General features: G+C 43.4%; 2 protein-coding genes and 1 long non-coding RNA gene across 5 annotated transcripts; 2 read left to right on the top strand and 1 right to left on the bottom strand.

The window, feature by feature from the left end:
* Nucleotides 1–8,935: 8,935 nt before the first annotated feature.
* Nucleotides 8,936–143,718, top strand: BRWD1 (bromodomain and WD repeat domain containing 1). 3 transcript variants are annotated; one of them, XR_012898106.2, is made up of 43 exons: nt 8,936–8,992; nt 14,911–14,969; nt 15,170–15,199; nt 15,361–15,420; nt 18,840–18,990; nt 21,895–21,993; nt 22,632–22,792; nt 25,418–25,639; nt 29,626–29,726; nt 31,373–31,443; nt 34,740–34,840; nt 40,528–40,568; nt 42,417–42,515; nt 43,524–43,674; nt 44,574–44,708; nt 45,513–45,641; nt 46,902–47,127; nt 47,970–48,155; nt 48,950–49,133; nt 50,221–50,314; nt 57,055–57,195; nt 60,616–60,701; nt 67,638–67,830; nt 69,780–69,905; nt 70,042–70,149; nt 70,579–70,703; nt 70,833–70,915; nt 72,429–72,540; nt 76,045–76,106; nt 83,140–83,295; nt 83,580–83,700; nt 95,056–95,181; nt 98,426–98,504; nt 100,441–100,482; nt 111,713–111,859; nt 114,850–115,002; nt 115,599–115,768; nt 118,364–118,596; nt 118,858–119,052; nt 121,449–122,414; nt 129,452–130,429; nt 137,910–140,816; nt 142,185–143,713. XR_012898106.2 is itself a non-coding variant. In XM_075911992.2 (42 exons), the coding sequence occupies exons 1-42, from the start codon at nt 14,699–14,701 to the stop codon at nt 139,112–139,114; spliced, it is 7,971 nt and encodes a 2,656-aa protein (XP_075768107.1). In that variant the 5' UTR covers nt 14,550–14,698; the 3' UTR covers nt 139,115–143,718. The 3 variants fall into 3 exon arrangements, 1 of the variants encoding a protein (XP_075768107.1); XR_012898105.2 differs by lacking the exon at nt 8,936–8,992 and adding an exon at nt 14,550–14,762; XM_075911992.2 differs by lacking the exon at nt 8,936–8,992 and adding an exon at nt 14,550–14,762 and having other exon boundaries at nt 137,910–143,718.
* Nucleotides 143,719–151,912: 8,194 nt separating this feature from the next.
* LOC142821202 (uncharacterized) lies at nt 151,913–161,620 on the bottom strand. The gene is made up of 3 exons (XR_012898122.2): nt 159,846–161,620; nt 158,992–159,208; nt 151,913–152,608 (listed from the first exon to the last, which is right to left on the bottom strand). It is a non-coding gene; the product is annotated as an uncharacterized LOC142821202 (long non-coding RNA).
* A 114-nt stretch (nt 161,621–161,734) lies between these two features.
* PSMG1 (proteasome assembly chaperone 1) lies at nt 161,735–189,122 on the top strand. The gene is made up of 7 exons (XM_075912015.2): nt 161,735–162,068; nt 165,110–165,219; nt 170,618–170,769; nt 171,618–171,680; nt 181,310–181,508; nt 183,817–183,953; nt 186,785–189,122. Exons 1-7 carry the CDS (start codon nt 161,926–161,928, stop codon nt 186,857–186,859), a joined length of 879 nt encoding a protein of 292 aa, XP_075768130.2. The 5' UTR covers nt 161,735–161,925; the 3' UTR covers nt 186,860–189,122.
* The last annotated feature ends 61,912 nt before the right edge of the window (nt 189,123–251,034 follow it).

Here is a 251,034-nt window from a genome sequence, read left to right as displayed (position 1 = left end):
TAGATTTGCAGAATATATTATGCTTAATTTTGATTATAGGAACTAAAACCAAAAGAAGCTCATTTTAGTTCTGTGCTATTGCCTATGCTATCACAAATAGAAACTGACAGTTTGGAATTTTAGAATTCCTGTTTAGCTATAAAAATTGCATGTTAGTTCAGCAAACAAAGGGATTTTTTAGATAGAAGTTGGTTAATTTGGTAGTTCACCTAAAAAAAAAACAAACATGCCTAGTTCATTACACTGTCTCTTGATCTGGCTGGCTGGAGTTCAAGTGAACTGAGTTAGGACAGTGACTTTAAATCAAAATGTTTCAGTATGAGCAAAAATGGAGGACTACTTGACTCATAACTATTTTGAGACAATTCAGAGACAATTCATGAAGTTAGCAAAGATAGTCTTAGCTATAGAAATTGCAAAAAAAAAGTGAATAGGAAGGGAGACTGAGGAAACAGACATCAGAACTACTAAACTTTGCTAAATGTATGCAAGCTTAGAATTGGACTCTAATGAAGATACGGATAATACTATATTGCCATTGCCAAGTCATTTGGGGATATACAGAGTTGTGATTCTCTGTTACCTCTCCACCTCAATGAGTTTTGCTGATGAGTAGACTGTCAGACCTCTGCCGTACCCAGGAAAATTCAAAAGATCTTCCCCGCTCAAACTTTGCCTTTCCGGTAGCAGTGAATTCCAGTGTCTAAGCTCCTAAAAAATGTTTTGATTCTGTGCACAACTATTATTTCTGCATTCACAGAGGATAACAAGTTTGCTGTTCTCACAGCTTATTTGCTGGTCTAAATACACCCTTCCCTTTAAAACAGAACTGCATGAATTTATAGTAGAGGTAAAATAAATTTATTAATAGAAGAACATGGCTCATGTAATACAGAATAGAAGGGAGAGTAAGTTGCAAGCTAATAAAAGTGAAAATGCATCTAAAACTTAAATTGTCTTGTTGGATTGAGAGGTTTATCATCCACAAACTACTTTCCACCTTTTTGCTGGTCAATGGGGCCATGATCCATCAGAGATCAAATCAGCTGATTCTTCTTTGAAGTTGTTTTTAAAAAGTCACATCCACCTTTACTTCCTGAGCAGATCTTCCTAAGACACTACCCTGTGGGGAAAGGGGATTTTGCCCCTTTTATCTTTATGTTGAAACTTTCAACGAGTCATATTTGTATCTCAACCTCACTCCAAGTGCCTATACCTTTGATACACAAGGCAACACTCCCCTCCCTATCACCTGCCTCATGGTTTTTCTTCCAGGACAAGCTGTACCCCTCACTATAACTAGTTATGTATTATCTTACGAAGTGCTAGTTAAATCTGATGGATGTGGCTTATCTCCAACAGTAGTGAGGTGAGAGTACCTGAATGGGAAATTACCTATCATAATATGATATCTACTACATGGCTACGTCTACACTGGCACCTTTTTCCGGAAATGCTTAAAACGGAATATTATTCCGTTTTCAGTTTTTCCGGAAAAGGAGCGTCTACATTGGCAGGCTGCTTTTCCGGAAATGTGGCCAATGTAGACGCGCTTTTCTGGAAAAGAGCCCCGAGCGTCATTTTCGCGATCGGGGCTTTTTTCCGGAAAAGATTACTGGGCTGTCTATACTGGCCCTTTTTCCGGAACAGTGTTCCGGAATAAGGACTTGTGCCCGAGCGGGAGCAGAATAGATTTTCCGGAATAGTGGCTGATTTTGTACAGTAGGTCGTCGTTGCTTTTCCGGAAAAGCAAGCGGCCAGTGTAGACAGCTCGCAGCTTATTCCGGAAAAGCGGCTGCTTTTCCGGAATAAGTGGCCCAGTGTAGACACAGCCCATGTGTTTATTTAGACCTTGGTTCAAATGACAAAGGATTAATATAAACACAAGCAGGCAAGGAAGAGAGAGGATGGGATAGGCCTGTTATTCAGTGAGGTGAAAGAGGCAATAACAGGAAATGTGAAAATGGTGGAACTGGTAAGTGACTTTTTCACCCAAAAGTTTAGTAGCGGTTGGACGTCTAACATAGTGAACATCAGTAAAAAGAGGTAGATTCTGAGGTTTAAAATAGGGCAAGAACAAGTAACAAATAATTTTTTGTTCTACACAGTGCCTCTGCAAACTCTTAAAGCAACCTGTACTGCTTTGAATCAATTTTCTGTGTATTTCACTAAAAACTCTTGTGTTTAGTAAGGTAAGTGTTGAATCAAGTTGCATCACTGGACTCTGCATTATTTTGTTGACATTTGAGATTTTAATAAGAATGTCATACCAGACTACAACAATTGTTAGAAACTAGAAGCTAAGTATTTCAGAGGCCAATGACTATGCTTCACTTTTTTAAAGTTTTTGGATCTCCTGGCTTCTAAAATAGAAATCAGTGCTTCATAAGCTTCCAGGGATTGCTCTCTCAACATTTTTACACTTTCTACCCTGTTTTCCCAGCATGTCAGAGAATTAATGGTAATACCACTAACGTGCTTTGAATATTTGCCATCGAGTGGATGCTGAAAAGAGCACATAAATGCCTTGCAGCAAACCAAAAAACAGTAGCTTCTGCAGAAGACTTGGCCATATCTCTCAAAATCAGATTAAGATCCTGGCATGCACAGCTCCCCTGTTATTTTTCCAACTGCTTGTCCTCTGTCCTCTAAGGCTGAGCTTTTATAATGTCAGGCCAGTGGGTCCTCAGCATAGTAGCAAGGCGATGTATCTTTATTTCTATATATCCTTCCCACCTTCTCTTCCTCATCCCTCTTCAGGGACATTTTTCACAAGCATGCTCATTCAGGAAGTGCAAAGCTGCCTGAGTGGGAACCCTGTAGGAAGTCTCATGGCACCACAGGGTTTATTCCTGCTATTTTTTGGTCCAAAAGGCCAACGGATGGCCTACACCCCAGTCCTCGACTTGTGGAACATGAACAAATATCTCTAGAAGTTTGAATTTCTGCATAGTCTCCCTGGCCTTCATCATTCCTTCCCTAGATCCAGGAGATTGGTATGCCAGCCTCGACTTGAAGAATGCTGTAAATCCAAAATATCTGTCCTCTCCAGTATGTGATTCCTTACCAAGTTGCTGTGCTCACTTTGACTAGCAACTACACCCAGGGGGTTACTAAGCCCATGGGAGTACTTGCAGCCTTCCTCAGATGTCAGAGTAGCCTGATTTACCAAAATCTCACTGACTGGCTCATAAAGATCTACTCAAGAGTCCTAGTGCTTGATCAAAGAATAGGGTTTTTCTTAGTGGAGTTGTCCTCCGCTCCACTCATGCTAGAGCCTTCCAATGCCTGGCATAGTCTACTCCCTGGCCTGGCATGACCTGGAGAAGCTCCTTGTGATCCTATCCTGAGTGCTTACTTCCCTGCTATGGTGGTCAGAGTTGGTACTGGTGTTAGGTGTGTCATTTGTGAGCCTGCAATTCATGGTCTCCCTGATATTGAATGCTTTGACCTTGGGTAGGGAATGTGCATTTCAGTACACTGCAAACACAGGGGCTACAAATGAGACAGGAGTTCATGCTTCATATAAACATCAGGAAGCTCCCAGTGATCTGTCTAGTTTGTAGTGCTCCTTCCCCATCTAATCTGGTGGGGTAGTGCAGGTGTTGACAGACAGAGGGCCTCCATATTCTAGGTCAACAGGCAGGGGCAAGCTTGTTCATTGGCTCTGTGCCAGGAAGCCCTTTGCTTGTGGGATTTCTACATGTGATATGTAATCTACCTGATCCCTTGCATCTTCCCAGGGTCTGGAACACCGTAGTGGATCATCTCAGTAGATCTATCACTAGCTCCATGCCGCTGCCAACACATTTCTGTGGCCCCTAGTGGTGGTGGTGAGGGGATGTCTCTATGCACTGCCACTGAGGCCAATGGCAGCAGAGACCCCTGGTTCCCTCTTCAATCCTCCAGATAAGAGTCACACCTGCCACCCTCTTTCCCCCACACACCCCACTTCCACCCAGAGCCTGTACATTCTCCCCTCATCCCCTTCTACCTCCATACTGCGTCTGTACCACCCCTCATCCCTCCCTCCCCCAAATTCCCTCCCAGATCCTGCACCCCTCATGCACTACCCCATCCCAGACCCTGCACTCCAGACCCTCTCTTGCACCCATATTAACTCCCAGGGCCTGATCTCTCACCCCTTCTGCATCCAAACTCGGTCCCAGAGCCTGCACCACAGATCTCGTTCTCCTGCATTCCAATCCCTTACCCCAGACCAGAACCTGCATCCAAACTGTATCCCTGAGCCTACACCACAGATCTTGTTCTGTACCCAAATACCCTCTCAGAACCTGAATACTCTAGTAGTTTACTGAAGATATATCTGAACCATTAGCAGTTGTCTTTCAAAAGTTATGAAAAAAGGGAGAGATTCCAGAAGAGTAGAAAAGTGCACATATATTACCTGTCTATAAAAAGTGAATACTCTGCATGACCGTGACATGTAGGAACCAGAATCCAGATGACCTTGCCTGTCAGAGGCTATGTCTACACTCACAGCTTCTTGCGTGAGTAATATGCAAATAAGGCTAAGCGTGGAATATCACCGAGCCTCATTTGCATACCTAATGAGCCACCATTTTTTTCAGAAGAGGCTCTTGTGCAAGAAAGAGCGTCTACACTGCCCCTTCTTGTGCAAGAAAAACCCTCTTGCTCAACGCCGTTCTTCCTGAAAAGTAATAGGTGTAACGGCATTGCACAAGAGGGTTTTTCTTGTGCAAGAAGGGGTAGTGTAGACGCTCCTCCTTGCGCAAGAGCCTCTTCGGGGAAAAAAAAAGTGGCTCATTAGGTATGCAAACGAGGCTCGGCAATATTCCATGCTTAGCCTCATTTGCATATTACTCACGCAAGAAACTGCGCTTGTAGACATAGCCTAACAGGGAAAATTTGCCTACCTGATCAGGCTTTGTGAGCGTGACGTTGTATGCTAAGCTTGTGTATTCTGCTTGCTTGGTAATTGTTAATAGAGAGAAAGGATATTGCAGTGTAAGGCTGTTTCACAAGTAAAATGTCCTACACACCCAGAGAAAGTTTTGCCTTGAGCCCTAAGAATTGAAAAAGGGTATTTAAATTAATAAGGTCATACTTTGAGCCCTAGGAATTTGGTAAAGATATGGGCCCCTAGAGGGTGGGAGTGATAGAGAATTTTGTGTGGGTAACACATTTGGTGATCTCCATGACAGAGGAGCTAGGGCCATGGTCACAAACCAGTAGATCAAGATCGACTGGTTGATCGTGTTTCCAGTCCCTCCCCCCTTGTTCACCCCAACCCTTAACACTGCTCCGCACTGGTGCTTCAACCACCTGCTTCCAGCAAAAAGTGAGCTAGCTCCAGCTTCCTGCAGCTGGGGGGGAGAAAAATCTCACGATTCCACACCAGATTCAGCTTCTCAGGAAGCGCATGTACTGTTGTGGGGAGGGGAGGAGAGGATCAGCGTGCACTTCCTGAGAAGCTGGATCTGGTGCAGAGCCTCAGGACTCTCCCCCCCCCCCCCCCCCCCATGCTGCAGGAAAGAAGGAAGGCAGGCAGCATAGGGAAGGAAGGGGAGACCAAAAAACCCACACACACTCCTCCCCTGCCCACAACACTGCGAGTGCTTTCTTGTCTTCCCTTCTTTCCCTGTGCTCCAGGAAGGTGGGGCAGGGCAGGGGTTAAGATGGCAGCAGAGGATCTGGAACAGCTGGATTTTGTAAAGGGGCTGCATATGCACTTCTTCCAGAGCTGCGCATAGATCCTGCCCCAGAAATCCTTGTTCCTGGAGACCCCCAGGTACTGGCCGAGCTGCCCCTGCCCCCTCTCCCCTGGCCAGACTTGCCATCAGAAACCTGCTCCTGCCCTCTTCCCTGGCCAGACTCCCACTAGCACCTTCTCCCCTGGCCAGACCCCGGCCCCTGCTCCCTCCCTCCTGGCCAGATACCTACCCGCACCTTGCTCCTGTACCCTACTTTCCACCCAGATTCTGCAATTCCAACTCTATCCCTATCCCACTCACTGGCAGCTCTGTTCCACACACTTGACCTCTCATTTTGGCCCTACCTCAGAGTGTAGAGGGTACGGTTGCCAGATGGTTTAACCAAAATACCAACACCCTCCCCCCCCCGTCAAAAAACAAATAAACAAACCAACCTGGGGAAAAAAGGGGAGACTAAAGTTGAGCAAAAAAAAAGGAGGGGGCCCCGACAGCAGTTAAGCAAAAATAAATAAATACATAAATTAAAAAAAAAAAATCAGCATGGTCCCTTTTAAGAAGAGGCTTTTTTGCTGGTGGCCATTTTGGTTTTCTGTTTTAACCACAAGACAAGCCCCTGCAGAACCAGGTAAGCAGGGAGGGGTGGGCGGCGCGTCAGGGAGGGCTGGGTCCAGTTGCCGAGTGTGTTGTAGAGTTGCCAGGTGTCTGGTATTTTTGCCTCCTAGCAGGGGGAAAAAAAACAGAAAATACAGGACATTTTTGGTGTCTGGTTTTTCTGAATTTTTTTTACCCGACAAGAGGCGAAAATAACGGACACCTGGCAACCCTAGTAGAGGGGCCCACAAATTTCACTAAAGCTGGAACCCCAAAAGAGTTAATCTGGCTTATGGCCTTGGACCTCAGTCCTACCTTTCCTCCCCGCCACGTGGGGCTGGAGTGCTGGGGAGTGAGGTGTCTCCGTAGGGACAACATTAGTGAGGCTTGGGGTTTTTTGCATCTCACTTGTGTGGTCCCCGACTGATTTTTCTGTGCGTCAGTGGCCCCGGACCCAAAAAAATGTTCCCCACCCTACCCATAAATAAAGACAATGTTGAAATGTTTTGTGTTGGACATATTTTATTTAAAAATGAAACCTGGCCAACAGGCCTCCAATTGGGGCCAAGCCCCCATCTGGCTGCAGCATCATAACACTCCTGTACCTCCCATAAACCCCAACCCTGAGCCCCTTACATCCCCAAACTCCTGCACCTCCACATCCCCAGTCTTCTGTCACAATACTCCTGCACCATCCACACACTGTGCCTTGAGTCCCTCATACACTCCAACGTAATCTCCTGCACGCCCACAAGCCTGTGGCTTGCTCAGCACCCCAATCCTCCACCTCACCCCCAACACTTTCCAGCCTGGAGCTCCCTCCCAGAGCTAGCATCTCCTTCTTCATCTCCTCTTGCACTTCTCACCCCTTCCCACACCCAAATCAAATCCCTCATTCCCACCCCAGAGCCCACACCTCCTGTCTGAACCCAGTGAGCGTGAGTAAGGGCTGGGGACAGCAAATGGAGACGGCAGGGCCTCAAGGAAGGAGTGGGGTAGATCTTGGCTTGCCCTGACATTCAAAAAGTGATTTTGGATGTAAAAAGGTTGGAGACCACTGAGAGGCCAAACCTGAATGAGTGTTGCCCGTAGCCTGGTGCTTTGCTCCCTACCTCTTCCATAAACCCCAAATCATCAACCCTCCCCCACAAAGTCTGACACAGCCCAATGATTGAGAACCTCAGGAGGGGGGTAGGAAGAAGGTGGAAAAGTGAAGTTGTGTTTAGAGTAGTAGGTTTTCTTGAGAAGCCTCTGACTAGACCTCTGTTTTAACTATGGGTACATCTACACTTCGGGCTTAACTCAAAATAAGCTACGCAAATTGAGTTATGTCAATTGCATAGCTTATTTTGAAATAGCTTATTTCAAAATAGGGAGTATCTACACAGCACTTATTTTGAAATATATCACTCTTCCTCTGACTTCCCTTATTCCTGATACAATGAAGGTTCCAGGAGTTGAAGTAAGAAGTTCGCCAGCTTGACAGTATTTTGACACTATTTTGAAATAACTGCTGTGTAGACACGGACTAAATTATTTTGGAATAGCGCTAGTTATTTCAAAATAATTTTGCTGTAGATGTACCCTATGAGACTACAACAAGGCTATGTCTACACTGGCATGATCTTGCGCAAGAACTCTTTTGCAGAAGAGTTCTTGTGTAAAAACTCTTCCAGAAGAGAGCATCTACACTGGCATGTGCTTGCGCAAGATATGTGCTTTTGCTCAAGAGCATCCATGTCAGTGTAGATGCTCTCTTCCGCATGAAAGCTCTGATGGCCATTTTAACCATAGGGCTTTCTTGTGCAATAAATTAATGTTGCCTGTCTACACTGGTCTCTTGTGCAAGAACAGTTGTGCAAGAGGGTTTATTCCCGAGCGGGAGCATCAGAGTTCTTGTGCAAGAAGCACTGATTTCATACATTAGAACATCAGTGTACTTACGCAAGAACTTGAGGCCAGTGTAGATAGGCAGCAAGTTCTTGTGCAAGATCGCACCAATGTAGACACAGCTCAAAAGTGAAAATAAAGCAAGAGCAGTTAAGAGATGAGTAGAAAGAGAGAATTTAAATGGACAGGTAGGCCATGAAGTACAATGACTGGAACAAAGGAATACAACTTAGAAGGATCTTGAATTCTAATTTGGACTGACCCCTTCACTAACTCGATTGCCTGGTGCCTGTTAGCCTAGCTGGAATTGGGTGATAAAAACTTTTATTATAGTCTTGCAATAGTGGTACCATAGGTAAGGTCAGAATTTTCTGTTTTACAGGATCTGTATCTCAGTTGGCTCACTTTTTATTAACCCTTTTTTGCATCTGTGTCCTGGGTAATTTGAATCAAATTTCAGCCACTAATGTCTGTGGTGAATGATCTCCCATATATATTTATTGTCTGTATGTGGTTTTCCCATACAATTTAAGAAAATCAGAACACTGGAAAAGCCAGGGTGTCTCCCCCACCCACCAGAGTATGCACACTTGCTGCTGCCTCCCTGAGCAGTAACATTGTGACATCAGAGATAACTAGCCAGTCAGCACTCCCTCTCTTCGGTTAATTTGCATACTTGTCACTATTACCCTGGTTGCCTAGGCAAGAGCTTTCTTTTGTAACTGATTTCCCTCAGACTTCCACTGATCACAGGAGGAGCTGTAATGAAAGCAGATTGTGTTTTGGTAAACTCCTGCTGTGCTATCTGAACTGTGGTAAGTTATACTCCCCTCTCACCCCCAAAAGTATTATCTATTACTTCTTCAAATAATGTCCCTGTGGATGGTCCCAGTGAGGTTTTGGTGCATCCTGACACTGTTAATCAAAGATTTCCATTAGCAGCATCTGTCTAAGTTGCTCATGTGCAGTGATCATCTTGTGGCATGGTCGGCACTTCCTCTAGCATGCACGTAACCAAACTAAGTTAGTTCCTTCTCTACCATCCTCAGTCTGAGATGGAGATCCATAGCAGAGTCCCAATGACTTTCTCTAAACCAGTGGTCCCCAACCTTTTTGGGTGGCGGGCGCTGCGAAGGGCTGGCAGGTGCCTGGGGGCGGCGCATGCCCCAGGCGCCCGAGGGCCGTGCATGCGCCTCGCGCTCGGGGGTGGTGCAGTGGCCGTGCATGCGCTGGGTTCCTGGGGGCAGGGCCGCACATGTGCGGGGCAGCGCTAGGCGGGTGCACATAAATGCCCCGGTGGGCACCACGTTGGGGACCCCTGCTCTAAACCATAACAAATTAAATTAGTTGTTAGTAGAGTTGGTCATAGAGTACCTTGTTAGCTCTTAGGCCTTAAAGAAAACAACCTTTTTCTATCTCAGAGGGGGTAGCCATGTTTATCTGTAACTATACAAAAAAGAAGGTAGTCCTGTAGCAAAGCTCATGGGCAAAACCCACCGCTTTTCCTGTTAGCTTTCCTAAGGCAGGAAATAGGGATGTTAAGTATCGATTAATTTAGTAGTCGAATAGTCGATGGTCGATAAGGAAGGGCGCTTAAAGCACCACTTCCAGCTCAGGGCACAACTCCTGGCTGCCGCTGTGCACTCTTAAACGGACAGAGAGGAGCCAGTGCGCAAAGATGCCCATTCATTCTCTGGTCCCCTGCTGGCTTTCAGACAACCCTCACACTGCCACTCTGCATTTTTAAGTGGCAGCCGCTGGTGCACTTCTCTATTTCAGCACAAGAGCCCTCTCCACTCCCCCTCTCCTCCCGCTGCCACTCTGCATTTCTAAAGATGTAGAGTGGTGGGGGCGGAGGGGGCTCTTGTGCAGAGACAGAGAAGTGGGACCAATGGCTGCTGCTGCTGCTGCTATATCCCTTTAAAAATGCAGTGTGGCAGCGGGGCAGGAGGGCTCTTGTGCTGAAATAGAGAAGCAGACGGGCGGCCACTTAAAAATGCAGAGTGGCAGCATGAGGGTTGTCTGAAAGCCCACGGGGGACCAGAGAATGAACCTATCTTTGTGCGCTGGCTCCTCTCTGTCCCTTTAAGACTCTGTGTGTGAGGATGATCAAGTAGTTGATAGTGCTACAGGATAAGCTCCTGCTTATCGGGTAGTCGACTACTTCACATCCCTAGCAAGAAACCTAGTACAAACTGCCTGATTCCCCAGCATTTAAGAAATGTGTTTCTTTCCATGAGACTATATCCATCTTTGACAGTCACTCTCTCTCTGTCCATTGTCACAATGAATCGCACACCCCTCAGAAGTGTGCTCACTGTAGCAACCTAGCCAAGCATGACAAATTCCTATGCCTAAAGCTGACCCTGAGGGGAGAAAAAGTAATCATTTGAGCCGGCCTCCAACGCAGGACAGGAAACCTGCCCTTCAGGTGACTCCTTGGGCAGATCCATGTTATCCAAAGAGAGCATCCGATCCTCCAAAATGCAAGGAAAAAAGCCATTACTTCCACTACAAAGAGAACCACATAAGTGGTCTCCTACCAGGTTACTGTCCTCCATATGGGTGAGCACCCCCTTGAGGTACCTCTGGCACCATCCACATGAGAACCTTTGCTGTGCCCCACCAAAAGGAAAAGGAGTCCAAGCACAAGTCCAGGCAAGTCTCCTCCTCTATATCACTGACAACTCTGGTGAGAGAGACAGTGCTGAAGCACTCACCATTGGCCATGTACTCACAACAGTCTCCAGCAGCTACATTGGCACCAATTAATAAAACCATGATGGCACGGACCACTCTGAGCAAGATGACACAAGTCATCTATATAGACACTAGTATCATCTAAATCAGTGCCATCAACATCAACAGTGCCGAAACTGCAACAATTCTTACAACATATAGGCTCCTCGGTGCCGGTCACCCCTGTTTGGCACTGATGGCTCTCCCAAGCACACTAGCATTGCCCATCTTATAAGAACAGCCATACTGGGTAAGATCAAAGGTCCATCTAGGTCAATATCCTGTCTACTAACAGTGGCCAATACTAGATTTCCTGGAGGGAGAGAACAGAAAAGGTAATCACGTGATTCCTCCCTTGTCATCCATTTCCAGCTGCTGACAGAGGCTAGAGACACCATTCCGGATAATAAGTATTTGATGGACCTAACCTCCATGAATTTATCTAGTTCTTTTTTGAATCCTGTTAAAGTCCTGGTCTTCACAACATCCTCTGGCAAGGAGTTTCATACTGTGTGAAGAAAAACTTCCTTTTGTTTGTTTTAAATCTGCTACCTATTAATTTCATTTGGTGACACTTAATTCTTATGTTATGGGAACAAGTAAATAACTTTTCCTTATTCATTTTTTCCACACCAGTCGTCATTTTATAGACCTCCATCATAGTCCTCCCTCCCATCCCCACACACTTTAGTCTCCTCTTTCCTAAGCTGGAAAGTCCTAGCCTTTTTAATTTCTCTTCATATGGGATCCATAGCTAAATTAGTACTCAATTTTGTATGTATAGTTGGGATTATTTTGTCTAATGTGCATTACTTTACATTTATCAACATTAAATTTCATTTGCCATTTTGCAGCCCAATCACTTAGGGTGTATCTACACTGCACCGTAACTGGAAATAAGATATGCAATTTGAGCTATGTAAATTGTGTGTCTTATTTCAGTGCTATTTCAAAATAGTTTATTTCATCATTTGGTGCTGTCTATACAGTGCCAAATTTCAAAATAAAGTGCTATTCCGAAATGTTCCTTACTCGTAGAGTGAGGTTTACAGGGACATCAGAAGAGTGAACTTGAAATAATGGGCTTGCTGTGAAGACATGGGATAGCTATTTTGGGATACTCTTGTATCCCGAATCTTGAGCAGTTTACTATTATTATTGTATTAGGCAAAAAGACCAGTGAACAGGAAAGTCACTTTTTTGTCTCAAAACTCTTCTCTCAGAAGAAAGTCATTTTTTGTGTCCCAGCCCCAGCACAATCTTGTTGGCCGATCAATGGGAGCTGCTAGGGCTGTGCTTGAAGCACAGGCAGTGTGAGGAGGCCCCCTCTCCAAGGTATGCACGGCACACAGAGAATATATGGCCCCTGCAGCTGGCTGCTTTGAGTGGCGTGCAGGAGGCAGGGAGCCTGCCTGAGGGTCCCATTGAGATGCTGGCCAAGAGCTGCCTAAAGTAAGTGCCTCTTGGCCAGAGTCTGCACTCGACAACCCATCCTCTCCTGCACCCCACCTACTTGCCCCAGGTCACAAACCAAACCCTCTGCACCCCTGTCCCAGGTCACAACTCCCTCCCAGACCATCCATTCCCTCCTATATACCCCTTCGCCAGGTCAGAATCCTCTCCTACACCTATACTGCTCCTTGACCCTCCACTCCAATCACCTGCCCCAGGTCACAACTCCTTCCTGACTTGTGTCACCCAAACTCTATATCCCCTCCTACACCCTTGTATCAGGTTTCAGCCCCTGAACCACCTCCTACCCTCCTCCAGTTTAGAATTCTCTCCTGCACCCATATCCCCTCTTAGGCCCAGTACCCTCTCCTGCACCCCAATCCCTTGCCTCAGGTCACAATCCCCTCCTTCATCCAAACTCCCTCTCAGACGCTACACTCCTTCCTGCCTCCCAGTCTTTACCCCAAGCTCCCTTCTGCACCCAACCTCCATCCCAGATCCCACACCTCCATTAATATAATGGAAGAGTTCGGCCCTTGACCACTTAAATTGGAGTGACCCCACATCAAACATTTTTGCCCACCTCGATGTACATGACGGAGTATCATCTATTTGAAGATATAACAAGAAAGTGCAACTTGATTGATGAAAATTTCTTTGTGTGTTGTATCCTGTAAATAATTTAACCTCATACTTAACTTTGCTTCATTTATTGTTGCTGTTTGGTTCCAGTTAATATGTTATTCAGTACAAGTTACTCCTGTAGGAAACCTGCAACAGTATTATGTCCCCAAATGCAACAACTGCAGAATTGAAACAGGAATAACAAGTTTATGTTGTATAATTCTTCTGGAACCCATTTTGTTAGCAACAACTAGTGTGAGAAACATTAAAACAAGAATATTACTAATAATAACCCAAGGTCCAGTTTAATTATTGCTTGAATCCTTTGTAGATCTCTAAACTGCACTGTCAAATTGACTTCCTATTTCTGAGGCAGGCCAAAGGTGATTTTATCCTGATGCTTAGATCTATAAGAAACAGAAGGGAAGATCTGTCTGTGGCTAACAGGTGAATTTCTCCTTTCAATATCTGAATGAAATAACACCATGGTGGATGGAGTGGTAGCAGCCTCATGGAAATGCAAATCGTGTTTTGTTAGTCTTTCAGGTGCTACTAAACTATTTGTTGTTTAAGTTTTTCCTGTTACAGACTAACTCTGCTACCCCTCTGAAGCTTTGGAAAATATTTTTGACACTTCTGGGGAATTGCCTGCTGTTGGTAACCCCCACTGGCAAAGCACAGCACCACCTATAGCCCTTAAATAGTCCTTAAAACATCACCAGCTTTCCTGATCCGAACCTTATTTGTAAGTTCTCATAGCCAAGCTGAAGGCAGCGTTAAGGGGAAAGGTGCTAAGCAGGAAGAGAGAGTGACCTGAGCATCTATGCAAGACAGAATGTCGGGGGGGGGGCGATTACAAACCCTCTGGGCTCTTAGCTAGAAGCCCAGCCTAGGGCGGCGCTTGGCCCACCTTGAGCTCTCGGAACCGTCAAGCCAGAATCACCCTGGAAACAACACGGGGCCCGAAGGGGTCCGAGCAAGGCGGGGTCCTTCCTGCAGCCGCCCGAGGCGCTAGTTCAGCGTCGGCGGCTCCTGCGCGGTGTCTTGGGGGCGGAGGGGAGGCTCGGGGCCCCACAATGGGCTGCCGGACTCCACATGGCGGAGGGGAGCTGCCGCCACAAGCGGGCGCCTCCTGCCTCAGGGCCCCGCAGATGGAGGCGAGGGGGGAGCAGGACGGGCCCCGCCGCCGCGGTGCAGCTGCCGCAGGATCCGGCCACACGCGCCCCTCCAGACTCCAGCTCCCCCCCCCCCCATTTCGCCAACGTAAGGACGTTCTCTCGGTGACTCATCACGCCCTCCCTCCATCCGCCTCCACGGCCGGACCTCGTTTTCTCCTGCGACCACAGCAGCGACGTCCCTTGCGCCGCATTAGATCCAGCACCGATAGGCCGCCCGCGGGCTGTTTTTTTCCCTTTGGTGCGATCAAAGAATACAAACATCCCCGTCCGCCGTCAATCCCAGTCTCCCCAGCGAGGGACTATTTTTTTTCGTCCGCCTCCTTCCCCCGCCCCCCGCGGAGGACAGCCTCGGTGCCGAGGCGAGTCGCTCCGCGGCAATGGCGGCGGGGCCGAGGCTGAGCTAGCGCGAGGAGGGGCGGGGGAGACGGGCGCTCGGTGGGGGAGGAGGCGCTGAGAGGATTATGCCGAACCGGGCCCTGCCCGCGCCACACGCTGCCTGAGCCCGACTCCCGCTGCGCCGCCCCCGACATGGCCGAGCCCTCGGCCGCCTCCTGCTCCCCCGGCGGCTCGTCCCTGCCGCTCATTGAATCAGGTAACAGCGGGGCGCGGGAGGGAGCCGGCCGGGCGCCGCCGGTTCCTGCTGCTCCCCCGCCGCCATCTTCCTGATCATGATTATGAATTATAGTCGCTGAGGGGCTCCCCCGCCCCGAGCTCATCGCTCTCTCCGTCTCTCCCCGCAGAGCTCTACTTCCTCGTCGCCCGCTTCCTCACCACCGGGCCCTGCCGGCGCGCGGCGGAGGTGAGTAGAGCCCGGCAGTGCCCGCCCGCCTGCCGCCGCGGCGGCTGCTGCTGCCACCCAGGGCTCCGGTGCCTGCCTGGCCCAGAGCCCTGTGCAGCTGCGGCAGCAGCAGCAGTAGCAGCCGCGGAAGAGTCGGCGAGTTTGGTGGTTTCCTCCCCCTCCCCTAACTCGTGTGCATCTGTTTCTTCCTTCCCCTGCAGGTGCTGGTTCAGGAGTTGGAGCAGCACCAGGTGCGTGCGTGTGAGACGCTCTGATGCCTTCTCTTCTCGCCCTTTCCCCTTTTTTAAAGCCACCTATTAAAAACAAATGAAAAACAAAACAACACACATTGTTTTGATGTTGATCTTTCCACTCTTTTAATCACACTTTTTTTTTTTCTTTCTCAATCTAGTTACTTCCTAAAAGGTTGGATTGGGAAGGAAATGAGCATTGTAGAAGTTATGAAGATTTGGTGAGATTTAAAAAAAAAAAAAAAACTTTTGAATTAGAATAACAATGTTAGATGCTTCAGTTAATAAAAGAAAACCTGCAACAATTATTTTATCCTGAGTCTGGCTTGATACAGGAGGCTGATTTTTAGAAGGGGTATTTGATTTATTTACCTTAAATTACCAAACAAAAACATAAGAGGTTAGAGGTGTTTTTAATTGGAGGATATTGTTATGTAGCATAGGCGGGACTTGTGACTGCCACTAGACCTTTTTCCTGCCTACCTATGGGGAAGAGCCAATCTGTTAAGAGGCTTCATTTCTGTGTTTCACTAGGAGACTTGTTAAAGAGGCTTTGATTGGACAGTGTTTATTTTCTTACTGGTTTCCTTCATCTGCTGATTTCAACAGATTAAGAGAAAACAAAATCACTAGTACAGAAATTGGCATGTGGGTTTGTAGTAGTCTGTTTTACTGGCTATAGTTTGTTGTTGTTGTTAATCAAAATATTCCAAAAGATGCCCTTTGGTTCAGGGCTGCACAACTTGTGCCAAATTAATTGCAATAAATGTATTTACAACAAATTCAGCATATAGATTAACTGTTTTTGGTGTTCTGTCTTACTATTTCTAAAATACTGCATGATGTGTGGCTACGTGAATACGAATTAAAGGGAGGACAACATTTATAGTTTACTTATATTTTTTTAAAAGATATATATAGTTCCAAGTAATAAACCTGCCTCAGAATTCCTCAGCTAATCTTTGGAGTTTTACAATAAAATTCTGTTTTTCTTATGCTTTTCCATACTTTGACAAAGTACAGTGGTATATAGCAGAAGGTATAGGGGAAGGCATGAAACTACGTACACAGAATTAAAAATGGAAAAATATAGGTTAAAAGTGAAAAGATAGCTACAAATGTAATTTTGAATTTGGCAGTTCCCTTAATTGAGCAAATTTATATAGTGCTGCTTTAAATCAGGATAGGTCCTGCTCCCTTTATTTGCATGAAGTCAGCAAGGTTACTTTCCAAGATCTGGCCTAAATTTAGGTAAGCACAGTAAGTTTTCTTCTAAAGGATGTTAAGCCCAATTCTTCTGCAAAAGCTTTGATGCTGGCAAACTCCTATGCTGAGTCCCATTGACTTTGGTTGGGCTGTATTATGTGTGTGTCTCCCTCCTCCCCAACAACAAAATCCCCATCTGTGCTGCTAATATTTTAAGTAATAAAGCTTTCTATTTTTAAAAAAATATTTGCCATTTATGCTGTTTAGGTACTTAAAATAGGCTAATCAGTTGCATGCTGTTTGGGTTCCAGGAACAGCTGGCCAGTGTTAAGGCTCAAATCCTGCAATGTTGACCATTTCGGTGTATCCCTTCTTATATGTGAAGTGCTTATTACAGAACTGCTCTCTCAAAAACTCAAAGCCGACAATTAAAAAAAAATATCATTAGGCTTCTTAAAACTTCCTTTAACAAAACTTATGGTAGATATAAATTACATGAAGGTACAAGTATTTCTTATAAACTGAGTTTTGTAAATGTATTTGAAGGTGAAAATTAAGCTTTCTGCTTTGAAGAAAGTTTGCCACATCTTAATATAAACAGATACAAGAGTACTGACCAAGATGCTTCAATCACTGATGAAAAAGATGTAAATGTACTTATTGGCGTACCAAATACTGTTTAGGAATCAGTAACATAATTATCTTATATATTCAGACGTTTGTGTGCAGTAACACTGACTCTTTTCAGTGAATTCATTTCTCAAGACTTCAGACACAAAGTAATTCATAGACTTTATTTCAGTGTTTGATTATTCATACTTTCTTTTCAGGCCAAAAAACAATATAAATGTTAAGTTTTAGAATTTTAAAATGACACTAACTTAAAAATCCAGTACTGCAAGTCATTTAATTAATGCCACTTACTGTCACTAATAATAAACATTCTATATAAATGTCCTGTTTATTACTTTTTATTTATGTCTGTTAAGTCAGTTCCACTATCAGGTACTTAGTGCTTCAGTATTTGGGCTTTAAACACTGCAGGGGATTTCTTAAAATTTCAGTGTTAAAAGTCATTTTTATGTTTAAATTAAAGTGAATTTTCTCTTCTAAATTTTATATATTTTTAAAATAAAACTTTAAGCTAATTTAAGTTGAGCTTTGTACATAAATATAACCTTAGATCTAAAGAAGTCAAGCCAGTGGTTTTGGTTATCACAGCTATAATTCATCCCCCATGTATGCAAATATATATGTAGACAAAACTTTGGCAAGTTAGGGTTCCCACAGCCTACACAGACTTGTAATATCTGACTGTAACTCAAATAGGTTGTCAATCATGAAGTTTGTATACATGGTGGGGTTTTTTGCAGTGAACTTTGGAAAAACAATAATATGGGAAATAAAATGAACAGGCATTTTTGCTTGCAGGATGCTGAGCTTGTGTACACTTGGATTCTAAATTAATCATATCTGAGAATCTTTCCTGAGTGAGTAAATGTCTCATTCCCCTAAGATGTATGTGGAAGCTTTGAAAGTTTTACCGTTGAGTTTAGCATAAGATTGGCTGCTGCATTTCATAGTTTCCTTGAAGAAACTAGAGCTCTTTACAGAGGAACAGGGTAGATGACATATGCCTTAAGTGATGTCAGTAGACCACATCTTTTCAGTGGTTCAGTAATGCCAATTATATTCATTTCCCTCACACTTCACCATCACATAACTTTTTCTGACATTCAGTAGATACAAAATGAGTCAAGGAGCCTTAGAAATTTTGTTGCATATTGGTTAAATCAGACCAAAAAAGTGAGCATAAGACATGGTCATATGTAGAAACAGTAAAATTTGGATCAAATTGGTGTTGCTTATCCTAACTCTTCACTTCACTGAGAAAATATATTTTGTGGAAAATACTGAATATGAGGTAGTGCTCCTTTTTGAGTTACTTGTGTGAAGTCTGTGCTTTCCATAGTAAGATGCTGATGTATAGTAGGTCTCGCTACAAAAGCTTTCTCATTCTTCAGTAATTCATTCCTGTAAAAATCAAAATTTATCTAGCTGATTCTGCTATATGAATTATTTAATATAAATAAGATGCAGGACAATGTAGCACTTTAAAACTAACAAGATGGTTTATTAGATGATGAGCTTTCGTGGGCCAGACCCACTTCCTCAGATCAAATAGTGGAAGAAGCTATTTGATCTGAGGAAGTGGGTCTGGCCCACGAAAGCTCATCATCTAATAAACCATCTTGTTAGTCTTTAAAGTGCTACATTGTCCTGCATTTTGCTTCAACTACCCCAGACTAACACGGCTACATTTCTATCATTAATATAAATAGGCACTTCTAAATGTTAATGTAAATACTGGCGTTCATAGAATCATCTGTTTTAGATATACCCTATATATGTTTTAAACTTGAGTTCTCATTAGGTCTTATCCAACAAACATGTGGCTCCAGATCATTTGTTGCAAATTTGCAAGCGTATTGGCCCCATACTGGATAAAGAGATTCCACCCAGCATTTCGAGAGTGAATTCCTTACTTGGTGCAGGAAGGCAGTCACTGTTACGTACAGCAAAAGGTATTGTTTTACTTTTTAATTATTTAAATTTTTGCAATACAGTAGAGTATTGCAATACAGTGGAGTATATGTAGAACCTTATCCTGGGGTTTGTGCTGTTGCCATGTATTATAAGCAAATCCAGTAAGTTTTCCAAGACTGTTAGGAGAAACTAAATAACGCTGGCCAGTAATATTAGCTGTCAGTCTCCATCAGTTTACGCCTTCTTTTCCAAAATCCTGTGAAAATGAGATGGAATTTACAGCCTGCTCTGAAGATCAACAGCTTTGGCTATTTTGGACTAAGAATGGGGACAAGGAAGTGCAAAGTTCAGGCCTCAGATAGTGCTGTACTCTGAGAAGCTCCCTTGTTTAATTTAGACTAAAAATGCTCTTGTTTGAGCACCTTCTTGTTTGACCATAGTTGTAGGGAATATCTTTGAGAAAAGGATATTCTTGATTTTATAAAGGGCTCAAGAGAGGGTTTTACTGGTCAAAACCAAGAGACTGACTTTGCTTGGAATCCAACAGAGGGGGAATGTTTTGTTCACCTAGTACTTTCCAAATACTTTGCCTAGTGCTTGGAGAGAGCACAGATGAGGGCTTACTTGCTGATGTTCAGTCTAGATAAAGTGGAAGTCATGTTGGTAGGATACTGGGAGGTAACTGGAAAATGAGGCACTGATTGCGAGCCTACCTTGTGGGTATGTAGCTGCTGCTTGTTACGAACATTTGGAGTTTGAATACTGTTGGCTTCTCAGCTGCTCTTAGTGACATCAGTAACTGCACAACTTCATTTGCACTTTACTAGGAGTTGACAGGTTTTTTTGACACAATCTTTGTTAATTTGACCCATGTTCATGTTGCAACAATTTAATCTTGGAAGTGTGCTGTGCATGGACATTCATATGAAACTGTGGCTTCTTCACTTTGGGTAGATATAAAGTATAGTTCTATCTTGAAAAATGTTAAAATAGTTTCTTGGTGATTATTGCTAGATTATGAATGTCAGGTTATGACTAAAATTTCTGAACAATGGTTGTAAAATTACTGTTTTTATAGAAGCTGGCAACTTATTGGAAAGGCATGAGAACCTCTCTTTCAGAGATGGACTTCTATCTGCCATCCAGTGAAGGTAGCCAGAATTAATGAAGCTCACTATGACTGAACAAATCCACTGATTGAAAAATTGAGGGGGTTATGGAAGAGGCAGAGAAACACTTTTCTCATAGTCATGACAAGATGTTTTAAAAAACACAACCTTTTGCTGAGCTTACTGCTATTAGTGCTCTACCTGTCTTTAATTGTATTTCACTTGTGATGGGTCGTTGCTAAACATCGTGACCTGTGAGAATGAAGAGTGGGGGAAGAGAATGCCTAAAAGCCAAGTTCTGAATATTTGAGGGCATACTATAAAATCCAACCCAAACTCTTCTTAGAGTAGTTTTTAATTGGAATAATATTCTGCCTTAGAGCCTTTTGGAAATACTCTGGTTTCATTAGCCTATGTATACTATCAAGAGGCTCATGGCTTCAGCTGAGATCTATTTCAACCTCAATTTATGGAGATACCTCTGAGTATCTGTGTCAGATTATGATGAGGGCATTGCAGTATATCATGGCACTCTGTACACAAATGCCAGTTCTATTTTGACTATCTCAAGAGAGATATTGGGGTATTGATCTATTTTTGGAGACAGAAAGTTCCTGCATTTTGTGTTAGTTAGAAATGGCATGCTATAACACCACTAATTGTTCCAGAACCAGTCCAGTAGTGTCTTCTCATTCATGTGTGAAATCAGGCGTCTCATTCCTCATCATGAATGGTTTACAGTAATGCTAAGCTTGTGATTACTTAATCAATAAGACCTTAAGGTTTTTCCAGTGTATTTGTTTGAATTTCTCTGGGGTGTCTGTTTTTTAACTGAAGAAGCATTTTATGATGTGGAACTATTTTAGTGGATGCCACTGCATTTCCCAGATATCTCTCTTCTGCCCTTTACTAGCTCCACAGTAAATGAGCCAATTGGTGTGCATTTTTGGGGAATCAAATTTGCAACCATTTCATCGCTAGACCTGTTAAAATAAATAACTTTTAATATTGGGGAAAGCGTTCTCTTTCCCTATAGTCAAGTGGCTGACCTGTTGGCACAAACTTAAAAATAAACAAAAGCTGCCTTTGGACAGAGAAAATTCCTACAAAATTGCAGCCTAGAAGAGGCAAAAATTTTGGAAAAATATAGAATGGAAATGTTTATATAACCCAATATGTAGTACTAGCTACTTACATATCATATGTAAAAGATGTTTCTTATGATGATGATGGATGGACAGTATGCAATTCTTTGAGGGGGAATAAATAAATCGGTAACTGCTTTCCATAATATTTTTCCAGAATACCCTTGGATATATGTTACTTTATTTTTATTCTCTGCAAACTGCTGTGAGGAGAGCTGGTGCTAAAAATATATTTTGCAAGAAACTTTATAGAGAGTGACTTTGAATACCCAGAGTTATTTTGTTACTTTATCACATCCATAATGTAAATAACAATTAATAATTTACTATCTACATTTAGTGTTTATATTATTTTGCAGAAATGAGTATGTTGTTACTTCACAAATAAGTAGTCCTTTGAGCTTTTTGAGCAAGTGATTGTGTGTCATTATCTAAACTTCCTTGCCAGGACAGTTACAGTATCTTTACCTATCTTAAGGCCATGTTTTCAAACTTATTGGAAAATTTTAGGTTGTGAGATTCTAAGCCTTTAGTGCTTATTAAATTTAAAATTGTGATATAAGACATTTTGGAAGCTTATTCATTACTCTTTTTGCTAAATTTTATAATGGATTTTTGAACAGTAACATTTGGTTTGCTTTTCTGAAATGTGCTCTTCATGGGTACTCAGCTAACACTGATGTTAAAGATTGCAGGAATACTGTTTGGAAGGGCTCCACTTTAGCTGCTCTTCGTAGAGGAAGACCTCCTGAAATTCCTGTAAACTATGGCACTCTACCAAACCTTGGTATGTAGATGATAAAATCACTTCTAATTTCACTGTACTATGTATTTCTTGACACTTATAATCTCCACTTTTCATATAAAGAGTAATTGAAATTGCATTTAAAAACCAGTTATAAAATTCTGTAGGCGAACTTCTTGATTACTCGGGCTCCGCATGAGCACAGGGGTTACTCGCATAGAATTTATTGCAGATGCACGATGTTACTCTAGATGAGTCTTTCTGCTTTCAAGTATCCAGAATATAAGTAAATAAAGATGTTTAACGGTATCTGAATGTCAGTGGTTGGTAAAAAGGATTCTGGTGACGTAATTTATGAAAGTAAATGGCAAAATACAAGGTAGAAGATGCTGTTTATCTTTTGGGGAAAAAACCCTACTTTATTTGGGACAAGATTAAAAAGCTGCCCTGCTTCTATGTAACATAAACCCACAAACTCAGAGTTCTGTGCACAAGCTGAAGAATCGTTTTACTAAATCCAGTAATATACTGGTTATGGAAGCAAGGCAGTGGCTATATACAAGAGACCTGGTTTACTATAATCATCTATGACATCTAGAAATATCCTTTCAATATATATAATTTTCACAGGATAATATTTTTTGCTTACATTCATTAATTTATTTGTATTTCTGTTTTAGTGGAAGTATATCGTGCAAAACAATTAACTGGATATGCAACATATAATACATCATTTCCAGGAAGTATGTATCAGCACATAAGGATGCATAGGCGGATTCTTGGCCATCTCTCTGCAGTCTACTGTGTTGCATTTGATAGGACTGGACATAGAATATTTACTGTGAGTTGATGTTGTTAATGTTGAGTTTTCTAGCGCTATTTCTATTTAGATATTGGAAAAATAGATTTAAAATGTTCAGTGGTTATACCTGAAATATTAAGACTTCAAAATGTAAAGTTCAGAAATGAAGCTAATTAGCTCATTGACTTCATTTATTGTGTACGGATGGGACATTTTTGAACTATTAGCCATTATTGCTTATTAGCTACTAATCTCTACATACAAGCTTCTGTCACTGACACATTGCAATATTTAGGGTGTTGCATGCTTGTCAGCAGAGAAGTTGTCTGGTTTTATGGGATAAAGATTTAGTTTAACTGCCATTATTATGGGGATTTGGCAGTGAAAGTTAACAAAAATGAGATTATTTTGATGTCATTTTAGATCTCTTCTGTTTGTGTTTGATATCAGAAACTAGGGATGTAAGCGATTACTCGACTAGTTGACTACCCGATAAGCTTAAGCTTATCGGGTAGTCAAGTCACTACTCACTCCTCCTCCCCTTGCTGCCTCTGTATCAGAGGTTGCGGGGGTGGTGGAAGCGGGAGCCAGCTTAAAAGCTGGTCTCTTTCCTCCCCCTTTCCCCGTCTCCCCCCAAAAGCACTGTCTCTGCTCAGAGTGGGGGCAGGGGAGGTAGTCCTGGAGCTGGCTCTGAGAGCTCCCCATGCTATGGCTCTGCCTTTTAAATATAGTAAGAGCTGCCAGGCTTTTTCATCTACGTTTAAAAAGCAGAGTCGCAGCAGTCACGAACCTGGCGTGAGCTGCAACTGCTGAGTCCTGCCCCCCACACCTACCCTCACTGCTGCTCTGCAGTTTAAATGTAGTAGGAGCTGGGCTGCCTGCGCACCCAAATCCTACTACATTTAAACTGCAGAGCCGCAGCTTATCGGCTAATTGTGTACTCAATATAATTTGTATCTATTACACAATTAGTCACCCGATTCTTAACATCCTTATCAGAAACTATTATCTATTTGGGTGAAACTAGGTACTGTGAATTTCAGAGTAAGTCAGAATAGCAAATGATCACTTTTTTTGTGTTATCAAACAAGCTGAAACTTTTTTCCATTTAGGGCTAAATTAACAAAATAATGTAAGTAACTAAAAGGGATGTTACAGACCTAAATTCAGTATTTAGGCACCATTGAGATTATCAAAACCTCTCCTCAACTGATACCTAAATTTCCTCAGGGTCTGAGTTTCTACTAGTAGTGTCCTCTAGATGTGAAGGTTTCAGTTTGATGCACACTGTCCACATGCCTGACTCATGTCGGAATGTAAATAGCCATTAAAAAAGTTAACCAGTTAAACATAGAATTGTAATAATTTAAGTGGTTAACCATGTGGCTGGGGGGCTTCTGCTGGTCAGGACCCTGCCAGGGGTAGCAGGTGACAAGGAGACGTGCTCCAGTTGGCCCTCCCGTTTACCAGTTACTTGGTAAGCATGCTGGTAAAGCTAATGCTTACTGGATAATTGGCTAACCTTTTACTTTTCTAATCTCTTGTCTATGCCTCTGCTTAATCTTCAGACTGAGTGTTTCCTCACCTATGGGGCCTGTTCCAGTAATCGTTCTCGAAGCATGTCAGAACTTTCTCAGTTCTGGGATAGAGTAGTGAGGCCGGGAGAAGGAGACTGAGCCTGCCTTCCTTATCTTGATTCTGGTGACCAGGGCTCTCAATTGCAAGTGGGAGTTCATTTCTCTCCTATACCTAATGTGGAGAAGAGATCTGAACTTGGATTTCCTACCTAGTCCTTGGACTATAGTAACTTTTTTCTCTTTGGCTCAAAGAATATTTAATCATTTATACACAGGAGAGTAGCTTCAACAGGAGAGATTGAGTTCCACACCAGATATTCTATATTTCAGTGGCTTGGTCTCTCACTTGAGGTGGAAATCCAAGTTCAGATTCCTACGCCACATTAGGCAGAGGGAAATTGAGCCTGTCTTTCACATCATAGGTGAGTGCTCTAATAGTTAGTCTGAGGGTGAGTCCATCTTTCTTCCCTTGGCTGTTTCTTGGGGAAAAAAATTAACAGTTTAGGCACTTAACTCCAGGTGAAGGTTCATGAGTCAGAATCCCAACCAGAGATAGAAGCCAAATTTGGTGAAAGAGGTGGGACTAAGTTCACATCCTTCTTAGTATTTCCTGTTGGCTAATTTTAAGATGCTTTCCAGTTTGTCTTTCTCGTTTGTCAACAACTTTTAAAAATGAGTAGTCCTGTGGCACCTTCGAGACGTGTGTAAGCATCATGAGCTTTCGTGGGCAAAACCCCCTTCTTCAGATGAGATGATCTTGAGTGTGTATATCTAAGTGCTTAATTCTCCATATATTTTATATAAGCAGCTAGGTGCCCAACTCAGAGTTGTGGATTTCAATGGATGGTAAAGTGTGTGTGTGTGTGTGTGTGTGTGTGTGTAACTAGCCACTATGCAATATAAGTTTTAAGTTCCATAAGCACCAATAGCATAAGCAGGGTTTAATAGAAAATCTTTATTTTCCAGCCTTTGAATGGATTTTATTATCTTTAAAGAGAAAACTGAAGGAAATGGTATCTTGAGTATTTTATATAAACTCGAACGTATACCAGATTCAGTAACCCTGTTTGTTTTTTGTTTTTTTTAGGGGTCAGATGATTGCTTGGTGAAAATTTGGTCTACACACAATGGCCGGTTGCTTGCCACTTTACGAGGTCATTCAGCTGAGATTTCTGATATGGCTGTGAATTATGAAAACACTATGATTGCAGCTGGAAGTTGTGATAAAATGATCAGAGTATGGTGTCTGAGGACTTGTGCACCAGTTGCTGTGCTCCAGGGACACACAGGATCCATTACATCTTTACAGGTATATTTTTAATTAGTGGGCATGACTGTCATTCGTGTAGTAGCTTTGAGGTGTTTACATATTAATACCATAATTATCTTTAGTTTTATGCCTTCAAATTCAGTGTGAAAATCGTTGACCATGTTAATGTAAAACAGAAGGTAACATGTTTTTGTTGATCTTGTTATTTTATTTCGCTGTTAGTAAGAATTGTTGTATTGGATAAAATTCCAGTATCGAACTTTGAGAAATGTGTGTAAGTGAAAAGCATTGACCAAATAGAAACAAACTTAGTGCTTCTGAGCTAACACTGTAAAAGGCAGCATTCAGGAATCAATTTATTTTGCTGTTCTCTTGCCTCCGCTTCAGTAAGCATCCTGCCTAAGCTTCTAACTAACTAGAGTTTGAGCTCAGTGTACTGTTTTAAAAAGAATTATGCAGTGCTTAAGTACTGTGATGGTCTTGACTTGAGGAATATACATGTGATTTTTTTCTAAGTGTTCCAACATTGAACTGTAAAATATGTTCAAAAAAGCGCAAAAAGTATGTTCAGGTGTTGTGAAGCGGGGAAGTCAGTCAGCCCAATGTGGCTCTCAAATCACAGAATTCCACTTATTTAAAAATAAACAAACTTGAAAGAAGGCACTAGTTTAGCTAAACATATAAACAAAATATTAGATAAATTGGACAAAAACCATAAGCCTGATCTCAGAACTTAGATCAACCAAGCTACAGTGCTCAAAGGTGTGGAAAAATTTCTGCTGAGCACCATACATATACCAACGTAATCTATCATGTAGACACAGGTAGGTCTACAAAAATTTTTTTTTACATTGATCCCCGTGGGCTACTGCTTTGGAAGGTGGAGTACTTCCAGTGATAGGAAAAACCCATTCTACCACTGTAGTCTGTATTTGTGCTGTGGGGTATAGCTTCCGCTGTAGCTCTGCTGTTGTTGTGCCTCCAGTGTAGACACATGACCAGGATTGTTTTTGTTATGAATCATGAAAGCTAAAGTAATAGGATGCACTAAGGCCACATTTCCACTGACTGGAGTATTGACAGTGTTACAGTTGATCCTCAGGGTCCAATTTATCGGGTCTAGTAATGACCCGCTAAATCGAATGCTGAGAGCACCCTTGTCAGCACAAGTACTTGCTGTTATGAGGAGTAAGCAAAGTCGATGGGAGCGTTTCCGCCATCGACTTCCCACTGGGGGACTACCCCTGAAAATTGGTGCAAGGTACGTTGACTCCAGCTATACAATTCACGTAGCTGGAGTTCCATATCTTGTATGTATTTTGTCTGGCAACGTAGATGTGGCTTAAGATTAGCTAATGTGTAAGTAGGACGACAGGTACCTGACTCTTAGTTGGTGATCAGAGTCCGGGGAAATTCTGCTACCCATGTGATAAGAGCCTAGACTTCATGGCTCTGTTAATGTTAATCCCATCTGACAGTGAAAGTTAGTTATTTCTTTTGTATTTTGAGACTACTTAATTTAACGGTAACATTATAACTAAGGTGGTTAACTCCAGACTTGTCCAGTGATAATTTTATAGGAAATTGTTCTGATAGGTTGGAAGGGGAGTGGCAGTTAGAGTGGCTACTAAGTGGCAAGTTATTTTATTCTTTGTGGCTTTGACATGACTGAATTTTCTTTCAAAGTGTATGTAGGGTATTGACATTTAGTAAGTTCAGTTTTTTTGATTCTAGATGCTTGAACTTAGGCTTCTAAATCCATAGGTGGGCACCTAATGAAAATTACTGTGATATTCTGACCTAACTCCTCCTCCTGCTTAAGTCAATGGAAGAACATTTTTGGTTCTTTATTAATTGAAGGATAATATTATGGTAAAATTACGTTTTATTGCAGAGAAAATACATTTATACTGTAACAACAAATACAAAACAAAAATAAAATTTAATATTTAGGGAAAACACATCTTAACTGTCTTACATCAACATGCATTTTTAAATCAGAACTTTGATATTTAATTCTTGTCACATGGTTTGAATTTTCTCAATATAGAGATAAAAATAGACAAATTTCACATTCCACTTATGTGTTAGGATGTTGTGAACATCATAGGGAAATATTTCTTTCAAATAACTATTTCTCAGGTTTAATATCAATTTACTTATCAAAATGTACCAGTATAAAGTACAAAGTATTCTAAAAATTTATATTTCAGAATTAAATTGGTCTGACAGTCTATTAAGAAAAATACCTTGTGTGCTTGAGAAACAGCAATCCACAGTTTTTGGCTTTTAAAATACCCAACCATAGGACTCATATTTTAGGAATAAACAATACACAAGTGTATTCTGTAGTAGGTAATCCACACTGTACTTTCAATATTTAATGTATTTTACTGTGAATGCAATATATTAATCATAGTCTTTAAAATTTTGCACATTTTAGGACCGAGTAATTCCACTTTTATTAAATCATAGAGCAGGTTTTAGAAAAAGTATTCAGTTTCCCACCAGGTCTGACTAGTTTGAGAGAGAAGTAGAAGGTTGTCATCCTTACCACCCACTTGTTTTACAGAAATCAGTAGACGATAAGCTCTCTTCTACCCAATTCTGTTTTTCTCCAGCACTCTGGAGTTGTGTGGGGATGTTCAGAGTAATTTGTTAATCATGTAGTCAACAAACGTTTTGTTGACTACATGATTAATCGATAAGGGTTAGCAGTGAAAGCACTGTCCCAGCTTATGCTGGGTCCCAGCATCAGCCCCTGCTGCGGGTCTACATTATTAAGAGAACGGGATGCAGGCAAGTTGGCTCAGTCCTGGCATCAACCCACAGTGGAGGTTGATGATGGGTCCCAGCGTGATCCAGGATTGAGCCAACCTGCCTGCACGGCGGCTTCCCAGTTGCCTAATAATGCAGAGCCGCAGTGAGGTTGATGCTTGGACCCGGCACAAGCCAGGACTGAGCCAACCTGCCTGCATGCTGACTCCCTGTCCCCTAATAATGCAGAGCGACAGCAGGGGCTGGAGCCTGGGACCAAGCCAGCCTGTCGGCCAGTCCACTAAATAATGTACTTGCAGACCCGGCGGGAATGAAACCGGGGTTGTGTGTAGCTGATAGCGTTAACTGATAAGCACCTTCTGATTGTTAATCGTTTAATCGACTACACTATTACATTCCTAGAGATGAGGTTCTTTTTTATTCCTGCAGAATTTGTGGTGCTTGTTAGTATTGCTTTGTCTCAGCTCTCCTTATACGTTACTTTTAAAATGCATAATGTGAGCAGGCTGGTGGATTTGTTGAGCATTTATCTTAAAATTGTGTTGAATTTTCTTGTTGGCTCTAGCTAAGCTTTGTGATTTTAATACTGCTTTTACAAAATTGCATAAGGCTTTTTGTGATGGGAAGAGTTGAAAAAGTTAACCACTATTTACGTTGCTTTTCACATCTCACGTATAGCTCTTTTTAAAGAGAGAGCCACCTGTTCAGCTTTGAATCAGTATTCTTAAAAGCATCAGTATGTAAACCTACATGTATGGAGCAAGTACCTAAAAATGGTTAGGTGATACTAGTTTGTGTATGACCTAGTTAAAACAGAATTTATAACAAATATCTGCTTAATGCAGTTTTCCTGCACTGTCTCTAGACTGCTGTTTGCTACATAGAATGAGTCACTGTCATTTTCAGTGAACTGCAGCAGTCAATAGAGATTTGTTTTTAAAAATGAGTAAACATCTCTTGTACTTGCCTTTTCTTTTCCTTTTAAATATAGTTATATCTAGAATACACAAAAACCCAACTTAAAAAAGAAATTGAAGACTCAAAACTCTGTTTTCAGGACTTACAATTTGGTTGTATTTATTAACAATTGAATTTCAACTCTTCCTGTAATTAATAATTAAAAGATTAACTAAATTATTAACAAATTCTTATCCTTACCTGTGAAATCAGGGAACATTCCAATTTAAGAAAAAAAAAGGCTAAAAACCTTGTAAACTAACATTTATTGTGTATGGTTTTAATTTTAGTTTAGTCCAATTGTCAAAGGCTCCATGCGATACATGGTTTCTACTGGTGCAGATGGAACAGTTTGCTTTTGGCAATGGGATGTAGATTCCATGAAATTCAGGTATGTCATTGGGTTGTGATTATTTTTTCAGCTGTCTTCCCTTTCTTGATAGGTGGGTAGTTTTTTGTAATGTAAATTAACTTGTTAAATATAAATAATCTTTTGATGTTTACACACAGTAAAGCTTAAAACATTTCACCACAGCTTACATAATATATTTAAGTGCCATTCGACACTGCATTCATTACAAAATTATGGTTGAGTCATTCTCGCAGAATGAATAATCCAATTTGTTAGCTTCTTACAACATCAGATATACAGCTGAAAAGGTAAAAATTGAAAGTCTTAATTCAGTATGTTAGATTTGGGTGTTTCTGCTGTAGTTTTGGACAGTCCTGTTCTGGGCGCCCTTGTTTTTGATCATCTCATGAAACTTGTGTGTGTGTGTGTGTGTGTGTGTGTGTGTGTGTTTAAAAAGAAGCTGCTATCATGTTCAATTAAGAATTGCCACAATTTACAGTTTTGATATGCAATTTTTTTACTAAATTAGTAATTGGGCTATTCCTAGTTCTGAGTAGGAATACCTGATCAGAATAAATCTAACATTATTCTGTGGAAGTGTTCATAATATCTAATGCAAACTCAGTTCTCAAACTTTGGGTTGTGACCCACTATGGGTCCCAACACCATTTTAATAGGATCATTAGGGCTGGTATTAGACTTGCTGGGGCCTGGGCCTCGTGGCCAAAGTCCACAACCTAAGGGCTTTGGCCTTGGTTTTGGGACTCAGGTTACAGGTCATCTGCCTGGGGCTAAAGCTGTTGGACTATGGCTTTGCCTTTCATTCTCACAACTGGGGCTTGGGCAGGTTCTGGCTTTGGTTCTGCCTCCTGGGATCATGTAGTAATTTTTGCTGTCAAAAGCAGGTCGTGGATGATGAACAAACAAGATACAATTCTTGTCTTGAGAGGTTTTTGTAAACAAAGTACACATGTTCTAAATTCATTAAGGTAATTAACATGGAAACATACAGTGCCATTTTTACAGTTATTTTTTGGGGTAGAACAGCATTTCATTTGCAGGATTATTTTTCTTAATAAACAAAGTTGCACATATAACTGACTTAAAATTTTACCTTTCCATCTCTCCCAAGTCCATGTTTCAATGTCTGTTTCATGACCATTCCAGTAAATGCTTTTCTGGTGATATGACATCACAGAATGTGAAACCACGCTTTTTAAATAGCTGTTGCGTAACTTTGGACAACTTCAATTTTTGAGTCTTTTATGTGAAGCTTTAGTATCCTGTGAAATATCATACTCCATAGGCTGAGCTTTACTCGTGGTGCAATGTCACCAACCTACTACTTGTTGGAATGTCATGGATGTGTAAATCAGATTTGCAAAGGCGAGAAAAACCAAACTATGGCGTATTCCATATAATCTCTGGTATTTGAGGTTGTGTATTCATAAATTCATTAATATATTTTTTTTTAAATCAAATGTACAGTAATTTGCCCCTGGAGAGAAACTGAGTTTACTATAATTCTGACTTCTCACAAAGAAAATATACATCGCTTTAGATCCTTGACCCTGGTAATCGTGCACGTGTTTGTGGCAATATGAACTCAGATTTCGGAAAACTGTGTTAACTTTTCATATTTACATTGCATGTCCTGATTTTTCAGCAACTTTTTTCTTTTAAAGTAATCGACCAGTGAAGTTCACAGAGAAACCCAGACCTGGAGTTCAGATGCTTTGTTCTTCTTTTAGTGTTGGTAAGTTGTATGCATGTTGAAGTTGTCCATTTTTTTTTCCCACTGATTTTACAGAAACATTGTCATTTTCAACTGTCCTACCCTTGTAATTAAACTAAACTTATGACTTCTTTCCTTACACTACAGAATCAGTTGTAAGGGTCTTCCATTCTTCTTACAAAATCTTGTTTTATAGAATCACAGAAATATTGGGCTAGAATAGATCTAGGAGTTATCTATTCCAGCCCTTCTTCCCCCCCCTCCCCCCCTCCCGCTCTGAGGCATGCCCAGACCATCCCTGACAAGCTTTTCCATTCACTTCTTAAAAACCTCCAATGACAGAGATTTCACATCCACTTTCTCTTATATTTGGGTTTTCCATAATATGTAACCTAAGTCTGCACACCTGAGTCCTTCACTTTTGTTCCCAGATCCCTGTAGTCATTGCTGTTCTGATTAGGGTTATACCTGGCAGTATTATAAATGTCAACGTGGATTAATAGCATGGGGTCACAGACAAATGCAGGCTCCAGGGAGATAGGGCATCTTCTGGGACGGCTGATCAGACCAGCAAGTAGGTAAAATTCATCTGGGAAAGAAGGGAGAAGACTTTTTTACGGAACTTGTTACAACTGGGCTTTTCAAATCAATTGGCCCCTTCCTATACTGAGCACATCAACTACTTCTGGAGCATTCCTTGTAATTAGGCAACAAGAGTTGCAATGCAGTGTAGGACTCTTACATGACATTAAAGAACGTAACTGATAAGTTGAATTGATATTTCCATGATCTCTTGCATTTTCTGTGTGTGTGTATGTGTATGCAAATGTTATATGGTATCAGTAATACTCTGAAACGTCGTTGCAGAGACAATAGGTTGGAAGAAAGTATTGTGATGGCTCTGCTGCTGCTTTTCTGTATTATGCCTGGAGTGTGATAGTTCAGCAAGGAAGGGAAGGTTCTGTAGCTGTTAAGAGGACCTGGTTGGAGAGTGCTAAAGGTAGCTGTTCAAGGGGGGGTGACTGAGCTGTGATTACTGGAGTTTGGCCCATCTTCTGGTAAGAGAAATTGGACACATGTAAATAAAATACATGGTGTTGACTTCCTATCATCTTTTCTCCAGTAACCAAAGCTGGCCCACTAGAATGCCCTGAAACACATGAACATTCTAAAGGGGCAACAGAATACAGACCGCCGTCGCTTTAAGTCCAAGATACGTTCCAAAAAACTTGGACTTATAGCGAAACAACTTAAAGCGGGGGAATTTTTGCCTGTGGCTGACTTCCATTTGTACAAATTGGTTGTTTTTTTCCTCACAATTTAAGAGCAGAGAATGGGAGGACTTATAATGCATCAGTTCTTACAAGCATCAACGACCTTAGTGTGGAACGGATGTATACTGGGGCGATTTATAATGGGGGCGCCCTGAATCTAGAATGTGTAATGTGAGTGTACTGGCTTTGTATGCACTTTGCACATAGCTTACTGTCTATATCAGTGTTTCTCAAACTGTGGGTCGCAACTTTCAGGGGGGGTCTCAGCTGGATCCGTTCCCCCCTCTTCCCCCCCCCCCCCCCCCCCGCTTGCATTTATGTCTCCCTGGCATCTCGGGACAGTCTGGTCAATTTTCCCCTGCCACATCTGGCGGGGGTGGGGGAGAGAGGAGCGCCACAGAGTCTAGTGAAGAGGGGGCAATTGCCAGGTGCCATGCTAGGGGGGAGCCGGGCTGGGTGGGAGCGGAGCGCACACTGCTCTGGCCCACATTACCAGCAGAGACTGGGAGCTGGCCACGTGATGCGTCCCCTACAAGCTGCAAGCTGAGGCAGCTGGGGCCAGGCAGCAGAAGCAGCCACTTTAAAAGTAAGATTGCTTCTCCGTGTCTGGCTCTGCTGGGGGCTGAGGATGCCTGCCTCAGGGAGGAGAGAGTGCACGGGGATGGGGGGATGCTAGGGGGACCTGGGTCTGAGGCAAAGAGGAGTGAACTGGGATGGGGGGTGGTTAGCATATTTCAGTGACCTATTCAACAAGCTGAACACTTAATACTTCACTGCAAGATGGTAATAATACTATTCTTGAACTCTATGATAAATTGAAAGCATTTATTAGGAAAGTTGAACTGTGGCAGAGCAAAATGGAAATGTTTCCTACTTTAAAACAATTTATTGAAAGCAATAACACACACTAGTGAAGATGTGAATTTTTTTATTTTAAATCACCTTTCTTCTTTAAAATTTCACTTTAAGAACTATTTCTGAGATATGGATATTGAAAAATTTGATTGGATAAGGAACCCATTCAATGCTTAAACTAATAGCTGGTACACTCTCTACTACCGAGGGGGAGCAAATCATTGATATCTCTTCTGACACTGTTGAGAATTTTATTTTTAAAGCAATGTGTGTCTGAATTTTGGATCAGTGTGCAAAATAGTACAAAGAATTAAGCGAGAAGGCTATGAACGTACTGATCCTGTTTGCAACATCTTATTTGTGCAAGGCAGGGTTTTCTGCAGTTGCTGCTATAAAAAGCAAATATCGATCAAAAGTAAATGTGGAACGAGAACTGAGTGTGGCTATCTCGACAATTAAACCCAGATTTAAAAAATTATGCAACAACAAACAAGCCATCCTTCACATTAAAACAGTGATTCCAAATTTGATATTTTTTATCTTTCCAATAAAAATTTAGTTTGTCTAAAGTTATTGGCATGTTTATTTCTTGTCCAAGCCTAATCCCAGCTTTACTCATGGAGCAGTGAGGGTGGGGGGGCTCTCACAAATTCATTTAGAAGTTTAGGTGGTCGCGGTATCACAAAGTTTCAGAACCCCTGTCTTACATGCTTTGACTATGGTTATTTCGGTTCCTGCTGATTTGGTGAATTCTTTTTATAACAAAAGCAGGAGGAGGAAAAAATGTGGTGTCACTGGAATTTCCCCCCCCTTTACTCTTTGCTATAAAAACTCTGTTTAGTAGGTATTTACAGTGAAAAATATACAGTGTAATGTTCTTGTGAAGTATGGAGAAGTCTTTCTAATCTAAAAATGTAGATAATTTTAGGTGCTACTTTGTTTTAGAAAGTTTCCATTCTTATAGTTTTCTTTAATCTTTCATGCTAAAATTTAGTGATTTATACTTTTTCTTATTTAGGGATAAAAAGTATATCTTAAGAAAAATAGTTTTACCCCATATTTGCATAGTGATGGGAAAACAGTGAAGAACTTTATTTGTTAGAATTATAATTCTATCATGTTCTACCTGATATTGTAACAAATGAAAATTCTTATGTGTCACTTTTTAATTATTGTTTGAATTTTTAGGTGGTACGTTTCTAGCAACGGGCAGTACAGATCATGTTATCAGGATGTATTTTTTTGGCTCCGAAACACCTGAAAAAATAGCCGAACTGGAAAGCCATGCTGTAAGTAAGATTGTTAAATCTGCAGGTCATCTACTTAAAGTATTTTAAGAACTGTGTTGGGGCTTCTGGCAGCATTCCTCCCCACAGATACGTCTTTAAGAGTTTACTGGCTAAAATTTTGCATACTGGTCTGAAAATCTAAGTGACAGTAACTTGAAATACTTTCATGGATTTAATAAATTGAGGGAGCATATCACAGTGTTATTTGCTTAAGTAGGTTTTACTTTTAAGTATGTTTTATACACCAAGGCCACCTTATACAGTTTTGTAAGTGTGAAATAAGGGTAAATGTTGTTTGTTCTTGTAATACTTCCAGAGCAGTATGAATGCAATTTACTAATGCACCATAAATCCAAGTACATACTTATGTCTTGTATGCTTAACATTAGAACCTAATATAAGACATAAGTGTGTACTTAATTTGTGGTGCATTAATAAATATAAGCTATATGTGCTACAATGATTATATTAATCACTTTACAGATTTAAGTTTGCAATATTGTATTCTATAATTTGAAATGTAGTGACAATTTTAAATAATCATAAATACAAATAATGGTTATTTTCAATAAATATTTCATCTTATAATGTAAATAAGGCCACTTGAGTTGCATTAGTCTGATTCCTTGTACAGTAAAAGCTCTGTTATCTTGACCTGTATCAGCTGGAAAATCCTATAAACCGGCATTTCTGGTCTTCATTGAATGTCAGATTTATAGTCCAGTTATTGAGGGGTTGGCAGTCTACCTAGCTGGCTGTGTGGCTCCCTAGAAGCAACAACATGTCACTGCTGTGCTTAGGAAGAAGAACAGTCACAGAAACTCTGTGCTACCCCAGGCCTGCCCCAAGAGCTGGTTCTGCAGTTCCCGTTGTCTGGGAATCGTGGCCAGTGGGAGCTGTGGGGGTAGCCAGTGTGCATAGCTGCCTAGCCGCACCTTCGTCTAGGAGCAGCAGGGACATGTTACGAGTTGCAGGGAATTGCAAGAGGTGAGCGCTGCCTGGATCTAGAATTTGAAACCCCTCCAGCATCCCAACCCCATGCCTTGATCCCTCACACCCATACTCCCTCCTATTCCTTCCACGTGCCTGGATAACAAAGATTTTACTGTATTTGACAGCACTGCTCCCAATGAGGCTTCCCTAGTTACTTACAACTTACTGTCTATAGCAGTATTTCTCAAAGTGGGCTGTAGGCCCACTTTGAGAGAGCTGGTAATGGGCTGCTCTGATTCATTTATATACCAGCTCCACAGCCATAGAGCCTTGCAGTTCTCCTTGGCTGCAAATGGTGGACTGCAGCCAATGGGAGCCATGAGGCTCTCTAGCTGTGGAGCTGGTAAGTAACAAACCAGAGCGGCCTGTTAGCAGCTTTATGGGCCCACTTTGAGAAACACTAGTCTATAGTGATGTTTCCCAGTTTTCTCTGTCCAATTGCTTTCACAGGTAATAACTTCCTTAATTGCTAGCTTAAGTATTTTTTAACATCTTCCATGTTTTTAAGAAATAAAAATATTTCATTTATAGACATTCTCTGGGGCTAGATTCACATTTATATTGCTTTTGAAGTGTAGAGGAGCCTTAAAGCAAGAATAAATTATATGTGCCCTTACTTCATACTTGCAGAACTGTATAAGGAGGCCTTAGTGCAGTAGTCACCAACCAGTCGACCCCCCCCCCCCCCCCCACTGCAACGAGGAGCCCGTGCTGCTGCTATAGCCTCCTGCCCCTCGCAAGCTTGGAGCCAAAGCTGGTTTCCTGTGGTGGAGGTGGGGGAGAAGTCCCGCGGCTCTGCATCAGATCCAGCTTCTCAGGAAGCGCGCATACTTTCTTGCCTTCCTTCCCCTGTGCATTGTGGAGGTGGGGGAGGGGACGGTTAAGATAGCAGTGGAGGATCTGGAGCGGCTAGATTTCTTACAGGAGCCGCACGTGTGCTTCTTCTAGCGCTGCCTGCAGATACTTCTTGAGAGATACTCATCCCTGGAGACCCACAGGTACCGGCCGACCGCTCCTGCCCCCTGGCCAGACCCCCACCACACCTTGCTCCTACCCTCTGCCCCTTGACCAGACAGTCACCAGCACCCTGCCCCCTGGCCAGAAACCTACCCCCAGCTTGCTCCTCTACCCTACTTCCCACCCAGATTCTGCACCTGCATCTGTATCCTACTCACTGGCAACTCTGTCCCACACACTGGACCCCTCATTTTTTTGCCCCACCCAAAAGCCTTAGGGCGCCCACAAAATCCTCTAACCCTGGAACTTCAGAAGAGTTAATCTGGCCTGAGGCCTTGAACTTCAGACCTATCTACCTACCCTTTCTCCCTCCCTTCTCCTCCTCTTCCCCCCCCCCCCCCCCCCCCAGGGCTGGAGTGCCAAGGAAGTGAGCTATCTCAGTTTGAACCATATCAGTGAGCCTTGGGGTTTTTTGAAGGGGTTGGGTTTTTTTCATCTTACTTGTGTGGTCCCCAACTGATTTTTTCTGTGCATCGGTGTCCCCCTACCCAAAATAATGTTCCCCGCCCTACCCATAAATAAAGACAATGTTGAAACATTTTGTTGGACATATTTTATTTAAAAATAAAGCCTGGCCGCCAAGCCCCCATCTGGCTGCAGCATCATAACACCCCTACACCTCCCACACACCCCATCCTTGAGCCCATCATACACCTGAACCCCTTGCCCTAAACCCCTCACATCCCCAAACTCCTGCACCCCCCACATCCCCAGTATTCTGCCACTACACTCCTGCACCATCCACACACTGCAAACCTGTGCCTTGAGCCCATCCTCACTGCCCTGAGCCTCTCACACACTCCAACCCAAACCTCTGCACACTCTTCTCCTCCCCCCCCCCACAAGCCTGTGGCTTGCTTAGCACTTGACTTCAGTACCTGACCCCAGCACTCTCCAGCCTGGAGCCCCTCTCCCCGGGCCAGCTTCTCCTCCATCTCTTCCTGAATCCAAATTCCCTCCCAGAACTTGCACCTCTCATCCTTTCCCACGCCCAAATCCCTCATTCCCATCCCAGAACCCGCACCTCCTGTCTCAACCCAGTGAGAGTGAGTAAGGGCCGGGGACAGCAAGCGATGGAGAAGAGGGGAATGGAGATGGCGGGGCCTCAAGTAAGGGTTGGGGTCTTGGGGAAGAGATGGGGGTAGATTTTGGCTTGTCCTGATATTTAAAAAGTGATCTTGGGTGTAAAAAGGTTTGAGAACACTGCCTTAGTGTATGAGAATTTGGCCTCTTGTTTTTATAGACATTGTGATCTTGGGCTCTCCCATAACACAAAAAATTAGCTTCTCTCCTTTAGTTCTTGTAGATGTTTTTGCTACTTCATTTGGTAAATTGATTTAGTAGGCCTCCCCTCATCTTCTTGTAAGAACCAGATATCCACTCTGTTACAGGTACAAAAGGATTAGAGGAATGTAGACCTGCAAGTGAATGTAGACCAATTCTTATTTCTCTAATTTGTATAGTATCACTTTTTTTTATGCAAGTGTATATATGTCTGTTTGGGTAAAAGCACACAAAAGACCAGATTCCATGGGGGGAAAGACCAGTGTTTCTCAAACTGGGGCTCCTGACCCAAAAGGCAGCTGCAGCAGAGAAGTAAGGGTGGTAATATCATACCATGCCATCCTTCTATGCCATGCTGCTGGCTGGCGTTGGCAGTGCCTTCAGAGCTGGGCTCCCGGTTCAAAGCTGCCACTGGCTGCCCAGCTATGAAGGTCTCTTCGCCCCCCCCCTGCCCCCCCCAGCCAAAGTAACTTTGCAATCCCCCCACAACTCCTTGTTGAGTCAGGATCCCTTGGAAATCATTACATTAACTATTCTAAAAATCCATTTTGGTCCATTTCATAGGACCATGTATTTGGTAGGGCTCAGTACATAGGACAAAGATATTTGGGGATGGATATGTTGTGTCCTAATAGATCTTAAGACATGAAGGTGTGGCGTATATAATGTATATCACGTGATTCATAAAATAGGTTTTGAGTTTGTGGAATTTTTTTTGTCGTTCTCCTATGAAGGGTAAGGCACCTTTAACACAATGAATCCAGCTATACAGGGCATTGAGAGAAAACTGTCAAATGCGACACCTCTGCATGTTGCCTTTAAAAGCAGTTACTTTGAAGAGAAGAGAACACTTTTTTTGCCAAGTTAATCTTTGAAATGAATGTTTGAAATTGCTTAAAAATTTGGAATGTTAAAATGTGTGTCAATGTGATGCACAAGTGGTCAGAGTATAAGTGAGGACATCAAAGAAGTATGCAAATTATATTTTACCTATAGATCTGAGGTCTAAATTTGGTTATTTTTTTCTAAGACTTATTAATTACTTTTTAAATACAATCTATCTTCATCCCTTTTAGTTTTTTCAAACTAAACTTTAACTTAACTTTCTCATTTTAATTATGTGTTTTAGGAGATGATAAAAGTTGATGAATGTTAGCCAGTAGAGAAGACTTCTAAAATTCAACACATTTTTTAGCTTGGGTACAAAATCTGTTTCATCATTCATTAATAAAAATGAATAGCTATCTGTATTTCATGTGTCTGACCGGGCAAAGGGGACGGGACGGGAACTTCCTTACTACGTGCAAGATTTTGCTCTAGAAACTAGTTCCTCTCTAGAATCTAGTGCAGTGGTTTTCAAACTATTGGTCACAGCCCAGTACTGGGTTATGGAATATCAGGCACTGGGTCTCATTACTGCTAGGGGATCAAGTGACCACTAAGAGTGCCAAGACAGGAACCTGCTTGTTCTGGCATTGTAGATTGCACAGCAGACCCGGCTTCTAGGTGGGGAACAAGAGGCTGGGAGAGAATGCATAGGGCTCCACACACTGCCCCTGCCCCAAGCACTAGCTACACACTCCTATTGATTATGAACCTGCTTCTGACTGCTTCTGGGGTGCAGCATGGTCTGTGGTGCCAAGAGAGGCAGGAAGCCTGCCTTAGCACCCCTGCGGCACCACTGACTGGGAGCCCCACTCAAGGTAAGCCCTGCCTGCCCCAGCCCTGTCACACTCACCCAAAGCTGGAGTCCCCTCCTACATCCCAAAGCTCTTATCCTCAGCCCCATCCTGGAGCCCACAGTGGTCAAATTGTTGGGTTGTGAGCATCAATAATTTTCTTCAACTGGGTTAGGACAAAAAAGTTTGAAAATCACTGATCTAGAGTCCATATTTGAACTTTAACAGGATAGTGGATGTCCAAATTCAGATTCGAGTTAAATGCAGCTAGGGTTGCTAATGGGAAGTTACTTGTTGATGGATCTCTTAACATTTCAAAAGTTCATTACAAGTATGCTAGCAAGATGAGTTTAAAAATTGGACCATTCCTTTGAAAGTTGTAATTTAATATCCAAGTATTAGAAAATTCTACTAAGACCATTGTGTAGGGGATCTGCTGATCCTGAAATTATATGAACCAACCAGGATAAAAAAAATTCTGCACTGTGAAACTGTTTAATCAAAATTGTTCTGAAATGGGACAGTTTTGTGCAGTGTGTTGCAAAAAAAGAGATCATTTTCTAGGACTTGGCTGATACTTTTTTCTAATCTTGTATTATAATCTTTATAAAATGAGTTGTTAGATTTTTTTTTTTTTTTTTTTTTTTAAGAAAAATACATTTTTTAAATCAGGAACTTCACTTTTTTAACCTGTCCAACTTTTTTCTTTTGTAGGACAAAGTTGACAGCATTCAATTTTCAAACAGTGGTGACAGGTATGTTGTATGACTTTAGATGTAAATATATTCTTTAAATGTTTTGGCATTAAATACCTACTGTCACATTCATCTGGAGTGCTTAAGTAAGAAAATCTGGGATAGCTAAAATTTGAAAGATGGACTATATTTTGCTAGAATTCAGTGTTCATTTTAGTTTAAGCTCTGTGCTTTTGTTCCCTTAACTGTTTTAACATATCTTCCATTTGGATAAACTGATTTTTTTAATTATATGGGTAAATCTTATATTTCTAATAAGAATTACAGGCGGTCTTTTCAAAAGAACTAAACATTCACCTAACTCTGCTGCTTGCATTTCAGGCAGTGGTAAAATCCCCATTATCTTAAATGGTAACAGAGTTAACTAATGCTAATCAATTTTAAAAACCATACCCATAAATCATACAAAGCTACTGACTGTACATATATTTAAGCAAAGGACCCCATCTGGATTGTCCAGTTTGAATTAAATATTACTGGAAAGACAGACCAATATTTTAAGATTTCTGTAAGATTTTTGTTGGGGGTTTTTTGGGTGCTTTTTGTTTGCTTGTTTAAATAGCTCTCTGGTGGTTTTTTGGAGAGAGCTCCTGAACAGTGGAGGGCAAGGTGTTTGAGTTGCTAGCTTCTGCTAGTGGGGTTCCCCACAGGAGATGGCTCGTGCTTTACTGCTGCCAGAATCACCCCCTTCTTCCACCTCTCCCATACCTCCTTACTACACACATTCTTCTGTACCTGCTTCTTTTCTTCCCCCAGCTAGAAATGTGCTATATTCTACTAATGTCCTGATACATCACCCTTTCTCCTCATCTAAGCATCAGTTTCTCTGCATAATCCAGTCTTGCTGGGCATGCTTTCCATTTAGCTTGTTTATCAGCTCCACTGTTTCCTCCCCGACTCCCGGCCTTTCCATGTCAGATGCTAGGAACTCTATACTTCTGCACCCACTTGAAGAAGCCTCTCTTACTTGGATCTGAGGCTTCAGGGGAAGTAAATAGTAGGAAAAAATGTATTTAATATTATCATAACACCTTCAGGGTTCTCTAAGTGTTGGGACTGTGCAGAGACAGACAGACGTGTAGTTCCTGCTCTAGGAATTTACAGTTTTAAGAAATAAACCTATTTGGTCAAGTATGCCAGGTATTGCTGTGATACTGCACTGCTGTCTGCTCGGCTATTTTTTCCCCTAATGGCTTCAGCAAGCCACCTTAATTTCACAATATGTATTGATCAATAAGTAAAAGCAGGGTCTGGAAATAGTGATTTCTTTCATAACATTTTTGTGCCTCGTATTGTTTATTTAAAAAATATTACAAAAAAGCGGGGCTAGATGAAAAACACATTAACTGCTATTATTATAAAATGAATGGGTATGATCTTATTATTTTAAGTGCATAAGAGAGACCAGGCTATGACTGACATACTGCTAAATGAAAAAGCTAGTATTTAAGTGTCCTGCAGTTCTCCTGATATATTTGCAACTGTAACCATAAATTGCAAACTTGGTTTTCACTAGAGGCCTGGGTATCAGTGACTAAGAATGCTTTCATAATTTATACCTTACCTGGAGGTTGCAGTTTTTCTTTCTAAATGTGGTTCTTTCAACAGTAATCCTGCCAGTTTTTAAATTTGACCTTAGGTTTTTTCTGGGGAAAGAAGTCTGAGTAGGGGTGGTTGTGGGTTTAAACATGGATTGGAAAGATAATTTGTTATGGTTATTTCATTGTGTAGGTTTTAGTTAACCTTATATTTATGTCCACAGAGCTCTGGTTGGGTGTATTTTTAAGTAGAAATACTGTAAATATCTATTTTTGTGCATTACATAACCTCTTTTACAATCATTTCAAGGTTCATAAGTGGCAGCAGAGATGGAACAGCTCATATCTGGCGTTTCCAGCAAACAGAATGGAGGAGCATCTTGTTGGATATGGCTGATAGATTACCGGGGTAGGCTCAGTGTCTTCTATTTGTGTGTTCATAGAGAGTCAGGTACTTTTAAAAATTCATTATATCTACTGGGAATCTAATCTAAAATCTGCACCTTTTAATGTATATGAGAATGTGTGATATTTTTTGATTAGTGTAGTACAGAAATTTCTCTTGTGTGTATGCCTTTTTTTTTCCAGAAGAAAAATGCCCATTCTTTATTGAAGGCAGCTGCAGCAGCAGCATCTGATTTCTTTCTAGCAATCCATGTTCCTGTCATAACTTGATTTGGTTTTAATTAGCATGGCAGTTTGATTTTTTTCCCCCAAAAAAGTATTCTCTATAGTTTTCACCAGCATATAAAGGTATCACAAATTGTTTTCAGAGTTTCAGAATGAAAATTCTGAAAATATAAATGTGCTTCTAATTTGAGAACGTCAGTTTCATATGGACTTTATTTAAAAGGAGGTAATTTGTGCACCCTATGAAAGAAATGCACTAAATTTTAGCAGTTTTAGCTTTCCCATTCCTTCTTCAGAGGCCTACATTTAGTGAATTGAAATTGCTTTATTTTATGTCTCTCCTTCTCCCCCCCCCCCCCAAATCCTTTTGATGTGTACATATAGAGACTGTGAATTAAGACACATAGCGAGAAGAGTAATTTAGAAAGAGACCTCAGGACAGATTGAGACTGAGAACCTTGGTTTCTGGTATCCCTATAGCTCATTCTGATTCTTAACTTAGTCTAATAGATTTGTTATTGAATTGTTCTGTAACAACTTATAGAAACATCCTGTTCTCAAGAAGTTTACCTGATTTAAAAAAATGAAATAGAATATCTGAGCTTCATTGAATAGTGTGGGTTTTTTTTAAATATAAATTCTTCCATGGATTGACTTTAGTGTTAATTTGTTTTGGACTCAAGAGTTTAATCCTTAGCTGAACATGTCATTTTCTTAATATTTTATATATAAATAAATGAACATTTTTCAAAGTTCATCTGATACTGATGCTGTTCTCTTTAAATAGTGACTCTTGTTCAGAAGAAGACAAATTTATGAAGCCCAAAGTAACAATGATAGCTTGGAATCAAAATGATAATTTTGTTGTTACTGCTGTGAATAATCATCTACTAAAAGTTTGGAACTCTTATACTGGACAGTTGCTTCATGATATGGTGGTATGTAATCTTATTTGCTTTTTTAAATATGCAGCATTTTACTTTGTCAGTATTAAAGGGGCATTTGCATGTTGAATTGGTCATTACATTTGATTTGTCTTTGAAGCTTGCCTCGGAATATAATGCCTGCATAGTGCTTGTTTAAAAATAAACCAAACCAAAAGCCCCATAGTTTCCCTCTCCCTGAAAAACCCCGCTCACCAAACCTGCAAAACAAAATACATCTCTGTGTGTACAAAACAATATGAAACCTGCTTTCTCTGTGAAATAGGCAAAAGCTTGAGATTTTCTTCCAATCAATATTAAATCCTATTTTTTAAATTAAGTAGGTATTTTGCCATCTTTGTTTGAATCCAGACAATGATGTGGTTCAAGAACTGTCTGTCACAAGGTGCCCTGACTAGGGATGCAAAATCCTGGATAATTAGTCAACCAGTAAAATGTTAGGTAACTAACCGTTAACCTAACGTTTAACTGGTTGACAGATTAGCGGGATCTCATGGCTCCAATCCCTCAGACGGCGGGGCTCCTGCCCCCATCCCTTATGCTGGGGCTGGAGCAGCAGCCCTCTGCCTACATCAGGCTGCTCCTTGGGGAAACTAGTTAACCATTATCCAGTAAGCATTATCCGATAAGGATGATCCTTATCGGTGACCCATTCACCTCCCTAACACTGTCTCTTGCCCCCATCTACTTGTTGATTGTCACTTTCAAAACTGCATGAATGTGGTGTTCTGTTAAAATTTCTCAGATTTGTAGAGGCATTTCTAAGGGTCTGAGAGACCTTAGAAGTCTAAGATTTAGTAGAATTAGTGATTGATGCATGAATTCTGAACTTTCTAACATTAATTATAAACTTGTAATTTTTTTTGTATGCTTATATTTCCATATTAAAATAGGGTCATACAGATGAAGTATTTGTGTTGGAAACGCACCCTTTTGATTCAAGAATTATGTTATCTGCAGGCCATGATGGAAATATCTTTATATGGGATGTTACAAAAGGCATCAAAACTAAGCATTATTTTAACATGGTAAGATCAAATTGTACATTCCTCCTCCTTTGTCAGCATATGCAGTATGTTTGAGCAATTGTGATCAGTCTTACCCTTTCTATTTTTTTGTGCTTCTCAAATGGTAGTGTGACTTGATTTTGGTCTGCTGTTCTTGAGAGCCCTTATCTTTTGTAGTTCCTTGTTAAATTTAGACAGCACCACAAGGTTTAGTCTGAAAAGTAATTGGATTGTCAGTTGTGTCTAAGAATGCTACTCTTATTTAAGTAAGCTGTTGTAGTTCAAATTACAGTACATCCACAACCATAAGTAAGTCTCTTAAAATTATATTTAGATTGCAAAATCAAGAGTCAGCTATTAAATTACCTGTTAGACAGGTCCACATTTTATGTTCCTTTTTACTGATACTGAGAATAGTTTACTTATGGAAGAGACCTAGGGTGAATCTCTAAATTTCCCATACTCTCCTCTCAGCAGTGAAAAATGCACTGTTTGTAGGGGTTCATTGCTGGATAGGGCCTAAGCCTGTAATCAGATCTGCATGCTGCCTTTTTAAAGTCTGACTGACTTCAGAGAGTTTCTGTAGGAGTTAAGGGTCTTTTAGTGCATACCCAATTGCAGGATCATAGTCCTAACTATCATGTCAAGGGGAGCATTTTAAAAAAAACAAACACAATTTTCACTAACATACAGTAGGAGAAACTTGACGTTCTTTTAAAATAACGGAGTCTCTGGTAGTTTAAGTTTGGATAAGGCTGCACAATGTTGCTTGTTCCAAAAAAAAATACAATAAAACCTACCTTGAGTCTCATTTCTTCAACCTAGATTGAAGGGCAAGGACATGGTGCTGTTTTTGATTGCAAGTTTTCATCAGATGGACAACATTTTGCCTGCACAGATTCTCATGGGCATCTGTTGATATTTGGTTTTGGGTGTAGCAAGCTGTATGAAAAGGTAAGATCAGCTTTCTGTTGACAGTAGGTTTTCATAATGATGATTAGAGTAGTAAATGCATTCATATGAAAAATATACTGTATTCTTGGATATATCCGTTTCCTATCTTGACTTTTTTTTGGCTTAACCAGTTCTTTTTGTTACTAGAATGTCTGAAATGCTAGCCTATTCTAAAAAAAAGTAAACACAAATTCTGTGTTTAAAAAAAAAAAAAAAAAGACAACTCTAGTTCCACATTTATCATTAGAGTTTTTTCCAAAATATACTACGTATTGAATGTGGGAACAAAAAGTAAAAATTATTTACTTCTAGGGATGTTAGTGGGTAATAGTCGACGAACCGCATAAATTCTTAGCGGTTAGTGGACTATTCTGTCATTTCTGAGGGCGGTGCTGGCAGCCAGTCTGCTCCAGCCCCACTCCCAGGGAGCCCTCTGCCATTCCGCGAGGCAACAGCGTGGGGTGCCAGGTAGTAGCTGGTTTGAGGGGAGCCAGTTTAAAGAACAGCTCCCCTCACGGACTTGGTGCCCTAAACAGAGTTCGAACATAATCCATCTCTCTCTCTTCCCTTCCCCTTCCTCTTCCTCTTCCTCTTCCTCTTCCTCTTCCTCTTCCCCTCCCCTCCCCCCCCCCCCCCCCCCCCCCCCCCCCCCCGGACAGGAGCTGTTGCTGGAGCAGCCTTTATTCACTGCCAACAGAGTCTGCTTCGTGGCAGCCTCCATTGCTCCTTCCCCATCCCAGCAGCCTCTGTCCACGGGGGGAGATTGGACTCCCTATGGACAGAGGCTGCTGCCACCCCGCACTACTGCCTATATATCAGAGGCAGCAGGTTAGCAGTTAGAGAACCATATGTTTGATGGAAACATAGCAAATGTTTGCTAAATGGTAAATTAAAAATGGAAATTTGAAATGCTGTTTTAAAGTAGAGTAGAACAGCAATTTTACTTAATATAGGATTGCAGATCTTTTAATTTATTATCCTCTCAATGCTGCACTGAATATTTTTAACTGCTTGCCAATCAAAGTTCCTTCGTTTTGTATACAAAGGAATCTGATATAGTCAAAGCAACACAAATCTAGGATATCATAAGATATTTGTGTGGCTTTTTTACTTTTGACAAAAGGTCAAAAGGTCCTTTTGGTCTCTCCTATATCAATTGTTGCAATAGAAGGTAAACTTTGTATAATTGTGTTGTACGTTCAGTTTCTTTAACTTATCCTTTTTTCAAGTTGACAATGTGCAAGCTTTGTTTCTTTCCAGATTCCTGATCAGATGTTCTTCCACACTGACTATCGACCATTGATTAGAGACTCTAACAATTATGTCCTAGATGAGCAAACTCAACAGGCACCTCATCTCATGCCACCTCCATTCTTAGTAGATGTGGATGGAAACCCTCATCCAACAAAATACCAGAGATTAGTACCAGGAAGAGAGAACTGTGCAGATGAACATTTGATTCCTCAACTGGGATATATAGCAACAAGTAAGAATAGTAATTTTAACTAGGAGATCTGTCTGTCTGACCAGGCTTGAGAACCATTACAGTTTTAGAAAAAGATCGTTAGGTAAAACATAAGATTTATGTAGTGGGATTTTAATACAACTGTTATATATTGTCTTCTACCATAAATATCTACTAGATATAATATTGTCTGTCTGCTCAATCATATTTACTATAGATAAACTTTCTGATTCTGATTTACAAAGAGGATATAATCTCAGCTACTGCAAGCAGTGGTTTAGCTCAAACTGGAAAGGAATGAGTTTTTTGGAACAAAAGATTTCGTCTTTCAAGTTTCTATATTGATTATTAGTTTCCTGGTTATAGCAGCCTCAGCATGGGTAATCAAGAATAAGTAAAGAATTTTAAGGAGTGCATCATGCTTGTGGCATGTATAAAATTTTAGAATTATTGAAGCAGAATTTCTTCATCTAATTTGCTTTTATGATGTTTATACCAGGAAATGCAAATAGTAAGAAATGAAAATAGTCTTTCACACTTTTATGGTTTGTTTTTTTCATTTTCTGATTCCTGTGTGAGAGAGCAGCCCTTCTATATTTGGTTTGATGCTTCTACAGCGCATAAGGCTTTTTAAAAATCCTTAATCATAAATTATTTCTGTTCATTTTGTTTGATAACATCTTTTTTTAAAGTATAAATAATCACTATTTATATTACTTAATGTTATGTTTCAGAATTGTCCTCAAGCATTCAATTTTAGAAAAGTTTAATTTTTAAGCTATGCTGTGAAGGTGAACAGCACAGCAAACTTCAGTTCTGTAGCAGTTAACCATTTTACTTGTGGTTTGCATTAAATTTGCCAGGTGATGGGGAGGTTGTTGAACAAGTGATAGGTCAGCAAACTGTTGACCAGGATGAACAAAGTCTGGAACCCAGCATTCTTGATGGCATAATAAGACAGTTACAGCAACAGCAAGACCAAAGAACTGGATCAGATCAAGAAGTTGCCCCAAATGGACTACAGAATGGAGAAGGAACACCCAGAAGAGGTCAGTAACTATTGGTAAAAATTTGCTTAAATTTGGGAAGGGGGACAATCCCTTTTCCTGAAGAGTTTTGAGCTACTTTTGAGTATTAAACAGTCCACATGACTTTTAGTCTGTCTGTCTTACCGTTTTGGATCAAGATGTCCGATAAAACTCGGATTTTGGGCTGTGCCTAAAATACCTGCAGATACCTCTGTAAATGTTTCCAAAAATGTTGAATCTCCAGTTTTATGGTACATATAATTTTAAATACAGAAAGCATTGTTTTTATTACATAAATCCTTAAATATGTAGCTACCTGGAGAGTGCTGTAATATTTCGCAATTATTTGAAACAGTCTTTTTTACTTGTATTTTTCTAAAGTTTGCCAAAATGTCTTTTCCTTAAGTAATGGTCTCTTCTCCCTTTCTTTACCTTGTGGACTTTAAGTGGATTAAAAATTAACATAATTCAGTTCTACGTGTTGTATTGCTCATGGTACTTAGCTAGCTGTTGATGCAAAGTCAGCAGGAAAATCTCCACAAACATCTCGCTTTCATATTGTGCTGCCTGCCTGTCACAGGGTTTGAAATAGCAGTAGAGATAATGGAGTTTTCTAAAACAGCTTGAAATCTGATGTGTATTTATCACCAGAGAAGATAATCCATTCTCAAAATTTGATTATTCAACACGTTTCTGGGGAGCTTTCTTTTTTTGGAGAATGTTAATATCTGATTTATTGTCAAATAGGTGGGGGAAAACTAGACCCCAAATTTGTCTGGTAGCAGAAGATTTTCTACTCTACCATATTTTTTTAGGTTTTAGAAGGCCAAGTTTAGATATCCAGTCTCCCCCCAATATTGGTCTACGTCGCAGTGGGCAAGTGGAAGGTGTACGTCAAATGCATCAGAATGCTCCCCGAAGTCAAATTGCCACGGAGCGGGACCTTCAAGCTTGGAAACGAAGAGTGGTTGTACCAGAAATACCACTGTATTTATTCAGGTGTGTGAAAATCTAGCTAGCTCCTATGAAGGGCACCTTTTTTTTTTTAATAAATGAGATTGCTGTCTGTATTATTCCACATTTAATACCTTAATCTCCTTAATTCATCACTATTAGGCCAGCACTAAAATGATCCTCTAGTGCAAACTGAAATTAAATGTTTTCAGTTTTGTTTAAAACTGAGTTGAGAGAAGTCTTTAAAATGAGGATGCAGGGAGAACTAATTAGTTAGAAAATAACTTGTGCAATTTAAGGATTTGCTTCAAACAATGAAGTATGTTCCAAAAGAATTGAAAGGGTAGTTTGGTTCACTGAATTCTCCTAATCTTCCAGAAAAGTGAGGATTATAGGGTTCCATTCACTAATTTAGAAGAAATAAAAAAATATTTTGGGGACTCCTGAGAGACTCCTTTCCTGATACCGCAGACCTGCCAGATCATAGATGTTCTTGGACCAGAGAGCTCCGGGAAAGGGGGACTGGTAGAGGCAGGCCAGAAGGAGGCAGTAGCAGGGAGGGACAGCAGTCTGGGAGGCCAGTGGCAGGGAGCTTCCCTTGATCTGGCAAATTCCCTCATTCGGGACTAGTCAGGTCCTAAGGGTGATGGATCAAGTAGGTCCAATCTGTATTCCTTTTTTTATCATTATTGTGGCTTTTGAAGAATTATGCTGGAAATCTGAGGTGTCTTCTAAGACATACACAGTTGTTAGCTTTAGATTCCCAAACCCCCACTCCTGCAGTTTCCATTGGGAGAATGTATAATAAGAACTGACATCTGTGCTAATTAGAGAAGGAACTAAATACGAAATTTTGTCATTCTACAAAATGTGATGGGGTGTTTCTTGTATTTTTTCTAGTATACTAATTCACCTCAAAGAAATTGTATACAAAAATAACCCTAAGTATTTAGAAATCATAGAATTTCTCTGTCACATTATAACCATTCCAAGAGCGGTTAAAATATGGACATTTAAACTGTCCAATTTGCTAGGTCCAGTGCTGGAATATAAATTATTTTAAAACAAAACCTTTTACTACTCAGTTTACTTTCAGAATTGAGATTGTTTTTGTTTCAAAACTCTCTTCTAGAAAACAGAAGGAGTACCGGATTGCAAAAGGAGAGGAGGAAAGAGTGATCTATGCAACAGAGAAGAAAAGGAAGACATTTCAGTTCTCAGAAAAGGTATGGAACAGGTATAGTGAATGATGAGTTCTTAACTTCTGCATGAAAAAGCCACAAATTAAAGTACCTACAAATGTCTCTGAAGATACCATCTTTCAGGGTTCTCAGTGACCCCTCTGCACACTTTTTCTGTGGTACATTTTTATTTTATGGCTACTTCCTTGAATTGGCATTTATTCTGGGAGCTTCATCTTCCACCATCCTGGAACTGAGTGGATTTCCTTTGGCAGTTTGACAGTCGAGAGGGCCTGGGTTAGACTTCAGGTTGTTGCCATTGTATTTCAAGGATTTAAGATTTTATTAATAGTGCAGTTTTCCCAGTCATGTATAGTACTAAAGAGTGTAAACACAGTGTGAATCCAACAAGATGGTATCTTCAGAGGTAATTTCTATAAACTCAGTTATAAGATCGTGTCACTTGTCCCTTTTGCAGCTTACTTTCTGGATTTTACAGTATTTTGTATACAATCCATTTCAGGATTGTCAGTTTTTTCCATTTCTTTTCATGGCCCAACACAATATAGAATGGTTTAAATTGAAAAACACAATTGTAAAATTAACCCAAAATTGGCAGGGGGATTTGGTGATAGCAGTAACTACATATAATACCTAACTTTTTAAGTAGACCTTCAAATTGTTACGCTAATAAATGAAATGGTGAATTTGCAACAAATTCTGTTAGGCTGTAAAATATCAACTATTAATTGATATCAGCTTCTTTAAAAATACTTCAGTGGCCTGCCTTTCTCTCAAATTCAGAAGAATTGTATTTTTGTTTTAATCTGTTTTACTGTCAAAATAACAGCTTATTTTTATATTTATAACAAGCCTTGTTTTTACTTTTCTTTCTTTATAGCTCTAATGATTTTATCTTTTCATATGACTAGGGGTGTTAATGTGTCCTCTTGTACACAGTTAACTGATAAACCTGGGCTCATTGATTAACCAACACAGTTACATTCCCCTTCCCCCCCAGTGTCCCCACTGCCTCTGTATCAGAGGCAGAAGGGAGGGGAGGTGGGAGCTGGTGCTGGCTCTTTGTTTGTTCTAGCTCTCACAGAGCCGCCTGCCCTGCCATCTCCCCTCCCACTGCCTTTGAGAGAGAGATAGTAATGGTGGGGAGGTGGGGAACAGGGGAGAGCTGGAATGGGAAACTGACTTTCAAGCTAGCTCCCCTCACGTGTTGGCTGGCGCAGAGCCGCTTGTTCTGCTGTCTCTGTATCAGAGGCAGCAGTGCGGAGAGGTCGGGGGACAGTGCTTGTGGGGAGCTGGCTTAAAAGCCAGCTCCTGTCTGCCCCCCTATGTGTAAACACTGAAGATTTCAGTTGTTATACTTTTACAAAAATAAACATTTGTTAACATCCCTACATATGACATACAAATTTTACTTTAATTTCATAAACTGGTTCTTAGTTCCACAGCAGATAATTGAACTACAGAGTAAAGTAGGAGTCTTATTTATGTAAAAAACCATAGCTTCACTACACAGCTATGATTACTGTTTAAATCTTTTTTTAAATGTACGATGATAGGAATTATGATCTTGATGCTACTGTAAGGTGTACCACATTTTAGCAAAATACAGTAAATTTCCAATAATCCGGCACCTTTAGGACCCAGAGGGTGCCGGATTATTAGATATGCCGGACTATCAGAAGGGGGAGCTATGAGGGGTCTAGGGTGGTGTGGGGGGGATGCCACCCCAGATCCCTCATAACCCCCCCTTCCGATAGTCCGGTTCTGCCCCAGGCATCCCTGATTCAGCCGCTGCTGGTCAGTTTCAGCAGCGGCTGAATCGGGGAAGCTGGGGGCAGAGCAGCTCTAATGGTCCGGCTGCCCGGAGCACTTCCGGGTTCCTGATGGTGCCGGACCATCAGATACCGGACCAATGGAGTTTTACTGTAGTGGGAACTCGGAGGAGCTTTTAAAACTCTGCAGTTTCATATGTTTATAATATTTGTTATAAGTCAATAAAATGTTTACTTTCATATTGTAAAGCTGTATTTAATTTTTATCTATTTAAGATGTTTTAACAGGGTTTACAAATCTTTGACGTGTAAATATCAGAGACAAAATATAGCCACGTTTGTTCTTGCTTTAGTCTAGATTTTACTGGAGCTTTTCATTAGGCCAGCATGGTTTTAATGGATTCATTTGTGAAACATAAGTTGCATTGGATGTTGTTAATTGTGGGATTGCTCTCCTTGAGAAACTATATTAACCGTTGGGATAAGGGATTCAGATGGATTATGTACATGAAAGTCTATGAATAATAGCAATTTCTTCTTTGAGTGATTGCTTATGTCCATTCCATGTAGGTGTGCACGCGTTATCAGAAGATTTTTCCCTTTGCAGTATCCATTGGGCCAGCGGGGAAGCCCCCTGGAGTGGCGCTGCTATATCGGCTAATATATAGCCCTGCTTGGCTCTCTACCCCTTCAGTTCCTTCATACCGTTCATGACAGTCATTGTAACTTGCTTTTGCTCTGCAAGTGCCTCTTAGCAGTTTTACGTAGTGTTCTAGTTCTTAGTTTTAGCAGTTCATTGTTCTTATCTAGTTCTTAAGTAGTTGGGGGAGGGGTGTCACGGTATCATAGAGTTTGAGAACCCTTGAGTTAAGTGTTTTACTTTGGACCGAACAATCAAGTGCAGAGACGAGGCTTGGGCTGTGCCCCCAGTGCATTTGGCAGGGCATGCCTAGGCCCCAAGGCTTCAAGCCCTATGCGGAGTGCCAGATGCCTGAGCCCTATGGAGATACTCAGCCTGCCTTAAGTCCCTTGGGGAGGCTCATTTGTCTGAGGCTTGTAAAATCTGTAAGGCCTTCAAGCCGTGCACCAAGTAGGAAAGAGTATCTCATTTGGAGATTATACTTATGGAGGTGGCTTTGCGCCTGGCACCGGCCTCCAACCCAGCTCTGGTAACCTAAAGCACACCAGCCTTGATGCAGGGAGCATCCAGCCACTTGCACGCCTCCCTGGCACTTCGTAGGCATTGGCACCGGTCTCAGCCCTAGAAGAAGAGGGGTCTGAGCATGGGCAGGTCTCCTTCAAGGCACTCGCCCTCAAGTGGGGCACACAGCACCGTCAAGTGCTGCACCTGGACCATCGCAGTCGGGCCAGCACCACTCTAACCCATGATGAGTTTCCAGCCCGCCAGGGGACTTCCCAGAGCCTGTCACTCCAGAGACCTACGAGGCAGCAAGAGACTTGATCACGCTGTCTTCTTCCCTGACCTTGGCACCGGGTCTAGCCAAGGAGTGCGAGCTGGGATGGTACCGACTCTTGGCCCTGGAATCTAGTGCCATGGGCCTGGAAGCGAGGGAACATCACCCCTCTGTCCCAGCGCCTGTAGCTTCAACCCCAGCACCGGGCGTGGGACCACCCTCAGCTTTGGCACCAGCTGCAGCTTCCACTCCTGTCCATGCACTGGAGCCAGCACCGGTACAGGGTCCTCAGGTGGTACCGGCAGTGGCACCAAGTCCGGCACCAGCTGTCCCCTCCCCACCAGGCATAGTGACGCTGGCACTGGTTATGCCCCTTTCTCCTTCCCAGCACCAGGGAAAGCCAGAGCTAATGACCCAGCATACTCCAACTGGGAGATCACTGGCTGTGACCACCACCACATCACTGTGGTCGACCTCGGAGTACACGACCAAATCAGAGACAGAGTAGGTATGATCATCCGGCGGCTCCAGGTCATAGCACCGCAGCACCTCCACGCAACATCATCAGCTGCAACAATGGCCCCAGCCAATCCCGATGCCGATGGTACAGCAGTGCTGGCCCTCACAAATGCAGTCCCCAGCTCAGTGGCCCTTTTGGACTCCCTGGGCTTACCACTAGAGCCAGGGTGCAGGCTTTTCTAAATCAGAGTCAGCCTTTCTGTCCCCACTGAGTCAATCCCTGATATTGGGACAGTCCCTTCTACTTGGCCAGGCCTCCCTGAGATCCCCCTTAGAGAGAGGAGCCCCTGCTGCTCACCCCTCCACTGTGGTCTCATCTGTGGCCTCTCAGGCCACCTCACAATTCCGTAACCCTGAGGGGACATGTATGAAAGGGTCCTTGTCCTCCTCACCAGATGACACACTCGATGAGTCTGTCCCTTCCATGCCTTCCATGGACTCAAGGTCCCACTAGGAACTCCTTTGTCGCCTGGCCCAGAGTCTGGGGGTTAAAGTGCAGACAGTATCAGAGGATTCAGACCCCATGGTTGATAACTTACAACCCAGCTCTCTTATCAGAGTAGCATTACCGATCAACAAGACCGTGGCCAAAATCAAGAAGACCCTCTGGCAAACTCTGGCCTCTGTCCCACCTACGGACAAGAAGGTTGAGCAGAGGTACTTTGTGTCACAGGAGGGGAATGGGTCTCTGGTCGTCCAGACGGTGAACCCAGAGGGAGATGCGGGGCCAGCCGGGCATCACCCCTAAAAGTTAGGGATGCTAAAAAAATGGATCTCTTGGGCAGAAAGGCCTATGCATCTGGGGTCTTCGGCTCCATACAGGAAACTAGCAGGTCCTGCTGAGTCACTATGTGTATAACAGTTTGGCGACCATGGACAAGTTTGCCGAACTGCTCCCAAGGGACTCTCAATCTGAGTTGAGAGCCCTCATGAAGGAGGGCAGGATAGTTTCTCAGGCTGCCCTCCAGGCCACCCTGGACAAGCGTTCTTTGATAGGATTTCAAAGCTTGTGGATAAGGGAGAAGAGGTGGACGTGGTATACCCAGATGAGGGCTACTCAACTTTGAAATCCCCGGGGGCCACAAAGATACAGTGCATGCTGAGGGCCGCAACTTAAGTGTGGTTGCATATACATGCAAATAGTTTTTCACACTGATGGGCATGAATACAAAGCACTTCCCACAATGCCCCAGCACCTCCTCCCTGGGGGCTAGAAATGCCGACACGCTGTACCCATCTGTTGCAGCCAGCCTTTCCACTATGTCTTTCAATAATTACCCTACCTGGGAGATTCCTCACCGTTGTGGAACGTGTTCCCAGTGGAGGTCATGTTCAAAGGATCTTACTCATAGGCCGCGTGTTGAGCCCCGTGTAAACCCAAACTGCATCGTGGGCCGCAAACAAATGGGCTGTGGGCTGCACGCGGCCCACGGGCTGCTTGTTGAGTAACCCTAACCTAGACTATAGTATTTGACATGGTCTCACACGACCTTACCAATAAATTAGGGAAAAGCAACCTAGATGGGGCTACTATAAGGTGGGTGCATAACTGGCTAAATAACCGTTCTCAAAAAGTAGTTAAGGGTTCACAATCATGCTGGAAGGGCATAACAAGTAGAGTTCTGCAGGGATCTTTTTTGGGACCAGTTCTGTTCAATATAATCAGTTATTTAGATGATGGCATAGAGAGTAGGATTATTAAGTTTGCAGATATCACCAAGTTGGGAGGGGTTGCAATTGCTTTGGGGGATAGGGTCATAATTCAAAATGATCTGGACAAATTGGAGAAATGGTCTGAGATAAACAGGATGAAGTTTAATAAGGACAAATGCAAAGTACTCTACTTCAGAAGGAACAATTAGTCTCACCCATGCAGAATGGGAAGTGACTGTCTTGGAAGGAGTTCTGCTGATAGTGATTTAGGGGTCATAGTGGATGACCAGCTAAATATGGGTCAACAGTATGACATGTTGCAAAAAAGCAAACATGATTCTGGGATGCATTAACAGAAGTCATTCTTCCAATCTGCTCTACACTGATTAGGCTTCAATTAGAGTATTGTTTCTGGTTCTGGGCACCACATTTCAAGAAAGATGTGGAGAAATTGGAGAAAGTCCAGAGAAGAGCACCAAAAATGATTAAAGGCCTAGAAAACATGACCTGTGAGGGAATACTGAAAGAATTGGGCTTGTTTAGTTTAAAAAAGAGAAGACTGAGAGGGAACATGATAGCGGTTTTCAAGTATCTAAATGGGTGTTACAAGGAGGAGGGAGAAAAATTATTCTCTTTGGCTTTGGCCTCTGATGATAGGACAAGAAGCAATGGACTTAAATTGCAGCAAGAGGTTTTGGTTGGACATTAGGAAAAACTTTCTAATTGCCAGGATGGTTAAATACTGGAATAAATTGCCTAGGGGGGTTGTGGGATTTCTGTCACTGGAGAGATTTAAGAGCAGATTAGACAGACACCTGTCAGGGATGATCTAGACAGTTCTTGGTCCTGCTATGAGGGCAGAGGGTTAGACTTGATGACTTCTTGAGGTCCCTTCCAGTTCTATGATTCTATGTGTTGCTCATGTGCATTCCAAATTCCGTCCACTTCCCGTTCTTATGAGTGGTCTGATAAAAAGGAACCAAGAGGGTGTATATTAGCTGATTCAGCAGTGCCACACCAGGGGGCTCCACTTTTGGCCCAACAGATACTGCTAAGGGAAAAGCCTCAGACGATGCAAGCACACGGTGTGCATACACCTACATGGAATGGACAGGAGCAACACATCTTGAACAAGTTACGAAGGTAAGTAACTGTCTTTTCTTAAAACCAATATTGTATCTTAATTTAAGGCATCAAAATCTCCTGGATTAATTTTTTACAGATTTCTGTTTAACTGAAGCCATTTCTTTCAGTAAATGCCTACAGTACGATGGAAATACTGGTGCTGCAAAGTCATTTTTAAAAATTCAGTAATGTTCTTTTTATCTTTAAGCAAAAAAAAAAATTCATTAATTTAGCATTGTACCTTTATTTGTAACTCTGTTTTTACTTCTGTATAAATTAGAGTGATTCTGAAGCTTCGCTGATACAATCAAAGCGTAGACTACATAGGCGTAAATATGCAAGTTATCGAACGTGGAATAACACAGAACAACTTAATTCATCTGATGAGGAAAGGGATGACTGTTTTGGCTTCATAAACCGGGTGAGTGCTTTTCCAAATTCTCTAATAACTGGAGTTAGTGGAAAGTATCCTGACAGTTTCATTAATATATATATAGCAGATCTATATTTTGAGTTTGTGAGTCTGTCTGGTTTTTTTTAGAATTCCTCCTAAATGGTAAGAGCTATGACCACCAAATTTGGTGTACAACTTTCTTTTATCATAACTTAAAGCAAAGTAAGGATTTCGTTATGTCAGGAAAATGGGATGTTCCCAGGATGGGATTGCTTCTCATAAAATCATACAAAAAAAAGACAATCACTAGGCAATAATTTTTAATGGGAGACCACAACAAGATTTTGAAAAGTGCTCAAGGGTCGCACTCTTTCATATTCATGGAGGAGCCATGGGGTCTGGGATGGAGGTTGGGTGAAGGAGGTAGTTGTGACCTAGGTTATGGGACTAAGGTGCAAAGGTTTGGGTTGTGACCTTGGGCAAGAGTAGGTTATGACTGGGGAAGAAGGGATTGGGTACAGGATCTGGGAGAGGATATGGGGGCAGAAGATCTGGGAGGGGATATGTGGGATAGAGGGTGCAAAGGGTTGGGGTGCCAGAAACAGGCTCTGGCTGGGAGACTTACCTGCCTGACTCCCAGCTAGCACCCTTCTTAAGCAGACCCCCTGCTTGTCCCGGGGGCTTTGAGTTCTGAACAACTAGGAGCCTGAGGGAACCGTGGGGAGGGTGCTTCCCAAGCTGCCTGTTGATAACAGGCAACTCCCATTGGCTGAAACCAGCCAGTGGAATAATGCTGGGGGTTGGGGACCAGTGTGTGAAGGCTCACAGCAGATCAAACAGAACCTGGCAGCAGCTTGTCTTAGCAGCATGTGGTGGGCAGGCAGGAAATCTGTCTGAGACTCCTGCTGCATGCATGAGCTGGAGGGTATTTTGCTCAGACCTGCTTTAGCCCATGGCTGTAGGGCATGAACAGAAATTTCCCTGTAAGTGCTGCTCCTGGTTGTTGTGATAGTGAGCACAGCAATGAGAGTCTTGCACCTTTCAGCATTTCCCCTCAAATGCAGACAGGACAAGAGCCAGCTATGGGAGATTGAAGAACTGGGGCTGGGAAATAGTGGCATTGAAGCTAGGAATGTGAACGACTAGTCAATATGCTAGTCAACTAGTCATTCCCCCTCTCCCGCCGCTGCCTTTATTAAAAAGAGGCAGTAAGTGGCAGGGAGAGGAAGGGGTGCTTCAAAGTGGCAGTACCACGTGGCGTCTGGGGCTAGCTAGGAGTCTCCAGCTGGCCCCGGGCTGTAAGCAGTGTTTCAAAGCTGTAGCACCGCATGGAGCCCTGGGTCAATTGGGGACTCAGAGTCCCTGGCTAACTCCAGGCTCCATGCGGTGCTGCTGCTTTGAAACACCATGGAGAGCATGGGGCCAGTGCAGGACTGCTTGAGTCTCCCCCTGGCCCTGAGCTTCCTGCAGAGCTTTCGCCTTGCCCTGGGTTGCCTTTATCACCCTTATTGACTATTTGATTAGACAACTAATTTAAATTTTACATCCCTAGTTGAAGCCAGGGGAAGAGGCATGCTATAGGATTGAATCAGGATCATATACTGAAGATACTATACCATAGGAACCCTGCTTCATCTGTTGCACAGGCTGAAAAGTGTGTAGTGAATGAGGCAGGAGCAGGGGTGGGCAATAATTTTTAATGGGGGGCGCCACTCCCAAGATTTTGTGAAATGGTCAAGGGCCCTGTGGAGAGGGGGTATGTGCTCTGGGACAGCAGGAGTTGAAGAGAGCTTGGGATAGGGGACTGGGGTGCAGGAGGGAGTTTGGATGAAGGAAGGGGTTATAATTTGAGGCAGGGATTTGGAGTGCAGGGTCCAGGAGGGGTTATGGGTGCAGGAGAGGATTCTGGCCTGGAGGAGGGGTGCAGAAAGGGGTGCAAGGTCTGGGAGAGAGTTGTGACCTGGAGGAGGTGGGCAGAGGGATACAGAGGGTTTCGGTGGTGGCCTGGGGCAGGTAGTTAAGGGGCGAGATGGGGTGGAGGTGCCAGAGACAGCCTCTGGCTGGGAGGCACTTACCGAAGTGGCTCCCAACCAGTAGCTCTGTAGACTCCATTCCTGTGGGCTGTTCCACCTGGCTCTGCTCTAGCACAGGGAGGGAGGGGAAGTGAGGAGACTTCATTCACTTCCCCTGCCTTTAGCAAAATTTCTCAGCTCCTATTGGCCCGAAACTGGCCAGTGGGAGCTTAGGGATTTTGCTACGGGGTGGGGATAGCGCACACAGCTTTTCCTCCCTACCCAGCTTGCAGAGCAATTAGCAGTCTGCTGTTTAAAGTGGGTGCTCCTACTCTGCAGTAAGGGTGCTAGCGAGGTGGCTGGGGGCCATATCTGGTGGCTTTGCAGGCTGGATCTTGCCCACCCTTGGGCAGGAGGATGCAGGAGTAAAGGACAGCATCGTGCCTAAGCAGTTGAGTGCTCAGACAACCTTTAATTCTGACATTTCCTTATCCTGAGTGCTTAACACTGCAACCTTAACAATTTTCTTCAACATATGTTATGTGTAGTATACTATAGAATATAACCTGAATCATTACTTGTTCTGATGGCCCTCAGGTTGATATCCAGTTACTAGGTCCTTCTTTTTTTTATTTAAGGCAGTCCTTCACAAATTCACAGTGAATCTGCTAGGAATGTGAAATTCACAGGAGCAAAATTTGGCAAAAATTGCAGGAAATTTTGAAACTTCTGCAGTATATTGGAGGATATTTCACATACTTTGTAATCCATTATATATTTAAATATACACTGTTTTACTTTACAAAGTTATTGAATACAAGGCCAGTCAATATGTTGAAAATCTGTACAAAATATTTAAGGGAAACATCTATAGAAATTAGAAATCTTCTGTTTTTATGGGGAAGAGGGAGCATGATAGTCTTTTTTTAATCTTACACCCCATCTTCTGCTACTTTAAATTCTTCTTTTGCATGCTAAGTGAGCCAGGTTCCATCATACATTGACTTCATGAAAATATCAAGATTCTAAGATGATGCAGACTTGAGTATTAAAATCTTGCAAAAGTGTGTGCAAAGAATGCTAAGGTATTTCACAGGCAAAACAGTGCAGCTACCATTGGGTGCGGGCTGTAGTAGCCTTGGAATGTTGTGACAGTTCTTGTAGTGCCTTTGTTTATGTACAATCAACCCACACTGAATAATTTAATATGCAGTGCTAGTTTGTGTAAGTGTTGAAGTCAGCTCAATTAGAAACTAAAGAACTTTACTTCATTATTTTAATAAATCTTTTTAATATAGTGAGATCTTCTTTTCTAACTTGCTACCTTTCCTTCCCCTTCTAAGATGCTACCTTAGAGTTCAACCATATAAAACTTCTTATATGCACTGCACAAAAAAATCATGATTGATAATCAATTACACTCTTTTTAATCCAGGAAGCTGAAGAAAGTGAAGGCTTAAGTTCTACTGATGAGGAGGAAGAATGGAAAAGTGACAAGAAGAGCAATAACAACAGTTCTAGGTAAAAAAAAAAATCCATTTTCTCACTTAAGTCTCCAGAATGTTTCAGACTTTGTTTTTGAATGTCTACACAAACATAGATAATGTCCAATATAAAATGGTAGGCGATTTGAAGAAACCCATTCTCTGGAAGTGCTTTGTTTTAGTTGACCTAAATCCTAAATAACCATCTGTTGCTGTTTTATCAAATCACTAGACAAACAGATATTAGCGAAATCATAACTGTTCTTTCAGAATTTGTATATATGACATCGTCAAAACTTGCCTATGCTTTAAGTGGCTTAACGCTCTGGGATTTTTACCCACAAAGAAGGAAGATGGTTAGTTAAGGGACCCAAAGGTATATGCAGAGGGAGAGCTAAGTAAAAAAACCTTGCCAATATTCACTGTTAACTCTTACTGCAATGATTGTTTTTAAAAAGTGAAGCAACATTAAATGCAAATATCTTCAGGCAATATAAAGTTAAAAAGTTTGAATTACCATGTGACTTCTGTGATCAGTCATAGAAATGTAGAGGTGAAAGGGACCTTAAGATGTCATGTCCAGCCCCCAGCACTGAGGTAGGACCTAGTAAACCTTGATCATCCCTGACAGGTGTTTGTCCAGTCTTGTTTCCAAAACTCCAGTGATAGGGGATTCAACAGTAACCTTTGGAAATCTATTCCAGAGTTTAATAACCCTACTAGTTAGAAAATGGTTCCTAAAATCTAACCTAAATCTCACTTGCTATAGATTAAGTCCATTACTTTATTCCTAATTTCACTGCTCATAGGGAATAGTTGATCAGTTCTCTGTATTAAAGCCATTAAATATTTAAAGACTGTCATTAGGTCCCACCACCGATCATCTTTTCTCAGAACTAAACATGGCCAGTTTTTTAAGCTTTTCCCATAACTCAGGTTTTCTAAATTTCTTATTTTTGTTGCTGTCCTCTGGATTCTCTTCAGTTTGTCCATATCTTTCCAAAAGTATGGCACCCCAAATTGCACACTGTAATCCATCTGAGGGCCTCACCAGTGCCAAACAGGAGTGGACAGATACCTCCTCTGTCTAGCACATATTCCCAGAATAGTAGCCTTTTTCACAACTACATCACGTGGAATCATACTCCTACTCAATTTGTAATTCACTATAGTCCCCAGACCCTTTTCAGAAGTACTGTTACCAAACCAGTTGTTCTCCATTTTGTAGCTTTGCATTTGAATTCATCCTTTCTAAGTGAAGTGCTTTGCACTTGCCTTAATTGAATTTAATCTTGCTGAATTCAAGCCTGTTCTCCAGTTTGTCCTAAGAAATATGGTAAATTGTTGCTCAAATCAGCAAATACCAAAGTTCAACAATCTGATACCATGCTTTCTCTGTACAGTTTATGAATGCAAGAATTTGTGATGATATATATTGTTTTAGTATGAGAGGCGGGGTTTTTATTTACTAATTTGTCTTCAGTATACATTTAAGAATCTGTGACTAGCTAGTCCTTTACATTTAATTTCATAGGCTTGTAAAGGAAAAAATTGGAGGATATTCCCAGTTGTAGGGACAGAGAAAGCACAGGCAACTTTTGATGTCGTATCTACAAATTCTGAAAGAACAGTTATGACTTGGCTGATATCTGTCTGGCTGACATGTTTCTGTGCCAGTGCAGAGAACTTAATGATCCCAAATTTTGCCAACATTAATTCTTTGAGTAGATGTGGATGTATATTCCAAGTAAGTGTGTGCATTTGCTGTGCATTGAAGCTAGAGACTTTTCCCAACAGTACCTGTAGAGAGTTGGCTCTTGTGCCTTGGCTGTATGAGTTGGCACTGCCTTGCCCCACCCTCCATTACCTCTCACCACGTGTCAGACATCTATCAAGGATGATCTAGATCGTGCTTGGTCCTGCCGTGAGGGCAGGGGACTAGACATGATGACTTTTTGAGGTCCCTTCCAGTTCTAGTATTCTATGATTCTATGTTGACGTTCTCTAGGCCTCTGTCCCTGGGAGAGTGGCTCTCCTCATTGAGGCAATCTTCAGTATTGCAGGTGGTCAGTTGGTTGGATAAGCACTATTTTGTGCCAGTGCAGAGATACAAAGGGTTTTATTCTCATCTGCCATGAATTTCCTGGTGGTCACAACAGTGTTGGACAGGGCTCTGCAGGGCAGATTCAGGTCCTCCTCCTAGAATAGAAACTCATTGCGATCTTTGCCCTACATATGACGGACACTTTGTCAGGGCAATGGCCTTGGAAAATTACTAAGGAGGGCTTCCTGGTTCCAGAATTTAGGGATTATGCTGGATGTCCAACAAGCTATTGAGGACTTGCAGTTCTTTGGAAGAATCTTGTGTCGTTCACCCTTTTCTTTGGAGACAGGCTGTCCTGTTTTAAAATGCCTGGGCTCCATAATGTTTGACCATTGTATCCTGGACACTGTCATTTCAGGTTAAATCATCCAGTTCATCTCCATGCCCACATCCCCTCTACTTCCCTCTTTAGGGATTGCTCCACAAGATCCTGCTGTTTGAGTAGGCCAGCTTTCTAGTAGTATAGGTAGTGATGGAGTAATTTCTGTAAAAATGCAATGTTTAGGATTTTACTTAAGTACAGTAAACTTCCATAATCCGGCACCTTTAGGACCCAGGGGGTGCCGGATTATCAAATATGCCGGACTATCAGAAGGGGGGGCTATGAGGGGTCTGGAGTGGGGTGGGAGGGGATGCCACTCCAGACCCCTCATAGCCCCCCCTTACGATAGTCTGGCTCTGCCCCAGGCGTCCCTGATTCAGCCGCTGCTGGTCAGTTTCAGCAGCAGCTGAATCAGGGATGCCTGCAATAGAGCAGCTGGGATGCTGCCGGGTTGGTCCCGCAGCGCTGAGGGGCGGCGCTACGGAACCAACCCAGCAGCACTCCAGCTGCTCTTGGGGACGCCTGGGACAGAGCAGCTGGAGTGCTGCCGGGTTAGTCCCGCAGCGCCAAAGGACGGCGCTGCGGGACCAACCCGGCAGGACCCCAGCTGCTCTGCCCCAGGGGTCCCCGATTCAGCCGCTGCTGAAACAGATCAGCGGCTGATTCCAGGAAGCCCCGGGCAGAGCTGCTCTGCCTGGGGCTTTCTGGAATCAGCCGCTGATCTGTTTCAGCAGCGGCTGACTTGGGGACCCCTGGGGCAGAACAGTTGGGGTCCTGCCGGGTTGGTCCCGCAGCGCTGAGGGGCGACGCTACGAGACCAACCCGGCAGCACCCCAGCTGCTCTGCTCCCGGCTTCCCCGATTCAGCTGCTGGTCAGTTTCAGCAGTAGCTGAATGAGGGAAGCCTGTCCGGCTGCCCCAGCACTTCCAGGTTCCTGATGGTGCCGGACCATCAGGAGTCCCGGAGCATTGGATGCCGGACTAATGGAGTTTTACTGTATTTTCTGATACTGAAATCCCAGGACAGGATGCGGCTTGTCCTTGATCTCTGTGAACTCAACAAATTAATCAAACACACAAAGTTCTGTGTGGTCGCTCTGTCAGCTATCCTCCTGGGTTTGCTTCAGAATGACTGGTTAATTGCTGTGGATTTTGAAGATTTCTATTTCCATGTGGTTATTCAGTTGTTACAGGAAGCATCTTCACTTTGTGATAGGAGACTGCCAATTTCAATACACAGTTGTCCTGTCTGGGCTCAATTCTGCCTCCCGGGTTTTCAGCAAATGCATGTTAGTGGTCCTAGCATACTTCAGTAGGAAGAGAATCCATAACTTCTCCTATCTTGATGACTGGTTGCTTGAACAGCAGCTTCAGAAAGGACATTTTCACCATGTTGACACCATGCTACGCTTAAGCGAACATTTGGATCTCTGTTAAACACCATGAAGTTGACTTCCACTCCCACTCAACAAGTAGACTTCATCAGCTTTCTTTTAGATTCAGCAAACCTATGGGTGTTCCTTCCGACCAGCAGCTTTCAGACAATTCCCCAGCTAGGCCTCAGTTTGCCGTCACAACTGTACAGAGTCTGTGTGTGCCTAAGTCTGCTGGACCACATGTCTACAAATAGTCCACCTTGCCAAGTTATCCCTTTGTTCTCTTCAGACATGGCTCAGGATGATTTATCTCCCTGCCCTGCATTCTCTAGATAGGATGGTTCATCTTCCTCTTGACAATGTGCAGCTCTTGCTCTGTTGGGAATCCCCTTGTAACATGTGCCAAAAGATCCTCTTTGCTCAGCCCTTTCTGACCCAAGTCAGTGGTTACTGATGAGTCCTTTCATGGCTGGGGAGTGCAACTAGACTTGCTGCAGTTGCAGGATTTGTGGTAGGAATAGGGGCATTAGTTCACACCAATGTGTTGGAGCTTTGCACCATTCACAGTGCGTGTTGTACCTTCCAGGACCAAATCACGCATTCACATATTCAAGGACAGTATCATCACAGTGTATTATTATGTGAACAGATAAGGGGGAACTCGGTCCAGATCATTCTGCCTAGAAGCAATCAGCGTTTGGCAGTTCTGTATCAGAGACATCACCCAGATACCTGCTCACTTACCAAGGATCCAGAATCATTTTGCCGATCAACTCAGCAGGGTTTTCTTCCCAACCACAAGTGGTTCCTAAATGCAGAAATCCTTTGGGATGTTTGCATTGTGGAGTGTCCCTACAATTGACCTCTTTGTGATGAAGAAAAACAAGTGTTGCCTATGCTGCTTTCAAAAGGGATTCAGCATGGGTTCCCTCTCTGATACTTTCCACTGCAGCTTGAAGTACACACTGCTGTCGTCTTCATCTCCTATTTCAGTCCTTCCAAAAGTCATCACCAAGCTGAAAGACAAGATCCTCATTGCTTTGGTCTAATTGAGGCAGCATTGGTATCAGATCTCCTCACTCTGTCATTTCAGCCTCCTGGGTTGCTTGCTTTTTTTCCTAGCCTCCTCACATAGGACCACAAATGTATCCTGCATTCAGTGATCAGCTCCTTACGCCTTATGGCATGGCTGAATGAAGAGGAAGGATGTCATTTGGACGCCATCCAGCAGGACCAATAGTAGGAAGCTTTCTACTAGAACACCATAATTGGCAAAGTGGAAGAGGCTTTCTTTGTCATCCTTGGCCCCAGGGACCCATCCAGCAGAAGCTTCCATCTTTGAGTACCTGTTACACTTCCAGGGATTGGGCTTAGCAACTGAGACTGCACTTAGCAGCAATAACAGTGTTTCATCCACTTATCCAAAGGAAATTGGGTTTCTCCTGTGCCATGGCGACAGGATCTCTAAAAGGGCTCCTCGGCCTTTATGGGACCTGAATACAGTTTGGAGGCCTCATTAGAACCAGATATAGAAATGTAGCCGTGTTAGTCTGGTGTAGCTGAAACAAAATACAGGACTATGTAGTACTTTAAAGACTAACAAGATGGTTTATTAGATAATGATAAAAAAAAATTTTTTTTTTTTTGGATCTGAGGAAGTGGGTCTGGCCCACGAAAGCTCATCATCTAATAAACCATCTTGTTAGTCTTTAAAGTGCTGCATAGTCCTGTATTTTGTTTAATTAGAACCACTAATTCAAGCCCCTGCTTCCTGTCTGAAGCCTGTTCTGTGTCAGAAAACTGCATTCTCAATAGCCATTATCTCTTTCGGGGGGGCATGTTAGTTGCAGGCCCTGATGGCTGCGCCTTCTTACATACAGTTCTTCAGGGACAAGGTTTTGCTTCAACAGCACCTGCAGTTTGTATCCAAGTTGATCTGTTTCATTTAAACCAAGTGATGTAACTTCTTGTATTTTTCCTTAAGTTGCATTCTTCCACAGAGGAGCGACACCTCCATAACTCTTGATGTTAGATGCTAAGCCGTCCATCTGAAACTGTTCAGTTCTGTCCAGGATTTCTCTCGTGTTCGTATCACATATGCATCGCATGAAAGGATAAGCTTTCTAACAGACCATTGTTAGATGAGTGTCTTGCATGAAAACAGCATATGAGAGAGCATAGGCTACATCACCAAATTCAGTATACAGCTTCCTCAAAGTTGACATAACAAATGTTGAAAGGGACTGAACCAAGATGAGTCAGAAACATATGATGAACCTGGAATAGGATTGCTTCTCAATAATAAACCTTACAAAAAAAGATAAAATGGAGAAATTTGGAGTAGTGCTCTGTTTTGGCAACACTAAATCAATGTTTAAAGTTTGAAAACCAGAAAACAATATTATTGGAAACTAAATTGATTATAGCCCTTTTTTGTTAAAACACAGCAAAGAAGAGTTTGTGTGAACGAAGAAAAAATAAACATAATGGAATTCCCATTTAAAATTTGTTACTAAAATTAACTTTAGAAAAATAACATTCTTTTAAAAAAATACCATCATTTCTATAAAGCATGTACATTCCTCTCCCCCCACCCCCCCAAAAAAAGGCCTTGAGCAACAGCTCGTAAATCTCTGGTGGTTTATATATATATATTAGTATGCCATAGTCTGATTCTCAAACTTTGTTAAATCAACCGTGTTTTTAAAGGGGTTTCATCCTCCATGATGTCCTTGCTGAGTTACGGCTGTTTTTGTTGGAAACCTGTCTTAACAAGAAGTTAGACTGTCTTTTAGAAAAGGAAAGTGTTTTGTTTTTAAAACCCTCAATGAAATAAGAGATGTCTGAAAGGAAATGCCTTCTTTTGCCTGTGAGTAGGCAGGATGTTCCTATTAGTTGGAATCCTGCTTCTGAAATACCATGAAGGAACACAGGAAATGTTGTGCAGAATTCAGCAAGGACAAAAAAGTCATAATTGCATGCTAGTGACTGAAAAATTAGTGTAGTCAGTTAAAATGTTAGCTAGAGTAAAGAAATTAGAAGTTCTTTTGAAAGGAATTGCAGCAATTAAATCTTCCTCTAGTGTTAGATTGCTATATTCATTTAACGGTATTCATGTAATTAGTTGTCAGCTGTTTGAATATCTAAATTCTGTTATTTTTTCCATGATTAGTGACTCTTCAAGTAGATATTCTGACTGGATAGCTGATGCAGGGATAAATCTCCAGCCTCCTGTACGAACATCTCGACGCAAAGCTATCCGATATTGTAGCACTTCAGAAGATGAAATATCAGCAGAGAAATCTTCTCCTCCAAAGAGGAGGAGGAGGAGAAGGAAAAAACCCAAACCAAAAAAGCAGGAAGAGGTGGTATTACAGTTAATTCTTTATATTCACTTAATTTTTTCATAGATAACTCTTTTTGCATTTTAAATCTCTTGTTCCTTGAAGTTTGTGGTTTGTATTCGTTACCTCAATATTAGGCAGAGGTATTTGTGATGTTACTAAAAGTGTTTGTAAAACTTAAAGTTAATCTTGGGCCCTTTCCCCTTTTTCAAAAATTTCCTTCTCCCAGCAACATTACATTGTGTAACTTTTATGTACTTTATTTTACAAGAAGTTACTTACATCAGTTAACAAGTAACATAGGCGGTCCCGAACAAGTGGGTTTTTTTCTTAACCTTTACCACTTTTTTACAGCAGCTTTGAATGCAAAAGCCTTTTTTACAGGTTTATTTGTTTAGATTTTAAAGTACTTGTGGTGACTTTTTGAATTTTAAAACAGATACAAAAATATCTAAAACAAATTAAACTGACATTTAATTTCGGCAAGACAAACCTTTCTGTATCCAGCTGGTCCACTCATAAGTCAGATGTCCCTGTTCCTCAGTGCCCATTTGAAAAGTCAGATGTCTAGAAGGCCAGCAAATCTAGATTTGGTAACTTGGTTCTTCTACAAAATGTCTTTATTTTAAATTGATTGGATTTCAACTCTGGCATCTCCACTGATTACAGTTGTGTTAGTATTATGTTATAAAACAGTTATTTTCCCCAGTAACCAGTTTACTAACTATTTAAAGCTTTATTATTTAAAACCCTCATTTTAAACTGTCTGGAAACTCATTCGCATCCAATAATGGCAGATAGCATATTGCATCAGTTCTTATCTGTGCTATTTAATAGACAAGTAGTTGCATTCTGCACCAGCTTCACTTTCTGAATCTTTTCAAGCTATGCCTCACATAGAATGTGCTGGAGCAGCAGGCTTATACTAGCCAGGGCAAATTTTGCATACAAAATGAAATCACATTTCTCCTAGTTAAACATGAGATGGGTTGTTTATGGATGGGAAAATAATTGGCTAGAACCTCAGCCCTATTACTTAATGGTTGGACATCATTAATTTAAATAACCTAAGTCTTTCAAACAGCACAGGTATTAAATGGTTAGTCCTGGGAGAATTCTGCAATTATACTGTGGTTTCAAATGTAACTGTTTCAGAATTCCCCCAGGATTAAATGGTGTATAGGCCTTGTGCTGGCTGTCTGCACAGTGGGGAATTTTATTCTCAGTGCCTTGGTAAATTTTAAATGTGTAGAAAATAGCATTCTGTAATAATATGGAGAACTAGAATCTTTAAATGCTTCAAGTAATTCTGCAACTCTCTTGCAGCCAGGGGAGTGGTGATAAAACATAGTGCTTTTCAAATGCATGTCAGCATACAGTACGAAATGTGTGATGGTCTGTATTTGTCTATTATTCTCAAATAATTATTTTGATTACATAATCACCTTTGATTCTGAGTGTTACTCTTGAAGTAGCAGATGTATAATCATTTGGAATTCCTTTGCTTTAAACAACACTTTGTACACATTTAAATAGTCTGTTTAATAAACTGGCACACATACCTCAATCAATATGTAATTTCCAGTTAGAGAACATTGGAACAGCAGTTTCAAAAATTAGACAAGTCTTTTGACAGTCACATTAAGAACTACTGTGAAGCTCTGAGAGAACTACAAGATTATGGGAGCAGAATACTTTATAGTTGACATACATATTGACAACAATGGAAGAACTGCAAATATTGACAACAATGGAAGAACTGCAGATATAAGAAGAACCCGAATACCAAAACTTGAGTACAAAAATGTGGTCTTCAGGAGATTTTTGGTGTAAAGATCTTTAATAGAGCTTAATGATATAATTTCATGGTATTAACTTGTGTAAACTTCTGAAGAAATTCTTGGATAACCAGTTTTCATGACATTGTATGAAGCATATAATTTCTAACATATAACTATCCTGTTTGTTAGACTGTGCAGACTAGTACTCCCACACAGTCAGTAAACCAAGACGTGTTATATGACTACCATCCTCCTGTTTGGATAACTGACACAGCACTTCGAAAATCTCCTTTTGTTCCTCAAATGGGTGATGAGGTGAGAGCTTTTATCAAAAAGTGCTATAAAATTTTATCTTATCTAAAAGTTAACATAGGAACTGGCTCTAAATATACAAAAATATGTACCGTATTTTCTTAAGTATATAATTGTTGAGTGGATTTTTATTTTACAGGTAATATATTTTCGACAAGGTCATGAAGCTTATATTGAAGCAGTCCGAAAAAATAATATTTATGAACTAAACCCCCACAAGGAGCCATGGAGAAAAATGGTCCTTAGGGTAAGAGTATACTGAAGTTGTTACATGTTTCAGTACTGATAATGTCTAACTAACAGTTTATATTAGCATTATAGATTATTTGTATAAATATAACTAGTGAGGACTTTTGTGTAACTTTCCATTAATGTTTTCCTGTGGTAAAGGAGGAAGAAAGATTTCTTCAGTTATCTAAGAAACCTTCAATACTTCCCATGGGAAGCCTAGACTTCACTACAATTAAAATATAAATCTTGTTTAATAAAAGGGTACAGACTTTCTAAAAGAATTTGGTTGTCTCCCAGTAAAACCTCATGTACAGTATTTTACAATATATTTGCTTTTTGAGTGCTAAAACTGTTCAGATATTGTGTAATGAAGCTAAACTAGAGATTTAGTATAAGGCGGAAGCTTAATGGAATGTATTGTTTTCATTTTTTTTATTCGCTACAGGATCAAGAATTGGTAAAAATTGTTGGGATACGATACGAAGTCGGTCCTCCTACGTTGTGTTGCCTGAAGCTTGCCTTCATAGACCATGCCACTGGAAAAATTTCAGACAAATCATTTTCTCTGAAGTATGTTTCTTTACTGAATGAATATGCTAGATAACATAATTCTTTGAAAGCTACTCTTTTTTCCCATCTAAGCAACAGCATAACATAGTATGGCACTCAAATGAAAGCTAATTTTATTTTTTAATCTAGATACCATGATATGCCAGATGTCATTGACTTTCTTGTATTGCGTCAGTTTTATGATGAAGCACGACAAAGGAATTGGCAGTCTTGTAAGTCTTCACTTTCTAAATGTCTGGCAATATAGTTTGAGTACAAACATTTTCCATAGTAGTTAGCTTCTGAGACTGGTATGTATAATTTGTTGTGTTGACATTGATTTAAAAGGCTCTGTGCAGCTTGAGTACATTGTTACACTTACGGTCAATTGAGATCCTTTTGCAAACAGTTTCTAGAGATTTGAACATCTGATTACTCAAGTTATCCATTGATGGAGCTAGTGGGGCATCAATGCAGTTGATTAACTGATCAGCAAAATCTTACAGGTTAATGCTATAGACTACAACCGGTCCCCGAGTTGTGAACGGTCGACTTACAACCTTTCGCAGTTACGACCAAAGCTGTCATAAATGGCGAACCCTGAGTTATGAACGCGATCCACGCTTACGAACGGAGCGGTCGCATGTAACTCTATGGGGTCTGACTTACCAACAAACTGAGTTACGACCAATTGCTTGGTCTGTAACTGGTTCGTAAGTTGGGAAGAGGCTGTACACTCATTTTCCTCCCTCATCCCCTGCCAGTAAATTTTTTAGCAGGCTGACCTGAACAGCCTGGCTCAGTGCTGACGTGCAACAGGTCTGGAACCTACCCCTACTGAATCTCTGCATTTAAAATATGTTAGGAGCCCGGTGGGCGGACAGCCGGCTCCTTTCCAGCTCGTGCTGAGTCTGGGAGCTCAGACGGGCTGCTGCCACCCTATGCTGCTGCCCCTTTATCAGAGGCAGCAGCACAGGGCTACAAGCAGTTGGTCTGCAAGGGGAGCTGGTTTTTAAACTGGCTCCCCTTGTGTACAAGCTCTTGTCTGGTACCCCGCGCTGCTGCCTCTGATAGTGGCAGAAGCGCGGAGTGGCAGGGGGCTCCTCGGGAGTGGGGCCCGAGTGCACTGGCTGCCGGCTCTGCCCCGGGGACTATAAAATAGTCAACTAACCAATAAGAATTAAGGAGGTTGCTCAACTATTCAATTAATCAATATTTAACATCCCTAGATGGAGAGACCTGGACTAGGAAATGGAGTTCATTGCCTCTTAGTAAGCTAGAGCCAGGGTCTGGCCTTCAATTCACTCTTTTAAAGCTTATCTGTTTTGTTTTGTTTTTCCAGGCCTTTGTCTCATTGTGGTTGAAGTCATACAAGTATTTATATATTGTATTTAGCACCTTTAGCAATGCATGTGTTTTACAGTGGAACATAAATTGACACATTATTTGTATGTTAGTGAATGTTTGGATTTTAGTACTTTCTGTGAATAATGTACATTACTTTGTGTAGTAGGTTCTTTTTCTTTTATCTAATGCCTTTTTCTAAGTAGATAGTTATAATTTTAAACCAAAATGCAATATTGGAGGTCAGACTAGATCATCAGGATGGTCCCTTCTGACCTTTAAAGTCTATGAGTCTGAGTCAGTTCATTAGTTTTTTCCACAGTAATTCCATCCTCACAAAAAAATGGTTTAAAAACTTTTGTTTACCAGAATATCTATCAGAAATAGTTCTTTCTCTTACAGCTGATAGATTCCGATCCATTATTGATGATGCTTGGTGGTTTGGAACAGTTTTGGGTCAAGAGCCATATCAGCCACAGTATCCAGATAGTCACTTTCAGTGTTACAGTGTTAAGTAAGTACAGAGAGTTTTTAAATGTTTATTTACATAGTGTATATCATGGTTTGTGTAGGTGGACAGTGCGTGTAATAGTGCACAAAATGTTCAAAATATGTTATTGGTTGAAAATATAAAGCACCATTAGCAAACCATATCTTAAGCACTGTGTGAACGTTGCCAAAAAGCAGTAACTTTTTCATGAATAATAACTTGCTTAACACAAATTGTATTCTGTATTTTCTATGACTTGCGTATTATGAGTTATTGAATCTTCATGGACCAATCAACAGAGATCTTCTAAAAAGAAAGTCAAAACCATAGAGCTTCAGTAATGCCAACACACACAATGGAAATTAATTATTTTATATTTTAATACTAAAATATTTACCTGCCGTTGCTTGGGTCCTTCAACTAATTTAGGTTTTTTTGGAAAATAAAATGAAAATGTACGTGCATCATTTAAATTATTGTTGGGGATAAGGGATTCAGTGTGCAGGTTGCACCAGGGAAAGAGGACTACCCCAACAGGCACAGCCAGGAAAAGGATGCATTCCCTCAGCTGGGGCAGTTGTAGGTTCGCCTACCCCCTGAACTCCCTAGCCAGAATGTTGCAAAAAGCTAGCAACCTCCCCCCATAAGACTTGGGGAGGTAGAAGCTTCAGTCCCCACCCTCTTGCCTTCCCTAAAGGGAGCCTGTGAAGTGGAAGGCTTGGGGCTGGAGCTGTCTTGGATTCATAATTGGTATGCGGGGCACACCTCCCTGCCAGCCCCTTTCACACTTAGTGATTGTCTCCTCTCTGTGTGGTTTTATGAGAAGCAATCCCATTCTGGGCACCTCCTGATTTCCTGGCAGAACCGTTTGGTAAACCTCCTTTGGTTTACATTATGACAACAGGAAACTGCATACCCAATTTGTTGGTTCTAGCTCTTACTATTTAGGAGTTCTTGAACAGACCGACCAAACTCTCTCAAATATATTGTAGATTGGTGGGTTTGTACTGGGGCATGGAAATGCTTAATTTCTGTATTCTGTACAGGTCTCGCTGGCTTTACATTAAGAATGTCACTGTTTAAATTATAATCAACAAATGGTCTGGTAGCACTTTATAGACTAATAAGCATGAGCTTATTAGTTTCCGTTACGGCTACACAATGGCTTCTTGGGGACAGAGGCTGCAGCCCCTGCCAGCCCTGCTCCCAGGAGGCCAGCTGTCACCCCAGTCTGTAGTATAAAAGTAAGAGATCCTGCAGAGCCCGCAGTATGTGTAATAGTCAGGATTTTTAGCAGTTACCTGGTTACCTTTATAAATGATTTTTTACATCCCTACATTACATGTACATGTCAATATTGGATCCAGAACAAAATTGACTAAGATATGTTCATACATTTTTAAAGTTAGTTTTAAAATCTAAAATGGTATGCAGCGTGCAAAGCCACTGAGTGTCAGATACAGAAATAAAATATTTTTGGAAACCAAGCACATTTAACTTGAATTATTTATTCCCTTATAATTTAAAATCCAAAATATGTTTGTTTGTCACGTGTTAGTCAGCCTCCTGTATCATTGCAATAGTTTATGTTCTTGGGAAAGACAAGCGCAAGGAGCTGCTTTTCGGTCTCTTACTCGGTATGACAGACTCGCTGCTCTGCCCTAACCTGGGAGCTGCTGCGGTTGCTGAGGGAGAAGTGCACTTCCCCCAGCCAGGCAGTTCTGTGCTCAAGTCTTGAGACCCTGGCTGGGTGGGGCTCATTAAGCAGTTGCAGGGCCGTGCCTCCACACAGCTTAGAGAGAACATTATCCACAAGCACAAGTTCCGAACTTCTCCTCCATCCCACCTCTGCCTCTGATACAGAGGCAGCAGCACGGGGGAGAGGTGTATAGATGGCTCCCCACTCACACTGGGCGCCTACGTGTAACTGAGAAGGTTAACCAATGAACCAAGGCTCATCGATTAACTGTGTACACCAGGGGTGGGCAATAATTTTAAAGAGGGGCCACTTCACAAATTTTTGAAGTGGCCTCTGACCACCATGGAAGGGGTAAGGCGGGAACACTTCTGTGCTCTCCTGCCCACAAACCCTGATTGGCCTGGGGGGTGGGGGAGTGTGTGCAATTTTTGTGCTCTGTCCTTTTGCCTGAGAGACTTACCAGCTGTTCTGAACAGCTGGCTGTTCCCTCTAGGCGCCTGCACCCCTGGCAGTGGAAAGAGACTTTGCACACTCCTCTCGCCCCCAGGTCAATCCAAGGCCTGGGGGTAGGGGAGCGCACGAAGTGTCTCTCTCCCTGATCTAAGGGGTGTGTGGCGTTTAGACTGAACCGCCTGCTGTTCAGAGGGAGGTACACTCTTAAGTCCCTGGTTGGGGAGGAGAATTCAAGCGCTCCCCTGTTCCCATGCCCTGATTGTTCTGGGGATGAGGGAGCAGCAGGGGACTCACGGGACGGATCAATCCATTTGGTGGGCCACATGGGGGCTCTCTTGCTCACCCTTGGTTTACACTTTCACATCCCTCATCCATACTAGGGGTTCTAAACCAGTATAAGATGCTGCCTCAGTCTGTAGATACCTTAAAATAATTGAGAAGTGTATATTGCCTTGCTCTGCTGTAGACGTGTCAGTTACAACACCCAATTATGGTAATTTAAATGTCAATATTTATCTATTTCACTGCTAATCAAGGCATAAAATAGATATAGATATATATAATCTTCAGGAATTTAAATAAATCTCTCATGGTTATCAAAGTAAATATATTAGATATGAACCACTCTATTGCTTCCTTCTCCCTCCTTGACTCCAATCCTATCACTTTATTTCTCCCCCCCCCTTTACTTTGTGCCTACTAGTATATACCCCAGCAAACATCCCATTTCTTCTTCCAAATTCACTTTCTTAAAATAATCCTTTTCCATTGACAGGAATATTTGCATTGGCCTTCTCATACACTAGTGCCTTAATCTTGTTTGTCTTGTCTTATTTAGACTGTAAACTTTGTAGCAACGTAGAGATGATCTATTTTGTAAAGTGCTGTGTGAATGTATGGTGCTGTATAAATGTTGTAAAAGTAGCTAAGCTGATCATTATTCTCTTCACTGAATCAGAATTTTAAATTTTTAGTAAAGCTCTTGCAAATTTTCCTTCAAACTGTGTCCAGTATTTGAGTGCTCACATTTATTTACTTTAAATACCTTATGAAACTTTCTGACTTAAGCTTCAAACTAAGTGTTTTTGTCTTTTTGTTATGTTCTTGGTCTGTAACTTAGACACATTTTCCTTTTTCTTTGTATTTCCATTAATATAATAGGACATCAGTTAAGCATTGCCTAGAGAGTAAAAGTGCTGTTTTAATTTAAAGCTTTTAAAACAAGCTACATTTGCAGTAACATTGACTCCAAGAGAGCTTGATTTACTCCCTCCTTCCTGTACCTTGGTACTTCAGATTTCATTGTTGAAAATAAAAGGAAAAATACCTTACATTTGTTTTATTTACATTTGTTAATTTGCTTCTTGTTTAAACAGATGGGATAATGGTGAAATTGAAAAACTCAGTCCATGGGACATGGAACCAATTTCTGATAATGGTATGTGAAAATGAATTAAAAACCTTTAATCCCCGTGTCTGTCTCTAAAATAATTTTTGTGCAAGTGATAATGCTAGTCTCGATATTTTCTTATATGGCTCCTGTTACCATAACACCTGATCATAGCTTACTTTTATTATTGTAAGACACTACCATTTTTCATACTTCTTAAGGGTAGAACTGATATAATGGCATAGGTATTCTGTTATAGTTAAGGATCTGATAATTTCCATTAAAAGTGGCTTTGAGAGAAGGAAAATGGAAGGAGGAAATTTTGTTTTCATTGTAAAATTTTTTAATCTGGATATCAGTCTAAAATTAGCATATGTCTTTTCCCTAATATCTCCCCCCCCCCCCCCCCCCCCAGTAGCCTTCAAAATCACTGCTGAAGAAGGGAAGTCACTGAAGTATGTAGATCACAAACTGTATATATTCTATTTTAAAAACAAATGGGGAGGAAGAGCAATGGGAATCCTCTGGCTGTCACTTTTCTGCAAAGGAGCCTTTGTAACTTTTGTTGTAATTCATAGATTCCATAGCCAGAAAGGACCATTGTGATAATCTAGTTTGAACTCCTCCATAACATAGGCCATAAAAATTCCTCCCAATAGTTCCCAGAGTGTATCTTTTAGAAGAAACATGCAGGCTTGATTTTACAATCATCAGCTATAGAGAATCCACCACAACCCATGGTAAATTGTTCTGTTGCTTAATTGCTCTGAAATCAGAGCCCTGATTTCTTTCTACTTTCTTTATAGGAGTGTTCAAATAATTAAGGTTGACATTTAAAAAATTCTCAGGTTTTTGGCTTATGATAAGATTCCTGCATTAATGATAACCATGTGACTCAGGCTGATACGTGCCTAATATATATGTACCTAACATAGTGAATGCCAGTGAAAATGGGGTAGGGATAGAAGCTAAAATAGTAAAAGAAAACTTAAAAATTATTTAGACAAGTTAGATGACTTTTGGTTACCAGGAATTGATTAAATGTATCCTCAAATACTCAAGGCTGAAGAGATATCTATGCCATTAGTAGTTATCTTTGAAAAGTCAGGGAATATGGGAGAGATTCCAGAAGACTGGAAAAGGGCAATATAGCGCTCATCTATAAAAAAGGAAATAAGGACAACTCAGGGAAGTACAGACCAGTTTGCTTATAACAGGAGAGATAATGGAGCATATGATTAAGGAATCAATTTGCAAACATCTAGAAGATAAAGCGATAAGTAACAGTCAGCATGGATTTGTAAAGAACAGATCATGACAGGCCAGCCTGATAGGATAACCAGTCTTGTGGTTAAGGGGGAAGTAGAAGATGTGGTAAATGTAGACTTGAGTAAAGCATTTGATAGAATCTCCCATGACCGACCTTCTCATTAATAAACTAGGGAAATACAACATAGGTGGAGCTACTGTAAGGTAGGTGCATAACTGGTTGGATAACCATTCCCAGAGAGTAGTTATTGGTTTTTTACCATCATGCTGGAAGGACATAATGCATGGGGTTTATCAGAGGGTTAATTCTTGGTCTGATTTTGTTTAGTATCTTCAGTGATTTAGAAAATGGCATCAAGAATACTCATTAAGTTTGCAGATCATACCAAGATGGGAGGAGTTACAAATGCTTTGGAGGATAGGATTATAATTCAGAATGATCTAGACAAACGGGGAAATGGTCTGAGCTAAATAGAATGAAATTCAGCAAGGACAAATTCAAGGTATTCCACTTAGGAAGGAATTAGCTCCTTGAAGTTTTCCTATTCCTATATAGTATAGTTATGGATATTCTCAGCAGCCATTTGGCTGACTAATCCTTTTTCAAAGTTGTCTAAACTCATGACCTGAGCGATATCTTGGGATAAGTTCCACATGTTAGCTCTGTAATAGGGGGTGCTTAATTTGCCTTCTATACCATTCATTGTTTTATACACTCTTCTGTAAACTAAGCAGTCTATAGGTTTTCAAAAGCTATTCTGTGGTTAATTTTTCCATGCTTCTAATTTGTTACGACAGTAGGCTAATTTGTCCACAACTCTTCTTTTTTGCAGCACAGCTTCTATCCTCATTCATGCATCATTAATGGATTTATCCTCCACCAATGGTATTCAGAGGTAGATAATTTTTTCTGGAGGTTCTAGAACTGAACACCTTGCTCCAGATCAGGACAATAGATTTTTGTCTTTGGCAGCAGAACAAGTTGGTGGTTCAGTTTCTTCCATTTGTAACTTCATATAATCTGTCTTCCTTATCCTCTCCTGGATTGGATAGACAGCATTACAATTTCAGTCACCTGGATCTGCCATTGGGGTGCATCCCTGCAGGCAATAACAGAAGTGTGCTATAAACAAGGGGCTAAATCTAAATGGTGATTCTCATGAGACAACCATTCTGCAGAATCTGTATATGCCCTGCTTGTTCACAGTATTCGGTGTCTTCAGATGGTCATGGTATGTCTTAGATTGCATGTTGCTCGTGTGTCTGTTCAAATAGTAATCAAGGCCTTGTTTAGGGCAGCAGATCAGTTCATGATAAGCCAGCTGTGGGAAAGAGTTCTGGTGGATCAATTCTAAATCAAGAACATTTTGGACTCAGTATTAAGAACTTGTTCATCTAGGAATCAAGACCAGTTTGGTGGTAATCATTAGTACCCATTTATGGCTTGGATTGCTGATGTCATGTGTCAGTCTTTTCCTTTGAGTGTAATCTCTTAAAATACGAGAAGTCCTGTGGCACCTTATAGACTAACAGATTTATAGACTAACAAGCATTCGTGGGCAAAGGCCCACTTCGTCAGATACATGTAGTGGAAATTCCAAAGGCAGGTATAAATATACAAGCATATGAAAAAAGTACCAATCAAAAGTAAGGCTAGAGATAACGAGGTAAATTCAGTCAGGGAGAATGAGGCCCACTACTTCTAGCAGCTAATGTGGAGAGGAGAAACTACTTTTGTAGTTGGCTAGCCATTCACAGTCTTTGTTTAATCCTGAACTGGTAGTGTCAAATTTGCAAATGAATTGTAGCTCTGCAGTTTCTCTTTGAAGTCTGTGTGTGGTGGTGGTGTTTGTTTTTTTTTGGCAGGATGGCTTCTTTTAAATCTGCTACTGTGTGTCCAGAGAGATTGAAGTGTTCTCCAACAGGTTTTTGTATGTTACCATTCCTGATATCTGATTGTGTCCGTTTATTCTTTTACGTAGGGACTGTTGAGTTTGGCCAATGTATGTGGCAGAGGGGCATTGCTGGCACATGATGGCATATATTACATTTGCAGGTGAATGAGCCCATGATGGTGTAGCTAATGTGGTTAGGTCCTGTGATGGTGTGTCTGGTGTAGATATGAGGGCAGAGTTGGCACTGAGGTTTGTGGCAGGGATTGGTTCCTGAGTTGAGTTACTGTGGTGTGGTTTATAGTTGCTGTTGAGAATTTGCTTCAGGTTGGCAGGCTATCTGAGTGAGCACTGGCTTGTCTCCCAGGGTCTGTAAGAATGAGGTTTTAGCTGGGGACTGTAGATGATGGCCAGTAGTATTCTGTTGTTTTCTCTGTTGGGCCTAACATCTGGCTCTGTCAATCTGTTTCCTCACCTTCCTTGGGCAGGTATTGTAGTTTTAAGAATGCTTGGTGAAGATCTTGTAGGTGTTTGCCTCTGTCTGCGGGGTTGGAGCAAATGCCGTTGTGCCATAGGACTTCTCGTTGTTTATGCAGATTCAGACTAACACAGCTACCCTACTGATACTTCTTAAAATGAGTCTCCAGAAATTCATTATCATGGAAGCATGCACCTGGTAGAATACAAAATTAGATATTCTGATCATACTCAGATCTCAGTTTCTTGGTACAGTAAACGTCCGATAATCTGGCACCTTTAGGACTCGGGGTGCCGGATTATCAGATATGCCGGATTGGAAGGGGGGGCTATGAGGAGCCTGGGGTGGGGTGGGGCGGATGCCACCCCAGACCCCTTATAGCCCCCCCCCCCTTCCTATAGTCGGGCTCTGCCCCAGGCGTCCCCGATTCAGCTGCTACTTGTCAGTTTCAGCAGCGGCTGAATCGGGGACACCTGGGGCAGAGCAGCTGGGGTGCTGCCGGGTTGGTCCGATAGCACCGAGGGGCAGCGCTATGGGACCAACCCGGCAGCACCGCAGCTGCTCTGCCCCCGGCTTCCCCGATTCAGCTGCTGGTCAGTTTCAGCAGCAGCTGAATCAGGGAAGCTGGGCACAGAGTAGCTCCAGTTGTCCGTCAGCCGGAGCTCTTCTAGGTTCCTGATGGTGCTGGACCATCAGGAGTGCCGGAGCATTGGATGCCGGACCAATGGAGTTTTACTGTTCCTAAATACAGACATTCTGAAAGCTATCATAAATTCCAATCTGCACTCTTGCTTACTCAGTATTGAAGAAAAACTCATAGGTTGGGGAGCAAAGTTCCATTTCTTAGAGTACCTAACATTTTAGTTCACTTACCCAGCTCTGTGTAACAAAAATATAAACATTGGTCATAAGGGATTGGATCAGTGGTCCATTGAGTGCTGTATCCTGTCTGACAGTAGCTAGTACTAGCTGTGAGAAGTTGCAAGAAATCCATTAGTTGGCAACTTCTTTTTCCTCTAAGTGATTGCCTTAAGAAGTAGGACTGAGTGAACTTTTAGGCTCTCAAGTGTGACATTGTTTTGTTTTTGAGTGCAGTTATAGAACAAAAATGTTTCTACATTTGTAACTTCTACAGTTGAAATTGCATTACTGTATTTGATTAATTGAAAAATACTATTTTTACAGTGCAGATATTTGTAATAAAAATAATATAAAATGAGCACTGTATGGTTTGTATAATAAGTGAAATCAATGTATTTGAAAATATAGAAAAGCATTCAAAATATTTAATGCATTTTGATTGATACACTTGAATTTTTTTGGTCCAGCAATATCGATGACCCAGCATTACCATGGATGTTGATGGACCAAAGAACGCCAGCAGCTGGGAGTGGGGAGGTGGGGGAGGAGAACGAAGAGGGGAGCAGCTGGGAGTCTGGAGGCAGAGGGGCCAGGCCAATGGCTGGGAGTGGGGCTGGACTGGAGGTGAAGCCAGGGCCGGAAGCAGAGCCCAAGGGCCAAGGTCAACATCAGGATTGGCTGGGAGCCAGGGCCAGTGGTCAGCAAGGTAGCCTGACCAGGAGTCTGGCAGCACCCTTGAAGAGCCTAAAGACCAGCTGCCGAGGGGCTGGCATGGACCTCCTCTGGTCTAGTAAACTCACTCGTTCAGGATGGCTCACTGTCCTGAAGGTGTCGGATCAGGGAGGTCCAACTATATTTTTTTAAGTGTGATTTAAATTGCGGTTAGTCACATTTAAATTTTTTAGTTAATCATGTGACTTAACTGAGATCTGTCGACAGCCCCATAAATAATACAAAGTAGCAGTGTTTCACGTACTTTAGAAGTTCTCCATAGTAGCTGAATAGAGTCCTATGACCAAGCACCATAGCATATCCGGTACAAGCCTAATGGTGTTTTTAGACACTCACAGTAGGCTATCTAGCTGAGACTCATTAGGGAATCTAGTTTAATTGGAATGACATAGGTCAGTGTGGCAGACCTTTCTAGTTGTCATAACTTCAGAAAGTTGCTGGGGTCATGGTGTAAAAATCTTGCATGGAATGCTGCTGTCTGGAGACTTTGTGGAGGGCAGGGGGGATCGAGGCTTTCCTTTCGGGTTTCCTGAAGGCATTGGGGGTAGTGAGGGGGATTGTATGTGAGACGCATAAGGCAGATTTGAAAAGTCGATGTCCATTCTTCTGTAGAGCCATCCTTTGGTAGGAAGATGCTGTTGGATTGGTTCCTAAATAATTATTTAAATTACAAAGCTGTGATTTTACTTGTGGGTATGTTTCCATTTCTATTACTTTACTTAAAACTGCTGCTTTCTTTCCCCCTCTTAAGTTATTCACTGCTTGCTATTTCACATTAGTGGTGAATGAGGAGAGAAGCTGTGCTGCAGAACATAAAGTTTAGTATCTTACTGCTGGAAGCCTTCTCTCCTAACTCATCCTACCCTGGTAGTCTAATAAAAAGCAGATTATAATTGTAACATTTATTTTTTTCTCTGAAGGCAGAATGAGACACAGTTGCACTGTGGGCAGTATATTTGGCTTGTCTTCATGCTAATAATTGGTTGTGGGAGTATTTTCTGCAATTTTGAAATAATTCTTCCAGTGGCCTGAGCTGGAGGTCTGCACTCAGTTCTGGAGCCTCAGTTTCCACCTCCAGTTTCAGTGGGAGGGAGGGGGCATTAATCTGTTGATCAATGAATGAGAGAAGCTAGTAGCAAAAACCCTGCTTTATTTCCTTTAGATATAAGTAGGTACGGTATTTCAGGTGATGTACCGTTGACATATAAATCCTAATATGCAGTATTTTTCATTCTATTCTTTAAGCATGCAGACATTTAAATAGCTTTTTTGGTTTCTGCTGCAGCACAAGCAGAGTTGTTCTTGTCCTTTGAGCAGTTATTTAAAACGGGTTTCATTGTAGAACATAACATAATTAAAAAAACCTGCTATTTTTTCTGTTATTCTGTGGAATAGGTTGCATTACCCTGCATATTGTGAGTTGTTTACACACTCAGCCTTGCTGTTCTACGAAAAATAGTGTAGCTGCATGAGGGCTACACTACAGCTTACACTGTTGGTAGTCAAAAATACTTATCTTTTGCTTGTTGATATGTGCATATCAGGCCTAAGTTTAAACTGGCACAATCTGTTAAAGGAGTTTTAAAAGCTGCTTGTATACAGTTTTTCCTTAATTAAAAAGCAAAATTAGCCATTCCTACTTTTAGATAGCAGGGCATTCTGAAAACTCCTCTGCAACAAAGATTAGACATTTTGTGTTCCTAAACTTCAGACTCCTCATCTTATGACATTAGGGAAGATTTTACATATTATCAAATTTGGGCACACACATAGCTTATTAAATTCTCATTTATTCTTTTGTTTGTGTTCTTTTTTTCCTCACCTTCCTCATTTAACTATAAATCTGTAGTTGATCAACCTGAGGAATTAGGAGCTAGTGTTTCTGTAACTTATGAAGAAATGGAGAAGCTACTATACAAACCCCAAGAGGGAGAATGGGGGAAAACATCTCGAGATGAAGTGTGTGAACGAATTATCGGTGGCATTGATCAGCTGCTGAATCTCGGTGAGAACACAGAATTAGTCAGTTCCTTGTTTCCTTAGCAATAAACTTTTTATAAATAGATATGAGACATAGTGCTGATCCTTTTTTAAGATTTGTGATAAAGTACTGTAATTGTGTTAAACCTGCCTTGCAACTTTTATCACATTTCTATTCAGATTCATATGTTTATACATAACCTGTTAACAGTGGTTATAGTATAACAGTAGCACTTATATGAAAATCCATATGTATATGTGCCTTGAATTTGTTAGTTCACCTAATTGAAATATTACTATTTTTGACAGACATTTCAGCAGCTTTTGCTGGTCCAGTTGATCTGAGTACATATCCAAAGTACTGTACAGTGATAGCTTATCCAACGGATCTTTGCACTATTCGGATGAGACTAATCAACCGGTTTTACAGGTTAGTCTACTATAGCAATAAAAAGGAGGAAAACTTAATTATCTTAACTAAGTTTTCACCAGTTTTAAGTGAGCTACAAAGATCTAAACATTTTTGGAAAATGCACCCAAAGGCACACAATGTTCTGTTTGTAAATACTGTGAAAATGAATAGTTTTACATGACTGCAAAGCTGTTAATATTTTAGTTATCTGGAAAATGATTAGTACTGTAACATGGGTACTGTAAAAATTAACATAGTAGTTCTTTGTTCTCTCAACTAGTGATATCACAGTTATCAAACATTGGTTTAAATTATTTCTAAACAATTTATAAACAAAATAGTTGAACTATTTTGGAATAAATGAATATGCGAACTGTTTTTTAAGACTAGCAATAAGGTAACAAACGGAGTTTCTGAAGTGCTGCGCTTGCCATAGATTTGAGGTAAATTTCTGAATATGTAACTTTGGCATATAAGTGACTCAGGAGCCCGAGTTTCATGAGAGTCTTTTATACCTGAGTCATTTCTGAAAATGGGACTCTGGTGCCTAAGTTGCATTTCCATGTTTGACAATGTTGAGAGTATTTTAGTTATGATATATAGGGCCTGGTTCAGAGATACTGAATACCTGCAGTACACATTGATTTTAAATGGAGTTATAGGTGCCCAACATTCCTGAAAATCAGGCCCTTATCTCTGCATTTGTTTCCTCATCTGTTAATATGAGGATAATATTCACTTTTTCTGAAGTGCTTTGAAATTTGTGGATAAAGTGGTAAATGTGTTATAATTTCATTCATAAATAACTAAGCATTTGGAATAGAAATCCTTAGTAAAGGATTAATAAATCCTTGGTAAAATTAAGCACTGTACATGACTCCTCCATTTGCTTATAACTTGAGACTGCAGTTTCTTCAACCTTGCAGAGGAGGACACTTTTATTCAATATTCCTTCCTCCTAGGCCATGATGATGAGAGGGAGGATAGAAATATAAGAGATTAGTTCAAAAAGTGAACTTAGCAGGCAGGTGGAGAAGAACCCAATTGGAAATATGTGTCTTAAGACAATGTGGTAAAGAGGTTATATTTTGACTACTTTTTCTTTTTCTTTCTTTTCTGCTGATTTTTGCCCCCCCCCCCTTTTTAATAGCATTTTTCTGTTTGTCTTTCTGTCTGTCAAATTGACTAAGATAACAAAATATGTGCTTTTTTCTGTATGTTTATATTCTCAGTACTCTGTCAGAAGAGGTGTCAGGTCTGTGTTGCTCAAAATAGAATTTGATATAATATACAGAATCAATTAACAGGATTTTTATCCTTTTCAAATGAGTTATGTTTAGTTTTCAAGCCCATATAGCTGTTTTTAAACTACATACCTCCAAAGGATAACACAGGCCGAACACAGTAGTGCAGTGGTTCCTAACATGTGGTCCATGGACCTCTGGTGGGCTGTAATGGTACTGTAGAGGGTCCATGGATAGTTTAAATCAGAAATTAAAATAAATATACAGATCCTCTCTCAGCAAGCATGTCCTTCCACCTATGTTCCTTCCTGTGGCTCGGGAAGCAGCATAGGCTAAGGGGCGTACTGGCTGCCAGCACAGAGCCTCTCAGCTTCCAGCTATTGGAGTGGAGAGGCTTTGTGCTGGCAGCCAGCAAGTCCCTCAGCCCATGCTGCTTCCTGAGCGGACTGAGAGATGCGGCTCTAGAAGCAGTGTGGGATATGCAGGGGATATGCAGGCACGGCTATATTGTTTGAAGGTCCATAAAATTTTAATAGATTGAAAAGGGGTCCCTATGCTCAAAAAGGTTGGGAGCCACTGTAGTAGTGCCTATGCAAGTGAGGGTTCAGAACCTGGGGGTGCCAGAATGCTTATTCTGACTCGTCAATATTTTGGATAATTGGAAAAATCCTGCCATTGTGGATCTTGCCTCTAGAAGTAGTTGGTTTTGAGAATTAACTCATAAGGAAACTAATATACACAAACTTCTTATAGAAATTAACTATTTTAATGTAATTTTATCTGCACTACTGTTTTTTCAACTTAACTGACTCATTAAACTGTTTTATTCAGTGTACGATTATGTAGTCTGATAGTTGAGAAATATGAAAGCATTTCAGTATGTTGAGAGTGCTCAGAAAAATATGCACTTTGTCCAGGAATATGCTGAATCTCAAATGCTTAACTAGCATTAACATCTCAAAACTGAAGAGGTCGGAGAGGAAAAAGCTTACTATCTCATGTTGAAAGGGGTACTTCAAAATTACTTGATGGCCAACAATTTATTTTTCAAAATTACTAAAAACATTTAGTTGAGAGCATAAGCGTGCACAGCACATTTCATTAGGGTATGTACTCAGGGATTTTTTTAAAGGTTAACATTTATTGAATGTTCGTCAAACAAACTAAAGAAACTAAAACATAACTAAACTTACTTTTTTAAAATTAACAACTAGACTTTACTTAAAAATACAAACGTAAGTATGGGACAGTGTACTGCTTAGTTTGTTTTTTACATGTGCAATTCAGCGCTTATTGCATAATACAGCAATCCATACTTTAAAACTAAAAGAGCGTATCATGTGATTAAATTAAAATGCAAAGCCACTCTTTTTTTGAGACATTATAGGGTTACCAGGTAGTTTTAAAAAAAACATACTGGACACACTTCATGGGGCGGGAGTGGGGAGGGGCTGGCCGGAGGAGGGGGCTGACTGGGTGAGATCGAGAGGAGGAACCAGCTGGCGGAGGGGGCAGGGGTTGGGTACAGCGGGGCTGGCTGGGGGAGTTCGGGAGGAGAAGTGGAGGAGAGCCAACCCGCCGGCCAGGAGGGGTCGGGGGGAGGAGCATATCAGTTGTGGGGGAGCGGGACTGACCTGGGCAGTGCAGATCCCACGGCGCTCTCGCCCCCCGCACGGTCCAGGCGAAGCATGAGTCAGTCTGGCTGCGGCTCCACCATGCACTTGACTAGCACGCAGGAGCATGGACTGGGCTGCCCCTCCTCCTCACACGCAACCAGGGTTCCCAGCGCTGATCACACCCCGTCTACCAGCCGCTCCCCCCACCAGGCTTCCGGGTGCCCAGTCGGAAAACCAGAAAATAACAGACATTGCACATGTCCGGAATTTCTGGATTTTTTTTTACCGGACAGAGCCCCAAAAAAATGGACTGTCCGGTAGAAAACCAGACACCTCGCAACCCTAAGACATTAGGGTGTGCCTGTGCACACCCCGTACGCACGCCAGTGGCTAAGAGAGAAGAAGTAATAGGCCATCTCCTGCTGTTTCTCTTACTGCCAACTCAGGACTCTGGTTTGCACTATTGACTCTCAGGGATTTTTTTTAACAATGGTTAGCAAAATCATTAGTTATTAACCAGGGCTGTTTCATTATTAAAAAAAGGAAGAGAATAGCACAAATGATTGATCACAGATGATGAACAGGTTAGTTCCATTACAATCTCTTTTGTATATTTTCCTATGGAAAGCATTTGACAGACTATGCCCTTGAAACCTAAATAAATATTTAAATCGGTTACTTCTCAGGAATACAGAGTCTAATCACTTGATTAACAGGAGAAACAGGATTTTAAGTTACAACCACATTACAGTATTGTAGGTAATCATTACAGGAGTTTTAGATCTAATGCCTTTATGGTGTCTTTAATTTCCTTTGACAAATCCATGTTGAAGTTTCCTGGAGTTGGTTTCTTCTTGAGACATTTCTTTTTCTTATTTCTTGTAGAGGTGGACAGGATGAGTTATTAAGTGTTTGCTGTTTAAGCAGAATATAAGGGGTGTGAGTGCTCACTTCAGAATCTGATACCTTTTTTCTTACTTTTATGAAATTGTAAGAAAATACACCTCATTCATGCTTGCTTAGATTCAGGTTGGATGCTCTCACTCTTTCATTGGCTTCATACCTTCAGGTTTGGTTTAGGTAATACTTTGAGCACCTGAATATGCATTCTGTTTAATGAACATGCAACATTTCTTTATTGCCTTTGTTCTTGTGGCACGAAAGAGCCAGAAAATTCTTAATTTTAATTTTTTTTATTCAGTCCATTTTTACAGTCTTTCTTAATGAGCTTTTAATTCTCAGAACAACTTTTTAAAGTTATGCACTCTTAGAAAGTTTTTAGCTTAAGTTCTACATGACAAGTTTTGGAACAATGATTCTTCTAAGAATGCTTGCTCATATCAATTTCAGTTAGGTGTGTGTGTGCTGTATGCACGGCTGCTGGAAAATTTTACCCTAGCTGCAACCTTTTGTGTAAGCTGTAGACCGTCGCTGGAGTGATGCTAGTGCAACACCTTATATATGAGCCTGCCCTCCGGACTGCCCCTCAGTTCTTTCTTACCATAAGTGAGGGTATTGAATCTTTGGCTGTCTTGCATTGCAAGCATCATTCATCCCTAACATTGTTAGTTTAACAATAGTTAACAGTTAGATTATAACAGAAGGGTTTCCCCTTCTCTCCTGTGTCCCTCCAAAGACCTGGGACAAGCCAAAGTCTGAGGGCTTCAAGCCATGCAATTCTTGCCTGAATTCTCTGCTGATGAGTGATCCTCACAACTCATGTCTTTGGTGCTGGGTGGGGAAGCTCATCAAGCGGACAAGTGCATGATCTGCAAGGCCTTCAAACTTCATACCAGAAAGGAGCAGGACTTTGGCTTGAAGCACCTCCTGATGGGATCTGCTTTAAGGCCACAGAGATGGGAGCTGGCATGGTGTGGTTCAGTTTGTAGCCCTTCGCCCTCGGTCCCGGTACTGATGCCCAAAAAGGACTCTCAGCACCAGTGGTTCCTGAAGACCTCAACCTGGAGCTGATCTTGCTCCCTAGCACAGTCAACTAAGGTAGCCAAGCCGTCAGCACTTCCAGTCTCTGCGTCTGAGGGTACTGATGCACTCGATCCTGCGGTATGGAGGTGTCAGTCTCACGTCAAGTATCAAGCCCAATCATCTTGGACTCTCTGAGAGCAGAGGCAGAGCCTGTGGGCCTCTCTTTCATGCTGGACATGTTCAAGGCTGCCCAGGGCCTCATTGAGATGCCTCACATCCCACCAACTTTCATGGGGAAAGCTGGCCATGCTGGGTCCTCTTGCTCCAGCGCCTTCACATTAGGGATGTAAAATCCCATTTAATATATTTAACCAGTTAATTGATTAAAGGGAAAGTGGGTGGTGGGGGAGGGCTTGCAGCCCCTGCCTACTGTGGGTAGAGGGGCCACAGGCAGGGGCTGCTCTGACATCCCTCTGCAGGCTGGAGCAACCCTCTGTCCCTGGCAGGCAGTTAACCTTAAGTGGTGGGTGAGGCTTTCCGGTTAATTGGTTAAATCTTTACTTCCCTACTTCATGTTTGGTGGGCACTCATGGCATCACACTCACAGCTCGTTCTCTCAGAGCTGTTACTGCTCGAGAGCTTCCCGTGGCGAACTGGTCTTGGTCTGGTTCAGTGCTGTCTTGTCAATCAGACCATTCCCTCAGTGACCAGCACCGAGGGATGTCACAGCATCAGATATGCTAGTGCAACTCAGACTCCCGTTCCTTTAGCACCGTTCAGTGTAGCCGGAGCTCCTGTAGGCACTGGGCTTTTTTCCAGTGCTGCTTTTCACTGCATGGCTCTTTGGACCGGCACCATACCTCAGTGCATCTCCAACTTCCTTGGCACCACTCTTTGGAGTGTGTGGGGCATTGTCTTGGCACTGGCCTTTGCAATGATGTTCACGGTGCTAGTCCTACTCTAGATGGTGGTCTCATTCTCTGCATTAGTCCAGGTCTTGGTCTCAGCACTGGTCAAGGTTTCAATCCCGGTGCCAGTCCTCCTCCCAGTACATTTCACCTTCCGGGCAATCCATGTGGTCTTTGTGCGGTTGCAGTCCATAAGAAATTCAGATTACAGCACACGGCAACTTGTGTTTGTCAATATCTGACACCAAACATTCCTTTCATGGTTACTGGTTTGGCCCTGCCCTGACTCTCTTGCTTAGGGTCTCTGTCATTATTCCACAGGGAGGTCTTTGTTATATATGACCAGTCCATGCCTGCAGTTCCTCATGTCCCTAAAGAGCAAGCAACACTCCAGTGGCCGCTCCAGTGGTAGTTTTAGACTCTATGGTGGTTCCACCATGCCCTGGGCATGTTGCCTGCTGGCCCTTCCTTGGCCCCTTCATAGCCCAGGATTTGAGGCCCAGCTTAGCCCCTCGGCCCGATTCTTGATCAGCCCTGGGATGGACAGGATGCAGGCCACCCAATGGCCTCCTTGTCATCTTGAGTGAACGAGCTGGTGGAAAACACCTCTTTTATGGGTCCTCCTCCCGTGGACTGTAGAACTTTGCAGTACTTGCTTTGGAAGGTTGTCCTTAGTCTAAACCTGCAGATGGAGGAAGTGGTTGAGCAGGATGACCAAATCGAGGATGTTCTGGCTCCTGAGAGCTGTTCCAGAGTGGCCCTTCTGATTAAGTCCATCATGTCCTCGGCTAAGACTGTCCAGAAGACTCTCTCCTCTGTTTCCCTGATGGCCAATGGGGTTCAGAGAAAGTACTTCCTTCCTATTAAGGAATTCCAATACCTGTTCACCTGCCTTCCACCATGCTCCGTGGTCATGGAGACGGTGAATGAAAAAGTGTTAAGGTCTTCTGGCTCCACCCCCTATGTCTAAGAACATACATAAGAACAGCCATACTGGGTCAGACCAAAGGTCCATCCAGCTCAGTATCCTGTCTGCTGACAGTGGCCAATACCAGATGCCCCAGAGGGAGAGAACAGAACAGGGAATCTTTAAGCAATCCCTCTCCCATGATCCATTCCCAGCCTCTGACAGAGGCTAGGGACACCTGGTTAATGGCCATTGATGGACCTAACCTCCATGAATCTATCTAGTTCATTCTTCAATCCTGTTAAAGTCCTGATCTTCACAGCCTCCTCTGGCAACGAGTTTCACACTGTGTGAAAAAAAACTTCCTTTTTTTGTTTACATCTGCTAAATATCAATTTCATTTGGTGACCCCAAGTTCTTATATTGTGGAAATAAGTAAATAACTTCCTTATTCTCTTTTTCCACACCAGTCGTGATTTTATAGACCTCTATCATATCCCACCTTAGTCTCCTCTTTTCTAAGATGAAAAGTCTTAAGTCTATTTAATCTCTTCATATGAAACCCATTCCAAACCCCAATCATTTTGTTGCTCTTTTCTGAACCTTTTCCAATGTCAATATATCTTTTGAGATGAGGCGACCACATCTATATGCAGTATTCAAGATGTGGGTGTACCATAATTTTATATAGTGGCAATAACATGGTCTGTCTTTTTCTCTACTCCTTTTTTAATGATTCCTAACATTGTTTGCTTTTTTGACTGCTGCTATACACTAAGTGGATGTTTTCAGAGAACTATCCACAATTCCTCCAAGTTCTCTCTTGAATACTTACAGCTAAATTAGTCCCTATCATGTTGTATGTATAGTTGGGATTATTTTTTCTAATGTGCATTACTTTACATTTACCAACATTATATTTCATCTGCTATTTTGTTGTCCGGTCGCTTAGTTTTGTGAGATCTTTTTTAAGCTCTTCACAGTCTGCTTTGGTCTTAACTATCTTGAGCAGTTTAGTATCTGCAAATTTTGCCACCTCACTGTTTACCCCTTTCTCCAGATCATTTATAAATAGGTTGAATAGGATTTGTCCCAGTACAGACCCTTGGGGGACACCACTAGTTACCACTTTTCATTCTGAAAAGTTACTGTTTATTCCTACCCTTCGTTCCCTATCTTTTAACCAGTTATCAATCTATGAGGGGTCCTTCCCTCTTATCCTTTGGTCAGGGACCTTGTCAAAGGCTTTCCTGGAAATCTAAGTACCCTATATCTACTGGATCCCCCTTGTCCACATGTTTGTTTTGACTCCCTCAAAGAACTCTAGTATCTTAGTAAGGGATAATTTCCCTTAACAGAAACTGTGTTGACTTTTCCCCCAACAAATTATGTTCATCTATGTGTCTGATAAAGAATAAAATTACTATAGTTTAACTAATTTGCCCGGTATTGATGTTAGACTTACTGGTCTGTAATTGCCAGGATCAACTCTAGAGCCCTTTTTAAATGTTGGTGTCACATTAGCCAGTCAAAAATAGGTTGCAAACCACAGTTAATAGTTCCGCAATTTCATATTTGAGTTCTTTCAGAACTTTAGGGTGAATGCCACCTGGTTCCGGTGACTTGTTACTGTTAAGTTTATCAGTTTGTTCTAAAACCTCCTCTAATAACACCTCAATCTGGGACAATTCCTCAGATTTGTCACTTAAAAAGAATGTCTCCGGTTTGGAAATATCCCTAAAATCCTCAGCCTAAGTTAAGGATGCTAAGTGCCTCAACTTACTCAGCTGGAAGGTCTGCTCTATGGGGGGGGGGGGGACTGTTGCTCCGGATAGCAAACCAGCAGCTTATCCTGAATCTATACAATTGTAACTCTTGGTCCTTCAAAACACAGCCCACACAGCAGCTTTTCTCATTTCTTCCCAGGTCTGATTTCTCATGCAGGTGTTCTCTGTATCCTCACCAAAAGTCATCTGAGACCTGGGCTGGAAACCGTCAGGGACAGACCAACCCCTCCCTTGCACCTTCCCTCTCTGCCCTCCCGGGTCCAAGCAGGCCTTTTGAAGGTGTGCCCAAGAAACAGATGCCTCATAACACCGGACCTCTGGCATCTTTGCCACCTAGATCTTCACCCCCTCCAATTCATGGTGTGGCAACTTCATGGCTGAACCAGGCCAAGCAAACCTGCTCAGAGTGGGTCCTGCATGTGCTTTTTAGTAGCAGGACGCCTTCTCCCAGGTTTATGTACTTGATCAAATCAGAATTTCTCATGCTAGTGTCTGCTGCTCAACTTGGACCCTTTATCTATCTCTATTTCAGGGATGCTGGAGTATCTCATGTCCCTAGAGCAGCAAGGGCTAGTGACTTCAGTGCTCAAAGTGCACCTAGTTGCTATTTCCTCTTTCCACCTGCTTGAAGCTGTCCATACTGTCTTTTTGAGCCTCTTAGTCAAGTGCTTCCTCTGCTTGGGACTTCAACCATGTCCTCTCCTTGCTCATGGATTCCTCCCTTTGAGCCCTTGGCTATTTGCTCCCTGCTCTACCTATTGTGGCTTTTCTGGTTGCCATCGCCTCCGCTCCATGGGTGTCGGCGCTTCACACCCTGATGTCGGAACCCCTGGACACTGTTTTCCACAGAGACAGGTCCATCTTCTCCCTCGTGCTGCTTTCCTCCTGAAAGTGGTTTCCAGCTTACAAATAGAGCAGGACATCTTTCTTCCCGTGTTCTTCCCTAAGCCATACCAGAAATTACAGGAACAGAGATTGCACTCCCTTGATGTGAGGGTGAGGCATGCACTCGCTTTCTTTATCAACTGGACAAAGCCCTTTTGCAAATTCTTTCAACTGTTTGTGGTGGATTGAGTAAAGGGCACAGTCAGTCTCATCACGGTGCATCTCTTGGATCACAGCATGTATCTATGCGTGTTGTGATCTGGCCACGTTCTTGCCAACATCTCTCATGGTGTATTCCACAAGAACAGACATCTCCAGCAGCATTGGAGGATCTTGTATCTCTTCCAGAAATATGTAGGACTGCCACATGGTCTCTGGTGCATACTTTCATGTCACACTATGCCATCGTGCAGCAGTGAAGACTGGACACAGCTTTTGGTACTGCAGTTTTTCAAGTCAGCTACACTTTGACCCCTCCTCCAGGATAAGGCTTATGAATCACCTAATTGGGATTGATATGAGCAAGCACTTGAAGAAAAAACAATTGCTCACCTTTGTTACTGTTGTTCTTCAAGTTGTGTTGCTCATATCTGTTCCATACACACCCTTCTCCACTGTCAGAGAAGGTGGCTAAAAGAAACTGAGGGAAGGTTGAGATGGCAGGGCCATATATAGGGCATCACACTGGCACCATCCCAGGGTAGGAATGTTAAAATGAGTTTATCTGCAAAATGGTCGGGATTACACATTTACATGTGAAATGGGGAAAGAGGCAGGATCTGATGCTTGCAGGGAGTCAATTCTTGCCTCTTGTACTGCTGCCTCTGATAGGGCAGGTGTCTGGCGGTTGGGGTTGCTGCATGTAACCATGAGGGTTAACTGATGATCACAGGCTCATCGATTATCCGTGTCCGCAGGTACATGTTCATATCCCTACTCAAGGGGGCTGCGTAGCCGACCTGACGGGTAGCAGCTAGGGTAAAACTTTGACAGCTGTGCATGAGGAGCGCGCATACCTAATTGGAATAGATATGAGCAACACATCTTGAACAACAATTGCGAAAGTGATTAGTCATTTTTTTCTTGCCTTTTGTGTCCGGTAAGGGTTTGCTTGTCCACTGTCAGTAATCAATTCCACATTAATCTGATATTCTGTGCTTAAATTGTTTTTGCATCTAGAGCATCAAGTGTCCTTCCATGTTTGTCTCAAACTTCTTACTGTTCATACTGCACTGATACCAGGTAGTTGTTATATGGAGGCATGCATTTTGATACAAAGTAGTTGTCTTTGAGTGGGTTTAAAATCAGATTTTTCTTTTGAAAGTGTTTTGGGCATGCAAGGGGGAAGATGAAATTAGGTCCACTTTATTCCAGATTTATTTCTCTGATAACATAACCATAGAATCTGTTCATAATCCAGTTTCTCCCTGAAAGTATTCATATGGGTTGTCTACTTGATGTTTGTTTATCTTTGGGAAATCAAAGCCGAAACCTTTTGGAATTTTTTTTATTAGCTTCAGCATTTTGTAAAATAAGTGGCTAAACATGCATATTGTGTTTTTAGTTATCTTGGCTGCAGCATTCTTGTAGCTATACTTTAATATTCTGTGGCACATCTAAGACTAACAAATTTATTAGAGCATACATTTTTGTGGGCTATAGTTCTTTCTGTGGTCAAGTGCGTTGCAGCTCATGAAAGCTTATGCTGTAATATATTTGTTAGTCTTCAAGGTGCCACAGGGACACCGCATTATTTTTGCTGGAACAGACTAGCGTGACTATCTCTCTAAAACTTAGTATTCAATAGAGGTGCAAATGAGTTTGACTACTTACAAATATTTTACGAATATAATTTTTGCATCCGTATAGAGGTCTCCCTTCCCCCTCCCCCCCCACAAAAAACACTTGCAACTGCCACTTCCCTAGTTAACCCTGAATATTTTATGCTGTTTCTATGTGAATTGTTTGAAATTAGATCGAGCTGGGGGTTCTATATTAAAGGATTGCCAGTTGACCATAATAGGGACAAATATTTAATAAGTTATTTTTCTTTTCTCCATTTTTTAGTATTAAAGAATTTAAATTTGTTTTATAATCTTAAAGGAGGATCTCTGCATTGGTGTGGGAAGTGAGATGTATTGAAAGTAATGCCAGCACTTTCAACGAACCTGGGAGTGCTATTGCTCAATCAGCTAAGAAGATCACTAAACAGCTCTTGAAGTTCATTGAGTAAGTCATATTTCAGTCTGAATATAATTGTACACATTTCATTACCTAGGTTGGAGATAATACTAATTTAACCCTGACTCCGTATTTTTTTGTAATGAAGAATAGCTGAAGCCATTAGAAACTTTCAACTTCCAAGTATTTTCTAAACTATTTATCAAACTAAATTTGAAGCATCTTAATATATCTAGCACAGACATTTTTAGCACTTCTATTTAATCAGCGTTTATTAATATTAAAAATGTGAGAGCGGTCTTCCTATAAATTTTTTTCATGAGGACTTTTAGCTGCAAAAAAAGATTTCTGCACATCCCTCGCACATACCTTCTTCTTGAATATAGTTTCATTAGCCATGTAGAGATAGTCAGTCTCGGGGATGTTAAATTGTGCATTTTGCATCAACTTGTCGTCAGGGCATCTCTGCCTTTGAAGTGTAGAAACAGCCCTGTTGCTACGCCTGAAAGGTGAAAGCACCACATGGAGCCCGGGGTCAGCTGGGGACTCCCTGCTGATCCCAGGCTCCCTGCGGCTCTGCTACTTTGAAACGCTGCCATGAGAACCTGACACAGAGCTCCTACAGCAGCGTTTCAAAGCAGCAGCACTGCATGGAGCCCAGGGTCTGGCTCCAGGCTCCATGCTGCGCTGCCACTTTGAAGTATCCCGTTCTTCCCTCTTCCCCCGCTCCCCCCACTTCCTCTTTCTGAGAGAGGCAGCGAAGAGGGGGGAGTAACTAGTTGACAAGCTTGTCGACTTGTCTTGGATATTCCACTAGTCCTTCACATCCCTAGTCAGTTTACTGTTACATACGTAAGCATCCTCTACTGCTTTAATCAGTCTGCCTGACCTGGTGCATTTGAGATTTTACGCTACTATTGACACTATTTAAAAATTGTAGGCTCTCCTGATTTTATCTAGATAAGAAGTAAAGACCTCATCCAAAGGTTAAGCAACAAACCAGTTCTTGTAAATCATCTAGCATAGATATATTCTAAGCAAAGCAAGTTGCCCTTTCTCATACTGATGACAGGACATAAGTATCTTAAAGCAGGGGTGGGCAAGAAATGGCCTGCGGGTGGAATCTGGCCTGCAAAGCCCTTTGGTCCTACCTGTGCTCGCCCCTGCAGCAGGGAGCAGTGCTGATCAAAGCAGAGGGGAGAGGCTTCACACATTGTCACTGCCCCCTAAGGGCAGAGGACATGCAACATAATTTCTGACCAGTAGGAGCTGAAAGATTTTGCTGGGGGCAGGAGCAGTGCATGAAGCCTCTCCTTCCCTTCTCTCTTCTGCCAGTGGAGAGAACCACATGTACAGTCAGCCACCCACTTCACTGCTGGGGAAGTGGGGGAGGGAAAGCCTGCCTGACAGTGCTGCTGGCCAGGAGCTGCTTAGGTAAGCACCTCCTAGCAGGAGCCTATGTCTGGCACCCCAGCCTGTCTCTCCCTTCTAACTCCCTCTCAGACTCTACATCCCTCTTAAATCTTCCCTCATGCCAGAATCCTTCTGCATCCATTTCCCCTACTGGGCCCTGCACCCCAATACCCTGTCCCAGATCACAATGAAACACTCTGTACCTCCTCCCCCCTGCCCCAGGACTCCCCTCTCAGACTTTCCATCCTCTCCTACATTTCTCCACCAGGTCAGAATCCTTCTGCATCCATACTCCCTCCTGGACCCTCCTCCCAATCTCCTGCCCCAGATCACATCCCCCTCCTTCACCCAAACTCCTTCCCAGATCCCGCATCCTCTTCTGCACTCCAGTCCCTCCTACCTCAAACTCCCTTCTGTACCCAGCCTTCGTCACAGATCCCATAGCTGCTTCATAAAAATGTGTGGTCCTTGACCACTTACCAAAATCTTGTGTGCCCCCACCATCAAATATTGTTGTCCATTACTGTCTTAAAGGCATTAGTTGATTTGAGAGAAATTATGTATGTACTAAATTCTTTCCTAAATAGGGAATTGAGAATATTTTTATCCTCCTTCTTCCTTTTCAGAGGAAAAACTTCTAGCCAATTTCTAAATTCAGTTACAAATTTAAAGTTAGGAAGCTGAAATGGATGCATATTATACTAAATGCATTATCTTGGCAGATTCTGCAGAAACCGACTGCAATTGGTAAAAAGAATTTTTACTTAAATTACAGTAAACTTCCGATAATCCGGCACCTTTAGGACCCAGGGGGTGCTGGATTATCAGATTTGCCGGACTATCGGAAGGGGGGGCTATGAGCAGTCTGGGGTGGAGGGAGATGCCACCCCAGACCCTTCATAGCCCCCCCCCTTCCGATAGTCCGGCTTTGCCTCAGGTGTCCCCGATTCAGCTGCTGCTGGTCAGTTTTAGCAGCGGCTGAATTGGGGACGCCTGCAGCAGAGCAGCTCTGCCTCGGTCTTCCTGGAGTCAGCTGCTGGTCAGTAGCCGAAGAGCGGCGCTACTGGACCAACCCGGCAGCACCCCAGCTGCTCTACCCCAGGTGTCCCCAAGTCAGCCGCTGCTGAAACTGATCAGCGGCTGACTCCAGGAAGCCCGAGGCAAAGTTGCTCTGCCCCGGGCTTCCTGGAATCAGCCGCTGATCAGTTTCAACAGCGGCTGAATCCAGATGCCTGGGACAGAGCAGCTGGGACGCTGCTGGGTTGGTCTGGTAGCGCCAACCCTTGGCGCTGCGAGACCAACCCAGCAGCACCCCAGCAGCTCTGTCCCAGGTGTACCCAAGTCAGCCGCTGCTGAAACTGATCAGCGGCTGACTCCAGGAAGCCTGAGGCAGAGTTGCTCTGCCCCGGGCTTCCTGGAGTCAGCCGCTGGTCAGTTTCAGCAGCGGCTGAATCGGGGACAGTTGGGGTGCTGCCGGGTTGAGTCCTGCAGCCATGAGGGGCAGCGCTACAGGACCTACCCGGCAGCACCCCAGCTGCTCTGCCCCCGGCTTCCCCGATTCAGCCGCTGGTCAGTTTTAGCAGCGGCTGAATCGGGGAAGTTGGGGGCAGAGCAGCTCCAATGGTCCGGCTGCCCGGAGCACTTCTGGGTTCCTGATGGTGCCAGACCATCAGATGCCAGACCATTGGAGTTTTACTGTATGTGGTCAATGCCCTATTTACAGATCTTAAAATCTTCTTTAAATATGCCTTTTCAAGCCTTAGATTCTCTTGAATTATTATATTCCAGTTATTCATAGTTGTTTCAAAGCTCAGGAAAATGTTATGTAACCATGTTTTTCCATTATTCAGGTAGTAAAACTTCTAATTCTACTTTACAGTGATCCAGATTGTACAAATATATTTGAGCTTACTAATATAACAGAAGATGAGCAGGACTCTCCTGATGCTGATGACCTGGTAATAAACTCCTGTTTTTATTTAAAAAAATAAAAATTCAGAGTAGGAGCTACTAGCAGTGATTAATACTGTCAGTCTAGATACTAGTAGCAACAAAGCTATTCTAAAAGTTTTTTAAAACCTATACTTTCATAATATGCCACAATTACAAATGTCTGGTTATAGAAATATTCCTGCTACCTAGCCATAAATTTTATACATACTTCCTATTTATATAATGGTCCGGTCCATTATTTGAACTTCCCTAAAGTTTGAGAATGTTTGGATCTGGTGTTGGTAGGTTTACTATATTTAGTATAATTATATATTCATAACCATATTTCAATAATGGTTATATTGTAGATGTTCATATGTAAACAACACTGGACATGGTATTTACATTCTGCATATAAATCACAGTTGTCAAGTGAAGTATAATTCTCCCCCAACCCCCAAATGTTTGTGGCTCAGTTACCTCATACCTAGTACATTATATAAAATGTGCAGTATTTACATATAACTAAATCTGCAGGTCTTTTTATTTAATTATATCCAACTTTGGCTATCTTTTAGAAAAAAGAGGTAAAAATGATTGTATACTTTAAAAAAAAAAAAAAGATAATGCCAAGAGTTCAGAACACAATTATAAATGTAGTGAGGTATTAATATTTGATATAATTACATTCCTACTTCTCTCTGAATTGCTTTATTTAGAAAAAAAGAAGTGATTATTAATTATTGCATTTAATTCTGTATCATGAAACTAACAAACATCACTTCAGTATTTGAAAATACATGTTTAATGCATTTATATTGAGTTGTTGACAGCAATGCATATAGTAAATGTGTATATTTGGAGTGATGCCTTTTGATATATTGGTAATATATTAAAAATTAAAAATTAGCATACTACTTTTTACAAAAAAGACATTTCAAGTATTTTATATTCTTAAGCAAAACTTTTTAAAAATGCTGCAAGACCCTTGTTCTAAGTCCCGGGAAACTCTGAAATTCAGTCCATAAGTGATTCTTAGTACCCAAACCATAAAACACTGTTTCTCCAAAGTCTCAGGGAGGTAGCTGTGTTAGTCTGTAACTTTAAAACCGAGTAGTCCTGTGGCACCTTCATCTGATGAAGGGGGTTTTACCTATGAAAGCTCATGATACTATATATTTTTGTTCGTTTCTTAAGCTGCAACAGGGCTACTTGTTGTTTCTCCAGAATTATTTAAGTGGGATTTTCATGCCTGGTTATCTTTGGCAAAACCTGAAAAGCTGTAGGATTTTTCATTTTCTACACTGAATCCCTCATGCCTTTTACATACATAAAATTGGTGGTATTGAGGCTTGATTTGTCATCCTTTCATATAAAAATAATCAGCTAAGAAATAACATCAAGCATCCCTCTAATGCATCAATGAAATTCCCAACTCTGGGTGCATTTGCATAAAGACCTCCAAGTGTCTCCCATTCAGTGAAATTCAGGACATTATGCTGGAACCATGAATGCTAAGTATTGATTTGTGTTTAGGGTCCTAAATAAGTCACTCCTGATCAGATCTCTGAAAGCAGGGCTGGGGAACCTAGGCCCCAGGGTCCAGATGCAGGCCCTAGATTGCTTGGATCTAGCTCCCAGGGCTTGCTTTGGAGAGTCCACGCTGGCACTCCAGTCCCCCTGCTGCCTCCCTGCAGTCCCCAACTGATTTTTCTGTGGGTCAGCAGCCTCCAACCCAAAAAAGGTTCCCCAGCACTGTCCTGAAGTCTGCATTATCTCATTTCCCTCATTGGCTTGTTAAAAACTGTTGGATTTCTTAGCTTAACTGGACAGTTTTCTATAATGTTCACCACAACAGGCAGTATGGTTACTATTTTCATTGCAATATAAATATAATTGTCTGAATAGTTAATACTTTATGCTATAAACTATTTTTGAAGTGTTTTGTGGCTTCTCTTGTAGGATAATAAATGTCTTCCAAGAACTTCTTACAGAAGAGTAAAAGTGAGTTGACCTGCCCTTCCCATAAATACTAAAATCATACCTGTCTGAAAAAGTAGTCAGTAGAAACAGTAGTGAAGTAGCAGAATCTAGTGGTGTGTGCTGCCTTTTGTAATTAATGTCTTTCCTAACTTTCCTGGTGATAACTGCAAATAATCAGACAATTTTTAAACATTTCTTCGGATTTTTTTACTTAATCCTGTAATGAAGTCATAATGCAGAACATGAAGTGGACAAAACTGATATAAAAACAAAGTTCAATAACTAAACAACTGCAAATACCATACCTAATTTAAGACAGGAAGGAAGTGATCCAGGAAACTACAGATTCCTTCATTTGACCCTGATTATATCGCAAGGTCTTAAAATAAATTTTGAAGGAGAAAGTAATCAAAGGCACAGTAGTAAATAATTGGGTTAAAATGCAACATGGTATTACAAAAGATAACTCATGCCAGACCAACTTGATCTTTTTTTTGTAACAATAACTAGTTTTGTAGACAATGAAAATGCCAATCTAATATATACGGATTTCAGTAAAGCGGTTAATATTACTTCCCAGTGGAACTGTCTTCAGTTTAAATGGTAGGGAGTAATACAAGAATCAGATGGTGAATAAGACACTGGTTCAAGGGAATGCTATAACTAGTCATGCTGAAAGATGAACAGGCATGCTACAGGGGGAGGTTACTAGTAGAATTTCTCATAGATCAGTTTTGACCAGTCTTCTGTAACATTTTCATTAATGATGTTGTCATGAAATGTGGAAGTGTACTGATAAAATTTATTGATGACACAAAGTTGGGAGGTATTGCCAATATAGAAAAGAGCTAGAATATTGTTCAAGAAGGTTTGGATGATTTTGTATTTTTCCAATTTTCAGGTTTCAAAACCTCTGAAATCTGGGACTTTCTGGTCCGGCCACATCCATGGTCTGGCAGGAGCATGGATGTTGCTGGATCAAACTGCCCCAGCACCTGGGAATGCACTACCCCAGCTCTGGCTGGGAACCCTGTTGGGTGGGACAGCAGAGAAACTGGCAAGCCCCATCCCGGGGAACCCCCTACCTGGGTAGGGCAGTAGCAGGGCAGCCCAGTGGCAAAAGCAGGGCAGCCAGCAAGCCCCTTCTTCTTCGAGTGGTTCCTCATGTCCATTTGAAGTAGGTGTGCGCGCCGCGTACACCACGTTTTCCGGAGCATTTTCCCTAGCGGTACCCATAGCGCTGGCAGGGCACCCCCTGGAGTGGTGCCGCCATGGCGGGGCATAAGTACCCCTGCAGGCGCTGCCCCACCTCAGTTCCTTCTTACCACCGGGTCAGTCATTGGAGCGTGTCTCTCTCTCTCTCTATCTGTTTAGGCTTAGATAGTTAATGGTTCCCGTTTCTCACATTGTATATAGTTTGTGTAGTTAGTTAGGTTTTTTGTTTTTGCTCCTTCCCCCCCTTGGGGGTAAGGAATGCCAGGGCTTCAAGGCGTGCACTGACTGCGGGAAGTTTATGCCCAGGGGCGATTCACACGACAGCTGCCTTAAGTGTCTGGGTGAGGCTCATCTGGCAATTGCCTGCAAAATCTGCAAGTCTTTCAAGCCCCGTACAAGGAAAGAAAGAGTTTCCCGCTTGAAGCTTCTCCTTATGGAGACGGCGCTTCAACCGGTACCGCCGGACCAGCCTGCGGTGCACAGCGCACCGGCCTCTACGCGCAAGGCCGCACACCAGCACTGGGCATCGATGTCGAGATCCCGGCACCAGTCTCAATCTCCTCCATCTAAGAGGGTGAAGAAGTCCCGGGGCAGGTCTCCGTCTAAAAAGCCAACGTCGGCTGGACACCGCACTGGCAGTTCACCGGTGCGTGTTTCCCCTCCGGTGCACCGTTGGCCTGGTGAGCCCTGGTCGCCTGCCCTCTCATCGTCCGTCTACGCCGGACACCTTTGAAGTGGCGCAGGACCTAATCAGTCTTACAACCTCCCCGCCATCGTCGGTTGACTCGGACGGGTCGAGGTCACCCCCTTTGGAGGTTTGGAGGGCACCGCTGTCGCCCATGCATGGCCCGGGTCGGCATGCTATGGTGGCTTATGCGTCGGGACCAACCCTGGTGGGGTCGGCTCCCGCTACTACTACGGCACCCTTCACGACGCTGAGCCGTCATTCTCAGGGAGCTTCGAGCCATGGCAGGTCGTTGCTCTCCACGTTGCCAGAGCCCCGCTTGGCCGTACCGGTGCCATACCCCCATGGCCATGTGGCCTCCCAGCAGTCGGCATCCATCTCCGTGCCGTCATCGGTACCGGCATCGACCCAGTGGTCTACCCCAGCACCAGGCCTGGGCACCCCGGTACCATTTCAGTCGGGCACGACTCTGTCTGCATCAAGCCTGAGCATCTCGGTGCCGCAGCTGCTGGCCACACTATCGGCACCGGGCCTGAGCACCCCGGTACCGCAGCTCCAGTCGACGCAATCGGCACTGGGCATGGGCACCCTGGTACCGCAGCTTCTCACGTCGCACTCGGCACTGGGCCCAGGCACCCCGGTGCCGCAACTCCAGGCATCTCAACCGACACCGAGCCCGAGCACCTCGGTGCCGCAGTTACTGGCGACGCAGCTGGCACCGGGCCTAGGCACCCCGGTGCCACAAACGTTGCAGCCGGCATCGAGCATGAGCACCTTGGTGCCGCAGATGGTGGCGTCGCAAACGGCACCGGGCTTGGGTACCCTGGTACCACAGCTACTGACGGTGCAAACGGCACCGGGCCTGGGCACCCCGGCACCATAGTTGACTGCTTCACACTCGGCGGAGTTCGCCGCACCGGGTCTGGGTCCCCCAGTGCCGCAGACGGCACGTCCTCGCCGCGCCCATGCGGGCAAACCGGAGTCGATGGCCAAGTTTGCACCGCACTCCTCGTCGGCTCCCCCTTGGCCAGAATCTGATTATTCTTCGGACGCGGTGTCGGTTCGGTCGGGGTCTTCGGGAGCATCCTCGACCCACAGGTCCAGATCCAGACACCGGAGGGGCCACAACCAGCAGATGTGGCCCCCTCATCCGCAGTGGCCCTTTTGGACTCCCTGGGCCTATCATCAGTGGCAGGGCCAACAGCCACCATCTATGGGGTCGGAGGCTTCAGGGCACCGTTCCCGCCTCTCTGCGTCCCTGTCTAGGGCGCCTCCCTCCCCCCGTCGAGTGCCGCAACAAGATCCTGCGGCACCGCAACCACTGGTACCGGAGACAGGCCCTCCGGAGGCTCAGACCATCCAACCGGCCACGCAGTTGGTCACGACCGCTCCCCTGTTGATGCAGGAGTCGTCGTCGTTGTCCTCTCCCGATGAGGCACTGGCGGACCCAGCGCCTGGGCTGCCATCAATGGATGCCAGAGCACATCAGGACCTCCTGCGGCGCATGGCTTCCAACCTGGCTGTTCCGGTCGAGCCCATAATTGAGGATACCAATCCAATGGTAGACATCCTCACCGAGGATACCCCTGCGCGTTTCACTCTACCACTCAATAAAACTGTTTCAAAGCTTACTAATGCCCTGTGGTAAACGCCAGCAACTTTGACCTCTACCCAAAAAGGGGTAGAAAGGCGTTATTTCGTCCCGCAGTCGGGTCACAAATTCCTTTACTCGCAGCCCATCCCGGGATCATTGGTCGTACAGGCCGCTGCCCAAAAAGAAAGGCTTCCCCAGCCCAGGCCTTCTCCAAAGGCAAGGGAGCCTAAGAAGCTGGACTTGTTGGGCTGCAAGGTCTACGCTACGGGTGCTCTGCAGCTCCGTATTGCTAACCAGCAGACGATGCTGAGCAGGTATGCTTTCAACACCTGGCAGGCAGTCGAAAAATTTAGAGACCGACTCCCGATGGAGGACCGCCAGGAGTTTGCGGCTATGGCTTCCGAGGGTAAAGTCATTACACAAACTGCCCTCCAAGCGGCATTGGACACTGTGGACTCGGCAGCCCGCACCATGGCGACTGGTGTCGTTATGCGCTGTGGGGCGTGGCTCCACATCTCGGGGATTCCCTCGGACGTGCAGCATACCATCCAGGACTTGCCTTTTGAAGGGAAGACCTTGTTCTCGGAGCACACAGATTCCAGGCTCCATACCCTAAAGGACACTAGGTCAACTTTGAAGTCCTTAGGCATACATACGCCAGCCACGCAGCGGCGACAGCTGCCGTATAGGCAGCAGGGTAGAGCGCAGCCCCAGGTCCCCCATGGGGATTTCTGGAGGCGCCGCTCCCGGGCCTCCGGTGGAGGTTCCAGACGGCTGCGCACCCTCAAGGGCAGGTCAGGTTCCCAGCGGGCAGGTCCCCACGGCCCTTCCAATCAGGGCAAGCCCCAGTTTTGACATAGTATTCGAGAGTCCCGTACCAGTCTGCCACCCTGGCCCCCCATTTGGGGCCAGGCTTTCCCGTTTTGCCCAGGCATGGGCCCGGATAACATCAGATGCCTGGGTCCTGAACATTGTTCATACGGACTATTCTATCCCGTTCCTGGGCCCACCGCCTTCAAACCCCCCTACCCTGTCCCTAATAAGGGACATCCCTCGTGAACACATCCTGTTTCAGGAAGTAGTGGCACTCCTCGAAAAAGGAGCAATAGAAAGGGTCCCCCCACATCTGCGGGGCAAGGGGTTCTACTCCCGTTATTTTGTTTTCCCAAAACCAAAAGGGGGAGTTCGTCCTATCCTGGACCTTCAATACTTAAACAAGGCGGTTGTAAAACACAAGTTCAGAATGGTGACTTTGGCCTCGGTCATCCCAGTGCTACAACTGGGCGACTGGTACGCGACTCTCGATCTAAAGGACACCTGCTTCCATGTGGCTATCAGGCCTGGTCACAGGAGGTTCCTCCGGTTTATGATGGGCCGTTCCCATTTTCAGTTTACGGTACTCCCCTTTGGGTTATATACTGCACCGAGGGTATTCACAAAATGTATGGCTGTGGTTGCCGCCTTTCTGCGCAATCGAGGGGTACACATGTTCCCGTACCTCGACGATTGGTTAATCCGAGGTCGCTCGTACGAGCAGGTAGAAGCTCACGTATCACTCATAAGAGCTCTCTTCCTAAGGTTAGGGCTCATGATAAATGTCGAGAAGTCATCCCTGACCCCCTCCCAGAGCATAGAGTTTGCGGGAGCCCTCCTCGATGCAAAGGTGGCAAGAGCGTTCCTGCTCCACGGCAGGTTCCTCTCCATAGCGGAGCTGATCTCAGGGCTACATCAGTCCCCCATCACGACACCTCGGGTCTGCTCCAGGCTCTTGGGCCATATGGCGTCATGCACTTACACGGTGCGACATGCCAGGATGAGGATGAGAGCTCTACAGGTGTGGTTGGCAAAGGCCTTCTGCCAGTCCAAGGGTCTATGGGACTCCATAGTCTCAGTGCCCAAGGACATTCTGAACTCCCTACTCTGGTGGACCCAGGAATCCGTGGTGTGCAGCGGGTTCCCTTCAACGCCCCTCCCCACTCGCTGATGCTGGTCACCGATGCGTCCGACCTGGGATGGGGTGCACACCTTGGGTGCCATAGAACTCAGGGCCTCTGGTCCCCTTCCGAACGGTCCTTGCACATCAACGTCCAGGAACTGCGGGTGGTGAGGAGGGCCTGCGAAGCGTTCCCTGCCGAGGCTCTCACACCGCTCCATCCTGGTGCGTATGGACAACACTGCAGCGGTTTTCTACCTCAACAAGCAGGGTGGGGCGTGTTTGCCACCCCTATGCAAGGAGGCCCTGCGTCTATGGCATCTGTGTGTCACACACAATATCACGTCTCAGGCGGAGTACCTACTCGGGTGCAAAAACCTACTTGCAGACACACTGAGCAGATCCTTTGGAGCCCACGAGTGGTCGCTCAAGGACTCTGTCCTCAGCCGGGTTTTCCGCAGGTGGGGCTATCCCCACCTAGACCTGTTTGCCTCGGCACGCAATGCCAAGTGCAGGAACTACTGTTCCCTGCTGGGGCTGGGGAAATATTCCCTGGGGGATGCCCTGACGACCGTGTGGCCAAAGGGCATTCTCTATGCTTTTCCCCCATTCCCACTAATTTCCAGGGTATTGACCAGAGTGAGAACTTTCAGGTCCTCGATCATCCTCATAGCCTCCAGGTGGCCCAAGCAGTTCTGGTTCCCCATCCTGGTGGACATGCTGACCCAAGACCCTATAGCACTCCCTCCAGTTCGGGATCTACTAACCCAACCTTGGGACGGGGGGGTAATGGTTCACCCGGATCTCCGGTCTCTTCAACTAACAGCCTGGTTTATCCGTGGTTGAACCAACCGGAAAGGGAATGTTCCTGACATGTACAGATGGTGCTCCTTAGCAGCAGGAAGCCCTCTACCAGACGGTCGTACTCTGCCAAGTGGCGGCACTTCTCGTCTTGGGCGTCCCAGAGAGGAGTACAACCGTCTTTGGCCCCTATTCCAACTATTCTCAACTATCTCTTTCAACTCCGTTCTACTGGCCTGTCCTTTTCTTCTATTAAAGTCCATGTGGCATCTCTCTCCGCCTTCCATGTTGGTGCCACAGGAGCCTCTCTTTTTTTTTCTAACCAGGTGGTTAAAAGGTTTCTTACTGGTTTGGAGAAATTGTACCCCTCGGTGAGGGCTCCATACACTGAATGGAACCTCAACCTGGTCCTTCACAGGCTTATGTCCCCTCCTTTCGAGCCTTTGGCTATGTGTTCATTGAAGCACCTTTCATTGAAGGTTGCTTTCATAGTAGCCATTACGTCTGCTAGAAGGGTATCAGAGGTTACGGCCTCATCCGACCTTCCTTCCGAAGGTGGTTTCTCCTTTTCACCTGTCTCAGGAGATTTGTCTACCGGTGTTCTTCCCTAAACCACACGCATCCCCTAAGGAGCGTGTTCTACACTCACTGGATGCCAAGCAAGCGCTGGCTTTTTATATTGACCGAACCAAGCCCTTCCGTAAATCCCAACAATTGTTCTTTGCATTTGGGGATAAGGAGAAAGGTTCACCTATTTCTACGCAAAGGTTATCAAGATGGGTGGTGCAGTGTATAGCAGAGTGTTATCAACTGGCTGGTAAAACCCCACCCAGGGTGAAGGCACACTCTACCAGGGCGCAGGCGTCCTCGGTAGCCTTTGGTGCCCAAGTACCTATCACAGAAATTTGCAGGGCAGCCACCTGGTCTTCCCTTCACACATTTGCAACACATTATGCGCTACCTCAACAGGCCAGGGAGGATGCAAGGGTGGGCTCTGCAGTCCTCGAATCTGTGATGTAAATATATAGATCTGGTTGTCTTTGTTCTGGGTTGGTGACTTGTTACGGTTTAATTGTTCAAATAAATCTGTTTATTGTTCACCTTCCTTTATGACTCTGGTGCTATGACTGTTCCGACCCCTCCTCCATGGGGTTAGCTTGGTAGTCACCTACTTCGAATGGACATGAGCAACCACTCGAAGAAAAGAACGGTTACTTACCTGTAACTGTTGTTCTTCGAGATGTGTTGCTCATGTCCATTCGACTCCCACCCTACCTCCCCTTCGTCAGAGTTTCCAGCAAGAAGGAATTGAGGTGGGGCAGCGCCGGCAGGGGTACTTATGCCCCGCCATGGCGGCGCCACTCCAGGGGGCGCCCTGCCGGCGCTACGGGTACTGCTAGGGAAAACGTTCCAGAAGACGTGGTGCACGCGGCACGCACACCTACTTCGAATGGACACGAGCAACACATCTCGAAGAACAACAGTTACAGGTAAGTAACCGTTCTTATCTCCTGGCGGAGTGCAGTAGAAGTGGGGCAGCTGGCAAGCCCCGTTCCCGGGGATTCCCGGTCCAGTGAGGAAGAAGTAGGGTCACAGCAGCTGGGGAGCTCTGTCCACAGGGAGCCCCAAAGGGCTGGAGCCCAAGTCCAAGCCCTGCAGGTTGGAGCCCAGTAGCAATGGGGCCGGAGCGGAGCTATCTGCAGGGAAAGGGGCTTCCTGGGAGGCTGGTGGCAGGTACCTCCCAATATCCAGCAAATTTCCTCATTTGGGACAGGTCAGGTCCAGAGGGTGCCAGACAAGGGAGGTCCAGTCTGTAGAAATTAGGTCAAATTTAATAGTGCTGAGTGCAAGCTTTCGCCTTTAGGGAGTGGCAAGAATTTTTGCTGTTTGCAGGCAAAATATCAGTTGGGAATAAATGAGGAGAAAGACCAGGGCATGTTTGTCAATCATGGGATAACAGCCACTAATTTGATATGGCCCTGAAAAAGGCTAATAGAATCCTAGGATGTACCAGGTACAATATTTCCTGTACGAAGAGAAACTTTAGAATCATTGTTCAAAGCACTGGTGAGATTTCATCTGGAATACTTTATGCAATTTTGGGGTTCCATGTTTAAAAATAATGCATTCAAACTGGAATAGTTGCAGAGAAGGGCTGCCAGGATGATCAGAAGAAGAGAACCTGCCTTATCAGAGGAAACTTGGCTTGGCTTCTTGAAACTAACAGAATGAATGCTAAAAGGGGATAAGATTGTTCTCTGTGAATATATCTTGTGCACCAAAGGCTACCAAGGACGCCTGCGCCCTGGTAGAGGGATAAACACCAGGAAGGAAGAGAAGTTATTTAAGAGAAGGGGCACTGTTAACACAAATAGAAAAGGCTGTAAACTGACCATCAACACGTTTATGCTTGAAATTAGGCAAAAGTTTCTAACCATGAGAAGAGTGAAGTTCTGCAATAGCTTTTTCAATGCAGAAGTGGGGATAAAAACTGTCGAAGCAAACGCCTCACTCAGTTTACGCGGCTAAACAGACAGTTTTATTGTCCAATAAAAGCAAAGTGAGCCAAACGTGGTCTCAGCAAAGCCGGGCCCAGTAAGGCTGGCTAATACAATAACTCCTAGTATTTTATAACCGTAACCAAACAAGTCTGACGTCAGGGCAAGAAATCAAAGAGAACTTCAAAGAGGAATTATTATCAGCATAGAAAGAAACAGGTTAAAAGGGAGTTCGAGCTTCAGTTCAAAATAGTTCATTAACACATTCCAACGGCGCATCCCTCTGGTCTCTCCCCACCTCAGTGAAGGTCAGTTCACTCCCTCGTGCAGACACAAGAGCCTGAAATGGCTTTTGTTATACAGAATGGCTTCTAGCTAAACATGAAATAGCTTCTACAAAACCCTAGCCTGTTTGAAGACTCATCTTGATAATTTGTAGAAGAGATGAATTGCCTGGTATGATGATGTTGCCTAAAATGGCATATGGCCCTTCTGCAACTGCTAATAGCAAAAATCTTCAGCAGCCAGAAATGGAACGCAAGAGGTGGAGGGCTTACAGTTAGCTGGGAAAGAATTTTCTGTAATATCTGGCTGGTGGTTCTTGCTCATATGTTCAGGGTCTAACTGATCACCGTGTTTGGGGTTGGGAAGGAATTTTGTCTCCGGTTAGATTGGCAGACTGGGGATTTTTTCACTTTCCTTTGCAGCATGGGTACAAGTCATTTGCTAGAAAAATGGTGGATATTCAGTAACTGAAAGTCTTTAAATCAAGATTTGAGGCTTTCAGTAACTCAGCCAGACATTAAGGTCTATTATAGGAGTGGTTAGGTGAGCTTAGGTTGCCTGCAATGTACAGCAGGGCTACTCAACACGCAGCCAATAGCCCGTTTTTTTTGTGGCCCCGCAGTGCAGTTTGCGTTTACATGGGGTTCAACACATGGCCTGCAGGTGGGATCCATTGAACATGGCCTCCATTGGGAACACGTTCCACAATGGCGAGGCGTCTCCCAGGTGAGGTGAGCATTGAAAGAGGCAAGTGGATGGGTTGGCTGGAACAGACAGGTGCAGCGTGTTGGCATTTCTAGCCCCCAGGGAGGAGGTGCTCGGAGCACCGGGGCATTGTGGAAAGTGCTTTGTATTCATGTCTGTCAGTGTGAAAGAAACTATTTACATACATATATGCAACAACACTTAAGTTACAGCCCTTGGCATGTGCTGTGAGTATCATTGTGGCCCCCAGGGCTTCCAAAGTTGAGAAGCCGTGATGTACAGGATTAGATTAGCTCATTATGGCCTCTTGCAGAGGTGGGCCATATGCCATTCACCAGGCTTAGCTGCTGGCATACTGCTAATGTTTTATTTGAGTGTCCACAGGCAAGGCTGCTCACAGCTCTGGTTGGCCAGGGTTCACTGTTGCCACCTAACAGGAGCTGCAGGAAGTGGTGTGGGCCAGGTCATCATTTCCTGCTGCTCCCATTTGCTTTGGATGGCAAATTGCAGCTCCTGGGAGCTGAGAGTTGCAGTACCTGTGAACACTTAAGTAAATAAAGCATCTGGCATCTCATCAGTGGCTAACCCCAGTGAACCATGCCTGACGTACAGACCAGTTATTACCCATCCTTCTTAGTCTGAGTGTATAAACCCAATGGGTACGTCTAGACTGGCAAGATTTTGCGCTAAAGCAGTTGCTTTTGCGCAAAATCTTGCCAGTTGTCTACACTGGCCGCTTGAATTTGTGCAAGAGCACTGACTTGGTAATGTACAAAATCAGTGCTTCTTGCGTAAATACTTCCCCACTCCCGCTCGGGAAAAAGCCCTCTTGCGCAAGAATACTTGCACAAGAGGGCCAGTGTAGACAGGGAAGAACTGTTTTGTGCAAAAAAGCCCCGATGGCTAATATGGCAATCGGGGCTTTCTTGCGCAAAATCGCGTCTAGACTGGCCACGAATGCTTTTGCGCAAAAGCACTTTTGCGCAAAAGCATCCGTGCCAATCTAGACACTCTTTTGCGGAAATACTTTTTAACGGAGAAACTTTTCCATTAAAAGTATTTCCGCAAAATCATGCCAGTCTAGACGTAGCCAATATGTAAATCATTGGAATTATTCAACAGCCTTTTCTTAAAGGTTTATACTTAAGGAATACAGGACCGTGTTTTCAGCAAGAAAAAACAAGATTTAAATTCAACCGCTTTTATCACGGAGCATAGTTGTTCCCCTAAAGGAGTTTGCAGGAAATCGAGAGCATTTTTGCATCCCTTTTTCACTTAGTATTATATTTAAGTTTGATCCTGTAATAGTCAATAAGAACAGCTGGATTGACAGAAAATTCTCATTCAACACTTACAAAAATTGAAGCAGAAATTTTAAAAACTATTCTGCTTTGCTAATAATTTTCTTTTTCTTTACTAAGAAAAACTACTCTTGAAGTTTATTCACTAATTTCTGCAATGCACGTTTAAAAAAATCAAACTGGAATTATTTTTGTAACTTAGTTTTTTCAGGAAATAATTTTTTTTTTTTTAAGGGACGGGTTATAAAGAGACGAAACAATGTGAAAATTAACTATGATGAAAATACCTGGAAGAAGCAATGTATGGAACTGGTGAATTTAATTTTCCAATGTGAAGATTCTGAGCCTTTCAGACAACCGGTTGATTTGGATCAATATCCTGTAAGTTATCCTTCATAAATCTTAAGTGTCGTAATGTTTGTCGTATTATTGCTCTTTCTTGGTACAGAACTTGTACCATAATAAGACTCATTCATGAAGTTGGATTCATAGCTCTTGGAGCTATGTGCTGTGTTCTCCATCCAAACCATTGACACAAATTAGCCTTGCCCTGTGCCTAGCTATCTATGCCTGGTTATAACATCTATGAAAATATTAATGTTTTATTTTTAATTGGTCTTTTTCTGTTTGTCATTGAAACTGGAACTGCTTATCACAAATTAGTTTAATTTTTTGTTCTTGAAGTTGATTACTTCTAAGGGGTGTTGATAAACTTCAGTTTCCTTGAGATTGGTGGGCAAGACTGTCAGATGCTTGGCCATGAACTGAATCTGACATGGTTTAGTATTTGTGATTCATGTAGACCAAGCTTTCATTTTAAAAATAGTCAATTCCTAGCACCTAGGGTTGCAGAGAGAACTTTGTAAATGTAAACCAGTATAATGATGTCAGCAGACATTGTGAAACAGTGATTGAGACATGGAAACTTCTTTTGGGTATTAACTTCATTGGGTTGTTAATTTTAAATATTACTTTCTTAAACCTCTTCATGGGTGCTAGACTTTCACCCTGCTTCTACCCAGACCTTGTAAAGACTGGAAGACTTGCCTACAGTTGCTTCTACTTGAGGCTAGATCCTCTGAATCTTTTGACTTTGAGACAAATGTCTAAATTGCCAGCTTTGGCCCTGGTGGCCTCAGCATGTTCTGCTTAGCTGCAGTCCTTACTGGGGTTGGAATCGGTTTCTTGACCTATTGACCTATTGGTCAATATAGGTGACCTATAGGTCACCTCTTGACCTATTGTGAATTTTCTGTGGCTCCTCCAATCAAACCTTCAAGGTGATACATGTCCAAACTGAGAATTGTTTGGTCAGATCCCACCACCTCTTTGGTTCTGGAGGAAAGGTTATGGAATAGTTCATTGCCAAGCCTTGTGCCTGCCTCTCAGCAGTCGGACTTTGTTGTAACCTCTATGGCAGCTGGACCAGGATCAGATCCAGCTGCCTTTTTCACATCTTGGAAGATGTATGTATGTGGTCTCTGAATGAAGGCTGTTGTTGCCTTCAATTTCGGATGTTGTGGCACCAAGGAAGAAGCAGCATAGGCGCAAGGTGGCCATGGTTAGAAATGCCAGTTCCTATACATCAGAACTATGAATCTTGTCTGATTCTGGTAAGGTTGTCACTGTCCCAAAGCAGGGTCTTGTTCCACCTCTAGTATCAGTAACGAAAGAAAGAAAAAAACACACTGCATATCTTCAGATCCAATGTTGTTCACTGATCTGCTCCCTTGTATAGTACTGGAGAGTTCTACCACTATAACAGCCTATGTTTGCCTTTTGGTTTGATGCTTGTCTCATAAAAGGAGATGTTTAACCCCAGCGGAGGCTCTTGTACATTTCAAAGGAGGAATGAAGAAGTGCCTATCAAGTAGTCGATGGAAATTCCATCGACTACTGGACTAGTAAATTAACCATTATTTAACATCCTTAGCTCCAATAAGTTGCTGTCTGTTTCACACTCATCGGGCTCATCTACACTGTCCCCTTTTCCGGAAGGGGCATGTAAATTTCATGAGTCGTAGTAGGGAAATGCGCGGGGGATTTAAATATCCCCCGCGGCATTTAAATAAAAATGTCCGCCGCTTTTTTCCGGCTTTTAAAAAAGCCGGAAAAGAGCGTCTACACTGGCCCCGATCCTCCGGAAAAAGTGCCCTTTTCCGGAGGATCTTATTCGAAGTAGGAATAAGATCCTCCGGAAAAGGGCACTTTTTCCGGAGGATCGGGGCCAGTGTAGACGCTCTTTTCCGGCTTTTTTAAAAGCCGGAAAAAAGCGGCGGACATTTTTATTTAAATGCCGCGGGGGATATTTAAATCCCCCGCGCATTTCCCTACTACGACTCATGAAATTTACATGCCCCTTCCGGAAAAGGGGACAGTGTAGACGTAGCCCTTGAGTTTGGTGCTCCCTGAATGAGATTCAGATACACCCATCGGCTATGTTAGACTCCTTGGTAAGGGACTCAGACACCATACTGGATACTGCTCAGCTCTTTATTAATTGAGGGGGGGAGGGGAAATAAGTGGAGGTATCTCTTATGCTTGCCCCATATTGTGCACCAATTTACAGTCACTTGGAACAGATAGTGTGAAAGATTTATGTAATGATCCTTTCTTTGCTTTGGTCATTGGTGAAATAGTTAATGTTGACCTTTAATGTTTATTGGGCACCTAAGTTAACTTGCATGGAGATGAATGGGGAAAATTTGCCTACTCAAAGCTATAAAGTTCTGGGGTGTAAGATGTCAGCATGTGGATGACTACAGGATTAACTGATAAACCTGGGCTTATTTAATCCTGTCTACACTCATTCACCTTCAGAGGCAGCAAGGGGGAGACAGGAGCTGGCTCCTCACAAGCACTGGATCCGACTGCCTGCCTCCCCGAGGTGCAGCCTTTTAAATCGGCTCTCCTCGCGGACCTTCTCCTGCCTATTCCTCTGATACCTCCAGGGGCTATCGAATAGTTGTGTAACCACTAAAATTTGATGCAGTTATTCGAGTATTCAGTTGCACACACTCTAGTATCCCTACTGGGGACTCAGACATCACTGTATTGGCTGCATTTTATATTTTCAGGATTTTCTCTGGAACCATAACAGATTGAAACTTTTTAAAATGAAAGATCCTTTAATAGGTACCCCCAGATGTGACGGCAACAACAGAGGCTGTAGCTCTAAGCTATCTGAACCTAAAATCTCGAGTCTTTTTTATTAGGGCGTGGTTCTTAATTTGCCTAAATTGTAGTTCAAGACTTGAGATTACTCAGCTGTTACATTAATAGAAATGGCAAAATAAGACATCAAATTCTTCTGTTTTACTGTATGGCCTCTTGACCTATTGTGAATTTTTTGCTCCATATATTTTATCTAGGACTACAGGCATATTATAGACACTCCAATGGACTTTGGTACAGTGAAGGAAACGCTGGAAGCTGGGAATTATGACACTCCGATAGAACTGTGCAAAGATATAAGACTAATATTTAGCAATGCAAAATCTTACACTCCAAATAAAAGATCAAAGGTAACTTTTTGTACACTATGCTTTCATAGTAATGAAGCTGGTCTTGTCCACAGTTTCTCAACCAGTGGTATGAGTATCCTTAATGGTACTTGAGAGAAGTCGGGAGGGTACGTCAACACAACTGAAATTTGGAGAAAACTGAATTTTTGTTTTAAGTTTTATAGCGCTTTATTTTTGTACTTCTTACACCCCAAAATTTCATCATCCTCCCGGCTACGATTAAGTTGTTTAAACACATGTGTTGCAGTGGTAGAAAAAAATAGTGTCTGCTAACTGTAGGTACTCAAGGTACTTTTTTTTTTTTTAAGGGTACTTGATAAAAAAAAAAGGTTGAAAAACACTGGTCTAGTCTTCATTTAGTGTTGAGTCCTTTATCAGTTAGTAACACATCTCTGGCGGTTTTTGAGAGAGAATAGAGTACAACAAAGTATTCAGAAAAGTATGTGTCAGTCATATGTCTCTTGTAGCTCTAATTTATGCTGAGTCATTTTGTCGTTTTTTTCTACATGGTCTCTTCGGTAAACTCTCTTGTTTTTGTAAAACATTCCATTTATACATAGTATGCTTTGTGATGTAAATTTAAAATCTTTATTTAGATTTATAGTATGACCTTGAGGTTATCAGCACTATTTGAGGAAAAAATGAGAAGAATCGTTTCTGATTTTAAAACTGGCCAAAAATACAATGAAAGACTACGAAGAAGTCAGCGATGTAATAGGAAGTTGCAAAGTCCTACCATGGCACAGCATCCTAACAAAATGCTCAGGTAAATAAATTAGAAAGATAAGTGCATTTGAGGAATTTTCAGTATTGTAAAAATTATGCATGTTGCATTCAGTTTTGTGAGATAACAGCATGATCTACTAGAATTAATTTGAGTGAAATGTTAACTAGTTAAAGTGAAATATTTAATAGTTTGTCTCGCAGCAGTGAATACTTGCAAAGAGAATCCTTTGTGTATACAAATTTGTTTACAAAACAATTAAGATAACATGGAGAACAATTTTTAACCTCTTCATCTTTAGTCAGACAACCAGATTTTAATGGACTGAACTTATATGAAAGATGGAAGACTTACATGATATAGCTCATTGCAAGTTAGTAAAAGTTGCTAGCCATAATGAGAAATTGCTATAACCAAGCCTATGTAATAGGAAGATATAGTCCACATGTATTATAAGGTGGTATTGGCAGCTCATGATGACATTGATCCTAAATTTCTAAGGAAATAAGCCAGGCCTTTTTTCCCCCCGGCTCTTTGCGCTGAATCCACCACTATTTTGGCTCTTCGTCTGCAACAGGGTGGCCACCCCTGCTTTATGGCAAGATCAAGTCCTCATTAAAGATTTGTCAGGACAGTTGTGCTGGTCAGGTGGTGGAAGAGGTGTGGTTCTTGACCATAATTCTGCTGTCAGAAGCCTGTAATAGTAGAAGAAGTTATATGGGGAAAATTACACTTTTACCCAGGTCATTTGTTTTTGCTAAGGTGTGGTGAAATAAGTTATTCTAATAAAAGTGAAGTTTTGCTTGTATAAGCCATGTCTGCGTCAGGAGTTCTTTGCCAGTATACTATACGGCTGTGTCTACACTGGCGCGATCTCGCGCAAAAGCAGCCGCTCTTGCGCAAAAACTTGCTGCCTGTCTACACTGGCCGCATGTTCTTGCGCAAGTAAACTGACATTGTAATGTATAAAATCAGGGCTTTTTGCGTCAGAGCTCTTCCAGAAGAGGCCAGTGTAGACAGGCAACATGAATTTCTTGTGCAAGAAAGCCCTATGGTTAAAATGGCCATCAGAGCTTTCTTGCACAAGAGAGCGTCTACGCTGGCATGGATGCTCATGTGCAAAAGCACATCTCTTGTGTAAAAGCACATGCCAGTGTAGACGCTCTCTTCTGGAAGAGTTTTTTTTGCACAAGGACTCTTCCACAAGAGAGTTCTTGCACAAGAAGCTGCCAAAGAGCCCTTCATGCATTTGTGGCCTAAGTGTTTAAGGATCCTTTATTCTAAACACTGAAGAAGTCAAGATTAAGGGGCCTAGTACATGTGTTAATACCATGACTTTATCAGGTAACAAATTTCCCATTCAGGTTTTTTTAATATTTTAATTGTATTTATTAGAAGGGGGCTCTTCCCACTGCTCGCTATGTTCACCAACCCCCCTCTCTCTGGGGGTAGATGGCACCGGACATGGACATGCATGAACACACACCTATCCGTCGGACAGGGCTGAGGCCACACGATTCCCCAACCTGTCCGGCCAGCAGGGAGTGCTGAGTCTGCGCCAGCCCTGACGCGCTCCCCCAGCAGCTGGGGGAAAGTAGGGGCTGCCGGGGGAAGGAAGACAGGCCATGATGTGGCAGCCTTGGCTCCCCCACAAGCACTGGGGAAAGGAGAGGGAGGGAGGAGGCAGGCAGTGTGACGAGAGAAAGAGAGACATGTGTGCCCCTTCTCCAGTAATCAAATAACTGCCAGGCTTCCGTGCAGCATTCCTTCAGAGTAGACTGAGTTACAGTGGAAAACTATAACCTTCATGTCTTCATATGTCTGTCTGTGTACGTACATTTTATTTCAGAGATCAAGATCTTTCAAATTCCACCCCTTAGCTAGTAGGGATGTAATAGTATAACCATTTCAACAATTAACCGATCTACATGAGCTTATCAGTTACCATAATGGTACACGCTGGCTTCCTGGGGAGCACGGCAGCGCAAGTGAGAGTCAGTTGCTTCCCCAGCTTGAGGCTCTGCAATGTAAAGCCACTGTGCTGCAGGCTCTGCAGTATAAGCTTTATACTGCAGAGTCTGCACCTTGTAACTGCTATGATTTTTTCACATGGTTACCTAATTAACAGCTTTTTAACATCCCTGTTAACTAGAGTTTTTGGGACTTTGTTTATCATAGGATGTAATTGGTACACATCCCTTTTGAAATGCCTATTGCAACTGATAAATGAGGACTCTAGGTTACATGAGAAATCCAAAGGCTGCTATTACAACTTAGAAAGTAGAGGAAAAACACTGTCAGGCTCAGATTTATGAATATATGTACAGTTTAAATCAGAAAATGGATTAGATATCATTAGGTATTTTCACCATGGTTGCAATCTACACTTTTATCTAAAGCACTTAGCATTGACTCCTGAGTTGCAAATGTCCCATGACTGCTGACATAATAAAATTTAAATTTTAGTTCACTTTTAATTGCTTTTCACCATATTGGAAATGGTACTGAGTATAGTTTGCTTTCTAGCCATATGAATTATTGCTTTTTATCCAAGTTTCCAAATATATTATTTCTTATTAAAATATTCTGCTCTCTTACATTATATATTACAGTTATTTCTATTTACTCTTTGTCTAGAAATGTGAAACATAAACCTTTAAAATCGCCGGCAAAAATTGAATCTGAACAGGAAGATTCTTCTACTCAGCCTACCTCTAGCAGTGCAGCATGTGTGATAAGCCATAAAATAAATACTAGCACCTATGTCCACAGTTCTTCTGGTGAATCTTCTAATTCTGCTTGCATATCATCACGTGAAAAGAATGAAAAAGCAACAACTACGTTAACAAATTATTCTGTGTTGTCATCAGGTGGGAAGCAAAATCTATTTTAAAAGTTGTTTGTTTGCTTATATATTAAATTTTAGCTGTGAAATGTTTGCTAACCTTTCTTTGCCTTTTTAAGCTAAGTTACGGATAATTCCCAACTAAATTAAATTCTAGCTAAATAAATATCTTTAGAAAAACCTTGGTCCTGATAACTGAATGTGTGAAACAGTAGATTACCACTAATTTATTTTCAATTAACTTGCTTTGTTCCTAATTAGAATTCTAATTATTTTTAATTACCAGAAAGTGAAACAGAAGGTTCTTTGGCTGCTTCCTCTTCTTCCTCATCAGCATCTTCCTCTTCTTCGTCAAGTAGCTCAGAGGAAAGTAAAGAAAGCTCTATGGCTCTTAAATCCCCAGTATTACACAATGGCTTATCCAGAGCAAACAGCAGCTTTAGGGTAACCAGAAATAGAGCAGCTCAAAGAAAGCAAATGGGTAAGATTCAATCAGCATTTTCTGTGAATGGCTAGTAGTATGAGAAAATGCATATTCAGTAGTAAATATAGGTGGTGCATTTAAGTTCATGTTAACCTTTTTAAAAGTTTAAAACTGTAAGTTAAGATCTTGAATACATGCCTTAGCTAGCATAGCGGAGGGCACTTGTACAAAGACTGTTGCTGTAAGAGTAAAACTGTTGCCAGAATCTCACTGTCTTTTCTAGTAAAATGATTAACATTCACACTGAAAGAATACATAATGAAGGAAGTTACAGATTGAACCTTTGTAAACGGGGACTATCTGGTCCGACAACATACCTGGTCTGTCAGGACTATGGATGTTCCAGGACCAAAGAGTCCTGATGGAGGGCTGGTGCCTAGGATCCCTGTGGACTGCCAGGGTTGCAGGCTTCTGACACCGAGTTGCCAGCAAGGTCAAGAGCCTAGACCTCCACAGCTGGGCAGCCAGGCATGCCCCAGTGGGGCTGCTTGGAGGGTCCAGTGGGCCAGGAGCCTAGATCCCCACAGCTGGGTTGCCTGGAGCACCGCAGGGAGGCTGCTAAGCTAGGTTGCCCTGTGTGCCCCAGCTGGGCTGCCTGCAGGGGCTGGGAGCCTTGCACGCTGCAGTGGGGCTGCTCAGCTTGGCTTCCTGGAGGGGCTGGGCTGCCTGCCAGGGCAGGAGCTCAATGCACTGTCAGCTGGGATGGTAGGCAAGGGGGAGTGATGGGGACCAGCAGGAGCGGGCCAGATATGACCTATCTTGATCAGACAAAACCCCTCATCCAGGACCAGTCAGATCCTGAGGATGCTGAACTAGAGAGGTCCACCTTGTACTAGTAAAATGAACAGAAAGTCAGACAATGAGGATGAAGGTTTTACAATGCCCTTATTTTTAATTATAAAAAAGAAATTGAATACAGGTTGAACCTCCCAAATCCAGGACTTTCTGGTCCAGCAACATCTGTGGTCCAGAAGGAAGGACTATGAATTAGGGATGTGAATGACTAATTTCTTCCCCCCTTGCTGCCTCTATCAGAAAAAGGCAGCAAGGGAGGGGAGGGGGGCTATTTCAAAGCGGAAGCATTGCGTGGAGCACGGGCTCCATGTGGCACTGCCACTTTAAAACACTGTGCAGTCTGCTGACATCTGGGGTGTCCCTAGGATGCACGCAGAGCCCAGGGTTAGCAGGGGAGTCCACAGCTGATCCTGGGCTCCAAGTGACTGCTGCTTTGAAATGCTATGAGGAGCCTGATGCTGGGCTTCCCGCAGCATTTAAAAGCAGCAGTGCGGAAAGGAGCCCAGGAGCCCGGCATCAACGGGGGAATCCTCAGCTGACCCCAGGCTCCATGTGGTATTGCTGCTTTGAGAGGCCCTGGGGCACATAGGTGCCAACAAGGGACTGCCCCGCTGATCCCATGCTCCTCCAGCGCTTTTGCCTTTGAAGTTGGCAAACTTCCCTATGGCTGTTGCTACACTGGAAAGGTGGAGGTGCCCTATCGACTAATCAGATAGTGAATGCAAATTGCATTGACTATTCGATCAGTCAGTTACTCAAAATTTAACATCCCGACCATGAATGTTTCTGGACAAGAGAGCCCTGAAGGCGAGGTGCGCAAGTCATCTGGGAGTACCGCCACAGTTGCTGGGGAGCCCTAACTGGGCTGGCAGGGACTGGTCCTGCGGTTGGTGGGAAGTCCATCCCTGGAGAGCCCCAAGCTGGGGAACCCCTGTGGGGGCTGAGAGAAATTTCCAGCCCCATCTGGGAACCCTGGCAACAGCTGTGCTGGTGGCAGCTGTGAGGAATCCCCATCCCAGGAACCAATGAAGCAGCTGAACCAGCAGCAGGTGTGGGGGAATCCCCAGTCGGGATCCCTGGCCCAGAACCCCAGTGGCAATGGAGACAACGGGAAGCCCCAACTCTGCTAGCTACCCTGGCAGAGAGGAGCCAGCATCTGTTGGGGAAATCCCAGCCCGAAGAGGCTGACCCTGTGGGCCCCAGCATGGGGCCAGCAACAGGGAGGGAAGCCCAGGCTCCGAGGGTGCCCACAACCCAGAGAGGAACTTTGGCTCCCCTGGTCTGGCAAACCCTCTGGTTCGGGTCCCGAGGATGCCAGACCAGAGAGGTCCAACCTGCACAACTGATACTAATTATGGTTTAAATATAAATAAAGCAAGCTTCAAGTCAAAGTAGATGTTTATTGTTAAGTTTTGTGAAGAATGAGACACACTGTTTTCTATTTAAATGAAACGTTCCATGTAAGTTGCAACTATTACTACATTTGTACTTCAGTTCAGTTTGTGCCTGTGAGTTGATCTTGTTTGACTTTACAGGAAATTGAATTTAACATAAATGGGTGTCCTATTTAAAATTGATAGCAACTCTTTATTTTATAGGATGTGTTTCTCAGGAGCATGGAAATATCAGAAAAACAGCCAGGAAGAGGGTGTATAGAAGTGACTCTGAAAATACTTCAGCATTGTCTTGTGAATCATTGAATAACAAAACTGGTAGACATAGAAAAATTCCACGCAGAAGTGCTACTGTGGCTGCTAATAAATTGAGGCTCATGAGTGATGTGGAAGAAGAGATCTCCAGTTCAGAAAGTGTTGGCATTGGATTCAAAAACAGAAAACTGCCCCACCGCAATGCATCAGCTGCAGCCAGGAAATTGTTGTTGGACGGCTCTGATGATGAGACAGTTTTAAAGTCTGAAAGTGAAAAAGAACAGTATGCGAGGAGGAAAAAGTTTTCTCAATCTGGTTCATTTGCTACTAGAAGAAAATATATTAGTGAATCTGAAGATGGGAGTTCTGATTCTGAAACTGTTACAACAGTGGCACAAAAAAATAGGCAAAACAATAGCAAAAAAACACCACACAAGGTAGTCTGTGCTAAACCCCTTAAAATTAAAAATACCACAGTAGAATTTTCAGAGGAGGACTCCAAAAACTATGAATCAGACAATGGCAGCAGTCACAAAGCATCCAACCAGTCAATTTCTATATGCAAGCAGCATTCAATGAGCAATTCTGAGGATGAGGAAGATTCTGAGTCAGGCACATGGAATGGTAGAAAAATCAAGAAGGTGACCAGTCAAAAACCTACAACTCGTTTAAAAAAAGCAAAAGTCTTGAGTGACTTAGAAGACACAGCAGAGTCCGAAACAGAAATGAAGGAGACTGGAAACAGTTCTTTGTCAGAGGGCATGGTACCTTCTGAGATTGCAGGGAGTTCAAAATCTGGACCCGATGCTAGTTTTCATTACTCTTCTAATTTAGCATATGAAACGGATGCCAATAATAGTAACTATAATAATGTTGTAAACACAAAAAGGAGGAAAAGGAAAGTTACTAAAAAAGGTAAGTTTTAAAAACTTTTAAGATATCTAAATCCGATATTGACTAAATTAAAATATTGGATTATTTGATAGTCCTCAGGGTCGGAGCTGGCAGCGAGTGTGCTCCAGCCCTACTCCAGGGGACCCCCTATCATACTGCATTGCTGCCCTGTATCAGAGGCAGCAGTGCGGGGTGCCAGGAAGGAGCCGGTTTAAAAACCAGCTCCCAGTGCAGACGAACTGTCTGCTGCCCTGCATTGCTGCCTCTGATACAGAGACCGTACAGGGTGGCTGCAGCCCCCACCTGCGGGGGTCCGAACTTGCCACGGACAGAGGCTGCTGCCAAGGGAGACCAAGTGGGGGACGCTGCCAGGGGACCAGTTTCTGTCCTCAGCAGCTCAGGCTGGCTGTGGACACGGGCAGGCCCCCAGCAGCAGCCCCTGTCCATGGGAGTCCAAGTACTAGGCAGACAAAGCCTGCCCTGTCTCCCACAGAGCAGCCTCTGTCTGCAGTAAACCTGAGCCCACTATGGACAGAGACTGGTCTGGCAGCAGTCCCTGTCCACAGGGGGGTCTGAGCAACACCTGTCCATGGGAAGATTGGACAGGGGCTGCTACCAGACCAGCCTCTGTCTGCATGGGCCAAGGCTTGCAGCAGACAGAAGCTGCTCTGTGGGAAGCGGAGCAGCCTCTGTCCCCGGCAGTTAAGACCCCCTGCGAACAGGAGCTGCTTCGCGGCAGCTTCCCCACCCCTTCCCTGTAAACCAGTTCCCCCAAGCACTGGTTCCTGCTCCTCCTCTTTCCTCCCCTTCCCCCTGCTGCCTCTGATACAGAGGCAGCAGGGGGTGGAATGTATGCAGTCAACAAGATTAACCGATATGCCAAAAAACAAAAGTTATGTTAAGGAGAGTGCTGGGTAAATCTTCTAGTGTGTGTAAATATTGAGTTCAAATGAATTTGAATAAAATAATTTACCCTCAGTATGCAGGTTGCAATGCCTACAACAGCAAGATAGAGATGTGTACTCATTTAACTGAGAAGAACATTTTAAATGTGTTTTAAATGTAATATATTTGTATAGAGAAAATATTTTTGACGTCTAACTTTTTATACTATATACACTTTTTGTTTTTGTTTCTAACACTATTTTAAAAGTTGAATCATGGCTTGGTCCACTGCGGAGTCTACCTGCTCATTAAATGAAGGTGGGACTCTTGGCGGGGAAAAAGTTAACCTTTATTTTGGTGTTTCCTGACTACAGGCAGTCCCCGACTTACGTGGATCCGACTTACGTCGGATCCCTAGATACGAACGGGATGAGGCAACTCCCGCACATGCGCAGCAGCATTCCCGGGGCTCGCTCACCTGGGTCCTAGGATCCTCCTCCTCCTCCTCGGGCCGGCTCCGACTGGGGTCCCGCAGAGCTGCCGGGCAGAGGAAAAGTGCCTCCCCACGCCCGCTGCCCCCCCCCTCCCCCCCCGCCAGCAACAGGCTGCCCCCTCCCCTGAGCAACAGGCTGCCGAACAGACAAAAGCAGCCTCTCTGCCCCTCCTCCCCTCTATACATGCCGGGCTCCCGGAGCGCAGCAGCGTCCCCGGGGCTCGCTCACCTGGGTCCTAGAATCCACCTCCTCCTCCTCTTCGGCCGGCTCCAACTGGCCTCTGCCTGCAGCAGCTGGCCACAGGGACAGGGATCCCGCAGAGCTGCCGGGCAGAGGAAAAGTGCCTCCCCACGCCCGCTGCGCCCCCCCCCCCCCCCCGGCCCCGCCCCCCCCCCGCCAGCAACAGGCTGCCCCCTCCCCTGAGCAACAGGTTGCCGAATAGCAGACAAAAGCAGCCTCTCCGCCCCTCCTCCCCCTATACATGCTGGGCTCCCTGGGCAAACAAAGACTCCACCAAAACAAACAAAGTGCTGGCCTCATTGTGTTAGCAAAAAAAGGACCCTCCTCCTAGAACCCTGGGTGGTGTGTGGAAATAAAGCTATTAGCTCAAAGCATGGTGCAGAGCTGTTTGGTATTTGATGAGTTACTCCTTTAGTCCTGAGTTTGTCACAGGGACAGAAATAGATGTGAAATCTTCTGAACAGGGGAACAGACAGAAAAACAAACATTAGAGGGGAGTTAACCTTTCCCTATGCTATCCAAAACTAAAAAAAATGTTTGGCTAGAGTTTCCCCTACAATATGTACCAGTTCCGACTTACATACAAATTCAACTTAAGAACAAACCTACAGTCCCTATCTTGTACGTAACCCGGGGACTGCCTGTATTTCATAGGCAGCCTTAATGTTGCTTTAACTTTTTCTATAAAACTTAGTCAGACCTTGATGTCAGCTTTCGGGGGAAAGCCGATTGGTGCAGAGGAGCACGTGGATCGGACAGAGACGTCTCTTAGAGGAGAGTCTATTGATAGAGATTCTCTAGGTTTTAGTCAGGAAGAGAGTATGGAAGAGGATAAAGTATGGGCCAGATCAGACGAAAAACATTCACATAAAAAAGATTCTGACACATCAGAAAAGGGCAGACAAATAAACAGTGACAAATTTTTAAAGTGCTTGTACCCAAATGCTAGAAGTCTAAAAATGGGTGAACTAGAGTGCCTTGTGTTAAAGGAGGATGCTGATATAATAGGCATCACAGAAACCTGGTGGAGTGAGGACAATCAATGGGACACAGTCATTTCGGGGTACAAAATATATTGGAAGGACAGAACAGGTTGTGTGGGTTGGGAAGTGGCACTATATGTGATGAATGAGATGAAGTAAAAATCTTAATTGAATCAACATGTTCCATAGAATCGCTATGGATAGTAATTCCTGACTCTAATAAGAATATAACAGTAGGGATCTATTATCGACCACCTGAGCAGGACAGTAATAGTGACTATGAAATGCGAAGGAAATTAGAGAGGCTATCAAAATAAAGAACTCAGTAATAGTGGGGGATTTCAACTATCCCCATATTGACTGGGTACATGTCACCTTAGGATGAGATGCAGAGACAAAATTTCTTGATACCTTAAACAACTGCTTCTTGGAGCAGCTTGTAAAGAAACTCATAAGGGGAGAGGCAATTCTTGATTTAGTCCTGAGTGGCGTGCAGTATCTGGTCCAAGAGGTAACTATAACAGGGTCACTTGGAAATAGTAACCATAATATAACATTTAACATTCCTGTGGTGGGAAGAACACCTCAGCAGCCCAACACTGTAGCATTTAATTTCAAAAAGGGGAACTATGCAAAAATGAGGAGGTTAGTTAAACAGAAATTAAAAGGTACAGTGACTAAAGTAAAATCCTTGCAAGCTGCAGGGACACTTTTCAAAGACACCATAATAGAGGACCAATTTAAATGTGTACCCCAAATTAAAAAACAAAGTAGAAGAATTAAAAAAGAGCCACTGTGGCTTGGCTTAACCATGTAAAAGAAGCAGTGAGATAAAGACATATTTTAAAAGAAATTCAAATCCTAGTGAGGTAAATAGAAAGGAGCATAACCACTGCCAAATTAAGTGTAAAAATGTAATAAGAAAAGCCAAAAAGGAGTTTGAAGACCAGCTAGCTAAAAACTCAAAAGGTAATAACAAAATGTTTAAGTACATCAAGAAGCCTGCTAAACAACCAGTGGGACCCCTGGATGATTGAGATACAAAAGGAGCACTTAAAGAGGATAAAGTCATTGCGGAGAAACTAAATGAATTCTTTGCTTTAGTCTTCACAGCTGAGAATGTTAGGGAGATGCCCAAACCTGACCCATCTCTTGTAGGTTACAAATCTGAGAACTTGTCACAGATTGAAGTGTCATTAGAGGAGGTTTTGGAATTAATTGATAAACTTAACAGTAACAAGTCACTGGGACCAGATGGCATTCACCCAAGAGTTCTGAAAGAACTCAAATGTGAAATGGAGGAACTATTAAATATGGTTTGTAACCTATCCTTTAAATCAGCTTCTGTACCCAATGACTGGAAGATAGCTAATGTAATGCCAATATTTAAAAAGGTCTCTAGAGGTGTTCTCAGCAATTACAGACCAGTAAGTCTGATGTCAGTACCGGGCAAATTAGTTGAAACAATAGTGAAGAATAAAATTGTCAAACACATAGAAGAACGTAATTTTTTGGACAAAAGTCAGCATGGTTTCTGTAAGGGGAAATCATGTCTTACTAATCTATTAGAGTTCTTTGAAGGGGTCAACAAACATGTGGACAAGGGGGATCCAGTGGATATAATGTACTGAGATTTCCAGAAAGCCTTTGAAAAGATCCCTCTGCAGAGGCTCTTAGGGTATGTCTACACTACCCCCCTAGTTCGAACTAGGGGGGTAATGTATGCATACCGAACTTGCTAATGAAGCCCAGGATTTGAATTTCCCGGGCTTCATTAGCATAAAGCCGGCGCCGCCATTTTTAAAAGCCGGCTAGTGCGAACCTCGTGCGGCGCGGCTACATGCGGCACGGGCTAGATAGTTCGGACTAGCAAGCTATTCCGAACTATCTGTACGCCTCGTGGAACGAGGTGTACAGATAGTTCGGACTAACAAGCCATTCCGAACTATCTAGCCTGTGCCGCGTGTAGCCGCGCGGCACGGGGTTCGCACTAGCCGGCTTTTAAAAATGGCGGCGCCGGCTTTATGCTAATGAAGCCCGGGAAATTCAAATCCCGGGCTTCATTAGCAAGTTCGGTATGCATACATTACCCCCCTAGTTCGAACTAGGGGGGTAGTGTAGACATACCCTTACATAAATTAAGTTGTCATGGATAAGAGGGAAGATCCTTTCATGGACTGAGAACTAGTTAAGACAGGAAACAAAGGGTGGGAATAAATGGTAAATTTTCTGAATGGAGAGGGGGTAACTAGTGGTGTTCCCCAAGGGTTAGTCCTAGGACCAATCCTGTTCAACTTATTCATAAATGATCTGGAGAAAGGGGTAAACAGTGAATTGGCAAAGTTTGCAGACGATACTAAACTGCTCATGGTAGATAAAACCAAAGCAAACTGTGAAGAACTTCAAAAGATCTCACCAAACTAAGTGACTGGGCAACAAAATGGCAAGTGAAATTTAATGTGGATAAATGTAAAGTAATACACATAGGAAAAAATAACCCAACTATACATACTATATGATGGGGGCTAATTTAGCTACAGCTAATCAGGAAAGAGATCTTGGAGTCATCGTGGATAGTTCTCTGAAGACATCCACGCAGTATGCAGCGGCAGTCAAAAAAGCAAACAGGATGTTAGGAATCATTTAAAAAGGGATAGAGAATAAAATGGAGAAGAACTTATTGCCCTTAGAAAAATCAATGGTACACCCACATCTTGAATACTGTGTACAGATGTGGTGGTCTCATCTCAAAAAAGATATACTAGCATTAGAAAAGGTTCAGAGAAGGGCTTCTAAAATGATTAGGGGTTTGGAATGGGTCCCATATGAGGAGAGATTAAAGAGACTGGGACTTCTCAGCTTGGAAAAGACGAGACATGATAGAGGTATATAAAATCATGAGTGATGTGGAGAAAATGAATAAGGAAAAGTCATTTACTTGTTCCCATAATATAAGTACTAGCAGCCACCAAATGAAACTAATGGGAAGCTGGTTTAAAACAAATAAAAGGAAGTTCTTCTTCACACAGCGCGTAGTCAATCTGTGGAACTCCTTGCCTGAGGAGGTTGTGAAGACTAGGACTATAACAGGGTTTAAAAGCGATCTAGATAAATTCATGGATCTTAAGTCCATAAATGGCTATTACCCAGTATGAGTAAGGAATGGTGTCCCTAGCTTCTGTTTGTCAAAGGGTGGAGATGGATGTCAGGAGAGTGATGGCTTGATCATTACCTGTTTGATTTACTCCCTCTGGGACACCTGGCATTGGCCACTGTGGACAGACAGGGTACTAGGCTGGATGGACCTTTGGTCTGACCCAGTGTGGCCATTCCTATGTTCTTATGTAATCTACAATATCCTTCTTAAATGTAAGACAAACAGTGCTACAAAAATGAAGTACATCTCTTAGGATTTTTTAAAACATGGAAATAATATTTCAAAAGCTTATGCCCAAATAAATCTGTTAGTCTTTAAGGTGCCACAGGACTCCTAATTGTCTATCTCTGTGAAAACGAACACAGCTACCTGTGTGCAGCCTTTATCAATAGGACTTCATAGTCAAATATGAATTAAGTATTTAGTGGATTTGTTTGCATTAAATAAAATAAGTTCCAGAATTCTAATCGGATGGCTTTTTTTCCTGTATTTTAATTCACTTTTTAATTACTATGTTTTAATTTTGGGGCTTTTTTATGACTTAAAGCTGTGGGTGACCACTGCGTTCTGTTGCCAGAGATATAATGGTGGTGTTTTAGGGATCTGATTGATTCTGATAATTTTGCATCACTCTGGGTCAAAGCAAGTATAAAACCATCTTACCAAAGGGAATGTGTTGCTCTTGTCTCAACACATCTTCAAGTGACCTAAAACTGTTGTAGCTCTACCTATGCTTCCACAGCACAGAACATTTCAGAGAAAAGTACAACACATCCATGGTGTGCTTCAGTGATCCCTGTCTATTGAGCAGGCATTTGGAATCCTAGGGATCCAGAATAAGTAAGAAGAACATAGAGGGTGCTGATGTGACCCAAGAATCAGGAATGGAAAGGTGTTTGAAAGTTACCTTTGAATGGCCCTTGTGCTGTGTCTTTTTTTGTGCTATGCACACATCAACCAAACTGCAACAAAACAAACAAATTTTCTTGCAGATGCATTCTTAAATCTGGGATGAGGTGATGGACTTCTCAGGGCATGTATTTCAGAGATTATAAAAATCATAGGTGGAATGATAATGTAGCTGGCAAAAACCTTAACTGTTCTCTACTGAAAATAGCATGTAATGTGTTTGAATTATCCTTGCTATTATAACATTTAAAAATACAGATCTTTTTATCACCTCATTAAACAGTGTGATCTGTTTGTACATTGTTAGTACTATAATATAAATGTCTCTTATTCTGTTTTAATACATTTGTAATACAATACAAATATTTTAATCATTTTTATTTTTGATAGGATCTTTCTCTCAAGAGAATGGACAGAGCAGAAGAGCTACTCGGAAAAGATTGTATGGGAGTGACTCTGAATATTCAAAGGGGGCTTACAAAATAGCGAATGACAAAGATGATAATCGCAGAAGAATTCCACGCAGAAGTGCTGCTGTGGCTGCCAATAAATTAAGACTAATGAGTGATGTGGAGGAAGAGATCTCCAGTTCAGAAAGTGTTGGCATTGGAAGCAAAAACAGAAAGCTGCCCCACCGTAGTGCGTCTGCTGCAGCCAGGAAATTGTTATTGGATGGCTTTGACGATGACACGGGTTTAAAGTCTGAAAGTGAAAAAGAACTAAAAGAACAGTATATTAAGCAGAACATGCTTTCACAAGCTGGTGGTTCTTCTAGAAGAAAATATATTAGTGAATCCGAAGATAAAAGTTCAGATTCTGAAATAGGTGCAAAAATGGCACCAAAAGGTAGACAAAGTAATGGTCATAAACGACCACACAGGACAGTCTGTGCTGCATCTCCTAAAATTAAAAATCCCACAGTAGAAGTCTCAGAGGACACCAAAAGCCATAAGTCACGGGACAGGAGCAGTCAAAAGGTGTCTGACCAGTCAACTTCCATGCACACACTGTTGTCCGTGAACAGCTCTGAGGATGAGGCAGATTCTTTGTCATGCAAGTTGAGTGGTAGAAGAATTAAGAAGATGACCAGTCAGAAATCCACAACTCTTTTCAAAAAAGCAAAAGCCTTGAGTGATTTGAAGAACACAGCTGAGTCTGAAGCAGAATTGAGGGAGGATGAACGACCGCCTGTGTCAGAGAACATGGGACCTTCTAGAACTGCAGGGAGTTCAAAATCTGGACCTGATGCCAGTTTCAATTGCTCTTCTAATTTAGAATTTGACACTGATTCCAATAGCAGTAACTATAGCAATGCCACAAACACAAAAAAGAGGAAAAGAAAAGGAAAAACAAAAATCATTAGAAAAGGTAAAAATTTTAAAGCTAATGCATCTAAATCTATTAAATTGTCTAGAGAGAGGAAACGATACAGGATTAATATGGAGGATAATGACTGGGAGGATTTGGACTACAAAACGTAAGAGCTCAATGCTCTAAAATATGAACTAGAAATGAAGATATGAAGATTGTAAGATGAGGATGGGGTCTAGACTGTATTCAAAATGAGGGCTTACAAAACATAATAGAGGGAAATCTATTCCACTTTGTGGTAATAGTTTTGGAATTCACGATGAATGCTGGTGGTTCTTTGCAATTCAGGGAAAATGTTATAATTTTTCTGTGAAAAACTCAGTTCTGTGGTTGTCCCTGTCATATTTCAGATTGTATTTGCGGGTCCATGTAGCATCTGATTCAAAAATTTCATTTTGGAGCGGTCTGAACTGAATATTACTACTCAGAATAGCAGTTTTCAAAACCAATTGAACTAACAAAATATTGAGCATACTTTAATAGGTGCTGTGTGAGAAAATTGCCTATGGCACACAATTTCAGAGATTTCAAAATCTTGAAGTGGTCTGTTCTAACACCTGTTCCTTGTTCTAGAGACTTCGTCTGACAGTAACAGTTTTGTAATCAGTATTGTAATAAGTCAGTAGGACCTTGAAATCCATGAGTAAAGTAACAGTGACTTTACAAAGTAGATAATTTTTTCCAAATTATTTGATTTTTAATGCAATTGAATGGATAAAAGCTATTAGTTTAAGTTTAAATAATGTTTTTTATTTGACTGAAAGGTTTATTTTTATAGTGATGCTTCCATGAGGTAAACTGGAATCTGCAAAAAAAATTATTTTAATTTTTGTTTTCATGATGTTTTACCACCTTTTTTTTTTTTTAAAGGAGGAAAACGGCCCCGGAATAGCAATATGCTGCTAGTTATCGGGTGTCTGCATGCACTCCTTTTCTTACACTAGTTTAATTTTTTAAGATAAAAACTTTTTGGCCAACAGATACTGTCATGTCCCTTATATCTCCTTTCTCCAGATTTCATGGGATATTCTGGTTTTTCATTTGTTTGATCAAAGTGTTAAATCACTCTTATGGTCCTTCACAGCATAGGTGCCAACCTTCCCCTCTAGTTGGGGTTTTCTCGAAGCCTCTGTGGCCCAGACCCCATGCCCCATATTCCTCCAATCCCCTACCCACTATTAAGGGTGCCCCTTCCCCACTCTTTTCCTTCCTTCAGCATCTTGACACCTGGCTGCTAGATAGTGCTGAGCTTACTCTTTCTCTACATTTTTCATTCTTCATTTTTCATCCTCTTATTTCATTTAGTTTTTTTTCCTATATACTTCCCTGTGCTAATTGAAGTCCAGTTTGGGAATTTTCTTTGACAACTAGACTCATCAGAATGACATTGAGATTCACTAGGCCATATCTAGTGTGTTGCTGCAACTTCCTCTTTTAGGAGCTTGGATCTTTTTTCCATCATTTAGCCAATTTAGACTCTTTGCATCTGCTTATTCTTGTTTCTTGCCTCTACCAAAACTGTCAGGGAGATGAAGACACTGGTCCACAAAACCAGTCTTATATACCCCCAAAAAATCCCCCCCAAAATTTGCAAAAAGTAACTATCAGAAAAAAGAACCCAAGTGCTCAAGCACTTACTTTAGAGAATTCCCATAAATATTGCAACAGAAGCAATTGAGCAAGGATAGGTATTTTACTTGTTCTTTTTTTCATATTATAAGTTTGAGGCATCTGTAGTCCTCATCGAGACTATAACTAGTTCTAGAGCTTTGAGAATTCTCATGAGTTGTAATCCCCAGTAAAAGGGATTGAATCTAGCATATGGAGTTGTGGTGTATGGAACTTACATATTCTTCAGGAAAAAAAAATACATCACCCCCCTTCCAGCTTATTTTTGCAGAGTGCTTTTTAAAATTATAATGCAAAAGAACCAGTCTCTTTCTGGAGATGTCTGTCCTTTGTGAAGCCAGAACATATGTGGTTTTCCTTGAGGTTAGCACCTTTACATATATTTTCAACTTCATGTAGTAATCAGTGGGGTGAATAGGAGTGTGGAAAAAAGTTAAGGCATATCATTACAGTAACTCTAAGATTCTGGATGAAATAATATTGTAGCTATTAATCTGGTGAAATAGTTAGTATTAAATGGAATAAAGGACAAGAAAGAATTTGATATTTTATATTCATATTATTTAGACTGCATAAATTATCTTGCCTTATTTCTGCAGTACTCTTCTTCCTTTTGGCAGTCTCAAAATTGTTATTGAATTTAAAGTATCACGATATGTTCTACTTTACTTAACTTCTAAAAACTACTTTTTTGTTTGCTTGACACCAAATATGATTAAGAATGAAAGCATAAAAGATTTCTCTTCCCACCTTGCCTGGAATTGGGCTTGAAGAGAGGATTACCATCTATATTCACTACTGTAAAGAAAGTAGGTCCTGAGGTATTTGACAGCTGAGGAAAGATGACCTGCCCTTAACTGCATTATGATGAGCTAAAATCTTCATGTTATAGTTACCTTTTTCCAGTTCTTAATTTCAACCAAAATAATTTCTTCAAACTACTAAATCTGAGAAGGGGAATATGGGCTTGGTTCAGCATTATTTCTAACACACAACTGTCAAAATATTGTAATTTTTCTGTTTTTTTCTTGATTGCCATATAACTGATTGTTGCACTTTAAAATGTCTATTGTAGACAGATAGTTTTGGTATGTTTTTGTGACATATGGGGTATATGTTTACATGGGTTGAGAATCTCAGGAAGAAAGTCATTTAAAGTGTTTTGTAACCAATTCTGCTATCTTGACAATTTTCCACAAGAATTTTTTTTACCTACTAAGACCTACCTACCTGTACACTGATTAATTGTTGTCAAATAGACTTAAGTGTAAGAATTGCAGGTAGAGCAGATGATCAGCAACAAAACACTGAGCCCTTGATTGCCCACTAAACTTTAGAGGTATAGTAGCTGTGTTGTTATAGATCTTGTTTCTATTCAGTTAATACTTTAAAAAGTATTGGCTTTGTTTTCAGCACCCTTTGGTATTTTTTTGTATTGAATGGCTCTTATCTGAAACTTGTTTTGTAAGTAGAAAATATTTGAATCCAGTATATAACTTACTATTTTTGGAGATATGAACATTATTTTTCAAAGCATTTGAAGATATTTTTAATATTGTAAAAGGGAATTGCTAATTTTTACATAAAATATTATATTCAATTTGAATTTATATAGTTTGTGGTAGGAAAGAGAAAAGTGATATAACTCTGAAATAAAAATTTTCCTAATTTAGAACTTTATGTATAGCTGCAAAATGCTATCTGTTCAAAGATGACCAATTAAAGAATTGTTTTAAAAACTTTTGTTGGAAAATTGTTAACCATGACAAATGTGAGAAGTGCTAAAATAAATTAACCAGCATTGATCTTTGATTCCTTCTCCCCCTCCTTCCTCCCCGGATAGGAGAGAGAATTGTTTTACCGTTAGTATGAAAGGCAGATGTTTTAATCTGTCATCTTCTGCAGTTTGAAGAAAATCTGATTTATATCACTTTTTTCCATCACTCTGGTTAAATTGTAGTTCTCAATGTATTGTATGTTTATGTTCTTGGATTCAAAATGTTAATTTGTCTTCCAGTTTCTGATATCCTAAATAGAGCTAAAATTCAAATCATTTTGTCTCCTCTCTTAATGAAAGACTGCTCATCCTTCAAAAATGATACAATTCCTGAGTTAAAATGCATCGGTTTATTTTAAAGGTTTTTCTTTACAGTGCAATAATTAGTTTTAAAAGCTAGCTCAGACTGCCAATGAATAATACAGTGCTTCTAATAATGGATCAATGCTGCAAAACCTGTACAGCAGTGAGGGCCACATTTGTGACCTGCCAAGTCCAATGGCTGCATCTGATTAGTATTTTAAAGTACAAAGGCTATTAATTTGAGAGAGCGTTTATCCATATAACTTCTTGAGGTCTAGCTTTTACTTGAAAGTGGCCACGCTTATTATGGAATAATTATGTTTTATATAGTAGTCATCCATCCTCAATACAGCAGCAAAAGCATCAAAGTGCTAACAAAATAGAGCGGTATGATTGCTAATATTTTGTTAGTTTTTTGAAGTTGATGTCTCTTTAAACAATAATAGTACGTATAGGGCAACATGAATGTTCTAAAACTTCCAGCAAATGTTTTGTTAAAATGAGACAAAATGGAAAGAGTCCTGTGCTGCATGGGGCTCACCACAGCTGAAGCTTGGATGTGATAACATCTGTGTTGAGTCTGATGTAAAAACACATGCCTTTTGGTAAAGATGTGGGATCCAAATATATTCAGAGCCAGCATAGCATCCCTAAGACCTTCAAATGTCAATGAAGCCAATTTAAAAAGGAGCTGACGAATACATTTCAAATCAGTTGCAGATATCTTTAGGAACCACATAAGCCCATGAAGACAATCTGCTGTTTCTGTGCTTTTATAATTTTTGTGTCTCTAAGGTGTTTTTATCTCCTCTATTCCGGTATAGAAAATCCCACACAAACTGGAAACTACATTTATTTAGAGGAAAAGGTTAAACTAAATGTTGGCAATATTTTAGTGTAAATGCACCAAGTAAAACTAAAAAATTGAGATTTTTTTCCTCAAAATTGTTCACTTGCTTTATAATTTTTAGGTATGACAGAAATGTAATTAATTATTTTGACATTCGTGTAATTATTTTAAGTTGGCATGTGTCCACTTTGAACTATCCTATCCTTCAATATGCAGCCACTATATCAAATGTAATGTTCCACAATATAATTGTGATGGTTTAAATTAGTATGCAGCTCCACTCTGAACAAGCTATATTGTTTTCCCCCAGAGATTTGGAAACCCTGAAAGGTTTTCCCGAAAGGGAGTTTAAGCTGAAACTTAGCAATTTGACCCAACTTCACATTGTTTTAGGTGCCCAGAAAATCATTTTTCATTGAATCACAATTTATTGAACAAATTTCACTCATCTCTAACTGGATGCAATAGAATGAGGTTATATGATGACTTTGCAAAGCTGTGCATTTATTTTGTTAAGTCACTTGGCTCCAAATTTTCCAAATGGGAATTCAGGACATTTTCAAGTTTGTCGCTGCTGGTGAGCACAGACCAGTGCCGGACTGGTGGGGAAATGTCAACATTTCATAGACCCTTAGAGGGAGAAATTAAAAAAAAGAAATGGGCAGTCAGGAGCTTGTCCTGTTCTGGACTGAAAGAGTGTGGACTCTTTGGAACATGAAGCATCAAAATTAAATTTGCAATTCAGGTGATAAACTCTGTTCTTTGGATCGCCTTCCTGTCTGTGCAGCCAAAATCATGGCATTGCAAATGATTATTGCACTTTGCACTATATTGTGTCAGTGCTTCAAATACAAACATTTCTGTTTGTCCTGGCTGCACCATCATTTGTGGTAATGTTAGCAATAGCATTAGATTTACTGTATCTACTCCTTTGGCTTATGTGAGGGGAGAAAATTCTTTGAGATGTAGACAATGACATACTTAAGGATAATTCAGCCCAATACATAACTTTTTTGGTCTTCTGAAATAGATTTCAATTGTCTCGTGGTTGTGATATGTGCGGTTTCTGTTCTGATACATTGGCTCTTTTTTCATGCCACTATGTAGTGTGCGCCACCAGTGCAGCTCCTGGCACTGGGTAGGCAGCAGATTTCATTCCTGACTCCTTTTAGACAGTGCCTCCAATTCAACTCCTAAATGGGCTTGTCCAGTGACATCAGCTCTTCAGTTCCTCTGACAGCAGCAGCTTCACTAATAAGAATAGTGTATGCTGTTACTCAAGAGTTCTTAATGGAGACTACAGGTTATCCATCAGATGTTCTGATTAAATGGATTAAGATTAATAAAATACCACCATCGACCACTTGTGTTTTTCATATTACACTTTTTAAAAAAATCGAAAATGTTGCTAATAGATTATTTTGAAAAAACCATGAAAACAAAATGTACAGTGTCAGACTTGCTATAATATATTATTTCTTCCACAGTTTTGTGTAGTTATTTTGGATGTGCAACACTTGCTGAGAATGTATGTTCATCAGACTATGAAGCACCTAATAACTAGAGCACTGCTATGGTTACCTAATATGTTTTCACATCTGATCCATAAAAATAATATCCATAGATTTGCAGGGCACTAGATACAAAAGTTGTAACCATATTCAGTCCATAACCTGCAACAATGGTCTGCAGATACGGCTATCCACTGATATAAAGAGTTATCCATAGATTTGCAGGACTCTAGGAATATGTTTTCTGATCTAGGGCTAAATTAGAAATCTTAAAAAAAAAAAAAATCATCCATAGAACAATATCAAATGTATTAATTTGGATATTAATCTGGGAAGGGTAAAAAAGAGGTTTGTCCTTATTTGCTGCTTTGTGATGTATAGATAACCCAAACAACTGCTTTTTCTATTTTTAATCTTTGTGGATTTTAAATATCATTGAAATTATGGAATTTAATTAAAGCAAATCAGTGCAGTGCAGTCCCCACGTTTGCTGAATGTATTTTCTTTAGATATTAAGAAATTAAACTAAGTTTTAAAGAGAGACACATCATGACATTCCAGAGACCATTAGATAATAGCAAGTACTTTTATATTTCATTAAATCAATTACAACACAAGGTGATATATTTTTGGAAACAAACTTTTTGATTTGTCCTTGCTATTCCCTGGCACTGTAGTGTCGAAGCACCTGCTGTGTATGAAATTAGAGAAATATTTTGTCTTGCTTCACGGCCTGTAGAATAAATAGCACTATGAGGTTATAAGACCTAGTGTGTGTGTTTGACTGTGAGACACACATTTAAGGGATAGCTGTTCTAAAGAAACGAGTTATGCAATCAGTTTTGAAAGTGATAAGTCCAGTGATCGTCTGTCTTGTGAGTTCTACGGTCCAGGTCTGGTTTGTAAAATTGTTTGCTTTTTTACCCCTGATATGCATACATTATCAACATTCTTCTGGTAATAAAATTTAATTTGTACTTTTTTGGCTTTTTGAATGGCTGCCTCTGCATTAGCAGAACAAAAATTACTACAGGTTCATGAATGAGAGTAATGATTTCTTTTAAAGAGACTCATTTGCAAAAGATTTAACACTACACATAGGTATTAGAATCTGGAGATCATTCCCCTTCTTGAAGGTAAGTAGTGATTTTAGGATTGACTGTCAATGTGAGTGAACAATATCACTTCTCTTATCTCAAAAACAGTGTTGAAAATTAAAAGGATGTCCCTTACTGATCTTTTAAATAATTGCCCAAAGTAAACTACACATACCTGAGAAGTGCATAATCTGTATTTTTAAAAAAGATTTCTATGTATTTCAGCATTAGTAAAGCTTGTACTGAGTAAAATATAATTTTAAGAGAATTGTAAGTTATTTAAAGGAACTTTTGAATCTTTATTTTGTAGAATCAACCTCTGAGGAGATTGGACAAAATACAAAAGTGCTCAGGAGCAGGACCTATATGAATGACTACAAAAAATATACAAAGTTGGCTAGTGACACATTAAATGCCAAAACTTTTACTGGGAAAAAAACTCCACGCAGAAGTGCTACTTTGGCTGCTAATAAAATTAAGATGAGTGCTATAAAGGAAGAGCTCTCCAGCTCAGAAAGTACAAGCATTGAAAAAAGGAACAGAGAACTGCCTCACTTGACTGTTTCTGCTGCATCCAAGAAAAGGCTAATGGATAGCTGTACAGTAGAAGCTATTTTCAGGTCTGAAAGTAAAAAAGTAAAAGAGCAACATACTAACAGGAAAACACTTTCTGAGTCTCATTCAGCTGCTGCTAGAAGAAAATATATTAGTGAATCTGAAAGGAGAAAATGTGATTCTAAGAGAGAGACAAAGATAACACAAAAGAACAGGCATAATAATAATCATAAACAGCCACACAGAACTGTCCATACTGCATCTCTTAAAATGAAAAGTTCCACAGTAGAACCTCCAGAGGAAGACTCCAAAAGCTGTAAGTCAAAGGATAGGCGCAGTCAGAAAGCTACTCATCAGTCTACTGCACGCAAACATCATGAAGCGAGCAACTCTGAGGATGAGGCAGGTTCTGAGTCAGGCAAGTGCAAAGGTAAAAAAAACAGCGAGGTGACCAGTCCAAAGGCTGGGAGGTCTTTCAGAAAAGCAAAATTCTTGAGAGCTGTAAAGGACACAAAGTCTGAAACAGGAGAGCAGGAAGACGGAAGAAGTTCTTTGTGTCAGACTGATCCTTCTGGAACCTCAGTGATTGAAAAATGTGAATCTGATGCCAGTTCAAATTGCTCTTCCAATTTAGAATCTGAAACTGATTGCAGTAACAGTAGCTACAGGAATGCCACAAAAACAAAAAAGAGGAAAAGAAAAAGAAAAAATAAATTAATTAGAAAAGGTAAAATTTCAAATTCAAATGTATCTATGCCTTCCAGAAGGCCCCAACGAATGAAACGCCCTAAACTTTATCAAGAAAATGACTCTGAAGATGTGGACTACACCAAATATAATAAAGCAAATCGACGTTCTAAAATAAGAACTAGAAATGGGGGGAGAAGGACTGTGAGATACAATGATGGTGGTGGTGATGATGATGATAGAGGTCTAGATTACGTAGATTGTGGAACATAACCTTGAGAGGAAAAGCCAGTCCACATTTTTATGGTAATAGCACTAGAATTCATGATGAATGCTGGCTATTGTTTGTCCTACATTTCAGGGAATATATTTATATTTTTCTATGAAAAAGTTACTAATGTCTAATCATGACTCTCCTTTTAATATTTTGACTTGCACTTGCCTGCCCACGCAGCAGCATTTAGCACAGATGCCAAAATGTGCCTCATTATAGGGGCAAAATTTTGTCTTTAGTAGTATTTTACTACATATAGCAAGAATTTAAAATACAGTTAAACTCCTGGAAACAGGTTACTAGCAGTATATTGAGTATTATTATGGGTGCTGCAATGTGCTACTACCTGGGCCTTACAGTTTAAGTGCACTCAAGAACAGCTGATTTAAACACTTATTAATGTAACAGACTTGCGACTATCACTGTACATTATAAAAATAGTGGATGATGATACAACCATCAGAAGTAATAGCTATATAAATGAGAACTTGAATTATTACAGCTTTTAAGATGTACAGTGCTACCACTGTTGAGAATACACAACCTGAAACAACTAGTAATGGAAAAAACATTTACCAATTTTTAAAAAATTGTATTAGTAAAAATAGGGTTTGCTGACAGGTTGTATTGTCACTTTTAATATGTAACTTCCATGCTGTAAATTTGAGACCACGAAATGCAGGTGACCTCTTGGGCCTAAGGGTTTTTGTGTTTTCTTTATGTAAAGAAACATGTGCTGTGTATTTTTTTAAAAAGCTTGTGTATTTAAAACTTGCTTTCTTTTAAATGGTTGAAAAGTTGACTCAGAATATTACTTCAGATGTTTTACTATGCTTTACCATCTGCTTCTTTAAATTTAAATTTAACTTGAAAGTGCCTCGTGTTAGATTGATACATTGATGAACCACACCAAATTCTGTTGTCATAATGCAGTCTCTTACATGCTGATGTTTAAGTTGTCATTGTTGAAAACAAAAATTCAAAATTATTATTTATTATGAGGAAAGGGAAGTGGTACAACTGTTTAATGTACTTTTTTCAAACTAAATATATAGTTCTGCATCAAAATGTTTGGGGAGTGATATTTAAATCCTCAATGACTTGATATATTGCAGTGCACTAAGAATCTCAAGAAGAAAAATGTTCAAGAATCTGCTGCCAGTATAAAGACTTCCTAAAAATAGTTTTTCAGTAGTTATCTTTCATATACACAATGCTTTCTGTTTAGTTCAAACCTAGGTGTTCAAATCTATTAAGTTTTAACTCTTTACTTTGTTGCCATAGATGAGTGCTGTCCAATTTTTAGGGCATCGAATCAAATATTTCAATAAGATTAGGGGACTGCAATCAATTCTTTACCATGTTTTTGCTCTTTGCACTGTTATAGTGGTTCAGAGGTAGTTGGAGGCCATTCATAAGTCCGTTCCTGAGTATTCCGCCAGTGTAGCAGTAGTCCTCTCCAGGCATATGGCACAGATGGATCCAAATCTGCCTCCACATGTTTTAACTAATCACCTGCATTGAGGGTGAAGATCATGTTTGAGAAATGGGAAAGTGGCTGGAAAATTAAGTGTCCAGCTATTCTAGCTGGCAGATAATCCTTTGAGAACACCAGTGAAATGGCAAAGTTGGAAGAGTCTCCACACTTCACCAGTCTGCAACATTGTTAAAATAGAGGAGCAAGGAGCTGTAAAACTAGAGGTTGGTTTCAGCTTTTCTCCCCCTTCTTGCCTGCATCTCATGGGCTACCTGGGCTAGTTGGGACTGGGAGGAGCCATCTTTTGCTAGGTCTCCCATAGGATTATAAGCAGGCAAAGCTAGTACTAAGCCTAATGGAAATCTAGTTTACACCATTTGTGCCCTAATATTTTGTTCCTTTCCTGTTTAGAATATAGCTTTTTTATTTTTGTAGAAGTTTGTGGGTTTAAATTGTTTATCTTGTGTTTGCTCTGCTTAAGGAATCAGAGACAAAGGCTATGTCTAGACTACAGGAGTTTTTTCAAAAAAGTGGCGTGTTTTTGAAAATACTTTACCTGTGTCTAGACCGCCGTCATGTTCTTTTGAAATTAAATCAAAAGAATGTGGCAGTTTTTTCAACAGCCGTCAACCTCATTTTACGAGAAATAACACCTTTTTCAAAAGATCTTTTGTAAAATGGTGTGTGTGGACGCAGGGGAGCCAGTTTTTTCGGGGGGGGGGGGGGGGGAGGGAGTCCTGCAGGAAAAAGTCCTGGTGGACATTCCATCTCCACTAAACACCTCTATTGTTCCTGTCTGCAGCCATGTCTTAAAGGCACAGGCACCTGGGGCAGCCATTGTTGCAGGAAGCCAGCCAGAGCAAGACATTAACCCACATGGCTCTCCCTGCCACTCAGACAAGGAGCCATGGCACAAGCCCAAGACCCCCATGTACCTTCCTGGGAGTCATCCCACAACCCACCCAGGGGCACAAAGCACGCCACAAAGGGCTGAGGTCCTGACCCTTTTAGAACTGTGGTCAGAGGAGTTGTCCCTGCAGGCTCTGCATTCACGCCGCAAGAATGTAGACCTTTATAGCCAAGGGGCTGGTGAAGAAAGGCCACCCCCCCCCCCCACCCTGGACCAAGCGATGATCCCAGGGAGGGCCATCTACTTGCCAGGCACTGCAGGAAGCAGGCTAGGCACAAGGGTGCATGAACGACATCACAGAGACCGACAAGTGTCGCAGACAGCACTCGGCCATGTGTGCACGTGCCACACAACAACTGCTCCAGCAGACAGTGCTGCCACGTGTAGGTGTAGGATGGGGGGGCCCTGGGAGGGCTAGGCTGCTCCAGGCCCCCCTCCAACACCTAGGAACCCACTGTAGCTGGACATTTCCCTGGGCTGCTTGCCAATGGTGGCAGGGTGGAGGGGGCAGGATGTTGCCCTGGACTCCTCAGGGCCCCTGTGATGCCGGGTCTGCTGGCCAGGCCACACGTGGGCTTGCTGTCAAAACATTAGCGTCCCTGTTCTAAGGACAGTTAGTGCTCTCAAGCAGGGACAGTGTGCGCACACATGGCTGACCACTTCTCCCTCTTGTCCTCCACAGCTGGACAAGCCGTCCCTGCCTGTTGAGCAACACCTGTCCCACCACCTAGCCGAGTCAATGGAAGCCGCAGGCACTGACGTATGTATCAAGGGCTCATGCTCCAGCACATTCGGGTCCTCAAAAGACTGCAGGAGAGCATAGCCAAGAGGACGCGGGCAGAGGCTGTGTGGCATGACCGCTTGCTGGACGAGCTCATCCAACAGCACACAACAATCTGTGCCACAGTCCAGGAGATCATGGCCTTCCCAGATCCTTTCCCTGTTGCTGCTGCTCTTGCTCAATCTGCTCCTTTGCCCCCTGGCCATCCCTCATCCCCTGCCATCCTAGATCCAGCTGCAGCCCCCTCCCTCTTGCCCAGCCCCCTGCTGTCCCAGGTCCCACTCAACCCCAATCATGTCTAGGTCCACAGACCCAAGGTGGCAGGACTTTGTAGTCCAGGTGACACCCTGTGCCTGAGCCTCTCCCCACCCCCCTGCCAGGTTTACAGCCCCCCTCCTCCACAGTTAAATGTTTTTAAATTTAAAACAGTTTATTTTTGGAAATAGCACTGTTCTTTTGTTATGGCCTGTTATTACATGTTCAGTTTTTCTTGTTTTTGAATATACAGTCTACTTTTCAATCTAAAACTTGGTGTCTGTGTTTACTGTCTGGAAAGCGGGATAGGTATGGGTTAGGGAAGGGGAGGAATGTATTGGGAGGCCAGGCCCAAGACCCCATTGGAGAAGAGTCCTTGGGCTCCTTCTGAGAATCTCTCCCTCAGGGCCTCCCAGATGCACATTCCAGCCTGGTGAGCCTGGCAGATGGCAGCTGTCAGGCTGCTCAAACTGCCTCTCCTTGACATCAGCCTGTTTCCCCCACTCTGGGAGGATGGCCTCCCTTCTCTACCAGGTTGTGGAGCACACAGTTTGTGGCCACCACCTAAGGGATGTTGCATTCCCCCATGTTGAGGTGAGTGAGCAGGCACCTAAACCTCCCCTTCAGATGCCCAAAGGCGCATTCTACTTGCAAATGAGCCTGGTTCAGATGCACATTAAATTTTCCTGCTTGTATCCAGGTGGCCAGAGTAGGGCTTCATGAGCCAGGGCATGTGGGGGTAGGCTGTGTTGGCCACTGTGCACATAGGCATCTGCATGTTCCTGACTGCAAAGTTCCACTGCGGGAAGAATGTTCCAGCCTGTGGTACAGGTAGGAGTTACAGAAGATGCAGGCATCATGAGCCCGGCCCAACCACCCAACACAAATGTCCATAAATTGTCCCCGGGTGGTCAACCAGGCCCTACAGCCCTTTCTGCTTATGTACTGGGGTGCTCTATGGGGTGGATCAGGATGTGAGTCCCATCAAGAGCTCCTCCACAGTTTGGGATTCCTAGCCCAGCAAAGCTGGCCATGATGGTGTCCAGGTCTCTGAGGTGGACAATCTTGTGCAGCAGCTCCGAGTTGATGGCCCTCATCTCCTGCAGAAAGAGACAGATACACAAAACAGGAAATTAGAAGGGGTGCCCCTCCCCACCCTTCCAACCCAAGACCCCAGGAGTCCCCCCCCCCCATGCAGGCCCCCCCTCCCTCAGCAGCAGGGTGGGGTGAGGCCAGGAGTCCCACTCCATCCTCCACTCCCTCTGCCCTTTCCTGACAGTCCCCCTTTTCTGGCACACCAACCCTGCAGGGACTTTCCCGAGAGTGACACCTCCATCAAGACAGCCATGACAGTAGACCTCCCAACGCGAAACTGGTGTCCCACCGAGCGGTACCTGTTGGGGGTGGCCAGCTTCCACAGGGCAATAGCAACCTGCTTCTCCAGGGGGATGGTGGGCCGCCGGTGGATGTCCTGTCATTGTAGGTCAGAGGCAAGCCAGGAACACAGCTCCTGGAATGTGGCCTTCCACATACGGAAGTTTCAGATCCAATGCTGATCGTCCCACTGTTCCACGGTGAGACAATCTCACCGGTCAGAATTGGTGTCCAGCCTCCAAAAGCGCCTCTCCATGAGGAAGTTCAGTGGGAAGGCCATTGGTGCTGCATCCTGGGCAAGGGGTTCAAAGCTGGGTTCTGATTCCAGATGGGGCAGGAGCATCATAATTGTGTCATGGAGGTGCAGAAGAATTTCCATTATGGCAGCATGGGGCCATCACCTGCCATGGGGCAGTTCTGGCTCCATGGCAAAAAACAAGATTCAAAACCAGAAAAAACAACAAAAAACAAACTGCTGTGGTGTCCAAGAAAGCAGGGCAACCAGAGCATGCACTGTAGAAGCTTTGCTGTCCCTCTGAGAGGTAGGCAAGCCAGCTGCAGCAGCAGAGAAACCCTGTCCAGAGGGTTCCCTTTAAGCATGTGTCTCTGCAAAGGGCATGCACCAGCACCTGGAAATAAATGCTGTCCCGATGCCCTGCCAGAAGTGGTTCCGGGTGCCCTTTTTTTGACAGAGCATCCAGGCAGTCTGGACGCTCTCTTTTGAAAAAGCACATCACTTTTTCGATCTGCTTTATGTAGTTTAGACACTCTTTCGAAAGAAGCTTTTTTGAAAGATTATTTCAAAAAAGCTTCTTTCAAAAGAAGCGTGTAGTCTAGCTGTACCCAAAGATGCCAAAGTATGAGCCAGATTATGTTGAGCCTGTTAGCAGTTTTAATTATCTAATAGTCTAGAAATGCCCTTGTCAAAAGGGATAAATGTTTGCTGTTTTAGGGGAAATGCTCAGCTTCTACCCTACCCCTGCCTCTTAGATAAGTAGAGCACACACTGGTATGAACATTAAGCATTAGCTTATAAATTTGTGGGTGTGATGTTGCCCTTGCCCAGAGCAGCAACAGCACCATACTCCACAATAGGCTATTTCTGTCCTCCCTGTGGACTATTTCTCTGGCAGGTCCCTTAATGAAAGAAGAGGCACTAGGCTGTATCTCTTGTTTTGTTAAATGAGCCATGCAGAGCAGACTAAGATTGAACATATAAATCCAAACTTGGAAGTTTCCCTCTGCCTGGTTATTCTGTTACTACTTTTATATTTTAATATTGAAATAGCAATGAAAGAGAGATATATATTGGGGGAGAGATAGCTCAGTGGTTTGAGCATTGGCCTGTTAAACCAAGGGTTGTGAGTTCAATCCTTGTGGAGGCCATTTGGGGAAAAATTCATCAGGGGTGGTCCTTGGTCCTGCCATGTATGCAGGGGACTGGACTGGACTAATGACCTTTCAAGGTCCCTTCCAGTTCTAGGAGATAGGCAATCTCCATTAATTATTATATATACTAATAGAAAATAAATACTGCTTTTTCCAGATCCCATTCCTTAATATTGGGGAGTTGCCTCTTTCTTCAAGCACAGGGGACAGTTAAGATTTGCTCACAGGGCTCAGTCCTCCTCGTGCTGCTGGAGACCTCAGTGGCAGCATTCTCTCTAATTTTTTTTCCATTCACATGCAGAATAAATTGATATGTGCACCAAGGCACATGGGGATATAGACCATGGGTAGAAACACATGGGTGACATTTAAATTTGTGTGAAGCCACCCAGGCGTTCAGCTTACAGGGGACACTGTTGAGTGGCTGTTCAGCATTCTTATTTTATTTATTAGAAAACTAGTTTATAAAGTTTATCCCCTCTCTTGTTGAGGGGAAAAAATTGTCATAGTTGTGTTCCTCCCCCCCTACCCCCAAAGGGAACAACCTCCCAATTCTTCCTGTTTGGTCCTTTTAATATGGAAGAGCAGGCCAAAAAGTGCTAGGAGGAAACAGAGCTGCTCACTACCACGGATCCCAAATCTGTCTAGCAAGGCAGGACATCCTCCTCTCTCAACCCCCCAGCTAGATGAGACTTCCGAAACATCTGGAAACGTGGGGGAGGGAGAGGTTCAATAAGTTTGAGGTAAACCTCCATGTGTCCCCTTCTGGTTTTAAACCATTTCAGAATTGAAAAACTGCAGGTACAGGTGAATAATTGTGACAAGAACTCTGGCCTGCTATCTGACTCAACAGCCCCTCCCTTTCCCCCCTCAAAAAAAGCATCTGTGCTCTTACATTTCTTACTAGGGGGATGTTAACATTTCAAAATGAACGTGCCCAAATAACTTGCACCCAAAGTGCGCTGACTTAAGAATGTTAATTTTTATTAAAGCCTGAAATGCTGGGCAAATACCAGAAGATCAGCAGAATGCACATGTGCCAATATTAAAAAGGGACAAGCAGGATGACCTGAATAATTACAGGCAGGTGATTCTGATATCAATGCCAGCCAAAATAATAGAAATGCTGAAAGGGATCCAATAAGTATATCATCCTTTAATTCAGTGGTTCCCAACCTTTTTGAGCACATGGACGGATCTCTCTTCAATCTTTTAAAATGTCACGGACACACTGGGGGAAGAAAAAAGTAAGGAAAGGAAAAGAAAAATAAGGATCTTTTTAAACTTTCCATGGACCCCCTGCAGTACCATTGCAGACCACTAGGAGTCCGCAGACCACAGGTTAGAAAACACAGCTTTGATTCTTTAATGTCAACACAGTTTAATGTAACTTGGTATTATTAAAAAAAAAAACCTCACTTACTGATATTACATTGTTAAAAATAAATGCACAGAAGTTAGAATATTTTGTTTTTTAACCTTTTGAGTTAGTTCACAACATTCTGATTAAAAAAGAGCACTGTTCAATATAAATGCACGTTAAATGGGTTAAATGTCTGACATGTCTTAAAAGTAACTGAATGTATTACTAGCATTCCTCAGGGATCTGTTCAATATTTTGATAAATGGTCTATATCGATGTTTCTCAAAGTTGTCCACAAAACCATTTTGAGAAAGCTGCAAACTGGCCGCCCTGGTGTGTTTCCCAGTGCCATGGCCACCGAGTTTCACAGCTCGCATTGGCTCCTCTTGGACGTTTGCAGCCAAGGGGAGCTGTGGAAAGTGGTGTGGGCCAGGCTGCCGCTTCCCACGGCTCCCTTTGGTTGCAAATGGTGAACCAAAGTCAACGGGAGCTGTGAGGCTCCGTGGCCACGGTGCCGGTAAATAAACACACCAGTGCGGCCACTTAGCAGCTTTCTCAAAGTGGTTTCACGGACGACTTTGAGAAACACTGGTCTAGATGTAAATATAAAATAATTGCTAATTAAAATTTGTGGACGACTCTCAGAATTTAGAGTATTAAATTATTACTAGGGGGCTACGCCCTCTTCTTGCTACGCTTGCCTACCTCCCTCTCTCTGGCTGCTTTAGCTTTGCTGAGAGCTTGTTGACGCTGATGACATGATGACATCATTGTCACCCAGCAGGAAAAACAATTCTTGGGGTAGTGTCCCCGTGGTTGCTCCACTATAGGTGTCGAGCTCATCCCAGTGCCGCAGGTCGTAAATTCGTCAGCCGTGGTTCAGGCAGACCGTGCATGTGCGGTGAGCGTCGCATGCCTTTCGCACCGTTTCTGAGTCTGTACATAGTGCGGCTCTCACCAGTGCCTCCTAACCATGGTCGAACTGCTTCTCCTGAAGCTGAGAGAAAGAGTGTAAAAATAGTTAGAAAGTTAGTTGTTAGTCATAGTTTTAGTCAGTGGTTCATGGTTGTACTTTTAGTTAAGAGAATTTTTTTTTTAAACGAATAATCTTACTGTTTAAAGTTCTAATTAGTAGTTAAATAGTTTTAGTATACAATCTGTTGAGAATTCCAGGGTCCCCTGGTTTAAAAAAAATTTACAGCATACGGCGACCTGATGCCCACATCAGACAGCCACGCGAGCTGCATAAAGTGCCTGCGTGAGGGCCACATCCTTCAGAAATGCCCACACTGTTCTAAGCTGACAGCATGGGGCAGGCATGATCGTGAGATGCAGTTAAAAATGTTACTGTTCAGTAAGGCCCTGCAGCCTACAGAGACAGAGCCTCCCAGATCTCCGGGGTCCCCAGAGAGACCAAAATCCTGTGCAGAACTGACTGCAGCAAGAAAAAAATCACGACTCTGCCATTCATCGTCCAGGTGGATAAGTGGATAGGCTGGGGATATTGGGAATGGCCCTAAGTTGTCATGCAGAAAAGCACAAGACGAGCTGAAGTACATCAGTGCTGGGTCCAGCCCTTCCTAGGGAACTGGCACCGGCGGCTTCCACGGTGCCGAGAGGTGATTTGGCGTCGGCGCTGAAAAAACATGCCTACAATGGTGCCAGCCAAGGCAACACTGACGGAACCAGCACTGCATATACGACAGGTACTGAATGCAGCACCAACACTAACGGCACCGTCCAGGAGACCAGCACAGGGCTTGGCGGCACCACCACCGAACCCACCATTGACTACAAGCTTGGCACCGACCCCCACTGCACCGCCTACGACATCAGCACTGAGTCCACTGGCACTGGGTTCAACCACCACAGTTGCGGTACGGCAAACATTGGTACTGGCTCAGGCAGCACATACAGTACTGGTACAGGACGTACCAGAGCATCGCTAGCAATCCTCCCTGGCACCGGAGAAAACTAGATACAAGTCTAGGAGAGTGATCACACTCTCTCCTAGCCCGGAACCGGTTTGCTTTTCTCCAGAGCCTCAGTCTCCGGTTTCTGCATTCTCTGTGCCATCGCAGCATGCGAGTCGCACTACTTCAACCATACACCATTGCAACTGCTCTCCGCAATATTCACCATCACCACAGTGCTACCGCAGACAGTCACATTTTCCAACATATTCACAAGGCAGGTCTCGTTCACCCAGCTCACCTACACAATCATCTTACTTGAAGTATCACCACACAGCTGAGAGGAGGTATTCCCCTGGGTATTCTCCAAGGAGGCATTATTATGATTGTTATCACGGGGATCATTACTATCATCATCGACGCTGTTATTCATTGGAGCACTCCTGCTTAAGGTCTCCTAAGTATTATCACCAACAACGTTCACATAGTAGTGCTAGACTACCAACACCTCCGGAAACGACCACAAGGTCACCCACCCCTTCAGGAGATGCACCTTCAACAGCTCATCAACCTGAGGCAGAGTTGTTACCAGCATCGGAGCACGCTCATTTGCAAAGTCTCCAACTGATCAGTCTTCCTCCTCTTCGGATGATGCGGTCTTCCCCAGCGATTCTTCGCCAACGGATGATATTCACCAATTCCACGAGTTGTTTAAAAGAGTGGCAGACACACAAGAGATGCAACTTGTTGAGGTATAACATAAGCAACATCGCAGTCTGAAGAATCTCCAGCCGTCTCAGAAATCGAGAATGGCACTACTGTTATGTAAGTTAGCAGCCACCATTTTGGTCGCAGATGCTATTTTGGATCATAAAACAACAACTAGGAATCCATCTTGGTGTCTCTACTGCCCCCCCTCCTTTCCTGCGCTTTCCATCTGGTGGCGGGAAACCCTGGCAGTCATATGGGTATAATTTGCCCAGTGACTGAAATTACATGGGCAGGGGCTACACTGGTTACATCAAAATCTGCCCGACAACTGCAGATTTTATAGCCTTTGGCATAGCCTAGGGCTGCCCACCTGAGTGGCAGAGTGTTGCTGTTGTATTACCAACAACATGACCACAGTCTACTATATCAACCGTCAAGGTGGAGCCCAGTCCAACTCGCTCTGTGCAGAGGCGATGCGTTTATGGAACTGGTGCATTCGCCACAACGTCAACATGGTCGCTACATATCTACTGGGCAAGGACAATATGATTGCCGATACCCTCAATACATACTTCTTTCTTCAACACAAGTGGGAACTCAATCACGATGTAACACATTATCTCTTCCAACGATGGGGGTACCCCACTAAAGACCTGTTACAACACTTCACAACGTGAAGTGTCCCGAATATTGTTGCAGAGTGGACGTAGGACCGAAGTCCCTATGGGATGCATTCCTACAGGATTGGAGCCGCCATCTACTCTATGCTTTTCAGTAAGGGGAAGATATCCATAGACCGAGCCACAGTCATAATTATAGCTCCCTTTTGGCCCAGACAGACATGGCTTCCGCTTCTCTGTCATGTCTCTGTCATCCATACCATCTGCCAGAACGACCCGACCTTCTGACACAACCAGGGCTGGCCATGATGCACCCGCAAATTGATCGACTACACCTCACAGTGTGGCTCCTAGCTGGTTCCGACAGAAGTCGTCTGTTCTCAGGAGGTAAAACACGTGTTAATGCACAGTGGGCATGATTCCACGAGTGACTTACCTGCATAAATGGCGTCGTTTTCCACACCTAGTGCGTGGTTAATAATCTCGACCATGCTCCATTCCTATTCATCATATCCTCGAGTACATACTACACCTCCAACATTCAGGCTTGGTGTTACCATCCGAGTTCATCTCACGGCGATTTCTGCCTTCAGACAAACGGTAGAAGGTTATTCAATATTTGCCCATCCCATGACTAAATGATTCCTAAAAGGTCTCGCCAATCTATACCCTGTGAGAACCCCAGGTGCAATGGGACCTACAACTGGTCTTGGACACTCTGACGTATCCACCATTTGAGCCGCTAGCCACCTGTGACGTGGCAATGCTTACAATGAAAATCGTTTTCTTACTAGCAATTACATCTGCACGCTGGGTAGGTGAGCTGACTGCCCTTTCGGCCACACCAGCGTACACCTTGTTTACCAGTAACGGGGTCATACTGCGCCCCTGTCCAAATTTCTTACAGAAAATGAACTCAGAGTTCCACATCAACGAACCTATAGTACTCCCAACATTTTATCCCAAGCCGCACTCCTCCAACCATGAAGCCCGACTACATACCTTGGACAGATGTAGGGCTCTGGCTTTCTACCTGGAGAGGATGCATCCCTTCCGACAATCACGTTTACTACTATGCACAGATGAATGAGTTAAGGGCCAACCTTTGACGTCACAACGCATTTCCAAGCTGATTGTAAACTGAATCTCACGCTGCTACTCATTGTGTAACAGACCCCATCCAAACACAATGAAGGCTCATTCTACCAGAGCGATGGCCACGTCGAAGGCCTTCCTCAAAGGAGTTCCCTTACAGGATATCCGTCATGCGGCAACCTGGTCCTCAACATAACATTTGCAAAACATTATGCCATTGACACTCTCGTGAGTGACTCAGCAGTTGCCTCTGCAGTACTCTCTATGGCAGATCGATCATAATTCCGATTCCCACCTCTGTAGACCAGGCTACTGCTCTGTAGTCATCTACAGTGGAGCACCCATGGGGACTGTGACAGACCGGGCCGGATCTGGGCACGGCTGAGGGCATCCACTCTGGGTGAATTGCTCAAACTCTGGGCTCCTTATAGCCCCAGACTGGAGACCTTCCCAAATAGGCCATAGACCAGTTCCACAGAGCACTTCAGCTGCCTGTCTGGCCAGCCAGAAGCCTCACTAGCAAAACCCCTCTGACACCCCAGCTATATCCATGCCCCAAACAGCCCCGGGCCTGCACACAGGTGAGGGGCTATAGGACCCAATCTCACCCACCCCGAACGAGTTCTCCAGTCCCAAGAAACCAGCATCCCAGGTCAATTTATGCTCTGGATCTTACCCACAAATCATGCTGAGCCAATCCTTTAGAATCTAAATCTAAAGCTTTATTACTAAGAGAAAGAAAAGCATGAAAGTAAGGTTGTTAAAGTATAACACATTACATGCATCAAATCTCCCAGTTCTCGATGCAGGCTAGTAGCAGAGATGTTATAAACTGCTAGCTTAAAAGTCTTTGGTGTCCATCCTATGCCAGGATGGGTCCACAGTTCTTTCCAGCTCGTAGATCCCTGAGAGGCTGCATCTGGGATTAGGAGCAAATCTGAAGATCCACCCCCTGGAGTCTGCCACATGGCATCTTATATCCATCCCTGGTCTTTTCCAAGCCAGAGAGGGGCACATGGTCATTGGCGAGGTGTGTCTTTTGCATTCAGAGATTCATTGTTCCTGGAGCCTCGCTCATTAGCATATCCACGGGCTGAGCATTCCTCTGCATTGCTCAGCCACAAACAGAGAAGTTTCCAGCATCCATACAGAGTACGTTTATAACTCCACATACAGACATTATACAATTACATGAACAGCACCTACAGTAGAAGGTAAGCTTTTGTTTGACACCTCACATGACCCCTTTTGTATACACTTTGGGGCAAATACCCCCCTATGGGTACAGCAGTGATCTGGCTGCTCCCTCAAAATCTAGTAATGTGACAGGGACACTACCAGAAGAAGAGGAAGTTCTTCTTCGGGTAGTCCCCGTGGGTGCTCCACGTCTGGTGTCGGGCTCGTCCTGGCGCCGCGAATCGGAGGCTTCACATAGCTGTATTCAGCCGGACCGCGTGTGCGTGAGCGCTCGAGGCCATTCACGCCCTTTCTTCTCTGCGCGCGGTCCGGCCCCCGCTCCAGTTCCTCTCAGCTGCCTCTGGCCACGGACGGAGCTCTCTCCTCTCCTCTCCTCTCCTCTCCTCTCCTCAGAGTACTTCAGACATCCTGTTAATAGTTAAAATTTAATTCATCAACCTTATCTACGTTTCCCTTTCCTTATCTTCACTGTTAAAAAAAAAAAAAAAAAAACCTAGTAGAAATAGAGACATTTCAATATTTGTTATCTCCGTCCCTGCTGTTTCCCGCTGTTCTCACTTGGCGCCTAGCCGCCTCTCTCTCTCTCTCTCTCTCTCTCTCTCTCGGAGAACAAAAAAAAAAAAGCTAAATACCAGAATACAAGGAAATAAAGAGAGAAAGAAACAGAAAGGAAAGAAGCAAAACGAATATAAAACAAACGGCAAGCGGTTACTGGTGCAAGCATTCAAGCAGCAAAAATGCCGGGCTCCCCCGGTTTTAAAAAGTGCTCGCTATGCCACGAGGCAATGCCGATCTCTGATGGCCATGCCTCCTGTATTAGGGGTGTTGGGGAGACGCACTTGCCCCAAAAATGCACCCACTGTGCTAATTTGACCACCAGAGCCCACAAGGACTGCGAGAGACGGCTAAAAATGATTTTATTTGATAAGGCACTACACGCTCCTGCAACTGTCCATTCGAACGCCTTACCGACTCCCTCTCTTCCCGGACCTCCTAACGCAACAGAACGGATCTGTACGTCACCCGAAATTCCTCACCTTGCACCTGACCGCATGGATGCTAGATGGTTCAGCACATCCGAGAGTTTTTGTTCGGACCAAGTGAAACGCGTTCTGTTGCATAGTAGAAAACACTCCACGAGGAAAACATACCTCGCAAAATGGTCTCGGTTTACAAAATGGTGCAGCTCCAATGCCTCTGGCTCACCATTGCATTTTGTACTCGACTACATTCTGCATCTACACACGACAGGTATCTCGATACCATCACTTAAGGTCCACCTAGCGGCATTCCACCACACAATCGATGGCCGGTCTGTATTTGCCCACCCCACTACGAAGAGGTTTCTCAAAGGTCTCATTAACCCTCCACGTAGACCCCCACCCTCCGGTGTGGAATCTCGACCTCGTGCTGGATGCTTTGACACGTCCACCTTTTGAGCCTCTCGCTACTACGTCCCTTCAGCTGCTTACGACCAAAGTCGTCTTTCTTCTTGCTATAACGTCTGCATGCAGAGTCAGTGAGATGGCAGCCCTTATGGCATCTCCTCCATATACTATCTTTAATAGGGACTCTGTGACACTGAGGTCGCACCCAGCCTTCCTGCCAAAGGTCTGCACGGATTTCCACATTAATGAACCAATCGTCTTACCTTCTTTCTGCCCGAAACCACATACCTCGCCGCATGAGGCTCTTCTGCACACGCTGGACGCTCGCCGAGCCCTTGCATTTTATATTGATAGAACTCGTGATAGCCGAAAGACGGACCATCTCTTCATATCTGTCGCAGATCACTTTAGAGGTCGTCCACTCTCTGCACAGCGCATTTCAAAGTTGATTGTCGCTTGCATTACCACCTGTTATAATATCTGTAACAAGTCGCTCCCATCACAGCCTAGAGCGCACTCCACTCGCGCAGTTGCTACCTCGACGGCCTTCCTGAAAGGAGTCCCTATGCGAGACATCTGTCGAGCAGCTACTTGGTCGTCAAACGCCACCTTCATGAAACATTACGCAACTCTGCAACACTCTACTTCAGACTCCGCTGTAGCCTCGGCAGTACTCCAACACTGCCACAATCGTGATTCCGTAGCCCAACCTTAGCTCGGACCACTGCTCCGAAGTCACCAGACGTGGAGCACCCATGGGAACTACCCGAAGAAGAAGTTACTCACCTTCGTGCAGTAACGATGGTTCTTTGAGGTGTGTCCCCTTGGGTGCTCCACAACCCGCCCTCCTCCCCGCTACGGAATCTCGTCTGTTTCTCTCGTTTTGGATGAGACGGTGAGAGGAACTGGAGTGGGGGCCGGACTGCGCGCAGAGAGGAAAGGGCGCGAATGGCCTCGAACGCTTGCGCATGCGCGGTCCGGCTGAATACAGCTATGTGAAGCCTCCGATTCGCGGCACCGGGACGAGCCCGACACCAGACATGGAGCATCCACGTGGACACACCTCGAAGAACCATCATTACTGCACCAAGGTGAGTAACTTCTTCGTATTCACCTTGTTCAGTAACAACGGTTCTTCGAGGTGTGTCCCCCCATGGGTGCTCCACGACCTGCCCTCCTCCCCACTTTGGAGTCTCTTCTTTATGTCTTTCAGAGGTGATCCAATTAGGAGGAACTGGCGGGAGCTGGACCACCCGTAGACTCAGAAACAGCACGAAAGGCACGTAACGCTCATCGCACATGCGCAGTCTGGCTGAACTACGGCTGACGAATCTCCAACCTGTGGCACTGGGATGAGCCCAATACCTACAGTGGAGCACCCATGGGGACACGCACCTCGAAGAACCATTGTTACTGTACAAGGTGAGTAACTTCCTCTTATATAGAGAAATGATGGCATAGTCACAAAGTGATCTGGATTGGTTGATAAGCTGGGGCCATTCAAACAAAATACATTTTAATACAATCACATACAAGGTCACATAACTAGGAACAAAAATGCAGATGGTACTTGCAGAAAGGAGGACTGTATACTGGACAGCAAAGACTAAAAAGGATATAGGGGTTCAAAGTGCACAAGCAATTCAAGATGAGCTCTGAATGAGGTGCTGTGGCAAAAGGGGCTAATGCAATCCTTGGATGTATAGAATAAACATAAGACATAAGCATGGTCATACTGGGTCGGACCATAGGTCCATCTTGCCCAGTATCCTGTCCGCCGAGAGTGGCCAATACGAGGTGTCCCAAAGGGAATGAACAAAACAGTTATGCTCCATCCCTAGTCACACAGTCTCAGCTCTTGACACTTACCAGCAAGGTGACTTCTGTCTACGGCACTGGTAAGACCCATATTGAAGTATTGTCAACTGATACCCACATTTTTTAAAAAGCATTGAAAAATTGAAGACTGCATAAAAAATAAAAGAATTAACTTATTAAAATGATCAAGAGGAGACTACAGTATGATTATATTCATTGAAAGAAAACACAAGTTATTAGATTTGTTACAGGGGCTACTGGGTGAAATTCTATGTGGCCTGTGCTGTCCATGAGGTCAAATTAGATGCTCTTAATGGCCTTTTCCTCTTTTACTTATGTTCCACAGGCTTAGGTTTCTGAGAAGAGCTGGAACTTGTGCAGAGCAATGAGGATCTGGGGTGCTTTTCTGTACCTCTTTAGAAGAGTAATTCTCACTTCTATTGGAACCTGTCCCTTTTCTTGGCATGGACTATTTTATATTCAGCCTCTTTGAATGGGGGAGAATGGATTTAGTCCCCCAGTGCTCATATTTCAATATAATTGGAATGGTAATTCATATAGCTTCTTTCTGTTGGTCTTTATGTGTATTGCACTGTGGACATGCATGCACTCCCTGCACATGAAACCAGAAAAATCTTGAAAGTAGTGTCTTGGTACATTCCTGGGCCCCCTCTGTCATCCATTCAAAGACATAAGAAGTAGTGCAGACCAACACTTCTCACGTTCCTCATTTACAGTCATATGGCCTGAGTTGGAATCTCCAGTGTCTGGAATGAGCCTCTTCAACATTTTCCTCTAAATATTTCCAAGTTTTATATGCAGTTAGTATTGTTATTAGATGCACAAGTTTAACTAGGAGGACGGCGAAGTTCCATCCACAACATGCAGCATCTTAGTTTCTTTAATCACAAGCTAAAATTCTGCATGGCTACACTGCCATTGATAATACTGTCTCTAGAAAAAGACATAGTTCACATCTCTCAATATGAAAGATGCGTACTTTCACATGGATTTTCACCCTTTCCATAGAAGATTCCTCAGATTTGTGTTAGATCCGGATCACTACCAATACAGAGAACTCTCATTCAGTCTAGAATCTACAAGGTCTCTACAAAAGTTTTTTTTCTGTAGTAGCATTACTCCTGAAGGCTGTTTCGTATCTCTGGGGAATCTCTGTAAAAATACAAAAGTCTTCTCTTGCTCAAACCCGGACTATAGCTTTCATAAGAGCTTAGTCTGACCTTAGATTCAGAGCAAGAGCGTGTTTCCCTATCAACAGTTTCCAAGTCATAGGCAACCTAATATATCAGTTTATTCCTAACCCTTAGACAGCTGTCCAAGTTTGCCTTACTCTCCTGGCTGACATGGAGTCATATATTTGCATAACAATGTTCACCAAACTCCACTTCTGATGCCTGAAGGCTTAGCTTTGAACAATATATATGACATGAATACAAATGGCATGAATGCAATAGTGATGATGCCCACTGAGATAAGGGCCTCTCTAACTTGATGAAAAGATCCCACACAAGTGTGCAGAGGTGTTTCTTCTCGATTCCCCCATGCCCACTGAACAATCACCAGAGACATCTCTATGTTAAGTTCAGGTGTTCACATGGATGGTCACATGACACAGGGCACTTGTACTGTGGATGGTCACAGGAAACAAGAATGCACATAAATCTCCCAGAACTCATAACAGTGGGAGAAGCATACAGGGCATTCTTACCAGTAAATCCAGTCTCATTACATGTTTGCACTGTTAGACAACATGACAACTATAGTCTTCATAAATATCCTCTGTGTATAGAAGTGGTCAGTTTAAGGAATTCATGTAATCCCCCAAGAACCCAGAATTTGCTTGCGACAGCTTCAGGAGGTATTTCACCAGTAGCTGCAAGTGGGAGTTACATTGCTCAGCAGGTGAACATCTTTGCTCAGCAGGGTACTCCTACTTGCCTCCAATAAACAAAGTGCAGCATATACTCTTCCAAGGGAGCTCAGGGCCAGTTCTGCAGAGGTGATGCTCTTCTGTGCACTTGGACAAATGATTTGATCTATGCCTTTCTTCTTAAGCTGCTGTTTTCTTGAGTGTTGCAGAAGATTCCAAGACAAAGTCATTCTCTTTTCATTTAAATGGCTCTGAATACATCAACCCAGTCCAGCCACTCATTCATCCCTTGCCAGATTTCTTGACTCGAGAATGGCTGGGATAGACATCCCAACCTGGAAGCAGTTAACTTTACAGCTTAGTATTTAGCTGGGCATCTGACTAAGAGTATTCCTGTTCCAAAACTATACAAGCCATTCTTACTAATGGAAGAAGAGTCTCAACTAGAAATGTTACCTTGCCAAGTAGAAGCATTTCTCTGTCTAGGCCCACCCCCAGTATATTTCTCCTGATATTTCAGATTACCTCCTTACTTTTAAGATTGGTCTCTTCCTTAGCTTGATACTGGTTCACATGGAAGCAGTCTGTGAGTCACCCTCCAGCTGATGGTGATTCCCTTTACTCCACATCCAGCTTTTTAAAGATCTTAATTCAAGCTTTCTGATTTGGTAATAAAGCCCAACCTCTCCATGGGACTATAATTTTAGTACTTTAACATTTACCAAGTCACCTTACGAATCTCTGGCTACTTTGATACTTGTCTGTGAAGGTTTGTTCCTCATTCCATTACCTCATCCAGATGGGTAAGTAAACTGGGGAACTTAATGGCAGATCCTCCTCATGGTATTGCATATGGACAAGGTGTTGCTATGATTACATGTGAACTCATCCCAGTGTAGTTTTGAAATTTCACACAAATTTCACTATTTATCTGTGTTCTTGGAGCACGGTGCCTCCAATGAAGTGGCTTCATTCCTCAACATGAGACTAGCTCTGGCATTTTCCTTACAGAGAACAAAATCTATCAATCTCATAGGTCTGTTTGCCTTTGCGGAACAACCTTGAGGAGAAGTTTCTTAGCAGAGGATCTCCAAGTGGATCTGTGGCTGAATCCTACTTTATCAGTGAGCACACTCTTCCCTCCTATGGTGTACCCAGCTCACTCTGAGAGTGAAGGCAGCTCTGGTAGTATCACTTCAAGAGGTAACTCTATCAGCTATGTGGAGTTCCATCTGTGTACTTACAAGACAAGTTACCATGATCAAAGCCTATGCTGATGCATTCTTTGGGACAATAGTTATATGTACAGCTTCACCACCAGCATCTTCCTCCACCTCTAAGTACTGCTTTATTGGTCACCCACAGAGAAATACACTGAAACCAGGACTCAAAGGGAAGAGTTCTTTGAGATTAGTGGTATTTATCTGCATTCCTTTAACCATTCTCCCTCCCCACCCTGTTGAATCATCTGATACACAATAAGAGGTGAGCAACTGGAGAGGCCTCAATCCACACCGTCCCTTATAGTTTTTGGTGCAGAGTAGTAGAGGGGAGAGGGCACAGTTGTGGACAAACTGGCATTATTTGCAAGAATTCTCTAGACTCAGACGCAAGGAGTGTATATATATTGAATACAGATAGGGATCATACATCTCTAAGAACTCCATTTATGAAGGGTAAATAACTTTTCTTACTACTTTGAGAAGTGTCCCCGGGGGTGCTCCACTGTTGGTGTTGGGTCGTCCCGGCACTGCAGATCGGAGATTTGCTAGCAGGAATCTGCTGGACTGCAAATGCGTGTTAGGTCCCTCGTGCCATTCACGCCATTTCTTGAGGCACGCAGTCTGGTTCTTGACAGTTCCTTCTAACTGTCCTCAGTCACAGATGAAGTGAGCTCCCTCTCAACAGATCCTGTCAGGATAGAATTTCAAGTTAGTTGTTAGCCAGTTTTTAGCAGTAGTACTCTAGTTACAGAATTGTTTTAAAAAAAGAGAGAGAGAGAGAGAGAGAGAGAGAGATCAGATACGACCATGCCAGGATCTCCTGGCTTCAAAAAATGTGACTTTTGGCAGGAGACCATGACCGCCTCAGATGGGCAGACTGGTTGCATTCATTGCTGGGGCGAAGAACACATTCCCCAGAAGTGTCCTCACTTCTCTATGCTAACAGTTAGAGCACAAAGAGACAGGGAAATGAGACTCAGGGTGCTTTTATTTGATAAAGCACTCCAGCCTTCACAAACAGAGCCCTCCTCACCCCGTTCAAACTCAATAAGGGCCGATAAATGTCAGGCTGCATCGCCAGGGCCTCATTCTTCAAGGAAGAGAAGGGCTGTCCCGGCATGATCTCTACCACCGGGTCATGGAGGCACCAGGGATAAATCAGGCACTGGTTCCACCCACCACAGGGATAGAGCTTTGAAGCTGAACCACAGTACACCAGCTATGTCAGCGCCTGCACTGGACATGAGCCCGGCACAGGAACCGGCATTGATACCTGAGTTGGCACCAAAAGTGGAAGAGCCATTGGACTGGTGGACTGCACCCACCAATGTTAGCTGGAGTGCTGTTCCATTGACTTCAGCCCACGATACAGATCACAACCGATGCATCTCTTATAGGGTGGGGAGTACACTTCAGCGGCCACCATGTTCAGGGCTGCTGGTCTACAACAGAAACTTCCCTTCATATCAACCTTCTATAGCTGAGACAAAATGCAGGACAATGTAGCACTTTAAAGACTAACAAGATGGTTTATTAGATGATGAGCTTTCGTGGGCCAGACCCACTTCCTCAGATCAAATAGTGGAAGAAAATAGTCACAGCCATATATACACCAAAGGATACAATTAAAAAAAAAAGAACACATATGAAAAGGACAAATCACATTTCAGAACAGAAGGGAGATGCGGGGGGGAGGGGGGAAGGAAGGTGAATGCCTGTGAGTTAATGATATTAGAGGTGGGGAAGGGTAGATGTCTGTGAGTTAATAGTATTAGAGGTGATAATTGGGGAAGCTATCTTTGTAATGGGTAAGATAGCAGGGGTCTTTATTCAGCCCCCAGCTGAGAGTGTCGAATTTTAGCATGAATGCCAGAGGATTCCCTTTCAAGTGCAGATTTGAATGTCTTCTGAAGTAGTCTCTTTTGTTCAGCTACACCAGACTAACACGGCTACATTTCTATCACTATTCTATAGCTGAGAGCAGTCTTCAACGCATGCTAGCATTTCTCCACTATCATCCAGGACAACACCATCAGGGTCCTGACTGACAATATGATTACTGTTTTCTACATAAATTGACAGGAAGGGGCCCAATCACGTTCCCTCCGCTGGCTTTATCACTGCCCTAAATGGCCTTAACCAAAATTCTTACATAGTGGTGCTGTAGCCATGTTGGTCCCAAGCTCGCAGAGAGGTAATACCTTTCATTTGGCCTATCTTCTACTGAAAAATACAAGCTTTCCACTTTGAGAGCTTAGTGGAAGAAGGGTTCTATGTAAGGCTGAAATTTTTCACCGACAGTATTTGATCCGATACAAATTATGGCCTTTCCCCATTTTCTCTTAGTACCAATTACTGCATGTCCACAAGTGGGCTGCATTAGAGTTGCACTTGCCTGAGTCCACCTACTTTTGATGTAGGTGCTCAAATGTTGTTTTAATGTAGAAGTTTTTTTGCTGTGTCCATATTTATTTTAAAAAACCAACAGCCATATTACTCCTTCCATTCTCTTTTTAAAGAAATACATGGTCCCTGAGCTGAAACTACTCTAATGTTCCAGATTTTCTTCAAGGGCAAAGCTATGATAGTGGTCCAACAGGCAACTTGGGTGGTGGTCCAGACTCTCGCTGCGGCTTTCAAGGACATATCTCTCTATACAGTGTGAGCACATGTCCTGATTTTTGTATAAGACAAAGCATTATGCATATGAACTGTTCTTATTTTGGCATCTGCTACCTTCTCTTCCCCTCTCCGCCATCATAGGTGACATTTGGGAAGCACTATGCTCCTAATACTCTTAAATGCTAGCTGGGCAGCCTCCATTTCCACAGGGTGGCCTATTCTGCACTCCCTCCCCAGGCACCGTCCATGCCCCTCCCATCCTAGTCTGATAGTGCACAGTGAGCGGCACGTCTGCAGCACCCCCCTGCTGCGGCCGCTCCTTACGCTGCTGGCAGCCAGGCTCGTGGGAGCCGGGCTAGCTACGGGACAGCGCGCTACGGCATGAATCCCCCCCCCCCCCCCCACTCAGTTGCGGGCCCCCTAACGGCCGGTAAAGGGGGCGGGTGTAGCAAGACTCAGTAGGTGACGTCGCCCCCTGCTCGGGCTGGGTCTCCCGCCCTCAGCCTGGCGCGTGCAGCAGCGGGGCTAAGGGGCGGGGCTGATGACGCAGCCCTTCCCGGCTGGCACGTGCGCAGTAGCCTGGGCGCAGGGGCAGCTCGCGCCCAGCGGTTACGCTCTGGGGTTTGCTTGGCTAGAGCGGCGCCCACCGCCCGCCCCCTCAACCGTCTCTATGCTTCGATTGGGCTAGAGCGACTCCATCCCCGCGGGGCGGGGGAGCTTTCCTGGCGCCGGCGCAGTCGCGGGAAGGGGGAGCTGCCGGGAGCGGAGCCGTTGGGCGGCGCGATGGCGACGTTCTTCGGGGAGGTGCTGGCGGTGCCCTCCCGGGCCGGGGTGGACGACGACGACGACGAGGAGGCGGCGCTGGCGCTGGAGCGGGAAGAGTCGCCCGAGGACCGCGAGATCCGCCGGGAGCTGGAGAAGAAAAGGTCGCGGGGCGGGGCGCACAGGAGCTGGCGGGGGAGGGGCGGTATCAGGCTTTGTGGGGCTCTGGGCTCCTCTTCCTTTTGGAGCCCCCCCCCCGGCGGGGAAAATAACATTCTTGGCCCCCCCCCCCCCGCCACTTTTCCTTTTTGTTTCATCCTCCCGCCAGGCCAGGGCTGCTCAACTTTGGCAGCCCCGGGGCCCCAGTGAGGCAGCACGTGCCGAGGGCCGCAACTAACGTGTGGCTGCATTTCCATGCGAATAGCTTCCCTCACGCTGCCCCGCATGACTGCAGGGATTAAGGCCAGACTGCACAACGCGCGAGCCCCGTTTAAGTCCGTTCTGCTGATACATGTGTATAAAATACAATAGTCACCCGATTTCCACCCATCTGACAGCACTTTTAATGAGCAATGGCAGTCCAGGAATTTAACTACTAACATGCATATCAATAGAAAATCATTATATTGACTCTGTAGAAAGGTGAGGAGGGGCACAGTTCCGTTGGCCAGCTGAATGCTCTTCCCCTCGCTTCTGGGTAGCCACCTCTCACCAAGTGGTGGCCAGCAGAAGGCTTCAGAGGAGCACGGCTGGCAGCCAGAGAGAAGTGGTGCTTTCCTGCTTCAGAGCACCGCTTTTCTTCAGCCAGCTGTGAAGCTGCCCCATACTCCTCTGAAGCCTTCCAGCCAGTGTTTGTGCTACTCATTGACTCTTGATGGCTGCAGCCTGCAGGTTAGCCTCCCTGCTCTCTCCTGCATCCCCCCACAGCCCTCTCTGCACAGGGACCACCCCCTGCACAGGGAGTGGTCCATCGGACCTAGGGGGCCCTGTCATGGGGGGGGAGGTGTTCCATGCCAGGGTGTGATATGTTTCATTGTATATGTGCCTGGCTCTGGAGAAGGAAGTGGAGGGGTATCGGGCTGGGGGCGGGGGAGGGGAGCGCATGGCATCCCTGCCAGCACATGCTCAAAGCCGGCTGCTCATCACACCTGCCCAGCACCTGGGAAGCAGCGGCTGCGGCTCTGCTCTGGGACCGGGCATAAGGTTGGCGGGAGGGGGATTGGGTTACAGCGGGGAAGGGAAGTGTCTGGCTCTGGGGAAGGGGAGGGGCGTTGGTTTGGGTGTGGAGGGGAGGTGTGCATGGCATCCCGGACAGCACGTGCTCAAAGCTAGCCACTCAGGCTATGTCTAGACTGCAGGCTTCTTTCGAAAGAGCCTCTTTCGAAAGATCGCGTCTAGACTGCAGGCGGATCTTTCGAAAGAGAAATCCGCTTTTTCGAAAGAGAGCACCCAGCGAGTCTGGATGCTCTCTTTCGAAGACGGCCTCTTTACATTGAAGAACGCCTTCTTTCAAAAGAGGAGCTTTCGAAAGAAGGCGTTCTTCCTCATGAAATGAGGTTTACCGCCATCGAAAGAAAAGCCGCGTTCTTTCGAAATAATTTCGAAAGAACGCGGCTTGAGTCTGGACGCAGGGGAAGTTTTTTCGGGAAAAGGCTACTTTTCCCGAAAAAAACCCTGAGTGTGGACACGGCCCCAGAGCATATGCCCCAGTGCTTGGGGAAATGCGCATGGCAGTAGCAGTGGTGTCAGCAGTTCTAATTCTGGCTCCAGAACCCAGGCATAAGGTTGTGGGGAGGAGGATTGGGTTAGAGCGAGGAGGAGTGCCTGCCTTTGGAGGAGGAGATGGGGACTGGGTTAGAGGGGGGGGGGGCTGGCTCGAGAGGAGGGGAAATGGGTTAGAGCGGGGGGGCCCTGGCTCTGGGGGAGGGGACAGGACGGGATGGTAGATTTGGGGGGGGAGTAGGAATCCTAGTACTGCATGCCAGCTCCCACTTCTCAGGAAGCACGCGGCTGTTGTGGGGAGCAGAGGAAGAGCGTGTGCTTTCTGAGAAGTGGGAGCTGGCATGCAGTCCCTGGACTCCTACACACACACACACACACACATACACCCTGTGCAAGCAGGCAGCAAGGAGGAGGACGTCCCTGGCACAGTGACAGACCTGGTGTTTCAGGAAGCGCGCCAGCTATTAGGGGAGGGGAAGAACAGGCCGCACATTTCCTTAGACCTGGGATCCCCAGGTACCGGCCGAGCTATCTGTGTCTCTCCTCCCCCACCCACCTGCCTCAGCACCCTGCCCCCACCAGCACAGTTGGGGTCACATTAGTGAGGCTTGAGGTTTTTTGGAGGAGTTGATTTTTGCGTCTCACTTGTGTGGCCCCAAATGACTTTTCTGTGAGTCAGTGACCCCTGACTCAAAACAGGTTCCCTGCCCCTCTCATAAATAAAGACAGTGCTGAAACACATTGTGTCTGACATAATATTTTATTTAAAAATGAAGCCTGGTCAACAAGTCCCCAATTGGGGCCAAGCCCCCATCTTGCCGCAGCATCATAACACTCCTGCACTCCCCAGACCCCAAATCTGAGCCTGTCATACACTTGGAACCCCCTGTTCTGAGCCTCCCATATCCCCAGTCTTCTGCCACAAGACTCCTGCACCATCCACACGCTGCAAATCTGTGTCCTGAGCCCATCATACTCCCTGTCCTGAGCCCCTCATGCACCCCATCCCAAATTCCCGCACCCTCACAGTCACAAGCCTGCAGTTTGCTCAGCACCCCAACTCTCCACCTGACCTCAACACTGGGACCTCATACCGGCACCTGTTTTCCCCTGGTGCGGCTGGTTGTGTGTTTTCCACCCCGGTATGTGGTTCTTTGCACTCTGTCCACTGCTTTTTTGGTTCTTTGACTCTTAACGGGTTGGCCACCCCTGCTCTAGCTAGTTTTTTAAATGCCCTAGGGTGAATTTAATCGGGTCCTTCTGATTTCAATAAATTTATCTACATATTCTTTAACCTGTTTTTTTTTTCTCTGTTTTGGCTTTCTTTTGTAACACAGGCTGAGTCACACACAAACTATTTTTGTATTCTCTTTCTAGATCTCAGAGAGGAAAATGGATCTAACCTTATTGACAGTTCCCTCCCTGTGTTTTCATACATTGTTTGATTTGTTTGCATTAAACCTGTTTCTTTTTCTTACGCTAGGGAGGTCCATGTCCTTTGGAGTTCGAAGTTAAATGCATCTACTGGAAACTTTACAGATGAGCAGTTTCCTTGCTCTAAATTTATAATGGCTATAGGACATAATGCTGTAGGTAAGTGGTCCAAATTGAGAACATTTTTTTTAGAAACTCTATACAGTTGTTTTATTCTCTCCCATTGCTCAATATCCATAAATTGTAGTACAGGTTGGATCTCCCTGGTCTGGCACCCTTGGAGTTTGCTGGACCAGAGGAGGTCAAGGCTACTCTCTTGGTTGTGGGTGTCCCCAGAGCCTGGGCTTCCCTCCCTGCTGTTGGCCCCATGCCAGGATGCCCAAGATCAGCTTCCTTGGGCTGGGATTCCCCATCCACCATTGGTCCCTCTGCCGGGGTTCCTGCTGCCACTGGGGTTCTGTCCTGGGGCCAGGGATCCCCCTGCCCAGCCACTGCTGGCCCCAGTCCTGCTGGAAATCCCTCTGCCAGCCGCTGCTGACCCTGCTTCTGTCTGTCATTCCCCCTGCTGGCCCTCTTCCACCAAGGTTCCAGCTGAGGATTCCCCACAGCCCCGCTGGCTCACTGCTGCCTGGGTTCCCAGCTGGGATTGGGGATTCCTTTCAGCCCCACAGGGCTCCCCAGCCCTAGGCTCCCCAGGAGTGGACTCCCTACCCACCACAGGACCAGCTCCCCAGTACCTGTGGGGGGACTCATGCTCCTTCCCTCCAGGGCTCTCTTGTCTAGCAACATCTGTGGTCCTTTCTTCTGGACCATGGATGTTGCTGGACCCGAGGGACCTAGATTTGGGAGGGTCAGCCCATAGAAGGAAGGTGTGTGGGTGCTAGGATAGTGCTTCTCTGTTTGGAGACATGTTTGATTTTGGTTTGGATCTCTCCAAGACTGGTTAATTTTCTTTTATGAAAAGGATAGCAGCAATCTGGATGTCTGGCAGAATGGTAGAGAATTGCAGTTCTCCTACAGGAGACATTTTGACCATGCTCTGAAGGGATTTTAATTATTTCAGTTTTTCATTTGAGAAATAAACTTTTTTTAGACCTGATGTTGGTGAAGAGAGCTTTCAAATGTAAACTGGGGTAATGATGAGTCTTTCTGTAAACAGCTCCATTATTTCTGTAGTTGTATGTAGCTTTGCTGTGCTGAGAGTGTATTTATTTTATTAAACTGCCAGCACTGGATACGTATCCTGTGATCTAAAGAAGGTGGGTTCTTTGACATATATCCCCATTAGCGCTACCTGGAAAATAGAAAGCCCTTCCTGCAAATAAAACAAAACAAACCACAAAAACCACAAGTGTGTTTTTTCCCCAGTATCTGCCGATGGTATCATTTGAAAATACATTTTTTAAAGATGCATCTATCTTATGTAATCATCTGACACTTTAAAAAAAAATGCAATCATACCAAAAAGATGATTTCATCATTGTCAGTTTCAGTCTGCCATTCTGAAGCTAAGAATATGAGCAAATGCATGCACTAGCTTTTTATACGGGAATACAAAGAATCTGTTTTGGGAACAGAAGGGTAACAGAATAATGAAGACAACTCTCTTGCAGTCTTCTGAGTACTCACAGCCAGGAATTGGTAGGAAAAACTCCTAGCAGCCCAGGAGCTGATTGGCACTTAAAGTTCTCAACTTTATTTAAATCTGGTTTTGAGCTGGGATTTAAAGATGGGGTGTGTGTGTGTGAGAACTAACATAATCTAACTCACACTTTCTAGAACTAGTGAAGACAAGCTAAGCTGTACTTTAGTACTTCCTAAAATGGTTAAGATAATTCTGTGGCTTCCCCCGCCACCCACCCCCAAGGCTTTAGTTGACTTGTTTAGCATGCCCTAAAGTACAGCTTAGGGATGTTACACTTAGTTTAATCAACTAATCCAGTGTTTCTCAATCTTTTTTTCATAAAGTACCCCTTTAAAAAAAGAAAAAATGTAGTACTCACAGTACCTACAGTTTTCAGACACACACATTTTTTTTTCTACCATTGCAACACATTTGTTTAAACAACTTAATCGTAGTCGGGCAGGTGATGAAATTTTTGGGTGTAAAAAATACAAACATAATAAAGCGCTGTAAAACTTAAAACACAAATTCAGTTTTCCCCAAATTTCAGTTGTGTGGTGTACCTCCCCAGACTTCTCTCGAGTACCCCTAAGAATAGTCATATCACTGGTTGAGAAACACTGAACTAATTGATGGAATTTCCATCGACTAGTCGATAAGTGGGGATGCCACAACGGGGTTAGCTCCCAACCCTCAGAGCTAGCCCCGCTGTGGCTCTGCCTTTTAAATGTATTAAGAGCCGGCAGGGTCCCCGTCCCCTACTGTGCACCAGCCTTTTAAATGTATTAAGAGTCTTCGGGCTCTTAACTTTAAAAAGCAGAGGCGCAGCATCTGGGACTAGGCGTGAGCCAGAAATCAGCTGATTCCCTGCTTGTACTAAGGATGTTAAATTTTGGTTAATTTACTAGTCAAGTAGTCAATGAAATTTCCATCGATTACTCGACTAGTTAATAGGTTGAGGCTCTTGTACATTTAAAAGGAGGAATGCAGAACTCAGCATGCAGCCCGGAGCCAGCGGGAAGTCCTGCTGACTATGGGCTGTACATGCATGCCAGCTTTGAAATGTACAAGAGTCCACAGCGGGGGCTGTGCGGTGCTGCCCCTTTGAATGTCTCCTCAGCATTTCTAAGCAGCAGCACTGCATGGAGCTGACCCCAGGCTCTATGCGGCACTGCTTTTAAATGCTGCAATGACGTTCAAAGGGGCAGCGCTGTATGGAGCCTGAGTATGGGCTCCGAGCGGCGCTGCCGCATTGAAGTATCCCTCCCCCTCGCCCCTACACCTTTGCTGCTTCAAGCAGGGGGAGGAGGGGAGAAGAATCTAATAGAGACAGCAAGTGGGGTGGTGGAGGGGAAGTGACTAGTCAAGGGACTAGTTGCTTATAACCGTAGTACAACTTGCCTTGTCTTAACTAGAATTTTGAAGGTGTGCGCTCTGAAACCTGTTTAAATTCTAGCCTAAACAAAGCCTTGGAGAGCAAAGACATTGAGTGGTATCAACTAGGAATTCTAGCACTTTCCTTTTGTATTAACTAGGGATGGAATTTGGCTTTCCACTAGGGATATGCCCTTGGATTTTACTTGTGCCCTTCCTCCTCCTTCCTCACTTAATATTGTTTTCTAATTAAGTAGTTTCTTGCAAGGAGATGTCTGCTAAATTCTTCAAGCCCTACTTTTGATCACTTTCTGTAAATTGTGAAGTTCACTTTTGACAAAAGCCAGCAGAATCCTTGTTTTGTGTCTTGGTACTGAGGAAGAAGCTGATTCCAAAGCCATGATATTGTGGATTAACAAGCCAAGAAAAATTGCTTCATTTGTTATGACAAAATGCCAGTATAGATAATGCACTCCTACTGTTTACACTGCTTGGGTTTGAATTGAAAATTGCATCATACTCGCTGTGATGGAGACTTTTATTGCCATGTGGGATGTGTATTTTTGAGATGATTTTAACACTGACTCCATGGGCTGGTGGAGTATCTGCATACGAGCATGTTCTGTTTGAGTGTCTAATCATGGGAGATGAATCTGGAAGGGAAAGAATATGCTGAACATGCTAACTTATAGTTTCAATCAATTAATGCAGTACATTTCATATGTATTTTGGAGGAAGATGTTTATTTCTGCCCACCTGATTGCTACCAAAGAGTGTAAGGGCTTAAGAAAAATAGGGAGGCAAGGATCAGTATAGGGAGTTGTTAACAGACAGTATCTACTGTGCTTCAATGACCAATAAGTCAAAATTTTTCTGTTTATAGTATCTGATGAGAGAGTTTTCTATGTGATACAGAAAGTATTTAACATATATAATGTATATTTAATTTATACTAATTAGGAGATTTTTAATATGACATTTAAGATTTATGGGGTGAAGAGTTTTGGGGTGAAGAGTTTGTGGTGTACAGGCAGTCCCCGGGTTACGTACAAGATAGGGACTGTAGGTTTGTTCTTAAGTTGAATCTGTATGTAAGTCGGAACTGGCGTCCAGATTCAGACACTGCTGAAACTGACCGCCAGTTCTGACTTAAATACAGAATCAACTTAAGAACCCCAGGCGTCCCCAAGTCAGCTGCTGCTGAAACTGATCAGCAGCTGATTCCAGGAAGCCCGGGGCAGAGCAACTCTGCCTGGGGCTTACTGTAGTCAGCGCTGGTCAGTTTCAGCAGAAGCTGACTTGGGGACGCCTGGGGCAGAGCAGCTGGGGTGCTACTGGACCAACCCAGCAGCACCCCATCTGCTCTGCCCCAGACGTCCTGATTCAGCCGCTGCTGAAACTGACCAGCAGCGGCTGAATCAGGACCTGGGGCAGAGCAGCTGGGGTGCTGCCGGGTTGGGCCAGTAGTGCCCACGGGCGCTGCAGGACCAATCGGCAGCGCCCCAGCTGCTCTGCCCCAGAGTCCAAAACAAAAGCCTGGTCTGCTGGGGGGGGGGAGCACACTAGCTGCGCCCCCCCCCCCCCCCAGCAGACCAGGGACACGGGGAGCAGAGCCGCAGCGGCAGCGGGGTGCCGCGCCTCTGAGGCTTTGCTCTGGCAAAGCCTCAGAGGCGAGGGACCCCGCCATGGCTGCGGCTTCAGTCTGGGTGCCTGTGGTCTGCTGGGGACGGTCCCTAGCAGACCACAGGCACCCGGACTGAAGCCGCAGCCGCGGGGGGTCCCGTGCCTCTGAGGCTTTGCCAGAGCAAAGCCTCAGAGGCGCGGGGAACCGCCGCTGCTGCCGCTCCAGTCTGGGTGCCTGTGGTCTGCTGGGGACGGTCCCCAGCAGACCACAGGCACCCAGACTGGAGCGGAAGCAGCGGGGGGGTCCCGCGCCTCTGAGGCTTTGCCAGAGCAAAGCCTCAGAGGTGCGGGGAACCGTCGCTGCTGCCGCTTCAGTCAAAGCGGCAGCAGCGGCGGTCCCCGCGCCTCTGAGGCTTTGCCCTGGCAAAGCCTCAGAGGCGCAGGACCCCCCCGCGGCTGCGGCTTCAGTCCGGGTGCCTGTGGTCTGCTGGGGACCGTCCCCAGCAGACCACAGGCACCGGGTCTCAAGGGGCAGCAGCAGCGGTTCCCGCGCTTCTGAGGCTTTGCTCTGGCAAAGCCTCAGAAGTGCGGTAACCCGCCCGGTGCCCCTGGTCTGCTGGAGACGGTCTCCAGCAGACCAGGGCCACCGGAGCAGTTTATGAACGGGGCTTTCTCGCCCCAACTTCCGGGGCGAGAAAGCTCCGTTCGTAAGTGCGGATCCGACATAAGTCGGATCCGCGTAAGTCGGGGACTGCCTGTAGTTGCAGCCACAATCTTAATGTAATTGATAAAGAGTTGCTAAAAAAAAACCCAACCCCTGTAGTAATCCACTTCAAGAGGTTCTGTGTAGAATAGTGATTTTTGTTTTAATGGGAATGTTTCATATATCTGATATTACTATACAAATATATAAACTAATACTTACATTGTTTGCAGCTTTCTTGTCCTCTTTTGTTCTGAATTCTGGATGCTGGGAAGCCGTTGGATCTGTCAGATTGTGGAATGAGTGGTGCAGAACATCAAATACAACAAGTGTTCTTCCAACAGATACTTTCTGTTTGTTCTACAAATTAATATCTGATCCCACAGTAAGTGGCATAATATGTATGCGTTTAAAAATTACTCACTCCATATCTATTTCCTTTTTGAGGGAGAAAGTGAATGCTTTTCAAAAAAGAAAGTCAATAAGGTTGCAGTGTTCTTAGTAAGGATGTAAAAGACTAGTCGACTATCCTATAAGCATTTGCTTATTGGATAGTATTTTGACTAGTCGATATCCTGCCCCTCCACCTCCTTTGCTGCCTCTATAAAATAGAGGCAGAAGAGTGGGGAGGGAGAGGGGGAAACGGGTACTTCAAAGTGACAGCGCCATCAGCGGGGGCTCTTGTATATTTCAAAGGAGGAATGTGGAAGTGCCTATCGACTAGTCGATGGAAATTACATCAACTAGTCAGTTAACTGCATTTTAACATCCTTAGTCCTTTTAACATCCTTAGTCCTTAGCTTACTACATCAAAACATTGATTTGACAGCTTACTTGACATGTTTGCTGAGATGTGAGTTGCGTTTCAGGAAGTTCAGGGTACTCAACTCTGCCACATAGCTAAACTAAGTAATTATGGAATTCAAGGCTACTTCTAGTGTCAGTTCCCACCCTCAAAGTCTAGTACTAATAGTTGTTCTCTGTAAACATTTTGGGCTAGATCCTTGGTTGGCATTTGCTGCTGTAATAAAGCTACATTGACTTACAGCAGATGACTATCTGGCCCACTATGTGCAGTGCAAGGAAGACTGATGGCAAGATGGAAATGGCAGTAGTATATAATGAGTTTAGTCAACATCATGCTCCTCTATAGTCAATATCTTTTAAATACAAGACAGAAAAGCACTGTAATTGAGTTGTCTGAATCATTTGTTTACAATTCTGTCTTTTCAGGTATTGTTGTGTCAGTGCAATTGCTATGTGGCTGAGGACCAGCAATTTCAGTGGCTTGAAAAGGTAAAATTGTGAATAATAGAAGTTAGGCAAAGAAATTTTGGAAAAAAACCTCACAGTCTTACAATTAAATTGAAATAACACCCTTGCTTATAATGATCACTTACTTTGTATATGACCATATTTTTGTAAAAATTGTACAATAAAACTCCATTGGTCCGGCATCCAATGCTCCAGCACTCCTGATGGTCTGGCACCATCAGGAACCCGGAAGTGCTCTGGCTGCCGGACAATTGGAGCTGCTCTGCGCCTGGCTTCCCCGATTCAGCTGCTGCTGAAACTGACCAGCAGCTGGATCGGGGAAGCTGGGGGCAAAGCAGCTGGGGTGCTGCTGGGTTGGTCCTGTAGTGCTGTCCCTCGGGGCTGTGGGACCAACCCGGCAGCACCCGAGCTGCTCTTGGGGACGCCTGGGACAGAGCACCTGGGGTGCTGCCAGGTTGGTCCGGCACCGCTGAGGGGCGGCGCTGCGGGACCAACCCGGCAGCATCCCAGCTGCTCTGCCCCAAGCGTCCCCGATTCAACTGCTGCTGAAACTGACCAGTAGCGGCTGAATCGGGGATGCCTGGGGCAGAGCCGGACTATTGGAAGGGGGGGGCCATCCTCCCCACCCATCCCAGACCCCTCATAGCTCCCTCCCCTTCTGATAGTCCAGCATATCTGATAATCTGGCACTCCCTGGGTCCTAAAAGTGCCGGATTATCGAAAGTTTACTGTACTTAGAAAACTAAATGTTACGTGAATTTTGTACCAGGAAATTATGTCCATTTCCATTATAGTTGGAACTGGTTGTGTTTGTAGATAAATTTTCTAAAGCAGTTTCCAGTAGAGAGATCCTCTGTTCTCACACTTATAATTTTCAGAAACATTTGCCTTTCAGGCTTAAATTTTCCATGGTTGATTTCAGCGGAAGTGAATTATTCTAACCACTTTTTAGTTATGGTAATATTGAAAAAGCCTGTGTGTGTTTTGGGGGTATTTTTTGTTTAGAAAAGAAAAGTATAACAGCACTTGTACAAGTTTACCTCTGTCAAAAATAACTAGTTTGAAAATTGGCATGGACAGAGTTCTCACTGAAGAATGTGTGCTCTAATTTCTTTGAGGAAGAAATGCTCTTTTCCTGCTTATTTTGTTCTATCACTATAATTCTGCCATACAGAGAGGCTGCTGCTGGAACAATTTGCAATATTGTCCACCCCAGTCACTCAAAAGTCATGAGTCATGTTTAACTATTGTGTAATCAACTTCAAAATCATGACAATCTTAAATATTGTGTTCTTCATCGAGTAGTGTCCCCGAGGGTGCTCCACTCGAGGTGCTGGGCTCGTCCCGGCGCCACAAACGGAGAATCTTTCTTAGCAGTAGCCCTGCCGGCCCGCGCATGCGTTCCTGCTGTCTTGCGCTGTTTCAGCTGAGCGCGGGTCGGCTTGTCAGTTTCCTTCAAGTGGCCGCAGACAGACTTTACATACACTCCCCCTCCTGCTAGGAGAAAGGGAGATTAGTGTTAGATAGTTACTTGCTCTTCTTAGTTTCTTAGTTTTAGAGTAGTTAGTAGTATAGTTCTGTTTGTTTTAAAAAACAAACAAAAAAAACCCACCTTTTTTTCCTTGAGTTGTTCACTAAGTCTGAATGAACAATTATGCCGGGATCACCCGGTTTTAAAAGGTGCACCCAGTACCGGGATGCCATGCCAGCATCAGACGGGCACTCGCAATGCATTAAATGTCTCGGGGACGGACATGTCCCTCCCAAGTGCGTTCATTGCACGAAATTGACTGCTCGCCAGGCGTGACCGGGAGCTGAGGCTGCTGTTGTTTAATAAAGTCCTCCAGACCTCCGACATGCCTGAGCCATTCTCTGCTGCTTCAGGGACACATGAGATTCTTCCTACAGAGACTCCCCACAGAGCTGTTAAAACCCTTTCTGAGGGTTAGTGTGGCCGACAGACCGGGAACCCCAGGTGTTCTGCCGAGGCATTCCACGGAGAAAACGGGTAAGAGCCGTAGCTCTTCTGCCCCTACCCTAGCCCACACTTAGGATCCGATACGGGCTTCTACAAAGGGGTCCAGGGCTGAATCGGCACTGACGACGGCTCAAACGGTCGGTTTGAAGCCGGCAATGGCTGCCCCGGCACCGGGTTTCTCAGCGCATGCGCAAACGAGCGCAGCTGTGCCAGCACCCACAGCAGTGGTGCCGGCGACTTTATCTCCGCTCCCTTCTGTGTTGGACGCCCTGGCACCAGCCTCGGTACCGCAGGAGGGTACTGTCAACTTTCAGCCCTTGGCACCAGCATTACCGCCCTTGGCCCTGCAATCAGCTGAGCCAGCGGCACCGGCTCTTCATTCAGACTGCGGCCAGGCTATGCAAGTTGCTTCACTGCCTGCTAGCCCATTGCAGACGGCACTGTCCTCTCCTCTGAATTGCTCGGTGCCGTCCAACGCACAACACAAGTCAAGAAGGGCTTGGACACCATCTCTTACCCCAGACCGTGTTGTGTTTTCTCCTCCACCTTTGTCACCCGCCTCGTCCTACGCGGACAGCCATCACCATGCCCATCGCCCGACCAGGGACCATTATTACAGATGGCCTCGTCATTCACCATGGTGTTATCGAGCGCATTATTCTAGATCTCTCTCCCGCTACTCCATGAGGTCTATTTCATCACGGTCTTCAAGACCTTCACGATATTCACGTCGGTATGGAACTCCAAAGCTCTATTATCCGAGATATTCACCGGGGGTCATACCATCATAGTAGGTACTGTGACCATTACTATGGTGATCTTTATTACTCTCTCCGTCAAAGGTACCTGCGCTCACGGTCTCCGCGCTCCAGCAGACCAGTGTCTCCATGTCTTGCACCATTGCAACCCCACCCTTTGGCAGCATCTCCAACCCCTGTAGAGGACACGGCTTCAGTCCAGACCCATGAGGGACAGCAGGACAACCACACTCCAACTCGGGAACTTCAGAGTCCTGATTCTCCTGCTAACCACTCGTCTTTATTACCAGATGACACAGTTTTCCCCGGGGATCTATCTCCAACAGAAGACCATAATCAGTTTCAAGAACTTTTTAAGAGGCTTGCACAGTCTCAGAGTATTCAGACTACGGATGTTCAACAAAAACATCATCCATTACTTAAGAACTTGCAACATTCGCAAAAATCGAAGTTGGCACTCCCCTTTGACGACGCCATTTTGGAAATTGCCTATGACATCTGGCAGACTCCAGCTATTTCCTTGCCGACCAACAAGCGATCTGACAAGAAATACTTTATAAACCAGAAGGGCATGGAGTTCTTGTTTACTCACCCTCTGCCTAATTCCCTTGTCATGAACGCCGCCGCACAACAACGGTCCAAGACAGCACAAACTAAAAATATCGTAAATGACGAGGCCAAGCGCCTAGACATTTTAGGCAGAAAGGTGTATTCCTCTGCCACTTCAGCTTTGAGAATGTGCAATTACACGGCTTCCCTGGTGAATCATGATTTCGATAATTACTCGAAATTAATTCCTCTTTTGAACATCTGCCGGACTCAAATTGTCAAATTCTGAAGGCGGTAATACAGGAGGGCTATACAGCAGCCTGAACAGCATTGCAGATCACTCTGGACGCTGCCGATGCAGCAGCTCAAGCCACAGCAACTGCTGTAGTCATGCGTCGTGCATCCTGGTTGCATCAAGCTGCTGCCCCGAAAGATTTGCTGAATAAGGTAGAGGACTTGCCCTTTGATCGTCAGTCGCTCTTCGCTCAATCCACGGATCAGGTGTTCCACTCAGGCAAAGACTCCCGTATGACGTTGAGAATGCTGGGGATGTATACACCTCCATATAAGCATAAGAGATTTATACCCTATAACAAGCAAAGACCTTTCTCTTATGCGTCATTCCGTGCCAGACTATACGAGCAGCAAAGGCCAAGACAGCACCAACAGAAACGGAGACAACAATCTAACAAGGCGCCTGGCCACCAGCAGGGACGGCAGCAAGTTTGACATGTCGGTTGAGGGACTGTGCATTACCCCTTTGACAGAGGCTCCACACAATCCGCAAGCTTTATTCCATCATCGGTTGAGACCTTATCAACATCGTTGGTCTTTGATTTCCACCGACCGTTGGGTCAACGACATAGTCGCTGCAGGATATACCATTCCTTTCATCTCAGTCCCCCCCCCCCCCTTACCCATCCTCCCTGTCCCTTTTCAGGGACCCCTCTCACGAGACTCTTCTACAGCAAGAGGTTTCTTGTCTACTGTCAATAGGAGCAGTGGAGAGGGTTTTACTCTCGGTACTTCCTCACCCAGAAGAAGTCAGGGGGTTGGAGACCTATCCTGGACCTGCGTCGACTCAACCGTCACTTGCGGAAACAGAAATTCAAGATGGTTACATTGGCCTCTATCATCCCTGCTCTCGACAAAGGGGTTTGGTTTGCTTCCCTCAACTTGAAGGATGCTTATTTCCATATAACGATCCATTCGGCCCACAGGCGCTTCCTTCGTTTTGTAGTGAGCACAGAATATTACCAGTATCGCGTGTTACCCTTCGGCCTCTAAGCAGCTCCGCGGGTGTTCTCCAAGACCTTAGCAGTGGTGGCTGCTTTCCTTCGTTGTCTCGATATCACAATTTTCCCGTATCTCGACAACTGCCTGTTAAAGGCCCCTACCTTCAATGAATCTGCCCGAGCAGTTGCCACTACCACGACGGTATTCAACGCTTTGGGTCTCATAATCAACTTCGACAAGTCATCCTTGACGCCGAGTCACAACCTCGAATTTATCGGCACGAGGGTGATGCACAGAGCGCTAGGGTATACTTACCCACAGCAAGATTTGAGTTGATTCGGGATTTGCTTCAAACTGTATCAGTTGCTCCCAGATCCCACATACTTACCTGTCTGCAGCTGCTCAGGCATATGGCCGCCACCACATATGTGGTGTCACATGCAAGACTCTACCTGTGCGGTCTCCAGCACTGGCTTTTCACTGTTTACACACTGGGTGTACACAGCACGAACGAAACAGTGTTTATTCACAAGCACGTCAGGACTTCGCTAACATGGTGGGACAGCCCCAAAAATCTTCTAGCAGGGGTCCTCTTCCACGGGCAAAAGCCCTCAGTACAGATCACAGCGGATGCTTCCTTGATTGGTTGGGGTGCCCATCTGCAAGAACATCGAGTTCAAGGGCTCTGGACACCCCAGGAATCCCTACAGCACATAAATTTCCTTGAGTTGCGAGCTGTATTCAACGCCTGAAGGCACTTCCTCCACATGATCTGAGGTCTTACAGTTCGCATTCTCACCGACAATATATGCACAGTGTACTATATCAACAGGCAAGGTGGTGCACGCTCATGCCCCCTTGTGCAGAGGCTATATGACTATGGAACTGGGCATTTTGGCACGGTATAACCCTTATCGCATCATACCTTCCCGGCAAGGACAATGTCATCGCCGATGCCCTCAGCAGGCACTTCCTTCCTCAACACGAGTTACACAACAAAGTTGTTCGTGATCTTTTCCATCTCTGGGGGTTCCTGAGTATAGACCTCTTTGCCTCTCTCCACAACAAAAAGTGCCGTCGTTACTGTTCGCGGACAGGTGTCGGCATGAACTCCTTGGGAGATGCTTTCCTACTCAACTGGAGTCGTCACCAATTACTCTGCGCTTTTCCTCCTCTTCCTCTTATTCCAAGGGCGCTGGAGAAGATATCAATGGAGGGCATGACAGTGATTTTCATAGCACCCTTTTGGCCCCTACAGACTTGGCTGACGCAATTGTCGAGAATGTCGGTCGCTCAGCCACGACTACTACCACTGCTGTCCAATTTGCTCTCTCAAAAGCACGGTACAATGGTGCATCCGAGCATCGATTGCATGCACCTCACGGTGTGGCTCCTAACTGGCTCCAACTGCCAGAAATGACCTGCTCTCAGGCAGAGAGACATGCTGATAAACAACAGACGCCGGACCACTCGCCAAACCTACCTCTACAAGTGGTATCGGTTCCAATCGTGGTGTGTGGAGAGGAATCTTGACCCTCTCTCTTTGCTGGTGCAGCAAGTTCTGGACTACATCCTTCACCTAAAGATGGGGGGGTTGGCAAATGCTTCGCTGAAAGTTCACCTGGCAGCAATCTCGGCCTTCCGTCTTCTGATCAATGGCCATTCACTGTTTGCTCATCTGCTTACTGAAAGATTCCTAAAGGGGCTTAGGAACCTGTACCCGACCTACACAATTCCACCAGAGCCGTGGGACTTGGCCTTAGTACTGGACACATTAACTCGTCCCCCCTTTGAGCCGTTAGCAACTTGTGACTTGCGCATGCTCACGATGGTGTCATTCCTGCTGGCAATCACTTCAGCACATCGAGTTAGTGAATTGGCAACTCTATCTGCCGACCCACCATGCACGTTATTTTCTGAGCAGGGGGTGCGGCTTCGTGTCCATCCTACCTTCCTCCCGAAGGTGAACTCTCCTTTCCATATAAATGAGCCAATAAGTCTGCCAACATTCTATCCAAAACCTCGCTCTTCACCAGAAGATTCACATTTACATACGCTCAATGTCAGACGAGCGCTGGCCTTCTACCTGGAGAGAACACGTGCTTTCAGGAAGTCTCGGCGTCTTTTTATAGCTATGGACGAGTGTTCGAAAGGTCAACAGCACTCCGCACAATATATTTCCAATTTAATCACTTCTTGCATCACACGTTGTTATGCCCTACGGCATAAACCTTTACCGGGACGGCTTCACGCTCACTCCACTAGAGGAATGGCCGCATCCATTGCTTACCTTAGAGGTGTGCCCTTGCAGGACATATGCCGTGCAGCAACTTGATCATCTGCTCTTACATTTGCCAGACACTATGCCCTGGCGAAAGTATTAAAGAACGATTCAGTGGTGGTGCTAGCTGTTTTGGCCACAGCGCAGATGCCATAAGTCCGAAGCACACCGATACCATTGGACCACTGCTGTGTACCCACCTCGAGTGGAGCACCCTTGGGGACACTACTCGATGAAGAAGAGAGAGTTACTCACCCTGTGCAGTAACGTCTGTTCTTCGAGATGTGTGTCCCCGTGGGTACTCCACGACCCGCCCTGCTTCGGAGTTTCTATTTTATCTTCCAGATGCTTCCGGTTGGGAGGAAACTGTCAAGCCGGCCCGTGCTCAGCTGGAATGGCGCAAGACAGCAGGAGCGCATGCACGGGCCGGCAGGGCTACTGCTAAGAAAGATTCTCCGTTTGCGGCGCCGGGATGAGCCTAGCACCTCGAGTGGAGCACTCATGGGGACACACATCTCGAAGAACAGACATTACTGCACAGGGTGAGTAACTCTCTCTTCTTTTTGTTTGCCTTCCAGTTTTTGAGCCTTTAGGGCACCCTCATATCATTTTTCATTATATTTTTTCCCTGCAACCTTGCAGGTTACATTCATTTATTTATAAGTGCAGATTCACAATCATTTGACTTCAGGAACTAGACTACTAACAGAAATACCATATGTTGCAAATCTTAGGAGTTGGCACCAATACACACATTACTTGTGTAAAGAGTTTGTAGCTGTTTCAGTGAGACAGAAAGGAGAATAAAATGTGTTTATAAGCGATCTGCAAAGAGATTTTAAAAATTGAATATTGAATATATATTCCCTTTAAAATATATAAATAGGGCCTGGAGATGTATGATATTTCTCAGGTGAGGAAAAAAAACAATGTTATGCCTTGTCTTTCCTGATTTAAGGTGTTCTAGGAGACTTGTTCTGAGCTCTTGTGCAACAGATAGGGCAGAGGATCAGCAATTTCAGTATTAATAATGTAACAAGTGTTCTGTTCCATTAGGCCAGCGGTCAGGAACCTTTTCAAACCAGAGCCATACTACATCAAAATTCAGAACAAGTGGTCAACAGGAAGTCGGTATAAGAATATCCATTTGCATGACTGAAAATATGCAACTTAATATTACTGATAATTGACATGATGATTAATAATAGCATACATGAAACGTTCTAACAGACTACTTAATGGGATTTCTGCTGCATCTTTTCACACACTTTTTTGAATTTTACATCAGAACTGGTCAAATTCAGCTTCTTGCAAATTCAGGCTATCGAGAAAGCCTGCTCACACATATAAGTGGAGCCAAACATTGAAAGTAAGGCCAATCTGGCATTCTACATGGTGTTGTATGTGACAGGAAGTTCTTTCCGAGTTTGCAGAATCAGATGATCATTGTGCTCCAGTGTCTTCATGTCAGCCCATTTGTGCAATTTTACCAATTCTGCACGTTTTAAGCAAGGCATTCTAAATCAGAATTCAGCTTGACGAATTTTTCCACCCAGACATCCGACTCCTTGAAATCCGCAATTTCCATTTCCAAATTGCTGACTGGGATGCTTGGAATGACTGTCAAATCCAGTTCAACTAATGCTTTATGTGGATAAATCATAAACAGAGCACTGTGTTTCCAAAAGTCAACAAAACAAGATTTGAATGCTGTCAGGAGCTCAGAAACAAACCGGCAAGCTGCTGCAAATCAAGGCTGTTATTTGGATTCTCGCTCTAATATGAATCATGAAACATTTGTACTCTTTCAAATGTGCTAGTCTGTCCATCTTGATATCTTTGAAGACAGTCAATTTTGGCTCAAATCCAAACACTGCCTGCTGCAGATTCAGTGTTGTATTTCCTTGCACTTGTAGCTTAAGGTTCAACTCATTCAAATGACCAGTAATGTCAACAAGATAGTAAAACCTGAGCAACCAGCCTCAGTATGAAAGCTTGGTGTGTTGACACCCTTCATATCCAAAAATGACTTAATCTCTGGGATGGCAAAATAGTGTGTCCATTATTTTGAAAAATATTTCAAAATAATGGGCAGCTTGTATAGACATGGGGTAGCTCTTTTGGATACCTCCAGTATTCTGAAATAACCATACAGTGGCAACATAGAAAATGAAACCATTTTTAGTAAGTCTGTATTGATCTTAGAGTAGAAAGAAGTAACATCTGAAAGTGGTGTATGAGGAAGAGTCAGATATCCAAAAATGCATTCCTATTTTTTTTTCTGCAACATCGTTTATTTTGACTTCAAGGAACAACCTTAAACATTTCCAGACTGCCCCTAGAAGTTCTCAGCAAATTTTAACTTCAAATACATAAGAAATGAACAATATAAAAATGTGGAGACAACGGGGCGGGGTGGGAGCCAAGCATTTTATTAGAATTAGGTATAACAACACATCTAGTGACTAGATATTACCTGAAATGTAATCTAAAGTCTGTTTCTTAATTTATACAATCATTTTGATTTCATATGGTTTTCTTTCCCTATTCATTCACAGATTATAAAAAATAACTGTTCAGGTTTCTCTGCTGATCTGTAGGAGGGTTTAAAAACCAGAAGCCTACAGAGCAAGTCGGGAAACTTAACAGATGTATAATTATTAGCTACTGTTTTATATGTTGTTGGAAATTAACACAGTAATCTCTGTTTTTGAGAGTGTGGGAGAACTTTGTAAATGTGAGCAACTACTTGCCATCTAAACTAAAACGAACCCACATTTCTGTAATTGTACTCCATTCTTTTAGTAGCATAAACCTCACTTATGTTGAATTAATATTTTTATTCCAGGTTTTTGGCTGTATGCGGGAAAAGGACCTGCAAGTAACCATTCTTTCAACATGTCCTGTAACTGATTATAAAACTCCTGAATCCACTTTAACGCTCCCTTCTCCTTTTCTGAAAGCTTTAAAGACAAAAGAATACAAAGAGACAGTCTGTTGTCCACTGCTGGAACAGCCAAATATTATAAAGGATCTACCTGCTGCTGGTATTATGCAACTTCATTTATATTCTTATATTTATTCATTTATTTTCTTGTGGCATTGCAAGGTCGTCATGTGTCTGTTACTAACTATTGACACTTAATGGTGAATGTTAATTTAGAACAGCATCATGTTTAACTGATTATCCTAATTTTAAATTAATCCTGTGTATATAAGTGATGAGTTGGGAAGATGACATTATGAAAATTAATTCACAACATTTTGGCATCTTACATATCAGTATGTAAAACAGCTGTTATGTAATTAACAGCTTATACTGTAAAATATTATGTTATGCAGTATATATTGAGCCCGGAGTTACCTAATGAAATTAACAGGCATAAGGAAGTACTTCACCCAATGCAGTCTCGGGGTGGCCATGTTAGTCTGTATCTGCAGAAACAACGAGGAGTCCTGTGGCACTTCAAAGACTGAGGGTGTGTCTACACAGCACCCTAAACTCGAAATAAGATACTATGCACTATGCAATTTATGTATCTTATTTCAAATCTGTTTTGAAATAGGCTATTTTGAAATTTGGCATGTCTACACAGCCCAAATTTCAAAATAACGCACTCTTTAGAGCCAACTCTTAACGCTCATAGACTATTGTTTACCAGGATGATAAAATAGCGTGCCCTTTGTTTCAAAAAAATATTTCAAAATAATGGGCGGCCTGTGTAGACATGGGATAGATCTTTTTGGATACCTCCGGTATCCTGAAATAACCGTGCAGTGTAGTTGTACCCTAACAGATTAATTAGAACATAAACTTTTACTGGTAAAACTGACTTCATATTAGCCTTCTTAAAACTTAAATACTCACCTGGGGAAGTGAAGAAAGAGATTGACAGTCAGATGAGTACCCAGAAGTCACCTGCTTCAGGACAGGCTCAACAAGGTAAATAACAGAACACATTGGTTATCACCTACAGCCTCCAACTAAAACTCTTCCAGGCCATCATTGACAATCTACATCTAATCCTGGAAAATGATCCCTCATCCCGTTGGGGCTCTTGTAGATTTCAAAGGTGGAATGTGGAAGTGCCTATGAAGAAATTACATTGACTACTAGTGGTGCGCAACCTTTTTCCCAGTGCAGCCCCCAGGAAAATGTTGGTTGAGCGCCAAAAAAAAAAAAGCGTGGCCCCTTTAAATGCCGTTCCGCTCACGTGCCGCTCCCCTTGCCCCCACCACATGTATGATGAGCCGGGGGACAAAGTGGCGGCCGGCCCGGCACTGCAACTCCCCCCCCCCCCCCCCCCCCCCCCCCCCCAGAAGGCAGCCACGACCCCTTTGGGAGTCGCAACCCATGGGTTGAGCACTGATGGACTACTCAACTAGTAAATTAATCTCTAGTTAACATCCCTAACACAAATCAGACATCAGGAATGATAACACACATAAGCCTGTAGGGGAGCATTTTAACCTCCCTGGACATTCAGTAATGGATTTGAAAGTAAGCTTTCTACAAAAAAATTTTAAAAACCAGTTACAACAGGAGATAACGGAACTAGAATTCATTTGCAAATTCAACTCTGTCAATTTAGAATTGAATAAGGATCTCAACTGGTTAATGCATTGCAAAGTCAATTTCCACTCTCTAAATATAATCACATCTCCAGATCTAATGCTATGAATGACCCACTTCCAGCCTCACTTTATTAGCTTTATTTACACAAGCAGCTTCTTTGTATGTGCTCCTGTTTCTGTAACTTCCACCTCAATTCATCTGAAGAAGTGGGTTTTATCTACAAAAGCTTAAATCCTAATAAATCTGTTAATATTTAAGATAAATTCTAGAAGGATAGGGCTCTTAATAGCTATTAGTCAAAATAGTCACAGATTTAAACCCATAGCAAAATGGTATACAGGCAGTCCCCGGGTTACATGGATCCGACTTACATCGGATCCCTACTTACAAACGGGGTGAGGCAACCCCGCACTAGCTGCGCCCCCCCCCCCCCAGCAGACCGCCGAGACGCGCCGCAGGCCCCCCCCCCCCCCCCAGCAGACCAGGGAGACGCGGAGCGGCTTTTCTCAACAGACACCTCAGCTTGAGAATAAAGGACTGAGGGAAGTGAGGTGTGGGAGAATAAAACTGAGCTCTGGAGAAATGTTTGGCTAGAGTTTCCCCTACAATATGTACCAGTTCCGACTTACATACAAATTCAACTTAAGAACAAACCTACAGTCCCTATCTTGTACGTAACCCGGGGACTGCCTGTATTACTTAAATTGAAAGAGATGTTATGCAGTGTGGATTAGATTATTTCACTCTGATGATAGTCTTTTCTTTTTGGTTATATTTAGTTTTGAGTTATTGTCAAGTATGGCAGATTCCTGCAGTGTTGTATCAGTGTTACACGGATGTCATCAAACTGGACGCTGTTACAATTGAAGCATTCAAGCCTGTGCTTTCCTCTAAGAACCTGAGAAATTTAGTCAAGGTAAAGCTTTATTTTTTTCAATATTAGTGGAAAGTTCTCTTTGGCCTACATCACTGTAGTATTGAAATATCTAAGATTGTAAACTAATAATACTTCGGCTTTGTTTGTATAGTTTTAAACAACGCAGTAAGTTGAGCATTATAAACACTGTTTATCTGCACTTTTGCCAACAAAACTTATCCTTGGGAGCAGGGAGAACGGCCTTTGCTTTGTCAATAGGAGACTGTCAAAGCCATCAAACCTCGACCTTCACACAGGCTGGCTCTGCCTGCACCCAAGAAGGGTCAGTGGGTATTTTGAATGTGCGCCTGAAGGCCACATTCCCACCACCGTCCTGGATCCTGTCCCCTCCTATTCTCCAAATGCCTTTCTTTTTTCCTCCCAGCCCAGGCATCTATAATGTCAGATTGCTGGGTCCTCAGAATGGTGATGCAAGGCTATATGCTCCAATTTGTTTTCTCCCCAATCCTATTCACCCTGTTCCTTTTCAGGGATCCCTCTTATAAGTCTACTGCAACAGGAAATGCAGGGCCTGCTGCAGATGGGGGCTCTGGAAAAAGCTTCCCTCTCCAGACTTCAGGGACAAGGGCTTTTACTGCCATTAAATCTCAAATTTTTAATCTCAAATGCCAAAGGGGGCCAAAGGCCCATCCTCAAACTGAGAGACCTCAGTGAATATCTCAAGAAATTGAAGTTCCTCGTAGTCTCATCTGTCATTCTCTCCCTGGATCCAGGAGATTGGTATCCTGTGGCCGACTTGAAGGATGTGTACTTTCATATAGGGATCTTTCCAGGGCACAGATGATTACTCTGTTTCACAGTGAGGTCCATGAACTGCCAATTCATGGTACACCTGGCAATAGAACGCAAAGGTGTTTCAAAAATCATGTTGGTAGTGGCAACTTACCTCAGGCCTCAATGTATCATGATTTAATTGCATTTCAATGACTGGTGGTCTAGTGTCACTCCAGGTTGCACGTCCAAAACGCCATTGTGATGCTAATGGCCATCTACTGATGTCCTGCTCTGTTGATAAAGAAAAATCAGTGTCAGTCCTTGTATAATGGATAGTCTGTCGGTGTGGTCCGCAACTCCATCAAGGCAAGGGCATTTCTTCTGCACTACCGATTCCAGACAAGGACTTCATTGCTGGACTCTGCATTTCTCCTTACGATGGCCATCCTGTGCCTATGGCTGCTAGATCACATGGCAGTGTGCATAAGTTTTTAATCATGAGAGGCTTCAGATACGACCCTTTTAAGCAGTGTTTGCTTGTGGTCTATGCCCTGTGCAGGGATTATTTGGACAAAGTTGTCACCATCCTCCCCCAGAATACTCAGCACTTCGTAGTGGTTGATGGACCCCAAGACCACTCTTGATGGAGTCCTATTCAACAGTGCATGAGCTTCGGTGTTACTTATATCTGATGCCTTGGACCTTGGCAGGGGAGCACACCTTGGCATGATGCAAACACAAGTTGGTCCACAGAGGAGGAGATGTTGCATATAAAAGTCAAGGAGCTCAGGGTGTTGCGCCTAGCCTGCGTGGTCTTCCTTCCAGGGATCAGGGACACACTGGCAGAGGGCCTAAGCAGATCTGTCTTTTCTCACTCCACTCTGAAGTGGCCTGGACAGTTTTCTAAAGTGGGGAACTCTACAAATAGATTTTGTGCTCTGCAGGACCTGGACAACGGTGCTCTCTGACTTTCTTCTGAACTGATCAGGGGATCTGATGTGTTTCATGATGAGCGAGATTGGCAGAGAGTCTGTCAAATATCAAAAAGGGCAAAGTTTGAGTCACAATGATTGTCGTAGCATAGGTTCAGCACGTTGGTCTGGCTGCTGAGTGCATGGCTGAATCAAGAGGAGCAAGCTTCCTCCATGAAGGTGCAGATGGTCCTCTTGGAAAGTACAAAATCTTCTGTTAGAGTGACTTACCTGGTGAAGTAGGCGAGGTTGTCCCAATGGGGGTCTAAGCACAGTATCTCGCCAACAAATTCTTCTCTGCAGTCCATCTTGGAATACCTGCTCCTTCGGAAGAATCTGGGTCTGGTCCTATGTTCTAACAAGGTTCATCTAGTTGCCATTTTGGCTTTTCATCTGCCAATCAAGGGCAAATCTGTGTTCTCTCCCACAAGATGTCAGTCACCTTCTGAAGGGCCTTGAAAGGCTCTTCACTGCCATTAGGGATCCTGTTCTATAATGCGACCTCAATCTGGTTCTCTCCGGCTCATGGATCTGCCCCTTTGTCCCCTTACCTATTTATCATGTGGGGCTGGTGAGTAGATTTCGCTGCGGTTTGTCAAGCCCTGCACATGAGCAAGCACTCAAAGAAAAGACAGCTACATTTTCTGTAATTAGTGTTCTTCGAGATGTGTTGCATGTGTCCATTCGATTATCCGCCCTCCTTTTCCACTGTCTGAGTTTCTGGTAAGAAGGAACAGAGGGTGTGGAGCTGGCAGTGTTTCTTATTCCATGCCATATGGGTGCTGCTCCAGGGGGCGCCAGATCCAGTCCCCTATATTACAATGGGAATAACTTCTATTACATGCATGCAACTAAGATGGAATGGACATGAGCAACACATCTCAAACCACCCTTCCTATTTATGGGTGTGACTATTTAAGGAAGGAGGAATACAGGTTAATAAGTCCGAATGTGAGATTAAACTGGATGTTCCTTTGAAGCTTTCACTAGTTCTCTCGATACCTTGTTTTATAGTTAACATTTTAATCATTTTGCTGTTCACTGAATGCTTTGAATGAGTACGAGAAAGTATGATTTAATGGTTTTATATACTACTAGTGATGACTTATTTCTTTGTTTTACTAGGATGTCTCCAAAAGCGCAGAGATTCTGAAGAAATTAGTGGCAACCAATGAAATTTGTAACAACATCTATACATAAAATGGACATTATCACCAGTACATTCGAGTCTGTGAATTTTTGTCAATTCCAGTTGCATATTTGAAGATAGCTGCTTCCTTAAAAGTGGAATAAATCCCAATAGATTTCTTGTATTTTGAGGGTTTTTTTTACTTGGACATAGTTCAGTGCTGGAATGGCTTTATACATGTCAGATTTTCTTGCTTCAAGATGGGAGAATGTACTCTTTAAAGTTTATTAATCCAAAGAAGACAACTTAAGAGAAAAATTGCATTCAGCCTCAAGTTGATCAAACAACTTTGTTTTCAAATACACAGTTCATATTCAAAGGAGAAAAGTGTGTTTGATATCTAATGATGTCATACTCTTTTGAGTTACAAAAGTTGAGTTGTCTTAAAAATCTGTCCTTTGAAAGTTTTCTGTGGGGTCTTTGAATAAAAATAAATAGAAGTTCTCAATTATTATATACCAAATATTTATGTTAAAATATCACGACAAAGACATATTGGAAACTGTGGTGGAATTAGGGATGTTAAACACTTGGTATGCTTACCAGCTAACCAGCCTGTACCTGGAGCAGCCCTGGCTACAGAGGGGGTGGCAGGCTAGGCAGCAGGACCCCACAACCCCAGCAGATTGGGTGGCAGGCTCTGAGTTTAGTGTTTAACTGGATAAATGCTAGTATTTAACTGGTTAACTGTTTTAACATCCCTAAGTGGAATCCTGAATTTTATGTGTACACATAAGTGAAAGTGGTGGGAACAGCTCTCTGGAAGCAGGTGAAATACGTGATTCCATTTTTTTCACTTTGGAACTTACCTCAGTATTTTAGCTCCTTCTCTTACATAAAGAGAAATTTATACTTTGACATACACATTTTGCAGGCAAAAACTGCACCACTGTGCTTTATGTCTGAACAGCACTAGCACAATGGGGTCAATTATTGCAGAAATACAAATAAGAAGTAATCATCAAAACTGACTTTAATATCAAAAGTCTGGCTATGTCCAAACAATAAAAATGTTCTTCATCCTTTCTGAGTTGATAAAGAAGTCGTAAGAGCAGTCACTTCTATACTAAATATGGGAATAGAAAATACTGTTTTTAAAAGCAAATAGTTGAAATGGCCAGTATTTAAATTTAAAATGGCGGTAGAGGGTAATATTTTAAGAGCCTGTACAGGTTGTACCTCCCTTGTATGGCACCCTGGGGACCAAAATGGTCCTGAACAAGGAGATTTGCCAAATGAGGGGTAGTCCCTCCCAGCATGGTTCATGCTGCCCCGGACTAGGACTCCAACCCAACTGCTACCTATCTGGCCATGGCTTTCCAGGCTGGAGCTCCGTGGCTGCCAGGGCCAGACCTCCTGGCTGCACTGCCTACCTCTCCCTCAGCTCCTGGTTTAGTTGCCGCCCCTCCCCCCGCTTCTGCCCTGCAGCTTGACCTCCTTATACTTGGGCTCTGTGGTCCAAGAATATTCACTGGACCAGAGATTCCCAGTTAGGGGAGGAACAACCTGTAGTTTCAATGTTGTTTTGACAGTGTATTTTTAAAATTAAATATTGGGATTGGTATAAAGTTACAGTACTTTAACTGTATATTGTCTTTGACTTTATTCAAGATCATAATTGCAAATGTGGCATGAAGAGTTAATTTTTGTTGTAAACAATCAGAGTGCTGTTACTCCAGTGAGAATTTTAAAATGTGTTTTGATCATTTTACAGGAAAGAGAGATTACTTTGAATCTATTGTGGCCTAGATTATTTTTAGCATAGTGTGATTTTTGTTTTATACTGAGAGTACACTGGAATATTTGTAACAGTATAATTTTGCTTTGCCTGCTTCTGAAATTTCTAAATCTGTATTACATTACAATCTCAACTATCCCTGCTATATTTGGCCTTGCAGTGTTGTAACTGATGCAGGTGAGACCAAGTCTTCAGCAGATTGGATTAGTGTAAAGCCTCGAGTGCTTTCATTTAAATTACTATTAGTATATTCAGAGTTTAGAGCCCAGAAAAACAAATGGCCATTATATAGGTGGTATATTTTTAAATATACTAGCAAGGAGACCTTTTTTTACTTTTAACCAGAATTTTACTTGGTGTGAAGAAAACTTGTTTCTACAGTTGCTTTGTAGTCATGACCTGAGATGAAAATATTTTTGCAATGAGAGGATTGTTCACTGGTTACTCCAATTGCTTATTTGTGCATTTCAGATATGAATATTTGTAAATTGAAGATTAGAGGAAAACCTTGAATAAATAACAGTGCTTGTATAGCATTGGGTTTCAACCTTTCTTTCAGTTATGGACCACTAAATATTTCATATGGAGATGTGGACCCCTTTGGAAATTTCAGACAAAGTCTACAGATCCCTAGTTGAAAACTGTTTTATACAAATAGTATATTTCTAGTACTTGTCTTGTTGTCACAGCCATTTCCAGCATTTCAAAATAGTTCCTCAAATACTGAATTTATTTACAGCTTATACTAAGCAAAGAAGGAAAATTGATGTATTTAGTTTTAAGGTTAAAAATAAATTTAAAAAGACCTCTAATAAATCCAAATTCTGGAAATCTCTCCAGTATGAGAAACCAGAACAGTGACTTGCATTTTAAAAAAATCCTTTGGTCTTTTTCAATATAGATTCAGTAGGCAAGCAGCTTAACAAATCCTCCTCCTCCCCCCCCCCCCACACGAAAAACATAACCACAATCCTCCCTCCCTCCCCACCTTGCCTCCACTTGGAAGAGCTTTCTTTTTACAAGTCTCATTAGAGGGTGACCTGCCAGCCACTTCTGGATGTAAATGATCTAATCCTTTGTTATAAGAGTCTTGCAATCTGTTTTGAGACGTTATAACATCTCCCTAAGCTACTTGCAGCAGGCCTTTGAAACTCATCAGGAAGAAAGTGGCTCTAGCCCTTTTTTTCCTTTGTCCAATGAAATTCTTTCAAGTTTGACTTAAATATAAACTTGAAAATCACCATTTCTTTTTAGCTTCATCGTGCTAATATAACAGCACCATGGATCTTTTAATCTAAGACTGGGCTATCATTGCCATCAAAGCAAGGGCCATAGTAGTTCAAGGTCCACTGGGACCTCTTGGAGCAAACAGCTGTCTGGGTTCCCTCCACTAATTTCATTACTCAATATGTGGCCTCTGCATCTTTCTGCCCTTTCATCAGGACACCATATGGATAAGGAGTTCCCCTGATCTCCTGGAGTGGGGAAAAGAAAGAGCCGGGCTAAAATTTCGCACACCTCAGCCATGTCATGTTCCCAGGTATGCAGATAGTCCTGTAGCTCAAGTTTCCCTACGGATGTTGAATAGTCAGTTAAGCACTATCAATGATACATAATATGGGGTTGTTACAATTCCAGATTTTTTCCTTTTCCTTAATAAAATACACCGAAATGTATGCATTAAAAGCTGCTTACAAGATGTTGCAAATTTTAACACTCAAAAGTAAGGAAAGGCCTGTACAACCTTAATTCAGCCCCTTTCTGCATATGCATGAAGATAGTATTGGATCCCGTTTTTTCCCACAGGACTGCGTCATTACGAACAGGAAGGAGACTGCCCAAGGAATGGATCAGAGTTATGTAGTGAAGGAGATAGAATGTGGGATCCCTCATTCTCATTTGCTCTAGGAGTTAGAAGGTGTGTTAGCAAACAAGACAGGAGTCTGCAGAAAATGAAATGATAGTCTTATTGGTAAGGCAGGTGAATCCCGCATCGGGAGAACTTATTTCTAACCCTACTTCTGCCACAGTCTTCCAATATAATATGTAATGGTGATTAGCAGAAATGCTAATTACTTACAACTGCAAGCTAAATTGATAGGTACCACCACCAATCAATCCCTTTGCAGTAAAGTGGTAGTATCAAGAGGAATGAGTCCCAGTCATGGCTCTGCCACTATTTCACTGTCTTGCTTAGGCAAGTCTTTACCTTAATTTTGCCATATATATTAAAAAAAATAGTATCTTCTAAGAATATACTCGATTACTATGATGATGATTACCCAAGAAAAGACTGAGGAACTAAATTCTTTTCCTGCCTCTGTTGCAGGTTTTGAATATTGTGCGGTAAGTAATGCACTAATTGAAAGAGGAGGATAATATTGTGAATAGCAGTTTCAGATTCAGAACATTGCCTATCATAGATGCTGAACGAGGAAAGGATTCTGAGAGGGAGAAATAGCATGTAATTAGGCAGTTAAAATGTGGGAGGGAGAGGCAAAATGAGGTTGCATGGACAACCTACATTCTTGCATTTCCCAACTTTCAATTGCTTGAGTTTGCGACCTAAATAAATGTTTAAATGTAGTCTTTAGAACATAGCTTTTGTATGTGACACTGTAGAATATAGTGTGTTGAGGTGTTTTAAAGAAAAAGCTGCATTATAAGGGCTTTTAAACATGTACATTTCTAAAAGTAGATTCATACCATAAACAGTTGCTATAATATGCGTAACTGCCTGGCTTTTAACTGAGGGGTTGCAGAGAGCTTTTGCAAACTCAGGTCACATTGTCAACGTTGCATTAAAGGCTAATTAGGATATTTCAGAATAAAGTAAGACGCATACTTGACAGAACCATGTTGGGACTATTCTTCTTCTATATAGCAATAGGTACAGGCAATTCTTTTGCTTGTGGTTTACAAAGAATTGCTATAAAACAGTTAAACATACCATTTAAAATCAAATAGTGCCAAATTTGGCTATTTCTGTTCAGCAGTGTGTTTGCACAGTTTCTACTAAGCAACAACTATGACATGGCTTTGCAGTAGCATATGTGAAGAGGTGCACATGGAATGTTGGTTCAACCCAACAGACTGCTCAACACCCCTTCTGGCCCTCTTTTCTATTTTCTTTCTCTTTGGCATGAGAATTTATGTAAAGAACATTACCTTAAGTGCTAAAATATAGTAGAATCTCCTTTAAAAAAAAAACCCAAATCCTACATTTGGATGGATGGATTTTCTTGCCTTGTTCCAAGCTAGCGTAATAAGTATATTTTATATCAACTTACGTTACACCTCTTACACGCTAGGCATATGTCGGCATTTAAAAAAGATAAATCCCTGTTTCTCCTTAAACTCTCCTGCAGATTAAAAAAATTACAGAAGCATTCTATTGAGCAGCTACCTCTTAGGTAATGATCAGGGATAGAGGGTTCTCTTGGGGGGGGGGAGGGACCTCAGGCTTTGTCTACACTGCAGGGTTTTTGCACAAGAAGCTTTTTGCGGAAGAGATCTTCCGCAAAAGCTTCTTGCAGAATAGAGCGTCCACACCTCAAAAGTGCAGCGCAAAAATGATGTGCTTTTGCACAAGAGAACGTCCACACTGCATAGACGCTCTTGTGCAAGAAAGTTCTGATTGCCATTAGAATGGCCATCAGAGCACCTGTGCTTTTACCTATAGGGGTTTCTTGCACAAAAACCTCTCCGGAGCGTCCACACCTGCCTTTTTGTGCAAGAGCTGTAGCGCAAAAGAGTTATTCCTTGTGGGGAAAGGAATAACTCTATTGGCAAAAGCCCTCTGTCCTGTCAATTTACTGTTGGGTTTTTCTGCACAAAAACTCACTTGAGGTGTGGACGCTTTGTGGGGTTTTGCGCAAAAATCTTGTAGTATAGACAGCCTCAGTGCTTACCATGGCTTTTTGTCTGTAAATGCTCTGCACTGTATCTTACTGAGCATTCATTATTCACTGTTCTGATAATTACAGCAGACTAAAAAGCCATGTAGTAAATGTGCAATCTTTTTCCTTTTGCAGTCATCTCTGCTGCTCATTTTTCTTTCTAATGTGTTAATGTTCCTTTTAGCATGTACAGCTACCTGAAGAGATTGGACCCTTGAATTTACAGAAATAAAAACCCTTGTTCTTAGAAGTGGGCCATCTTCTGCTCCAGTTTTAAGAATTATGGTCTCATGGTAAGAAGACCATAGTTAACTTTGCATCTGTTCTGAATTGTATGTTCCTCTCAGGTTATGTCTAGACTACAGGCTTCTTGCACAAGAAGTTTTTATCGGAAGAGATCTTTGGCAAAATCTTCTTGCGCAAGAGCACGTCCACACTGCAAAAGCACATCAAAAAAGAGATGCGCTTTTGTGCAAGAAAGCGTCCAGACTGCATGGATGCTCTCTCGAAAGTAAGCTCTCATTGCTATTCACAGAATGGCCATCAGGGCACCTGGGCTTTTCCTCTTTCCTATTTTTGTACAAAAAACTCCTCTTCCCCGTCCCCACGCACCTTTTTGCGAAACAGCTCTTTCGCAAAAAGGCTTCTTCCTCATAAAATGATGACTACGTAGGCCAGAAAAACTCCTCTGTTCTTTTGATTTTTTTGCGCAAAAATGCGCTTGAGAGGTGGATGCTCCATGAGTTTTTGCCATTTTTATGAAAAAATTCTATAGTGTAGACATAGCTTCAGTCTCACCTTTTTGGAACTCATTATGTAACGTACCCTGTGGGATTTGAACCAATTTTTAACCACTGTTTAGTGTAGGGAGTGAATGCCAGTGTGTATGTGGTGTTTGAAAGTTCATGGGTTTTTAGGAAATTTGGGGAAACTACTTTGGAAAGGCCTGTTTTTTGCCCACTCCCCATAATACAGTGCACATTTGCAGCTGCTTGAGCAGTAATATTGTAACATCAGAGACAAATCAGCTGCTTATCTTTCCCTCCTTTTAATTCATTTGCATACTAGAATCATTATTGTCTTGGCACTGTGGCAACAGCTGTCTTTAGAAACTGGCTTATCTTACACAACATTACTGAGAAGGATCACAGGAGGGAGCTATAATGAAAGCAAAGCACATTGGGTTTGAATTGGTGTAAGTTACACTGTTTCCTAAACTCAGAGGTTAGTTGGTTACCTTCCTTAAAGGGGTTACCTGAAAAGAAGATAAACAATGCACAGTAAAGGGAGCTGCAATTTTGTATTTGCCTCTTACAAGCAGTGGGCACGCTGAATATTTACACACACACATCTCATTTAGGAGTTGCAGGAAAGCTGGAGTTCTATTCATAAATAGTTTCACAAAGCTAACTAATAAAATTGATATTGGCGACAATGAATTTTTGTGCTTTTTATTTAAATGGTGCATTCAAAAATTCAGTTAAATAAACATTTTTTATGAATTTTCTAACATTAGTTAAAGGTCACTCTTGTCAATAAACCAAAAACATGAGGAAACAAAGCGTTAGATTTTTCACCTAGGAATCCTGGTTCATGCAGTGCACAGGATGGATTTGCTCTGGGGATGATCTGAAGTTGTGTAGGGAAGGACTTTGCCTGTAGGATTCCTGCCTCATTTGTTGGAGTAGTGGGAAGGGGTGTACCTGTTGTGGGTACCAGGAAATGGTGGGCCTAAGGCCACCAATAGCAATAGGCCAGTCCCCTTAGCTGGGGTCATGGAACAGTGGATCCAGCCAGGGGTGGCAGGTGGAGCCCCCCCTTTGTGGAGGCTAGCCACTGGCTCCACCCCTTCTGCCCTGCACCTTGCCCCCATGGCAGGAGCACTGAGACATTCAGCCCTTTGCTTCAGACAGAGCCACAAACCCCACCCTTCCCTTCCCCTAAAAGAACCCTGGGCTGGCTGCAGACCCAACCCCTCTACACATGCCCAGAGGAGCCTTAGGCCAGCTGTAGCCACATCTCACTTCCCCACACCCAAACTGCTCTGGGAAAAAGCATCTTTTCAAAGACGCTTTTGATATGGCCCATGCAGGTTTCAGGGCTGCTGAGGAGGAATGTGCAATTCAGCTTCCCGGGTTCCTCAGTAATCTCTCTGGACACCGCAAAGATTACTCTTAAATCCAGAAAGCTGAACAGCACGTACCACCTCCTCAGCCACACCAGAACTTGCGTGGGGAATAATGCAGTAAAAACTTTGCCCAGAATCCCCTTAATGGGCATTCCTACAGCCACGGCAAAGCTAGGGAAGGCAGAGCCCCTCCCCCCCAGCTTCTTATATCTGTCCCTCATGAATCCACGTCACAGCTGAATGCTGGGGAAAGTTAAAAAAAATACAGGGATGGGAATGAAGGTGTCGGTAACAACCAGGGAAGTGGAAGTGGACATTAAACAAAGAACACGAGGGCCTTCTACTTCTCAAGAGCATCGAAGAAGCAGTTGGACACTGCCCAGAGGAACTCTGCTCAGAGGCATGATTGAACAAGGGCTCAGAGGTATGGTCCCACAGTCACAGAAAAACCCCATCCCTTTAACTTACTGATGTGATGGATGGCCATCTTGGCTAGTGCCAGGAAGAGGCTGACACGGTGGTCTAATGACTTTGTGGGGCTTACCACACTTTTTATAGGTAGTCAGTTTTACATGCTACAGGACTTCTTCATCTGGCAACATCTGTGGTCCAGCAGGACCACAGGTGTTCCTGGACCAGGGAGTCCTAGCTGGCAGCCCCTGTGGCAAGAGGGCTGGTGGCTCAAAGTCCAGCAGGGTTGGGGCTAGGACTAGCGTCGGAGCCCCGGTACTGCAGCAGCCCCAGTATCAGGGCCAGGAATGTGAGAGTTGAGGCAGCTGCAGTAGCAGGGTCAGGGCCAGAGATGTGGCATTCACAGCAGCTGTGATAGCAGGACCAGGACGAGATGCAGCAGCCATGGCAGCCCCAGTAATGGGACTGAGACCAAGGACTCGGCAGCCCCAATAGCAGGGCTGGGACTGCAGCAACACAGCAGCCTGGCAGGGGCATGAGGTGGCTGGGGCAATGGGAAGGGAAGGTGGTCTGGGAAGCCGGTAGCAGGGGACCTCCTCTGGTCTGGCAAATTACCTTGTTTGGGACTGGTCAGGTTTCAAGGGTGCTGGAGCAGAGTAGTCCCACCTGTATTAAAGACTGTACCATAATGCATACACTCAAGGGGGCCAAATGAAGAGCTTGTCTACACTGGCATGTTTTGTTACCAAAACCTGCACTTTGGCGACAAAACAGTGAGAGCATTCACACTATAATGCAATATTTGTTGGGGAAAAAACCTAGTTTTGACAACAAAAAACTTCCAACACCCCGAAAGACATTTTTCTTTTCTCCTCCTTTTTTGTTGACAAAGAACCAGTATGGACCCTGCTGTTTGTTTTGTCCAGAGAACTGATTCTGCTAGTATCTCACAACGTGCCTGCCTCGATGGCTATCCTCAGTGTTTTGTGATCTCTGCTACCCTGCAGACATGGGCCCCTCCCCTTTCAAAGCTCCAGGAGGTATCTGACAGCTGAGTGAGCTGCTCTGTTTGGGGAACAAGGAACAAATCATTGGAGTACTCCTGTTCTGCCCTGTATTAGGAACACAACTGCAGGCAGACTGCTGCTATAGGGAGAGGGCTGGAGAGACTGCTGTGCTGCTTTGACATTTCTCAGCTCAGAGAGCTCACAGAGCTATGATGGCATCCCAAGAAATGCAGGGATCAGCTCTGCCTTCCCACAACTATGCACTATGGGATGCTCACCTACAATGCTTTGCTCTATCTGTCAACAGGGTGCTAGAAATGTAGCCATGAAATGGCAACAACAGGAGGCAAAAAACCTGGTTTAATGGGTTTTCATTTTTGGCGACTTTTGCATGTCGACAGCACTTTTGTCACCAAACCTTCCTAATCTAGGCATAGCCTAAGAATGCATATGCAGCATTGTAACCCCACACTTGCTGGGTGTGGTGCACTGTCCCATCTAATGACACTGAGACCACTTACAGCGAATATGAGTCTGCTTTACAGCCAGCTGGCTTTTGGCTCATGCACTAGGCTCCTCAGGTCCCAGGTTCAATTCCTGCCTATTGGTGTTGTATATTCATTGTGGCATTTGAGAATTCTTCACTTTGCAACTCTTTAGTCCCTAACTTTGTATTTCTTATTTTTTATTAATTTATAGATGAAAGCAGTCATAACTAGCATTAAACACAACTTTTTGTTTGCAAATACAGGTTGAACTTCTCTAATCTGGACTTCCCTAGTCTAGCAACACCTCTGGGTCTGCTTTGGGGCTGGACCACTCACTGGGAAATATTGACAGGCTGGGGTCAGGAATATTGCAGGATTAGGGAAAAGCAGAGCTCAGTGAGATGGGGGAGCAGAGACCCAGTGCACCTGGGACCGGAAGCGGAGCCCCAGCACCGTGGGGGCTGGCAATGGGGGGTTGGCATCTGGAAGCAGATCTCTGGCTTTCCAGAGACCGGCAGCAAAGCTCTGGGTGATGGAGGGGAGCCCCAGGCCAGGGGGCCAGCAGCAGAGCCCTGGCACCCCCGAGGAGGGGAAGGGCCAGGGGCCAAAGGCCAGGAGCGGAAGGAGCAGCATTGACCTCCTCTGGTCCATCAAATTCCCTAGTTTGGGACCTATCAGGTCCCAAGGGTGCCAGACCAGGGAGTTTCAACCTGTGTAAAAATGTGCTAAGATACTGGAAAGGCAAAGACAAACTATGTCCTTAAACAGAATGGTGGTAACTCATTATGGATCCTCTGTCTGGAATGGTGCCTGTACAGATTACAAATTGAAAACTGTAAGAGAGAGAACCTTTCATCATGACAAAGGACTGGCAGATTCTGTCCCACACCAAATAATGCAGGAAATGCTACACCAATTGTATTATTTGTGCTAATGTGTAACACCATCGCACTAACCCTAGCAAATTTTTTGCTTTAGATATTTCACTTGTAAATACCAATGAGTCAATAATATTTAAGCTGAAAACAGCACATAACTAGTTGTTCCTTATTTCTTAACACTTGACTCAAAATTCATATTTTGATTTTAATAGCAGCTAGCAGATGAACTTCAGTCTGAGCCTAAGTCTGTGCTTACAGTGGTGTATAGAGTGCAGGCACTACACATGTAGCCACCTGTCACAATTACAGGCAGGCTGTCTCCCCACTTGTCAATACAAGGAGCAACTACACAGAGCAGTGAATGGCTTCAGCAGAGGGGAAAGGTTCTGGAAGCTGCCTTGAAGCCTTTTGCTAAGGCAAGAAAAGGCTCAGATAGAGAACTTTCCCTGCAACCTACTTCTCCCCCTGCTGGAGCTTTTGCCTCCTGCCTCCTCCCCTCCAGACTTTTTTCTGCTGCCAGAGCCTTTCTTTTTGGCAGGCAAAGGGTACGTCTAGACTACAGGCTTTTGTCGACAGAAGTTTTGTTGACAGATACTGTCGACAAAGCTTCTGTCGACAAAGGGGCTAGGTCTACACTGGCCCCTTCTCTGGAAGAGGCATGCAAAGCAGGCAAGTCAGAATAGGGAATTCCTACTTGCAAGTAGGAATAAGAGATCTTCCGGAAAAGGGCTTTATTCCGGAGGATCGCGCCAGTCTAGACGCTCTTTTCCGGCTTTTCCCCAAGCCGGAAAAAAAGCGGCCGCCATGTTTATTTAAATCCCGCGGGGGATATTTAAATCCCCCGCGGATTTCCCTATTCTGACTTGCCTGCTTTGCATGCCTCTTCCGGAGAAGGGGCCAGTGTAGACATAGCCAGAGCATCTAGACTACATTCAGTTCTGTCGACAAAGCAAGCTGCTTTGTCGACAAAACCCTGTAGTCTAGACACAACCCTACACGCAATAACACCTTCTGTCGACAGAACTCTGTCGACAAAAGGCGTTATGCCTCGTAAAATGAGGTTTACCAGCGTCGACAAAACTGCTGAGTTCTGTCGACATTATGTCGACAGAACTCAGCGGTAGTGTAGATGCAGGTATAGTTTTGTTGACAAAAGTCCACTTTTGTCGACAAAACTCTGTAGTCTAGACACAAGACTCCAGCACTGAGGCACTACACTGCTATTTTTAGACTTGAGAGGCATTGCTTGGCATGTAGAGAGCCACATAGTGCATATACCTATAGGTTTTGGGTTGGTAGGACACTTTTACTCTACTCACCTACAATGGTAGCCTGTCAAAACAGGAGAACTAGGTGGTCGCCTAGGGTGCCAAGATAAACGGCCATTGAGGGCTTTGGAGGCAGGGGCACCGATCGCGCGCCAATTGCGCGTTTCACATAGGGTGCCAGTTGCCGGCAGCTCGTTTAGGGCCGCTCCTGCTCACCTAAGCTGTGCCTGACTGCCTACACTGCTATGTACCCATGATAGCTGGGCATGCACTATCAATAGTCTACATGCTGCCAACTTTGTAAATATACCTTTTGTAACTATACATATCCTATGCAGTTTGTTATAGATAGGGACTACAAAGCATCACGGATTGTGAAACCTAGACTCCCACCATGAAATCAGGTCTTTTGTGTGCTTTTACCACACACTCTACAACTTTAACAGAGGAGACGGGTGTTCCTCTAATTGGGGGTCCTGACCCACAAGGGCGTTGAAGGGGGATCTCAAAGTTATTTGGGGAGGGGTTTTGTGAGATTGCCACCCTTACTTCTGAGCTGCCTTCAGAGCTGGGCAGCTGGAGAGCAGTGGCTGGCAGCCGGAAGCCAAGCTCTAGAAGCAGAGCAACTGTCAGCAGCAGCAGCATGAAAGGATGAGTGGTAGCATGAAAGGATGAGTGCCTGCAGAGCTGGGTTATATAAAACTTAAAGGCTGTGTCTAGACTGGCAAGTTTTTCCGCAAAATCATCTGATTTTGCGGAAAATCTTGCCAGCTGTCTACACTGGCCGCTTGAATTTCAGCAAGAACACTGACGATCTCATGTAAGATCATCAGTGTTCTTGCGGAAATACTGTGCTGCTTCCGTTCAGGCAAAAGCCCTCTTGCGCGAATCATTTGTGCAAGAGGGCCAGTGTAAACAGCATAGTACTGTTTTGAGCAAAAAAGCCCCGATGGCTAAAATGGCGATCGGGGCTTTTTTGTGCAAAACCGCGTCTAGATTGGCCTCGGACGCTTTTCCGCAAAAAGTGCTTTTGCGGAAAAGCGTCCTGCCGATCTAGACGCGATTTTCTGAAAATGCTTTTAACGGAAAAGTTTTCCATTAAAAGCATTTCCGGAAAATCATGCCAGTGTAGATGTAGCCAAAAAGTAAACTGGTGGCAGATCCCTATGTACTATATAGTAAGCTCGACCTCAATTCTCCTGCAAAGCTCCCTTAATTCTGCAACATTCCAGTGCAGCAGACCAGGGATTTATCTGCAGCTTTAAGTAAATTTAAAAAAAAGGAAGTATTTATTGGATCAAATATAAAAGCAAATAATACAATATCTGCAGTCATCTGAAGTAACACCTTACTGAGAATAGGAATAAATAGAAAGTATGATGTGGCTTAATCCTCATCACCTGCAAGGCAAGGCAAAGAATTTTAGCTATTAGTCATGTTCTGCATCTGTCGGGTGAGACACTAATTGCCTCCTGTCCAGAGGAGGTGGAGGTAGGCCTTATAAGAAACTGGGTGAGTGCTGTTATGGGGAGATAGGCTTTACAGTTGTATTTAAGCAAGCTGGCAAGAGAGAGAGAGAGAGAGAGAGAGAAAATGAATGAATGAATGAATGAATGAATGCTATGGGAGCAAGCTAGATTCCTGCAGTGGAAGCCCTCAGGCAGAGCTATCAAGGGACCTCTAGTGAGGCCTGACAGGGGTGAATGACTATTGGTTTGAAAATCTGGTTGGATTTGTGTTACCCCAAAAGGGGCTTTTTATTTAACCTGGCTGGGGTGCCAAGCCCCAGAGCAGTAAGAGAGGGAATTGGGTGAAAAAAAAAATGAGTCTGAGGGCGTGCCAAAGGTGAGGGTTTTCTGGCCAGGCACTTAGGTGTGGGCTAGAGAGGAGGGTGAGTACTCATGCTAAAATACTAGTCTGCGTAAGTAAAACTTATAATCTGACCCTTCACTGTTAATGTATTTCAGCTGTGATTCAGTTTACTGGTTTGCTTCTAGATTTTTCTTTTGTGAACCACGGATCAGGATCATATTAGGTCTTCAGTGTATTTCTATTTACAGTATGTGGCCAAAAAGATACAAACTGTATCTGTGTGTTTCAGGTAAAGTCGTCTTAGTTAAGTAAGAGCCATCAGTGATGGTCTCTTTCATAAGTAATATTCTTCTGTGGCTCCTCAGGCGAACAACAGTCATAGGAATGCCAAACAAGAAGTGTCATAACATTGATTCTACTCTATTTGAACCACAGTGTTCTGCTGAAAGGCAGCTCTGCAGAGCAGCCTGCTTTCACAGCTGTGAGATTGAACGGTGTCTGTCTTGAAAAGTGGCCTTTAATATTAGAATTTACAGCAAAGCGGCCTGATTTTCTCTGGTGTTGACATGTGGCTGCCAGACTGTTTAATTTCTTTAAAATCTGATATGTGTTATGAAAATGCATGAGTGTTGAATAAAAGCTGTATCTTAGTAATATGACCACCTGTACAATATCCTAATCTTAAAATAGAGAATGTAAGATCCTCTGTACGTTTACTTATAGCAGATGTTAAATCTTTGTGTTCTACACATTTACACACTGGGAAACTGATATTAAACATGACCCTACAAAAATAACTCAAAGCACGCTTATTTCAAAGAATTGGAACTTTTTGTACGGGGAGGCGAATACAGGAAACTATCTATTGTTCTGGTTGTTTCTTGAAAGTTTGCTAACAATGGGATGAGGTGTTTCAATCATTACTGTTGTTGGGCAGAAGTATTTTTAGGGTTATTAGAGGTCTGTGTCCCCTGCTTGCTATGCTCACCAAGCTGAGAGTGGGGGAAAGCAACGCTGGCTCTTCCCCCCTCCCCCACCATTTCACTCCAGCCACTGGGGAGGGCTAGGCTTTTGCTCTGGCAGCCTAGGCCCCTTCTCCTTTCCTTTATCCCCTCCCCCCAACATTGTGCCAGCCTGGACCCCTTTTCTTTGCAGAAAACTTTTCTGTTAAAAGCATTTGCGGAAAATCATGCCAGTCTAGACGTAGCCATTTTGTTTACCTTAGATACAAATGAAGTTGTCTTTTGCTTGTAATCAGTGCAGACCAGTAAATCCCCACCTCTTTGTCTAGGGAAGACTTGTTTATCAACTACATTATCAACTATTTAAAAAATATGTATATTTAAAATATATTTCCAGCATACATCCATCCTTCATGCAGTGATATTCATTATCAGCATGCCACTGGTTTTTACATGACACCTTACAAAACATTAACTAAATATTTTAACAGTGTTGTGCTTTCTGCCAATTGGCATGCATGGGCTCCCAGGGTCACGGAAACTAAGTTAATTATGTCCTCACTATAGAAACAGTCATGCAGTTTCTCTGAGTTCAGATTCATGAAGGAAGAATTAAATAGTATGTTGGGAAGAGAGTTTAGTTCAGGATGTTAATAACCAACAGCTAAAGAACTTTAGTGTTGACTATGTGTCACACATGCACTCAGTTTGCCAAGAAAGTATCTCAGCTGTCCTCCCCAGAATCTCGTTCACAGTGTAGTAGAATCTACCCATTGTTGATCTTGATGGAATATGAAATGTAGTAAACAAAAGCAAACAATCCTTGCAGATTAAGGGGCCCAAGGTGCAAGCTTTCATTCAGAAATAAGCGGTGCATTGGCTTCAGTGGAATGATTCGTGTAATTACAATTGTGGCTTAGCTTCCCTTAGGAAGTCATCTCCACAACAGCCTTTCCAGATCAAGGAAACACTGTTCAACGTTCCAGGCTTCCCTGAGAGGTAAGGTGCAGAGGATTTTGACAACTTGCTTTAAAAACCCTCTCTGGTTCTTAAAATTCTTCTATAAGATGTTTAAATAACACTGGTTCTGGTCTTTGGGCTCTCATGTTTTTAATTATGGCCACATGCTGCACTGAGTTTTATGCAGCCTACCTCTTTGCAAGCTAAGCAGTTGGTTTATATATATATATATATATGGCAAAGGAAAAATGGCACAGGGGGTTAGCAGAAGCACTGTATTTCCCAGCTGCATAACGAGAAAATCTGCTGTCCAGTTTTGTGTAACATAGTCTGAGGGTCTCCTATAACAGTGGGGGGAAAGGAGCAGGGGGCATGAGAGAGTAACAAACATGCTTTTTGGACATATCTCTGGAAATGTTGCCACAATTATCTACTGTAAAGCCCCAAACAATACTCCATATATGTCATCTATAATGGTAATTAAAAGTATTATTTTCCTGAGCTAGCACCTGTGGTGAAGTCCACTGAGGTAAATGTGATAGAAATGTAGCCGTGTTAGTCTGGTGTATTTTGTTTGAGGCAAATGTGTGAGCTATTGATTTCAATAGATTGTAGATCAGCCACTTAGCGCCTCAATCATACTTGACTTCATTTTTTATCTTTAATCATGGAAGATATTTTACCGCCAGCTGCCATTAATGAATTGTAGAAGACGTGAGTGTAATCTACAAAATGATATATGGTTGCATATGAAATAATAATTCTCAAACCTTGGCTGATCAAAAGCAACCAACCAAGCAAGTTGATTTTTGTATCTAAAAAATAAGACACCAAAATTTTTCCCCTAATGCCCACAACGAAGACCTATGAAGATGCGTTTTAATTGCTATTTCAAGCTTTTGCATAGTTTTATGCTCATAATATTCAGTTGCTAGATTACGCTTCTAAAATGTAATGGGAAAATGAGAATCTTATATTAAAATAATGTAGCATCTCCTTGAGTTTTATTTCTCGGAGGCTTTGTCTCCATTACAAAATCTTACTGTCCTAGAACATGAACATGAAGAGTAAATAAGCTACTGTGATGCGGATTTCAAATTTACAGTACGTGTAGACAAGGACAAGCTGTGGCCAGCTAAGAAATACCAATTTCAGAAAATACCTTTAATTGCAACACTTCAGAGTTTATTAGCACTTCAAAATGTTATGTACCTATATGATTTTTGAGGTTGCTGGTTGAGTAAAATTCAGTGTTCCCTCATCTTGAATTCTTCTTTCCTTCTGTGGGTGTGTGAAAAGGTCCCTCCAGTCCAGGCCTCTAGTCACTGGCCCTTACAGGGCTATTCCCCTATCGGCAGCTGCTGCTCCTGTTACCTCAGATAAGGTGCTTTGGAGGAGGGGAAGGGGGACTCGGGCCTGCCCTCTCTCCAAGTCCTGACCCAGGGCCCTAAGGTCGAGGGAGCATCATGGCTCTTACATGTGACCTGACTGGTGGGGTGTACCCCCTTAACTCACCAGTCCACGGGCTTACCACCCTAGTCCTACCCTGGGCCGCTTCCTCCCCTTCTTGGCTCACCCGGTTCCACCTCCGCTGGGCGTTCTCCCTCCGGCCTCTGAGCCTCGCCACGCCCTCCTGCACGGTCTCAGATGCACCGTCACTTACAGCTGGGGCAGCGAGTAGTTGCCCAGCAACCCCGGACAAGGTGGTCCCTGGTGTGGTGCTGCCGCTGCCCACATCTCCCCAGCCGGCCTTATACATGCCAGTCCCATCAGCTGGAGTGGAGTCCAGTTGCCCAGCAATCCCAGGCCAACTGGTATGTGGCGTGGCGCAGCGGGTGCATGTGCCATCCGGATGCTCTGGTACCACCGCATGAGGTGACGGCTGGCACCCCGCTGTGTCCTGCGGCTCATCCCCCAACAGGGGAGGGAGAGCTGCAAGTGTGGGGCTCTGTCGCCCCATCACAGGGTGTTAGAATTTATCCCTTTTCAAATGTCATATTGTCTGTTGCCTTTTTTTAGCAGTTTTTTAAAAACACAAATGAAACATGACAAGTCTTCACTGCTTGACAGTTGATTCTGAAAGAAAGATGACACAATATTTATAGCTTTAAAACTGAGAATACACTACTAGGAAATTTTTAAAATGCAGGTTGTTTTAGTGTGAAGCTGAAGGTTCATTCTATTGAAATGTTAGATTACAGACTCACCACAAGAGGGAAGTATTGTTTAGTATACATTTTGCCTACTCAGGCCTTTAATACAATGGGAGCATCATACTTCAGTGGTAAGCCTAACACATGATATTGTGGTGTTTACCAGTATGACAATCCCATGCAATTAGAAACCCAACAGTAATTCTGTATTTTGAGGCCTTCATAAATATTTATAACATGAACCGTGAGACTGCAATGTGAATCTTCCATTCTTCCTTATAGTTGTTTACAAGGATTCTGCCCATGAGGCCACGAATTTTATTAATCTCTGATTTTTATGTGTGTGGAGTAGTGCATCCTCTGTTAACATTATAGTCACTTAAGTAATGTGGAGGAAGGGACTTATTCACTCATTTATTTTCGTCAGATGCATCTGACAAAGTGAGATGTAGCCAACGAAAGCTTATGCCCAAATGAATTTGATAGTCTTTAAAGTACCACAGGAATCCATGTTGTTTTTGCTGAAACAGACTAAACCAGCTACCCCTCTGGAACTTCCATGTGGATGTTCAGATTTTTATAAATGTGTATATTTTTAAAGTCTGGGTGTTTATACCAAATGTTTACAGATGGTCTAATCTATGTTGGACTAGCTACCATCTAGAATTAATGGTATCTGTGCAAATACAGATAATTACTAACATCATAATACACTGTTACTTTGTAAAGTGCAGTTCTCATATTTGCATTTTCACTGTATGGCTCTTAAAAGCATTTCATCTAAACCTGCTGGTATGTTAGCTATTTTAGTTGTCAGTGATATCCATCAGCATTTTGTTGTTTTGATTGGCACCAATTTTACAGGACTTTGCTTTTCCTGCTGCCATGGTACATATATTGTGCCATGTTTTTAGATACTGGCTGATTTCACCATATGGCTTCCATATGGGAACATGTTGCTCTTGTTAGGCACCTTAGAAGCAGCCTGTCAGCCAGGTCCCCACTCAGAAACAAATAAATTGTCTAGTGTCTACTGTATTTCCTTTCAGGCTGCACTCTCCACTTGAAACTTGGCCACATTTCAGAGCAATCAAAATCCAATCAGCAGTCGTGCGAATTCCATATGTTTTATTTCCAGACTATGACATGGAGAGGAAGCTGAAACTATTTTCAATATATAACAATGTTCGGATGACATGCTACAGATCTCTTTACACGGTTTCCATTAACTAATATATATATATATATATATATATATATATATATATATATTAAAAAGCACCATTCACTAGAACAGAGCCACTCAAGTTTCATATAGAAAACTGTGGTCAGCCAAATATTACACATCAAATTAACTTTCCTGAAAAGCAGAGCACTTCTAATACAGAGTGATATGAATGTAAATTACAATTAGTCTGACATGTTGGAAGTATGGGAGAGTCCTCTGGGTCTAAGCCTCTGAACTTAAGCAAGTTTGACACACTAACTTTTTACAATAGTGCTTTTTAAGTAGCTAGCACTGTGAGTTTCCATCAACACATTCTGGTTGGTCTTTGGGTCTCTTTTTTTAAACTCAGCAGCTTGTGTTAGTACAAATCAGCCTGCCCTTCACAGGAAAGGGCAATGCCCATTTCACAGATTATTAGACTGAGGTAGAGAGAGCTATGTCCTGTACTTCAGAGAGGAATTAATTCCCTCTTCAAGTTAGTTTCATGGATTTTGTTCTCTCCACTGTGGATGTTGGGATCAAATAGGTTTGGTTTGCCTCAGAGGCTATGTCTAGACTGCAAGCCTCTTTCGAAAGAGGCTTTTCCGAAAGATACTTTCGAAAAAGCCTCTTTTGAAAAAGAGCATTTAGACTACAACCAGTACTTTCGAAAAAGCAAGCCGCTTTTTCGAAAGAGAGCACCCAGGCAGTCTGGATGCTCTCTTTCGAAAAAGCCCAGTTTGCATTACATAGTACCTTTTTTTGAAAAAGCCCTTTTGAAAAAAGTCATTCTTCCTCATAACATGAGGTTTTCTGCAGTCTTAAAAAAAATCACGTTCTTTCGATTTACTTTCGAAAGAACGCAGCAGCAGTCTAGATACAGGGGAAGTTTTTCTGAAAACAAGCCACTTTTTTTGAAAAACCCCTGTAGTCTAGATGTACCCAGAGTCATGAACTCAACAAGCTTTCAGAATGCCCTGGCGATGGGGTGACCACCTTTTCAAGAGGCAAAGCAGGATACATACAGGAGCCCTGCCTAGGGCGGAAGACAGAGCTGGACTGTGGTAAGAGTTGCTCGCATAGCCCTGGACCTTTCATCTGCCCTGGAAAAGAAAAGTGCTATGTGTCTGACCATGAGACCCAGCTAGATATATTTCAGTTTCTGAGGTAAGCAGTGGTGAAGCAACTGCTGCCACATCTGAGAGGGATTGGTAGGGGGATCTATGCAACTGCTTTCTAGGAAGAGTGCCTTTCTACGATGATCATGTCAAACAGGATTGAGAGGAGGGACCAGGGTGGAGTTTTAGGAGGGTGTGTGTGTGTGTCAGCAGCCATGCACACTGGGACACAGCTTGCTTTTCATCCCATTCCCCAGACTATCAGGGAGTGAGGGCAAAGTACGTGCATTCCTCTATTTAGTCCTCTGCCTTCTCCCTTCTCCAGCCAGGTGTGAGAGGCATGCATGGAATGCAAGTACTTTTCCCTCACTCCCTGATAGTCCAGGGAATGGGAAGAAAAGCAAGCCGCATCCCAGAGTGCATGGCTACCGCCCTCCCCCCTCCAAAACTCCACCCTTGGGGAGTGATCAGGAGGGCCTGAGTGTTTAGGGCATTCAATTAGCTTAGTCCGACCCTGATTAGAAGTACAGAAAGGCTGAGTAGCTGCTTAATCTCTGGCTAGGTCCTAGTGTAAACTGTCCATATATACTTTTTACTGTGTAATGATAATGCTTGTTAGCTAGGAAGGATGACACTCCAGCCAAAAGTATTCACTTCTAACTACCATTAGATGGTGCTGTGTTCTGTAGATTTAATTGAGCTACACATTTTAAAACTGGTCTGTTAAAAGAAGCCTTTATGTTGTAGGTCTAGCTTTAGGCATCTGCTGATGGGTTTTTTCTTCTTGAGAATGATCCGAGCTGCCTAAAAATTGGAAAATGATTTTTAAGAGATCCAGCTTAAGCTTTTCTGTTTTGCAGCGTTCAAAATGGACCCATTCTTCATTTTCCGCTATGGATTTTATATTTTTACCAAAATTGTCACTGATACTATTTTGAATGTTTTATTAACCAAAATATGAAGTTTGGTAAATGATGATTTTCAGCGATTTTTGGTAAACATTTCACGAGAGAGAGCAGGAAAGGGGGAAAAAACAATATCATTTTTTGGGAAATATTGTATTTTTGAAAATGGCCGTGTTTCAACAACAAAATAACTTAGAGAGAAAATGTTTTATTTGACCTTTAGAATAAGAGACTTAAACAACCTGTCTTAAAACTTGTGCTAACCTAAGCTTAGTTGCACATGCCTACAGAGATAGAAAGTAGCATGCTTTAGCACTAGTTAATAGCTCTTAATGTGGGGCAGGAAATAGTTTTTGCAAGGACTTGAACCTGGATATTCCACATCCAAGGTGTGTGCCTGCGTCTGGTATGTTATTAACTGCTCTGGTGTTTCCTTCTCTCACTTAGGCTGTGTCCAGACTCCATGCCTCCGTCGACGGAGGCATGTAGATTAGCCAGCTCGGAAGAGGGAAATGAAGCCGCGATTAAAATAATCGCGGCTTCATTTAAATTTAAATGGCTGCCCCGATCTGCCGATCAGCTGTTTGTCGGCAGATCGGGAGAGTCTGGACGCGATGCCCCGACGAAGCCTTTCTTCATCGACACAGGTAAACCTGGTTTCACGAGGCTTACCTGTGTCGATGAAGAAAGGCTTCTTTGTCGGGGCATCGCGTCCAGACTCTCCCGATCTGCCGACAAACAGCTGATCGGCAGATCGGGGCAGCCATTTAAATTTAAATGAAGCCGCGATTATTTTAATCGCGGCTTCATTTCCCTCTTCCGAGCTGGCTAATCTACATGCCTCCGTCGACGGAGGCATGGAGTCTGGACACAGCCTTAGACTGGAAATTCCATAGAGGACCCTTTTGGGTTCAATGGCTTTGCATTGCCTACCAAAAACATCTGTTGTATTTACACAATTTCCAACCAGCTCTGTGTTTTAATCCTTTCTATGGCAAAACATCAGTTTTACAAAGAAATACATCCAGATAAACCACACAGCTAATGTTTAAAAGTAATATTGATTCAAAATCGTCTATGCTTGAATCCAGTCCTGTTCCACTGATATCAATGGAAATGTTGTGTTTGACCAAATATTGCTAAATTGTGTAGGTCCCATACTCATGTATCTTGAGTTATGTTTTATGTTTGCATCTACGTCCCGTCTGCTCTCCAGCAGTTACACTTCAACCAAGGCTCGCAAGCCTCTAGTGGCTTGTAATGTGACTTCTGCAACTCTTTGTGGCACAATATTAAAACAGTGATTTTTTAAAATTATGAACCAGTTGGGATGCTTTTCTTATGTTATTAACCAACTATTAATCAACTATATTGATATAATCATATTTAGTCAGTTATTTTGTTGTGAGAATAATATTTATATATTTCCCCCATTATACTGCTTATGTATGTTCCATTTACTATAGTATAATATACACAATGATTTCATACCACCACGACTCTTTTGGGGGAATTAATTTGGCTTCTGAATCACTGAGGTATGAGCATGACAGTTCTAACAGGGTATTTTCCCTTATCAAGTACTCAATGGATTACTGAATTAATATTAACAGTTTATAACACAAGAAAAGCTGTGATTGGGTAGCATTTATAGCTAATCTTCTACAGTAGACATGTGTAAGATACATATTGGTTTTAAAAATAGTGATTTAAAAAAAAAAAGAAAACCCAGACACTTGGGACAGAGTCCTGCAGTCTGCTTGAATACATGAGAACTGATCAGTTACAGGAAACTGGCCAACCAAAAGGGAAACTGATTAGTAAGTTTTCACTGTCTACACTGAGATAGAGGCTATGTCTACACTGCACTGCTCTTCTGGAAAAAGCTACACAAATTGTGACCTGCAATTTGCATCGCTTTTTCCGCTTCTTTTTTCAGAAGAGGCTTTTCTGACATTTGGCCCATCTACATTGGCCAAATATCGGAAAAAAACCTTTTTCAGAACATCCCTTCTTCCTTGTAAAATGAGGTTTACAGGGATGCCGAAAAAGCACGTCTACTCTTCCAAAAATTTTTTTTGGAAGAGCAGATATTTTCCCTGGACATGGCAGAGTTTTTCTGGGATACTGGGATGCAGTGTAAACATAGCCAAAGGCAGAGTAAACAAATAGGGTAAATGGAAAAAGTTAGTTTCAACATCCTTTCAGTTTTGCCAGTCTCAGGTGTTGCTAAGATATGTCTACGCCTGACACTCAGGGTATGTCTAAACTACATTCCTCTTTTGAAAGAGGGATGTAAATTAGACATCGAAATTGCAAATGAAGCCGGGATTTGAATTTCCTGTGCTTCATTTGCATAATTGCATCACGGCGTTCTTTTGAAAAACGCTATTTTGAAAGTGAAACCATGGTCTAGACATGATTCTTTAAAAAAGAAAAGCCTTTTTCGAAAGATCCTGTACATGCAAATAGCATTTTTCGAAAGAACACCGTGATGCGATTATGCAAATGAAGCGTGGAAAATTCAAATACCTAGTGATTGAGAGGTGTGTGAGTGTGACATTTCCCCAGAGTACAGTCTCTGTCTTAACTGTCCAGTCTGGGGTGCCTTTTACATTGCTTTGTTGTCAGAAATGCCACTCCTGACCTGCTCATGAAGCCTTCAGCATGCACATTTACTCCCAGGTAAATAACATTACATATTAACGGATAACATTCTTTCCAGATACGCTTAAAGAAGAGAATGCAGTTCTGGGATCCTGTGGTATTTTTCCAATCTCAAAATCCCAAGGTGACTGGATTTTCTCTCCTACAATTTTGGAGCACATTAAATGTATACCATATAACAAAGAGTGCCAAACAAAGACTTATTACATGTTTTCTTTTCAGAGTCTTTGGTTTCCAAAGGATTTTGGTTCATTGGGATCAGAGTAAAACTGGTCCCCAAATCATAGAACAGCATTCACCCCTTTGGAAGGAAGGATTTAAACTAGTCTAAATTTCTCTAGTCTCGTACGCCCTGATCTGGCAACATTCATGGCTTGGCATGATTTTAGTTAGCCAGATACCCATTTACAATAGGTGTGACCAAACTTCCTGTGGTCCCATAAAGTGTGTTTATAGCCACCAGTCTTCAGTGTTCTGTGCTGTTATTTAGCACTAATTTACCCTTAAATGTCTTCTAAGAGCCCAGTAAGCAACAGGAGTGTTGGTCAATATTGTTTAGGAGCATTACCTCCCCTGGTTCCGCAAATTATCTGGTTCAGCACCAGTCAGGTTCTGAGGGTACTGGACTAGAGAGGTTCAGCCTGTAATGATGCACACTGATGATGTCTGACACAGAAGAAGGCACTGCCAAGGAGACATCCATGAAGATACATGTTAAGCAAACCTAAAAAGTGCATTTTCCATGCTGCACCAAACTGAAATGTCCAACTCAAAGAGTTCAGCGCGCTCTATATTTTCACACCACACCGTGTCTTTTGTATGCTGGACTCAGCTGCAGTAATAAAGAGAACACCGTTTTTCATTTACAGGGCTAAAGTATTTGTGTTCTCATTCTAGCCCTAGTCCTGCTCACAAATATTAAAAATGTTCAGAGAGGATTCATTTCGATAATCACTGAACTAATTGGTGTAGTCATAGCACAGTCTATCTAGGGGTATGTCTACACTACCCTCCTAATTCGAACTAGGAGGGTAATGTAGGATACCGCACTTGCAAATGAAGCCCGGGATTTGAATTTCCCGGGCTTCATTTGCATAAGCGGGGAGCCGCCATTTTTAAAACCCCGCTGGTTCGAACCCCATGTACACCTCGAGGTGTACCGGTAGTTTGGAATAGGAATCCTAGTCCGAACTACCTAGTTCGAGCCCCGTGTAGCCGCGCTGCACGGGGTTCGAACCAGCGGGGTTTTAAAAATGGCGGCTCCCCGCTTATGCAAATGAAGCCCGGGAAATTCAAATCCCGGGCTTCATTTGCAAGTGCGGTATGCATACATTACCCCGCTGGTTCGAACTAGCGGGGTAGTGTAGACATACCCATAGATGCTTTATTTATTCAGTGGCACTGGAACAATTTTAATAGTGGGGGTGCTGAAAGCCAGCACACTCTTACCTGTGTCCACCACCTCCCCCAGCGTGGTGCCAGGGGTAGGGTCATGGTTCTGAGAGAGAGGGACCTGGACATAGAAAAGGGGGCTGAGGCTGGGGTCCAGCAGGGCAGCTGGGACCCTGTGTAAAACATTGGAGTACTGCAGCATTCCCTGCACCCCTAGTTCCTGGGCCTAAAATTTATCTTGAAAGAAGTGATTCTTACTCAGCAGTATGGTTCTGCTCTCCGATACAAACATAGTGGAAACCAAAAGATTTTTCACAAGAACAAATAGCTAAATAATACATGGTCATATGAGGGGAATGCAGCAGGCTTGAAATGAGGCACTTTGAACCAAACTCTCTGATACTATGCAGCTTATGTAGTTACTTGCAACCTGTGCACAGTGTGTCTAAAAATGCATTTTATACTCCCTTGATATACAGGGCATCAAACTGGGCCCATTTTGTTCAAGTATCCATTGTACAGTACGATCAGCACGTGACAGGCTGGACATTCCAGATACCTAAAGCCCGGTGTGAAGGCAAAATTTGTATCTGATCCATGGTGTGCAAACAGGGTGTGTGGATATCTGCAGAGCTCTGTAGATGTCGCCAGTGGCAAGAGTATGACAACCTCTGACTGTCTCCCTGCTCTCTGCCAATGAGTCAGTCATTTCTGCTTTCTTTCTCTATGAGTGGGTGTCAAATTCCAAGTAAGCAAACCATATTTCTGTACAGCAAAAAGAAGGCTGATTTCCTGACAGAAGTGGGTTTTAAGGAGGGATTCTTAGGAGGCGATGGAGTTTTGTGGACCAGACTTTGCCTACTGCAGTGGTCCCCAACCTTTTGGGGCTGTCGGGAACACGAGGGCGGGGCCACTCGCACGCCCGGCACCCAGGGGCGGGGCTGTGCATGCACCTGGGGGCGGGGCCACCCGCACGCCGCGTGCCTGGTGCCGGCACCACCCATGCACCGCATTCCAGGGGCAGCCACTGCTCCTGTGCTGCACCCTCAGGGGTGGGGCTGCCCATATGCCTCGTGCCCGGGGGTGGCCCTGCTCCTGTGTTGCGCGCCCAGGGGCAGGGCTGGAACAGTCCATGTGCCGCGCGCCCGGGGGCAGGGCTGCCACCACCCATGCGCTGCGCGCTCGAGGCCAGCGCCGGTCCTGTGCCATGCGCCCAGGGGTGGGGACACCCATTCACCCCGCGCTTGGGGCCGGCACAGCCATTGCGCCACGCGCCCAGGGGCGGGGCCAGCCCCGATCACTCGGCGGGTGCACAGAAATGGCCCGGGGGGCTCCATGGCACCCGGGGGCGCCATGTTGGGGACCACTGACCTACTGTATCGGTTACTAATCTTAATGACAAGTCCTGGTGAGACTTGTGAAGGGGACTCAGCCAGACTACACATGCTTTGACCCCAGGTGGAGTCTGTGAGCTCCAGCTCCTAGCCTGGGTGCAGTGCAAGTTAGAGAATGCTCAGGTGAAGGAGGAGGGTGGGCATTGGTTAGCATGGCTGGGGTCTTGGTCTGAATCCCCCTGCTTCATATCACTAAGAGCAAATCTACTGACTGGTTCCTTGCCTGGATATCTCAGCTGGGAATGGGGTGGGGGGAGAAAAGGGGAAGGGGAGGGAACTGCAGGTAAAGTGGAGCAGACATCTTCTCCTCAGGTGGCAGTAGAGAGCTCTCTTGCCTCTGTGGACATCTTGCACCGGTCTTGCTGACTAGCGCATATGTGCAATAGAGGGATTCTTTGGCCCTCATGTTCACCTTGCATGCTGTGTTGCAGGCAACCACCGCAGCGCTGGCCGTCTACACAGGGCTCATACTTTCTGCACAGCCTCTCCAGTCCTGAAACCCACCCTCCATGAATTGTCATGGTAATGGCCTTTTAAGTACCTGACAGGCACTAGAATGATTTGTGGGGAAGGGAAAACGAGGGGGTATTTTTCCCTCCTCAAGGAAGGAGCTCCTGATTCTCTTCTACCCAACACAAGAATGGATCAGAATTGTAGGGGATGAATTGTTTCCCCTGCAGTGCTTCTAGGACAATAGGACTTCCTGTTGTGTGAATGAGCCATGAGCAGTGGGTGGAGTCCCCTTTGTGTAGGCTAGCCTAAGGCTCTGCCCCCAGCCAGAGCCAAGAGTCTCGACCCACACACTTGACTGGAGGAATCCCCCCCAGCCATGCCTCGCCAGACCTTAAGCCACCTGGGAAAATGTTTTGTCTCTCTTTTCTTCCAAAAGAAGAACTTGAGTTTTTGAGATATGTCTTTGAGGTTCCACGGTGGCTGAGGAGGCAGCAGGTGTTATTCAACCAGCCTTGGTCTGTTATACCTGCTGCCCATGGAATCAGGTGAATTTAGAGAGGGGGAAGAGGTATGGTTCTTAGTGTCCTGAGAAGCTGTCTTGTAGTATCATCTCAAAGAAAGTCACATCCTTCCATCTCCTTCCTTGCCAGCCTCTCCCTCTTTTATCTGAAATGACTGGTTAAAATAATATGCCTTTCCTCCTGTCACTTGAGTCACTTCATTGTCCCCCTATCTCCTCTCACTTCAAATAAAACTCTCCATCTTCCTGTTTGAGTCTTATTTCCTCCTCCCATTCCCTTGACCACTTCCCTCCTCCTAACACTCTTACCCTATTGCTTTTATTTGCCCTCTTTGCACTTTCCTCTTCACTTTTCCTTCTGGCATGCCATGCCTTGTGCTTGGCACAGGCTCCCACTTCCTGTCCTGGATTTCCTTCTCCTGCAAATCTCAATCTTTGCTCATTATCTCTTCCTTGGACTGGTGTCCCATCTCTTGTGTTTGTCCTGTATTTCTTTGAACCTGACTTCAATGAGAGCAAGACTGGGCCAGTGACAGTTAAACCTTTGAGGGAAGGAGTCTGTCTTTCTGCTTGTTAAACACTCTGTTTACTTACTTGTGTGTATGTGTCCTTCACAGACATAGAAGACAGCAGATAGAGCATACATAGAAAATAATAGACTTAGCAGACTAATTCACAATGTATTGTTTGGGTGGCTTTCAATGCTACAACACAAAATAAATTTCAATAATGCTTCACTTTTAATTGCATTGAAATGTATCCTTTAAAAAAGACATTCATGGCCTCAAAGGTCAAATATCACAGCTGTACTGGTCAGAGATACTGCCTCCTAGCACGCTGGTCAGTGATAATGAATCTCACAAAGATCCTCTGAGCAATGGCACAGGTAATGACAGGATGGCAGCTTTCACCTTAGCAGTAAATAGTTGGCTAAAAGGATCATGCTTTTACCAGCGTGTGCTGGCTAAGTGTGGCAAACAAAATCTTTCATCATGATGACAGAAGGATGGCTGACAGGGTCCTCCACCTGCAGAGTACCAAGAAAACAGTTGACAGGGTGACTGTAGCATCAGAAGAGAACAGTGTGTACTGAGAATAGGCCAGACTAAGGCACATAGCAAAACAGAAAGAAATATGCTCCATCAGAAACAAAATAGCATGTGGAAAAGGGGGACTCAACACTGCTAGAGTGCAAGTGTTCAAGCTTGTGCTAGTTTAGTGCAAGTAGAATAGAAGGATATAACAGCTTTTCCACTATGTTTTTTAAATGTGAATTGTTCTAATATATTATAACTAATGAAGCACCAAAATCCAATGAATAAAGCATTGATCTGAGAGTTAGGAGACCTGACTTCTAATCCCAAATTGGCCATTTACCTACTGTACTATCACAGGCAAGTCATTTTATCTCTTGCCTCAGTTCTCCATCTGTAAGTTAAAGATCATGATACTTACTCCTGAAAAGCTCTCTGATCTCTATAGATTATTGCTTAGCACTTGAGATTTTGAGTTCTGGAGATGAGGCATCTGTAACTTTATGTATCTGAATGCAATGGGAACACTTTTGGGTATTCACCCATGTAAGTTCTTGCAGGATCAGGGCCTTCATTTATTTGGATTTCTGATATTTTGATAAATGTCTCCAACATGCCCGATTGTTTTTAGTTGTAATGTAACATAAGAAATAGAAAAATTGCACAGTAAGAAACTTTTAAAAATAAAATTCCTAGTATGTTACTTTGTTTTAGAAATGTGTAACATAAGCCCCAAAGTCATTTTGGTTGATAAATTGTTATTTCAGGACTGCCACCTCACTGTCCCAAAATTCAGTACATGCATTTGAGAGAGAAATAATATTTGGAATATATCTATTATATGAGAGAGTTTGTTTGTCTGTTCAAGAACTGCTCATAAACCATAAGAGTTAGGACCACCAAATTTGGTGTACAGATTCCTCTTATAACTTAAAGCAAGGTCAGGGTTTGGTTGTGCCAGGAAAACGGGATGTGCCTGGAATGGGATTGCTTCTCATAAAACTAAACAGAAACGAGATAGAATCACCAGGCAGCTGAAAGGGTCTGGCTGAGCCTCCCCCACATCTGGGACTGCCCCAGCCCTGAGTCTCCCACTCCCTAGGGGCCCTTTAGGGATCCTGGGGAGCCTGAAGCTTCCCCCTCCCTCAATTCCTATGGGGGGGGGCGCATTGCTGGCTATTCCCTTTTGTCAGAGAGTGAAGAGAAAGGCACTTAAGACACCTTTTAGGAGGCCTCTGATTTTCACAGGGTGGATGCTGAGCACTTTCTGACAAATCAAATCCCTTGGAAGTGCCTCAAACACTAAGACTCCCAAAATCACTTCTGAAAAATGTAGGCCATTTATGTGCACAGGTGGGTAAACTTTGTTTTGTCAAATATGTTAGGCATAATGCTTTTTCTTTCTAAAATTAATCTAAGCCGCCTGTCAGCAATTCCTGAAGTGCTCTATCATAATGTATAATAAATGTATACCTGCTTAGGTAAAGCAGGTTGGTTGACTATTTGTCCTATGCAATCTGTGGGTACGTCTACACTACATGCCTCTGTCGGCAGAGGCATGTAGATTTGTTTGTTCAGCAAAGGTAAATGAAGCCGCGATTTAAATGATCGTGGCTTCATTTACATTTACATGGCTGCCGCGCTGAGCCGACAAACAGCTGATCAGCTGTTTGTTGGCTCGCCGCTAGTCTGGACGTTCCCCCTGTCGACATCAAAGCCCTTTGTCGGCAGCCCCGGTAAACCTCATTCCACGAAGAATAATGGGGCTGCCGACAAAGGGCTTTGATGTCGACGGGGGGAACGTCCAGACTAGCGGCGAGCCGACAAACAGCTGATCAGCTGTTTGTCGGCTCAGCGCGGCAGCCATGTAAATGTAAATGAAGCCGCGATCATTTAAATCGCGGCTTCATTTGCCTTTGCCTACAACCCTAATCTACATGCCTCTGCCGACAGAGGCATGTAGTCTAGACACAGCCTGTATGTGTAGAAGGGAGAGTTAAGTAACAGATTTGGAGCCTTTGAAATAGTTTTCACCTTTCTTCATGGAAACTAACACTGGCAATAGACAGTGAACTGAAAACAATCAGCAGACTTACAGCCAGCATGGGCAGGGAGAGTAAGAATATATCTTTCAACTTTCCCTGTGGTTGGACTAGTTGGGCCACAAAATATTCTAACCTTTTTTTTGGAGAAAATGTAAGATTTCCCCAATGTACTTAAGAATTCTGGCCTGTATTCTTTATTGTTGTTGTCCGAGTGCACTTATTGACATTGAGGGAACTTTTAAATATAGTGTGGCAAATTCAAGACTTGGACTAGTTTTCTGAAAATAACTCACCACTTGGGAGGAGAATAAAGGGTGTTAATCTCAGATCCTTGGCTGAATTTCCTCATAAAGTTTGTGCTGGTCCATGCCTAAGAATAGGTACAGTGTTTCCCAAGAAGTAATTCATATTCAGAGTGTTACTCACTATATAATATTTCAATGCACAACTAATCTTTAGAAGAAAAACTCTTCAAAAATTGAGCCAACTGCTGTACCTAATGTACATGGACTTAAATGCTAGGCAAAATGTTGAAAGAATTTGTTAATTTTTTTTCTCCCTGAAATATATTTTAGAAGACTCTTAGCTAAATCTTTTACAGATGGTAGACAGCTTAATTGATGTGGTAAACTTGTCTGACATTTTTGGAAAACCTGGGGTGCTAGTATAACTCATAGAACCTAGCTAAAATAGGCTTCAGCTCATACAAAGACGCATACGTGTTTAAGTGTCCCGGCATGTCTGCTAAAGTTAACCCAGAGTGTGTATTTGGGTTCCCCCTCCCTCTTCTTTTTTCACTTAAGTTCTTGTAATCAGCATAAACATGGTACATGTATTATTTAGATAGCAAATCAACAGAGACCCTAAATTTAGTGAATGAGGCTACAGTATTCCTCTGTATGAAATGTCTTTCTGGAAAGCTTTATGCTGTACACAGCTGAACAGCCTTTTTGAAAAAAATCTTTTAAAAAATCACATGCTAATAGAAACAGTTATTCAGGTGTGTGTTATTACTCTGTACTCCGAGTTTGGCTACCAGATAAATGTCTAAACGAAGGCATATAGCATTCCCTCTTCAGCCATTCAACAGTGAACTGAAGAATCCTCTGAATGACATCAATACACAAGTCACACATTGTTTTGTTCTGAAATATTGTGGTATTTCTAAACTGAAGTGTGTGTCAAGAGCTAAATAACGAACAAGCTCTCTACTGGTCATCAGGGTCTTCAAGACAGAATAACATTCAGGCTTTATTCCTTTCTCCACAAATGCCTTTTCTCAGAAAGCACTTGCTGAAAATAGTACCCTAAGTCCCTATACATAATAGCATAATATTCCCCTCCCTGTGGAGTAACAACTGGCACAATACAACAATTCTTATCTCATAGAATGTTGCTACTGTGCATATTGCGTGCTAGTGCTCACGTACATAGAGAAAACTGCTTAGGGTTTTGTTATTAGGATGATCTAAAATGTGCTTTTCGCTATTTTTGAATCATGCTTAATTGTGTAGTGCCTGATAATACAGTTATTGCTTTGTGGAAGTAGTTTAGACAATATTTTATATTTATATGCAGCCTTTCATTAGAGACTTAAAGTAATAATCAAATATCTCTTTTTAAAAAAAAGCTTATTCTTCAGAAATGGTCCAATAAATTGCAGTAACACACCACATAAAAGGCATGTCTAGACTACGGTTTTTTTCTGAAAGGAGATATGCAAATTTGGTGCTAATTTGCATATCTTCTGATCGCTTTTTCAAAAGCAGGTCTTCTAAAGGTGAAAGTAGTCTGGATGCATTTTTTTCAGAAAAAAAAACTTTTATGGAAAACCGCGTAAACCTCTTCTTTATAGGAAGAGCAGTTTTTTCGAAAAAGGGTTTTTTCCTGTAAAAAAACGCGTCCAGACTACGTTCACCTTCGAAAGACCTGCTTTCGAAAAAGTGATCAGAAGAAGACATGCAAATTAGCACCGAATTTGCATATCTCCTTTCAAGAAAAACACATAGTCTAGAGGTGCCCTAATAAGTAACTAATCATGAGTTCTTTCTGTCTTTTTAGCCTTTTAGGCTTATTTTTTGAAACTTTTTTCCTGTTACCATGTGGGATAGAAATGCACTGAGAGGAAATCAGAGTGTCAAGTGATCTCATGACTCTAGGAGCTGGGGCCTTAAGAATCCCAAATATCATGGCATTCAACGATAAAGTGTCAAGAATCTGCAACACTGACTACGTGAGGCAAGTTCCGTGTTCAGTGTAAGGGAGACCAGTACTGAGGCAGGACCTGGAGTGGGGCTTTCCACTAAAGTGTCTGACTACATTGCATCTGGTAGCATACTTCCCAGTTTGAGTAGAAAGACATGCCTCGGCTCTGCTTGACCCAGCATGTTACAAACAGCTGTGTAGCTACGGTAGCACAGACAGTGGCTTGAGCTAGCTGCCAAAGTGCATAACCAGGGTATCCAGGTGAATTTGTACTCAGGCGGCTGGCCTGAGCTGCTACCTCTACTTCTCCTGGCTACACTGCTGTTTTTAACCTGCTAGCTTGAGTAGAGTTAGCCTGCCCACCTGCTTGAGAAAAGAAGCATCCTCCCAGCTGTAGTGTAGACATACTCAGTGAGTCCGGAAAGGAGCTGTGGCTGCTAATGATCTTGCTGGGTGAAGGGAGGGTTTGTTTGAGACCAGAAAAGGAGCATGGATGACCAGGAGCCTGTGGGCCTAAGCTCAAATAGACAGGGAGAGGGTTTGAAAAAAGAAAAAACAACCAAGTTAAGTGCCACCAGAGCACTTGGTACCACTGGATTCACTAACCCGGATGAGGCAGTGGTGCCAGCTTCCCCCATACCTCCAGATAATTACAGGCAGCACCAAGATCTGCTAAGAGGAATTGCTGACACCCTCCAGGTCCTGCTGAAGGAGATTCAGAATCCTATACAAACTCTTGGATGTTCTCCAGTCAGCTGCTCCCTATTAATGAGGCTGTTTCTGGAAGCTGCTCAGGACCTGTGTTGCAAGCCCACGATCCATTTGACGTTGCCTCTCTCCCAAGACAGCTGAAATAAATATTTCAATGCCTCTACGGAGGCAGAATATTTACTGTCACCCAGACCTAAACAGTCTGGTGCTACAAGTGGTCATGGAGAGGAACAGACTACACCAACTGGAATCTACTCCTTCGGACAAAGATGTCACGAGGTAGGATCTCCTTAGCAGAAAGTTTGAAATATAAAATGCGTCTCAGGAAAATTCTAACAGGCATTTATGTCAAAGTATGACTTCATTAATAAGAACAAGCTGTTGGAGTTCACCAATAAATTACCACAGGAATGTAGGCCCAAATCCCAGGCTGTCTTTGACAAAGGGGAATGAACCATCAGGTCATTTCTTCAGGCATCACTTTATGCTATGGACATGGCGTTTCACTCCATGGTGACCTTGGTGGTCATGAGATGGACTTCCAGGCTGCAGTCAATTGGATTTATCGAGGAAGTTTGAATGATGACAGAGGATCTGTCCATCAAGGGTAACAGCCATTTCAGTTAAAAGACCAAGTCATGTCACCCTCTCTAAGTACTTGCGAGTATGCATCTTGGTGCATCATCTCACAAAAATACCTGTGTAATGGAGTCTTAGAATCTAGGCCAGCCACTCAGCCATTCTACCCTGAAAGACCCTATAAACCAGAAAGAAACTGTTTGATGGTACAATATGGCAGATATACCACCCTGCCGTCAACCCCCTTTCCAGACCCAACTGCAAGAAAGCATTTTGATAGGATGTTCAAGAGCTGTCAACTAGTCCCATTACAACTAGTTTCCATTTAGGCCTTTGGTGGCTGGCTGGATTTTTTTCCTTCCAACGTGGCAACATCTAGCTTCAGACTAATGGGTCTTGGACATCATTAGCTACATGACAGAGTTCCTGTCTATGTTTTCCTCAAAACCCTTCCATGTGCCTTTTTCAGGGACTCCTTTCACAAGAGGGTTCTCAAATAGGATGTAGAGTCCCTGATCTGGCTAGGGGGGACTGAGCTAGGGATGTTAACTATCATGTATTTGAGTCCATGTGTAACTGCTGGATTTTTTTTTAGGGTTACATGTGTGTGCTAGTGGGGGGGGGGGGGGAGAGGAGGAGACAGGCAGGAGCCAGTGCTCACAAGGAGCCAGCTTTTATGCTGGCTTCCTGCAAGCACTTATTTCCGTCTGCACCCGAATGCTGCTGCTCGTAGAGAGGCAGCAGCACAGGGGGCAGGCTTGAAAGCTGCTTCCCATGTGTACTGGCTCCCGCCTGCCCCCCCTTACCTGCATGCAACAGCAGCATGGGAGCAGGGAGCAGCCTGCTCCGCAGGATAGAGTAAATACCTCATCAGTACAGGGGGAAGGGATTTAAGGGTATGTCTAGACTGACGTGTTTTTCTGGGAGTGCTTCTAAGGATGATAGGACTTCCTGAGAACGCATTTGCTCTATCGCTTTTTTTTTGCAGAAGAGCAAACGCACTCTTTCAGGGACTCCTGTATACCTCGAAAGAGGAGGCTTTTCCACCATTTGGCCCCATCTAGAAAAGCTTCTTCTGGAAAAGCTATCGGAAAAAGCAATTTGCATAGCTTTTTCTGACAAAGGACTGTAGTCTAGACCTAGCCTTACTCCAAATATTTTCTAACCCCCCAGAAAGACAGGGGTAACAAACTCTTAAGCAAACAGCCTCAGCAAGCATTTTCACAAGGACCAGGAATAGGGGTCCCTATTTATCAGTGATCAAGTGAATATTCATCAGTGGAGATTCCCATCTTGGGGTCTCCTCTATCTGAGAAGACTTCTGGAAGCCTGAATATTCTAGGATGATTTTTTTATTTGCACTCTATTTACCCCAGAAGGTGAGGACTCTTTTTGGTTTGGCCAGAGGACTAACTTGCAAATCGTGCTGCCAGCCCTCTAAGGGAAACTAAGGCAATGGATGCATTCTGCTGCCGAGGGAGGTAAGATGTTTCTCCAGAACTATTTAACACCATATCTAGGGGATGCTGATTTTGTTTTAGGTTTTATGGACTGATTTCTAAAGTGGTTTTAGCCTTTACACATGGCTATAAATGTAACCACACACTTTTTATAAAAAGTTTATTTTTTTAGTGATGTGACTCTGAAAAAGATAAATTTAGAACTTAAAGTGACAGAGCTTCTCCCCTTTCCTCCTATAAACACAGCCAGCATCATTTTGTTACATCAGTGATGGGGGAGGGGTATGCACGGGATGCACAGAGGTGCTGAACATAGGGGCGCTGGAGATGTGGCAGCACCCAATGGCTTCAAACAATAATAGCAACTGAATGCATGGCTTCTGCCATACAGATTGTATACAATTTTGTTAAATGAGTTTCAACATTCCTGCTATAAAAATTGTTCCAGCATCTTTGGGTCAGCAGGGATTGAGCTGTGTGACAACAATAATATAGTAAAGGTAAAAATTTCTGTATGATACCAGTGTCTGTGAAGCTAGCTCATGCAGTAATGTTTTGCTCGCTTTACATAGAAAGCATACTCCAAAGGTTATGCATTTCATGTGGTATTATTTATATGATGATTTTGCAACTTACACATCTCTTTTCACGTCACTAAAATCCAACCCATCAATTTTGTTCCAATTCCCTAACTCATTGTTTTCCTTCCTTATCTTTGTTTTGGATACTAGCATTCCAGGTACTGGCCCATGAAGATATGTCCCTAGCTTGTACTAAGATACAGAACAAATGTATCTTGATTCTGGACAAGTTTCCTATTTGCTTATGCCAAATGCTTCCTTCAGCTGATGTAAGGTGCCATGGGATACTTAATAAAAGAGAACAGGATTACGTGATTATAGGAAAGGTACAGTCCAATTTACTTCATATAACTGCCCTACTATTTGCACTTAATGCATACTAGTGTACATATGGTGTACATAATGTATACTAACAACATATAATGATAGCCAGAATACATAAAAGTCGACATCCTTTATGACAAACTTATTTTAATCCAGACTTTTGAATCACGTATGTTTTTGTTTCTTTAATTCTTTATGTTCACTTTTGGCTAGCTCTTACTACCAATTACATTTTTCACTGGTGTAACTGCAAGCAGAATTTGACCTTCTGTTTTCAATCCTATATTTTTCTGGCTCTTCTCTCGTGGCTTGTCTTCTACAACCTTCATTTTGACCCCATAACCATTGATTTATATAAGTTAGTCACGGACTCCATTCACATGCTTGCATTATCCAATTACAGACTGCATTTTTTCATAGTCAGCAAGCTTTTGCTATAAACCACGTATCAAGAGTGGGATAATGTTTTTTCTTGTGCATGTCTAGAAAAATGAGTCTAATACAAACACGACCTTCTTTGGTTCCAAGGCTTTTAAATGCCAGACAACTATGAAAGTGTCTTTAGATTTTCTTCACAAGAGCATTTGTAACAATAAATTAGCAGCTGTCTCTCAGTTGTGTGATGTCCCAGGAATGTCCCCAGGCAGGACACAAAGTTTTCTATTTGTACCTATCACTTGCTGCATTTAGTTTTGCTATCTGTTTGCCAAGGTAGCCCGTTGAAGAGCCTGGCTAGTGCAAGGGAAGATCACTTCTCCATCTCAGCCACTTAATCTCTGGACCAAATTCTGCTCCTAGTGAAGTCAAAGGGTGTTGTCCACTGAGTTCCGCAGGAGTAGGCTAAGGTTTCTGCTTCAGGGACAGTAGGAGTAGTAAACAAACTTCTTGACTGGACCTACATCTCCTGCTCTAATCATAGAATCATGCAAGGTTAGGGTTGGACGAGACCTCAGGAAGCCATCTAGTCCAACTGCCTGCTCAGAGCAGGACCAACGTCAACTAAATCATCCCATCTGGCCCTTAAAAACCTCTAGGGATGGAGATTCCACCATCTCCCTAGGTAACCCATTCCAGGGCTTCACTATCCTCCTAATGAAATAATTTCCCCTAATATCTAACCTAGACCTCCTCCACTATAATTTGAGACCATTGCTCCTTGTTCTGACATCTGCTGCCATTGAGAACAGCCTGTCTTCCTTGGAATCCCCCTTAAGGTAGTTGAAGGCTGCTATCAAATCTCCTCTCATTCTTCTCTCCTGCAGACTAAATAAACCCTCACCTCTCCACTTGTCCTCTATCATGTGTCCCAGCCCACTAATGAGTTTTGTTGCTCTCCACTGGATTCTCTCTAATTTGTCCACATCCTTTCTGTAGTGAGGGCCCCAAAACTGGATGCAATGCTCCAGATGTGGTCTCACCAGTGCTGAATAGAGGGGAGTAATCACTTCCCTTCATCTGCTGGCAATGCTCCTCCTAATACAGTCCAATATGCCATTAGCCTTCTTGGCAACATGGACATGCTGTTGACTCATATCTGGCTTCTCATCCACTGTAATCTCTAGGTGCTTTGCTGCAGAACTGCTGCTCAGCCAGTCGGGCTCCCCGCTGTAGCATTGATTGGGATTCTTCCATCCTAAGAGTCCTGCACTTGTCTATGTTGGACATGATCTGCTTTCTATTGGCCCAATCCTCCAATTTATATAAGTCACTCTAGCCCTTATCCCTGCCCTCCAGGGTATCTCCCTCTTCCCCCCAGCTTAGTCACACATGAACTTGCTGAGGGTGCAATCCATCCCCTCATTCAGATAATTAATGAAGATGAACAAAACTGGCCCCAGGACCAACCTCTGGGGCACTCCGCTTGATACTGGCTGCCAAGTGGCTATCAGGCCATTGATCACTACTTTTTGAGCTCAATGATCTAGCCACCTTTCCATCTACCTTACAGTCCATTCATCCAATCCGTACTTCTTTAACTTGCTGGCAAGAACACTGAGGGAAACCCTATCAAAAGCTTTGTTAAAATCAAGACCTATATCATGTCCACTGCTTTCTCCATATCTATGGATCCAGTTATCTCATCATAGAAGGCCATCAGGCTGGAATCCCCAGCACATCTGAAAACTAGCTTCAAAGCCTTTGATTGCTTAAACATTTCATTTTTATTTCTACCTAAATCACTGCTAAATGCAGGGAAGTCAGTGTATTCTGCTGAATGCGAATGTTCTCAGTTTAGCAGATGGTACTACCCTATCCAAAGACGGTAGGGAAGCAGGGTGAGGACCCTTGACCACTGTAGTAGGACTGGCATGGGGGAGGTTGGAGGGTGTAAGTTATACCCCTGAAAGGGTAGCAGAGCTGCTTCTCTAGCGGTCCTCCTATCAGAAAATCCTACAAAGAACAACTGCCTAAATCAGCTGGAATTCCTCATGAATTCCCACAGCATCGCAGCCCATCTCCATGCCTCCCTCAATACAAGCTAGTCTCACTGAAATCCTGGCACCATTTTAAAGTCAGTAATAGAAATCTTGTATTTGTATTTAGTATCTATAAAGAGGGTAAACATTTGATTTCCATCTGCAGAACAATGTTAGGGTGGTATGTGGGGAAAAATACATGTATCTATCACTATAAAGCAAAGGATGGCATGAAACAGACTGACTCTGTTTACTAGTCCCTCCCTGGTACAACTCTTTTTTTTTAAATCAAGTTTCTTACTGCAAATGTAATAATTATCAAATCCTGTGAATGACAACATCCACAGCTGAACATCTGGCAGAGCATTCTCTTGGAGGGAATGAGAATTCTTTGCTCCCAAATTTACACAATAACAGAATGTTAATGAATGTGTTTGATCATTTGGACACTTTTATCCCTGCACAAAGAAACAGCATATACTTCCGAGTAGATAAACCTCATTCACCATGTATTTCTAAGCTTGAGTTTATGGACTTGGTCAGGAGAGTTTACTATATTTATGCTGCTTTCATATAATCACAGTAAAAATCTGAGCTAAAAACATGTAGAAGTCTCTTTACACTGAGTCATGTGAAAAACCCAAAGAAATATGAAAACACTACCCAGATATTAAAATGTTGCAGATAGAGAAGGCAGTTTCTCTGCCTTGCTTCCTCTGGTAACAGGAGAGAAAATTGATCTAAGAGTGTATTGAGTGTTGGTTGATAAGGTCGGAGGTTAAACAAGACTTCATGGCACTCTGGGATCATAGTACTTCCTGCAGAGAGAGATGGAAAACCTAGAGTGCTTAGACCAAATTTCCTCTTATGATGACCTCTGATCCTTTTTTTTTTCTTATGGACTAACTGACATACAATAGTCCCTTTTTACTTCAGGCATTTAGTTCACACAAAGCATAAGTAAGCAGTGTATTCAGGTAATAGAAACGTGCTGTAGTGATAGGATTATTATGCAATCTTTAGAGACAACAACTTTACACACACTTATTTTCAAATATTTGACTCTAGAATTCAGAGAGATGAGGTCACTCCGATATCTCAGTTATGGGGTTCTAGTAGTAGCTCTGGGAAATTACCCGTATTATTTAATGGAGGCCAGAGTAAGCAGATTGGATTTTGGATTAGCAGAAGACTGAACTGTATAAAAAGACTAAGTTAGCCACCATTATATTTCATGAGAACTTCCTGTTTCTGAAAGGTGCCAGCTTTACATTTCTGGAGATTGCTCTGCTTATGGAGATAACATTGGACAATGGCACTGCAAACTTGTGTCTGCTACTTTATCCATTACCTTCAGGGATCACTTCTGGCTGTGGAAGAGGTATAGGCAGCCCAATTATCTTGGCTTCTCAGCTCAGTTTGCCACTGAGGGTGCATCTACACAGCACCCTAAACTTGAAATAAGATATGCAATTTGTGCTATGCAAATTGCATATCTTACTTCAGTTCTACTTCAAAATAGCTTATTTTGAAATTTGGTGTGTCTACATAGCACCAAATTTTGAAATAACTCACTATTGTGAGACATCCCTTAACCCTTATGGAACAAGGGTTACAGGATGCTGAAATAGCATGCCCATTATTTCAAAAAATATTTCAAAATAACAGGAGGCTTGTTAAGATGGGGGGCAGCTGTTTCAGGACACCTTCGGTATCCTGAAATAGCTGAGCTGTGTAGATGTACTCTGAGGTTGCTAATTAGTGTTGATTGCTTATGTGATGTGCACACATGTCCACTGGGAAATTGACAGAGGCCACCAAATTAATTTTACAGGGGTCACCAACCTCTCATTAGGTGGCAACTATTACTGGTTATAAGTCCTGAGCTGGATTTGAACCAGTACTGTAACATTATATTCTTTTTATACTATGTTCCATTTAGTAAAAGATTATGCCTCTCCTGGATCTTGCGCAAAAAGGGGTTTTTGCACAAAATGGAAACGTTGACACTGCATGTTTTTGTGCAAGATCCTCTTGCACAAAGAAGGCTTGGTAGAGATTATGCAAATGAAGCATGTGAAAATGCTAATCAGAGCTTCATTTTCATTGCCTCTTTCTGCAAAACGCGTAGTGTAGACATAGCCTGAGGATGGTCACGTGTCTTCCTAAGACCAACTACTGCTTAGACTTAAAGGACAAAAGAGATTGTTTACAGGTGATCACCCTGACATTGAGGGAAACACCTTTGATGACTTTCATTTGCACACTTAAAACCATAAACCATTCCATACGCCGTATTTCTAACTTTACATACAAGAATGATACATACACCAAAATAAGATATACAGATTCATACATTAATATTGATAGGTTACATGAGGTATTTTGTCCAAAGCATCTTTAGATTATTCATATTTGTATCCATAAGTCAATTTCATAAAGCATGGTGTGGAGGGGAAAGGGGGTGAAACCATCACAGTAGGTTAACCAGTCTAAGAAGGGTAGCCATGTTAGTCTGTAACTTAAAAAAACTTAAAAAATGGGTGGTCATGTAACACCTTAGCTCTGGTCTACATTTTGAAATAACCCCCCTCATTTTGAAATAAGCTGAGCCTCCACATTACCAAGCCCGTTCTTTCGAAATCTGTACTCCTGCTTTCATTGGGAAATAACACTTATTTTGAATTAGTTATTTCAAAATAGCAGTAGTGTGAATGCTCTGCTGCTGTTTTGAAATAACTACTCCCCAGAATCATTCAAAGTAATTACACCTCAGTGCTTCCCGGGGCTCTAACCCGAAGTAGTGCATCCACAGTAACGGAGCCGGCCTCAGACTAATTTCGAGGCTTCGCCATAGTGGGGACACACTATTTCAATTTTGTTATTTTGGGAGTTGTTATTTCAAATGTAGTTCTTCTGAAATAATTTCCTGGTGTAGACATGCCCTTTGAGACTAATAAAATGATACTATATATATTTATTTTTGAGTAGTCTCTAAGGTGCTACAGGACCACCCATTTTTTTAAGGTTTTTTTTAGTAGGTTAACCAGTTTTTTGCATCTTGTGATCTGGATCATACTGAATAAAACATTTAGTCCTTTTTGACTGAGCAATTTAATCAAAAAGGCTAATTTGCACAGAGTTCACCTCCAGCCTCAGCCTCTGCACTCTAGTTGTGTTACCAAAAGTGATTTGATTTAATCTCTAAAAGGCAAACGTCTTGTGTTCCTGGCTGGAGGGGGTAATGCTAGTTGCACCTAACTCTGATAGGGTGCTTTTAAACAGTAGAGCTTATACCAGTTTTCAAAGGAGGTCTGTGTCATCAACCCCATTTTACAGATGGGGAAACTAAGTTGGGGTGAAGTGACTTGCCCAAGGTCACCCAGCAGGTCAGTGTCAGAGCCAGACATACACCAGGCCTGTTGTTTCATGTTCTAACCACTAGACAACACTGCCTTTGCATTAAAATAATGCTCTAGAGTCTGTTATTTTTATAGTCCAGGCATCATTCCTACTTACTATATGTTAATTGTTTAGTGTTATTTTACAAGCTCTCTTAGGAAACATGCTTCTTGCAAAAGTCATTTATAGATTCACCACAGAACACTGCAGTCTCTGTGGTTATGAGCTCTCTAGAAGCCTCAGAAATAGGGTGTGAATCTGTAAGCTTTGTTTTCTGGAAGGAACTGTGTTCATCAGCACACTTTGATCAGCACTTGATTGCACAACAAAGATGAAGAAAGAATGAGGTCAGTTGCTTTAAAAGAGTTACATACTAACATTTTAATGTCAGCCTCTGAAGGAGGATTTAACTTTAACTGGATCAGAACAGGTTATGCAATGTGCAGAACTCAATGTATGTTCCATGAGAGTCTATCACTAGATAGACCATGGTGTTGAATTCCCATGCAAAACTAGGACCAAAATAAGTATGCTTGGGAGGGTTTTTTTTTTCTTTTACTAGGTGTTTCCTTTCTACAGTGTTGGATACTTCCATCACTTTTAGCCTCTATCTCTTTCTTGCCTGTAAGCTGGCAAGCAAGGTGAACTCTTTCACCTTGCTATTACTCATCATGGAGTTACGGTAACCAGGAGCACGGAGTGCAGTGAATGGCCAATGTAGCCTGGGAAAGCTATTCTCTCTTTCTAATCCATGTGCATGCCTAACTCCTGTTGAAGTGGATGGGAGTTTTGTACAGGGAAGCACAGTAAGATCCAGACCTCAGTGCTTTAGGCATACTATGTATGAGCACTCCTGGCAGAGAACGGAGGAATGTGTAATGAATTCATTTTTATGCCAGAGTTCAGGTTGCATTTTCTGATCACATGCAGTGTCCTGGGAAAAAAATGATTTCACATGGATTTCTTATAATGCCCTCTTATTATCAAATAGTTACATATCGAGTTTTACAAGTGTCCTTTCTTTCTCATTAGCACAGGCATATGTTAAGTGAATGAAAGCCCTGACTTGAGAACAAAGCGCCACTGTAGTAGGCAGGGGTGCTGACAGCCTCTGCGGGCCCTGAGGCAAGGTGTGAGAGGGTGGGCTCTGTGCTCCCGGAAGGGGAGTTGCTTTGAGCAGAAGGGGCAGGGCTGGGGCAGCCAGCCCTCTATGCCACCTAGAGCACAGCACCCCCCTGCCCCAGACCTCAGAGCCACACGGAGCGTGCCTCACAGCACTCTGGGAAACAATTTAAAGTAAACAGCTGCAGTGGCCAAGAGCCCCTTTGAATTGTTGGGCCCCAGGGCAACTGCTCCCTTGCTCTCTGCCCCACCCCCCATCGGTGGGCCTGGTAGTAAGCACTGTACAAACGCATACAAGATGATCTCTGTCTTGATGAGTTTATCATCTAAATGGATAAAGCAACTTGCCTGTAATTAGTGGCAGAGCCAGGAGTAGAACCCAGGTTTCCTGAGTCTCACGCCCACTGCCCATCCATCTTGTGAGGGCAGCTTTGCTATTAGAAAGCCTGGGGAACCTGACATTTGTCAACTAATTCCTTCAGTTGTACTGTGATATGTGATCTAACTGGGTTTCTCTTGGGGCCTATCATTCAAGTGGCAGCCTGCACTGAGACAGGGTAATAGCCCTACTTTGAATGGGGATACTGAAATGGTGTTAGATTTTTTTTCTACAAGCCTGTTATGCATATACATTTATTCTTAACTCAGTATTTACGAGGCATCTTAGGAGCAAATCCTAAAGTTCTCTGGAATGGTATGGAAAGGGCTCAAAGTAACAGGATCTATATGCTTGTGTGCCGGTGTGAAAACCCTGCAAGGAGAAATGTCTGCATCATTGTACTCTATGGAAATAACGCCTCTTTCATGGCTCTCTGCAGCATGGGCATAGCCCCAGGTGGGCCACCCACTTTGCTTCCTGCTCTCCCCCACCTCGGTCAGCGAGCCAGGTGTTCCAGCCAGGGAGCAGGCCTGGGGTGCCAGGGATTAACCCAGTTCCCAGCATTTTCCACCCACCTGACGTTGGGGCTCACCCAAGTGTGCCTTTCTGGCTATACCACTGCTATGTAGAGGGGCAGCCAATGCCATCTTTGAATAGAAGCATGGTCAATGGATCCTTGTACATGGCAGAGTCTCACTGCCTATACTCTGCATGGCAGAAGCAGTTGGCTCCATTCGTTGCTTCCTCCTCTCTTGTAGTGTAAGTTGGGGCTGCAGATTTCTTTCCTTAATGCTACTGGGCTGTGGCATGTTTTCAAATGAACAAAACCATCTTACTTGTGCTTTGCTCATGAGTTTAGGAATGGACCCTAGTGCGCACTAACAAAAAGCTAGAGCTTTTCTTTAGAGACATGACTGATTTCCTTCTCGCCTCCATAAACAATGAAAATCCCCTTTAACCAGAATTCCATTAAATGTCACATCACGGGAAACATTCTTGGACAAAGTTGTAATCACAATGCAATCTCTACAATAGACCACTACATTTCAGAGAGATGTAAACCATGTTTATTCAGCACAGGCGCCCAGCATAGGTTGGACAGAGTAGTATGTGTGTCCACATGCTCTTTTTTCATTTTTTAAAAATAGTTGAGGGAGGCCCCATTCTGAGCTCAGCTAGGAGAACCTGCTGACTAAATCTTTGCCTGTGTACCATGGCCTACATTTAAAAAAAAGATTTAAAGTGATTTTGTGTGCCCAGTTTGAGACACTGTTTAAAGCCTCTGGTTTATAGGAGCGTTCTGAGCTCCCGCCCCTGAAAATTGGGACCCCTCACAGCCTCTTGAATTGGGCACCGCAAATCACTAGTGCCTTTTGAAAGTTTAAGACCTATTCATGCCCCACTTTTCTCTAACAATGTGATTTAGCCACTCGTCCATTCTTGTGTTGGTTTAGCCTTCTTTAATGAATGTGTGTATAATCACTCATCTGAGGATGACCCCTTTCTTTTTCCAGAGGTCTCTAATTGGGGCTGCCCTCTCTATCTGCTGAACATGAAAACATTGCATCAGAACATCAGAGGAGAGTCAGGTGCTCTCCCCCCCCCCCTTCCTATTCCACAAAGTAGATTGGTCACTTTAGTTCTTAGTTTCATTTACCTGGTCTATGGAAACAAGGAGTTTCAGTAAGCAGCACACTATTTCAAGTGAAAACACGATTACACTTTTAAAACAGACTCATCTTTGTATTACCTTCCTGAAGAAGGCCGGATGGCTAGAATTGATGTAAAGAATCTGATAAGTAAAAGTGTGGGTTACAGCGAGTGTAGCTAGTGCATATTATCATTAAGGCTGAGAGCTATCTTTCATTCTTATCTTCCTTTCTTTTCCTCCAGTTGCTCATAATTTTCTCAAACTAGTTCATTTGGGGGTTGAAATTTTCAAAGGTGAATTGTTCTGAGAAAAATCAGGTCAGCTGTTCTTGAGTTATATATGTGGGGGGAAATATTCAGTCAGGAAACTCTGCCCATGTATTGTTGAGACTCCAAAGGCAAAAATATCACTCTTGACAAAGATTGTTGAGATCTTCAGCCAACTTGGAAGAAAATCAGTTCAGTAGTTTTTTCTTTAAAGTTATGAGCACATAAGTGTGACAGATTTTGAGAGCCCGCCTCTCCTATTGACTCACCATGCAAGCAAGAGTTATATCACTTCATAGCAATTCTGAGTACGTTTTTATCCCCTACAATAAGAGTGGTTGATATGTGCCTCTATTTGGACTGAGTTAGGGACAGAGAGGTGGGAGACCCGCAAGAAATCTTACAAACAGTGAGGTTTGGGGAGATTTCTTTGAAGGAGATTCGTGTTTGATTTACCAATAAAGCAAGATCCCAGGAAAAAAAGATAACTTTAGCTCTGAACAGCATATGTTTACTGTTTGGACCAGTGTGGTAGTGCCACTTGCTCACAGGTAATGCAGCATGGAATATGTCCTTCTGCAAAAAGGAGTGAAAATAAGAGAACCTAAGATGGATCTGAAATTCTCAACCTCAATTTTTTTCAATCTTTCACTAAACAAATTCTGTGCAACTTTTTTTTCAAATTGCTTTTCAGAAATTGCTCACTATTTTCAACCCACTCTAGTTACAAAGTACCTCTCTTTTTACGGCAGGGAACTCTAGGGCCTATGATCCAGAGGGACTGATAGAGGATATTGTTCTGGCATGGAGAAGGCTGTGACTAATCATGTGACCAAGAGCCAGGCCTGCTAGGGGAGGATTGGATGGAAGAAAGGGGACATATCTAAGGTCGCCTGTTGCTCAGTGAGGATGAGATTCTGGAGAAAGCAAATCTGAATATCTTGTGGCTGAAGCTAGAGAGAAACTGGGGGTAAAAACCCAAGTTAAAGGGACTATGATACCTTAGAAAACAGGTGTCCAAGTATTAGAGCCAAAGGTGGAATATCTTTTGTTAGGGTAGGAAACTTCTTGGTTAAAACTTCAATATTGTGTTAAGACTTTTCTTGAACAGGGAACTGAAGAAGAAGGGAGACTGAGGCAAGGTGTCACACTCATATGGGGAGGGAATGGTGACCGTATGACACCGCCATCTTCCTGCTCATAGCTGAGACTTGTTTGGAGGAGGGGCAGTCTTCCAAAACTTGGGAAATCTGTGGGCACAGATTTGGAGTGACCGGAAGACCCTATTCCTTGGAAAACTAGATGACAACCTTTTTCAAACATAGCAATTTGATCACCTGATTTTCAATGTTCTCTTTGCAAGGATCTGTGTGAGGATCTAATATCTTAATAAAGAAATATGTAATTAAGTCTGACATTTTGAGGGTTCCAAAATCAGAGATGCTTGTGGTTATTAGCTTTCTAAAGACTAGTGCTGAATTGGAGAGACGGGGAAGCAAAAACATCCAGATCCCAGCAATGATCGCTTTGCAACATCAATGTGATATTAATAATTACCTTGATGCATGCCTGTACATGTATGGAAGTTCAAAAGTGAGAGGGAGCTATCTAATAGAAGGGACACATTGGAATACCAGGTTAGGATGATGCCATACAAGTACTGTGTAAAAGCAGAAGAAACTGAAAAAGGTGCAAACATGAACTCTGGAGATGCTGTTGATTGTACTGAGCAAAGTCCTCTAATATGAGAGAGTCGCAGCAACAATGAGGTACTAGGACTTCTGCTCTGGTGAACCTTTTAGATGTGGCTTCAAGATGCGGAGAGGCTCACTCACATTTCTTCACTGGCTTTACTGTGAAGAGGGGGAGAAGCCCATTTTAAGATTCTTTCCATGTATTTGTAAAAGGCAACTAGGAAGAAGCAGTACTGATGATGACGGAGACTGTCCAGGTCCATTGCATCAATGTGAGGGGGAGAGGAGAGTGGGAAAGAAATGAAGACTCTGGCATACTATGTACTTGCTTTTGACTTTGCCCTCGGGCCTAGTGACCTGGGGGCAGGGAGCCCTGGAGCAGCATCTGCCATGCACAGGGCCAGGAAACCCTGGGAGCAGCTGCCACCCAATGCAGGCTGGGGGCAGGGAGCAGAAGCTCTGGGAGCACACTGGGGGGCAGGAGAGCAAGGCAGATGGGCTGGAGGAAGTCAGGTCTGTGGGTTTTCCTGGGGCTGTGGCCAGGAGGGGAGCCCCTGGAGAACCTGGACACTTGACTTCCCTTGGTCTGGGAAATTCCCTTGTTTGGGACCAAACTGGTCCCAAGGGTGCCGGACCAGGGAGGTTCAACCTGTATTTGTAAAGCATCAACAGAGTACTCCGTGCTGTATGAGACCAAGGCTAAGCCAGACCCTGCCCCAAATTTACATTCAGGAAGGAAAATAACAGATCCCTCCGAGATGCTTACACTTGGTTCAACACTATGGTATCCAAGCACTTGGCAGTGCCGGACTCAGGTCAAACGGTCTTTTCCATACACCGATAGATGTATATTGTTGAGATTTTGTAAGGTGGCAGGGCATGATGAAGAATTAGGCCTTAACCTCCATGAAAAGAAGGTAACAACTCCATTATTTTTATAGATTAGGAAATATGATTATCAATATATGATCTATGATACTTATATTATTATTATAGATGCTGTGGTCACCAACTAGGATTCCATGCTGCTAGGTGCTGCACAGACCCCACAGAAGGGACAGCCCTTGCCCTGAGGCTATAGACAGACAGGGAGGTCAAAGAAACGGTGAGAATTGATTTGCATGATAAGCAGAGGTCTCAGCACACAGCAGCCTAACCAGTACTACCAGTTGTGATTCCCATGGCATGAAGGTGCTTACAGGTGACATCCCTGGGCGAAAAGGGAAAAGAGCAGTTCAGGGTTGCCTGACACTCCATGGGGGACAGTGCTCTCTGATGGCATCTGCTGCTCAGCCAGGGGCTGGCCTTTACTAGGAAGTCAGGTCTGTCCAGCTACCTCATTCAGGAGAGAGACGGTTAAGCTAGCCAAAGGCCTTGGAAAGGCTACAGTGGCGTCACTGTGTGTGTCAAGTGCAGACAGCCTGAGTGGGCGAGGCCTCACCTGCATGTGTTCTGTGATGTGGTGGGGCAGCTTGGTTACAATACAGTTAAGTTTTGTGTTTGGGGCTATTGACTTGTTATGACATGACGGGATAAGAAAACACCAAGGCTGTGTCTAGACTGGCAAGTTTTTCCGCAAAATCATCTGATTTTGCGGAAAAACTTGCCAGCTGTCTACACTGGCTGCTTGAATTTCCGGAAAAGCACTGATGATCTCATGTAAGATTGTCAGTGCTTTTCCGGAAATACTATGCTGCTCCCGTTCGGGCAAAAGTCTTTTTCCGAAAGACTTTTGCGCAAAAGGGCCAGTGTAGACAGTACGGTAGTGTTTTTTACGCAAAAAAGCTCCAATCGCGAAAATGGTGATCGGGGCTTTTTTGTGGAAAACCATGTCTAGATTGGCCATGGATGCTTTTCCGCAAAAAGTGCTTTTGTGGAAAAGCATTCTGCCAATCTAGACGCGCTTTTCCAAAAATGCTTTTAACGGAAAACTTTTCCGTTAAAGACATTTTTGGAAAATCATGCCAGTGTAGACGTAGCCCAAATGTGCTGGGGGTCACCCTGACGAAGATTGCAGTGAGGACTCACTGGGTGAGGGAGCCTGGACAGAGAGGAGTGAGGGTAGGGTGAAGAAGAAGACAGCTGGGGCTGGACATGCGACTTCAATGGTAAAGATTCATTTAAGTGTCCTGAATATCATCAGTCCCTCTCTAAATAGCTACGCCCAGCCAAGCCAGTCATAAAAGAGTGGTGAGCATGGAACTGAGCTAGCCTGGGCTGAAGCTGTGGAGACAGCAGTAAGAATTTTGGTGTGGGCCTCCCTAGTCGTAACTAGGTATTTCTGCACCCGGGGCAAAATAGTAACTATGAGCCCCTCTCCTTAGGTTAGTACATATCACGCTCTTTACTTTTGCAGCTTATTATTTTTACTTATTGTGTCTTTGTGCCCCAATTATGATGCACCCGGGGCGAGCACCCTACTTGTCCCGCCCTTTTTATGGCCCTGAGCCTCCCTAACCCACCAATTAAAGCTGAAATCACGTCAGCTGGATCAGACTGCAGAGCCTCCAGGCACCATTTGGCTTGTCAGAATCCCTGGACTCCAGAAAACCAGAGCAACCAATTGCGATTGGGAGAGCAAGGAAGTGACTAGAATGTGTCAGCTACTCAAGTACCACTAGGACTGAGGTCGGGGCTATAATTAAGTCTCTTTCAGAAAGCGGGAATCTCACCTAATATTGTTAATTTCTTTGTTGCTGGCTTGCCCATGGTTGTCTTGTCTGCCCCCTTTCTTCCTGTCAATTTTTGTTTTAAATCTCAGATTTGCCCACCCAACGTGCCAGGTATAGTTTCCCAGGCTTCTGGTGGTGGGTTGAGCCTGTGCTAATCTTTAAAGGATCCCCTTTGAAAACTGAACCCGACTCTTATAGCTGCTGACAAGAACTGGCAGAAGAGTTACATTTTGTCATGGGAAAGGAGGTCTTTGAAAGAGGCCAGTGAGAGAGTTTTGTGGATGTTTATGAAGAGCCCCTCTTCACCCCAAGTGCGAGTGGCAAGGTGGGAGAAAGCATGAAGGTACTTATGGGAAAAATGTAACAAGTAGGCTGTGGAGGCTGGTATCATAGGTGAACACTGATAGCTCAATACCAAATGAGAGATGATGGGTAGTGTGGTGATTTACTGTGAAGAGCCTTTTTAAAGTGAAGACAAATGCAAACCTTTTCAGCTGGCTTATACAATATTTGTTAAGGAATGGCTGCTTATTTTGCATGCAACCTACAGAACCTAATATTGAATTTGCCCTTTCATCTCCCTGGCAAGCTAGACCCAGAGTTGTGGAGGGATAGCACTCGTGAGACAAGGCTTTAGTTTTCATTTAGGCTGCAAGATGTATATTTTTAAAATTATTATTGTTTGTTCTGGAAGCGAGGCAGATATTTGGTAGAATTTATAAAAGATTTAACATGCTTGACACGCAGATTTCTAGGAGGATGGAAATGAATTTGGAAAAGGCCATCATAATTGCTGTCAATATACAAAGGAAAATAAGGTACTGTTGTTTTGAAATCCCAAAGAAGGTATCCAGTAAGTTTGATGGAATTTATTTGCTTTGAGAACTGACACACATGCATGGAAAATTACTGTGCTGTTTATGCTTTAACATAATATATTTTTATATTTCCTGCACACTGGACGTTAGCAAGGGTACTATTTTAAGTTGCTGGCCCCATCTAAAGCAGCATTACTTGTCAAAATGGCAGTCTTTCCCTTGTGGGGTTCTCTTTACAAATTCCTCATAAAGTCATAAGTGTGGAGGAGTTTAGTTGTTTCATCTCAAAGAAGCTGTAAAATGGATGGGGGCACATTGACAGATCTAATCCAAACAGAACGACTCTCTGGCTGACATCAATGGGCTTTGGATCAGGCTCTACAAGGAAGGTTGCACAGTGGGGGTACGTCTATACTTGCTCCCTATCTCGAGCTAGGGATGCAAATGTAGCCGACTGAAATTGCTAATGAAGTGGGGATTTAAATATCCCGCACTTCATTAGCATAATCTCGCCTGCGCACCATTCTGATCGCCAGCTGATTCGAACCAGGAAGTGCGCTCCGGGACGCATTAGTTCGAACCAAGGGGTTTGATTCAAACTAACGCGTCCAGGAGCACACTTCCTGATTTGAATCAGCTGGCGATCAGAATGGCGCGTGGGCAAGATTATGCTAATGAAGTGCAGGATATTTAAATCCCCGCTTCATTAGCAATTTCGGTCAGCTACATTTGCATCCCTAGCTTGAGATAGGGAGCAAGTGTAGACGTACCCTAAGAGACTTTCCCAAACCCAGTCTGATTCCTGAGCCTTTCTGTTGACTTCCATGGATTTGGGCTGTGTGCTGCTTGCATCCTGCCTGCTTCACCCAGCACTAACAGTATCACTTTCATGAGCACCACAGTAACTTGTAAATCAGCCTTTTCAGAGCCCCCTATCAACAGCCATCATCTGTGCATAATAGTCATTTATCTGATCTCCTTGCAGACTCCGACTGAGGAGCAATCTGAAATTCTGTGACACAGTAAGGATATTATAGATTCAAGACTTTAAGGCCAGAAGAGCCCATCTTGTCTGACCTTTTGCATAACACAGGACCTAGAACTTCACCCAGGATTAGAACTGGGGATTCTCCTTGAGATTTGTCTAGCTCTAGGGAAGACTTTTAAATGTCACTCTCCATAAACCCCAGATGTAGCCCCTTTTCTGTTTCTTAATGTTGGAAAGTTTAACCACCTTGTGATTGATTTCTCCACGTCCCCTCCACCTCCAACATTCTCATCTGACTCTTTGGGAGACAGTGGGCATATCATCAGTGCGAAAGAGACCTATTCTTTGGTTCAAGATTTTATTCATTTAATAATATCCATGTATGTAACAGAATAATGTGGGCAAAGAACTGAAGATGCACTGTAGTTGTGTAACAGGTGATGAGACTTTCCTTGGTGCCTACTGTATTGGAAAGATTTGCTCATACCTGAGCCCTTATTACATTTTCAGATTGCAGTGCCATAAAAAGAATAGTAGGCACTGTATGCTAACTTAAAACCTAACATGTTATTACTGGCTCTTATACACCTGGTTATTTAGGGATAAAGCAATAGGGTATTTATAACCACGCAGTCCTGCTTTGTAATCTGAATATATTGCATTCACACTAGTGACTTGAACAAAGTGTTTCTTCATTTCTCAAACCATTTAATGGTTTTCTAATAAGAAACCATGAAGTCAGTTTTGTTGTGTTTGTCAGTTGGGTTTTGACTGTGTGTATGTTGCTCCACAAAAGGGTTATTCAGAGCTCTCCTTCGGTCTTAATTAATTGCAGACCCTCTGGAAGGCAAGCCCAGTGGGGCTGGAGGGGTTCCAGTCTGGTTTCCATTTAGTTAGCAGGCTGCTGCTAAGCATGCTGAAGCACCGCTGGCACAGAACTGTGCGAGTTCTACTGCTTCGTAAACTCTTGCCATGCTGCTGCAGCCAGTAATGAGGGAGAATGGTAAAAGACGTTCATTGATAATTTTCCAGACAGGAGCCAGGGCTTTTCAGTTCAGGACTTTTTAAATCTTAAAACTCTTAACTGTGTTTTCTTTAAACCCCCAGTTCTTGATTTCTGTCTCTTCAAAATGCCACGTTCTCATACCAGGCAGGGAACCAGTCAAAACTTTAGATTTTTTTTTTAAATCTCCAGCCATCTCTGAATTTCACCATATTTTTTATTTGATTTGCAAAGGTTAGACTTGTAACAGTAACCTTTCCTATTCAAAACTTCCATATATAAGCAGCAGCCATATTAAACACATATAATGTGCAAATATTGCTGGTTGGTTAATACACATATGACTTTTTCCTTATTTTGGTTTGTGCATATTTATGGTGTCATAAATGCATACAATGCCCTGAGAGTACTTCTATTTGCATTGGAAGAGGTCTGCAATGGAATTCAGACTGAGAAGTTCAGCCAACTGATCTATTCCTAGATGAATTGTGAATCATATATTCTCTAATAAAAACAGACGGGCCATCAGGGTATTGCATATCAACATTTTGGGATGGAAGGAGAAATTTAATCATGTTGCCTATCTAGGAATCTATATCTATTTTATAGCATAAAAAAATTAAAAGTTACTAATGAAATAATATCTAGAAAGGAACAGTCATATGTAAATGCCTATCCCTTGAGAATCTGAGGCAAAAAGAGAGAGTCTTGGGGAAAATTCTGCATTTGAAACTGGATTTCAGCTCTAGTATATACTCTTCCTGCATGCATAGAACTCCCATTGTTTTCAATGAAATGTTAATGCTTGAGGGGCAGGAGAGGAAGCTATATGAAATACAACTTTGAAAAATGTGAGCCAGGATACAGTGCCGAGAGCTTAAAGATATAAAAGCAAGACAGTGTATTTGCTTAAACATTCTCACCCTCTCATATTGCATGGTGGGTTCTTCTCACTGTCCGTCTGACTGCTCTCAGAACTGATATCCATATAATTGGGTTTTGCATTCACTTAATGGTTTAAAGCACATTTGTGGCAGCGTTTAAACTGGCAGCTCTCCCAGCACTCAGTACCACCTCTGTGAGGGGAGTAGCTAACAGTTCTGGGAGCTCAGCATTGTAGCCTGATCCACACTGGTGCTTTACAGCACTGTAACATTCTTTGTGGGGGGCGTGGGAGAGGTGTTATTTCACACCCCTGAGTCAGAAAGTTACAGCGCTGTAAAGCGCCACTGTAGACTTGGCCCTGGTCTCAGTTCATTATTTTTCCATAGTTAGACTGACTGGCTCTCTTCTAATCTCATCAAAAAGTCTCTTTTTTTTCCTTTGCCTATACTTCTTAATTTCTCTCATTTACTTCTGCAAAGCATATTGCAGTGCCATTTTGCAAAGTAAAGTTGTATTGCATTTAGCTTCCTCTCCTGGCCCACAAGCATTAACATTTAATCGAAAACTATGTCTCTCCCAGGGACAGCCTGCAGACTGAACCCCTTCTTCCCAGTCCCACCCCAGAGCAATGATTTAAATGAAGAAGTCTCCCCTTCCTCCCCCACTTCTTTAGGCAAAACACCTGTGCTTGTCAGCTCGCTGCCAGAGCTAGGAGATCCGGTGGTGGGTTACCCCACCCTGAGCTAGGGTCTGGGTTCATGGACTTCTTGTCTATAGACTCAGCCTGAAACTAGGCCTGAACCCTCCTTGCATCCGCCTCTGAGCTAGGGCCTAATGACTATGTGCTCAGTCTGACCTTAGGCTCGAGCCCCTGAACTATCACTGAAGCCGATTCCCCGAGTGCGACTGAGCCAGGAGTATATAGTGAGGCGGAGTGTTTGCCCACTGACCTGGAGGGGGAAGAATCCCTCCCTGAGCTCTGGTGGGTGGAATCCCGCCCACAACTATGGTATGCGACTCTGAAGTACTTTAGCTTTGGATTTAAATTTTGATCCACAAATTGAGGCAGCAGAGTTTCAGAGTGAGGGCATCAAGCCAACCAGATCCAGATCATAAAATTTAAAAGCTCCATTGGCCCTGCAGTTACTTTTCTTTAAACAAGGAAATACAGTGTAAAAATAGTATGAATGCAACATTAAATATAAGGAATGAAGCACACGGAATGGAGCTGGAAAGCAAATACTAAATTTGTCCACTTAGATTGTCTGTCTTAGTGTCTATAAATTTGCCAAGCAAGTCAATGTAATAGTGCACTTGGTGGCATAATTTCTTACAGTCTTTCATATAGTAAGAAGTAATATAGCTACGCTCTTCAGATTTGGTTGTGAACTTTCATAATTAGCAAGCTGAAACTTTTCAGCCAACACGTCAGAACAACAGCAGCCTATGATAAATTGAGTATGGAGTATCATTAAATATAATATCAGGATAAAGCACCGTTGAATTGAATATTTGTTTACTAACTAATCATGTAATATGCTTTGAAAGTGTAGGTCATATCTTCTGTGTGGACCTGCCACTACAGGGAGATAACTGACTATTAGCTGGCAGTTAAAGGAATAAGTAACTTCTTTATCTGAAGTAGTAAAGGTCCGTGCTTTGATGCTAAAGCTCTGAGGTTCGTACCCTGATGCCCTGCGTTGAGGGTCATTACAATAACATGCTTTATTAGATTCTGCTTTGAAAAATCTATTCTGGGATCACTGGTTTCACAAACGTATGGATGTTATAAAACAAACAAACAAAAAATCCTTACATTCTTTACGATAAGGAGTTGCAGTGGCCACAGACAAATGCATTTCATCTGGCCCCCAGCTGCTGAGGTGACAAAGGGCTGGGGTTGTCTTCTTTCCCCAGGGACAGCTTGCATACTGAACCCCTCATCCCCATCCCCACCCCAAAACGATGATTTAAATGAAGTTATTCTGTTGGAATGAAGAAACAGTTCCACAAGACTTTAAGGATGCTTGTTTCATCCAACTCTATAAAAACAAGGGACACAGAAGAGATTGTAATACCCACAGATTATGGGGAAAATCTTAAACTGTATTCTTTTATCTTGACTTCCAACTTTAACTGAGAGAATCTATCCCAAGATCCAGGCTTCTGTTTGAGAGGTCCATTGTAGACAGGGTGTTCTCTGTAAGGAATAGTGCAGAGAGCAACATAGTCCTCTACATATGGCTTTTAAAATTTAACAAAAGCCTTTGATACATTTAGTTGTCGGGTTTTTACATTTTTCTGAAAAAAGCTTGGTTGTCCACCTATATTGTTAAACTCTGTAAAAACCTTGCACAATGGCATGAAAGGAACTATAATGTATGAATACCAAGAATCTGACTCATTTAACATAGGGATGTTAAAATTCATTTCATGTTGTAAATGTGTAACCCCTGAAATGTACAGAAGTTACATGTTTACACACAGGGGGCCAGGCGAGAGCCAGTGCTCATGGGAAGCTGACATTTAAGCCGGCTCACTGTGAGCATCGGATGCTACCTAATCCCTCTAACCTCCACACTACTGCCTCTGTATCAGAAGCAGCAGCATGGGGGGGCAGGCAGTTCCATGGAAGCTGGTGCTCGCCTCCCCGCCCACCGCATGCTGCTGCCTCTGTGAGAGGCAGCAGCATGGGAGGCAGATGGCTTCATGGGAGCTGGCACGTATGAAGAGCTGGCTTAAAAGCTGGCTCCCCACGTGCATCAGCTCCCCCCCGTCTCTGATACAGAGGCAGAGGGGCTGCGTGTAACCATTAGGATTAACTGATGAGACCACGTTTATCAGTTAATTGTTTAAATGGATACACATTCATACCCCTAGTTTAACATCAACAATGGAGTGAAGCAGGGTTGAATACTGGCTTCTAAGTGGTTTAATATTTATTTCTCCTTCCTGCTTCCACATGCATTCTGTGATGTTCAAGAAGGAGCCTATTTTAGCACTAGACATCATGAAGGTTTGCTCCACATAGCAAGGTTGAGAGCTAACAAGGTGGTGAAGGAGATCTTCATGAGGTACCTGTTGGTAGATGTTGCAGCCCTTGTGGCTCACCATCTTGTTGCCCTACAACATATTATTAGCAAGTTCTCTGATTCATGCAACATCTTTGGGCTATCAGTAAGCTTGAAGAAGATTGTTAAAACCAGTTCCATATATCACCTCTGAGAGCATTCATCTAGATCAGTGTTTCTCAAAGCGCTCCACGAAACCACTTTTGAAAATGCTGCTAACTGGCCACTCCGGTGTGTTTACTAACCAGCTCCATGGCCATGGAGCCTCGGGGTTCCCATTGGCTGTGGTTCACTGTGCAGCCAAGGGGAGCTGTACTGCCCCCCAGAAGTGGCCAGCAGTGGGTCCGGCACCTAGGCGGGGTCCACAGAGCTCCACACACTGTTCTGCTCCTGAGCACCGGCTGGATGGGAGAACCGCACACAGAGCCACTTGCACACCTCTGCCTAGGACTCAGACCTGCTACTGGCTGCTTCCAGGGCACAGTGTGCTCTGAGGTGCGAGGACAGGGGGAGAGCCAGTCTTAGAATCCCCACTGCTCTGCCAGCTGAGACTTGCTGGAGGTAAGACCATGCCCAATTCAGTGCCTCCTCCTGCACTCCAAACCTTTCATTCCCAGCCCCACCCTGGAGCCCACACTCTAGTCAAAAGATATAACTATGTTGGGTCATGGGCATCAACAAGTTTCTTCAACGGGGTTGTGAGGGGAAAAAAAGTTTGAAAACCACGAATCTAGGTGTTGTTGACCCGTTTTGCAACCTTGGCTTTACTGTTACTAGCAATATAGATCTTTCTTGAGGCTGAGCTAACAAGTGTAGTCGGCAAAGAGGTAGGAACTTGGCTCTTTTGAAAGACAGAGCATGGAACAATAACAAATTGTCAACAGAAGTGAAAATCTGTATGTATGAGATGCCATTTTTATCCACGCTTCTGTATTGTTCAGAAACATGAACAACTTATGTGAAACATATAAAAAGCTTAAACAGCTTTCAGATGCTAGCACAAAATTGTTTGAATAAGATGGCAAGATAGGATGACAAAGGTGGAAGTGTTAAATCATGCTGGTATGTCATTCATGGGAATGTTCATAGAATCATTGAATCATAGAATACTAGGACTAGAAGGGGCCTTGAGAGCTCGAGTCCAGTCCCCTGCCCTCATGGCAGGACCAAATACTGACTAGACCATCCCTGATAGACATTTATCTAACCTACTCTTAAATATCTCCACAGATGGAGATTCCACAACCTCCCTGGGCAATTTATTCCAGTGTTTAACCACCCTGACAGTTAGGAACTTTTCCCTAATGTCCAACCTAAACCTCCCTTGCTGCAGTTTAAGCCCATTGCTTCTTGTTCTATCCTCAGAGGCCAAGATGAACAAGTTTTCTCCCTCCTCCTTATGACACCCTGGGTATGTCTACACTACCCCACTAATTCGAACTAGCGGGGTAATGTAGGCATATCAGACTTGCAAATGAAGCCTGGGATTTGAATTTCCCGGGCTTCATTTGCATAAGCTGGGCGCCACCATTTTTAAATCCCGGCTGGTTCGAACCCCGTGCCGCGCGGCTACACGCGGCACGAACTAGGTAGTTCGAACTAGGCTTCCTAGTTCGAACTACCGTTACTACTCATTCTACGAGGAGTAATGCCAAATTTGAAATAGCTATTTCGAATTAAGAGCCAGCAGTGGTCACCAGGGCCCCTGACCCAGTGCCCCCAAAACATGACCCATCAATCCACTGGCAGTCAGCCCTCCACTGCTGCCCAGGAGCAGTCTGCCAGCTCCCAGGAGCCTGCCAGGGGCTGGAGAAGGCAGGCACCTTTCTGCTCCAGGGTGGAGATCATGGACCTTATTCAGGTTTAGGGGGGATGCCCCCAACGTCTATGATCTCCGCACTAGACGGAGGAACGCGGCCGTCTATGGCAGGATAGCTGCCAGCCTGGCCACCAAAGGCCACATGCTAACCCAGGAGCAGGTTCGCATGAAAATCAAGTTGGTCCAGTGAGACCCCCAACCCTGAGCCCTGAGTTTCCACTCCCCCTTCTTCCCCTTCCTTTTCCCTTCCAGCTCCCTCCTCCCAGGTTTTTCCCTCTCCTCTCCCACGCTCTCTCCCCCTCTCCCACCTTCTTTTCCCAGTCTCCCCAGAGGTTCATCCCCCCCCCAGTTTTGTTCAATAAACCCAGTTTCTATTTTTGAACATATGTGTCTTTTATTTGACATCAGGAAGGGGGGCTAGAGAGGGGTAAGTGGAAGGACGTGAGGGAGGACTGGGGCATGAACCCCCGGTGGGGAGGACTGGGAAGGCTCTGAGGGCTCCTCGGGGTGGAAGCTCTCCTGCAGGGCCTCCTGGATCCTGACAGCCCCCCAATGGACCCTCCGGATGGCAGCCTGCAGCAAGTGCTGCTGGACTGATGGCAACAACCCCACGAGATGCACCGGCATGCCCAGGAGCAGCTCTGGCTCCATGTGGCCAACTGCTGTGGTGTCCTGAGTGTGGGCACTCAGGGCACTCCAAGCCAGGACTGCTTCGCTGTCTCTCATCACGATAGACAAGCAAGCGGGGAACCCTGAGAACTGTCTGTCCGGGGTGGGGGTAGGGTCCCTTTAAGCATGGAGCTCAGTTAGCCTCAGGCAGCAGCCCCACACGCTAAGTCCTAACCTGATGCCCTGCCAGCACTGGTTCTGGCCAGCCTTAACTTCAGTTCAGGGTCCACTCAGTGTGGACGCACTATTTTGAAATAGCAAAATACTATTTCGAAATAGATTTTGTGTGTAGATGAGTTAATTCGAATTAGCTTAATTCGAATTAACTATTTCGAATTAAGATAACTCGAATTAACGCTGTAGTGCAGACGTACCCGAAGAGTGGTCTAGAAAGAGGAGGCAGACTGCTGCGTAGGTTTTGCATGCTTGCAAGGATGACTGCCTGGTCTACACTGGTCTATCCTTTTAGAATATTGGTGGATGAGGAGTTCAGAATTCTGCTCTGATTGGTGGAGACAGCTTGTAGTTGGAGCAAGGTGTCATAAAGTGAATTGGATCAAGCTGTGTGATGGCCAGCATCACAGGGAAAGAATCTGTTGCTTGGATTCAGAATATTGCTTGAGTGTGGGGGTTTTCTACCTGTGGATGGGACTGCCACTCGCACATGGGACTCAGCAGCTATCAGAGAACTCATTGGTGCATACACCATGCTCCATAAAGAGCAATTGTGCCATTGGCATGGAAAAAAGAAAGTATCTCACATAAAATCCTTGGAAAAACAAATGAAGCTTCTTGAAATAGCAGCTGCTTCATATAAGAGGTCTGCAATTTTCCAGAAGTTACAATAAAAGTAAAACTGGGTTTAACAAAACATACAACTACATTGTAGGATTTCAGCCTTACACATAAGGAAAAAAAGGAGCCCGTCCTACTCTTCCCACAAATTACCATTTTTCCTCTATTTGTTTAAATATTCCACAAGAAATTGTGTAATGGCTTTGTGAATGTGGCAGAGAAAGAGAAACTTAATTTCTGTAATGCTTCTAGGAGGGACTTTCAAAAAATGCTTATAAGATTTAGGTGCACAAATTCCATTGACGTCTGGCAATACATAGTGGGAGCTGAATTTCTTAGGCCTTGTAGCCATCATCAAACACCATCCTCATGTCTGCAGCTTAGCCTGGCAAAAAAGTGCATCCAAGGGTATAGCTTGCACCATTTTGGCAAGTGAAATAAGCTATACTGGCAAAAGCTCTTTCATGCCAGTGTAGCTACACCTACGCTTGGCTTTTGCTATTAGAGCAATGTTGGAGGAAATCACAGCCCAAATCCTAGGCTTTTTCCCTAATGGTTGCACCAGCCTTCCTTCTCATCTGTGCACAGTGCACATAGAATTTGATTGTTCTAATTCAATAGCACTTTGGACCCACTTTGCACAAGTGTGATGTCTCTACAGAGTGCCAGGTGGCAAAGAATCAGTTCATTGAGTCTAGATTTGCAGCTTCCTAAATTATGTTGCAGTTCTTATGTCAGTAAATGAGTTACCTAAGCAAATATCATAGTGACTAAGACACTCAAATCCTCTAGCTTCAGATAATATTCAGGGATTAGATAGAAATGCTATCTTTATAAACACTGCATTCTTGATTTTCAAAGAACAACCAGAGGTGAGCAGCAATTTCCTTTTGCTTTGCAAGTGCCGTCTTTTGTGACCATGAGGACTCAGATACTGTGGAGGGTGTTCCTGGTTCACATGGTTCTTGGTTCACATGCAGACCCATGAAATAAGAACAAGTGAGCCTTAATTGGGTTAGTCAGAGTCATACTGTACTAAACAGAAAACTTGGGAAATGGATACAGAGTGGAAGGAATATGCTGAAAAAAGCCCTAATGTGTTCAGGTACTTCTACAACGGCAGCACCATTTGCAAGTTTTATGAGCCCCTTTGGGCACAATTATGGTTTTGTTCCTACTGCAGAGAACATAACTGAGATGAGGTGAAACCAAATGAATTCTTTGTAGGTCATTCTCAAACAGATCACTGTTTTCTTTAAGTCATTCATTCAGAATTGCACACCATATAAAGTTTGGAAGCCCTGCATTGTGGGTGTTTGAAATTCAAAAGTTGAGCTCTTTTGCTTAGGTATCCAGATCATATGATCTGATTCTTTTCCCTGATTGGATGAGAACATCTCTCACAATCAGGTTTCTGGTCCCAGCTCTCCTGCTTATAAACCTATAACAATTATTTTCCACAAGTATTTTTCAAGATCTGCTTGAAATTGGCTGTCGTGATGAACATTCCTATCAATAAATTGGTTAACTATAATATTTGCAGAAGGTGAAGACAAAGTGGCCATGAACTTTTTCATTCAAAAAAATGAATTAATTAAAAAATTTGGACTGTTTTGCACCATCTGTCATCTCTGTTGTTAGCATTCTTAAATACTTGCGGGTAGTGGAAGATACACTAATTATTCCACTAACTACAACTTTGAGAACAGTGGCAGATTTTAGAGGATTTGAGCAACTTACTACTCTGCTTTCTCATCAGCATTTAACCCTCACCCCACATTTACAGGGCTGATGTTTCACAATAAGATACAGTGGCAGTTGGAGTTTTTTGACTTCTGACCTAAATAGGACCCAAGCATGGTAGAGTGGTGTGTACCTCAAGAAAATCTGAGTGAATGAAATCATTGTTTACCTCATAAAAACCTAAAAATGACTAAGATGCTCTTCAAAAGCAGGTGCCAAACAAGCATAGTTAAAGCCTAATCCAGGCCACTAGACTCTCCATTGCCTTCAATTGGCTTTGAATCAAACCCTTACTGCAGACTGTAGGAAATCCAGAAGGTAGCTCCGGGGAATGGTGTAATGAAGACAAAGGCTAATGAATATTCTTCATTAAAAAGTAGGAGTTGTGTGTGTAAGCAAGTAGGTTGTGCTGGCAAGTTAGAAAAGCAAAGTAATGCCATTGAAGCAGGACCCTGAAGGTCCAGAAACCAAGTAAAACAAATTATATAAACCACCATGCATGTAAAAATCTGCCCAAACGTTATTAATACTGATACCAAAATTTTCCTTTCACATCTATGTCTTGGACCTTAATATAACTGGTATTCAGAATGACTGAGATGAGACCTTGCTCTTTATATCTATTTTACCATGGATGATAAATTTATGCCAACGTCATTCTGATGACAGAGATTAGGGAGGTCTCTCCTCTCCCATATCCCTGTGGGATAAACACAAGCTGGAGTTAGTCAGATGACATTTCTTACACTACCAAACGTGAGACTGCAGCTATTTGTTCAAAACCTGTTTAATCATATAATCAGAAAGGGAACCACTGAGACAGAGTGCGCTTCTCAAGGAGCTTCATTAGCAAACTGTCCTTGAACTCTTTACTGTCCTCACAAAATGACAAGGGAACTTTTTCAGAAGCTAATGAGTCATTGAAGAACCTCAGCGGCACACCAGTGGGTCTTTATAACTTCACAATCCTATTAAATTCACAGTTGTTCTGTGTTATTTTTCAGTTCACTGCTGACTTATTAGAAAGATATTTATGGTATAAACATTTTGGTTTTGGTTTTACATAGCCCGCGTTCTTTCTGCCTGACTTAGTCACTCAAGTGTAAGTGACATTACAGCTGCTTTTGTGATGATGAATGCTGATGTCACAAACGGGACAATACAGGTCCACTGAATCAGGTAGAAAGAGAAATCAGCTTTGAAAACAGAGCCCTTCTGTTTCCACACAAATATTTTAGTAAGCAGTAAAGAGGGGCAAAGAAAGAGGTCAGTGGGCTTCAGGAGAATATATATTTCAGAATATGCCAGTGTGTGGCAGTGGTCCTTTAACAACTGTAGTCTTATGAAGCAGAGTACAGTTTGTTCCATGCATGGCTGCAGAAGCCAAGTTGGAAAAGGATCCAGACAGCCATTTTCAGGGCACACCTTGCATTCAAAACCAACCATGAGACACAATTTAAATAAAAAAAATGCTTAAAAAATGATTGAAAAAATTATAGTAGCCTGACCTGAGCTGTGAGAGATGGCAGCAAATTGCTAGTGCACACTGCCAGGAAGGAGCAATTTCAAGTTGCCATTTCACAATAAAATGACTTTCATAAGAAGCTCTTTCTTGCTCCTGTGGATGTGTTGCTATTGAGTACATTCTGTTATGAATCCTGAATGCAACTTTTCCCCATAACAGCAAAGAATTAACATGCTAGTAGTACAGGTTGCACCTCTGCAACCTGGGACACTCTGGCATGGCAACATCTGTGTTCTGGCAGGAGAGTCCTGGCATGCTTCAAGTGGGAGACAGGAACCTAGCCCAATGTTGGGGGGGGGGAGAGGGCAAGAGGTAGGCATGATGCAGCCAGGCTGCCCTGGGAGGGAGGCCGCACGGCCCAGATAGGCTCCTGCAGGGTGGGGGGAGGGAGTGTGTGTGTGTGTAACGGGAGCCCAGTGTGTTCATCAGCTGGGCTTGCAGGGGGCGTGGGGAGCCAGGAAGCCCGGTGAGGCAGCAGGGGGACCAGAAATGACTTCCCCTGGTCTAGCAAAATCCCTCATCTGGGACCAATCAGGTCCCAAGGGTGCCAGACTAGGGAGGTCTGACCTGTACATGGTGAGCATGCCAATATATGCCTGAAATACACCAAAGCTGTCCCAGGGTAAGGAATACATTTGAAAGCCAATGGGAGTTGGGTGCTTAGCTGCCTTTTGTGCCTTTAAAAGTCTCTCCCAGAATTTCTGGTTATTTACATCGCTAGCTCTTATTGCAGAGACATCCCTTGTGTTCGTTAGGCACCCACACACTGATTGAGGATCGCGCCAAAGGCCCTCGTGGACTCCATAGAGTCTCTGGCTCGTATCCCTTTTAAATTTACTGAATGGGAGGGAAGGTGCTTGGCAGTGGATGTTACTCAGTTGCGAAGAAGCTCTGAAAGGTTCCCCCTCCTGAAACTGCTCACATGGTGCAGAAGGTTCCCTGCTGTGAGGCGCTGGAGAGATTAT

Source organism: Pelodiscus sinensis, chromosome 1 (genome assembly GCF_052426305.1).
Source record: "Pelodiscus sinensis isolate ZL-2025 chromosome 1, ASM5242630v1, whole genome shotgun sequence".
Taxonomy (NCBI): Eukaryota; Metazoa; Chordata; order Testudines; family Trionychidae; genus Pelodiscus; species Pelodiscus sinensis.
This window is presented reverse-complemented; position numbering and strand designations above follow the sequence as displayed.

Excerpts from the sequence above, each read along its gene's own strand:
- PSMG1 (XM_075912015.2), top strand. The coding sequence starts at position 161,926 with ATGGCGACGTTCTTCGGGGAGGTGCTGGCGGTGCCCTCCCGGGCCGGG. Across the intron at positions 162,069-165,109 it reads CGGGAGCTGGAGAAGAAAAG|GGAGGTCCATGTCCTTTGGA; the intron begins GTCGCGGGGCGG and ends TTCTTACGCTAG. Across the intron at positions 165,220-170,617 it reads TATAGGACATAATGCTGTAG|CTTTCTTGTCCTCTTTTGTT; the intron begins GTAAGTGGTCCA and ends CATTGTTTGCAG.
- BRWD1 (XM_075911992.2), top strand. The coding sequence starts at position 14,699 with ATGGCCGAGCCCTCGGCCGCCTCCTGCTCCCCCGGCGGCTCGTCCCTG. Across the intron at positions 34,841-40,527 it reads CCGAACTGGAAAGCCATGCT|GACAAAGTTGACAGCATTCA; the intron begins GTAAGTAAGATT and ends TTTCTTTTGTAG. Across the intron at positions 42,516-43,523 it reads ATGGCTGATAGATTACCGGG|TGACTCTTGTTCAGAAGAAG; the intron begins GTAGGCTCAGTG and ends CTCTTTAAATAG.